This window comes from Crinia signifera, chromosome 2 (genome assembly GCF_055691185.1).
Source record: "Crinia signifera chromosome 2, ASM5569118v1, whole genome shotgun sequence".
In the NCBI taxonomy this organism is placed as follows: domain Eukaryota; kingdom Metazoa; phylum Chordata; class Amphibia; order Anura; family Myobatrachidae; genus Crinia; species Crinia signifera.
In genome coordinates, this window is record NC_139218.1 from 386306011 (window position 1) to 386594368 (window position 288358).

General features: G+C 47.3%; 1 protein-coding gene and 2 long non-coding RNA genes across 5 annotated transcripts; 1 reads left to right on the top strand and 2 right to left on the bottom strand.

The window, feature by feature from the left end:
* The first annotated feature begins 58628 nt into the window (after positions 1–58628).
* On the top strand, positions 58629–127121 carry LOC146058181 (uncharacterized). Of its 2 annotated transcripts, XR_014469830.1 has the most exons (6): positions 58629–59338; positions 60926–61053; positions 80173–80351; positions 122411–122483; positions 126602–126732; positions 126860–127121. It is a non-coding gene; the product is annotated as an uncharacterized LOC146058181 (long non-coding RNA). The 2 variants fall into 2 exon arrangements; XR_014469829.1 differs by lacking the exon at positions 122411–122483 and having other exon boundaries at positions 58637–59338.
* On the bottom strand, positions 71029–84369 carry LOC146058180 (uncharacterized). Of its 2 annotated transcripts, none has more exons than XR_014469827.1 (6): positions 84216–84369; positions 76881–77045; positions 75353–75440; positions 74254–74303; positions 72578–72597; positions 71029–72038 (listed from the first exon to the last, which is right to left on the bottom strand). It is a non-coding gene; the product is annotated as an uncharacterized LOC146058180 (long non-coding RNA). The 2 variants fall into 2 exon arrangements; XR_014469828.1 differs by lacking the exon at positions 84216–84369 and adding an exon at positions 77601–77693.
* On the bottom strand, positions 125355–210619 carry WNT11 (Wnt family member 11). Its single transcript, XM_083170255.1, has 6 exons — positions 210328–210619; positions 185036–185226; positions 159769–160004; positions 150410–150687; positions 147595–147887; positions 125355–127428 (listed from the first exon to the last, which is right to left on the bottom strand). The coding sequence occupies exons 2-6, from the start codon at positions 185110–185112 to the stop codon at positions 127254–127256; spliced, it is 1059 nt and encodes a 352-aa protein (XP_083026381.1). The 5' UTR covers positions 185113–185226; positions 210328–210619; the 3' UTR covers positions 125355–127253.
* Positions 210620–288358: the final 77739 nt, after the last annotated feature.

The following is a 288358-nucleotide window of genomic DNA, read 5'->3' on the forward strand; positions in this document are numbered from 1 at the left end:
CCCCTTTATTTTACCGCGTCCCGGCCGACCTGTTGGCCCCCCTGTAAATATCCAATACTATATTATAAGACAGAAAACCACTTATTTACAGACGTTCCTCATCCTAGGTAAGTAAATTGTCAGAGGTTTAGTCACTAAAGCCACAGAGGTCGCTGTGGGTGATTTTGGAATTTTAATGATTAATATCCAGGAGGAAACCTCGCGGCCTTGCCAAACCAGAGGAGCGCAGCCATATGATTTGTGTCTATCTCTGCCTGTATCTGTTATTTTACAGGTCAGAAATTAAATCTTTTGAAAATATACTTCATAAAGTAGATTACCAGCTGCAGCAGCAGAAGATGCCTCCCGGGTGACTGTTATTTAGCCAGGAAAGAAGCTGCGATACACAGGGATAATTCTATTATTGTAGGATATTTGCCTCTGTATAATGATCAATTACTGTTATTTATTTTTGAAGGCGCCGCGCCATTTCTGGAGAACCCAGAGTAACAGAGAAACATGACTTATCAACGGTATAATAACGGTAAGGTATAACACAGAGTCGTAAACTGTCATTTTTAAGCACAACATGTTGCCCCTAACTGACATGTTGGATGTTGTGCTTACAAATGACAGTTATCAGCTGCTTGGTTGGTACTATCAGTGCATTTTGTCTCAGGATCTCACGTCCCGAAATTCGGGTCCCCCTCCTGGCCCCTCGGAAAGTGGGCAACCCTCCCGGATTCTGTCGGACCCCTGCTCCGCCCCCTGATCGCGGCTTCCTCCCCCCTGACCATGGCGTTTAAATAACCCTATCTGCTAATCTCCGAGGAGGGGGTGGGGCTAAAGTGTCATAATTGCGTCATCTTAGCCCCCCCCCCCTCCCCATAGGGGTTATTTTCCACCATGGGGGTGGGGCTTAATGACGCCACGCTCAAGCCCCACCCCCCGGAGTCCTTCTGAAAGTCTCCTCTCTTTAACAGACGAGCAGAGGTGAGAGAAAGGGTGCCGGATGACGGGCCCTCACGGCCCTATGATGTGTTACTACAGTTCACTTCTCCAACAATTAAACCTATTTATGAAGCAAACTGGATTCTCAGCATGAAGGAGACACTTCCACCTGCCTTCCCATGCACTCAGATTGCTTCTCCAGTTTTTGCATTGGTGGAAAGACAGACATGCAGCCGCCTTCAATTCTGTCCAGATGGGCAGAGGAGCAGCCCAGGCACCTGTTGGGCAGCCCAGAGAAACAGTAGGTGAAGTCGCACGGACATAACTTACATCCACAAAAACACAGACGACAGGACAGCAGAAGTAAGCAGCCCCAGAGCAACTCAACCCCAGAACAGTGAGTTGTACAGAGCTTATATGGCAGGTTTAAAACTCACAAGGGGGCACTGGGATGGTGAGAGAGGGAGATAGGCTGGATAATAGAGGAGCAGAGAGGTGAGAAAGAGAGAGAATAACAATTCTGTATGCCAGGCACAATATCTAGTGACGGCGAATCACAGCAGGCGTTCTGCCTATACACAGCCTTGCGAACAGGGTCTGAATCAGCACCAAAAGACTACAATACGGATATAACTGCCAGCTACACAAAATATTGAATAAATGTTTTTCTAGAAGATTGGTACAGCCCTGATCAAATGTAACTCGCTGGCTGTCCAAAAAACACTGCCCCCCCACACAATACACCAGGAATTCCACTCTGCCTCGCACTCTGTGTGAGTACGTGGGCCGCTAAACCAAAAGGGCAGCAGTGGAATGTACATCGGGCGAGTCGGAAATTAAAAACACCTCTGAGGCCAGTTCCTCATGAGTCCGGCGGGAATAGCAGAGCCAGAGACAAAAGTAATAATAATATCTAGCAGCCTCTGCTAAACTTTCTATAACTATTCAGTCTATAAATCCTCTGCCTCAATAATGCGCTAAGGCCTCACTAGGGTGATGCTGCCGAGGCCTGCGGGTAAGACACTGATCTTTGCCGGGATTTAGGCGCATCGCTCCAAGTAAAACATAGTGGTTACTGCACCTTGAACCCTTCCAGTAATGTCATGTTACCAAGTCACGCTCTCACAGGTTTTGTTTTCCATTTATATTATAAAATCACTAGATAAACACCCGTCAAAATGACGGCTTCTGCAATGTACTTTCACTTTGAGCTGTGACAGTTTTTACCCCAAAACTTTCAACCCCACCCCCAGTCCCTATCTGCTCCTATCTCCAATCTCTGTTTTCACAGCTCCCTCTCTCCATATCCAGCGAGTTTGAAACAGATCAATGTCCCTGCAAAAATGTATTTCACTTTCTGTTATGACACCTTTTACCACATACAGTAAAGGTGTCATTTGGTCCATCGAATGGCCTCTCTTGGTCAGTGGCGGTACTTCACCTCATAGAGGTGAGGCGTCATTAGCCATATATATATATATATATATATATATATATATATATATATATATATATCGATTAAAAAATGCGATTGGGTTTGGTCAATTTTCCTAGTGTACAGAGAACCTTACACCACCTTATACACTGGTTTTTAATTAGTTTCCATGTTCTGTTATTGGAATGTATGTATTTATAAGTCACCATAAAGTACCAATAGGGGTAAAACTGGTTCAAACAAGCTGAGAAAACGACATCATTATTATTAATTTATTTTACGCTACAAGGGGTCCAAAGAGCCTTACAATGCTAGCGCACACAGGGGGGGTTCTGCGTACCCCCCGTTCACTGATAGAAGAGAGAAAGCAGGCATGATAATACAAAGCCCCAGCCTTTTGCAGCAATTTACAGTTAGTTTGTGAGTTATTGGGGAAGGGGAAGTGCTAATATGATGAGATAACATTAGAATCATGTCATTTTAGCCCCACCCCCTCTGATAGAGCCGCCAATCATGGAAGTTTGCCGTGGCAGTAAAGTACCGCACAGTGAGTTAAGTAAAGAAGAGAAATGCTCATGGTCAGTTGCCACAAGGTTACGGTTTTAATAGTTGCTACAGGAGGTAGAGTGTTGTAGGGGTGAGGGACAAACTAAGGGAATGAAGATGATCATCAGGACAAGAGAACTGGGAACTGCTAAAATCAGAGCTCGGGAAGGCACGTAAAGGCCTGGGTATTACCAGGAAACAACAATGGTGGATGATCACAGGATCCTTTCCATTGTAAATGTATTTATTATTTATTTATTTACAGTGTCTTATATAGCGCAGCAGATTCCGTTACAGCGTCTTATATAGCGCAGCAGATTCCGTTACAGCGTCTTATATAGCGCAGCAGATTCCGTTACAGTGTCTTATATAGCGCAGCAGATTCCGTTACAGTGTCTTATATAGCGCAGCAGATTCCGTTACAGCGTCTTATATAGCGCAGCAGATTCCGTTACAGCGTCTTATATAGCGCAGCAGATTCCGTTACAGTGTCTTATATAGCGCAGCAGATTCCGTTACAGTGTCTTATATAGCGCAGCAGATTCCGTTACAGTGTCTTATATAGCGCAGCAGATTCCGTTACAGTGTCTTATATAGCGCAGCAGATTCCGTTACAGTGTCTTATATAGCGCAGCAGATTCCGTTACAGTGTCTTATATAGCGCAGCAGATTCCGTTACAGTGTCTTATATAGCGCAGCAGATACCGTTACAGTGTCTTATATAGAGCAGCAGATTCCGTTACAGTGTCATTATTGCGCAGCAGATTCCGTTACAGTGTCTTATATAGCGCAGCAGATTCCGTTACAGTGTCTTATATAGCGCAGCAGATTCCGTTACAGCGTCTTATATAGCGCAGCAGATTCCGTTACAGTGTCTTATATAGAGCAGCAGATTCCGTTACAATGTCTTATATAGCGCAGCAGATTCCGTTACAGTGTCTTATATAGCACAGCAGATTCCATTACAGTGTCTTATATAGCGCAGCAGATTCCATTACAGTGTCTTATATAGCAGCAGATTCCGTTACAGTGTCTTATATAGCACAGCAGATTCCATTACAGTGTCTTATATATAGCGCAGCAGATTCCATTACAGTGTCTTATATAGCAGCAGATTCCGTTACAGTGTCTTATATAGCGCAGCAGATTCCGTTACAGTGTGTTATATAGCGCAGCAGATTTCGTTACAGCGTCTTATATAGCGCAGCAGATTCCGTTACAGCGTCTTATATAGCGCAGCAGATTCCGTTACAGTGTCTTATATAGCGCAGCAGATTCCGTTATAGTGTCTTATATATAGCGCAGCAGATTCCGTTACAGGGACTTATATAGCGCAGCAGATTCCGTTACAGTGTCTTATATAGCGCAGCAGATTCCGTTACTGTCTTATATAGCGCAGCAGATTCCGTTACAGTGTCTTATATAGCGCAGCAGATTCCGTTAGTGTCTTATATAGCGCAGCAGATTCCGTTAGTGTCTTATATAGCGCAGCAGATTCCGTAAGTGTCTTATATAGCGCAGCAGATTCCGTTACAGTGACTTATATAGCGCAGCAGATTCTGTTACAGCGTCTTATATAGTGCAGCAGATTCCGTTACAGTGTCTTATATAGTGCAGCAGATCCGTTACAGCGTCTTATATAGCGCAGCAGATTCTGTTATAGAGTCTTATATAGCGCAGCAGATTCCGTTACAGCGTCTTATATAGCGCAGCAGATTCCGTTACAGCGTCTTATATAGCGCAGCAGATTCCGTTACAGTGTCTTATATAGCGCAGCAGATTCCGTTATAGTGTCTTATATATAGCGCAGCAGATTCCGTTACAGGGACTTATATAGCGCAGCAGATTCCGTTACAGTGTCTTATATAGCGCAGCAGATTCCGTTACAGTGTCTTATATAGCGCAACAGATTCCGTTAGTGTCTTATATAGCGCAGCAGATTCCGTTAGTGTCTTATATAGCGCAGCAGATTCCGTTACAGTGTCTTATATAGCGCAGCAGATTCTGTTACAGTGTCTTATATAGCGCAGCAGATTCCGTTACAGTGTCTTATATAGTGCAGCAGATTCCGTTACAGTGTCCTATATAGCGCAGCAGATTCCGTTAGTGTCTTATATAGCGCAGCAGATTCCGTAAGTGTCTTATATAGCGCAGCAGATTCCGTAAGTGTCTTATATAGCGCAGCAGATTCCGTTGCGCTTTACAATGGTAGACAGTGATAAAACAAACTGGGTAACAAAAGACAGACTTGGAGGTAAGAGAGCCCTGCTGCAAGCTTACAATCTATAGGGACATAGGAGGGGAACACAAGGACAGGCATCAGTAATAGCATAGCAGTCCCACCAAGTCCAGAAGGGAAGCTATATAATACATTAGTGCCTCAGAGGGTTATGCGTGTGGAACTTAAATATGATAGGCTTGCCTGAAGAGGTGAGTTTTCAGGGAACGCTTGAAAGTTTGGAGGCTAGTGGAGAGTCTTAAGGCCGCAATACACTATGCGATTTGGCCCCGATTTCACCCGATCCAGATGGATCGGGCAGTGAAATCGGACCAAATCGCAGGTTTTGACACCCGGTCCGACCCGATGCGAGGTCCCGTGCGCATCGGGTCAGAGTCGGGACGTCGGACCGGCTGCACATAAGATAAATCTTATGTGCAGTCGCGGGGACTCTGAGGACGCCGGCGAGGGAGGGGGGCGGGAGACGCCGGCGAGGGAGGGGGGTGGCAGGGGGAGCAGGGAGCTGTCATGCTCCGTCCGGGTAGGGGGGGGACACGCCGCTAGTAGTGCGGACGCTGCGGGGGACACAGACGGCAGTAACATCATAGAGCCGGGCGGGGGGAGCCGGGAGCTGTCAGCACTGAAAAAAAAAAAAAGCCCATACAATGAATGGGCAGCCTGTGATTGGCTGAGCGCTCTCTCAGCATGTCAGCAATTGGCTGAGAGAGCGCTCAGCCAATCACAGGCTGCCCATTCATGGTATGGGATGTTTTTTTTTTCAGTACTGACAGTTCCCGGGCTCCCCCCGCCCGGCTCTATGTTACTGCCGCCTGTGTCCCCCGCAGCGTCCGCACTACTAGCAGCGTGCGTCCGTCCCCCCAGCCGCCTTGCAGCATACCCCGCCCGTCACCTCGATGTCCCCGGCCCCCCCTGCTCGCTCCACATTGCAGCTCCCCGGAAGTTGCAAATGATACATCGCATGCGATGTATCATTTGCAAAACTTGGCATATCAAGTGCCAAATCGTGTGTCCCCCTCCCGGGGAGCTGCAGGGGGAAATCAGGTCCGACTTGTCCTTAGGACGAGTCGGACTAATGTATGGGGGCCTTTATTGTGCGTGGAAGGGCATTCCATAGGATGGGAGCAGCCCGATGAAAGCCCTGTAATAGTGAATGGGAGCTAGTGATCCGTACAGAAGAGAGACGCAGATCATGTGCAGAGCGGAGTGGTCGAGATGGGAGATATTGTGTGATAAGTGCAGAGATATATGCTGGTGCAGTATGGTTAATAGCTTTATATGTGAGTCGTGTTTTATATTGAATACGGTAAGATACAGGCAACCAATGGAGGGACTGGCAGAGCGGATCAGCAGACGATGAACGTCTTGCAAGGAAGATCAGCCTAGCAGCAGCATTTACAATTGATTGCAGTGGTGAGAGTCTGTTCTTGGGAAGACCAGTTAGGAGACTATTGCAATAATATTTAACTATTTACAATATGGTAGAACTACACTGGGACACCGGGGACAGCTCTGGGCTTCAGGCCAGGCAGGGTAAATTCTGGAGGGGGGGACCCATTTATTGGGGGGTCCCCACTCCCCCAGGGTCCCTGTCTGGCCTGACCAGCCACAGGGTTTATGCTGGCTGGTTGGGCCCGGTGCTGGTTCTCAAAATATGAGGGACCTCTATTAATTTTGTCCCCCATATTTTGGGAACCAAGACCGGCCATTGAGCCTGGTGCTGGTTTTAAAAATCCCCTACATCACTTGCTGAAGACAATACTAAAGCCACAAACACACAACAGTTGAAGACACCTGCAGCAAAGGTCGGCAAAGCGTAATAAAGGAGGAGATCCAGACCCGGGCAGCCATTGCCTGCAAAGGATTCTCCACAAAGTATTCAAAATCAAAAGGTTTTAATTATGATTATGTTAATTTGTCCAATTCTTTTTCAACCCCTGATAATATGGGACTGTGTAAAGTCTAAGAATGGCTGCAATTCCTAAATGTGTAACTAATATGCACTAAACTGTAAGTTTTTTGGGATCTCAACCAGGTCGCTATGTAAGCTTGATGAGCCTTCTTGTGCTCTTCGGGGGCAGTACTGTTGGCAGGTAGTAAGACAGATGAGCCAGAGCAGTGCCACACATAATGACATGGCCCTTATGGTATCATTAATTCCTATGGTGCATGGGCTGATGGGAGAGGATCACTGGTGGTCATCGGGTGGGGTGGGGGGTTACCCTAGCTGGCTTCATAGTTTGTGCTTTCGGAGGCTAGTTGCATGTGATGGCAGACTGATCTGATGCCGCCCATGGGGCTCAGGAGTTGAGTGCACACCTCACTCCGAATAGTCCCCAGCAGCCAGGGCTAGCCATGGACTATACCTCTGACTCCACCCCCTTTTAACTGAGTGGCTATTTTCTACAGTAAGGGAGCCCTGACCTTAACGGAGATCCTATATTGCATTAAGAGCACCTATAGCATATTAAAAGTCCAACTAACCTCCACACATTATATGAATAGTCTTCACATTTCTTAAGGAGCCCCCACATACTCCATGCACCATTTTTCTCTCTCTCTGGGAGGCGGCGGGGACCCGGGTATGCTCCGTTGCCAGAAAGTATCGCCAGCCCCTGTAAAGACTAAGCCGACTTCAACTGTAGTTGAGTATCACATTTGTGGGTTAGATTATAATCTCAGAATGGGCAAATAAAAAGAGAACATTCATGTTAAACTTGGCTTCTTGTTCTTTGAAATGAAGGCTATTCCATGTGAAATTTTGCCAATAAACTGAACATTTCCTACAACAGTGTGTACTACTCCCTTCAGAGAACAGAACAAGCAGGCTCTAACTAGAGTAGAAAGAGAAGTGGGAGGCCCCAGTGCACAATTGAGTAAGAAGACAAGTACATTAGATTCTATAGTTTGAGAAATAGACGCCTTACAGGTCCTCAACTGACAGATTCAATAAACGCCAGTGTCAACGTCTACAGTGAAGAGGCGACTTTGAGATTCTGGCCTTCTAGGCAGAGTGGCGAATAAAAAGCCATATCTGAGATTGGCCAATAAAAGGAAAAGATTAATATGGGCAAAAGAACACAGACATTGGACAGAGGAATAAAGTTTTATGGACAGACGAATCGAAGTTTCAGGTGTTTGGATCACACAGTAGAACATTTGTGAGACACAGAACAAGTAAAAAGATGCCACCTGTCAAGCATGGTAGAGGTAATGTGATGGTCTGGGGCTGATTTGGTGCTGGTAAAGTGGGATATTTGTACAAGGTAAAAGGGATTTTGAATAAGGAAGGCTATCACCCAATTTTGCAACACCATGCCATACCCTAGTCCAAGACTTCTCTCGCGCTGCCCCCTGCACTGGAACAACCTCCCGCCACCCATCAGCCTTTCTGATTCCCCTAACTCCTTCAAGCGCTACCTCAAAACCCAATTTTTCCAACTAGCCTATCCCTCCTCCTCCTAACCTCTTTTGCTCCTCCTATCCTGCCTACCCTACCCCTCCATCCGTTCCTACTTATTCTATTGTTTTTCGTTCTTCCACCCACCTCCTTTTAATATGTTAACTCTTATGAGTAGGGCCCTCCTTCCTCACCCTACCTCTTTACCTCACCAGTGCTCCTGCCCTGTTCTTCCCTTCCTCTACTTCATCTTCAGTCTCCTCAACAGTTTCAACACCTACTTAGGAACTGATGCTGATTTTAGTTCTACCAGATATCCCCCTATTTATGCTGTATTATATCAACGCACCCTTTACGTTACCTTGTAATTTTTTTTTTTGTTTGCTATGTACGGCGCTGCGGACACTTTGTGCCACCTTATAAATAAACAAAGTGCTACTACCCTGTGGACAGCGCTTGATTGGACTCCTCCATCAGGACAGTGACCCAAAGCACAACTCCAAATTATGCAAGAACTATTAAGGGAAGAAGTCACCAGATCTCAACCCCATTGAGCTGTTGCGGGAGCAGCTTGACCATATGGTATACCAGAAGTGCCCATCAAGCCAATCCAACTTGTGGGAGGAGCTTCAGGAATCGTGGGATGAAATTTCTTCAAATTAACAGCTAGAATGCCAAAGTTCTGCTGTTATTGCTTAACAAAAGCAAAGTTTGAAGGACAAAATTATTATTTAAAAAAAAATATCACTTTTCATTATTTCCTTGCCAATGTCTATGTTCTATACATTTTGCAATTTGTTTGATAAATAAAAAACAGTTTTCATGTAAAACACAAAATTGTCTGGGTGACCCCAAACTTTTGAATGGTACTGCATATACTTCAATAATGCTCGTCATTCCATGTATTAGGAGAGAATTTTCCAGAGTAGATGCCGGGTGCCCTCCTCAAATGGTTTCAAACACAAGCAGGATAGAAAGGCGGCACTCTCGGGCTTCAGAAATAAGGGATGCAAGACCCCCAACTTGTTAATGCAGTCTAATGTTTTGATTTAATCAATCATCTTCAGGAACACATTATATTATATTATAATATATATATATATATATATATATATATATATACATATAGAAATAAATGAGAAGGAGCGCACAATGAGTACATTTAAAACAAATTTACTTAAAAAGTGTAATATCTCACATTCATTATAGAATAGAACAATCAGCATGGAGGTCATCTGCTCCATGCTGATTGTTCTATTCTATAATGTATGTGAGATATTACACTTTTTAAGTAAATTTGTTTTAAATGTACTCATTGTGCGCTCCTTCTCATTTCTTTCTATATGCACCGTACTTTGAGGCTGAGACAAGCATTTGGTGAAGTTGAGCTGCAACATACATTTGGATACGGATTTACTTCTTAAAGTCATAGTAACTGACTTTGCGCGGATTGAATTTGTATGTATATATATACATATATATATACACACAGACACACACACACACACACATACTGTATATAGAAATAATTAACCTTTTAAATCAGGTTTACCAGCTAAACGATTATCTTTTATGACAATTCTGGATAATCAGCAGTTATAATATTAAATATATGGTGACTCAGTCATTTGCATTTGGAGTTATTTCCCTCTAGCAACTCATTTTAAATGACTGCATCGATTCCTTTATTTTCTCTGTGTGCTTACTGCTATTATGTCTACACTATTTCCACTCAAATTGCACCAAGTGACCTCCAATTAGTAACATACTTCTTATATTGTTCACCCTGTAATGCAGTACAGATTGCTAATGCGATATATAGTTTTCCCAAAGCTCTAAGTGCTTGTCCTGCTTCAGACATATTTAATGGAGGATATTGTTCATTAGCTGTGACATTAGTATATTTGTAAATGTGTTAATTGTGTAGAGTTTATTTTCTTTTTGACCTTTACTTACATACAGGAAGTACTTGACATAGCCACACCCCCACATAGCCATATATGCCTCCATACATAGCTACACCCCTGCAAAGTCACAACCCCAACACAATCACACCCCCGCAGAGCCACATCCCAGACACAGACTCCTCACCCCCCTGTTCCTGGAGGCCAACTGATGATGTAGTGGTGGTGGATTGGAGCACACACTGAGATAGTAACAGGAGGGACCACCCCCCATTGATCTGCCGGTGTAGCCAATAGGCCTCCAGCCTTAACATAAAACATCAGATGAGATAGTACATTGTACACACTATATCCTTCCTTATCAGTGGCATCTTGGCTCCAGATAAATTATTTTACATACAATTTTACCAATCCTTCTAAATGACAGGTGCTGACTGAATGGTAGTTTATCTTTCTTCACTCTATCTCTCTACAAGGCATATAACATATGAATGTCCCCTGTCCACCTCCTGCACTACCCCCCCCCCCCCGCTGTGACTATGCAAGTCTCTGAGGACACCCGCAATGAAGTCCTGCACATGCGCATAAGCGACTATGCACATGCGCGGGCCGTTAACATTGGCCCCCGTTGCAAATCGCAATGGGGCGAGCCAAACAGAATGAGGGCCAGGGGCTGTTTCCAAACTCAGCCTTCACTATCAGGATGTGCAGGGTTTGAGGAACTAGAGATAAACCCTATTAATGCAATCTGAGGATAGCATTTTTGTCACATGACTTCCTCTACTTTTTTACAAAAAAAATTCCCGCAAACTTGGGGAAGATTGCATTTCTTATTCCAAATATGGGAAATGCGATCTATTTCAAATAAATGCGAATTTAGGGCTTCGAGAAGAATTGTGCAAATTCTACTATGCATGAGCATTATTTTGTGATACTAAAATAATGGCCCTTATTCTGGTTGGTGCGGTCGAGCCGCATATGCGGCTCCGACCGCACCAGACGAATCCCCGCCTACAAGACGGATCGGCACGGCCGTCCGTACACGGACGGCTGCCGATCCGCATGAAAATGGCGGGGCGTACGCCTCCACCATGTTGGGAGCTGCCCCCTGCATTCGATGGTCGATGACCATCGAAGGCAGGGCCGCACGCTCCCCCCGCTCACGCAAGCTTAGAGCACACGGACAATCGTCCGTGTGAAAGCTTGTATTGGGGCGGGCAGCTGACATCCGGCGATGTCAGCTTTCCGCCCCCATCACTGGCGTCATAGCCTCATTACCATGCATACGCCCCGCGTTTGCATGGGAACGCCCATGAAACGCGGGGCGTATACATAGGGAAATGAGGGCATGAAGCCCCTCACTCCCCTATACGCCCCCTTTGCGGCGTAGTAAATTTATGTGCGGCGAATTCGCCTGCACATGCGCAGATTGACCTCTGCGCATGTGCAGACGGAAAACATCGGCGGTACGGCCGCACGCGGCCCGTACCGCTCGAATCTGAATAAGGGCCAATGTGAAAAGGGTGTAAAATAATATTGATAAATATGTCCGTTAGCATTTTTTTAATTAAGGAAAACAAACATCCCAAAATAACCATAAATACCACCGTTTTATGTGCTAGCGATTAAACATTTAAAGGTAATTTCACATTCCCTGTCCTAACAAGCCTCTCGGAATCTGTTCTTAATTAGGTAACACCAAGAGGTGTATTAAATTCATGAAATCAATGCAAAATATATATACTTACTTTTGTTTAAAAATATTGAGAAAAGCTTGGTTTCCAAAGACTTTCACAGCCCAGAAACTCTATCTCATGCGAGTTACACACAGGTCAGATTGTTAGGGCACAGCGGTAATAAAAAAGTGTGAAAATCATCAGTTGGGCGTCGTATTACATGTGTGTTTAGGAATTACGCGGTGCGAACCAGCACACTCTCGCTGTAAGTTAATTCATTAGCAGATGTCCGTTCCTTAAATGAATTGAGTTTGACATAACCTGGAAGAGTTTTGCTCTCTGCTGATGCTGCTAAGAAAACTGTGATTTCATATGATAGTCTGTAATTGCAGCACAGAACGTATGTTTAAATGACCCTTCCCAAAGACTAATAGAGAAAGGGTTACCAGCTGCTCCGTCTCACAGTCTGCACAGATTCGCTCACCTCTCATTGTTTTGGTAGCATACTAAGGCTTTGTTAAATTGCCAATATTTGACATTTTCGGCTGCCTGTTCTAATTAATTGCAGAATATGTCAACATGCTTCAGATAGCTTGACCAGACACTAGGCTGTGTGTCTGTCAGTCTCATTTAAGAGCGCGATAGCTTAAACAATATATGAAACTTATCATAACTTATTCATATAGAGAGTTTATGTTGTCTTAAGTGATTTGTCTGATATCGGTGAGATTAAATTCTAAAGCACAAGAAGCTCTTTGTGCGTTGAAATTCATTCTCCCTGACGAAACGCGTTGGGTGGATATCCATTTCTGATTATTATTCCCAATCCGTGAAGAGAGCAGGCTTCTGGTTTTAAATGAGTTAAGACCCCATCGTATAAGCTTTGTTGAAGAGCACATGGTAAAAGCCAGTTGTCGACAGCGATATCTTTAAACTGAGTGTTAATGGTTTACAGTTTGCAGCCCTGATGAAGAGATGAGTGTGGGTTGGCCATATATGGTACTACACTGTGTGCATGGAAATAAATGCATTTATTCACTCATCTATTGTACTCAGGTTGTGGGAGTCCTTCCCACTGTGTGGAGGCTTGACTTAATACTCATCATCCTCAGTCCTTAGTGCGTAAAACTGTATCTCCCTGTTATCGTGGGAGGGTCGCATGCACGTAGAGCTCCGATCCCCCATCCACAGAGCTTCATCATCCCCAGCCTCTGGAGCAGCATGCGGCGTGGCGGAGGGGAGCTGAAGGAGGAGGATGCTGAGGCGAGAGCCGGGGACGCGGCTACACCCGGCCGAAGGAAGGAGGGAGGCTGCAGAGTCAAGAGCTTGGACGAGACACCCGGCCGCTTTGAGACAGGGCCGGCTGGAGGAAGGTGCGCACTGCAGCCCCCGGCTGCACCATTGGCCTGGGGATCCCCCTGGAGAAGGTAGATCATCTCCGGCACATACAGAACCAAGCACACTCGGTGACCCATCCCCCCTCCCGGGACAGGAGGCGCATCGTCCACAGGGCCCTGGCAGGACACCCAGAGGCCGCTAGGACCCCCACCCAGCAGACCACTCCCCCTTCCCCCACTGACTCTCCCCTGGCCTTACTGACTGACTCTCCCCCCTGCCACATCCCACGCTGGCTCTCCCTATAGGAAGATGGTTTGTTGAGCCCTTCAATATGGCGCCGCAAATGGCTGCCTAGGAACTGTGCCATATGTAACCCTGTGTCTCCTGTGTGATAACTGTACAGTCTCTGCTATAACAGATAAGATAATAGTTTATTGTCATTGTAGAACAACAGAAAATATTGTAAAACAAATAGAAATATGCAATTTAACAATTTTTGTTAAAATAGACAATTGCCGCCGGAAAGAAACTATTCTTCATGCGTGGAGTCCGCAACCTGATACACCTTAACCGTTTTTTTGATGGTAAGAAAGAGAAGATGTAATTATAAGGATGATGGCAATTCTGCACAATACTATTCCTTTTGCGCCGACAATTTTTTATAAAAATATCCTCAATAGAGGATAAATCACAGCCAATAATGGCCGCCGCCGTGTGTATCACCCGCTCTAATCTCTTAAGATCTTTTTTAGTGCTATTCCCAAACCATACCACAATACAATATGACAGGATGCTTTCAATAACACATTTATAGAACCTAATCAAATTCTCTTGGGAAAATTTCACTGCCCTAAGTTTCCTTAAAAAAATAGACGTTGCTGAGCCTTCTTAGCCATTGCCATAATATTTGATGACCAAGTTAAATAATTTGAGATAATAACTCCCCGTAACTTAAACTCCGTCAGCCTCTCTACCTCCAGATTATCAATAAATAGGGGCTCTGGCTCCGATTATCTACTACGTCTAAAATCAATTATGATTTCCTTCGTTTTGGTCAGATTTAACAGTAGATTATTATCTCTACCCCAATTCACTAAAAGGTGCTCACCTCGTCTCTATAATCCTTCTCCTCCCCATCCGTAATAAGTCCCACAACCGTGGTATCATCAGCAAACTTTATTATCAGATTTGTGTCCGCCTGCGGATGACAATCATACGTAAATAGAGAAAATAAAATCGGGCTCAGGACACAGCCTTGAGGAGTTCCTGTACTGATCCTTATGACTGAGGACACGTGGTCTCCCAATTTTATTTGTGGGGGCCTATTTACCAGAAAATCTAAAATCCAATTACATAACATTGCTGAAAAACCTAAAATACTTTACTGTCTCTGCTTAAGTGTTACCTACCTGGCTGCTGCAATGACCAGTGGCGTCGCTGATGGCTGCCTAGGCGCTGTGCAGCTCGACGGGTTTGTGTTCCCTGTGTGATAACCGAACTGTCTCTGCTTATATTGCTACCTACCTGGCTGCTGCAACGCCCAGTGGTGTCACTGATGGCTGCCTAGGCGCTGTGCAGCTCGGCGGGTAAGTGCAATCCAAGTCAAATTCCTAGTATGCGCAAGTATGCCTGGCCAATCAAGATGATTCTGATTCTGTTATGTGCTCAGAGCATGTGCAGCGCAAAAACGAAGCAGTTATGGATGGCGTAAGGGCAAGACGGATAGTGAAAGGGGCAGTATGGAAGGGGTAAGGGGTATCGTCATTGCATCACTGCATGGAGAATATTCTCCTCATTATTGAGTGGGTGTTCCACTGGGTACTCCAGTTTCCGCTCCTGGTAGGTTAATTGGCTCCTGACAAAAAACATAAAAATTGACCCTATTGCATAAGTGTGAGCCTGCACATATGTGTAGGATGAGTCTGGGTAATAGGGCCGACTGTATGAAGCAATCAGCTCCCAACTGTCACATCACAGACTGGTTTGAAAAATGTAAGTTGGGAGCTGTGTGTATTACTTTTCAAGGCTTAGTGCATCTCACCCTCTGTCTGAAATGACAGTTAGCAGCTGACTGGTTACTTTGGGAAACTATCTTTTCTATCCCCCATGTTGCGTTATCCTGCTGTAAGTAAGTAGATGGGTAAATTGTGGCCATGATCAGCTACAATTCTGGTATTTGGGGTCATAATGTGTCCAAAATACACATTCCCCACACCATTACCCCACCGTAACCCGTAAGACTCGCCGAGGTGTGCCTAAAATGTACCACGCGTACGTGTGAGATGCTCACCTGTCTCCATCTCGGGGAAGGCATGCTGAGACGGGTCACTGTAGTGCGCCGGTCACATAGATGATGCGTATGTCATCGCACGCTGGTATTAGCGCATGCACTATATCAGTGGTCAGGGAACTCGGTCCTCATTACCCCACACAGTGCATGTTTTGATGGTAACCCAGCAGGTGCACAGGTGTACTAATTACTCAGACACATTTTATAAGGTCCGCAGGTGGAGTTAATTATTTCACTTGTGATTCTGTGAGGAGACCTGCAAAACATGCACTGCGTGGGGTAATGAGGTCCGAGTTCCCTGACCACTGCACTATAATGATTTATTGTGGGCTATGCATGCACAGTTCCTGATTATCACTCCTCATGTGCATTCTCGGTGTACACCACTAAACATACTTGCCTAACCTCCCGGAATAGCTGGGAGGCTCCTTAATTGGGTCCACCTCCTAGCCCCCTGGAAAGGTAGGCATGTCCCTCGCATTAGCCCCAGCCTCCTGAGTCCTCCCTCAGCAGTTTTTCACATCATTGTGCCCGCTCCCCACTGTGTAATGCCTATAATATTGGTATTGTACCGTGGGGGCGGGCCACAATGATGCATTCGCAAATGTCACACCCCCACCCATCTGCTCATTCAGTGAACCCCGCCTCCAGCTTCACCCATTTCACAGCACAGCCACTGGCCTACTTCCTTGAGCTGACTGCCCTCTCCTGGAGGACAACAAAGGCATATCCGGACCGCTCAGGGGAGAGGGCCATGGCGGATGCGTAACTTCACACTGAACTTTACTATGATATACAATAACTTACTATGATATACTATAAGAAGGGTTGCCTACCCTCCCGTAATGGCCGTCCAAAAAGGTGGGCAACCCTCCCGGATACCGCCGGACTTCCCGTATCTCTCCGGTGGCAGATTTAAATTGTCGAGATTCGCGGCTTTGCGGTGGATGGGGTGTGACTAAATATGCATATTGCACAGCTTTAAACCCTGCCCCCGCGGATTGCGGGATTTGCATTACTGGGTGAGGGGCTTGATGACGTCTACATCAGGCACCGCCCCCAGAAGTGCTGCTGAAAGTCTCGTCTCTGGGGTTCTCCCTGAGAGGAGACTTTAAAAGTAGGCAAGTATAACTATAACTATGATATACAATAATGTATATGATTGTTGGTTTAGTAATCGATCTTTTGCAGACAGGGATTTGCCTCTGTCCTTGGCAGGATTCTTACAATGAAGTTTGGAATGAACAGATGTAATCTGGGCAGCCAGTACATTTGCAGACATAGAAGCAGCAGGGACCTGTAGTTTAGACTCGGGAAATTTAGGCCTTACAGTAGATCCATTGCAGCAGAATCACCAGAGAATAATATGAGACGTGCGCTCAAACTGACCCAAAACCCAAACACCACGTTGTCAGACAGTGGATCTCTCCCTGGGGTCTGCATGCAGCAGCAGCGCCCGTGCTATCTGCAACTTTCACCGCGATGCTTCTTGGTCTACAATAAAATACAGATGACCGAAATTACACAAACACTGAAACTGAAACTACACAAACTCACTGAGGAAGCACGTCAGTCATATCGCTACAGCGGTATCCCCTACACTTGGGATGGCCATCGACCATTAATGATCCAAATTCATTGATGGTCTTTGACCAGAGTAGAATAGTTTTGCGAATGATGGGGGAGCAGATGGTTCAATGGCACAGCATAACAAAATCGTTTTATTTTCTCCTAAAGGTGCGTCCCTGCACCTGTGACACCCTGCCCCCCCCCCCCCCCCCAAGTTCTGGCCCATGGCCCAGTCAGTCACCCCCAAAAAATAGATGTCCATCGATAGTAAAAAACATTGATGGTCATCCATTAGATTTTATGCTGCTGTCAATGACCGTTATCGCCAGCAATGGCAACCATCGATGGCAAAAGCACCGATGGCCATCCCTACATTACACAAGACACACACGGGCGGGAAATCCCGCCCAAATGCAAAAGTTCAAGTCAACAAGAAGGCGGATAAGAGTTTTGTGTTTTATGGATCTCATCGAAGGCTGCGTAAAATAAAACAAATAAGGGAATTAAATGCAAAAAATGTCTCTGTGCTTTGTTGCCTGACAGTAAACTGGGCCAAGCATAGGTAAAGACATACAGTAGTTACCAACAGGTGGAAAGAGCTAGTGCTTGCACCAAAGTTATAGTTGCCTACCCTCCTGCATTCTGCAGGAGACTCCCGGAAATAGTAGTAATCTCCCTCTCTCCCTGAAGACTCTAGCAATCTCCCTGATTTCATATTAAATAAGGTCCTCGTGGCCACTTATATGGAGACACATGTAAAACACAATACAGGAACAAGCCCTGACAGGACTCGGTCACTTTTCTTTAACAAGTACAGTAGATCTTCCTAATTGCTTTGAGGCTCATCTACATGTGGATGTATATGACGCATCTCTCTGATGTAGCAGTACACGCAGAGCCGGCGCTACCCGCTCAGCAAGTCCTGCAAAGCAGGGAGGCGCTGCGCTGGATAGGCGCTCCCCTGCTCTGCTACAGTTCTGATGTGGACTGCTGTCGGCTGCCGCAGCCTGCACCTGTCTGACTATGCATGGCAGTGGCGCTGGCAGCATGAAGAGCGGGCAGCGCCAGGTCTCTACTCTTCTTAAGCCCTGAACACTGTTCTCTCCTCTCAACATATCCAGTCTGTGGCAGGCCGTATAATCAATCTAAAATCCTACAACATAGCATTGCCGAGAGGCTTTTAGATTGATTATAAAGTCTGCCATAGACTTAATTAGTTGAGCCTTTCCCAGCTCAGCGGCTGTCAGCGTGCGGAGGTCCCTGCCTGCGCTCCTATCACCATGGCATCCGCTCCCTGCGCTCTAACATCTGCTGCAACGTTCTCCTTCCCTGTGAGTATGACCCGGGGTGTGTTTGTGCACCCGCATCGCTGTAGGTAGGGGTCGTCCAATGCTTGAGACGCCCTACATCTGTGAGAGAAGTAAAGTACCAACCCCCCCCCCCCCCCCCCCAATACCCTGCAGTATCCGGCACATGGCAGGTGTGCTCCCCCTGTCACTAAAGGGGTGTTAATTGATCAGCGGTGGTGACACTGCATAAATGAGGTGCCCATTCCCAATTATACTGGTGTATGTGGCTGCTGTAAATAGACAGACAGTGGGGTGTCTCTCTCTCTGTCCTTTCTCACAGGGAAAATGGGCAGAGCCTGCAGGACCCTGTAAGTGGGTTAATGTGTAATGGGCAATACAGTGTGCATAATCCTGGTGCAATGTGTCTAAGGGGCTCTAGCTGACGCAATGTGTTTAAGTGGCACTACTCTGTTGTGTAATGTGAATAACGTACACAACTGCGTGGCGTAATGTGAATGGGTGCTATTATGTGGCCACACCGCTTCCCCGCGTTCTAAATTATTAGGTAGGGGTCGTCCAATGCTTGAGATGCCCTACATCTGTGAGAGAAGTAAAGTACCAACCCCCCCCCCCCCCCAATACCCTGCAGTATCCGGCACATGGCAGGTGTGCTCCCCCTGTCACTAAAGGGGTGTTAATTGATCAGCGGTGGTGACACTGCATAAATGAGGTGCCCATTCCCAATTATACTGGTGTATGTGGCTGCTGCAAATAGACAGACAGTGGGGTGTCTCTCTCTCTGTCCTTTCTCACAGGGAAAATGGGCAGAGCCTGCAGGACCCTGTAAGTGGGTTAATGTGTAATGGGCAATACAGTGTGCATAATCCTGGTGCAATGTGTCTAAGGGGCTCTAGCTGACGCAATGTGTTTAAGTGGCACTACTCTGTTGTGTAATGTGAATAACGTACACAACTGCGTGGCGTAATGTGAATGGGTGCTATTATGTGGCCACACCGCTTCCCCGCGTTCTAAATTATTCTGTGCGCACTGTCTGTGTTTTTAGTGTGTGTGTGTGTGTGTTTGGTGGTGGTGGCACCAATTCCTTTTCTGCTGCAGGGCACTAAAATGTCAGGTTGCGGCATTGCTGCTACTGGGAACATTATGGGGTTTCTTAGTGAAAATAATTCAGCTCCTGCCCGATGGTCGGGGTTTCATTTCTGCACATGCAGGAGGGTGCCGAACACCCTAGCACCGGCCCTGAGTACACGCCCACGCTTCTATGTGCCATGTTCACACTCTCCCTGACATGCTTTTTCAAAAGTAGGCAAGTATGGTTAAATTGCATTTGTAATTTTGGCATCCCATTTATTATCATGTATAATGTTATTCTGAATAAAAAGAAGATAAATAGCACATCATTGCAAACAAATAAATGCCCTGTTATTATCAATACTAGCTAAATTTCCCCAAATATATAGTTAATAATGTTATCTAGAAAAATCTCGCAACAAACCTTTAAGCAGTCACGCCCATATATGGAGCTAGACACGCCCTTTTGATGGAGCATGACACGCCCCCTTTACGGCATTTTTGAATTTGAGAGCATTCCGCCCATGGTCTGAATTTGCTTGAGGTGCAGGATGCCCAAAGATCTCGGAAGTTTAACGGCATATTCAAAGGGAACTCTTACACCTACCCGTGTGGATGTTACACATGTACTGTATGTATTACATTTTAAAGAATTTACATTCATTCATCCACATTTCCTGTAAAATTAGTGACCCCCCTCCCCTCGCTGTCCTCATTGTCTGCACTTATCCGCTGATGTATGGAAGACAGATGTACAGTTCTTGATGTGCGTTGCACAAGGATACCATTATGCACATTGTTGCACAGCTTTGAAGGCGTATAAAATTACACCGAGTGATAATCTCCCATAGGATTCCCTCCATGGCTATCCTCCCGCATCTGACACGTTGTCACAATGACTGTCCGATTTAGCAGGAGATCATTGTCTTGTAGAGATTAAGGGGATGGAAGGGTGCAGACCGAAGTCTCTGCAGCTGACGGCTGCTAATGGTTCTGCAGCCGTAGTGAGAGACGAGGAGGTAAGCCAGATGTGGAGATAGTAATTACAGGGGGCTTCATGCTACAAGTGTGTCAGGGCAGAGGCTCAGCGGCTGCTGTGCAGTGACACACGCTATGTATGATGGGAAAGAGGCGCCTCTACAGATCACTGCCAACAGGGTTCCACTAAGGCTGGATATATAACGTAGTCTAGGCCCGGGCCGCCGTGAGGGAGATTGGGAGCAGATCTCCTGTCCTACCCCCATATTATCGCTTCCCTTCCCCCCTTCCTAATATTACCCACCTGTTCTCCAGCGTCCCGCGTCTACAGCAGCTCAGAATTATTGCAATAATGTTAAAGAAATCATTGAACCGATAATACTGGAATTCGCTTGCTACAGATGTTTCCAGGGTCAACTTAAACCGATTCATGGCAAAAGCGGCTAGTGGGCCCATGTACATGGGCACCTGCTGCCATAGGAATGCCCGCTGTGTACGCATGCTGCGACTAGTCTTAGCAGGTTGCGGGTATTCACAGTCACAATCTGCTTAACAGGATGGTCAGGCGCACACTTGAAGGGAACCCGAGCTACCATCAGGGTTTGAGGAGTCAGCCATTTTGGATTCATATGGGATCACAGTCACACCGTAACGGTGTGTCACAGGGGTAACTGGGGGCTACACAGCACCCCCGCACACACAGGGGTAACTGGGGGATACACAGCACCCACACAGGGGTAACGGGGCTACACAGCACCCACACACAGTGGTAACTAAGGGCTACACAGCACACACACAGGGGTAATGGGGGCTACACAGCACCCACACAGGGGTAACTGGAGGCTACACAGCACCTCCACACACACAGGGGTAACTGGGGGCTACACAGCACCACCCCACACACAGGGGTAACTAAGGGCTACACAGCACACACACAGGGGTAATGGGGGCTACACAGCACCCACACAGGGGTAACTGGAGGCTACACAGCACCTCCACACACACAGGGGTAACTGGGGGCTACACAGCACCACCCCACACACAGGGGTAACTAAGGGCTAAACAGCACCCACACTGGGGTAATGGGGGGCTACACATCTCCCACAAACACACACAGGGGTAATGGGGAAGCTACACAGCACCACCCCATACACAGGGGTAACTAAGGGCTACACAGCACCCACACACACACACACAGGGGTAACTGGGGGCTACACAGCACCACCCCACCCCCACACATGCACACAGGGGTAATGGGGGGCTTCACAGCACCCACACAGGGGTAACTGGAGGCTACACAGCACCTCCACACACACAGGGGTAACTAAGGGCTAAACAGCACCCACACTGGGGTAATGGGGGGCTACACATCTCCCACAAACACACACAGGGGTAATGGGGAAGCTACACAGCACCACCCCATACACAGGGGTAACTAAGGGCTACACAGCACCCACACACACACACAGGGGTAACTGGGGGCTACACAGCACCACCCCACCCCCACACAGGGGTAATGGGGGGCTTCACAGCACCCACACAGGGGTAACTGGGGGCTACACAGCACCCACACAGGGGTAACTGGGGGCTACACAGCACCCACAGGGGTAACTGGGGGCTACACAGCACCCACAGGGGTAACTGGGGGCTACACAGCACCCACACACAAAGGTAACTGTATTTATGTTACAATTCATTACATGGGGTATGCAGATGAGTGTTGTACATAGTTACCCTCCCGGAATGGCCAGAAATCGGGTCCCCCTCCCGGCCCCCTGGAAGGGTGGGCAAGCTTCCCGCATTTAGTGGGGCCCCCTCATCAGCCCCCTGCTCCCCCCTCCCTCTGCCGGTCAAATACTGGCATTCGTGAATCTTTTGGGGAGTGGGCGGGGCTAAAATGTTGCATATTGCCTAATTTACTACCACCCCTTCCCCTAAGAGCCGTGAATCACAGCATTAATAGGAATGGGGGTGGGGCTTAATGGAGGTGGTGCTTACCATTATTAAGTCCCACCTCCATTAATGGAGGTGAGGCTTAATGACGGTAAGCCCCGCCCCGGAAAAGTTGCAGAGAGTCTCCTTTTGGCAGACGATTGCCCTGAGTATACATCAATCATAATGAATATAGCGTCACCGTGCCCATCTCTGAGTGGGAGGTTTGCCCCCAAGTTCTGCACAGTAGAGTATTCTGGGACTTGTAGTTCCTCAGCAGCCGGAGTGACACAAGTAGCCTATTTATGCTGTATATGCTGGTGGAAGAGGTGCCACAGAACCCAGCATGGGCTTCAATAGCTAGAGCGAAGCAGACACCTCCCTGGGCCTCTCCGCACTGTGCTGTACCTGTCAGCCAGACCTATAATATCCAACATTAATAGAATAAAACCATTTTCCAGGGGTAAGTAACAGTTCAGATATCCGGCCAGCCGCGGAGAGCCCAGTCATAGCGGGAGCGCCTGGTTCTGTCAGTAGGGAATTATGTTTCATTGTGTTACATTTAATTATGTCACGTGCCAGAGATTCAATATCACACATAATGTGTTACAGATTGTCTGTGTGTTCCATGCTGAGTCCTGCTCATTGTTCTGTGGTGGTCAAGTCTAGTCAACATGTACAGAATGTATGCACATAACTCGATAGTGCTTAATTCAAACATTAAATAAGTTATCCCTAGATGTTCACTCTCAAGCCTTTATTCAGATCTGATCGCAGTACAAATTTGTTTGGAAAATGGGCAAAACCATGCTGCACTGCAGGGGGGCAGATGTAACATGTGCAAGAAGAGTTAGATTTGTAGTTACAATATGGTTGAGGGTTGGCACAGGCAGATTAATGAATTTGTGAGGTACAATTATGAACGTACTGTACATGTTATTTGACCAACGTTCTTACCGCCCGAAAGCAAATAAATGCGGTGTTTGGTTGGCGGTGCTCCCAAAAAGTTCAGCAAGACAACTGAAAAAAATGGTTTGTCACGAGGGTGACATAGGCAGAACAAAAAGGGTTTTTGGGGCACACTTTTTAAAATGATAATGAATGGAAAGAATTTAAAATTTAACTTTTAATGAAAAAATACTACTAAAATATCAGTACGTATGAAATAACAGTTCAAATATGAACTCTAAACATGATGCATAACAAGAATAAAGATCACAATTTGACCATTTGGTGGCGAATAATGTTTAAGTACACTGGCGTGAGAAAATACTGGGGAATCCTGTAATGGATTCAATGTACCAGGCAAAATGGCCACTCACAAACAATATGTTGCATTGGGGTGTACTTGACGCATAACACTATCCCCCTTCGGAAGGATCAATGTGGATAGATAAGGCGGACTGACTTGACTGGGTCACCCTTACGGGTACTGGCCACTAGCCGGGCCAGTACCCGTAAGGGTGATCGACCTGGAATACCCGGAACTGTAATACACCGGATTGCAGAAAAACACTTGGCCAAGGGAGCTATCTACCCTTTAACACTCTGTTCTCTCTCCTTCTATTAAGAACCCAGTCAAGTCAGTCCGCCTTATCTATCCACATTGATCCTTCCGAAGGTGGATAGTGTTATGCGTCAAGTACACCCCAATGCAACATATTGTTTGTGAGCGGCCGTTTTGCCTGGTACATTGAATCCATTACAGGATCCCCAGTATTTTCTCACGCCAGTGTACTTAAACATTATTCGCCACCAAATGGTCAAATTGTGATCTTTATTCTTGTTATGCATCATGTTTAGAGTTTATATTTGAACTGTTATTTCATACGTACTGATATTTTAGTAGTATTTTTTCATTAAAAGTTAAATTTTAAATACTTTCCATTCATTATCATTTTAAAAAGTGTGCCCCAAAAACCCTTTTTGTTCTGCCTATGTCACCCTCGTGACAAACCATATTTTTAGAGTTAGATTTGGGTGAGTTATTTTGTTTCTGTGCAGGGTAAATACTGCCTGCATTATTTTTACACTGCAATTTAGATTTCAGTTTCAACACACCCCACCCAAATGTAACTCTCTCTGCACATGTTACATCTGCCCCACCTGCAGTGCACATGGTTTTGCCCATTTTCCAAACAAATTTGTACTGCGATCAGATCTGAGAACAATATGGGTGTACTAAGGCCAGAATGAGGCCATAACTCTGAAAATGCACATTCCAATATGCAACAAAATGTCATACATTCCGGAGAATCACATGATTAGGCCCCATCCCCTCTTCTAACTGCAGGTTTGCTCCCCATTGTGCCCAATTTACTCTTCTAGGGGTGCGGGAGTCCCCCTGCAGGATTTGGGATAATAGATAAAGCCCCATACACACAGGGGTTAGGAGATAAAACATGTAATTGGATTAAAAACTGGTTGCACAATGGGGGACAGAGAGTGGTGGTAAATGGCATACATTCCAGCTGGGGTCACACAAGGTTCAATATTGGGACCCACCTTGTTTAATATATTCATTAATGATATTGGAAGTGACATAGGCCCTTATTCTAGTTAACTCTTGGCAAATTCCTTCTTAAATGGATAATAACATGTGCACTGCAGGTGGGGCAGATGTAACTTGTGCAGAGAGAATTAGATTTGGGTGGGATTTTTCTTCAAAGTGAGTGTATAAATAAAGTAGTCAGTTAGTATCCCAGCACCAAAACAAAATAATGTAACTCACCCAAATCTAATTCTATCTACACCTGTTACATCTGCCCCTCTGAAGTGCACATGGTTTTGTCCATTTGAGAAGGAATTTGCCTCTAAGAGTGAACTAGAATAAGGCCTATAGTGAGTAAAATTGCAATATTTGCGGACGACACGAAATTGAGTAAGGAAACTAACTCAGGAGAGGATGTGGAAACACTACAAAGTGAGGTAAATAAACTGGAAATGTGGGCGGAAAGGTGGAAAATGCGGTTTAACGTTGAAAAATGTAAAGTAATTCATTATAGGAACAAAAATGAACAAGCTACTTATAGGCTAAATGGAGTTATTATAGGAAAGAGAAGGACTTGGGGGTCATCATAGATGAAAAATTGGGTAATAGACTAGTGCACACTGCTCAAGTGCAGCAGCAAACCGGACACTGGCATGCATCAAAAGGGGAATGGATTCAAGGGATGCCAAGGTGATAGTGCCTCTTTACAAGCCATTGGTGAGACCACACTTGGAATACTGTGTTCATTTCTGGGCACTGCACCTTAAAAAGGACATATATGAATTGGAACAGGTACAGAGAATGGGCGACTAAGCTAGTAAAAGGTCTCCAATCACTAGAATACAAAGATAGGTTAACCAGGCTGAATATGTTTTCACTGGAGAAATGGAGGTTGAGAGGTGATAGGATTAGTATGTTCAAATACAGGATTGGGAATCATATGGAACTGGGAGATGATTGGTCACTAACAGGCCTATACTTAGGAAAAGCGGGCATGTACTGAGGCTCGAGGAAAAGAAATTCCGTACTGAATTAAGAAGAGGATTCTTCACCATTAGACCAGTATTGGAACTCATTGCCGGTGGAACTCATTGCCGGTGGGGGTGATTGCAGCAACTACTGTTAATTAATTTCAATCAAAACTAGATACATTTTTGGCCACTAAGGGAATCCTATAGCCAGGACTTACTCAAGACAGTAGTTACAAGTCAGATAGGTTGAACTCGATGGACTAACATCTTTTTTCAACCTTGATTACTATGTTACTATGTAAGATGACTCACGATGATTGTGGGTGAATGATATAGGACATACACACTAAACGTTATCATTACAGTTCATTGACATTACTTGTGAGGGGGGGGGGGGGTTGGATATGGGAGACTTGTCCACCTTTCTAGGGAGGGGGGGATTTTCATGAGCATCCTGGCTGTTCCATTAGGGTATCAAGTATGAAAAGCCTCCTGCAAGCTTCTGTGATCCACTCATATTTGCCTACAATTTTTGGGGCAGCCCGATACAGTAAGTGGTTCTCCCACATCGTGCCCGCTTACTAGTATCATGGGTGTTTATCTGTTGGGGCCTAAGGATAAGAGCATTGGGCCACGCCTCCTGAAGTGGCCTGAAGTGTCTGTAATGGAGAGAAGACTCAAAAAGTAGGTAAGTGCCTAAGGACGCCCTTGTTTTACAGAACAGTCCCCGTCATGACCTCCCATCGCCATTATTGAGTCCTGTGCAAGCCCAGTCCACCCGCCATCGGAGTAATATGAAAACCAGTACTCTGAATTAGGTTCTGAGTCTTTATTTGTAACCTTCCCACAGGATTCAGTCCTAAATGTTGAGATTTCCTTCGCTGCAATAAATTTCCTTTACGGTTGGAGCAGGGTGTATGGAAGCAAACAGAAAAATGAGAAATCAGCACTTATCTCTTACAGATCTTTCATTACATTCGCTTTAAATAGCTCGGAATTTGCAAGTTAACTGCCATAACTACTTGGAGACCCTCGCTGCCATAAATGCTGCTCCATCTGTAGCATTGGCGGAAGTTGAGATTTTCTAGACCAGCATTCCCTCCGACGGCTTGGTTTGGGAATTCTTGGACTTTACAATTCTTAATTGCACATAAGTTTCCACATCAGTCGGGAGCCTGCGCCCAGCCCAGGTCATGCCCTAGAGGTGTATTCACGTTCCAGCTGGAATTACATCCAGTAGATTAAATTCATTACGGACGAGAGACAAAAACAGTCTAAATTCCTCCGATGTAATCTAAACATTATGTACGTTCTACTACAAACGACATTTGTCCTGTTACGCGGAAGAGAACACTAATAGTTTGCTTTCAGAAGAGACGCGGTTCTTGGCTTGGCAGCATTGTGAGAGAGCGAAAAAAGTTTTATTAAGTGAAACACTGGTGATAGCTGTGTAATGGGGATACAATTTAATGGAGATACTAAGTCTAGGCTGGAACAAGGTTTATCTCCCAACTTTTTACCACACTTATTTAATCACACTTCTGACTTTCCAAAGCCGCATACCTGAGAGACTCTGGGGAGAGGAACCTGGGAGAGTGCAAATTGGCAAATAATTGATAGAAATAAATCAGATTTACAGCAATTTGGTATTCAACCTCTATAGGAAAACATGGTCGCTTAGCAAAAAATAATCTTACGTGGTGGAGAGACAGTCAACACCTTAGAATTTGTTGGGGTGTTGCAGGGATCTGGGGTACTGAGTCCATGTATTCCGGGACACTTGAGACACCTGGTTCTTTCCACTCACACAATAAGAATCACTGACATTGTAACATCAGCTATGCCGGTTGCATACCTCCCAACGTGACCCATTCCAGGAGGAACAAAAAAGTTCTGTTCCTGGACTTCCTTGCCAGTGGCAGAGGTGGAGCTGCAGCACATCCCAACAATTAAATGGGGAAGCCCCACCAACTGCCGGCGAGTCCCAGCCAACGATGTGTGGCATTTTGCGGTGGCAGTTAGTGTGTCTCCCCTATTTGAATTTTGGACTGTGCTGCAGCTCCACCTCAGCAACTGACACTGGCAAGGAAGTCCAGGAACAGAGCATTTTGTCCCTCATGGAATGGAACGCATTGGGAGATATGATATTGGGAGGATACCTCTAACTATAGTCCCAGAATGCAAGGGCTGGCAGTGAACACCCAGTACCCAGATGAGCCAGTCAAGCTCTGTGATCTTCCATAATGAGGGGCTATAACAAGACTTTATTCAATTTCATAAAGAGTTGGCACCAGGGAAATTTCTTAGCCTATGTACCAGCACTAACTGGTACAGGCAGGGCCCCTTCCCCTGTCTTGAATCCCAGCGAGGCATATGGCAATTTATACTTGATAGACTCCAGCCCCGGCCCCCTTTCTGTCCAGGCCCAAGACTGGAGTACTGCCAGCCCCCGCCTGATAACACCCCTTGTAACCCCATAGAGTGATATGCACTGATCAAGTCCTGTAGAGTCAGAAACCAACCAACAACCAATCAGCTTGGAACTGTCATTTTATAGACTATGCTGGGTCAATGACACCTAGAAGGATCTGATCCACTTTATCTCACTCCAAAGATTGATATATCTTCCCCATAGTATATCACTGTACTCACAGCACCCAAGTATTAACTGTATTTGGACTTAAGTGGGTTGCAGACTATTTTTCCCTACTAGCCCCCCCAAAAATCAAGACTAACTATGCCATGCTTCCAATATGCCCATGCCACACGACAACCTACGCATGCCACGTGCTTCTGTGATAAGACCACGTGCCTTCCCTTGATATCTGCCATTTTGTGCGCTGAACACAAAATGGCAGGAATTTAGGACTCATGATGTCACTGAATTCTGGTGGACTCATAAGCTCATAAATATTAGTCCTTCCCATAAAATGGCTACCTCCTTTGGGTATCACTTCTGCAAAGAAAAATGTTAACAATACAGAGCACAATTATCATTGGTCCCGCGGGCCCAGATATGTGCAAGTGCCCCCGAAAGGCATTTAGAGAGTGGTGTTTGTAGAGCCTCCAAAATGGCCAATAGTTGTGGGGTTAACAGTAATTAAATTGACAGTGTCTCGGTTGACCCCAAAACGGTGGAATAGGTCGACACAGGAAAAAGATCGATGCGGAAATGGTTGACAAACTACATGAGTTTTTTATGGTTTTGTCTAAAGTTTTAATTACAACATGTGGACAGCAAATTAGTGTATGGCGTACCTTCGCAGGGATTGCTTCACGCTTGCCATGCTTCAAGCCAGGCTTAACATTCCCAATCGTAGTCTGGGTGGACCATAGCCATGTTGACCTTTCAATTGTGTTGACCCTTTGACCGTGTTGACAATATGTATGACAACCAGTTGACCTACATAATATCTGTCAGACACTTTCCCATCATTCCCAATCGGGGTACATGTGTTTGGTAAAACATAAAAAAATAAAAAAATAAATTGTGAAAAACTCTTTCACGCGCATTATTGTCAATGTCAACCTGTGTTGCATGTGACCCAAAGGATTTTGACCCAAAGTCCGGATCCCAACCCAATAAGAGGAGTTGGTACTTGTTTCCTAGCACGGCCACAATCTTAAGTAATCGTGTCCCTTAATTAAGGGACACGATTACCCCCGATGGACCCGATTTCTTTTGAAATCAGGTCCATTTTGCCGGCTAGGAGACAATATCGGGGGCATCGCGTCGGTCGGGACCATTAACATTGGTCCCGACGCGACCGACGCGATGCCCCCGATATTTCCATAGGCTTCAATGTTAAAAAATATTTTAACATTGAATATCGGGGGCATCGCGTCGGTCGGGACCATTAACATTGGTCCCGACGCGATGCGACGCGATGCACCCGATTTTTGCATAGGCTTCAATGTTAAAAATTTTTTTAACATTGAAATGCTGTAAAAATGTGAAAAAATGTGAAATGGGCCAATATGACCCAATTCACATTATAGATGCCCCCGTCGTCACCCCACGATAGACGCCAACCCGAAGCGTGGCGAGCGCAGCGAGCCCGCGAGGGGCGGCGGTACGCGTCCTCCGACCTTTTCATGCCCTACTATCCACGTCGGCGTGGAGTGAGAATAGAATAGTGTGGTGAGCGCAGCGAGCCACCGAGCCCGAAGCGTGGCGAGCGCAGCGAGCCCCGCGAGGGGACGCGGATACCTTCACAGTTATACGCGTCCCCTTGCGGGCTTCACAGGTGTCCGTGGCGACGCGGACACCTGTGAAGCCCGCGAAGGGACGCGTTTACCTGTGAAGGTATCCGCGTCCCCTCGCGGGGCTCGCTGCGCTCGCCACGCTTCGGGCTCGGTGGCTCGCTGCGCTCGCCACACTATTCTATTCTCACTCCACGCCGACGTGGATAGTAGGGCATGAAAAGGTCGGAGGACGCGTACCGCCGCCCCTCGCGGGCTCGCTGCGCTCGCCACGCTTCGGGTTGGCGTCTATCGTGGCCTGGGGTTAACGCGCTTCAATTTGGGGGGGTTGGGAATTTTTTTCATTGAATCCAATGTAAAATTGGGTCCCAGGGACCCAATTTACATTGGATTCAATGAAAAAAAACGGGTGAAAAATCGGTCGGTCGCGTCGATCGCATCGCATGCGACCAAATCGCATGCGATGCGATCGACCCGATTTTTCCGACACGACCACCCCGATCTGAATCGGTGTGGCCGTGCTAGGAAACAAGTACCGAGGAGTTGAATGTTCTGAGGGCATCCCTGAAGTAGGCACACCTATTAGTTTATTACAGCAGCTAAGGACACATCACAGAGCCTTTTCAAGTGGTGCTCTAAGAGCCTTTTCATTCATTATTTGCATATTCTTCCAGCCAATGGGCTGTAACCGTGAGGCTCAATGGAAATCCTTTAAAGCCAATCACATGCATTTTATACAGGGAAGTCACATGACAGATCGCTAACCCGAGAAAGTGCAAAGGCTCTGCGCGAATCCTGTAAATGTAAAACTACCAGCACAAGGATTGCCGGCTCCGCATAGTGTAATACACAGTTCTGCAGGCAGAGTCCTTTGGAATTCGATTCCCTTTGAAGGAAATAACAATTCATCAACACCCTTAGACGTCAGAGAGATTTTCTCGGTGTTTCTATGTAATAGAGGACGCTTGGCAGCCACGGAGCCCACAGGCTGACGCTCCGACCACGGCGTACACACCATCTCAAAGTACAGTTGGTTTAGCACAATTCAGCGATAGCCCCAGCCGGACCAAGAATAACAAACTGAGCGGGAACGGCCTCCAGATACATTAGTACATTGAACAGTAACTGAAAACAAGAAAATATTATTTTATAGGAACGTTAACCTCATCCCAAAAAGTGGAGAACTTGAATTAACCAAAAGTATTCATGTCAGGTTTCAGCCCATCAATGGTAATGTATGAGGGTCTAATTTTAAGGCCGTGTTTTAACGTTGCTGTAAATGTAAAACATGTGTTCTGGTTAGCGCACAGCTATTACCCTATATATAGTTATTACAGTGGTTTTCATAAGACTGAGAGGTACTAAAAAATAAAAAAACCTACGTACAGCGTATACGTTGTTTATTTACCGTCTGCAATGCTACCACTAGTATCACTTACATAAAGATACAATGTACATGTGCTAGATGGAGGACAGTGCACCTAGAGTACATGTTACTTCTCCTGCCTGTGGGCGGGTATGGGTCATGGAAGATGGCAGCCAGCTCCGTGAAGCAGGGGGGCGGGGCTGCCGCCAGGAGGAAAAAGGGGCGGGGGTGGAGCCATAGGAGAAGTGACTTGCTTGGTGGCATGGCCAGAGTGATTGCATCATTTTAGCCACGCCCCCCACAGTTCAATGTCATTATTCCAGGCATTACGTGATTTGTGTCATTTGACCCACGGACCCTCTTCCCCCTGCCGAGGTAGCCGGCGCTGTCGGTGCTCCTGATTGTATGCGGTCCTTCTGCATGTGATATAGCGCATGCGACCCTGTTCCCCGCTGCCAGGAGGGGGTCTGACTCAGAGGTCGACGCGTGGAGGGGGGATGCGTGCATTTGGAGGGGTGGTAAATATACGCAGCCTAGCGAGCTGGTCTGAATCAGGCCCTCTCTCTTCACAGCTCCCTTTCTGCATATCCAGCAAGTTTGAAACAGATCAGCGTCCATGCAAAAATTGCTTTCACTTTCTGTTATGGCATCTTTAGCACACAAATGAGTAATTTGGTCCATTGAGTGGCCTGTAGTGATTAGTGGTGGTATATAGTGTGTCATTTCAACATCTAAGTGAAAATGTTTTTAGATGTCATTTCATTTGACCAAAATATATTCTTATCTCCCAGGAGATGTTCCTCTGGGACCTGCTGCATTGGAGGCGTGTACATGGTTGAAAAGGGGGCGAGCCTTAGATGGAGGAGGCGGGGAGTCACTATATCGTCATCTTGGGGGCTCACCGGCTGCTTTGCAGAGCAGCGGTGATCACAGTTGGGAAGTATGATATACCGGTTGTAGAAAAAAAATGTTTTTGTTAAAATAAAATCTATTTATTACTGAACATTCCTGTTCACGTGTGACTCTTGTATGTTAAGTACATATCTAAACCTCCGAAACGGAATATTCCGAAATACAGATATTTTTTTATTGTGCGGCTGAACTGCGTCTCTCTGCTGGAACAATGTATACAAATTATGTCTCATACAAAAACATATTACAAATATTTTACAAAATCAGGCTCTGTGTATGAAGTGTATATGAAAAATAAATTAATTTCATATTTAATTTCATATTTAGAATTGGGTATTGTCCCTAAGATATCTTATTATAATACGCAAAGATTCAAAGTATGGAAAAATCTGAAATCCAAAATATTTCTGGTCCCAAGCATTTTGGATATGGGAGACTCAACCTGTAATAAGATCTGATCCATATCTTATGCTCTTACACATGTATACATTTGAGAAAATGCTCTTGTGGATATCAGTTATTGGTCAGCAGAACTAATTGTACAAAGACAGTAGTGCCATCTAATATTGTGATGTATATTTTATATTGTACCCATTGATCACAAAATGTCTTTGTAAACAATATCTGCATCATTCCTTCAGGGATTAACACAAATGATGCCTTCAAAGTCGGACACTCTTTCCAACATGGGAAATAGTGCCCTCCGCCTATTCAATGTTATTGTTTCGGACAGCACTGAAGGCAGATTTCGACAAAACAGATCCAACTTTAAAACAAGTTGATTCTGTTTTGTCAGAAACAGCCATGGATTGTCGAATTCACGTCCTTTTCTCGATAATTCATGGTTGTTTTCGCCGACACGCCCACTTTTCAACACTCAACAAACATTGAATTTTGCTTGTCAAACAAAGTGACAACGGGCCAGGATTCCGACTCTCGGAATGTTCCAACAGTCATAATCCAGCATTGATTACCGCCTTCACAGTCCAGTCTAAATTCACTTTAGTCATACAAATATTATTTTGTAGATCCAAAATCCGTTGCTACTTAATCTACAGCAACACTGAAAGGTTACACGCAACATGGCCAGCAACTCTACTATGATATGTCGTATTTTTCTTGGTGTGCCATCTACTGAATTTACATGTATACAGCAACTTCATGAATCAAGATAAACTGCCTGATTAGTGAGTAATGCTTAAAATCAACAGTCATATAGGACTTGTGGAGCCTGTGCAAATCCAACAGTTCTTAGACGCATATTTGTCATCCTCGAAATTATATTTATTTATTATAGGATAAAAATAAAGTCATAACTGTTTAATGAGTAAAGACAATTCACGGTATACTTAAACATATAAGCAGGTAAGGTGGAGTTATCTTAGAGCATTTTATGGTTACTGCGGGACTTACATTTGTTTCAGAAAGTGGTGGGGATCAACAGTATGGATTTTACACTTGGGCTAAGATTTCCACAAGATTGGATTCACCAGTGGATTTGTGCCAACAGCCTAAGCCTACAATGAAATACAGGTAATAGTTATAAATAGCTTGTATATGTATTTTTAGTTATATGTACATTATATATATATATATATATATATATATATATATATAGCTTCAACAATATATCATTTACTGAGCATTACATTGTTGCAAGGCTCCGTTTTCCTCTCACACCTGTTATACCCATCAGATTCCTATTCGCCTTTAGTGAAACATTTTATTGCACAGGTATTTCCTCCTGTGGTTGTAATCTTAATCCATTCAGTCGTCACCAGTGCGGCATCTGTTGTTTTACAGGTCCCGGAGTTTGTTGTACTGGGAAAGCAGTGTTTCCATACTCAGACCAAATCAGAGCTCTCTAACCACAGTTACTACATCATGGAAAGGTTTCATCACCGGCCCACCAGACGTCTGCTAAGCCAGGTTCCTTGCCGGCGCGCAAAATGACTTAACTCTCTGTGCGCTGCAGAGCAGAGGTCTGGAGGATAGATGGGATGCCATGAAGGCAATGCTGGTAGACGCTGGCCTTCTTCAGAACGCTGAACCCCCCCCAACTGCCGCCACTTCATGTATCATTTATTTGCCAAAGTACCAAACCCATCTTGTCTTTGTTAACGTCAATAACAAAGACAAGAAATTCATTAAATCAACTTTATAAAGCTCCAGCGTGTTAATTTTTATCTATCAGGTGTATGGAGTGAAACATTGGGAATACATCAAATGTGCAAAACTGATACAGGAACGTTCACAACTGGACATATAGGCATAAGTACATAATTACATTGCTTTAATCACAAGAGCTTACACATTCTATAACGGAAATGAGAGGACTTCTGAGGGGTGGATTTTGGAAGGAGGCAGGAACAGGGTCAGGGAGAGCAAGGTATGGGGACCTCAGAGGAGGGTTGGTAGGCGTGACTGAAAGGATACATTTTAAGAGCACGGGTTGAGTATGGGTGAGCATTCTAGAAGTTTGATGGAACAAGTGAGGAATTCTGAAAGCTAGAGTGCAAAGAGGGGATTGAGGAGGTAGAGAGGTGGCAATCATTGGCCAAGTGAAGTGGGCAGGTGGGACTGTAAGTTAACATAAAGCTTGAGATATAAGAGGAATAAGCTTGAAGAGCTGAGGGCTGTGCTGGTGAATGAGAGGAGTCTGAGCTTGATTGGGGCAGCAGAGAGAGTGATGAGAGACATTATATGAAGAGCTGTCACAATAAGAGAGTTTGGTTCCATCAGTCACTGACCAGTGTCATTTACAATCTTACTTCCCTACTATAGGCACAGACATACAACAAAGACTGTTATTGGTCTACAATTATATTATTTAATTTGTGGAATGTTGTAGATTACCCCCATTTATGCAGGGAATTGCATGATTTGCGTGCATCCAGATGGTGGTTGAAAAAGGGTATCCAATTTTCTGAAGGACAAAGCTGGAATTACCCATGTTATCTGAATCTGGGGCAGGAACTTGCCTTGTATTAGTCAGCACGGAAATGTGCACGATCGCTGTACATGGTGTTTTCATAAACTCTAAGTGGTGGTGTTTGGTCAATCAGAGTGTCATTGTCACTGTAGCCGGTGAGCTCAGAGCTTTAACCATACAAAGCAACCTGATGTCTTTACAGGTCACTGGAAGTGATGGTCACCAGTCATCAATACTATCCATGGAAAACCTATTCCCTCAACCGGAAGCAAATTGTGTGGTAAGCAAATTTACTCACAGGTCTACAAAGTGACGATGGACAAATGAAATGTGAGATATGGATAAAGAACGTCCCGATGGATGCACATTGTCAAGGCCTAATCAAGAAGATATTCATGGTACTCCCAAAAAGTTGACCCGTGGGGTCTATTAATTTATACCCCCCTAGCTACAGAAGGTTTGCTACAAAAACAAAGCAGAACTTAAAAAGGCTAAAGTTAGTAAATGCTTGGTAAGAATACATACTTCCCTGTCTTCGTAGTATTTGTACATAACCATCCATACCTAAAGCAGTGCATACTAATTACAAGCTGCCAGGATAATCTTTTAAACAATATGTTCTAGAGGACCAAAAAAGATAGTCAAAGCCAAGATGTTGCCATGGCAATGGAATTGGAACTGAAGTTGTTTATAAAGCGATCTTCATATCTAGGTGTGTTTTTGTGGAACTCCATTGAATTGCCAAAATGTCAACACAACACAATATGGTTGGCAAGATGGACAAGTAAAAGGTAGAATTGAGTGTTGAAAATGTGCTACTGAGCCGACTCCATGTTGCTACTCCTCTAGGGAAGTTTCATTCCCTGTACCAAGATGGCCACCAAGGTTGCCACTGAGCCTGTACGAAGTCTTCTTAAGACTGTTTACAGTAACATGGTGGGAGACCTGGTTATTAACTGCATATGAAGCTGTTCCAGCATCCTATACCTCTACTCATTTACATTATACACTCACCAGCTGGCAACCTGTATTACTCCCAGCTCCGCTCCTTGAGAACCAGTGTTTAACAATGAGTACATTATCCATAAACCAACTGGTTAAGTAACTGGGTTGTTACCAGCAAGTGTCAGTCATCTGCTGGTGTGATCCTATATAACTCTGGAACAAGACCTACACACAACATCTCCAACAGTTCAAACCTCATCTAGATATTGAATGAACCAGGGCTGGCGTTTTTACAGTTATATATATATATATATATATATATATATATATATATATATATATATATTTTTTTTTTACAATATTGAATAAATGGTTGTATGTGCTCAAAAAACGAGCACAATCCATTACGTATTGGGGTTTGTGTAATTTTGACGGGTTATTTTAAATTTAATTTTGTTTAACCCTTTGATTGCCTAATGTATTTGCCAAAATATGTGTGAAAATTGCAAAAGCAAACTTTATTTATTAATCATAATAACCTGTAATGTTTACCTTGTATAGAAAAAGCCGTATGAAATAGACAGGGTTAATATTGCGCTGTCTGGCACATCCTCCGTTTCACGCCATAAGGGAAAACAAGATCCATAATTCATCTGTGCGAATTACGGACTACTTGGGCCGAAAAAAGAGAAATCCAAAAATATCATCAATCAATTAGTAATTTAAAGGGAAAAAACAGAGACATAGGATAGGCCTTGTTTCATTAGCCAAGTGAGAACTGGGAACGAGACAATGGGTTTATAACGTGAGAGGCTGAATCCGATCAGATCGACCATTTGTGTTTAAACTAATGGTAAGTGTTATAAACCACTAATGGCATTTTTATGCCTTTGGATCTCATACAGGGCCTTAGGTTTCATGTTGGATGAGAGTAATCTCAGGATAGTGGGAATACATTTGCCTGATATATTGCACACGGTATAAAAATAGGCAACGGATATTGTGCAGCCCTTGTTTATTATGGGAACCAATCTGATAGCGGCCTCGGAGCCCATCGAGACTCCAAAGAGTATGTCAACACCTCAGTAATTCCAGAAAACTCGTATTCTATAGATAAGGACGATGAAATTGCATTCTATTACTCTTCTAAAGTTTTCAAATGCAAAACAAGATGTTACATTAGGAAATAAGTTCCATAAGTTTACTGGCGCTAAAAAATATATTTTTCAGTTGAATTAGCAATAAGTTTGGAATTTTAAAAGGTGTTATAGTAGAGGGTGTCGTTCGGGAAGAAAAAAAACAGAGAGAAATGATACCTCTTCTATGTTAAATCCAGTCTATATTATAACTTCCACTGTCAGGGAACCATTTATCGTTCCCCCTTATCATTTATCAAACATAATTTATTTCCAGTCATTTCATACCTGCTGCAAATCATGTAAAGATGAGCAAAATATAGTGCACATAGAGTCTTATTCATATCTGTTCGCCAGGCTGCATTGACTCACAGCATAGCGTACAGCCCAGCGCCGCCGGCCGCCCTGCCGAAAGCAGAAGTTGTCAATTGTCTGTTTCCACTTGTTAATTGTCTGTACTTTCACTTATAGCTTCACTCTTCTTTGAAGCCTGACATCTCTTGACCGTCCCTGTTTCCTTCCCTAATATCTATACAACCTTTATGAACTTAACTTGAAAGCTTTTTATTATTTAGTCACACTGTCCCTTATTACATTTGAAAATACCCAGGATTCGAATCCATAGCCTGTGGCATTGCAACCAGACACTATATTCATTGAGGGATCAAACTCTGCACAGAAAACTATAGCACAGGGTCTGTCCGGAAAGTAATGAGACTAGATCAGGGAGAAACTAGATCAGGGAGAACTATTTATTGAACTTTTAAATACATAGGGTTAATAATCTTCAAAGTATGACCCCTTGAGCAGCAATGCACCTGTGTGTCTGCCAAGCTTGGTATGCCTCCTGGAAGGCATTAACTGGAATGTCCATGATTGACCTTGTTGGGGCTGCATCCACTTCTATGTACTGAAAACGGTTTCCATTTCATGATGGGTGTCATGTGACATCAGCCGCCTGCCCTGAGCAGGGAATGCCACGACTCTGTTCCGATTGTGGACGCCCATAAAAAGCTAGGCATTCCCCTGATACGCAAATAGGCGCATGCACAGACGCCCCACCATCGGAAAGGGGCCAAATTCGTCCCCTTGCGATCTAACCTGAATTAGGCCCATACTTCAACCACATATTGGGCAGATGCTGTGTTTTCGCAAGGAACATTTAGCGAAAATGCCGCAACGATCCGCACCTATGAATTCATGGATGCTAATAATTTTGACGCCAAAGAGGGAAAAACTGGAAATAAAAATGATAATAAGTAATCATAGTAAAATTTTGCATAAAAAAAAAAGAAAATAACTCACTGAGGCCCTTTCAGGTGGAAGGTCCCCTTTGCTCCTCTCCCAGTAGAGGAACGCTATATACTTACTACTGGAGATATAACAGCTCCCGTATTCTGCTCTTCCATTAATGTAGGCAACAAGGGCAAGAGATCACATGTACCGCTAATTGGCTCATACAGAATAATCTGTGTTTGACGTTAATCCTTTCGCCCACGTGAGGATGAAGAATTCCCACCGGTGAGAAGGTCAGGCACCCAGTGACCTGAGACTGAGGCAAATGAAGCTCTTTTCAAAAAAATATAAAAAAAATCTGTAAAGAAGACAGATCTCTGCAAAAGACAGAGGTAGGAGGCTGCAGGAACTGAGGGGGGAATAATTCAACACCAGGGAAAATTAGAGAAAAAAAGAAAATCTAAACTGTGAGAAGAGCCAGATGCTGCGGTATCTACTGCTACCTTCCCAAACATCAGACAGATGTGAGGAAGCCAACTGGAGAGTCAGAGAGGCTGGAAGACACAGAAAGATCAGATCCACCTGAGAAATCTAAAGTAACAACTACAGTCTCAAGTTAAAAGCAGAGCTGTTTTGGTTCTAAATCATAATCTTGTTTTGCTTTGCCACCCTCAAATGTTTTGATTCAGACTTTTCTTGGTTTGGGTTTTGGATTTCAGATTTCTTTAAAAATCTATAAACATTGATAAAACCCCATAAAAATCAATAAAAACAGGTAAATAATTTCATGTGGACCTGTTCACATGCAATCCGAAAGTTTGTTTTTTTTTTTATTCCAAACTGACAGCAGACCGGAGACAGGATTGGGTTTTACTTGGAACCAAAAGTAATTCTGAACTCAGACTCAATTTGACTCGGTACCACTAAGTTTGGGTGGGTTCGTATTTCAGGGCAACCAAACCGCACATATCTAGATAAAAATAGTTTTACCTACACAACTAATGCCCCATGTTGTATAAGGTGACGCCAGCTACTGCCGATTCTGATCCAGCATCTGAAAAATTGATTTTGCATTAGTGCCATTATACTTAAGTCCTAAAGCTGTCATCAATATAATCGGCAACTGTGCCATCCCCATGCTGGCTGCAAGAAATACAGCGTGACTGACATAGGTGTTGCGGTGGCATAGGCACAATGGAGAATATGTGTAACTCTGGTCGCTGTACTCTACTGTGCGCACACCAGGTTCCCCTGTTTCCCCCCAGTCTCTCACTCACTGTGCAGTTTGCTAAACCTCACCAGATGCTGCCGCATATGAACCTGAGTGAATCAGGCCCTGTATCTGCAGCACATGACAGCATCAGAAGCTTATGCAACATGAACCTGTGAGATGAGCTGGACAGTCGTCTGCATTATTATCGGCATCATCATTATTATTGTCATCGTCATCATAAATGTTATCATCTTCATAATTACCATCGTTATGATCAATATCATCATTATGATTATTGTCATCTTCATCATCAAAGTTATTATCATCATCATCAATATCATCATCACTATGATTATTGACGTCATCAATATTATCATCATTGCCATCATTATCATCAATATCATCATCATGATTATTTTTATCATCATCATCATCATCAATAATATCATTATTGCCACCATTATCATCAATAGCATAATCATCATGATTATTGCCATCATCCTCATCAATATTATTATTATCCTCATCGTTATCATCAGTACCATCTTTGGTATTATCATCATCATCATTATAACCATTATTATCATCACCATCATCATAATAATTTTTATCATCATCATCGACATCATCACCTACAGCATATTATCAGCATTGTCATCATCATCATTATACACCCATTATCATCATCATCATTATTATCACCATTATCATCATCATCACCACCACCATTGTCGTCATCATCACTATTATCATTATTGTCATCATTATTATCAGGGTGCAACAGTACATCACAGTGGTGGATAATGGCCAGAAAATGACAATTATATATGAAACATTGAACCTGAGGATAACGGGTGGTAGAACCATAGTCTACTAAATGTTTCTGGATCTGTAGGTTTGGCGATTAAACAGATGAGGAGAGATCAAACAGTACCCTTCCACTGCATAAACAAGTCCTGCATAAACTAGCTGGTTCTCCAAACGCTTGCCTGTTGACATCCTGCTATCTAGCCACCACCCACTTGCTCGCACCTCTTGTAATCTGTCTGTCTCCCCCTCCTACTAGATTATAAGCTCCTCCAAGCAGGGCCCTCTTCCCTCCTGTTGTCAAAGCCCACTTCTCTTCACATGTCACTCACAGCTCTCCTATACTCCAACACTCAGTGACCATCTTTGTCCGCATACTCATCTCCATCATTGGCCTCAAGCCTCTAGTTGTATGTTGATTGAGTCCTCACTACTTACATTTAAGCTGTAATGTGTATTGAACTGTGGCGCTCTTTATTTGTACTGTATTTTTGTTATTTATTCAATGTTATGCCAAGTTTTGTCTCCTTGTATTGTTCCTTTGTACGGCGCTGCGAAACACTTGTGGCGCCTTATAAATAAAATTATAATAATAATAATAGGAGGTGGCTACAGTGGCACCTGAGTTGCACAAAAAGCACACATACGGACAGTATATAGACAATGCAAAATGTAACACAAATGGGCCAGTGTATTATCAGTCTCATTAATATCCCCATGAAGACTGTATCAGTACATAGTAAGCAAGCACTATCCTATACAACACCATGTAGTATGGAGATTGCAGATCCCAAAAGGATAATTGTCACAATCCTGCCTGTAGTCTGTGAATTTGGTCTGTCATACCTGCTTTTCAGTCCTGTGTATCCCAGCCTGCTGCAGCTAGACTATCATGTGTCCTGAGCCTGTGCTAGTAATGAGCACCTGGGTGAGTTCTAATTCAGCCATTGACACCGTAGTTATCAGTGGAGTGGAATCATGCAAGTTCCCTGTTGGCCTCATTCAGAGACTGTTCGATGTTTTGCCATTCCTATTTACCCTGCTGCCCAATCAGTGCTACTCTAAGGGTTTATCTTCACAGATCTGGAGGCACACCTTGCTTGTGCATCGTCGCTTCTTTGCTCCATATTGGATGAACTCTCCAGATTCACACCAGCTCCCGATGCAGACTCCAGTGCAACTCCCGGTTGCAGACCCCAGTGCACCTCCCTGCTGCAGACTCCAGTGCACTTCCCTGCTGCAGACTCCAGTGCACCTCCCTGCTGCAGACTCCGGTGCATCACCTCCAGCTGCCACCACCTGTGTACCTCCGGTTCCCAGTACCTGTACACCTCCAGCTGCCAGCACCTGTGTACCTCCGGTTCCCAGTACCTGTACACCTCCAGCTGCCAGCACCTGTGTACCTCCGGTTCCCAGTACCTGTACCCCTACAGCTGCCAGCACCTGTGTACCTCCGGTTCCCAGTACCTGTACACCTCCAGCTGCCAGCACCTGTGTACCTCTGGTTCCCAGTACCTGTACCCCCTACAGCTGCCAGCATCTGTGTACCACCGGTTCCCAGTACCTGTACACCTCCAGCTGCCAGCACCTGTGTACTTCCAGCACCTGTGCACCTCCTATTGGCTCTTCAGTAATAACTTCCCGTACCTGTATTGCTACCAGCACCTGTGCACCTCCTGTTGGTTCTTCCGCTACACTCCCCAGCACCTGTACTACTGCCAGCTCCTGTGCACCTCCTGTTGGTCCTCCAGCTACAACCTCCAAGTGTCCGGTCCAGTGCATCTGGTTAATCCATCCGGCTTCAGTTGTTCTCCTCGTCCCCAAGTGTCCGGTCCAGTTCCCCTGGTGAATTCTCCCAGCTCCAGTCATTTTCACAATCTTCCCCCAAAGACTATTCACAGACTCTGAAACTTACCTTTCCTCAAAGCAATTACCTGTACCATAACTTCCATTGTGCAAATAAAGGTCCTTCACTATAGCAGTCAGCTAGCCACCAAGGTCACTCCTGGGTCCACCATTTCCCAGTCGTGACAATAACCCAGTAAGGTGGCTTACTACTGCCTCTGTTCCAGTCTATTTACAGGTCCTGGCTGCTTGGCCAACTCTCCACCAGCATGGTGAGGCTCTGGGTCTTGGTCACTCTGCTCTAGCAGGGAAATACCAACTAACCAGCTACCTCTGCCAGGGCAATGCCAGGAACATGTTCTTCCAGGTGAAACAGTTTTTTTCAGCAGAGCAGTAGAATGCTGCACATGTATACATGTCTGAGGTGCTGGTAGAGATCAATACAGTATCTCAACAACACCCAGGATATAAATACACACTCAAACTTTCACATTGGTTCCTTTCAGCGAGGTGGGAACAGCGAGTGCAACCATCTAAACGGCGGCGCTCTCCACAAAATGCAGCAGACCCGCTGCATTTGCAGCGAACCTCTCCATTTAATGGGATCCTCGCCATCAGATTCCGGCCAAGTATTGAATACGGCAAGTGGTTGGACGATGAGGATGGCCTTTCCTCGCCGAAAATAAGCCTTCCTCGCCGTACAAACCCCCTTGTCGCGGCACTGCAATACACCTCTGTTTCATTGCCTTACTTTATGATTATAATTTTTATATATTTCTGCTGCGATGAGAATCTGATACATTTAAGTTCATTCCGCGATAATGTCAAATTAGACAGTAAACGTATTCCATTTCTCCCATACTCCTACATATATAATATAAAACCAAATACAACATATCTTGGTTTGTTGACTCAGAAATTCATATCTGTGAGAACGCCGGTGATAGATTCTCTTTCTGCATCTATCGTTCAACGCATTTCACCGAAAGATAAATAAATACCTAATTATTCATTCAGAATCCATTCAGAACGTCTGCGCATTTCAGAAGCCAGTTCCCGGGAAAGAGAGATACATTCACTCACTTCATATATTATTGTTAAATTTACCACAATACAGGGTAATAGTAACCAAATGTGCTCAGATGTGCAGATATTAGCGGAGAGCGATAAGACGGCTTTGAGTATTATCTGCTCCAGACTCACAGCAGTAATAAAATAGATTAACTCTACATCAAGTTGTTGCAAAGTTATAGTTTCATTTGATCCTGTACAGAGCAAGCAGGTAAATTAGGAAACCTGTACCCTCATACAGTCAGTGGTCCAGAGTTGTAGTACCAGCCGCCTTATCTGCGACTGCTTCTATAATTCAGGCCGTAAGATGATCAGGTTCAACTAACAGTAGAGAACATTTTGATATCATTTTTTAATAACATTTTAAATCACATACACTGGATCAGATAAGGTTACAGCATACCAGGTAAACAGCATTGCAGCAAACAGGTTTCACAGCATAGTTCAAACTCTTCAGAAAGCTCCAGTGGTCCCTACTGTAGCCCACACCCGGCCTGTCACTTACTGCCCTAGAAACACTTATATCAGGAGAGCACAGGTGCTGCTAATCAGCCCAACTTTGATCACACCAGTTTCCATTTTGCTACTGCTCTAAAACCTGGACTGGATCTTCCACATTACTTTCATGTGTAAAAATCATGTCCCGGACACAATGTGTGAAACTTAAGTAAATGATCTTCACCATAAACCAGGACTAACCAACTAATATTTGAGCAGATATCCATTGTAGTGTCGTGTTTACGAATGCTAGTGATTTCATTTCTGTGTATAGGCATTTGGAAAACTTTAAATGCCCTGCTCCAGGGTCATGTCCACACCCCCAGCGAGCACTTTCATAAACTCCCAATTTTGCAACAGTCCGCCAAAATCTGGACTGTCCCTCAAAAGTAGGGCAGATGGGGTGACTGCTAGGCATTATATTATCATTAGAGAGGCACCCTTCTGACACGTTTTCATTGCCTGACTTTGCAAATAATTATCCCCGTCTGTCTGCGAATGGTCCGTCCGCAACATGGCCGCCGGCGTCGTGCATTATCAACGGACCCACTTAAATATTCCCAAGTTTTTTTTTAAAAAGGGCTTTTTCCCACACAAGAATATTAAAGATTTTTCACAGCACGCTCGGGTTTGGGACTGAAAGCTTATATCAGTATCTAATAACACAACTCAGAATCTGTTACATCAACACTTGGCCCTTGTAACTATCCAGAGATCCCAGAATCCCGTCTGAGGTCAAGAGGGGATGCAAAGGAATTTAAGGACCAGAACAGAAATTATCCAAAATAGGCAGGATGACCTTCTGGAGATAATCAGATTTCCCCAGCCCTCTCCCTATGTTTAATATAAAAAGTAAATTAGAAAGAAAATCCAATATGTTGAAGCTGTTTTATGGCTGACTGGTGTATTTATATATATATCACGCATTTTTATTTATTTCATTTTGACTTTTCCTGATGTTGATATTTCCACTTGTTTCCCAGCTGCTGGATTTTATTTTGTTTTTGTGTTGGGAGTAAAGGACGGGTTCCCTGTGTGATACGCCCGCATTCTGCGGGTGAGATCATCTTTAGCAGATGCAGCCCTACATACGGACTCTGGTCATTATGATAATGAAGATTTAGCAACATAAAAATAATTAATATTGTTTATTCCTGTAGGGCCGTCACATTATGTAGTATATTACTGAGGGATCGGCGCAACAACAGAAGATGACCACTTAGGCATCGCCCAGAGCACCTACTGTGCCTGGTAGGACCGTACTGAGGGTAATGTGGCCGATGGCAAGGACCAATGGGCAACATGTCATCTGACTTGGAGTGGCATACCGTTTCCTGTGCAGGCATCATGTACAACCTTAGGTCGGGGTTTAGTAATTCGGGAGACATTACGGAATGTTGAGAATGAGATCCAAAATGTCACTTCCACAATATGGACAATCACAATTACAACATTGTTAAACTGTGGACAGGCAGCATATCAACATTCTCAGAATGTTGACGTGTGTTTTGTCGAAAAAAGGGTTATGCTGTGGGATGGGAAAAAGTTAGGGTTTGGTAAAGAGGAAGGGAGGGTTAGGCTAAAAGGGTTGAGGTTAGGATTAGGTTATGGGGTGGTTAGAGTTAGGCTATGGGACAGTGATGTGAGAGTTAGTCTACGGGAAAGTTTAGGGTTAGGCTATTCAAGATAGAGGTTAGAGTTAGGCTACAGGGGAGAGGTTTGGGTCAAACTAAGAGTGGGGGGGGGTAGGGTTAGGTTCAGAGGGTATAGGACCAGCTTGCAGGGAGTTCAGCTTTGGGGGGGAATGGCTACAGAGGGGTACATGGAAGCCACATTGGGGCCACTTTATGCATCTGGAGTAGGGTGGCCAATCCCGGGGGCGGCGGGATCACAGGATTTGGCCCCGAAATGTCCGGGATTAGACTGCGCATGCCCGGTGCGGCCTGCACAGCATGACTTAGTCATAGGTCACGCTGAACAAGCCGCACCTCCGCCGCCAGAACCCTCCACCTCCCAATCAGCGCTCACAGCTCTCTCTCCTCAGCGCTCCAAGCGGCGATTGACTCCTGACGACTGCTCCCGGGGGCCTGTCACACCCCGCGACTGCATATTCTTCACGTTGCTGCTCGCCCCACTCCCCCAAGTAAGTAAATATGGGGAGCAGGGTGTTTTCCTTTTAGGGATGGCGATTCCCGGGATTGAAAAAATGCTCCGCGGGTTGGCGTCCCTAGTCGGGAGCATGTCATGTCATCGCTGGGCCACCAGGAAGGACGCTTGGACATTCCAACATTTCATGAGTGTCTTCTTGATGAATGTCAATATGGTCAATGTCAACATTGTAACTGTGGATACATCGTTACACACCCTAAGGGTCTACCGGTTCCGGTTCTTTAGGCCATCTCTTGTAAAATGTAATAAAGATTTGAGGGCAGCCGGGGGAGAGCCCTGGGCACAGAAGGGCATTTGTGATGGAGGCCGTGACTAACGTATCAAACTGCATCATGCGGAAAGTGCCGCGGGCATCTGTGCAAAAAAAAAAAAACAATAAAATGTTGACAGTTTTTGCAGCAAAGTTTATATATGTAAAGCTAAGTTATCATGAGCGCAGTATTTGGATGGGGCTTCCTTTTGGCCGGCCCACCCAAGAAATAATTGTGGGGGCCCACCCGGTATTATTATACAATCACGTTGTGCCACAAATAAGTAAAAGCCAAAAGTGAAATGGAATAATGGGATTGATCCGCAGACAGCATGGGAAAACCAATATTTGTTACATCACGTCATGCGTATGGCTTCCCACACGCTGCATGTGTTTAGATTCTCTGCGTCTGTACATGATTAGGAGCAGTGTGAGATGAGTCACAACTGTGAATTTAGGATGTTCTAGTGTTGAAATAAACACTTATCTCATTTATCGGACTAACAAAAACCATCTTTTAAACGAAAACACTTTCCCTTTCTAATCATTCCGTCATGCGTTCTATGGGATCCTTCTACGGGGATCCGGATTAGGAAAGCCAATCCAAGGGCATTTTTTCAATCCCGGAATTGGCTTCCTTAATAAAAAAACAAAAAACACCCCGAATGTGCAGCGCGGTCAGGGGCAGGCGGAGCGGCTAGTGCAGCGATGCACAGCCAGGGACAGGAGAAGCTGGGCAGCTTCTGAGTGAGTGCCCAGACGCTGCCTGGCATTAGACTGGGCATGCACAATCTAATCCCAATTGGAAACTCCAATTCCAGGACTGAAATCCCGGCAATTTTGGGGCCAAATCTGGGGATCCCTCCAATCCCAATCCGGATGATAGATTTAGAGTGTCTAGGTCGATAGTCAATAGGGCCATTCCAAAAAGTCGACAAGCAGTAGATCAACAATGACAAAAGGCTGACACTGTCACAAGGTCGACATTTACAAAAGGTCCAGGTGGTCGATGCTTTAACGTCCATGTGGACTCTGATGGGGAACCTGAAGCATGGCGAATGAAGAGAGCCTTACGCGGGTCGGCGCTATACTAATTGTGGGTCCACGTTCTTAGGTTGCTTGTGTCCACGTGCTTGTGTCAACATTTTCTCAATGTCGACCTTTTGGTGTTGACCTATTGACTTCTGACCTAGACACTGTCGAACCTGTAATCCACACCCCATATAGGCCAAAAACTTGAAGTAAATTTACCAATCAGATTCTACTTCTTATTTTCCAATTTGCAGCCCTCCAGCTGTTGTGAAACTACACATCCCAGCATGCCTTGCCATAGTTTTAGCTTTCCCTTATAGCAAATCTGTGGCAATGCATGATGGGACTTGTAGTTTCACAACAGCAGGAGGGCCATAGTTTGGACATGGCTGCTATATGGGGTGCATCAGTTTGTAACTGATGTGTCGGATACCTCAGGATTCAGGGTATCCAACAATGTCAAATACAAAGAATACTTTTTAGGGGATTTGGCACATTTCTGGGAAATTTTGCTAAAAAAAAACTCAATTACTGTAAGAGCAATGAAGGGGATGAATCCGCTCGTCGCTGGAGCCCCCTTTGCAGAATGCGGTGCCCACTGGTTGAATGCGGGTCACGGCGGGGATAATGTGTGGGAAGCTGGAGTGCAGGGTAGCCTGTGCTGGCTGCAGTGGATGTATACACAGAGGGCTTCTGTTTTCATTGCTGACAAGCACTTAAGCCGTCTCCTTCAGTGTGACATGCATCCGGCTAAGCCCTCGCCCCACTTGAGTCGCTCAGCAAATATTTTTATTGCGCCGCTAGTTACAGCAGCTCTGTCTTTATCAAACCAGCAGCGTAACCCCCTTGTCCTATCTACCAGACGTGAGAATGCAGATATATCACCTGACTGACGGAGCCATGAGAACTATACTCTAGTTGTGGCTTGTACAGGGCACTTATCATCTGTAGTCCTATACAGTCACTTAGCTCCCATCATTCTGTGCACTACATACATAGAATACCCGTTGTCTTCATCCATGCACAGTAATAGGCAATGCAGTGCTCATTTATCCTACATGAAGGTCATCGCTGGGGCCTGTCCCATACTTGCCAACTTCTGGCTGCTCTCTCCGGGAGGTGACGACCTTGCCAGCTTGGCGGGACCGTGGTGCAGCGTAGGAAGAGTAGAAAAGTTTGGCCTATTTATTCATTATTAGATTTTTAAACCGATAATTTTATTTTCACTTATTGCAGCAATAACAACACTTTGCTGGGATGTGTAAAATATCACATGCAGGGACAGGGGATCCTGCATAAATTTTTCTGTGCTGTGAGGGGTGCTGTGATGGGAGGGGTACTGTGCTGTGAGGGTAACTGTGCTGTGATTGGAGAGAGGTATTGTGCTGTGAGGGGTGCTGTGATGGGAGAGGGGTATTATGCTGTGAGGGTAGAGAGGTACTGTGCTGTGATGGGAGAGGGGTATTGTGCTGTGAGGGGTGCTGTGATGGGAGAGGGGTACTGTGCTGTGATGGGAGAGGGGTATTCTGCTGTGAGGGGTGCTGTGATGGGAGAGGGGTACTGTGCTGTGAGGGTAGAGGTTTACTGTGCTGTGATGGGAGAGGGGTATTATGCTGTGAGGGGTGCTGTGATGGGAGAGGGGTATTGTGCTGTGAGAGGTGCTGTGATGGGAGAGGGATACTGTGCTGTGAGGGGTACTGTGATGGGAGAGGGGTACTGTGCTGTAAGTGGTGTTGTGATGGGAGGGGGTACTGTGCTGTAATGGAAAAGGGGTACTGTGCTGTAAGTGGTGCTGTGATGGGAGAGTGGTACTGTGCTGTGAGGAATGCTGTGATGGTAGAGGGATACTGTGCTATAATGGTAGAGGGGTACTGTGCTGTAAGGGGTGTTGTGATGGGAGAGGGGTACTTTCCTTTGAGGGGTACGGTGCTGTGATTTGAGAAGGTTCTGTGCTGTAAGTGCTGCTGTTATGGGAGAGGGGTACTATGCTGTTAGGGATGCTATGATGGGACAGGGATGCATTTCTGTGAGGGGTGCTGTGATAGAGCAGTGTGCTGTGTTGGGAGAGGAATGGTATGCTGCGTGGGGTGCTGTGTGGGGTGTGTAATAGCAGCAGTGTGCTGTGGTGGGAGAGGAATGGTATGCTGTAAGTGGTGCTGTGATTGGAGAGGGGTGCTGTGAAGGATGTGTAATTGGAGCAGTGTGCTGTGATAGCAGAGGAATGGTATGCTGTAAGGGGTGCTGTGATTTAAGAGGGGTGCTGTTACAGGACAAATGGGTAGAGATGCAGTGATTTTGTGCTTTTTTTTTATACCATCCTAGTGGACTCTGAATAGGACCAGTAAAGAGGCCCAAAAGCAGGCGATCACAGGAGCCATGCGAGGGGACGCAGTACACTAATTGGTGCACCAAATCCTCAGGGGTCGACATTGACACAAAACAAAGTGATAAACTCATGTCAACCTTTTTTGTCTACCTCTTCCACGTCAAACTTTACCTGGTGTCAGCCTTTTGTTATTGACAATCTTGTGCATGTTGACCGTCTGACAGTTGACCTAGACATGAGGATGACATAGTGATGTTTCTTGGAAGTAGAACACTGACCAGGGCATCTGTAGGACGCAGAGGGCCTGCCCAGAGCCAGTGTGCTCACACAGAGACAGGGTGCACAATCCTGCGTGTTGTCATAATCTGAGCCAGGACAGTACATCTGATCCTTATCGGCATCTCTCGGGCGTCTGCATTTCCACTATCTGTTGTACATCTTGTCCCAACTTGAAACTGAAATCGCACAAACACGAACACAACAAAACTGCACACAACCAGGGCCGGTGCTAGGGTGTTCGGCGCCCTCCTGCAAACCATACATTTTGCGCCCTTTCACATTTCCATTGCAACAAGCTGCAGCCTGATTGTGGGAGTGTATGCAACATGCGATCTTATGGAGGATCTCGGGTGCATGTACATGTATGCATACACCATCTCAGTGCTGTGTCCGCAAAATATTGCAGGCACTAAAGGTGCCCATACATGCTGCGAGAATCGCATACGCTATGGGCTAGATCGCACCGCACAGCATGCATGCAGTGTGTGTGCGATGCAATCCGAAAGCAGTACAAAAAGTATGTGCAGCACTCGTGACTGAGGGGGAAAGAAGAAGGAGATGGAAGAAGAGGGGAGGAGACAGAGGGGCGGAGTGTTGAGGACTGGCAGTGGCACTGGCACAACACGCTGAGAAGTGGGAAGGGAGGGGAGGCGATACTGCTGCCTGTTCGTCATTTGATTGACAGCTGACAGGCGCCGGGAGCAATGGGTAGGGGGCGGATCCAGACATGACATGTCATCCAGCCATTCACAGACAGCACGACATGCCTCCGCGCAAATGTCCGTGAGGAAGAGGGGGCAGGTCACAGGAGGAGGACAGTGTGTGTGCGGTGCAGGGAACAGCTCTTTATACTGCCGTCCACCCGCTGTCAGACAGGCGCTGCGGGCAGTGTGCAGGAGGCAGTGACAGTGAGGGCTGAGGCAGCTTTAGCAGAGCAGGGAGGGAGACAGCGCCTTTTCATCATGGCGCCTCCCTGCTTTGCAGGAGCTGCTGAGTGGGTAGCGCCGGCCCTGCACACAACCCTTTTTTTTTGGGGGGGGGGGGGGAGCAACTATTACTTCATCCCCCCTTCAGTTACACTGTTATTTCCCCAGGAGCGGCCGCAGGAGAAATGTGTTCATCAAAGGGTAAAATAAACATGTGCTCCTGGCCCATACATTATAATAATGTATTTATATTATCAGGAGGTTGCTTATCCATACCTCCCGACGTTTGTAGCTCGGCACACGGAAGTTCTGAAATTTGAGGGTGTGGCCAGCAGCCAGGAGCATGGCCTACAAATCGTGTTACTCCCGTGAGGCCACATCCACGTTTTGATCACTGAGAGGGCATGGCCAGCAGCCCATAGTTGCCTACCAGCCCGCCAGAAGGGAGGGCAATCCTCCCCCAAGCCCCTGGATCTTATTGACTTTTTTGACTGGGTGACTAAAGTAATAGATCAAGGTGGACTTTAGTAAGACTTTTGACACTGTCCCACATCACAGACTGTTAAATAAAGTCAAAAGTACAGTCAAAGGAGGGAAAGGTTACAAGTGGAGTACCCCAGGGATCTGTACTTGGACCGGTGCTTTTTAATATCTTTATTGGTGATATTGCAAATGTAATTGAGGGTAAAATGTGCCTTTTTGCAGATCACACAAAGGTATGCAACAGGGTAGACACACCAGGAGGGGTAAAACAAATGATTGATGATCTAGGTAGATTATAGGAATGGTCAAGAGAATGGCAACTACAGTTTAATGCCAACAAATGCAAAATCATGCACTTGGGTCTCAAAAATCCAAAGACTAAATATAGTATAAATGTCACTATAATGGAAACTACTGGGGAAGAGAGGTGTCTAGGTGTCACTATTTCAGGGGACTTAAAAGCAGGTAGGCAATGTAACAAAGCAATGAAGACGGCAAGTCAGATGCTTGGTTGCATAGGGAGAGGAATCAGCAGTAGAAAGAAAGAAGTAATAATGCCACTGTATAGGTCATTGGTACGGCCCAATCTAGAGTATTGTGTTCAGTTCTGGAGGCCATATATCCAGAAGGATATAAATACATTAGAGACTGTACAAAGAAGGGCAACTAAAATGGTGCATGGCCTACATCACAAAATGTATCAGGAAAGACTAAAAGATCTTAATATGTATACTTTAGAGCAGAGAAGGGAAAGGGGGGACATGATAGAAACTTTCAAAGGTACAGGTGGGAGACATTCTTCACAGGAAGAGGAGCAACAGAACACGAGGACATGCACTGAAACTAGAGGGAGGAAGATTCAGGGGAAATTTGAGGAAGAATTATTTCACAGAAAGAGTAGTAGATAAGTGGAATAGCCTCCCATCAGCGGCGGTAGAGGCAAATACAGTAGAACAATTTAAACATGCTTGGGATAGGCATAGTGATATCCTTACAAGATAATAAGGATCAAATATGGTTTTAGGTAACATGTTCAAAAATCAAAAAAAGGGGCAGACTAGATGGGCCAAGTGGTTCTTATCTGCCATCAAATTCTATGTTTCTATGGATCCCTGCATTTCCCCCAGCCTCATCCTACCCTGCCTGTTAAATACTGCAATTTGCGGGTGTACGTGGAGGGGGCGGGGCTAAAATATACACATAACATCCTTTTACCCCTCCATATACACCCGAAAATAATCACGACAGTTAAAAGGATGAGGGCGGGGCTTGATGACGTTAGGCTCTGTCCCCACCCCCAGAAGCAAGCTGACAGTGCAAGTATGCAACAGCCCCTCTGACACTGGCCCTTATTCTGGTTCACTCGCAAAGGCAAATTCCTTCTCAAATGGACAAAACCATGTGCACTGCAGGTGGGGCAGATGTAACATTCGCACATGCATTATTGCACACGTCTCCCACAAGCCTATCACTTCTTACACACCACAGGGACGCACCCTTTTCTTGGTATAGTTAAGTACTTTCAACAGAAAACTAATTTCTAATGGCCATGCCAGCCAGTGATAAATACAATTATTAGGTCCAGGACATAATCAAATATGTCCCTTAATGTAAAAAAAAGCTGAAAATTTCACTCTCCCACCCCTCCCGTCCAGGACTTTGGGGCGCGTCATGATATGACTCATCTCCCTCCAGGCTCTGCCTTTATTTGTGTACTGCAGAGAAAACAAATAGTCCCGGCGGTCCGCGCATACATCTCAATTAGACGCTGGAGGTACGGCTGAGGCCGGGGGCTGCCAAGTCTGCCTCCTAAAAAACATTGAGGTTCACTGCGATGCCAGGTCCCGACAAAGAGGCCTTTAATAGATGTTTCTACGGGAACTTCACATATATCGTTTACAAACATCATGAATGAGCAATAAGGAAAGTGGGAAAAGTTTGCGCACGTATTAATTTCCAGCGCGCCGGCATAATTGGCAAGGCGATCGTTTAAGGGAATTCCTCCACATCCTAAATATCTCTGCTTTTCTGATCCTTGATCTTCACAATAATAATTCACTTTTACATTTACTGTTTGAGTATTCTATTCCCGGTAGCAACGCTTCTTCCCGAAGAGACTTAAATTCTTTCTCTGCATAAGACTTGGGCTGTTGTTGGAACTATTCCAACCTTTATTAATGACTCAGATACAGACAGCACACATATTTATATATATTTTTTTAATTGTTCCGCTACGAGATATATTCTCCTTCAGGCCGGAGATTTATTGCTGTTCCTTATGTTGATTAGCTGATGTAACATTTTATTTATTCTGCAGTTTCCCTCTCAGACCCCGGTCGTACGAGTTAGTATAAGGTGTGTAAGAACGGCGTGATGCTTCTTGTCTGAATTCTTTGCTTACATAGGTGGATCCTTCTTTCTCTTTGTCAAATCATTCCCCCGTTTTGACTTTTTTTTAATCTGACTTGGCTTTTAAAGGGGACGTGTCATCATGAATGACATTTTTACCTAATAAAGTTTTATTTATACAAAAAAAACTTTAGGCCATGGATAGAATTGGTTTGAATGTCCCAACTTTATTATTTACTTTTCTTTCTATTTTTTCTTTCTTTACTCTTGGCATTCTCTGCGTAAGACAAGTTGCTCCGGTATAAGAGGAGATAGTAGTGTCAGGGGTACTGATATGGAATGGAGATTATGGGGTAAATTTACTAAGATCGAATCGGAATCCACCAATCAGAGTCCAGCAGTGACAAATGGCAAAACTCCTTTTAAAAACGACGTGCATTAAATTCATATCATATACAATATTTCCCCACCGTAGTACAGCAGGTAATAGAGGCACACGCAGTGCCTCCCACATTGTGGCCGCAGCCGTTTCCAGGGTAGTCTCCGCAGGAGGGAACCCCCAGAGACACAGCAGTAAGATTAGGCAACGGCTCATAATTCGGTTGTAGTTTTAATAACTTAGAAATGGAAGCGGTCCTGTCCAACACTTTCCCTTTTTTCTTCAATGTATTAATTAGACGTTTTATATTCGCTGCAGGCAGTTTGGAGATTTAAGTTTGGCAGACGCCGCTGTTCCCATGCCCAACATCTGAAATAAAATAATGTGGATTTTCTAACCATTAATAGTATTCATCATGTTTTATTAGCTGGTGTCGGTGACAATGCCAAATCCATGCTTAGCTCACACCGTGTTCCAGCAGTTATTCTGCCTTCTACGGAACGTCATTAAGCATTGGGTTGATTAACGGCACTACGAGGCCATATTTGGTATACTACAACATATATTGGCTGCGTTAGGCAACTCCATATCTTAACTAATTTATGAAGGACACCCCCAACCAATCATGGTTGAGAACATGCCCCCCCCTCCCCGAAGCTGGTGGCCACACCGGCAGGATTTAACCACACCTCCTTTATCACCTGGTCCCACTGCACTGTCTTGGTGGCTCTGCTAATCCACATGCATCTGTGATTTCTGGTCGATGTTGTCTGTAAAATGGCTTAAACAGACTTAATTCCAGTATTTGCAGTGAAATAGTGAGGCAATTTACAGAGCATTGGGTCCGTGAGTGCTACAGAAAATTGTGTGGCCCTCCTGCCGCTGTGGAAAGATGGACAAGTGTCCAGCATCCCCCTAGACCTCCCACATTTACTTGGCCGTCCACTTGCGTAACACAAGTACTCTAGGTGGACTGGGGGGGGCGAAGTTTGCACAGAATCACATCATTGTACCCCTGCCCAGCTATGCAATGGATAGCTGGGACACAGCCACACCCCCAGCGCCGACCAAGCAAAGAAATAGGTAAGTATGTGCTGTACTTTGAAAATAACTGAAATATTAATAATAATCTCTGGTTTAAACATGAAAAATAGAAACATGAGGTAAGTTAGGAAGACTAATGGCCCATATACATGGGGAGAGGGGAGCGGTGTGTTGTGCAATCTAGTTAAGCACAGATCGCTCAGTACACAGCGATGCGCCAGTGTCACAACGCCTGTTACCCCCTAGTTATCAGGAATTATTTATGCGCCAAGCTCATTTACTGCTAATTGAATTCCCCCTTTAAACTGCTCTTCTGTTCTTTAAAGATGCAATATGGGGATTTGTCCAAATCTCACTTTAGTAGATTCCACCCGCTGGTGTGTTCATCATTATTATTATTATTTTAAATGCAGGGTGCCCACCCGGGAAAACCCCCTGCCTGTCAATCAGGCAGCGAGCGCCCCAGCCTATGAAATATTTGCCGAAGGCGTTCAATGCAGGGCTTTGCAGACCCCCACCATCGGGAAAGGGGACGAATTCGGACCCTTGGTTCAAAAGCTGACAATCTTAAAGTCTTTCCAAAGTTATTCCACGAGGACCACAAACTGGATTTCAATCTAATTTATTCAGAGATACTGAAAAATTAAACCATTCCCTGCTTAAATATAATGTTGTATAAACATAACCCTATCAGAAAAACACATGATTTAAGAACATAAAGACAGAATATTATTAAATAGAGTTTATATATAAAAAAAATAGCATACCCATATACAGAAAACAGAAATACAAAACACTTTTCTTAAAATAAAACGTAATAAGCTAAAAAAAAAAAAAAAAAATTGAGCACATGTATTTCTGCTACCAAGTGAAGGCAAGAAGGTATTAAAAATTCAGAACTAGATGATTGAGCCCCAAGAGCTAAAAAAAATTCTAAAACCTTTCTGTGGCCTTCTGGCAAGAAATGTATGCTATTCTTTTTTAATCCCTTTAGAAAGTATTGGATTCAGGGCACAACAGGAGGAGGGGGTGGGTGGTCTGGTGTAAAGAGAAATAAGTTCCACCAAATTTCCAAGACCGCTTTAAAGACCCATACACCCGGGGCAGCTTTCACCAGCGACCAGAAACTGCCGAGTGACGCCAATGGTTGCAGGAGCATGCTATTCTGCCAGCAATCACTTCAGGGCTAGTGGTGGGAGCGAGATCATGGCCACCCCTATACTTTTTGTACTAGATTACATCTCATTGCACTGCAAAAGGTATGCGATCTAGTCCAAAACACATACAATAATTGTACCGTGTATGGGCACCTTTTAAGCTCTGATTGTGTTGATACATTTTGCCCCAGCTATACACGGCCTTGCAATAGCATGTTACCACAGGTTCTGGTTTAAACCATCTGGATCGTTCCTACCATGTCCAGCAGGGGTGGATCTCTCCTGGTGGCTGTGATTCTACTGGACAGCCCCCACCACAGTGCCCTGCTCCTCCTCCGCTGAAGTGCACTTACCTGTGTTCTGATCCTGATAGTTCTCTCCAGCTGCTCCCATGGTACAGCTTCTTGTGACATCCTAGCTCTGACTGTGGCTTTCTCTTGACCTGAGTCTGCCCATTTCCTTCTACCTGTTCCTGACCGCGACAGTTTACCTCATGGTGACCCGGCCCACTTTCTCGCTTCATACTCAGCCCCTTCATAGAAACACAGCCGGAGGGACACGATCTGCCTATCAGGGGCCAAAATCCCCATCCCTGGTGAAACCACTGCTACATTAGTCTCTGTTCTAGGTCTGTGCCATTCCAAGTTGTGACAGGGGTAAAAAAAACGGACAGAACCCCGGAGTGCCGAACAGGCTCCATTCATCAATTTCCGTCATTCCAGAGCTTGTAGTGTCCGGTCCAGGGGCTGCCTGTCCAAGGAGGGAGGGCGCTACCTGTGATGCATACAGGGCTGGCGCCACCACTAGGCAGCTTTAGGCATTTGCCTGGGGGCGCCGGACACTGGAACAGGTTCCGTCCCACCGTGGAGCCAGGTGAGCGGCGGGCACCCCCCCTCATAGAGCGGGTGAGCAAAGGGGCCGGTCTGAGGCTGTAATTAGGGATGGCCATCGTCATCGATGGTTGCCATCGATGGCAATTCTGCCACTGGCCATCGATAGTGCTAAACTATGCAAAGGATGACCATCAATATTTGTACATATCAATGGTCAGCCATTTTGTTTGATTGGCCTGCGGGCCAATGAAAACACGGGGGCGGGGCTTCGCGGGTTTCGGGGGGGGGAGGGAGCGGAGCTATGCTCCGTGTCCCGGCACTTTGGGAAAAAAGAAAAACAAAATTTTTGTTGTTCCATCGATGGAGGGAAACCATCTGGTTCTCCCCCATCAATGGCAAAAGTATTCAACATCGGCCATGAACCATCGATGATTTCAAATCATCGATGGTCGATGGCCATCCCTAGCTGTAATCTCCCCGTCCCTAGTGAAAGCTGTCACAGCCATCCCCCCGGACAAGACACCCCCGGACCAGACACTACAATCTCCGGAATGCAGAATTTGATGTCCGCTCTGGTGTTCCGGTTCCATACCTCCCAACTTCGGCTGTTCAGCAGTCGGGATGCTGCTAATTTTCAGGGGGCGTGGGCTAATTTGGGGCGTGGCCTATACTCGCGGCTCCCCTGCGAGGCCACGCCCCCATTTTGCCGCTATGGGGGCATGACCCAGAGGCTCTGTGAGCCTCTAGCCATGCCCCCAGCCCCCTGGCTGCGGGAATAGACGCTGTACGCATGCGCACAGCGTTTATTCCCCGCTGCTTAGCAGCTGACAGGGGGGGACTCCCAACAGCCCCCCCACACCGCGGGACACTGCCGCCCGCGGGTGGGACAGCGGGACAGGCCCTGACAATCGGGACTGTCCCGATAAAATCGGGACTGTTGGGAGGTATGCGGTTCTGGATTTGACTTTAAGTCCCGGTCAGCAAGCATCCATACCATCCCATCGAGAGTTGAGCATACTTGCCTACCTGACCATCAGTGAGAAAATGCTCTGTTCCTGGACTTACCTGAAGGAGAGGGTCAGGAAGGCAACCACGGAGTTGTGGCACAGAGATCACTATAATACATACCTCCCAACTGTCACGATTCCGTCGGGACAGTCCCAATTTTCAGGTCCTGTCCCGACGTCCCACCCGCGGCAGGCATTGTCCCGCTGCGGGGGGTGGCAGTTGGGAGACCCCCCAATCTAGTAGAATAGACGCTGTGCGCATGCGCACAGCGTCTATTCTCGTATGAAAATGAGGTCGCGGCTAATTAGCATAAGCCGCGCCCTCATTTGCATACGCCCCGCCCCCTTTTCGGGCGCTCGCGCGGCTTTGCCGCGCGAGTGTCCCTATTTCCTCCAGCCAGAAGTTGGGAGGTATGATAATATATGTCTAGTCTGTGATTGTGGGCCCATAGAGAGCCACATGGAGCCCATTGCCAATGACCAAGCAACCACACAAGACAGCAGGCAGCAGCGCCGCATATACCGTAATCCCCCCTGCTTTCCAGGAAGCTGCCGGGCGTGACGCGGCCGCGCAAGCTGCGCGCCAAAACCTGGGAGGCTGGCAGTGACCGAGGCACTCAGCAGTCAGCAGCCGGTGACGCTGTCACGCTGCATCCCGGCACCGGGCGTGCATACGCACTTCCGTGCATGGCAGGCAGTCACATGCATTGGCACTGCACAGCACACACGTGATCTCCTCATACAGCGGCCGGCTGCTGCCTCCCTCCCCTGACAGCCCATGAGGAGACTGCTGCTATATCCTGTGGCGCTTCTGTTCTGCGGATGTGAGCCGGAGCCTGCCGCCTGCTGCCTGCTGAGCCACCAATGTGAGTATGAAGTCACCTGAGGGGATTGGCGGGAGTGAATGTTTGTATGCTGTCAGTGTGTATGTGTGCTGTCTGTATGTGACAGAGGGGGGAGGGAGTGCATGTGTGCTGTCAGTCTGTATATATGCTGTCATTGTGTTTGAATGTGTATGTGTGCTGTCTGTATGTGACAGAGGAATGGGGGGGGGTGCATGTTTATAGGTGCTGTCAGTGTGTATATGTGCATATATGCTGTCATTGTGTTTGTATGTGTGCTGTCTGTATGTGACAGAGGAAAGGGGGGGGGGTGCATGTTTATAGGTGCTGTCAGTGTGTATATGTGCATATATGCTGTCATTGTGTTTGTATGTGTGCTGTCTGTATGTGACAGAGGAATGGGGGGGGGGGTGCATGTTTATAGGTGTTGTCAGTGTGTATATGTGCATATATGCTGTCATTGTGTTTGTATGTGTGCTGTCTGTATGTGACAGAGGAATGGGGGGGTGCATGTTTATAGGTGCTGTCAGTGTGTATATGTGCATATATGCTGTCATTGTGTTTGTATGTGTGCTGTCTGTATGTGACAGAGGAATGGGGGGGGGGGGTGCATGTTTATAGGTGCTGTCAGTGTGTATATGTGCATATATGCTGTCATTGTGTTTGTATGTGTATGTGTGCTGTCTGTATGTGACAGAGGAATGGGGGGGTGCACTGTATGTGACAGAGGTATGGGGGGTTGCATGTTTTTAGGTGCTGTCAGTGTCAGGTGCTGTCAGTGTGTATATGTGCATATATTGTGTTTGTATGTGTGCTGTCTGTATGTGACAGAGGTATGGGTGGGGCTGTGTTTGTAAAGGATTGTCAGTGTATGTGTGCTGTCAGTGTGGAGAGAGCGTGTATAGCAAGTGTATGGGGTTATGTGTGTAGGAGGAGTGTGTGTGTATGCATACCTCCCAACATGACCCTCTCCAGGAGGGACAGAATGCTCTGTTTGTGGACTTCCATCTTAATTTATGATTGCCATCACCTGTTTTAAACAGGGTAATTGATAAGAAAGGTGTTTTAGCACAGGTGATGGTAATCCATAAATTAAGAGGAAAGTCCAGAAACAGAGCAATGTGTCCCTCCTGGAGAGGATCATGTTGGGAGGTATGTGTGTGTGTGTGTGTGTGTGTGTGTATGTATGTATGTATGTATGTATGTGAGATGTGTCAGACAGGAGGGATATTTGTTTTACATTTGTTAGTATGAGAGTAATATGAGCCAGTTTTCAAATAGTGGGGCAGGCCCAGCGTCAGGGGGGGTCAAAGAAGACACATACTGGGCCGCAAGATTTTGGGAGTCCATTTCCTGGGCCCCCCTTGTTTGTGCATACTGTGTTTACATTGGTCAGTGTGTAGCATCCTGGCTACACATAGGCGGCAGAGCGTGGATGTCCCCCGGGTGCTCTGGTTCCTCCCACAATACCAAAATATACTGTTAGGTTAATTAACTAATGGGGAAAATGAATTCTACTGTGGCAGTGTATGTGAGTACAGTATATGGGAGTATATGGGGCCAAGTGGGTCTTATTTTTCATCAAATTCTATGTTTCTATGCTGTATACAGAAAGAATAGGAGCGCAAGCCCAACTGACTGGACATCATGACGCCGCTCTGCTGGACAGAGACCATAGAAGCCGAACCACCAAACCATCTGGGAAGACAGAGCAGAAGATTCAGTAATGCATGCAGGAGGTAAGTGTCGGCTGGGGAACATGCTTTAAGTGCAAAGACACATGGGGATTCAGGGAGGCATGGGAAGGCTGGGCTGAAAAGGGGAGGCTGAGAAACACAGGAACAAGGAAGCTAAGAGACACCAGGGAAGGCTGAGCTGGGAAGGGAAAAGGAGGCTGAGAGACACAGGAACGGGGAAGCTAAGAGACACCAGGGAAGGCTGAGCTGGGAAGGGAAGGAGAGGCTGAGAGACACAGGAACGAGGAAGCTAAGAGACACCAGGGAAGGCTGAGCTGGAAAGGGAAGGAGAGGCTGAGAAACACCGGAATGAGGAAGCTAAGAGACACCAGGGAAGGCTGAGCTGGAAAGGGAAGGAGAGGCTGAGAAACACCGGAAAGAGGAAGCTAAGAGACACCAGGGAAGGCTGAGCTGGGAAGGGAAGAGGAGGCTGAGAGACACAGGAACGGGGAAGCTAAGAGACACCAGGGAAGGCTGAGCTGGGAAGGGAAGGAGAGGCTGAGAAACACCGGAATGAGGAAGCTAAGAGACACCAGGGAAGGCTGAGCTGGGAAGGGAAGAGGAGGCAGAGAGACACAGGAACGGGGAAGCTAAGAGACACCAGGGAAGGCTGAGCTAGAAAGGGAAGGAGAGGCTGAGAAACACCGGAATGAGGAAGCTAAGAGATAACAGGGAAGGCTGAGCTGGGAAGGGGAGACTGAGAGACACAGGAATGAGGAAGCTAAGAGACACCAGGGAAGGCTGAGCTGGAAAGGGAAGGGGAGGCTGAGAGACACCAGAACGAGGAAGCTAAGAGATAACAGGGAAGCCTGAGCTGGGAAGGGGAGGCTGAGAGACACAGGAACAGGGAAGGTAAGAGACACCAGGGAAGGCTGAGCTGGAAAGGAAAGTGGAGGCTGAGAGGTACAGGAAAGGGAAATCTAAAACATTGGACTGGAAAGGGAAGTTGTGGCTGAGAGACACAGGAACGGAGAATATTAAAAGACACCAGCGAAGGCTAAGCTAGAAAGGGAAGGAGAGGCTGAGAGACACCAGTATGGGGAAGCTAAGAGAACCATGGAACGCTTAGCTGGAAAGGGGAGGCTGAGAGACACAGGAACGGGGAAGGTAAGAGACACCAAGGAAGGTTGACCTGGAAAGGGAAGAGGAGGCTGAGAGACACTGAACAGGGAAGCTTTGAGGGTATACGGGGGTCAGTGATGTAGTGTATGGTATACGGGGGTCAGTGATGTAGTGTAGGGTATACGGGGGTCAGTGATGTAGTGTATGGTATACGGGGGTCAGTGATGTAGTGTAGGGTATACGGGGGTCAGTGATGGAGTGTAGGGGATACAGGGGTCAGTGATGGAGTGTAGGGTATACAGGGGTCAGTGATGGAGTGTAGGATATACGGGGGTCAGTGATGTAGTGTAGGGTATACGGGGGTCAGTTATGGAGTGTATGGTATACGGGGGTCAGTGATGGAGTGTATGGTATACGGGGGTCAGTGATGGAGTGTAGGGTATACAGGGGTCAGTGATAGAGTGTAGGGTATACGGGGTCAGTGATGGAGTGTAGGGGATACAGGGGTCAGTAATGGAGTCTATGGTATACGGGGGTCAGTGATGGAGTGTAGGGGATACAGGGGTCAGTGATGTAGTGTAGGGGATACGGGAGTCAGTGATGGAGTGTATGGTATACGGGGGTCAGTGATGGAGTGTAGGGGATACGGGGGTCAGTGATGGAGTGTAGGGGATACGGGGGTCAGTGATGGAGTGTATGGTATATGGGGGTCAGTGATGGAGTGTATGGTATACGGGGGTCAGTGATGGAGTGTAGGGTATACGGGGGTCAGTGATGGAGTGTAGGGGATACAGGGGTCAGTGATGGAGTGTAGGGTATACAGGGGTCAGTGATGGAGTGTAGGATATACGGGGGTCAGTGATGTAGTGTAGGGTATACGGGGGTCAGTTATGGAGTGTATGGTATACGGGGGTCAGTGATGGAGTGTATGGTATACGGGGGTCAGTGATGGAGTGTAGGGTATACAGGGGTAAGTGATAGAGTGTAGGGTATACGGGGTCAGTGATGGAGTGTAGGGGATACAGGGGTCAGTAATGGAGTCTATGGTATACGGGGGTCAGTGATGGAGTGTAGGGGATACAGGGGTCAGTGATGTAGTGTAGGGGATACGGGAGTCAGTGATGGAGTGTATGGTATACGGGGGTCAGTGATGGAGTGTAGGGGATACGGGGGTCAGTGATGGAGTGTAGGGGATACGGGGGTCAGTGATGGAGTGTATGGTATATGGGGGTCAGTGATGGAGTGTATGGTATACGGGGGTCAGTGATGGAGTGTAGGGTATACAGGGGTCAGTGATGGAGTGTAGGGTATACGGGGGTCAGTGATGGAGTGTAGGGGATACAGGGGTCAGTGATGGAGTGTAGGGTATACGGGGGGTCAGTGATGGAGTGTAGGGGATACAGGGGTCAGTGATGGAGTGTAGGGTATACGGGGGTCAGTGATGGAGTGTATGGTATACGGGGGTCAGTGATGGAGTGTAGGGGATACAGGGGTCAGTGATGGAGTGTAGGGTATACGGGGGTCAGTGATGGAGTGTAGGGTATACGGGGGTCAGTGATGGAGTGTAGGGGATACAGGGGTCAGTGATGGAGTGTAGGGTATACGGGGGTCAGTGATGGAGTGTAGGGTATACGGGGGTCAGTGATGGAGTGTAGGGGATACAGGGGTCAGTGATGGAGTGTAGGGGATACGAGAGTCAGTGATGTAGTATACAGTGGTCAGTTATGGAGTGTAGGGTAGAGTGGGGTCAGTGATGTAGTGTAGGGTATACGGGGGTCAGTGATGGAGTGTAGGGTATACGGGGGTCAGTGATGGAGTGTAGGGGATACAGGGGTCAGTGATGGAGTGTAGGGGATACGAGAGTCAGTGATGTAGTATACAGTGGTCAGTTATGGAGTGTAGGGTAGAGTGGGGTCAGTGATGGAGTGTATGGTATACGGGGGTCATTGATGTAGTGTAGGGTATACGGGGGTCAGTGGATGGAGTGTAGGGGATACGGGGGTCAGTGATGGAGTAGATACCAGTGTGCCACTGAGCCAGAGTAGGGAACAAAGGTTTATGTGGGGATTAATGAGATTGTATGTTCTATGGGAGCAATGAAGTTGTTGTTTTCTGTATGTGAGGGTTTTTTTTTTTTTTACTGTGGGGCCCAATGTGTATTTTTGAGCCTGTGGGGTACTGATTGGAAATGTTGATAGATTGTCCGCTGTCCCATGGATTCTAAAAAGGTTGAAAATGCCTGGTATAGAGGGTCAGTAAATATACGACTCCCAAGTACTTAGTGCACTATTACTGACATAAGGCACATTGCAGGAAGAGGAATGCAGTCTGGGTGCCAGGGGTCTGGAACTAGTCACCTGTGCCACGCAGCCTTATGTTTATTTTTGGCATGAGGGGAGGTGGGCACCAAAGTTTTTCCCCAGGTTCTACTTGGTTTAGGTTTGGCACTGATAACGGCGCAGCGGAAGGCATCACTAGCCCTACCTGCGCCATATACGCTCTGACGCGGGCTGCTCCTGTAACGCGAGTGAGGTTGCGGAAGTGCTGCCTGTCCACCACCTCGCCTTGAAGGAAGCAGCACCACTCACTAGCATCATTGTAAGCAGTCCGCTCCATACAAGCAGCCACAGGCTGGTAGGCTGGCCGATCCTCCAGATGCTCCTAAATTGTACAGCACTCATGTTTGTACCCCGAAGCTGAAGCTTGTGCCTATGGGTTCTTTTTGATTATTACTGCTGCTGCTGCGGAGTCGTAGGGGGGTCTTTAATCCCGGATCCCGACAGTCGGGACAATGGCCCGTTTTCAGTTTATTATCCAAAAAGAGACGTGTCTGCGAAAAAGGCTGTGGTTGTCGAGATCCGCCCGCGATCTCGACAATCCACAAACGTTTTCGTCAGGGGTCCGTTCTGTCAATCTGCCTCTTCAATGCTGTTGGGAACGGCCGCATTGAATAGGCGCCCGCCACTATTTCACCTGGCGGAAACACCTCCCCCTGCTGTCGGGCCCTTCCCCTGCCCCACTCTGTCCCCTACCCTCGTGATACTCGCCAAAGGCATTCGCACAGGGTGTCTGCAAATGCCCATATTCACGAATTCAGCCCCATCCCATGGGGTCTGAATTAGGCCCAGAGTCACAGTTCTTCCATTATGTAAAATATGTAACGATTAACCCCGAAAGATCCATCTTCCCCATCTACAGTATGGTGGCCGTCTGCCCCAGGCTACACCTAGACAACAATTCAGCGGCAGGACGGGGGTGGAAGAGATTGCTTCTAATTAAATACGTATATAAAGTGTATCTGCTTTGGTATTCATGCTAAGGCGGTACGCCCCTAATCGGGTTCCTTCCCGGGGATTGGAACGCCAAGCAAAGTTTTGAACCTGGTCCAGACACCTCACGGTTCAATAAAAAAGCATAAATATATAGTCAGGAACCGAACACAAAGGCAGCACTGTTTAAATAGTGCGCTCATTTAGGCTTACATGCCACTCATGTTCCTATGCCACAGCTTGTTAATGTTTATGGTAAGTATTACCAGCTTGTTGGGTCCAAGTAACATTATCCGAAACCTCGGATAATGAAACATTGGGGCAGATGTATTAAGCCTAAACAAGAGATAAATGCCAGGGTGATAAGGAGAGATAAACATCCAGCCAATCAGCTCCTTACTGACTTTTTTCAAACACAGCCTGTAACATGGCAGTTAGGAGCTGATTGGCTGGAGGTTTATCTCTCCTTATCACCCTTGCATTTATCTCTTGTTAAGGCTTAATACATCTGCCCCAATGTCACCGATATTGTTCCAAGGGAAGCGATACCTACAGATAGGACGTCACTGATTTCTGTTATTGATCACAGATCCAAACTGCTTTTCATGTTTTTTTTTTGGTCCTGAATTTCGCCGTAAGTTGACATGGACACTGTATCAGTGTACCGCATCCCCTCACGTGGCTCGGGCACGGTGCTTCGCTGGGCTAGCCATGCTTCACTATTATATTCTCCCTCCACCTCCTACTGGATAGTAGGGTAGGAAAAACCGCCTGTCGGCACATGTCGGCTCAAAAATACATGTAAAGTTGTGTACACACGGGGTGGTATTATGCACATATTGCCAGTGATTTGTTTGTGCTGCAGCGACAATGCGCGCTCCCGTGTTCAGCCTCTAATGGTCACTGGTTCCCTCTGTGGCTGTCCCGGCAGAGACTCCTGTTCATCAGAGACCATATCTGGTCACTGGTTCCCTCTGCGGCTCCCCCGGCAGAGTCTCCTGTTCATCAGAGACCATATCTGGTCACTGGTTCCCTCTGCGGCTCCCCCGGCAGAGTCTCCTGTTCATCAGAGACCATATCTGGTCACTGGTTACCTCTGCGGCTCCCCCGGCAGAGTCTCCTGTTCATCAGAGACCATATCGGGTCACTGGTTACCTCTGCGGCTCCCCCGGCAGAGTCTCCTGTTCATCAGAGACCATATCGGGTCACTGGTTACCTCTGCGGCTCCCCCGGCAGAGTCTCCTGTTCATCAGAGACCATATCGGGTCACTGGTTCCCTCTGCGGCTCCCCCGGCAGAGTCTCCTGTTCATCAGAGACCATATCGGGTCACTGGTTACCTCTGCGGCTCCCCCGGCAGAGTCTCCTGTTCATCAGAGACCATATCTGGTCACTGGTTCCCTCTGCGGCTCCCCCGGCAGAGTCTCCTATTCATCAGAGACCATATCTGGTCACTGGTTCCCTCTGCGGCTCCCCCGGCAGAGTCTCCTATTCATCAGAGACCATATCTGGTCACTGGTTCCCTCTGCGGCTCCCCCGGCAGAGTCTCCTATTCATCAGAGACCATATCTGGTCACTGGTTCCCTCTGCGGCTCCCCCGGCAGAGTCTCCTATTCATCAGAGACCATATCTGGTCACTGGTTCCCTCTGCGGCTCCCCCGGCAGAGTCTCCTATTCATCAGAGACCATATCTGGTCACTGGTTCCCTCTGCGGCTCCCCCGGCAGAGTCTCCTGTTCATCAGAGACCATATCTGGTCACTGGTTCCCTCTGCGGCTCCCCCGGCAGAGTCTCCTATTCATCAGAGACCATATCTGGTCACTGGTTCCCTCTGCGGCTCCCCCGGGACATATCTGGTCACTGGTTCCCTCTGCGGCTCCCCCGGCAGAGTCTCCTGTTCATTAGAGACCATATCTGGTCACTGGTTCCCTCTGCGGCTCCCCCGGCAGAGTCTCCTGTTCATCAGAGACCATATCTGGTCACTGGTTCCCTCTGCGGCTCCCCCGGCAGAGTCTCCTGTTCATTAGAGACCATATCTGGTCACTGGTTCCCTCTGCGGCTCCCCCGGCAGAGTCTCCCGTCCATCTCTGGCCGCTGATGAACAGGAGACACTGAGCAATATATTGCACCGTGTGTACACAGCTTAAGACACATGTCGACCTTTTGACTGCCAACCTTCCCCTTGTTGACATAATGCTTGTGTCGACCGTCTGACCCTGTCAACCTTAGCCATGTCAAGATATTTCATGTGTCGGCTTTTAGTAATTGCGCTAATGTATGTCGACCATATCCCGTTAATAAATATGTCTACATAGTAAAAGGCCTTTTTATTATTATTATATGATGTCTCTAATCATTAAATGAGGGCTTAAAACAAGATAATGAACAGAATAAAATTGTGCCAAGATGGGCGCCCATTATGTTTGTACCTTGGGGCGCCCTGACCCTTAAATCAGACGGGATGTTGCCCATAGCAACCAATCCGATTCTACTTCTTATTTATTTAGCACCTTCTATAAGATAATTGATAGTATCTGATTGGTTGCCGATAGCAACAGCCCATCTTCAATATGGTTGACATGCATTTAGGTCAACATGACTTAAGGTGGACATGCAGGAAGAAGGTAGACATGGCTTAAGGTCCACAGGGTCATTAGGTCGATGTTTTTTTTTTACTGTTTTTTGAGCCGACATGTGCCGACAGGCGGTATCTCATGCCCTAACATCCAGTAGGGCATGGTGGGAGAATAAAATATTGTGCCCGGAGCATGGCGAGCGTATCGCGCCATGTGAGGTGACGCGGTGCTATGTTTCAGTGTCCATGTCGACACGTCATGTGCCAACAGACTGTATTTTATGCCCTACAATCCACCTTAAGTCATGTCGACCTAAATGCATGTCGACCTCATGGTGTCAACATAATGCTTGTCGACCATAATTTTGGTGACCTAATGGTCCATACCCCTCTTTATACCTTCTACGATTTCTGGCTTTGTAAAGTGGATGACTTAACCCAGTACAAATCGCCTCATCGTGCCATCTGGATCGGTCACTTCACTCGGGAACATATACTACTTTAGAACTACTGGGACTTTTTTCTCGAAAACAATGGCACTCCAGCCCGAGCGGTGTTTTTGGGGAGCCATCGCTGTGGGGGCGCAGATTCCTATGGGTCTGGCAGTCCATATAGAATCTGCTAAAAAATGTCCCTCCAAAAATGGGGAGACATAAGGGCGTGTCTGCATATCGCTGTCACATGTTCCAGGTCACCCAGCAGGGAGAATTCACCAACTGTCACATTTTTCCAGAGCACAATGGTGATTCATTGTAAATGGCAGGTGGATTTGTTTGCCACATAATTCTGAAATGAAGCAGCCAGTTCTAAAAGCAATTTAATTCTGCACGTCTACGGAACCAACCAGCTTTATTTTGGTATATGCCCTGCTCAGACAACGGTATCATACAAAAGTCTGCTTCAAGTAGCATTTTGACCATTGTGTTGCAATAGCACTGCCGACATCGGCATTATCGATCATGTCACTGTCGACATAGCTTATTATATTCTTGTATAATTATATGATGGACTATACTATAGGTTCTGAAGCAACCTGCTGAAATGAATTCTCATGCAGCTGGAAGAAAAGACGTAATCTCAGCTATGTGAAGGGTTGTGAAAGGGTGGCCCTCCTACAAGAACTGGCATTGACAGACAGTATAGATAACTGTAAGAAAATATTGGTTATTCTCCAAACAAAGCAGATCATCCGGGGATACAGGCATTAATAATAATAATTAGCCAATATTCAGCCTGGGATCAGGGAAAATGCTTCACGGGAGGTTTCTTGTTGTCTTCTTATGATTTATTTGTATTCTTTGTGGTTGAGGGAATAGATGGGCAGAAGTGCCAGGATTATTCCCAAGAACATTGACCTCATTCCACAGCTGGGCATCAGAATACTACCATTGTACCCCGTGGAGATTCTCTTTAACTGTTCCGTATGGAATTTCCCCATTGTTTTCTATATAGATGTGTTATCACATACACTTATATGATTTGGGCTGATTTCGCCCGATTCGGAGAAATCTGTCCAAATCGGATTCGTTTGACATCCCATCCAACCCGATGCACGGTCCCGCGCGCACCGGGTCAGACCCTACAGATTGAACCTGCTGCAGGTTATATCCATCGGATCGGACCCATCAGCTGCACATTGCGGGCGGCTTTTTAGCACCCAAGTTGTGTTGGTCCAATCCATAGGTGTGTGCCAGCAGTGAAGGGGGCAGGCAGCACAAAACATATGGTGGCTGTGGGTGCAGCGGTGGGGCGGGCAGACCGCAGTGTCCGGGAAGCGCTGAGAGAGCGGACACTGTGGACAGCGGCAGCAGAATTTGAAAATTCAAAAGCGAGGCCGGAGCTTTCTTGGACACTGCGGACTGCCCGCTCCTCCGCTGCACCCACAGCCCCCAGGTGCTTCACGCAGCCTGGACCCCACGCTGCCCAGGTATTTTTTTTTTCTCCTGCCCCCAAATTGTAGTGAGCTCTCCCAGACAGCTGGGAAAATTAGGTCCAACTTGTCCATTGGACAAGTCGGCCTAATGTATGGGGCCTTAAGGATCGCATATACAATGCTATCCAAGCGGGATCTTAGCGCCCAGGACAGTATTGCAATATCCCATCCTATTGGTGGTACACAGAAAGAAGCCGATACAGGAACAGGAAGAAATCGAGGATTTAGCTGCCAGATTTAAAACAGCAACTTTTTTGAGCGGCTCCATCGGCAAAATCCAGAGGCTGCCGGCAACTGGCTGACAATGATGTTTTCCCCTTCCTCTACCTTTTAATAATCCTTTTCCATTAATGTGAACGGTCAATGTGCTTATATTGGCCTGTGATTAAAGCAGGTGAACCCGAACTGACAGTCGGAATCCTGACTTACTCCGGCTATTTCCCCCAGAACTGCTGTGGCGCTGCTTCCAAGGTCAGACCCAGCTGACCCTTTCTTTGCGCATGTGCAAATGGTAATTACTGGAGAGGAATCTTTCAGACCCCTCTCTCCCTCTAACGTGTTATTAAGGTCCATAGCTTGCACTTGGGTAACACCTATCCTATATAATAAAAGGTAAATTCTGCTCCTCACCTCTATGGGGGAATTCATGGGTGTTCATGGTTACTAGGTGAAAGCTGATGGAGCAGGTCAATTGTTGCTCCATTCGGCCACGCGCAGCGGCCGGTGCTGCCATTACCTGGTAACTAGTATTGTATAGAGATTTAAGTAAACCTTCCTTTCCCCTCTGCACATCCGTCTGGCCACCCACCCATTAGACCTACTCATACTGCACACAGCTATATAGTCCTCTGGCTGAGATACAGTAACATGGCAGACGCTCTCCCTACAGGATATCTCAGTGATAAGATGTGTGCGAGCCTGATGCTGATGAAGTCCTTCCTCAGGTCTGGTGTTACGGCACATTGTCCCCTCCCCTATTACACACGCCTGCGCTAATCTTCCATCTAACCATTCATTTCCACTCTGCTCCCCATAGCAATGCATCCCTGAGGAAGCCCATATGTACTCTCTGAGTGTGCAAAACGCGTGTAACAGAAAGACAGCAGTCAGTCATGCGAGACCAGCTCATTTTTTTATTTTTTTAAAGATTTTTTCAATGCCAATGGTAGAATGGGGGAGGGAAAGGTGATGTATTATCCCTCCCATTGGCATGACTCCCCAATGGCTGGGGGAGAGGATGATGTTATTATTCCTCCCATGCGTGGAGGGGGAGAGGTGGCATGACTCCTCAATGGCTGGGGGAGAGGTCGAATTATTCCCCCAATGGGTGGTGGTATTATTCCTCCTCCTATGGGTTGGTGGGGAGCGGTAACATAACTCCCACAATGGGTGGTGCTGGTATAATTCCTCCTCCTATGGGTTGGTGGGGAGCAGTAACATGACTCCCACAATGGATGGTGCTGGTATAATTCCTCCTATTGGTTGGGGGGAGAGTTGGCATGACTCCCACAATGAGTGGTGGTGGTATTGTTCCTCCTATGGGTTGGGGGGGGGGAGAGGTAGCATGACTCCCCCCAATGGGTGTGTCTGGTCTTCCATGGTGTGGGTCTTCTTGAAGCTGCTGCCTTAGATGGTATAATCCGGTGGGAGCCAATGGGGGGGTGGGAATGACTGAGGTGCAGTTGGCATTTGTTTGCTGAGGTCGGCTGTGATAACGCGATAATCCTGTTAGCTCTGGGAGAGGCCAGAGGCATTGTGTCAGGCTGGAGAGTGTAGTAAGTTGTAACTTACCTTAGATGTGACCGTGGGGAGTTACCCATTCCCTCAGTGTGGGATTTAGATGCTCCTAGAGGAGACACCTGATACCCACACCAAGAGGACAGGTAAATCCCCAAAGTCACACCTAAGTAATTACACTGCGTCCAGTCTGCCATAAAACTTCTGTTCTCTCCCAGAGCTAAGAGGATCACCGCGTCAGAATCACCCTCAGTATTATAATACCCCCCCACATTGACTTATAGATACAAGGCAGCAGCATAGCTAGGTGTTACATCCAGACCCACACAAGACACACCCATTACCCCGATGTTCTGTCTAGTGGAGGCAGAAATATGGCACATCGCTGTGCCATACCACATCTAACTTTGTGGTCCTATAAAGAGAAAAGAACCATTGTAAGTGACAAAGGTAAATAGTCATGTACACAATACAGACAGTGTGTAGAAGGCTGGGATTTGGAATGGCATTAGGGTTTTATCTGTCTGTCTACCTGTCTGCTTGTCTCTGTCTGTCTCTCTGCCTACCTGTCTCTCTGCCTACCTGTCAGCCTGCCTGCCTGTCTCCCTGCCTACCTGTCTCTTTGCCTACCTGTCTGTCTCCCTGCCTATCTCTCTGCCTATCTGTCTGCCTGTATCTCTGCCTACCTGTCAGCCTGTCTGTCTGCTTGTCTCTCTACCTACTTGCCTGCCTGTCTCCCTGACTACCTGTCTCGCTGCCTATCTGTCTCTTTGCCTACCTATCTGTCTCTCTGTCTGCCTGTCTCTCTGCCTACCTGTCTGTCTGTCTCACTGCCTGCCTGTCTCTCTGCCTACCTGTCTGCCTGTCTCTCTTCCTACCTGTCTGTCTGTCTGTCTCTCTGCCTACCTGTCTGTCTGTCTCTCTGCCTATCTATCTAATATAACATACACTTACCTTGGTGTCATGCTTGTTATCTGAGGTACAGTGAAGAAAATACAATACATTAATGGAGGAATATAGAGTGTAACCACAATACAAGCCAGTTTCTGAATGGTACAGGTCCATAACATGTCCATCAGAGGATAACAGGATGGCCATAAAGCAGGCACGTCTAAACTGTGGCCCTCCAGCTGTTGTGAAACTACACATCCCAGCATGCCTTGCAATCATTTTAGCATTCCCTAATAGCAAAACTGTGGCAAGGCATGATGGGACTTGTAGTTTCACTACATCTGAAGGTCCATACTGTAGTTTGGACATGCCTGCCATAAAGGTTCCAGATGGCCATCAGTAGACCGAAGTAATCAGAGGTGAGGATTGTCAGTGGACCCACACATTACATACACTGGTATATTGGGCACAGTAGTTGCTGGGGTGAGGTTTCCCCCAAAAACTTTCCCTGACCACAGAAACCCTTTCCCTGAGCACAGTAACACTTTCACCGAGCACAGTAACACTTTACCTGAGCACAGTTACACTTTCCCTGAGCACAGTAACACTTTCCCTGAGCACAGTAACACTTTACCTGAGCACAGTTACACTTTCCCTGAGCACAGTAACACTTTCCCTGAGCACAGTAACACTTTCCCTGAGCACAGTTACACTTTACCTGAGCACAGTAACACTTTCCCTGAGCACAGTAACACTTTCCCTGAGCACAGTAACACTTTCCCTGAGCACAGTAACGCTTTCCCTGAGCACAGTAACACACCCTGAGCACAGTAACACTTTCCCTGAGCACAGTAACACACCCTGAGCACAGTAACACTTTCCCTGACCACAGTTTCCCAAAATCCCTCACCCCCCTCTGTTCGTGGCTTATATAGACGTCACACTGCCACAAAGCAGAGATTGATAGGGACAGCGGATAGATTCATCCTTATATCATTTATGGAATGACGGTGACGGGGCATAATAACCTATGGCAGACATTTGCCAGGCACATGTCCTGCTGCCAGGATGCGGACGGCCAGGTTACCAGTCTCTATGGCGTGCGCTCTTGCTGCTGCAGTCGCTTTGTCTGAAGAGGTGAAAAATTGTTTCACACAGACCAAGCACCGGGGGGCGTCGGAATGGGGGTCAAGCAGGGAGCTATAACACCCCCACCCTGCAATTTGAGAGAGGCATCGAAGTATAGGAGCTGAGGAGCGACGTCACTGAGCCGAAGCTGTGCGGGCAATAGGCAAGTGTCAGCAGTGGGTGGGTGCAGAAGTCCAGGTGCTCTGCAATGGCACATGCATAGACCTGTAATAATCGCAGATCTGCGTGGTACAGGATACTCAGTTAGCCCCTATATATAATGTGCACTGCATCCGACCCTCATTGTATGTCGCACTATGGGCCTGATTCTAGTTGGCTTATTGAGCAACAGAGAGGCCACCCCGCCATATATCCCCCCACACCCCTGCTGCCGCTTCTCCCTCGCACCCATACATGGGGATGTGTAAGGAAGATGCATCCCCTCGCGTGTGCCCGCTGCAGGAGACGCCAAACTGGGATTATATCTCCCCCCCTAACCTAAATATGTTCTGGTGCCCCTGCCCAGCACCAAACATTCCTATCTATTGTATGCCAGAGCCAGAGGACACAATCTCCCTCACACTCTCTAGGCTGATGTTCTATGCACACACCTTCATTCTGCGGAAGAAGCTCCTAACTGTCCTGTATGTTCTGCGGAGGTCTGTAAATAAAATGCAGAATAAGAGTCACGCCAGCGCCTTGTGTTCTGCAGCTGCCCAGTGATTGTCACTGTGGCGTGTACCACTCTCTGTACCACACACTGTATATTACACACGCTGGAGGCTGCCCAGCGCAGGACAATCCCCGCATTGCAAATGCAAAATACGAACCATCACTGAAATGTGATGCGTTTACACGACTATGGTAGATGACTGCGAGTGATGCCACACAGCTGCCACAAACCGCAACTCAGAATGGTCCAGACATGCCTGCGTTGTCTAGACAGCACCGATGCAACACTGTGTCACGCACGCTCAACACCCCCCAGCGTTACTCAGACTGCGGTCGTACTTTCCACAATGCGACTGCAGTTTGAGCCGTCACACATGTGCGCTGCAGCGAGTGCAGATGCGCAATTGTTCAAAGATTGCCAAATAGTGTGGGGGGGGGGGGGCAGAGCAGCGGGGAATATACATCTATTCAGTGAAGCAGAGGGGCTTGGGTCATAACCAGCAGTTTACAGAATGCCAGCCATGCCCCCATAGTGACTTGCAGCCGCAGCATCCCCATGAGCTCACACCCCCTCCACTATAGACCCTGCCCCATTTCTGACTCAATGGTGATTCTGCAACCAGCCATCGATAGTCGTAACTTATCTGATAGATAGCCATTGATAGTTTTAGCTATCGATGGTCATCCATTATCTTTGACTGAATGGTCCATGGGCCAATCAGAACTCGGGCGGGGCTTCTGGGTATCAGGGGCAGAGCTATGCTCTGTGTCCCGTCAACTGGACAAAAATAAAATAAAAGGAAACATTGGTTCTACTTTGCCATCGATGTAGCGAAATCATCTGGTTCTCTCCCATCGATGGCAAAATTATTCATCATCGGCCATAAACCATTGATGATTTTAAATCATTGACGGTCAATGGCCATCCCTACTGACGTGCGGGTGTCCTGATCGCCGGGACTTCTAAGTTGCCAAAGGTGTGTGCTGCGTAATCAGAGAGGGATCATATATTATCTCAGTTTCGGCTACATTACTTACAGACCAGTGCTCTGTATAGTCTTATAGCGCACAGGAGGATAAATACTTGTGCGCCCATTCTTCTTATGCGGAGTGGGGTGGTAACGAGCTGTTGGGCGCGAAAATAAATAAATATTAGTAATACATATAATATACAATATAATTCACCTGGTGGAGAAATGCAAACAGAAATGCAAACAGTTCTCTTTAAAAAAGTCAGTCCACACAGTCTCAAGCGCTCTCCCCCTGCAGCTGCTGAATCCCAGGTGAAAATATTCAATCAATGATTATTTCAATGGACAATCTCTATGCAGAAACAGGGATTATGTGCAGCGCTGGGTTAATGTGCAATTCTTTATATGGGGTTCGCAAGTTTTCAAAATTAACAGATTGTTCCAGAAGTTTTTTCTTCTTTTGCTTAAAAAACTTTTATTTATGAAGCCAATATATATGCAAAAAAAACTTTTGCCAAAGATATAAGTAAAAAACTTTTCCCAAAGATATGAATAAAAAATTGCAAAAAATACAAAATATAAAACACAGTATACAGTCTCGTTCCTTGCAGAAAAAAAGTTTTAAAATAGGCTCACCGGACCTCTCGGGGGGCAGAATCTCCTACCACTTAGATGTTTCTCAGTGGGATTTCTTTAGCAGGATGAAATGCTGCTCCTTCACTGGTACTCTTCCCTTCAGGCACCACACTGCCACTGTGGTGACCCTTCGGGTTTTCCCTGTGTTTGGATAAAGTATTCCCCCGTGCGTAGGAGATAGGGACAGGTAATCCTTAGAGCAAAAAGAACACACAGCCTGCGTTCCTCTCACCAGCCATCACCTGCCTGCGCTCGCAGTCTGGCAGGGTCACCGGGACGCTGATCTTTAAATGTATGCTGTGGGGCTCCGAAAATAGTAACAAGGACAATAGAAAAAGAATACACAGAAAAAGAAAAAGAATACACAGAGGGGCAGATTTATTAATCACCGGCCAATTAGCTCCTACCTGTGAAGCTACAGGCTTGGTTTGAAAAAATGACAGGTAGGAGCTGATTGGCCGGTGATAAAAACCAGACAGTTTATCACTTCACCAAGCTTAATAAATCTGCCCCAGAATGAGCTGGAAACAATGTATATATTAAACTAAAAACTAATAATTAAACTAAGAAATACACACTGGCCAGTGATATGAAAATTGCAAAATACATAACACAATAAAAGGTCAATATTTATAAAAAAAAACCTAGTAAACCAGTACAGTTAATCTAGTGTTGTTAATAGGGTTATGCTCTTTTCATTTGAAACGGATGGTTAGTTTAACCCCAATTAGCTGTTAGTTATTATCCAACAAAGTTACTTGTTTAAAAAATAGTCTCTGTGGGAAAGAGAGTTGGCATCCCAGAGTACTGTCCAGTCCTCTTGTGAGGTAGATGGTGGATACTTATGTCCACTTAAGGGAAAATCGAGGCCTGCACTCCCTATTCCCTTGTCTGGCCAGACACATTATTTATAAAGTGGAACGGGAGAGTTCTCCCAATGCCTGCTGGTTGTAAGTCACCTGACTTGTGGATCTGTTGCGGAATCAGGAGGCCTGAGATTCTGATGTGTAGCCGGAATGGCAGCTCTCAGGGTCTGCAGCTTTCCTTTGATGGAGTTGGAATATTTGCAAGCAGGTATGGGTCTCACCTCCCTGTGGTATCAGCGCCTTCCTCAGATAGTAAGCCTGTAACAAGGACAAGTCATCCGCGATTAGAATCCAGCTGGTAATATGTGGAACTACAACTTGCCCTTCCCCCTGCAGGGCACAAATCCCCCCCAAAGCAGCCTGATTCAGACCAGTAAGCACCGCCAAGCCAGACTCCCACCACCCGAATCCCCTCGCTAGCACACTATGCTTACACATCCCATCACACGCAGCCGCCGGGCGAACAATCATTCGATGATCGCTGACCATCGAATTTTTTTTTCTCCGTTCGCAGAAAAAAGTCAGTCTGACCCCCCCCCCCCCACCTTCGAATTCGGACCAGACGGAACAGGTCTGAATCGGCTCCATGGTTACTTGCCCTTTTCTGTATTACTCCCACCTCAGCACCAGACCCTATGTTACCCGAATGTGTGCTCCACTTCTGTATAAGGCGCTGCAGAACCCTTGTGGCCCCACATTTGCCTTGTTACCGCTATTTATCATTAAATACAGCTTTATACTGATAATTATTATGCCGCTATTAGTTTCTGCTCAGTGTTACTGTAGATAGAAAGCCTGGGAAATCCCACTTACCGAGACAGGTCAGGCCAACAGTCCGCTGAGTTCCGCACTGGCCAGTTACAGCCTGGGGGCAGCAGTCAGTGTGACATCACAAGCCACTGATCACATGGCCAAGTAAAGGGTGTAACTATAATGTGGGGTACACACCAGGACGACCCGCTCACGATGCACATCGTGAGCGGGTCGTCAGTGTCTCGTCCGACCCGCTCACGATGACGCGGGGGGGCACGACCCGCTCACGATGTGCACCGTGAGCGGGTCCGATCCGATGGCGACCCGCACCCGGCTGTATGGTCGTCATTGAGATCCTACCTGCAGCAGGTAGGATCTCAATAACGACCGACCGACCCGCGGGACCGCGCATCGGATCGGTATCGGTCCACACCAGGTCAGAAAAGGGCCCAATCAGCACACAATCTACATCCAATTGATCGGAATTGGATCTAGATTGTGCGGATCGGGCCCTAGTCGTCCTGGTGTGTACCCAGCATTACTCTATGACGTCTCCTCTCATACGTTTCTCCATGATTTGCACGTTAAACGATATTGGTTCACAAAATAAACTACAATACGAGGGAAAAGCCGCCCTAATAAAGTACCAGCCAATCAGCTCTTAGCCGCCGTGTGATTGAAAATAATAACAGGCGCTGATTAGTTGGTACTTTATTTCCCTCCACTTTATCTTTCTCCAAGCTTTGATAATCTTCCCCAAAACTCATCACTGATGGGACTAGAAAGGAACAACCCTGCTCTGCATAAAGGCCCGAAAACCTCATCTGGGAGGGGTGGGTCATAAGGTCGACTGTATGAAGGTCAAAATACATTAGGTAGACCACTTACCACTAGAGGTCGACACAGCTTATGTCTACACATGAAATAGTTCAAAATGGCTACGGTCGACAGGTTCGTGATAGGGTACAAGTCGGCTCAAAAAACATGAAAAACTCATGTCAACTTTTTGACTGTCGACCTTCCCGTTGTCGACCTATTGCTTGTGTCTACCTCCTGACCCTGTCAACCTTAGCCATGTTGACCTATTGCATGTGTCGACCCAAGCCCTATCGACCTTTAGTGGTCGACCTAATGTATGACCTTCGTAGTGTCGACACAGTGACTGTTTCCCATTCGGGATACCACTAAGCGACTGTTTTTGGCAATGTCAGGTTCAGACTGACCATTTGTGGGGGCCCTTCTGTGTGTGTGTGGGCCCTTCTGTGTGTGTGTGCCCTTCTGTATGTGTGTGGGCCCTTCTGTGTGTGTGTGGGCCCTTCTGTGTGTGTGTGGGCCCTTCTGTGTGTGTGTGTGGGCCCTTCTGTGTGTGTGTGTGGGCCCATCTGTGTGTGTGGGCCCATCACCCTCTGCCTACCTTAATTTGGCCCTGACATCAGACTTGGGGGTCTATGAATTTGAAAAAATCAGTTGTAGCGAATCAGAGCACTTCTTGTTTTGTAAGTAAAATTAGAAAATATTTTGGCAGCACGGATGGTGTAGTGGTTAGCATTGCTGCTTCACAGCCCTGAGGATTCAAATCCCACCATGGCCATAACTCAGGGTTGCCTACTTTTAAAGTCTCCTCTCCGGAAGAGGCCCAGAGAGGAGGCTTCAGCAGCACTTCGGGGATACCTGATGTAGACGTGATCAAGCCCCGCCCCCTAGTAGGCAAATCCCGCAATTTGCGGTTCGTCAAGTAGGGACGGGGCTAAACAGCACAATTTGCATATTTAGCCCATCCCCCGAAATGCAGCGAATCACCGTAATTTACTGCCACGGCCAGGGAGATTCAGGGGTTCCAGGCAGTATTTGGGAGGGTTGCCCACCTTTCTGGGGTGGGGGGACCCGATTTTTCAATTTCAGGGAGGGTAGGCAACCCTGCCATAACTATGTGGAGTTTGTATATTCTCCCCGTGCTTGCGTGGGTTTCCTCTGGGTGCTCCGGTTTCCTCCCACAAATTTACCGGTAGGTTAATAATGCTCCAAACAAAATGAACCCTTTCGTGAGCCTGTTCATGTGGTCGGGAATATAGATTGTAAGGGAATTTTACCACCTTTGTATGACACTATTGCACAGCAGAACAATACAGAACAAATGTCCATTGAAACGTCCCTAAGTACTGAAGGAACCAATGAGAGACTGTGTAACATCACGCTATGTAAAATGGGGCTTTAATATCTGTAAAACAAGTGTTGAAATAGAGATTTGTAGCCTCACTCTTTAGCAGTAGAGATACTTCCCCCTCCGTCGCGTTGTGACGATAAAAGCGATGTGCATACCCCACCAGTGACAGTACACCTTTCCGCCATTCCGGTGAGGTCACAGAGCCCCTGCGAACAGTCACATAACAGCAATCACAGCGCTGTACCAGATCCTAATAAATAACAGCCGCGCTATCACGATGGGATCCCCGCGGGACGGCGCACACTGGAAATGCACGGTCTGCACACAATATGGCCAAATGCCCAGATTCAACATGACACAAGGAAGGTGATTATTCTAATGGTTTGCACTTTGCTGTCTGATAGAGAAAGCCAATAATTCTTTGCATATTGAGGATATAAATCAAGTTGTTCTTTTTTCAAAATGCAGCCATCTATTCTGTTCCTGCTTTGCTATCAGACGCCCTCACCGATGACATCACCGTTAATATGTTGTTTTGGTCGCAAGAAGCATCCAATTCTTCATTAATTCCACATGCCTCTGGTTAGGGGGAGACGTTTGGAATCCTCGCATGATGAAATGCAGACCACTACGCACAAACTGTGAAGGTACAGCCGAATGCTACTGCTATATTTAATGTTGCTTGGTTTAGCCTGGGTCTGGGTGACTTGAAATGGAAACAGGGCCTTATTCAGGTTAGCTCACTAAGCAGCAGTTGGTCATTGATTAGTGAGTACTTTAATGCCGCACCGCCGACTGCCCCGAATCCCTTTGCTGCCAAGCGAGGGGATCGCTAACACACACCCTCCATCGAATGCGTCCGCTAGCAAGAGAAATCAATCGATAGTCGCCGACCATGGAATGAATTCTCCTGCTTTCAGAAAGAAGTCAGTCTAAACTTTTTTATTTCCTACGTTGATCGCTGAAGAGGGGGCGGGCGCTGAGGAGATCTTACGTGCAGCACGTATGATCTCCCATCCGATGTGCGCGGGACCGCGCGACGGATCGGATGTCACAAACATGCTGTTTGGGCGGATTGCATCCGATTTCTTTGCCCGAAGCGACGGAATCGGGTGAAATGGGACCCAAATGGCAGAGTGTATGGGGGCCTTTAGGTTTGGGTGGGGTGTGTTCATACTTAAATCTAAATTGCAGTGTAAAAATAAAGCTGTCTGTGGGCTTCATGAAAAAGTAGCCAGTATTTACCCTGCACACAAAAAAAAAAAAAATCTAGCTCTCTCGGCACATGTTACATCTGCCCCACCTGCAGTGCAGCATGATTTTGATCATTTGTGTTAATTGTTAACAAAGCTTAATCAAGCCCTATGTTATTAAGCAGAGACGTGTACAGGAAACAATTAAGTGGTCCACCCGCTGCCACAATGGGTCATCCTGGGGTAAGAATCTGGCGGCCATATAAATGTATAGAGCGGTACAAGCATCTGCCACTTCCGGCGCTGCGTCATTTCTGGCTCGCTCAGGATCTGCTCTCGCTCTCACCCTGTTGTTATTTAGTGGAGGAGACTACGCCGGGGTGATCATGTCCCGTGTTCTCGCTCCCCCCTGCGTTCCATTTCCAGCATCTGCTGATCTCATTTGCCATTTCATTAAATCTGCTGGTGAAAAATAGCAGAATACGAGACATCGCTTAATGCAAAAAAGGAGGTTTTTTTTTTCTTTTTTCTATGAAAATGTTTTGATAAATCACCTGGTAATTGGCCTCTTGTCTAAACAGAGAAAGTGAGGCCGGAGTACGACGCCAAGCTGCATTACTGTGCTTGTGTTTCTTCCCTGTGTACTGGAGGAAATACAGAGAGACCACGATTCCGTTAGAGGTTGCTGCCTAGGCGCGTGCTTGTCTAACAGTACACCCGGCGCACCGTAGACGGCTACCTCTGCCGCACAATGCCGTGCTAATGTGATCCAGTGCGCTCTGGTGATCCCACGAGTCTCTACATAAAACATCCTCAATTTGTAATTTAGATATTTTTTTTCCCCCTACAATTTAGATTTAAAACTTTTTAACCACTTTTCTGGCTTGCTGGTTTCCAGACCACACATGTTCCAGGTCAGCCAGCAGGTGCACAGGAAGAAATCACTAACTGCCTCATTTTCCAGAGCACAATGATGGTGCATTGTAAAGGGCAGGCAGTCGTTTTCCCACATTACTCTGAAATGAAGCAAACAATTTAAACACCTAGTTAAATCTGCAAATCTACGGACCCAGAGCTTTCATTTGGCTCAAAGGGCGGCATCACAGAAATATATCACTCATACAGAAATATTGTAGTCCGACTGGGGGCAGATGTAATAAGGAAGTGATGGCTAACCTTGACACTCCAGCTGTTGTTCAACTACACATCCCAGCATGCCCTGCATTAGTTTTAGCATGTCCAAATAATAAAACTGTAGCAGGGCATGCTGGAATGTATAGCTAAACACCAACTGGACTGTCAAGGTTAGCCATCACTGTACTAAGCACTGGAGAGTGATAAAGTGGAGAGGGAGATAAAGGACCAGCCAATCATGTTGCAGGCTGTGTTTAAAAAATGGCAGTTAGAAGCTGGTTGGCTGGTACTTTGGGGCCGATTCAGGTTGGCACTGTATGCTGCGGACATTACAGCTTACCGTGTGCTTGAGGGATGCGGCCATTTGGTCTACAGCATGTTGGTCGACACCATTAGGTCAACATGGGAAAAGGTCGACGTGAAAAGGTCAAAAAGTTATTAGTTCGAAAGGTCATTAGTTCGAAAAGTCTTTAGTTTGACAATGTCTAGGTCTACAGTCAAAAGGTGAACCTGGGGGGTTTTCACTGTTTTTGAACTGACATGTGCCGACAGGTGGTATTTCATGCCCTACCATCCACTAGGGCGTGGTGGGAGAATAAAATAGTGTGCCAAGCGCAGCAAGGCACCGTGCCCGAAGGATTGCGAGCAATGCGAGGGGATGCGGTGCACTTTAAACTGTTTCCATGTCGACTGTGTTGACATTCGGGTAAAAAAAAAAGTGAAAACCCCATGTCAACCTAATGACCTGTCGAACTTATGACCTTTCGACCTTTCCCCATGTCGACCTTTTCCCACGTCGACCTAATGGTGTCGACCTAATGACTGTCGACCATCATGCTGTAGACCAAATGATCCCAACCCGCGCTTGAGACGCTGCCCATCTGAACACCTGCCCCCCTGCCGCCACTGACTCACCTCGGTAACATGCGAGGGGACGTGTAATGAAAACACACCCCCTCGCACGCCTTCGCTGCAGGGGAAATCATGTGATGGTCGCCGAATATCAAATGAAAACTGAGTATCGCGTGTCTGGACGAAGACAGGATGGGCGGCTGACGTCCAGGCAGGCATCAGCCCACCCGTGTAACCATGGGAACGACCAATGCTTTCATGGGGACGCCCATTCCGCTCATAACTGTCAATTTTGAAACCCAGTCTGTGGCAGTTGGGAGCTGGTTGGCGTATACTTTATATCTCTACACTTTATCACTCTCCGGGCCAGATGCACTAAGCTTCAAAAGTGATAAAATGGAGAGTGATAAACAACCAACCAATCAGCTCCTACCTGCCATGTCACAGACTGTGTTTGAAACATGTCAGGCAGGAACTGATTGGTTGGTTGTCTATCACTCTCCAGTTTATCACTTTTGAAGCTCAGTGCATCTCAAACTGAGAAGTAAGGAATAACAATGTCTATTACCTCCTTCTCTGGACCACTGTACATAGAATTTGCCCATCTGCAGTACTAGGTCTGTGTATCCTAGGGTACGTTCTATAAATGTACCTCTGCTAGGTAACACGTAATTGTGCATATCTGCTTACAGCAAACTTTAAAAAAAAAGTCTTCTAATGAGCTAACATTCTGGGACACATACCAACAGGAACCATTATGGTCACCAGACACACAATACATCACTCCAATAACAGGACGGGAGGGCTGCAGGACAAATTACATTTGTGTTATGTTCCTACCTATAGGGGATTATAAAGTGCAAAAGTAGATCTAACTGGCCACAGAACAGTGGCGTAACTAGGCAACCGCAGCCCAAGTGCTGTCTGCAGGTTCCATGCAGCCTGGCTGTCTGCTTGGAATCTGCTAAAGCCGGCCCTTTTAAAATGGCCGCCGCCTTGGAGGAGACAAACAGACCTCCATTGTCTGTCAGTGCAGGGCTACACAAAAGTGCCAGATTCTGGGAGCGCTGGTGTGCTGTGGGCACCCACCCCCTGGCAACATGTAACTCCCTGGCAAGGAGCAAGAAACGACTGGCAATGAGCATGTAACTCCTGGCATTGAGCAAGAAACCCCTGACAATAAGCATGAAGTCTCTGGCCATGAACATGTAACCCATGGCAATGAGCATGTAAACCCTGGTAATGTGCACGAAACCCCTGGCAATGATCATGTAACTCATAACAGCTAGAATGGCCTGGCAATGAGCATGTAACCCATAGCGGCATACATACCTCCAAACATGACTCATTCCAGGAAGGACAAGATGTTTCTGGACATCCATGCCAGTGGCAGTTGCAGGGCTGCAGCTCAGTCCAAAATTCAGATTCAGGGGAGCCCAACCAACTGCCACCCTAAACAGTACAGTCCAGACTAACTGGCAGGTGTAGCTCCCATATTTGAATTTGCGACAGTGGTGCAGCCCACCTCTGCAACTGCCACTGGCAAGTATGTCCAGGAGCAGAGCATTTTGTCCCACCTGGAATGGGTCATGTTGGGAGGTATGCAGCAAGTACTGTAACCCCTGGCAACAAGCATGCAGCTTAAAAAAATAATTAATGTATGGGGGAGCAGAGCGCCAGAAACTTTTTTAGCAAGGGGGTGCATAACTTCTAGTTATGCCACTGTCTCAGATATCCCAGATCTGCCCACATGCCCAATATAGGCCTTTAGGAGACCCCATTCCATTTGTTCTCCCTATAAACCTTCATCCACATCATGTCAGGCTTGCCTACCCTCCCAAAATTAAGGGGAGGCTCTTAAAAATCTGGTCTGCCTCCCGACCCCCCTGGGAAGGTGGGCAAGTCTCCCACTCCCCCCTTCCCTGCTGGTTCAATCAATGCAAATTGCGGGTCCGCGGAGAGGGGGCTGGGCTAAAATATTGTGAAAGCAGCATTTTTGCGTCATTTAAGCCCTGCTCCCTCTCCACGAATCACAGCGTATTATGGCATGGGGTGGGGCCAAGTGATATCTGCCTTGTCCTGCCCCCCTGATGTGTTGCCTATCCGGCCCTCTCATGGAGAGGTGAAACTATATAAGTAAACCATGTGACCTGCTGCACTGTACAGTATGGGGGGGGGGGGTCACCCTCAGAGCACAATGATGGGAGGGGGGTTGTGCCCTCTTTCACCTCTGTACGGACATTATATTAGACGCACAATAGAGACAAATTTGTTGAAATTAAGGGGGTCATTCTAGTCCGATCGGTCCCTGGCGTGTTCGCAATGGGGACCAATGTTTGCAATGCACCGGGAATGTATGCGTACATTCGCAATTCACCGGCATTGTACGTGTGGCGGCAGGGGACAGGCATTCGCTCACACGGTGGGCGGCAAATTTATGCTGCTTAGCGACTCAAGCAGAACCAGTCCCTTATTGTCACTTAGTACAAAGAAAACCATTGTCCTTATCTATCACTGCATGATTTTTTTACTATGCCTTCATAGCTAATACATATTATTTTTCAGCATCACCCCCCTCCCTAAAATATAAAAATCCAAGTATTTCCCTGCTGAGTCTCTGTCTGTTTCCAAGGGAGCAATAAGACAAACAATGGCACTTTACTGCGCAGCCCGTGTGATGTTGGACACGCAAGTAAATCACCGTGACGGATGAGTCCCGGATCCATCTGTAATTCTCAGCATATTTATCTGGATTCCGTTATCTGATCTCACTTTAAGTGAGGACTTTGGACAGCGTCTACAAATTGGTCTGTGCTGACAACACACATAAGTCAAGCACAAAATATAATAAGCAGACACTGTGCATGGGAAATAAAAGGTTCTACGCGAAAACTCTGCCACCCGGGCTCGCTCGTAAAACCTCAGCGAAACGCGCGTCGTCCATCCTAATAAGACGCCGGATTCTCTTTATAACTTTGTCTGACAGTTGCTGAAAGATGTACAAGGTATGCAATAAAAGTACATTATTAATACGTTCTTCCTTTATGGATTCGGCTCTTCCTCTCATAACATGTCTCATAAAAGATATTTCCATCTTGGGGTATAAGACACATTAAGACGAGGACGATCCTAGTGGTTTCCATCAAATCTCGGATCTCACCACAGTTAATTATTATCCTTTATTTATGTCAAGTTAAACAGTATGGGGGAAATTTACTAAGATGGGAGTACTATTTCACTTGGGATGTTGCTACGGGCAACCTATTTTCTTCTAGAAGGTGCTAAATATATAAGAAGATTCCGATTGGTTGCCCATAGCAACAAGTCATCGTAGTAAATTTTCCCCTATCAATCAGCAAAGGTTTCTTATGGAGTTTTCTAGCAATGTGCACAGAGAGTTAGATTTGGCATACCTACAAACTTTCCCTGATTACAGCGGGACAGTCCCGCTATTTGGAGACTGTCCCTCTCTCCCTCCCACAGATGCCATTAAACGGTGTGGGGGGGGGGGGGGGTTGGGTGCAGCTGGCACCTGCGTGAGGGACAGTCTCCAAATAGCGGGACTGTCCCGCTTTAATCAGGAAAGTTTGGATGTGTGCCAAATCTAACTCTCTGCGCACATGTTACATCTGCCCCACCTGCAGTGCAGCATGGTTTTGTCCATCTTGAGAGCAAATTTGTCCTGCTATCAGGTCTGAATTAGGCCCTTAATACAGAAATACACATTCTGTGGATGTGGACTGAATTAAGGGCCTGATTTTATTTTATTTGCGAGCGCTACAACGAGGACTCCCCCACCATCTTAACATGCCCCGTTCTGAATGGTGTGAAATTAGGCCCTTAAACCTTATCCAGATCCCCCAAGGAGATCAGATGTTACGGTGGTTCAAAATTTGGATTTTTTAATCTGAATTTGGGGTTTTAGATTACAAAAATTAAATTATATTAGCTGTTAATTTTTTCTTTTTTATCTTTTGTTTTTTTATCGCACCAAAATCAAATGTTCACCAAAACACTCAAGAGTCCTTTATCCCTCTACAAGGCTTAATACATCTGATTGGTGAGTACTTTATCTCTCTCCTCGTTATCTCTCTCAAAACTTCGATAAATCTCCCCGTAAGTGTTTTTTATTGTAATCGAAAATAACGTATTTGTACAAATCCGTCTCCAGGACACTCAGGATTTTTCCTTGCGCACAGTTACGAGCAGGGCGGAATTTCTAGTGTAGGTGACAGCTTATTTATTTGAACATGTTTCCCGATGTAACGCAAAAATCATCGGCAACCCAATGATAAACCCCAAGGCAAGCACATGGGGAGGAGATCAGTGTCGCACCAATGAGAGCTCACTATGGCGGCTTCTGTAGGACGCACCAAGCCGCAGCGTTCTCGCACATGTTCTACAGTTGGTAGACATTGATAAGTCGCCCCAGTGTTCTCACAGCAGTGAGTGTGAATGAGGAATGCACCAAACCATTTTACTCGGTGAGGAACAGCGGGGGGGCTGATCTGGCCGGCCTCCAGCTCACAAGTTGTGTTATTACGGATCAGTCGTCTCTAAACACACGTCTCACTACATGCCGCGCAGCTATGCCAGCGGCCGCCTACTGCTGTGTGAGAGTGTGTGGACTGGCTACTGTGAGAGATCTGCTGTACGGAGGAAAGCTCCCGAAAATCAGGGGGTATAACTAGGCATTTTGTGCCCCCTGACATAAATGTTTTTGGCACCCCTTCCATACATTAATTATAGGTTTTTTTTACATTCTTGCTTGTTGCCAGGGATTTTTTGCTCGTTGGCAGGGGTTGAATGCTCATTGCCAGGAATTACAGCTCGTTGCCAGGGGTTAAATGCTCGTTGCTAGGAAGTTACATGCTTGTTGCCAGGGGCTTACATGGTCACAGGCGCTTCCGGGTGCCGCTGTATGCTTCTGGCTCCCGTGACAGATTCTAAAGGTCCTACTGGAAAGGTAGGCAAGTCTACCGGTTCCCCTTGGACTCCCCACACCCACCCTCGACCGGCCACTTACAGAGCACAAGTCCGAGCAAACCGAGTCTGAAAACCCGATTTGCGCTGAATTACTTCATCGTAGGGCCACGATGGAACAACTTTTTGGCAACACCCCGGAATGGCCCACCTTGTCATCGACCATGCTCCCTTGGTTGCTATTGACTACATCTCTGCTTGTTCACACTTTTGAAGACTTGATACATCTCCCCCTGTATCACGGGATTGAACTCCCTGACAGATGCTAGTGGTCCAGAAAGACCTTTAGGGTTAGTCTCCTCCAAGGCAGCGGACATTTTGGGGGGGCCATTGTCAGCACATTCCATACAGATGGCCAGACCACATAGAATCTACAGCGACTTTGCTTCCACACATATTGTTACACCACATGAAAATGGCCACCATTACCGTCTGCCGGTGCCGCATTAGGCTCCTGAAGGAACCACCCACTGATTGGCCCATGCTGTCTGCAGCGTAAATTTTGGCTGCTTTTGCATGGGGCCAGGAAAAAGATGGGAGTGTCAGGAAAATACAGGAGTTCCCCATTGTTTTAAGTGAGGGTGTGTGATGTCAGCAACAGACCAGATACTCCTGCTTTCATTGCAGCCGGCGAGTAAGTCCAGGGTTACGCGATGAGTTGTGGCCAGTGTAAAATGAATTGGATGGTGCACCTGTTACCATGGATTTCGGACATATTCAGTCGGATGCGAATTGATGTGTAGCCGTACACGTCTATTCACACAGCAAGCACTTTGATTTGCAAGGCGGGATTTCACACCAGCGGGGCAGGGTCTTAACTGAATACTGGACGAGCAGTCTTATCTGAATCAGGCCCTTTGCCCCTGGGTAAAAACCATAATGTGCAGCATAGGGAGGGCAGATGTGCGGAGAGAATGGATTTAGGAGGGGCGGCCCTACAGTAGCTTAGATCTCATTTATAATATATAACTATAGCCGACTGCAGTCGGGTTGGGATCATTTGGTCTACAGCATGATGGTCGACAGTCATTAGGTCGACACCATTAGGTTGACATGGGAAAAGGTCGACATGTTTCTAGGGCGAAAGGTCATTCGTTCGACAGGTCATTAGTTTGACAATGACTAGGTCGACCGTCAAAAGGTCGACATGGGGTTTTTCACAGTTTTTTTACCTGGATGTCAACACTGTCAACATGGACACAGTTTAAAGTGCACCACCGCATCCCCTCGCATTGCTCGCAATGCATCGGGGCCCGGTGCCTCACTACGCTCGGCACACTATTTTATTCTCCCGTCACGCCCTAGTGGATGGTAGGGTATGAAATACCGCCTGTCGGCACATGTCAGCGCAAAAAAACAGTAAAAAACCCCATGTCTAACTCTCTCTGCACATGTTACATCTGCCCCCCCTGCAGTGCACATGGGCCTTTATTCTGGTCGGTGCGGATATACCCGCGTGCGTTCGGCCCGCCGATGTTTTGTGTCTGCGCATGTGCAGAGGCGTCTCTGCGCATGTGCGAGCAGGGCGTACGACCAAATCCCGCATGATATGTGAACACTCCGAACAGGGGGTGGAGAGGGGCGTGGAGGGCTATTTGGGCTCATTACCATATGCATACGCCCCGCGTTTCATGGGCGTTCTCATGCAAACGCTGGGCGTACGTAATGTGGTCTGAGGTTGCGGGAGCTGGTGGAGCACTCGGTCCTGCATTCGATGGTCTGCAACCATCGAATGATGGGGGAGGTTCCCTTAGATGGAGGAGGCGTATTCCGTGAAAAATACACGTGCGGTCCGTTCGGCCAGCTTCTTACCGCGTACGGACGGAGTTGGCGATCCGTATGGAAGGCGGGGTTTCGCACGCACGGTCCTGGCCGCATAATCGGATCCGGCCGCACCGATCAGAATAAGGGCCATGGTTTTGTCCATTCAAGAAGGAATTTGCCTTTGCGAGTGAACCAGAATAAGGGCCATTGTATTTATTATAATTTATATATAAAACGCCTCCCACCCAACAAATTTAATTGACATCCAACACAGGGCTCGGAAATGAGGGTGATGCTGTCACCATACACAGTGAGGGGGATCCTGGAAGGGGGAAATAATAATGAGTTCATCCTTAGCTACAGAATATTAGATTCATTTCTTGGAATTATACACAAGATTGCTGTCTAATCTACATACGCAGGATTCAGCCATTTCCAACAGCTAATTATGGAAGTTTATGACAAATGTTTCCTAAGTCACAACATGAAAAATGGGCTCGTACAGTACTTCAAAGAGACGCCTATGTTATCCTCTGCGCCCTGTTATAGAACACACACGAAAAAAGAAATAGCTAACGTAATACGTATTCCTGGGGTGTTATAGTAACATCACTAAGGAGTACACAACTCCAAATATGCATGAATATAGAGTATATACGCATACCTCCCAACTGTCCCGTTTACCGCGGGAATGTCCCTGTTTTTGGTAACGTTCCCTCATCCTGCCCGGGGCCAGCATTGTCCCGCAGCAGGAGGGGCAGTTGAGAGTCCCCCGCTATGTGCACGTCATCTATTCCCCGCAGGCAGAGGGACTGCAGCGGCGAAACGGGCGTGGCCTCACACGAGCGACGCAATATAAAGACCACGCCCCTTCGCCGCGAGGCCACACCACCAAAGGGACCACCAATGAAAGTTGGGAGTTATGTATATGTGATCACTTGTATGTTCTAAGAGGCCGATTCAGATGTGCTCGTAGCAGGCCGATTTAGGCCCCACCCCCGATGGTTTTGTTTGCGCATGCGCCGTTAGGGTCTGAAACAGGCCCACAGCCTGACACCGCGCAGAATCCATCCTATAGAGCAGTGGTTCCCAACCCTGGTCCTCAAGTACCCCCAACAGTACAAGTTTTCCAGGTCACCCAGCAGGTGCACTCATTATTCAGGCACATTTGAAAAGATCCACAGGTGGAGCTAATTATAGCACCTGTGATTCTGTGTGGAGACCTGCAAAACATGCACTGTTGGGGGTACTTGAGGACCAGGTTTGGGAACCACTGCTATAGAGAGACGCGATGATACATAGCTCTGGATACTGACTGGAGAACAGAGGAATCTGGCGCTCAGAAAGGCATGCTAGCAATGTCTCCCTGCTCCCTCATTTATCACAGTAATTGTCTAGTCTGGTATCTATCACGTGCGGAGGAGCCGGGGAACATAATACAACTTATTTATAAAATTAAGAAAGCTGCTAATGAGGCAAGTCGCTGGGCGGCCCAATGGGGAACGGTATCTCCGGCTCACGTTACAGTCTGATCTCCGGCATTTCCATTCAACTGGGATTCTTACAATAACTGGGATTCTACCATTTACTATCAGGCGCAGTCAGCTGTGATCAGCAACAGAGATGGACAATTCTGTCGCTGGTAAAACAGAATAGAAAGATGCGATTGGACAAGCAGCAGTCCATACTGCGGGTAAACTCGCATACTGTACCTTTCCTGGCATTGTTCCTACTTCACGTAGATAAATGCTGCAACTACTGGCATATACTGTATAACAGGGGTCCTCAAACTATTTTGCTGTGGGACCCCATCAGACAATAAAATTAATTAGAGGACCCCAGCAGGTTACTGCAGAAGGTCACTACATCTCATGTTTAGTCAGCAGACAGCACATACATGGCAGCATTGTGGAGGCACAGAGTGATGGGAGGAGTCTAAAACAACGGACAATTCAACAGACTTTTCAGACTCCTTGAATCACAGACTGAGATTAGAAAAGTCATCAGCCTGATGGTCAGCAAAATGGAGTCGCGACCCCATGCTGAGAAGGTCGGGACCCACTTTGGGGTCAGGACCCACAGTTTGAGAACCGCTGCTGTATACAATCTGGATGTATTTGTGGTTGGGGGAGGGGCAGGTTTACGGTGTCCATAATTTAGTGCGATTTGGGCCCTTTTGTACAATATTTTGACACATTGGGGGTTATTCTAGTTCACTCCTGGCAAATTCCTTCTTAGATGGACAAAACCATGTGCACTGCAGGGGGGCAGATGTCAAATGTGCAGAGAGAATTAGATTTGGGTGAGTTATTTTGTTTCTGTGCAGGGAAAATACTGACTGCTTCATTTTCACACTGCAATAAAGATCTCACTGAAGTAAAACCCCACCCAAATCTAACTCTCTCTGCACAAGTTACATCTGCCCCACCTGCGGTGCACATGGTTTTGTCCATCTAAGAAGGAATTTGCCTGTAAGAGTGAACCAGAATAAGGCCCAATGAGCCGATAAATCGTGTGAACAGTGTCCAATTGTATGTGTTTTACTTCCAATTCCGATATGATGCGTGATCCCGTGCGCATCGGATTAGACCCGGAGATCGCCTAGGCTGCCACAAAGATTTGTCGGATGCCCGCAAGGGTGAATGGGATCATACACAAAAGGTGTATTAGATGTATCACATGTGATCCAGCCTCCGTGTCAGTTGCTGTGGAATCGCATGTGAAGTTCACACTAGTGTATGGGGGCTTTAGGCTGTGGGAAGGGAAGGTTAGGAGAAGGTAATAGGAGAGGCTTAGATACTTACCTTTAATATGTCTGTATCCTAGCCGTCAGAATGCCGATATCGGTATCTCAACCTATATAATCATATACTGTGTATACCATTCTGCTATGTCACCTGTTACACGGGTGTTGTATTATACACGGTATGGGTCATAGAGTCTGATGATCAACCACAAAAGGTCAACAGGGCTTACGTCGATACAAAATAGGTCAACGGGTCTAACGTTAGATCGACAGCCAAAGGTCAAAGCGCTTTTCAAGTATTTTTTACTCCGAATGTTGACGTTAGTCGACATGGACACCATATCAATGTGCCTCGTCCCCTCGATTGGCATACAGGTAACCAATCAGCTGGTTGACATTCAAAATGTTGACACCAGAAGGTTCTGTTTCTGAATGTCAACATGGACATTAGGTCAAAAACCAATATATCATCGGACAACTAGGGCAACTTATTTTAAATGTCAGCACATTCAGAATGTCGACAATCTGGTGACATGTGAAATGTCGCCATTCTGAATATGTCATTTTAACCATATAGATTGTCAACCGAAAGTCCATGTTGACATTCTGACTGTCCTCATTCGAAACCCGTCGGCATTCTGAATGTTGACTAACATGCGCCACCTGGATTGACTTTTCTAGCGTACGATTCCCGATGAATTTGGGGCGGGCACTGACATCATTGTAGCTGAATCGCCCCATGATACAGAACTTTGGAGGTGGCAATCCTGAATGAACGGACAACATTGAAAACCCTTCTGTGATTTCTTTCCGAGGGGGATAAAAAATAAAATAAATGTATTTGTTGCTGTTGGAACATTTTTGGGGTATAATATACTGTAATATGATAACTAGAGCCCGTATTATTTTATCCAAGCGATGTGCAGAGATAATGGCAAATGTGCCTTTAATTACCTGCAAAGCCTCGTTTTTATGGACACTCCGAAGCAGGAATCGTGGGCTTTTTACACCAGCACATATGGGTTTAATAAAAGCTCAGTGGGACTGGGAGGCAGCTCCCCGGTATATTCTTACGCCTGATACATCTTCTCAGAATATCGTCTTTAAAAAAAAAAAACTAATTGCTGGGGATTAAACGGTCCCATCTGCGCTGTGTGCATTACGCAGGACGCGGGGAGCAATAATGTGACAGATTTAAAGCCACTCGTTCTACATTAAGGGTATCAATTCCCAGCACTAGTTCTGCACACATACAATAAAACACAACAACCCAGAGTTCTGTTCCTTTACTAGACTTGCGGGATCCATCCCCGCTGTGAGTTCCGTCCAATGGGATCGCGTCCGTCAACCGTCGCTATCTTAATGGGTTTCTGTCTTCTCCCCAGTTCACAAATAGCTGCGTTGTGATTGGACGGTGGCAAAAAAAAGTCTCAGGAAAGTCCAAATATTTGAATTTGCCGTATGGCAGCTCGAAGCCCTCATCTTTATTGCCCCGGTCGCGAGAGCAAAGCACTCAGTCTAACCGTAAGAGCCAAGCGCGGTTATGTTCAGGATCCCCGGTATTGCTGGCTTTTTTTTTTTTTTTAGGTATTCGGATGATAAGTCCGAACTATGGCCCTCCAGCTGTTGTGAAACTACAAGTCCCATCATGCCTTGCCACAGTTTTGCTACTAGGGAATGCTAAAACTATGGCAAGGCATGCTGGGATGTGTAGTTTCACAACAGCTGGAGGGCCACAGTTTGGACGTGCCTGGTCGACACCAAAAAGCCAGGTAAATGCTGACCTCCGAACGCCATCTAGTGGTACGTGGACACTTTTATCCCACCATAGAGGTGAGGAGCTGCCTTAGCCTTTTATTATCACATAAAACTTGAGGGGTATCCCTTGAAAACACAATTTTCGGGTAGTACCTGCATGTCAGATGGAGAGACCGCAGAAGATATTGTACCTCTGATATATGCAGCAGTACATACATTTCCGACAGTAGAAGGAGCCCCCATTGCTTTCTGTAGGGCCCGCGATTCTGTTAGAGGTACCAAGCTGCGGAACGGGAAGCATTTTAGGGTTGGGCACCCTGCCAGCTAACGCTATCTGAAGGTGGCATTAGCTGCTCTACCTCCCACAGATTTTAAATGCAGATCTAGTTTAAGTCTGACATGGATGAATCCATGATTGTACTATAGAATAGTTTATTATCTACGTGTAATCGTAAAATCAATAAATTACAGTGTGCACACATATAAAAAAAATCACAAATGCCTGAAAAACAGCAAGAGGTGGATCTGTTAAAAATATTCAAAAATGTATTAGAATTGATGCATGATATATTTACCAAGTCCGTATATGGACACTTCCCCTGTATTCTTCGGTCACTAAGACCATATATGTGAATCTGTCCAGATCAATGCTGTAAAACAGATGTCCACACTCCTATGCGGTATACATTTGGAGTGTCCGGGCCGGCTGGGGGGTGTTACCTCTCCCGGGAACTTCTAACATTGTAAGGCCATTGGCACTGGCGGTGTGCCGTAAGTGGAAACAATAGTGAAGCGGCTGCAAGTATCCTGGTCTCCCTTTACACCGTATATGTAGCAAAGGCTGGATCGCTTTAGAGACCCTGAAAAGGGGGTAAGTTAAATAACGGGGTCCAATGCAATAGAACTCTGACCGCTTTCACTCCGGAAGGGTGGGCAAGCCTCCCGCATTCCTGGCCAGCTGCATCAGGCCAACCCCCTTCCCACCGAAGCCCCATCCTTGCTAGTAAAATACCAGCATTCACAAGAAGAGGGCATGGCTTAAATTATGCAAATCGCAACATTTTAGCCCCTCCAAAGAGCCGCGAATCACAGCATTTACTGTAATGGGGGAGGGGCTTAAAGATGGCAAGCTCTGTCCCCACTCCCGGAAGTGCTGCAGACAGTCTCCTCATCCGGGCTGGTGCGTAATCACCTCCTACTTTATCTCCACGTTATCTCTTCACCAGCCATAATACATCTGCCCCAAAGAGGGATAAAGGTCCAGCCAGTCAGCTCCTAACTGTCGTGTTACAGGCTGTGTTTGAAAAATGAAAGCTCGGAACTGGTTGGCTGGCGGTTTATTTTTGGCTCGTGAGAAAAATGTGAGAGTTGTATTCCGTGTCTCCAAGGGTGCTGGGGGGGAGGGGTGGGTACTACAAAGTGTAGGAGTCCTGGCCTTCTTGGGTGCCCAGATATGCCAACACCCCCAGCACAGTGAGGGGCTTGCCAGGTAAAGTGGTTCCTGCACTGATATAACGCCTGGAAGGGAACCCGTATTTGCTGGTGCAGAGATGTTAGCTTAGGAAATGTTTTTTGGGTGGAATGATCTCTTAATTGCTGTACACGAGTGATCTTTGTCACTCATTGTTACACTGCGAGATTACAAGTCCTGCAAAGTGATAGAACGCAGCCTGCACTCGGTGATACTATAATCCCTTCTGTCATCAAGTCCCACCTTGGTAACAGTAAGCGCATTATCATTGGCACGCCACTAATCCAGCCTTCACTTACATCCCTCCGAACCTCTGCTGCCAAACTGCATTACCTCACTCCGAGCCCTTCATCTGCCAAACCACTGTCCAAATCCCTGCACTGGCTCCAACCTCCTGCGCTTGTAATGAGGCTCATTCTCCTCTCGCCGCGACCTTACGGGTCCCCTCTTCCTCCTGCCACCTCTTTGCCAGTTTCTTATAATGGGTGCTGTGTGTGCGGTGCCCACGGGTCCCTGGGTCCTGGGCATACTTCCTACTATCCCGGAAGTTGCATGGGGCTCAGGCAGCGACTACTGTGGACAAGGGGCGGGGCTTAATGGCACAATTGACATTGTTAGGCCCCACCCCTATCAGAGGACCTGTGAATTGCTCCATTTTCCTGTAGTTGGCATGCGGCCTATTGACGCATATCCCCCCACCCAAAGTGCCCTGGAAGATTTACTACAGCTTCTAAAAAGAATATGTGCCCATATGCATCCAATCAGTTTCTGTCTATCATTTTTGAGGGAGCAAAAAAAAACACCCTTTGGCATCAAGCAGTGCAGGCAGGTGAAGCCGGAGGCTGCTCAGGGAGCAATGGGCACACCCCCAAAATATGACAGTTGAGATTCTTCACAAGGCCCTGCCCCCTGCATTTGAGGCCCCACCCCTTTCATGTGAGACTCCGGCATGAATTGCATCCTCAATTCCCCGCTAGTCTGCCTAATTGTGCTCGTAAGTGGGTGGCCGAGAGGCCATTCCGGGTCCCCCTCTCGGCCTCCACAGCATGCTCCCCAAAGCCCCCTCACCCCTTGGAGCCGCTGAAACAAATTCCAGAATTTGCAGGGAGGGGCGAAACTAAAATAATGCGAATTGCGTAATTTCGGGTCATTTTAGCCCCGCCCCTACCCGCGGACTCATGATTTGCAGAGTTTGTGAGGATTGGGAGAGGGGCTTTGTGACGTCAGCCTTGTTCCCGTCCCCCTGACGTGCAGCATTGCTTCTCCCGTAGAGGCAACTTTAAAAGTCAGTAAGTAGGGGTGCAGGAGACTTGGCACCTTTCCGGGAAGCCAGAGGGCCACCTGATCATCGGGAGCCTCACTGCCATTTCTGGGAGCTTAGGCAAGTATAGTACTTAATATAAAATGATATGAAGCAAGGTACACAGGGGCAGATTTATTAAGCTTGGAGAAGAGATAAACTGGAGATAAAGCGGAGAAAAGGTAAAAGGAGATAAAGCACCAGCCAATCAGCTGTGTTTGAAAAAGACAGTTGGGAGTTGATTGGCTGGTGCTTTATCTCCTTTTACCTTTTCTCCGCTTTATCTCCAGTTTATCTCTTCTCCAAGCTTAATAAATCTGCCCCTCAGTATATATCGTAGACTGGGATGATATATCATAGTCATAAGGGGTGTTCACACAGACTGTAGCTAGGAGATTTTGACAAAGCATTTTTTGCTTAGTCAAAATCTCCCAGTCACTGCCGGAGATAATCCGTGGGCCATGCACCGCTATCGCCTGCTGTGTACACACGGGGTGATTCAGGGACACATCCTATGATCCGTGGTCTGGGCATTGAATCGCCTCATTGGATGTGCTGCATCATTACAGTGCATTGGGTCACGCCGTTGCATGGTTACAGGGCACGTGTTTTTTTATTGATACATACGGTATGCTGCAGCTACACTGCACACAAGAACAGGAAAGAATGTCAGCAACTTAGGGGTTAAATAAAGCTTCTAAAAATTATTATTAGAGGTGATATTGCCCTTAGCAACTTATAAGATTCTACCTATCCTATCATTGTCTAGGATGCACTAAAAAAAGTTAGACAATCATTTGGCTGCCCATAGCAACCAAATGATTGGTTGCTATGGGCAACATCAACACTTCATTTTTAGAAGCTTTAGTAAGCAGCACGGCTTTTGAGTCCATGCTGCTGCCCAAACATGCTGGACGAGGTGCACATCGATATTCAGTGTACACACAAGACGATCAGGGGCTTTCTGAAGATATCTTTCACTTTATCTTCTAGTGTGTATGGGGATTTCGAGTAGCCTTTTATCGGGAGAGGGTGCACTCGGTGAGGGGATGGATTCCCTCCGTAAAGGATTCTATTGCATCTTTCTTTCAGACATTTGAGACCACATTCTTCCTCTTCCCTTGTGTTTGATTTTACAATCACTCCGTCCGAGTGCGGCTCCAGAGCACAGTTCTGCGTCCAAGGATTTTATCTCGCAATGAATTCATCTTCAGCGAGCCAGAGGAAGCATCCCGTCCAGTTAATGTTTAAAAGTTGGCATTGGTTGGTTATACTAAACTAATTGTTTTCCTCCCTCGTTACTGTGTCATGACCCGTACACAGGAGTATCGCCTGACGCTACGCTCTGATATATACGATTCGCATTCCGCACTAAGTATAAATCACACGTTCCTATGAGTCACTTCACCTCAGATCTCCTCCACACCTTATCGGCTTCTTCATTATTGTGGTGGAAGTAGGGAGAACGTAAGGCATCTGCTTGTGTAGGTCAGGAAGGCTCGTCGCAATATACGCAAATAGATGAAACTTTCTGCATTGCAAAATCCAAATTGCGAACCGCTGGAAGAATAAAACCGAGACACGGGCCCTTATTCTGATTGACGCGGACTTTACCGCATACTTACGGATCGCGTCTTTACGGCGTCTGCGCATGCGTGGAGAACGCTACGCGCATGTGCCACGCCTTGACTCGGTACCAGTTCGGCCAAATCCCGTCCAAAACTGTTCACCGCTATCAGTCGGGAAATATGGGCGTATTATGGGCGTCATGCGGAATGACACATGGGCGTAGTTTCAAAGTGGGCAAAACGGGGCGGAAACATGGGCGGACACGGGGGAGTACACTTATGTTGGGGGGCGTACATTCGGAAACCACTCCGAATGCACGCGATCAAAAAGGCCAGAAATGTGCGGTGTCCACAAGTGTACTATTGCTTTGCGGACACCACTCGTTCATGCGGTAGGCGAACGTACCGCCTAATGACTACAACCATTAACACCTGAACCCAATAGAATCTACTCCTTTACTCATTACTCACTAATAGGCCGCTTGTCAGTGCTTTAATTGAAACCATTGCTGCTTCAAGGAAACCTTAGTAATCCCCCACATATGCTGTACTTGTCCCACACTTAAAAACTGCTAACAATGGACATGACTGAATATTAATACTATCAATACACATGTGTATTAGACATGTACTCATGAAACCACACACATTGATTCCAATTCCAAATAAGCTGTTTTGTGATGTATTGCAGAAGATACTTCATAGTGGGTTGTTTGGCGTAAATACTCCGCTTACGGGCGGTAGCACCGCTTGGCTCCCGTTCGGATGCGGTATTTCCGAGCATACTCTGTAATACTCTGTAATACCGTGCCGAATCGGAGTGTTTCTCCCGCACACGCATGCTTTGTATGTCGTCCGTAAACACGCCCTGTTCTTAAAGAGTCAGTCCGTCCGAATGCGGAGGACACGTGGGCGTTTCTACGGACGATGGCCGCACGCGGCAAAACACCGTGGCGTGCGGACCGCTCCGTAAGAATGCGGGAATATCCGCACCGATCAGAATAAGGGCCACGGTTAGGAATGGATCTCCAGGATGACTGGGATTTGGTTTGGAGCCACCAAATTTGGGAAGATCTGGATTCCTGGAGAACTGAACCATGGGGGTTATTGTGGTCCACACGCAACGTCGCAAATTTCCTTGCCTTGCGTGTGGACTAAACACCGCCTGCCTCCCACCCTCCTACGCCAGGTTGCCTGGGGTGACACCCACATCACACCCACATTCGCAGCCTATGGGGTGACACCCACATCATCCGATGGTCACCAACCATCGGATGATGTGGAAGGTGTGCCCATATCTCACATATATTTATTATTGAAGCATTAGTAAATTTACTCCTACAACTCTGTAGATCAACAAAAGTCTACAGTCAATAGGTCGAACCCAAATGATCATCCAAAACCTTAACTGGAAAAAGGTAGACAGTAGAAAAGGTCATCATGGTCGACACAAAAAATGCTCCCAGCTTCTATGGGCTGCTCTGGCACTTAAATCGGGGTCCCGGCGCCTGTACAATACAGATGACAGGCATCAGGACCGGTGCACTCCCCCTTCAGCTGCAGCCCATAGAAGCTGATGAGGCAGCCCCAGGGGGAGGGAACACCTCCCAGTGGGACTTCCTTGGCTGACTGTCAGATCGGACTCCCAATAGGACGTCACTGCCAGTCAGCGTGATGCCAGAGCAGTCTCACACCAGCCTAAATTCCCAGGTTGGGCCCGGGACTTGCACTGGTGTGAAATGTTTCCAGGCCAAAATCCCGGGTCCCATGTCCTGGGATTTCAACCCTCCTAGCTAGCAGGGTTGCTCCCGGGATACAGGCCAGTGTGTAAGGTACTTACCCGGCTTCCCAGCTTTCCTGTCCTGGAGGTGAAACTGCTGCCGCGCCGCTGCCCATCGCTCTGGGGACACGGAGCTGTCTGGTGCTCCCCGACCCGCCGCAGCCTGTCACTTGTGACACAGAGCTGCCGGGTAACGCCACTCCGCCCTCCCGATGCTACCTGTCACGCTGAAGACACTGAGCAGCTGGGTCCCCCCGCATCCCGCTGCCCAAACTATCTCTCCCCCGCCCCTCTGTTGGGGGGGAGGGGTATAACACTGAGCACAATGGCGGATTTTACCTGGGCATTATTATATCAAGGAACAATCTGATCCGATCAGTATTGTTCTAGGTTCCGAGGGCATTATTATATCAAGGAACAATCTGTTTCGATCAGTATTGTTCTAGGTTCCTTCCATCGCATCTGATTCTGAAGGATACATTTACTAATGTGTGTATTTTTAGAAGCGAGAGATGTTGCCCATAGCAACCAATCAAATTCAAGCTATAATGCTGTAGATCTAGAACGTGCTGGATTAATGAGTAGAATCTGATTTGTTGCTGTGGGCAAGCTCCCACTTCTAAAAACGGATGCTTCAGTAAATTTAGTATACGGTCGTTGGGTCGACACATATGAGGTCTACATGGCTTAGTTCGACACATGCAATAGGTCGACATGCCTAAGGCAGACAAGGTTGGAAGGTCGACACAAGCATTAGGTCGACAATGGTTAGGTCGAAGGTCAAAATACATTTTTCACTTTTTTTTTCTGAGCCGACATGTGCCGACAGGCAGTATTTCATGCCCTACCATCCACTAGGGCGGGGCGAGAGAATAAAATAGTGTGCCGAGCGTAGCGAGCCATGTGAGGGGATTCGGTCCCCCGATGCTATGTCCATGTCGACCATGTGGACTTTCGGGACAAAAAAAATGTAGAAACTGTCAACCTTTTGACTGTCGACAGTTGCACGTCAGCAGTTGGGGAACTACAAGTCCTGCTACGGCTAGCAGGCATGCTGGGTAATGTAGTTCAGCAGCAGTTGGAAAGCCTCTTCTAGAGTTTCACAAACAGTTGCTGCAGGCTAATGCAGGGAGGGGAACGTGGCTGGATATAAATCTCTGATAGGATACACTTTCGGTTCTGTAAATCTAAATTCCATTCTTCCCCTTTGCAGCAAAGTGAAAATCCCCATCAGATTGCCGCGTGCTGGGCCTGATGCTGCTTCCACCGGCTCTCATGTACTTACAGGCTGTTATGGTACAGGCGGCTGTAACTCTTCATTTACAGCTAGTCAGCCTGGAAAATGTGAGAGCAGCCCGGGCGAGGAGGTTCCAGCTCTCTAAGCCCTGCTTCCTGCCCCAGTCCTGACTGTACCATGATGGGTTCCACCCAAAGCAGATTTGCAGTACGCTCGGCGTAAAGGAGCCCAGAGTCTGTCACCTGATCTGTCCGACTCCCCGCTGCCAGCAGCATGTAGGCAGGAATTTCTAGGCACATTTATCCCATGCTGTGGAGAAACGCGTGGGTCTGGGCAGGAGATGGCACAAAGCAGGAGATGGCACAGAGCAGGAGATGGCACAAGGCAGGAGATGGCACAAGGCAGGAGACGGCACAGTGCAGGAGATGGCACAGAGCAGGAAAATGCCAGAACAGGGACTGCTCAACAGACCAGGGTCTAGGCACAAAAGTACTCAAACCCCCCCCCCCACCACCACCACCTAAGCCCAGGGCCCTGATAAGTAAAAATCTGTATTTTATCTTAACTAAATATTGCATTGAGGTTGAAGCTCTTCACCCGTCTGTTTGCAAATGAGAGCTGTGCCGGATTCAGCAGCAGCGCTCAGATAAGGGACAGTCATTTGTTACCAAGATATAAACCTGAAGAGAAGACGTTAATTGCTGTTAGGAGTCTTGTTCCTCCCAGGATACAATGGTGAATCTATAGACTCGTTTATCATATCTCTGACCCAGCTATTGTTAATTGTATGTGGATTTCCTATAGCAGAAGATCCCTGCAATCTGTGGTCCATTATTTTCCACCCATTAAGGGCGAGATGTACTAATGCTGAGTACACACCAGGACGATCCTGCTCGTGAGTGGGTCATCTCAGGAACGTACGACACGCTCGGAGCTGATTGGTTGGTGGTTTATCACTCATACATCAGGAAGACCGGTCTTACATTCATGATTGTGTCCAATTTCTCTTCAACTCCCCGGCAGTCTTTGGTGGTTTTTGGACACACAATGTACTCACAATCTGTCATACAATCCGTCATACATTTAAATAGGGGGCTGGCCTACTAGGATCAAAAGGATAGAAGTAATCCTGTTTTTTTATTTATTTTTATTTACAGGTTGCCAGGAACTACCAATCTGCTCACATCTGCTGTGTTATGTCATTATTAAATATCCCGAATACAGCAATCCTATGAAAACTGTCCTCAGAGTAGTGACAGAATTGTGCAAAATGACGTCCGCCGCTCTCTTCAGCCGCCCGCCCGTCTGCCGCTTGGATACTTCTGCGGCTCCCACATCTTCACTGCCACGGGCCACCCGGAAGCTGCACCTCTCTTCTCTGCTAGTCAGGGAGGGAGTGTCACATGACTCTGGTTGTATGAGCCATCTAAAGACAAACAATCTGCTCCCAATCCCAACTGATCTGACGTGCAGCACGTCAGATCAGAGGACCAATTCTCCAATCTCCCGGGCTGGCATTGTATGATTATGTGCACACGATTATTTATTTATTGATTATTTAGTATTTCATGCCCTACCATCCAATAGGGCGTTGTGGGAGAATAAAATACTGTACCGAGCGTAGCGAGGCACCGTGCCCGAGTGGTGCACTTTAAACTGTGTCCATGTCGACTGTATTGACATTCAGTGAAAAACCCCATGTTGACCTTTTGACTGTCGACCTAGACATTGTCGAAATAATGACCTGTCGAATTAATGACCTTTCGACCTAGAACCATGTCAACCTTTTCCCATGTCGACCTAATGGTGTTGACCTAATTACTGTCAACCATCATGCTGTAGACCAAATGATCCCTCACCGATGCCCTCAGTTCTCCACTTGCACTGTAATGCCCTCAGTTCTCCACTTGCACTGTAATGCCTTGAGTTCTCCACTTGCACTGTAATGCCCTCAGTTCTCCACTTGCACTGTAATGGCCTCAGTTCTCCACTTGCACTGTAATGCCCTCAGTTCTCCACTTGCACTGTAATGCCCTCAGTTCTCCACTTGCACTGTAATGCCCTCAGTTCTCCACTTGCACTGTAATGCCCTCAGTTCTCCACTTGCACTGTAATGCCCTCAGTTCTCCATTTGCACTGTAATGGCTTGAGTTCTCCACTTGCACTGTAATGACTTGAGTTCTCCACTTGCACTGTAATGCCCTCAGTTCTCCACTTGCACTGTAATGCCCTCAGTTCTCCACTTGCACTGTAATGGCCTCAGTTCTCCACTTGCACTGTAATGCCCTCAGTTCTCCATTTGCACTGTAATGGCCTCAGTTCTCCACTTGCACTGTAATGCCTTGAGTTCTCCACTTGCACTGTAATGGCCTCAGTTCTTCACTTGCGCTGTAATGCCCTCAGTTCTCCATTTGCACTGTAATGGTCTCAGTTCTCCACTTGCACTGTAATGCCTTGAGTTCTCCACTTGCACTGTAATGGCCTCAGTTCTCCACTTGCACTGTAATGCCTTGAGTTCTCCACTTGCACTGTAATGGCCTCAGTTCTTCACTTGCACTGTAATGCCCTCAGTTCTCCATTTGCACTGTAATGGCCTCAGTTCTCCACTTGCACTGTAATGCCTTAAGTTCTCCACTTGCACTGTAATGGCCTCAGTTCTCCTCTTGCACTGTAATGCCCTCAGTTCTTCACTTGCACTGTAATGCCCTCAGTTCTCCACTTGCACTGTAATACCCTCAGTTCTCAATTTGCACTGTAATGGCCTCAGTTCTCCACTTGCACTGTAATGCCTTGAGTTCTCCACTTGCACTGTAATGGCCTCAGTTCTTCACTTGCGCTGTAATGCCCTCAGTTCTCCATTTGCACTGTAATGGTCTCAGTTCTCCACTTGCACTGTAATGCCTTGAGTTCTCCACTTGCACTGTAATGGCCTCAGTTCTCCACTTGCACTGTAATGCCTTGAGTTCTCCACTTGCACTGTAATGCCCTCAGTTCTCCACTTGCACTGTAATGCCCACAGTTCTCCACTTGCACTATAATGTTCAGTTCTCCACTTGCACTGTAATGCCCTTAGTTCTCCACTTGCACTGTAATGCCCTCAGTTCTCCACTTGCACTGTAATGTTCAGTTCTCCACTTGCACTGTAATGCCCTCAGTTCTCCACTTGCACTGTAATGTTCAGTTCTCCACTTGCACTGTAATGCCCTCAGTTCTCCACTTGCACTGTAATGTTCAGTTCTCCACTTGCACTGCAATGCCCTCAGTTCTCCACTTGCACTGTAATGTTCAGTTCTCCACTTGCACTGTAATGCCCTCAGTTCTCCACTTGCACTGTAATGCCCTCAGTTCTCCACTTGCACTGTAATGCCCTCAGTTCTCCACTTGCACTGTAATGCCCTCAGTTCTCCACTTGCACTGTCATGCCTTGAGTTCTCCACTTGCACTGTAATGCCCTCAGTTCTCCACTTGCACTGTAATGCCCTCAGTTCTCCACTTGCACTGTAATGCCCTCAGTTCTCCACTTGCACTGTCATGCCTTGAGTTCTCCACTTGCACTGTAATGCCCTTAGTTCTTCACTTGCACTGTAAAGCCTTGAGTTCTCCACTTGCACTGTAATGCCCTCAGTTCTCCACTTGCACTGTCATGCCTTGAGTTCTCCACTTGCACTGTAATGCCCTCAGTTCTCCACTTGCACTGTCATGCCTTGAGTTCTCCACTTGCACTGTAATGCCCTCAGTTCTCCACTTGCACTGTAATGCCCTCAGTTCTCCACTTGCACTGTAATGCCCTCAGTTCTCCACTTGCACTGTAATGCCCTCAGTTCTCCACTTGCACTGTAAAGCCTTGAGTTCTCCACTTGCACTGTAATGCTCTCAGTTCTCCACTTGCACTGTAATGCCCTCAGTTCTCCACTTGCACTGTAATACCCTCAGTTCTCCACCTGCACTGTAATGGCTTGAGTTCTCCACTTAGACTGTAATGCCCTGTCCTGTGGTAGAATTTGAGCCTACAGCCAATCATAGCCAGACATTGCCTCACTGCTGCTTAATCAACCTGCCAATCACCCTACAGTAAATGCTACTTTGTAGCCAAAAATGTCCGCCCCCTTTTTAAGATTCAGCAACACACAAAACCAGATATGTTTTGTACAATTCACTCCTGGGAAAGATTGTTACCTTCCCAAATATGGCAGCGAAATGTTTTAGTAAAATTATGAAATAGATAAAAAGACTGGAAACCTCAAGAAACCAAACCCCTTACAGGCTGCTGCGGTGCTTCCAAGCACCTGAAACGGGCAACAAGAAACAGCATTGTAAACAAGATTATAAGCTAAAAAGGAAACAAAACCCTACTTTGGATTCCATGTGATGTTATTTTTACAGCACAGATGTTTTGTCATTTGTTGCATAATCGAATCTCCAATAACATCTCTCATGGCTGCGGTCCGGTAGCTGGAGACAAGGAATGAAGTGATATGATTCAATTACTGGCGTGGCACCGTCGCATGAGATGTTACAGGGGGTCGGCTAGGGGTACCTACAGTATTTTACTACAAGTAATGTTGCTGCGGGCACCCTGCTCCCGTATGATGTGCTTTGTAGGTAGAAACATGGGACAAACAAGCTTCCAAGATTTTTATTTTGCCCCCCACACTTCACTCCCTGTCCCATAATTCACATGTGTACATTGTCCATTCTTTGGGCATGGATGTCGACATAGACATTGTCCTTGTCCACAATCGGGACAAAAAAGTGCAAAAAACTCATGTCGACCTTTTGTCGGGTATGGGCTTGTGTCGACCTTCCAACCCTCTTGACCTATTACAGGTGCCGACCCAATGCATGTTGAACTAAATAAGGTCGACCCAATGGCCCATACCCTCTTTCCATTGGGATACTTCAAATTTGGAGAATGCAGTGGACTAGGGAGGAGATGTGATTCTGACGTGTCCCAGGAGACAGAGGTTCTGAACCCTGACACATTAATATTACACTTTAATTATTATCCTCTATTCATATGGCGCCACAAGGGATCCACAGCGCCCAATCACAGGGCACATAAACGAATAAGCAAAACAGTGACTTAATGTACAGTTGAATAGAACAACAGAGGACAAGTACAGGGTACGTACACATAGCTGCATCAGCAGTGGACACTGGCATAAGTGTCAGGTGGCAGAGAACAAGGGACCCGCAGCGACCTAATACAGAGTATATAACCCAGGAGACGGTAACTTGCAGCTGAATAGAACAATAGAGGACAAGTACAGGGTACGTACACATAGCTGCATCAGCAGTGGACACTGGCATAAGTGTCAGGTGGCAGAGAACAAGGGACCCGCAGCGACCTAATACAGAGTATATAACCCAGGAGACGGTAACTTGCAGCTGAATAGGACAATAGAGGACAAGTACAGGGTACGTACACATAGCTGCATCAGCAGAGGACACTGGCATAAGTGTCAAGTGGCAGAGAACAAGGGACCCGCAGCGACCTAATACAGAGTATATAACCCAGGAGACGGTAACTTGCAGCTGAATAGGACAATAGAGGACAAGTACAGGGTACGTACACATAGCTGCATCAGCAGAGGACACTGGCATAAGTGTCAAGTGGCAGAGAACAAGGGACCCGCAGCGACCTAATACAGAGTATATAACCCAGGAGACGGTAACTTGCAGCTGAATAGGACAATAGAGGACAAGTACAGGGTACGTACACATAGCTGCATCAGCAGAGGACACTGGCATAAGTGTCAAGTGGCAGAGAACAAGGGACCCGCAGCGACCTAATACAGAGTATATAACCCAGGAGACGGTAACTTGCAGCTGAATAGGACAATAGAGGACAAGTACAGGGTACGTACACATAGCTGCATCAGCAGAGGACACTGGCATAAGTGTCAAGTGGCAGAGAACAAGGGACCCGCAGCGACCTAATACAGAGTATATAACCCAGGAGACGGTAACTTGCAGCTGAATAGGACAATAGAGGACAAGTACAGGGTACGTACACATAGCTGCATCAGCAGAGGACACTGGCATAAGTGTCAAGTGGCAGAGAACAAGGGACCCGCAGCGCCCTAATACAGAGTATATAACCCAGGAGACGGTAACTTGCAGCTGAATAGGACAATAGAGGACAAGTACAGGGTACGTACACATAGCTGCATCAGCAGAGGACACTGGCATAAGTGTCAAGTGGCAGAGAACAAGGGACCCGCAGCGCCCTAATACAGAGTATATAACCCAGGAGACGGTAACTTGCAGCTGAATAGGACAATAGAGGACAAGTACAGGGTACGTACACATGGCTGCATCAGCAGAGGACACTGGCATAAGTGTCAAGTGGCAGAGAACAAGGGACCCGCAGCGCCCTAATACAGAGTATATAACCCAGGAGACGGTAACTTGCAGCTGAATAGGACAATAGAGGACAAGTACAGGGTACGTACACATAGCTGCATCAGCAGAGGACACTGGCATAAGTGTCAGGTGGCAGAGAACAAGGGACCCGCAGCGACCTAATACAGAGTATATAACCCAGGAGACGGTAACTTGCAGCTGAATAGGACAATAGAGGACAAGTACAGGGTACGTACACATAGCTGCATCAGCAGAGGACACTGGCATAAGTGTCAAGTGGCAGAGAACAAGGGACCCGCAGCGCCCTAATACAGAGTATATAACCCAGGAGACGGTAACTTGCAGCTGAATAGGACAATAGAGGACAAGTACAGGGTACGTACACATAGCTGCATCAGCAGAGGACACTGGCATAAGTGTCAAGTGGCAGAGAACAAGGGACCCGCAGCGCCCTAATACAGAGTATATAACCCAGGAGACGGTAACTTGCAGCTGAATAGGACAATAGAGGACAAGTACAGGGTACGTACACATAGCTGCATCAGCAGAGGACACTGGCATAAGTGTCAAGTGGCAGAGAACAAGGGACCCGCAGCGACCTAATACAGAGTATATAACCCAGGAGACGGTAACTTGCAGCTGAATAGGACAATAGAGGACAAGTACAGGGTACGTACACATAGCTGCATCAGCAGAGGACACTGGCATAAGTGTCAAGTGGCAGAGAACAAGGGACCCGCAGCGCCCTAATACAGAGTATATAACCCAGGAGACGGTAACTTGCAGCTGAATAGGACAATAGAGGACAAGTACAGGGTACGTACACATAGCTGCATCAGCAGAGGACACTGGCATAAGTGTCAAGTGGCAGAGAACAAGGGACCCGCAGCGACCTAATACAGAGTATATAACCCAGGAGACGGTAACTTGCAGCTGAATAGGACAATAGAGGACAAGTACAGGGTACGTACACATAGCTGCATCAGCAGAGGACACTGGCATAAGTGTCAAGTGGCAGAGAACAAGGGACCCGCAGCGCCCTAATACAGAGTATATAACCCAGGAGACGGTAACTTGCAGCTGAATAGGACAATAGAGGACAAGTACAGGGTACGTACACATAGCTGCATCAGCAGAGGACACTGGCATAAGTGTCAAGTGGCAGAGAACAAGGGACCCGCAGCGCCCTAATACAGAGTATATAACCCAGGAGACGGTAACTTGCAGCTGAATAGGACAATAGAGGACAAGTACAGGGTACGTACACATAGCTGCATCAGCAGAGGACACTGGCATAAGTGTCAGGTGGCAGAGAACAAGGGACCCGCAGCGACCTAATACAGAGTATATAACCCAGGAGACGGTAACTTGCAGCTGAATAGGACAATAGAGGACAAGTACAGGGTACGTACACATAGCTGCATCAGCAGAGGACACTGGCATAAGTGTCAGGTGGCAGAGAACAAGGGACCCGCAGCGACCTAATACAGAGTATATAACCCAGGAGACGGTAACTTGCAGCTGAATAGGACAATAGAGGACAAGTACAGGGTACGTACACATAGCTGCATCAGCAGAGGACACTGGCATAAGTGTCAAGTGGCAGAGAACAAGGGACCGCAGCGCCCTAATACAGAGTATATACCCAGGAGACGGTAACTTGCAGCGAATAGACATAGAGTAACTGCTACAATCAGGGTACGTACACATAGCTGCATCAGCAGAGGACACTGGCATAAGTGTCAAGTGGCAGAGAACAAGGGACCCGCAGCGACCTAATACAGAGTATATAACCCAGGAGACGGTAACTTGCAGCTGAATAGGACAATAGAGGACAAGTACAGGGTACGTACACATAGCTGCATCAGCAGAGGACACTGGCATAAGTGTCAAGTGGCAGAGAACAAGGGACCCGCAGCGCCCTAATACAGAGTATATAACCCAGGAGACGGTAACTTGCAGCTGAATAGGACAATAGAGGACAAGTACAGGGTACGTACACATAGCTGCATCAGCAGAGGACACTGGCATAAGTGTCAAGTGGCAGAGAACAAGGGACCCGCAGCGACCTAATACAGAGTATATAACCCAGGAGACGGTAACTTGCAGCTGAATAGGACAATAGAGGACAAGTACAGGGTACGTACACATAGCTGCATCAGCAGAGGACACTGGCATAAGTGTCAAGTGGCAGAGAACAAGGGACCCGCAGCGCCCTAATACAGAGTATATAACCCAGGAGACGGTAACTTGCAGCTGAATAGGACAATAGAGGACAAGTACAGGGTACGTACACATAGCTGCATCAGCAGAGGACACTGGCATAAGTGTCAAGTGGCAGAGAACAAGGGACCCGCAGCGACCTAATACAGAGTATATAACCCAGGAGACGGTAACTTGCAGCTGAATAGGACAATAGAGGACAAGTACAGGGTACGTACACATAGCTGCATCAGCAGAGGACACTGGCATAAGTGTCAAGTGGCAGAGAACAAGGGACCCGCAGCGACCTAATACAGAGTATATAACCCAGGAGACGGTAACTTGCAGCTGAATAGGACAATAGAGGACAAGTACAGGGTACGTACACATAGCTGCATCAGCAGAGGACACTGGCATAAGTGTCAAGTGGCAGAGAACAAGGGACCCGCAGCGACCTAATACAGAGTATATAACCCAGGAGACGGTAACTTGCAGCTGAATAGGACAATAGAGGACAAGTACAGGGTACGTACACATAGCTGCATCAGCAGAGGACACTGGCATAAGTGTCAAGTGGCAGAGAACAAGGGACCCGCAGCGCCCTAATACAGAGTATATAACCCAGGAGACGGTAACTTGCAGCTGAATAGGACAATAGAGGACAAGTACAGGGTACGTACACATAGCTGCATCAGCAGAGGACACTGGCATAAGTGTCAGGTGGCAGAGAACAAGGGACCCGCAGCGACCTAATACAGAGTATATAACCCAGGAGACGGTAACTTGCAGCTGAATAGGACAATAGAGGACAAGTACAGGGTACGTACACATAGCTGCATCAGCAGAGGACACTGGCATAAGTGTCAAGTGGCAGAGAACAAGGGACCCGCAGCGACCTAATACAGAGTATATAACCCAGGAGACGGTAACTTGCAGCTGAATAGGACAATAGAGGACAAGTACAGGGTACGTACACATAGCTGCATCAGCAGAGGACACTGGCATAAGTGTCAAGTGGCAGAGAACAAGGGACCCGCAGCGACCTAATACAGAGTATATAACCCAGGAGACGGTAACTTGCAGCTGAATAGGACAATAGAGGACAAGTACAGGGTACGTACACATAGCTGCATCAGCAGAGGACACTGGCATAAGTGTCAAGTGGCAGAGAACAAGGGACCCGCAGCGCCCTAATACAGAGTATATAACCCAGGAGACGGTAACTTGCAGCTGAATAGGACAATAGAGGACAAGTACAGGGTACGTACACATAGCTGCATCAGCAGAGGACACTGGCATAAGTGTCAGGTGGCAGAGAACAAGGGACCCGCAGCGACCTAATACAGAGTATATAACCCAGGAGACGGTAACTTGCAGCTGAATAGGACAATAGAGGACAAGTACAGGGTACGTACACATAGCTGCATCAGCAGAGGACACTGGCATAAGTGTCAAGTGGCAGAGAACAAGGGACCTGCAGCACCCTATTACAGAAAATATAACCCAGGACACAGTGACTTAATGTACAGTTGAAAAGAACAATAGAGGACAAGTACAGGCTACATACACATAGCTGCATCAGCTGAGGACACTGACATAAGTGTCAAGTGGCAGAGAACAAGGGACCCGCAGCGACCTAATACAGAGTATATAACCCAGGAGACGGTAACTTGCAGCTGAATAGGACAATAGAGGACAAGTACAGGGTACGTACACATAGCTGCATCAGCAGAGGACACTGGCATAAGTGTCAAGTGGCAGAGAACAAGGGACCCGCAGCGCCCTAATACAGAGTATATAACCCAGGAGACGGTAACTTGCAGCTGAATAGGACAATAGAGGACAAGTACAGGGTACGTACACATAGCTGCATCAGCAGAGGACACTGGCATAAGTGTCAGGTGGCAGAGAACAAGGGACCCGCAGCGACCTAATACAGAGTATATAACCCAGGAGACGGTAACTTGCAGCTGAATAGGACAATAGAGGACAAGTACAGGGTACGTACACATAGCTGCATCAGCAGAGGACACTGGCATAAGTGTCAAGTGGCAGAGAACAAGGGACCTGCAGCGCCCTAATACAGAGTATATAACCCAGGAGACGGTAACTTGCAGCTGAATAGGACAATAGAGGACAAGTACAGGGTACGTACACATAGCTGCATCAGCAGAGGACACTGGCATAAGTGTCAAGTGGCAGAGAACAAGGGACCCGCAGCGCCCTAATACAGAGTATATAACCCAGGAGACGGTAACTTGCAGCTGAATAGGACAATAGAGGACAAGTACAGGGTACGTACACATAGCTGCATCAGCAGAGGACACTGGCATAAGTGTCAGGTGGCAGAGAACAAGGGACCCGCAGCGACCTAATACAGAGTATATAACCCAGGAGACGGTAACTTGCAGCTGAATAGGACAATAGAGGACAAGTACAGGGTACGTACACATAGCTGCATCAGCAGAGGACACTGGCATAAGTGTCAAGTGGCAGAGAACAAGGGACCTGCAGCGCCCTAATACAGAGTATATAACCCAGGAGACGGTAACTTGCAGCTGAATAGGACAATAGAGGACAAGTACAGGGTACGTACACATAGCTGCATCAGCAGAGGACACTGGCATAAGTGTCAAGTGGCAGAGAACAAGGGACCTGCAGCGACCTAATACAGAAAATATAACCCAGGACACAGTGACTTAATGTACAGTTGAAAAGGACAATAGAGGACAAGTACAGGCTACATACACATAGCTGCATCAGCTGAGGACACTGACATAAGTGTCAGGGTGGCAGAAAGCTGCAGGATTTGGTGCCATCAAAGATTTAAGTAAGAGAAGGAAAAGCACATGAGGGCCCTGCTCGTGACAGCTTACATTCTAAAGGACACATTGACGCTATATGGGGGTTATTTTGGTTGTTTTGGCAGCCTTGCGAGTCCACCAAACCCTGCCTTGCAAATGGTTGGCTGGCACCACCCATTTGCAAGGGCAACTCGCTCGCAGGGGCTGGCGAATGGATGTTACAAAGTTACATCCAATTGCAGGGCAGGGGGAACCTCCCCGCATATAAAAGTCTTACATACGCTGGGAAGGATATGGGCGGGCAGCTGGCATCCGGTGATGTCAGCTGCCCGCACCCGTGTCATGGCCTCATTAGCATGAGAACGCCCAGCGTTTACATAGGAACGCCCATGAAACACTTGGCGTTCCCATATGCTGCCCCACGCCCCTCTCCGGCCCCCGCCCGCTGTCCTGGGTGCGTGCAAGCCCCCTCCGTATGCACATGTGCAGAAATGCCCATGCGCAGTACAAAAACATTGGTCCCCGTGCGAAAGCAGCCCTGCTGCGAACAGACCAGAATAAGGGCCTATGTCTGTTATGCATTTTGGACCTTATTTGGGGGTTTGCACTGAACAGTATTGGGTGACTCCCCTTTTTACACTTCTCCAGATAAACTTTACCTGTGTAACCTGTATACTGTGGTTGTTTTTTAACATCTCTATGAATGCTGCAATACACTTACACATGTATATACAGTACAGAAATAAAAAGCAGGGAGAGCTGTACAAGTGTTGCAGTTAAAATTCTAAGGGCCAGATTCTCTAAGCTTCAAAAGTGATAAAAGGGAAAGTGATAAACAGCCAGCCAATCAGCTCCTGTCTGACATTTTTCAAACACAGTCTGTTACATGGCAGGTAGGAGCTGATTGGCTGGCTGCTTATCACTCTCCCTTTTATCACTTTTGAAGCTTAGAGAATCTGGCCCAAAATCTAAATTTATTGTAGGAGTAAAAAGATATACATACAGTAGATACAAAAAGGCGAGCATATAACCAAGTTCAGGTTGTTACCGATAATGTCAGCATCTTCCGGCTAGTTTCACACACTTCTGCGTTAGTCGAAGATTTCCTTACACATATACCACTGTGCATGTGTCATTTCCTAGATCTACCTTATGCGTTTTATCAGTCATTTTACCCAAATATTGGAGATGGATTTGCTGCCGTTTTTCAATGTTTCTGTTTAATCCAATATTACATTTGGAATTTGAACTTTCTACGACCTCTTGATTTAAATTTGAATCAGTCTGGATAGAAACCTATTCTATGGTACACTTCAACTGGGGCAGATAATACTAGTGGAAACGCCATAGGTCGGTGGAGAATTAAGTTTTACATATTTAAACACAAAAGTCTGCATTGAAGACCATCCTGACGTCCACTGATGCCTTCAATTAATTTGAGAAATAAATTATAATAAACTGAGCAGTATTGTAGGGCTAAAATTGAAATGTTTTATTAAATAAAAGAGTTGATCCTAAATTATTATAAAGATGGTGTTGAAGTTGACACCATTGCCCATTGCACCTCTCCATAAACCTACTAAGTGTCTAGATCTGAGATGTTCCTCAAAAGCAGATTGCAATCAATAACCTGAAAATTTACCACCCTGTGATCTTTTAGCACCATGGTCAACTGTTTCCCAAGGCTATGAAATGGGTTTGAACCCAGAAGTGACTTGGTAGACAAGAGGCATTTGTGTGAATATAAGCATTAAGGCTCTACATGTTCTGCTCTTCAGACGCAAGAGTCCTGTAAACTGAGCACTAGTTATTGGATTGTGTTGTTGAAGGCCAAAAATACCCACCACTGCCAGGGATCGAGAGAGGCTGCTGGAATTACATCTACTATTTGCCCTCTCTTATATCTGTACAAAGTTAGGTTTGAGTTTTAAAGAAGTTCTAAGAGTTGAGTCTGAATTTTGAGCACACTTGTGTCCTTGTCAAAATCAAGTTCATGGTCACCGACATAGGCTTGACCTTGCCTCAACCAAGTAATATAACCCAAACGCTGACAGCGACAGTGTGGGAAATACAGTCAAAGTTCATACTGGTGGTCTCCAGAGGTTAGTTAGTAAGAGCCATGCAGTGTTGCTGAGACATGACCATACTTTTGGAACCAATATATCGCCAATGGTTTGGCTGATGATTCCTTCTGCTGAATGTGAAGCCAGGAGGGCTGAACGTAATGACCCAGGTTATCAGCAATCATTTACCAAATACCCCAGATTTTGCAATCGGAATCAGGGGCATTTGCAGTACTAGAAGTCTGGAAAGACCCACAGGAGGACAGTGTAGAGGTCAAGCAGGACAATGACCAGCCTGGAGGTGTGGAGCCAAGCTGCGAGCTACTGTTGTTAATTATTTGAAAATACCAAGTGTTTTTGATGAAATTAATATTAACAATTAACGATAATTGCTCTGACCCCCATTATCATAAAGACTGTGACAGAACTGTCCTGGCATATCTAGGCCTAACATCCATGTTGGTCCAAGCTTGCATGTGTAATGTCTCCTTATTTACTCTGTAGCCATCAGAGCCGAGGGCAGGTCAACCTGTTATTAATAGTCTAATACCCCTTTAAAACTGCACCTCGGATCTGGGTTATTGCCAGCAATTCGACACAGGGTTAGGCGTCGTGGCCACCTACCTGATGTGCTCCGTTTGCTGTCCCTGCAGGAGGCTCAGGGACGTAGACTGTCGGCGGCTACAGGTGTCCTTCTGGTGAACTTCCGGGGCCGGCAGCAGCATATCACCCACACCTGTAGATGGGGCGATTAGTATATAAACCATTTTTTCTGTTTGTTGGGCACCAGTTATAGCATCCTGAGCCTTGCCTTAGCTTGTGCTGCAGTCCTGCGTGTTCCTGGCCCCTTTACCGTGCTTTCCAGCTGTGTGTGTCTCCTGGTCTGGTCTGTAATTACACCTCACAGATAAGTGAAGAGATATCTGCTTAACTCTTGTGTACTATTTGGTGTCATTTTTTTGATGACAGTCATTTCATTGCTTTACGGTACCAGCTTGTGTATTGTTACACCTATTTGTCATTGTGATTCCCTATATCTGGTAACATCTTTTTGCATTGTTGCATTTGTTGGTTATTTCCTCCTTTGGAGGGTCTGCGCATTTAGGCTTGCTTACCCCTCTTGCAGCACCTGGCCTCCTGCAGATGCCTTGTCACCCTTAAGACCTGGCAGCACCGGGGTGGGGGTGGAATTAATTACCCCCATGAACGTGGCTGTTATATGTGAAGCCTTTGTTCGCAGGAGGCTAACAGGAAAGCCGGGTGCCCGCAACAAGGTGACTGCGCACCCCCTTGACTAACACCCGAGTTAAAAGAAAGGTTAAACCTGGGTCGCCCTATGTATAATGGGCAACCCTGGTTTAATCTGAAAGTGCCAGACACAGGTCCTACCTGGGTTCTAAGTGAAAGGGGTATATGAAAGTCACATTTACAATGGAGAGAGCTACAGTATCAACCAATCAGCCAGTAAGATGGCAGTCAGTTGCTGATTGGCTGGTACTTTATCTCTCTCCACGCTTTGATAAATCTCTCCTCGAGTGCCTTAAAGCAACTGCATGCAACACATTTTGTATACTCCGTTTCCTGAAGTAGTTCTTTGATTTATTGAGGCCCCTTTACCGTGCCTAGCAATAGCAGGTCCACACTTATTTCCACAACAAAATGTCCAATATTATCGTCCATTTGTGATTTAGTTTTACTGCTGCCAGGATGTGACTTTATTCTCTCGCAGAAACACAATTGGAAAAAGCTTTGGTGTGTTGATATTTTCCTTCCTTGGGAAATAAATTACATTTAGGAAAAGCCTGTGTCTCTTTCAGGCTCGCCAACTATATGACTTCCCAGGGGACTGATAAACGGCCCTATCCAAAATGTTTCATGGTGAAGCTGCGCTCAGACGGGGCCGTTTACACACTCCGACATTTACGAGACGTTTGCGGAGGCTTAGAGACACACATGTAGGAACGCTTGGTATAGAAGCCAATGATCTGGGTATCAAGGCTAACAGAATATATCTGATTCACCAACAGAGGAGGCGTCGTCAAACAATAGTCCACTATTAATAAGAAACTACGGTCACAGCTGGCTTAGTTCATAATTGTTATTATTGTTATTATAGTTATTATTACCTATATATATATATATATCAATAGCGTAAGGGCGGTTTTTTATAAGTTACATATTTTTATGACGCTGTTGCCTGTGTATCATATACCGAATTAAAGTCTGAATTCGTATCCTCCCCTATTGTGATGTGCATTTATTTGGTCTCAAGGAGATGGGGATTAATCAATGACACGAAAGTCTGTCCCTGCCTCAATCACTTCCCAACTGCTTCTCCTCTCTGGAATTTTCCAAGAAAGAATAAAGTGTGTTTGTAAGTAATTTTCACATTATCTCTCTCCAAATATGACTAAATCTCCCACTGTATCAGTGGTGCATCCAGCAGGAGGGCAAACAGGGATATTTGGAACGAGCGGTCAGACAGCCCCGAGTGCTCCAGACCACTCTGACGTTTTTCTGTGTGAAAGCAGGGATATGGGCGGGCAGCTGGCATCCGGATATGTTAACTGACCGCCCCCCATACGTGCATCACGACCGGATTACCATACGTAAGCCCAGCGGTATCATGGGAACACCCATGAAACGCGGGGCGTACGCATATGGTAATGAGCCCAAACAGCCCTTCATGCCCTTCTCCACCCCCTGTTTGGATGGTTCCGTAAGCTTATTTTCTGCACAGACCTCACACTGTGTTCGTACGTGTGAGGCGTTCGCAGATACGCCTCAGCGCATGTGCAAACACCAAACATCGCCCGCCCGACTGCACTCGGAGCCATCCGACTCCAGCTGTTGTGAAACTACATATCCCAGCATGCCTTGCCATAGTTTTAGCATTCCCTAATAGAAAAACTGTGGCAAGGTATGATGGAAGTTGTAGTTTCACAACAGCTGGAGGGCCATAGTTTGGAAATGCCTGATCTAATCAGTATTCAAACTAGCGGTGGCGCATATGGCATTTAAGGTGTCTTGGTGCAGGCGGGAAGTAGGATGAGGGGGTTAGGGATCCGCCACTCTCCTGCTCACAGAAACTTCCCGAAGGGGTGGGTTGTGGGGGAGAGACTCCACAGGCAGGTGACAGGAACCTGAAAAACAATGGCAAAATTACATTTTCCCATTTGCTTGACAAAGATCCGGCGTCTGCCCTTTCCTGGCCCTGTGCACTGAGATTCTGAAACAACCTAAAAAAACACCCAAAACATCTTGTCCCACAAAATGCCACTTTATTTTGCATGTGGCTACAATAGGATGTACACAGGTGATCCCATATCACCCACAGCCAGTAACACCCCAGTCTCCCTGGATCATCTCATCATGTTCACTAGTCTTGTTGGTCTAAGGAACTAACGCGTTTTACACAAATAATTCCATGTGTGCAATATCACAAAATAAAAAATGTTTCGCATTTTTGAACATTTGCATTTTGAACATTTGCAAAAGACCCTAAATACATGTTTTACATACAAATTTAAACCTTTCTTGACTGTATCAAGGAGTTAAAGCCCCTTTACCAGTCTCACACCAATGTAACTTTTTCATTTTTAATTTTGTTATAAAAATATCTGCTTTTTTCTTTTTTTGCTCCGTACGTCAGATCCCATAGTCTCTGACCCCCTTCACAGAGGACCTTTCTTCTTTCCATCCACAACTGGTCCATAGAATACCTTTAATTTTGACGACCGCACTGTTGGTTTTAATTTAAAAGGTTTGATGAAAATTCTTGAACAATTTTCGGAGAGGAAAATCTTGGCTCTAATATTTCCACCGACGAGCGACTTCCCCCCAGGGACAACACGTCTGCCCGTACGCTGGATACAAGTGGTTAATATAAGAGTCTATTGACATGTGTTTCTTATCTTACAGGCACCAAAGCGAACAGGATTTCTAGTATGGAATTTTAATGTTCACACATATTTCCTATGACAGACACGTACAAGGTTGTACAAACTTTTCAGCAGAACCAAGGTTATAAAAATCTGTCAATTTGCCATCCAGGAATCTGGAAATAAAAAACAAGCCCCATTTTTAATGCTGGGTGTAAGTACATGGGAACGAAGCCGGGCTCTGTTCCTTAATCTGGATGGATCCACGGGAAGCACTGTTTTTGGAATACTCTGGAACCGCTGAGGATTTTTTTTAGCGCTGGTTGGAGAATTAGGTTTGCCTAAAACTTTTATTGTTTTTTTTTTGACAATTTAATAAAAAAAAATGGTTTCTGTGACTAAAGGGTTCTTAAATATGTAATATAAAAAATATATTGAGAGAAAACATCTCGTATATTCAAGCAATATACTGCATATCTGCAAAAAAAAAAATATTTGAACCTTGCACAGGGCCGCCTTGGGCTGATTCGCAAAGATTCTGTACTGTAGATATGGGGTCATGGCAGCTGAGGATAGGGATGGTCATCGTTGCCTTTATCATCGATGGCAATAGTGCAACTGGCCATTGATAATGTCATACTATGCAATGGGTGACCATCAATGTTTTTACTTATCGATGGTCATCCATTTTCTTTGACTGATTGGCCTGTGGGCCAATCAAAACTCAGGAGTGGGGCTTCACGGGTGTCGGGGGCGGAGCTATGTTCCGTCCCCTCGGGGATAAAAGATAAACAAAACTATTTGTCTATGCTTATCATCGATGGAGTGAAACCATCTGGGTCTTCCCATCAATGCCCAAACTATTCTACATCGGTCATAAACCATCGATGATTTAAAATCATCAATGGTTGATGTTCATCCCTAGCTAAGGGTGGGCATCTGAAGAAGTAGACGGTGGAGATGGCTAAAGCACATAGGGGTTATGTAATAGGGTCCATGTTCTCATATGCCACCTAAATGTGGCTATCCTGGATGCAGATTTAAAGCAGCAACAATACAATAGGGAAAACCAGGCGGATGTAAATGATTGCCGCTTTAAACCTGCAGCTCAGATTACAGGAATTGCGCCACTTCTGAAAACTACGCTCTTGTTGCATAACCCCCTTGGCCTCCTTCCAATGGCCATGGACTGAGGGTATTTCTCATTATATGTAAGTTTGCCACATGATTACGTACCCGCTATTGTCCTCTGTTATCAGTAATGTTAGCCTCAGGGTGGCTCTTTAGAATTTTCTTTAATAGGGTTACAGATAGCGAGACCGGTGTCCACTGAGACTGATGGTTCATTCAAAACCTATTGTATTTCTAATTAAAAAGGTCCCTGCAATGATCTAATTAATGTCGGCAAACAGTACAAGTAACGCCTGGGCGGATTACACTCCCGTTTTGGGTCCATGGCCAAATATTGGCCATTATTCAGATCTGATCACAGTACAAATTTGTTCTCAAAATTAGCAAAACCATGTGCACTGCAGGTGGGGCAGATGTAAAATGTGCAGAGAGAGTTAGATTTGTGTGAGTTATTTTGTTTCTGTGCAGGGTAAATACTGACTGCATTATTTTTACACTGCAATTTAGATTTCAGTTTCAACACACTCCACCCAAGTTTAACTCTCTCTGCACATGTTACATCTGCCCCACCTGCAGTGCACATGTTTTTTTTTCTCATTTTGAGAACAAATTTGCACTGAGATCAGATCTGAATAAGGGCCATTGTCAGCTAGCAATTGTGACTCATGCAGATCCATTGCACAGCCTAATAAATAGTAGGTCATACTAAGCAATGAGCAGCACATAGCTTTCATAAATTAGATAGCATACAGGCAGAATAATATTTGTACCCGCTGTTATGATTATTATTAATATAATTTTAGCATTAATATATTATAAATAATATAACATATACAATAAAATATATACAAATATATGTGTGTGTGTATAATGCATGCAGTAAATCTGATGTACATTGCACCTAATAGCTTGTGAAACGCGTGGCACAGCTACCTGCTTACTTTGATTACCCTGGAATGCGTTGTTGGGAATGGGAATACAGATTATATTGCAGCTCTGTCTGTCTGTCTGTAAGAGGGTGACTAAGCCCCTGGGCAGAACGACGTTGTTAAAAACACAAGAAGAACAAACACTGTCTTTGTTCCCTTTTTTCATCATTTTTATGTTTTTTGTTTTTTTTTTCCTTTTTAATTTTTTGGCAAATACTTGCATTTGCTGTTTTCGGTACATCCCAGAAACCTTCTGGAAACATGAAGCAGTTTAGTATATAAAAATGTACACAAAACTTCAGTAAGAATGCAAAAAGCTAAATCTATACGTAAGCAAATATATATTTAAAAAAAACATGACACGGGAAGACGACAAGGAAGGAAGACACTTGCCCCACGCAACATAGATAATTGGAATGTACTGTGTATGTACACACACACGCACATATATCTAAAAGAGATTTGGGGTTGGAACTCTCCTTCACGGTCACGGTGGGCAATAGCTACATTTTGAGCCAGATGTACTAAGCTTGAAAAGTGATAAACCACCAGCCAATCAGCCCCAACTGCCATGTACAGTCAAAATTAGGGCCCTTATTCTGAATCGTGCGGTACGGGCCGCGTGCGGCCGTACCGCCGATGTTTTCAGTCTGCACATGCGCAGAGGTCAATCTGCGCATGTGCAGCCGAATTCGCCGCAGACGTATTTCGTCCGCCGCAAAGGGGGCGTATAGGGGCGTGAGGGGCTTCATACCCTCATTTCCCTATGCATACGCCCCGCGTTTCATGGGCGTTCCCATGCAAACGCGGGGCGTATGCATGGTAATGAGGGTATGACGCCAGTGATGGGGGCGGAAAGCTGACGTCGCCGGATGTCAGTTCTCCGGCCCCATACAAGCTATCACACGGACGATTGTCCGTGTGGTCTCAGCTTGCGGGAGCTGCTGGGGCGTGCGGCCCTGCCTTCGATGGTCGACGACCATCAAATGCAGGGGGCAGCTCCCACCATGGTGGAGGCGTACGCCCCACCATTTTTATGCGGATCGCCAGCCGTCCGTGTACGGACGGTCGTGGCGATCCGTAGTGTGGGCGGGGATTGGTTTGTGCGGCCGGAGCACCGTGTGCGGCTCCGGCCGCACGATTCAGAATAAGGGCCTAGGAGCTGATTGGTTGGTGGTTTATCACTCTCCATTTATCACTTTTCAAGGCTTAGTACATCTCGCCCTTTGACTTCATCAGCTATACCATCATCACCTCCCCACAGCCAACAACAGCATGACCCTTCAGATGCGGCTGAGTTTTAGTACGTTGATGCAGCAATGTTCTGTACTGTTCATGTTCTACTTGCGGCTGAACGCTATTTCTGTTATGCACTCTGTAAGGCGCTGCAGGCCCCTTAAGGCTCCATCAGAATATTTGTACAAAATTGGACAATAACAGTTATCATATCAGCACAATAACCAATGGAGGGAATTATTTCTACAAGTTTAAAGGAAATATTCCGCCAATCCTGTGGAAATCTATTGAAATGATTCTTGTTGTAGACCAAGCTAGCACAGCAGAAGCTGGGACCCTGCACCGCTGCTGGTGAGCCGGGCAACTGGATCCCAGTACAAGGTATCTGTACGCACGTGGGTACGCACACGACTTGTGACAATCTGCATGACAAGCCGGGGAGTATAGAAGAATCTTGAATGAAAGGATATTTCAATATTCTAAATATATTTAAAAAAAAAAAATTCATTTTTATTTTGCCATAAGCACATACAAGTCAAGTACAATGTTCCATAAATTGTTATAAGGGACTTCTAATGGCTTTTTCTGTGGTAATTATACCCCTTTCAGACATAACAGCAAATTACCGGGTGAAGCAGTTCTGAAACCGGGTGAGCAGTGTGAAAGGGTAATCCTGGGTCTTAAATCCAGAGTCAATGACCCTGCTCTTTTACTGGGGTCATTGACCCGGGATTTGTGATCCGGGTAGATCCTTTCACACTAGACAAATTACCCGTGTTTTTAGCAAATTACCTGTTTTTTTAACCTGTAATTTGCTGCTATTGCTGCATTCTCATTGCTGCCCCTGCAAAATTCCGGGTTTTTCTTGCCGGTTTTTGGCGGGGCACTGAGCTTCTCAGTTCAACAGACCCCCTTCATACTGCACCTCAAACCCGGGAATTTCCCGTGTCTGCCCCTTTCACACTGCTTTCCATGGTCTGCCTTCCAACAAGTGTGTGGAATGTAATAGCAGCTTTGATTGGGTGTTGGGAAATTTGTACAAATTGCTGTGATTGGCTGTTTAAAAAACAGCTTTTATTGGCTGGCTGTCACATATCACATGATTACATCCCCCAATGAGCTTATTTTTTGGCATCATGTGTGAAAAACACAGGTCTGTGCTATTCACACTGCCGTACACCCCTGTATTACCCAGGAGGAAAAACCCTGCAAAAAAACAGTGTGTAATTCCCGGGGCATAACACCCGGGAATTTCACAAAGACCCTTTCACACACAACGCGACACGGGAATTTTCCGCTTGCCCCGGAAAATACCCAGGTTTTTGCGGCAGTGAGAACGGGGTATAAGTGTGAAAGGGGTCAGACTGCACCTGGCAAAATTACCTGGGAATTGCCGGGTTGCATGTCTGAAAGGGGTATTAGTGGCTTCCACAATTTGGGCAGGTGCTGCAGTTTTGTACAATACAGTTGGTCAGCTGCTGATTATAATCCCCATTCCCCAGTTGAATATAAAATTATTGAGTCAAATGGACATATTTACTCATTTAAAGGGTCAATAAGATTGAGTGCAAAATTGGAAAGTAATTTAATATCATTGCCCTTAAAGTAGATTTTCCTACAAAATATACCCAAAGTGAAACATGAATTAATTCAATAAAAAGGTCCAATGAGGCAACAGCTTAATTTAAAATAAAATAAACTTAGAAATCTAATGGGATATATGTTTAATATATCTTTTTTTTTTACAAAAAAAATACAATTCAAATGTTTTGCGTGTGTGTAGCCAGATGGTCTTGCTTGCTTAGTCCAATGGTGTGAGATGCGTACCTTCAAATGTTCCAGACAGTCCAAGTTTTAAAATTCACATTTTAATCGTTGACAAACGTAAAGTCAACTTTGAGTTACGGAAATGTAAAAAAACGTAAACAAAAAATTCCAATAATAATGCTCCAAAAAGTTTTTGTATGATTTTTTTTTTTTTTAATTCTTATGGTTTATTCGATCCCTCAAGCTTTTATAAGTGCCTCCTAAGTTTTTCTTATATGTATATATATTTTTTTTTAACAAACGCAGATTAAAAGGAACAATGAATCTACTTTGTGGCTGAATCCAATACATTTCTATCAGAATTGTTAATATTCAGTACAGGCAATCTTTTTTTTTTTAAATATATACTTTCATAATGTTCTGTTAATCTAGTTCCAAATTAGCAAACTTCAAATCCCCTGGCCTGTTCGCTGGTTGATTAAGGGCATGATTCAGTTTGGATCTGAATGGACTGAATTCGGCCCAGTGACCGATGTTGCGGTGACCGAAAAACACTGCGAATGCAGGCGTGTCGATGCCTGGTCAGGGTAAATGGCTGATGTCACATGGCGGGCCATGTCCGTCGGAAATAAAAGGCAGCCTAGACTAACTTTTATTTGCGAATACGAAAAATAAATCATTTGATTTTCGGCGGTGCGCCCGCATGCGAAGTGATGTGTAAGCGTACACATCCCCTCGCATGCAAGGGCGGGGATTCACAGGGCGGGAGGGGCGGATGTTCGCTCGGGTGGAGGGCGGCGTTTATCTGCTGGCTAGACAGCGAAAATACGCTGCTTCGCGTGCAGGTCTGAATTAGGCCCTTAAATTTTAGATAACAGATGGAATCATTGTTTATTATATATTAATGACAAAGTGCTGATTTGTGTGGGGGTAACCCTCCTAACATTTTTGCCAATATTACTATTCGCGATTTTAAGTCGTACATGCACCCAGATGCCTAATTCCTATGTTAAATGCCCCCCAGACCCGATTTCAGATTGTACACCCACCCTGATGGGTAATGACTATGTTAAATGCCCCCCCCATTGTTAACGCCACCCCACTATCAACGCAAACCCGATGCGTGGCGAGGGGCGGTGGTACGCGTCCTCCGACCTTTTCATACCCCCACTATCCACGTCGGCGTGGAGTTGATTTCATATAGTGTGGCGAGCGCAGCGAGCCACCGAGCCCGAAGCGTGGCGAGCGCACGCGTAATACTTGTGAAGTAATGCGCGTGCGTTCGCCACGCTTCGGGCTCGGTGGCTCGCTGCGCTCGCCACACTATATAAAATCAACTCCACGCCGATGTGGATAGTGGGGGTATGAAAAGGTCGGAGGACGCGTACCGCCGCCCCTCGCGGGCTCGCTATGCTCGCCACGCTTCGGGTTGGCGTTGATAGTGGGGTGGCGTTAACAATGGGGGGGTCATTTAACATACTCATTACCCATCAGGGTGGGTGTACAATCTAAAATCGGGTCTGGGGGGCATTTAACATGGAAATCGCGTCGCATCACATGCCATTATAATGGCATGCGATGCAATATTAAAATTGTACACTCAGCCCGGGGAAAGGCTCAAATCGGTCCCATCGCATGCCATTGCATACCTTAATTAGTGGTATGCGATGCGATGGGCGCCGTCATAATACACAAGTACCTTTTATTCTCCTTATAAGAGCTGCCATTGGGGATAGCCACCGGTTCCTGCATGTGGGGTCAGTCGGCGGACACAGTGGGTGCTAGGAGGGATCTGATTGGATCCCTCTTCAGCGCTGATGTGGAAAGAAGCCCATAATGCTAGCTTTTCCAGTTAATACATAAAGGGGATGATTCTGATTGACTCGCTAAGCAGCAAAAAATGGCTGCTTAGCGAGCCATCTAATGTCCGCCCTCCGCCGCGCTCCAAATGTTCCCGCTGCTCTGAGAATCATTTTTACCCTGTTTGCAAATCTAAGTCAGTCTTGACTGACCAAGACTTGCACCATCCAGTCCGAGAATGGGACGGGTGTCTGACGCCTGTGACGTCAGCTGCCCTCCTCCAGTAGACAGCCGCCTGCGTTCACATGGGGATGCCCAGCGTTTTCCAGGGCTCACCCAGTGTTCTCGTGGGTACGCCCAGGGAATGCTGCGTGTCCCCATGCGTACACCCCTGCCCACCTTGATCCGGCCGCCACCCTGTGCGACCGCCTCAACAACGAAGGTGCCCGCACATGCAAATATGCGCATGTGCAGAGCGCAAACATCGGTCCCGGTGCGAACACGCCAGGGATGGAACAGATTAGAATCACCACCAAAGTGTAAAGAGATAAAAGTTCTTTTGAAGCCTTTAAAGTGACAGAAACAGATTGGTTGGCACTTTATTTCTCTCCACTTTATCTCTCACCTATATTTGATACATCTCCCTTCTACCAACGAATCAGACAGGACTTCCAGCGAAAGAAAAAATAATAAGTCTACGCTCTTTACCTATACGTTGTATATTTACAAGTGGCATTTCATAAAACAGCATAGAAAATTAATATAAAAATATATCGTAGAAACCATTTTATATTTACCTTTTTTGTTTAACATTTATTCATACAAACTTTAAGCTGTTTACTTACATTTATATTTTATATATATATATTTATATATAAAAAGGTAGGAGATAAAAGAAGGCAAATGCTATATTCATAAATATCTCTCTGTAGGTTCTGCAGACAAATAAAAAATTTGTACATCCACCGACAGCGGCCGGACACTGTTGCCAGGACGATAAATTGAGATGCAATCCGTCCCGTCGGTTACGGAACTCCGGAGAATGTAAACAATCCTTGATAAAGTGAGTTTTAATGAGGGTTCATTGCACTCTGGTTCGGACAGTTTCCCAGATGGAGCCCGCCGGAGTAAAGGAACGTAAGGGGGCTTCAATTTCGTTAAGTCCACAATTTTTTTTTTCTCCTTCACAGGTTATTAAAAAACATCCCTCATTCTTCATCATTGTTCAACAGCAGTGGGGTCAGACCACGCGGAGAGGAACGTCATTTAAATCGAGAGTATTTACAATCTGGCAGACGCAGGGAGCGACCGGGACTACTACTCCAACCACGCTCAGAAGTCCTGTGTTTAGATTTTTTTTAAAAATAGAAAAAAAACATTCATGTCGGTCCCAAAAAAATAATAATTAGATGTGATATTTTTTTCCCTTACTCTGTATAATAATAAATCTGATTTGGCACACTTGTTTTTTTGTAGAACGGCTTTGTCCATGCGAAGGCAAGTACTTTCCGATCGCGGCTAGTGCTTTGGTTTATCCTTTTTTTGGAGGGAGGTTGGGGTATCCTCGCACGGAGCAGGGTTCTCTCATTTGCACACATATCGCTCCACAGTCCTCTCACATTTTTTGCAGGTAACGTAGCAACACCAGTGGTATTTGCAGTGACATCTCTCCACCACTTTGTCCATGTACGGGTTGTACCCTCTGCCGCAGCACATTAAATCACAGCTGTCGCTCCCATTCGATGTCTTGTTGCATTGCCTGGAACAGAACAATGAGAGTTAATCACTTAACCTAGGTCATTGTCGCAGCATTCAGTGGGGGACTTGGGGTGATTCAGGTCGGCTCGCAAAGCACATTTGGTTTGCTAATGGACAAAACCATGCTGCAATACAGGTGGGGCAGATGTAACAGGTGCAGAGAGAGTTACATTTGGGTGAATTATTTTGTTTCTGTGCAGGGTAAATACTGGCTGCATTATTTTTACACTGACATTTAGAATTCAGTTTGTAGCACACCCCACCCAAATCTAACTCTCTCTGCACATGTTACATCTACCCCACCTGCAGTGCAGCATGGTTTTGTCCATTAGCAAACCAATGGGCCGATTCCGGAGTGAACCAAATTCGCCCCCCCCCCTCCCCCGATGGACGGGGTTTTTCTGTACATGTGCAAATGGACTGTGAATGGACCCGGCGATTTACAATGTCGTCTGGTCATACACAGCAGGGGGGGACAAAGGTGGGATGGGTGGTGGTGCACGGACATGTGAATGTCCAGCGTTTAATAGGCGTTCCCATGGGATTGCGGGCAGGACAAGGTGTGCCGGGGGCAATGTCACATGATGTTAGTCGGTCGCCCTGTCTTCATCCCGCTGCCACAAATATAAGCCAGTCCCCATATTTGCGACCATTGAGTGATTTCTTCTGCAGCGGCCCATGTGTACCCCATCCCGATGCGGCGGCGGAGGGGGTGTATTTTCAGTGGGACGGGCTCTCCGGGACTCGGTAAGCTGCAAGCTTCGCAGCTTACTGATTCAACGTGAATCACCCCCCCTTAAGGTCAAGCACCCGATACTTTAAATGCAGCAACCTCTGCATCGGCCCCCCCCCCCCCAAAAAAAAAATGTGCGCAAGGGCACATATGCAGCTGACATGCAATTATTTTATTTATTAACAGTTACTTATATGGTGCCAGCATAGACCGTTGTGCCGTACAGCACTGCGCTACAGACATGAGGTTACACACTGCATCTGTACAGTAATTACAGTGACTGCACCAGATGTAGGAGGCTTGTAACCAAATTCTTACTTTTCTTTGTTAATATTAATAAAAATGCCGCAGGGCAAAGTGCAGCTGGGTCATTTGTTTAAATGACATATTTACTTTTTGTCTACTTGATGAGGCATGTAATAGGATGATGTCATAAATCTGGAACAATTACCAAGGGCTACGCCAGCCCGCAGCTTTCATTTACATTCTTTCATGTATTTATTAATAGTATATACATAGAAAGTTTTACTCTGAGAAAAAATATACTCACACTTATACCTGTGCGCAAAATGCTTTAGCCCTAACACTCCCGGTAGTTTTGGGCAACTTTGATATACCCACTTGTAGACCCCCTCTGGCAACTTTTACAAAATATATCACATAAGCTTTTTGATGTCGTTATTATCGATTCTATTATATATTTTGGGCAGTACGGATGGTGTAATGTTTAGCATTACTGTGCAGAGTTTGTATATTCTCCCCGTACTTGCGTGGGTTTCCTCCGGGTACTCCGGTTTCCTCCCACAATCCAAAAATATACTGGTAGGCTAATTGGCTCCCAACAAAATTAACCCTAGAATGTCTGTGTGCGTGTACATGTGGTAGGGAATATAGATTGTAAGCTCTACTGGGGCAGGGACTGATGTGAATGTTGAAATATTTTCCGTAAAGCGCTGCGGAATATGTGTGCGCTATATAAGAAACTGTTATTAAATACATTTTTTTGGTACTTATGTAGTAACTGGGCTGCCGATTTCTAAATCGGGTCGGATCGGGAGATCGCATCGCATCGCATGCGACCATGCGATTCGATGCGATGCGATGCGATGCGATGACCCGATTTTTCCATAGGAATCAATGTTAAAATGGACTGAGTCCATTTTAACATGGAATTCAATGGGAAAAATGGGTCCTTTTCATACCCCTACTATCCAAGTGGGCATGGAGTTGGATATAAACCTGTGGCGAGCGTAGCGAGCCACCGAGCCCGAAGCGTGGCGAGCGAAGCGAGCCCCGCGAGGGGACGAATACTGTCCCCTCGCGGGGCTCGCTTCGCTCGCCACGCTTCGCTCGCCACGCTTCGGGCTCGGTGGCTCGCTACGCTCGCCACAGGTTTATATCCAACTCCATGCCCACTTGGATAGTAGGGGTATGAAAAGGACCCATTTTTCCATAGGAATCATTTTAACATTGATTCCTATGGAAAAATCGGGTCATCGCATCCGATATCGGATGCGATGCGATGCGATGCGATGCGATATCGCATCGCATCGCATCTGATTGTATGCCTTAACTTAAGGCATACTATTAAAAAATCGGCAGCCCAGATACTACATAAGTACCATTTTTTTTTTAAATTTCGTTCATGAAGCAATGGGGATGTTAGAAGTACAGCAAAAAAACAAACAAACAAAAAAAACAAGTAACCTGCTGCACTGCAGTGGGGCAGATGTAACATGTGCAGAGAGAGTTAGATGGGGCAGGTGTAAGATGAGCAGAGAGGGTTAGATGTTGGAGGGGTGAATGTAAGATGGGCAGAGAGCATTAGATGTGGGAGGAGCAGATGTAAAATGGGCAGAGAGAGTTAGATGTGGGAGGGGCAGATGTAAGATGGGCAGAGAGCAATAGATGTGGGAGGGGCAGATGTAATATGGGCAGAGAGAGTAAGATGGGGAAGATGTAAGATGGGCAGAGAGTTAGATGTGGGAGGGGCAGATGTAAGATGGTCAGAGTTAGATGTGGGAGGGGCAGATGTAAGATGGCAGAGAGCAATAGATGTGGGAGGGGCAGATGTAATATGGGTATAAAAAGTTAGATGTGGGAGGGGCAGATGTAAGATGGGCAGAGAGAATTAGATGTGGGAGGGGCAGGTGTAAGATGGGCAGAGAGAATTAGATGTTGGAGGGGCAGGTGTAAGATGGGCAGAGAGAGATAGATGTAAGATGGGCAGAGAGAATTAGATGTGGGATGGGGCAGATGTAAGATGGGCAGAGAGAATTATATGTGGGAGGGGCAGGTGTAAGACGGGCAGAGAGCAATAGATGTGGGAGGGGCAGATGTAAGATGGACAGGGAGTTAGATGTGGGAGGGGCAGGTGTAAGATGGGCAGAGAGAATTAGATGTGGGAGGGGCAGATGTAAGATGGGCAGAGAGCAATAGATGTGGGAGGGGCAGGTGTAAGATGGGCAGAGAGAGTTAGATGTGGGAAGGGCAGGTGTAAGATGGGCAGAAAGAATTAGATGTGGGAGGGGTAGGTGTAAGATGGGCAGAGAGAATTAGATGTGGGAGGGGTAGGTGAAAGATGGGCAGAAAGAATTAGATGTGGGAGGGGTAGGTGTAAGATGGGCAGAGAGAATTAGATGTGGGAGGGGCAGGTGTAAGATGGGCAGAGAGAATTACATGTGGGAGGGGCAGGTGTAAGATGGGCAGAGAGAATTAGATGTGGGAGGGGCAGATGTAAGATGGGCAGAGAATTAGATGTGGGAGGGGCAGGTGTAAAATGGGCAGAGAGAATTAGATGTGGGAGGGGCAGGTGTAAGATGGGCAGAGAGAATTCGATGTGGGAGGGGCAGGTGTAAATGGGCAGCGAGAATTAGATGTGGGAGGGGCAGACGTAAGATGGGCAGCGAGAATTAGATGTGGGAGTGGCAGGTGTAAGATGTGCAGAGAGTTAAACGTGGGACATTGTATGCAAAGGGGGCGCATACAGTGTATCTCATGCAATCCTGCCACCCGGGAGCTGCCAGGTGAGTTGGTGGGGTATCGCATGAGAGGTTTGCAGTAGTGGATGGGGGCCTTGTCCAAATTCAAATCTAAATAACAGGCAAAAATAATAACTGTTTACATTTCTTTGCATCTCCAAGTGTACGCCCACTGTAACTGGAAGAATATAACAGCTGCCTGATTATTTAAATACATTCTTGAAAAGCACAGTTCCATGCAGCCAGATATAGCTGAGTGTTATTTATATTTACGGAGGACACAGGGTACACTAATCCCATATTACATTCTACAGAATCTGCTGCGCTATATAAGACACTGTAACGGAATCTGCTGCACTATATAAGACACTGTAACGGAATCTGCTGCGCTATATAAGACACTGTAACGTAATCTTCTGCTCTATATAAGACTCTGTAACGGAATCTGCTGCGCTATATAAGACACTGTAACGGAATCTGCTGCGCTATATAAGACACTGTAACGGAATCTGTTGCACTATATAAGACACTAAAGGAATCTGCTGCGCTATATAAGACACTGTAACGGAATCTGCTGCGCTATATAAGACACTGTAACGGAATCTGCTGCGCTATATAAGACACTGTAACGGAATCTGCTGCGCTATATAAGATGCTGTAACGGAATCTGCTGCGCTATATAAGACACTAACGGAATCTGTTGCGCTATATAAGACGCTGTAACGGAATCTGCTGCGCTATATAAGACGATGTAACGGAATCTGCTGCGCTATATAAGACGCTGTAACGGAATCTGCTATGCTATATAAGACGCTGTAACGGAATCTGCTGCGCTATATAAGAAGCTGTAACGGAATCTGCTGCACTATATAAGACGCTGTAACGGAATCTGCTGCGCTATATAAGACGCTGTAACGGAATCTGCTGCGCTATATAAGACACTGTAACAGAATCTGCTGCACTATATAAGACACTGTAACGGAATTTGCTGCGCTATATAAGACACTGTAACGGAATCTGCTGCGCTATATAAGACACTGTAACAGAATCTGCTGCACTATATAAGACGCTGTAACGGAATCTGCTGCACTATATAAGACGCTGTAACGGAATCTGCTGCGCTATATAAGATGCTGTAACGGAATCTGCTGCACTATATAAGACACTAACGGAATCTGTAACGGAATCTGCTGCGCTATATAAGACGCTGTAACGGAATCTGCTGCGCTATATAAGACGCTGTAACGGAATCTGCTGCGCTATATAAGACGCTGTAACGGAATCTGCTATGCTATATAAGACGCTGTAACGGAATCTGCTGCGCTATATAAGACGCTGTAACGGAATCTGCTGCACTATATAAGACGCTGTAACGGAATCTGCTGCACTATATAAGACGCTGTAATGGAATCTGCTGCACTATATAAGACACTGTAACGGAATCTGCTGCACTATATAAGACACTGTAACGGAATCTGCTGCACTATATAAGACACTGTAACGGAATCTGCTGCCCTATATAAGATGCTGTAACGGAATCTTCTGCGCTATATAAGACGCTGTAACGGAATCTGCTGCGCTATATAAGACACTGTAACGGAATCTGCTGCGCTATATAAGACGCTGTAACGGAATCTGCTGCGCTATATAAGACACTGTAACGGAATCTGCTGCGCTATATAAGACACTGTAACGGAATCTGCTGCGCTATATAAGTCACTGTAACGGAATCTGCTGCGCTATATAAGACACTGTAATGGAATCTGCTGGGCTATATAAGACACTGTAACGGAATCTGCTGCGCTATATAAGACACTGTAACGGAATCTGCTGCGCTATATAAGACGCTGTAACGGAATCTGCTGCGCTATATAACCAACTGTAACGGAATCTGCTGCGCTTTATAAGACACTGTAACGGAATATGCTGCGCTATATAAGACACTGTAATGGAATCTGCTGCGCTATATAAGATACTGTAACGGAATCTGCTGCGCTATATAAGACACTGTAACGGAATCTGCTGCGCTATATAAGACGCTGTAACGGAATCTGCTGCGCTATATAAGACGCTGTAACGGAATCTGCTGCGCTATATAAGACACTGTAACGGAATCTGCTGCGCTATATAAGATGCTGTTACGGAATCTGCTGCGCTATATAAGACACTGTAACGGAATCTGCGGCGCTATATAAGTCACTGTAACGGAATCTGCTGCGCTATATAAGTCACTGTAACGGAATCTGCTGCGCTATATAAGACACTGTAACGGAATCTGCTGCGCTATATAAGGCACTGTAACGGAATCTGCTGCGCTATATAAGTCACTGTAACGGAATCTGCTGCGCTATAGAAGACACTGTAATGGAATCTGCTGGGCTATATAAGACACTGTAACGGAATCTGCTGCGCTATATAAGACACTGTAACGGAATCTGCTGCGCTATATAAGACGCTGTAACGGAATCTGCTGCGCTATATAAGACGCTGTAACGGAATCTGCTGCGCTATATAACCAACTGTAACGGAATCTGCTGCGCTATATAAGACACTGTAACGGAATATGCTGCGCTATATAAGACACTGTAATGGAATCTGCTGCGCTATATAAGATACTGTAACGGAATCTGCTGCGCTATATAAGACGCTGTAACGGAATCTGCTGCACTATATAAGACACTGTAACGGAATCTGCTGCGCTATATAAGATGCTGTTACGGAATCTGCTGCGCTATATAAGACACTGTAACGGAATCTGCTGCGCTATATAAGTCACTGTAACGGAATCTGCTGCGCTATATAAGTCACTGTAACGGAATCTGCTGCGCTATATAAGACACTGTAATGGAATCTGCTGCGCTATATAAGAAACTGGAACGGTATCTGCTGCGCTATATAGGAAACTGTAAATAAATAAATAAATCTGAATGACAAAAACCCCTCTAACATATTTTTTGCTTTAAAAAAGGGGAAACAACTGAACGACATGCAGGTCATGAAATCTGCAAATAACGCCAATAGCTTAACATGGGACGGAATATATCATCTTCACTTTGGGAGAATTGCAGAATCTGGTCGGGTCACTTGGAGATAGAATGAAGTTTGGGAGCCTGGCGGGGGGGGGGGGGGGGGGGGGGGCGGAGAGAGGTTTGCATTGTGCAGACACGGTAAAGAGGAGACAAAGGGAAGAATTGGATTTGACAGACTCTGTGTAAATACACAGTAGCAGAAGACAGATTGGGGAAACTGATACTCGGGGAAAGAGACGTGATGGTTATTTATCCAAGGGATAGGAGAGCTGACAATGGCAAGACCATCGCTGCTAAAGGGAAAGAGATTTAGATTTAGAAAAAATATGTCTGAATTATGGGGTCATTCAGAACTGCTTGCTGGGCTGCGTAGCGCGGTAAACGCTGCCCTGCCAAACGCACCTACTGCATCAATGGTAGTTCCGTCTCTGATACACACGCTGAGATTTTGACTCTACTAGAACAATAGCTCAAATCGTGCTGTGGGCCTAATTCAGAACCCAAAACCATGCTGCACTGCAGGTGGCGGGCTGAGCTAACCAGCTGCCCAGCAAGCGTGTCTGAATCAGTCCGATACTGTACTGTACTGATGTTGCAGAAAAAAAATTCCCTCAATACCTAAATATGTAATAATAGGGCAGCACAGGCCGGCGTTATATAAAGCAGGGAGCTGACAAGCGCAGTATGAATACTTTATGGTAATGGTAATCACGCCGTGTAGAATCGCTCACATGTCTCCTGTGTAATGTATCGGGGTCATAAAAATATACGCCTGTCAAATCAAAGTCTGCGTGAGATGAAACGCAGAGAGGGGAACGGAAGATTTACAGTCCACTTATATTAGTGGGCTGTACGGACGGGAAGGCTCCAACGTGTCAGACAGAAGAGTCTCTGCATGCCAGATATCAGGGTGTGGGCCCTGTATCAGCGGGAAGGGCAGGAGGATATCTGGGAGCCCTGGGAAGCGCTGTGAGACCAGACCAGCATAGGTTCCGTAACACAGTGTTCCCCCTGCAGGTTCCTCGTGACGGAAGCCGATCAAGTACACCGGCCTATTTATCAAAACTCCTTGTGAATGCATATGAAAAAATGTCGCTCCAGCAACAATTGTTATTTTTCAAACACATGACAGTTGGGAGCTGATTGGCTGGGACACCATTCTACATACGCAAAGAGTTTTATATCATTCACAACAAGTTTGATCACGCGTTGATAAATGAGGTGTGGATTGAAAGGTCTACAGTATCTAGGTCAACAGTCAATAGTCAACACCAACTGGTCGACATGCATTAGGTGAACACTGGTAAAAGATCGACATAAGCAAAAAGGTAAACAAGAAGTATTTCTTCACTTTCTGGTGCCAATGTTGGCACCTTTCAACATGGAACCCCGAATAATGTAGCGCGCTCCCTGAATTGGATGCGAAGGTACAGTGGGCCTTATTCTGCTTGGTACGGTGGGACCGTATACGGGCGGATCGGGTTTTTTTCATCTGCGCATGCGTAGCTTTCGCAATGCGCATGTGCGGCGACCTCACACCGCTCACGGACGGGTCTCTCCGTGCGAAAAAACCTGTCCGCAAGAGCACGGTCATTGTGGGCGGCATGGGGGCGTTTTTACGGGAGCGGCCGGAATAATGAGGAAAACTGGGCGTAAACATGGGGGTGTGCACACAAAATGCACGGTGCCACAACCGCCACAATCGGGGAGACACGCCGAGTCTCCGAGTGAAGAAGGCTGAGACCCGCCTGTGCACGGCGGCGTACGCTCATATGTACGACAGGTGTCGGTAGCAGAGGGCTGAGATCCGTCCGTGCATGGCGGCGTACGCTGAAATGTACGCCACTCCCCTTTGCCGGTGTCTGAAACCGTCCGTGTGTGGCTGTTCTGTGGGCGGACTTACGCTCACCGTGAGAGTGCGGAAAACGCTCAGTGTGCACGTCCGTACGCACGTTTCAGCGATCCGATCAGAATAAGGCCCAGTGTGTATGAAAAAGTCCCAAAAATGAAATAAAAAATCATGTCGACCTTTTAATGTGTCAACATTTGCCAGATCAACCTTTTACTTCTGTCAACCCTTTGTAAAATGTCGACCTTTTATCAATGTCAACTGGTTGGCATCCCGCACAGCCACGGAACTCAGACGGCATTACATCAGACCCCTAATGCAAAACCAAGAGTACGTCACATTTTATTTTACTGCCCTTTTAAACCACTTGGCCAGAACCGCCGGAAGGTGGCGGCTTAGTAAGTATTCCCCACGGTCTTATTTGACTACATTTAACACAGTGACCTACAGATCAGTCAGAACATAAAGGTACATTTATGATCCATTTCTACTTGATTCAAATCACAACTGTCTCTATGTAGCTGCAACAGTCCTAAATGAAGTTCTCTGATCAGAACGTTCCCTTTTACAGGACAGGAGGGAGGTGTGCCCCCCCCCCCTCCCCACCAACAGGTACCTCATCTATGTAGCGGTGGCTAGTGCATGCAGCATTGAAGGGGCATTTTAATGGGTGGGAAAAACATCTGGGGATGGACCAGTGATATGGAAGTGCTCGGCACAGCCGTTTTGGGGTCCGTGGCATGCAGGACTGGGTACTTATCAGGGGGCATGGCCTATTCAGGAGGTGTGGCCATGTCCTCTTGGAAAACATTTCCAGAGCTGCTTGCTGAAAAAGGGATGAGTGCAGTGATCCTTTCATCTAGGAGAAGGTAAGCGGGAGGGGGGGGGGGGGGGGTTGTCAGACCTGGGCCCATGTCTGGCCCCTTAACAAGGTTGGCCCCTGGTAATTAGTACCCCCCCCCCCCTTTTGGCTGCCCTATTGGCATACCACCATAATAATAAGCACTAGCCAGGCACCAGTAATAGTCATGGCCACTGACCAGTTACCCCCTCTACCTTTGTGACAACTGCCCCCCTCTTGTGTTGCTTAGAAGTGCTGTCACTGTGTCACATAGCGCCCATCCCCCCTTGACGTAATGTGCGAGTATTAGCTTTTTTGTGCTTAAATCTATTAAGGTTTTTTAAAATGAAAGTTTGCAGATCTCCGCTGACCGGCTGCCAACCCTGCACCGGGGCGGGGGGGCGGTATGTGGGAGCCCCTACATGTATACTCTCGCTCACACTCTATAGAGCGCTGCTGGAGTCCGGCGCACAAGTAGAAACATGAAAGCAAGTTGAATATGTGGTTTAGCCGCGCTGGAATGCTGGAGAGAAGCGAAGAACAATGTTTTTCAGATTATCTTTCTCACCACACGGGGAAAATAAAAATGGCCAGACTGATCCTTTCCAAAGAAAAGCCAGCAGATGTCCACATTAAAAACCTGGTTTATATTACTTCAAAATGTGCTTAAAATAGCTGCATTTCCCTAATAGTGATCCTGTACCAGAACCGCCCTCTCCGCCAAGGACTTGGAGCTCTCCCGAAAACAATGCGCAGTTTGTATTGACAAATATCTTCTGCTGACTTCATCCACAAATACCATTCCTCATAATGTGTTTTCCAGGGAGAGGTAGAACCTCATTAGCAGTAAGTTATAGGGTGCCGTCTTATAAGACGACCCAAATGCCGGGGAAAGAGCCCTTTAAGTAAAGCAAACAGATTTTCTTCGCTTATTGACAGTCATAAATCCAGGGAGGCTGTTTCATGTATCCGATCCCCGGGTACTTTACTCAAGATCAATTTTCAGAAATCTGCGGCGGAGTTAAATATGTTCCCGAACAGCGGCTTAGTGCGACTGAGTTCTCCTCCCGCTGCTCTAAGCCAAGTCCTAAATGGAAGATTGCAGAGGTCTACATCACATCGCCAAAGATATTGTGAACAGACTGTCGTCATAAATGATTGTTGTGACGGTTTTATAACCTCCTGTAACATAATGTTTATATGAGGAACAAACGTAGGAGTATGAGACAAAGGAAGGCAATAGTTTCCTATGGATATGTTTCCAGAAATGTCCACCACGGACCGAGGTGGCCATTTGGTGGTAACTTTCATCAGGTGGCATATGGAGAGAGGTGGTGAGTGGACGTGTCATATGTATCAGCTGGATTTCACTGTGTGTGGAGGATTCAAGAATTGTGGTGATTCCATTGGTGGTTCCATCACAGAAAAAGGATGGTGAGGACCTCAAAGCAGTAATACTTAGAAGGGTTCCTGAAAGTGGGAATCCAATGAATGGACTAATGACTTTTTCTTCCTGTTATTGACAAAGAGCCCATCCACAACTGGAGTCAGTGATGGGAGTGAGGACTATTAACCACTTCGGTGGTATGCACGAAAGTTTTCCGGGCGCAGCTGCGCTGACGCGGCTGGTTGTCCCGGAAGATTTAGGGCATACCACCAGTATATAATGTGCGCCAGTGGTGACTCCAGCTGTGCGCTACCGGTGCAACACCTCTAGGGGCACCCCCCCCACCAGTCGTTGCTCCCCCCTCATTTCACTCCCCTCCGACCCGGCGATCATATGGCGGAGCTCTCCAGCTGCTGCCATCACCACCATTTGCTGCAGGGAGCAGGCACTGGCATCAGGCCCCACTTGGGAAACTTCAGGGCTGCTCGGCAGCGCTCGGGAGTTCGGGCACCCGAGTTTCCCCGAACATCCCCGAGCCTGCAGCCTGGTCACTGCTGTTAATGGCGGCGGTGGCAGCAGAAGGGGAACCCCGGCGATCCAGTGTAGGGAGTCGGGTGGCGGTGAGCGACCGGGGGGCTGCCCCTAAGTTCTCTGGTGGGTTTTTCTGGGGCAGGACAAACCTGCCCCAGAAAAAAACCCACCACTCACGCGGTCAACAAATATATATTTACTAGGTGATTCATCGCGCCCTCCGGGCGCTCTTCACACCGTCGTGAGGGGCTTTGCCCCATTAGAAGTAGGAATATATGTGAGTGTGAAATGTAGTGTAATTTGCTGAATAATGTGCTTAAAGTGCATTTGAGAGCATAAATGTTTTTTAATGAAAGTGCATATAAGGTACGGATGTGTGTGTGTGTGTAGTTGTGAGTATAGGAGGCACGGAGGGGTGTGTGAGTAGTTGTGAGTAATGGAGGCATGTATGGGTGTGTGTGTATTTTTGAGGCATGGATGGATGGGGGTGTGTGTGTGTATTTGTTTGTATTAGAGGCATGGCTGTGTGTGTGTGTGTATAGTTGTGAGCATTGGAGACATGGATGGGTGTGTGTATTGGAGGCATGGATGTGTGTGTGTAGTTGTGAGTATTGGAGGCATAAGTGAGTGTGTGGCTAAACGCACACTAAATAGTGTGCAATGAAATGTTTAAGGGAGCAGAGCTGTGTTTGAAAAGGCATTGGTGGTGTAGTGGTATGGGGTGGTGGGTGGTACTTACATATGGTGTTGGAGAGTGAAGTTTGGTGGCAGCAGGTTGTGGAGAGTGTAAATAGATGTGGGGATGTGTTAGGTGCAGTAGTGCGAGGTGCATGCGTATTGCAGATGTGAGTGTAAAATGTGAGGTTTAGTGAGTGGTGTTGGGTGCTGGAGTTAATAGAGATATAGGGTACGTAGTGTGAAGGCTGTGTTATGTAGGTGGGAGTATTAGAGGCATAGATGTGTGTGTGTGTATGTAGTTGGTAGTTTTGGAGGCATGTATGGTTATGGGTGTGTGTGTAGTTGGGAGTATTGGAGCCATGAATGGGTGTGTGTAGTTGGGAGTATTGGAGGCATTGATGGGTGGGTGTGTGTGTGTGGGTGAGTGAGTTGGTAGTATTGGAGACATGTATGGGAATTGGTGTGTGTGTGTTTAGTTGTGAGTATTGGAGGCATGAATGGGTGTGTGTGTAGTTGTGAGTATTGGAGGCATTGATGGGTGTGTGTAGTTGTGAGTATTGGAGGCATGAATGGGTGTGTGTGTAGTTGGGAGTATTGGAGGCATTGATGGGGGTGTGTGGGTGTGTAGTTGTGAGTGTGTTGGAGAGTGAAGATTGGTGGCAGCACGGCTTACAGAGTGTAAATAGATGTGGGGATGTGTAGTGGTATGGGGTGCTAGGTGGTACTTACATATGGTGTTGGAGAGTGAAGATTGGTGGCAGCACGGCGTAGAGAGTGTAAATAGATGTGGGGATGTGTAATGGTATGGGCTGCTGGGTGGTACTTACATATGGTGTTGTAGAGTGAAGATTGGTGGCAGCACGGCATAGAGAGTGTAAATAGATGTGGGGATGTGTAGTGGTATGGGCTGCTGGGTGGTACTTACATATGGTGTTGTAGAGTGAAGATTGGTGGCAGCACGGGGTGGAGAGTGTAAATAGATGTGGGGATGTGTTAGTTGAAGTAGTGTGAGGTGCATGTGTATTGATATGTGTGTGTGTTTGTGTGTGTAGTTGTGAGTATTGTAGGCATGGATATGTGTGTGTGTAGAAACCCACACAATATAGTGTGAGCTGAAATGTTGAAGGGGGGAGAGATGTGTTAGAAGAGGCGTTGTTGGTTTAGTGGTATGGGGCGGTGTGTATCACTGACATATGGTGGTAGAGAGTGAAGTTTGGTGGCAGCAGGTTCAGGAGAGTGTAAATAGATGTGGGGATGTGTGAGGTGCATGTATATTGCAGATGTGAGTGTAAAATGAGAGTTTGTGTGTTTTGTGAGTGGTGTAGGGTGCGAATAGAGATACAGTTGTGAGTATTGGAGGCATGGATGGGTGTGTGTGTGTGTGTGTGTGTATTTTTGAGGCTTGGAGGGATGGATGGGCGTGTGTGTGTTTGTGTGTGTATTTGTTAGTATTGGAGGCATGGCTGGGTGTGTGTGTGTGTAGTTGTGAGAATTGGAGGCATGGATGGGTGTGTGTATTGGAGGCATGGATGTGTGTGTGTGTAGTTGTGAGTATTGGAGGCATATATATATATATATATATATGTGTGTGGCTAAACACACACAATATAGTGTGCAATGAAATGTTTAAGGGAGGAGAGGTGTGTTAGAAGAGGCGTTGGTGTACTGGTATGGGGTGGGTGGTACTTTCATATGGTGTTGGATAGTGTAGTTTGGTGGCAGCAGGTTGTGGAGAGTATACATAGATGTGGGGATGTGTTAGGTGAAGTAGTGTGAGGTGCATGTGTATTGCAGATGTGAGTGTAAAATGTGAGGTAGTGTGTTTTGTGAATGGTGTAGGTTGCTGGAGTGAATAGAGATATAGGATAAGTAGTGTGAAGCCCGTGTCATGTAGTTGGGAGTATTGGAGGCATCAATGGGTGTGTGTGTGTGTGTGTGGGTGAGTGAGTTGGTAGTATTGGAGACATGTATGGGAATGGGTGTGTGTGTGTGTGTGTGTAGTTGTGAGTATTGGAGGCATGAATGGGTGTGTGTGTAGTTGTGAGTATTGGAGGCATGGATGGGTGTGTGAGTAGTTGTGAGTATTGGAGGCATGAATGGGTGTGTGTGTAGTTGTGAGTATTGGAGGTACGGATGTGTGTGTGTGTAGTTGTGAGTATTGAAGGCACGGATGGGTGTGTGTGTAGTTGAGAGTATAGGAGGCATGGAGGGGTGTGTGAGTAGTTGTGAGTATTGGAGGTACGGATGTGTGTATGTGTGTAGTTGTGAGTATTGGAGGCATGAATGGGTGTGTGTGTAGTGAGTATTGGAGGCATGGATGGGTGTGTGTGCGTGTGTGTGTATTTTTGAGTATTGGAGGTACGGGTGTGTGTGTGTGTGTGTGTAGTTTTGAGTATTGTTGGCACGGATGGGTGTGTGTATAGTTGTGAATATAGGAGGCATGGAGGGGTGTGTGAGTAGTTGTGAGTATTGGAGGCATAAGTGTGTGTGTGTGTGTGGCTAAACGCACACAATATAGTGTGCGATGAAATGTTTAAGGGAGGTTGTGTTAGAAAAGGCGTTGGTGGTGTAGTGGTATGGGGTGCTGGGTGCCATAAGCCTACCCAAGTAGTACATGGTTAGTGAGAGTGCAGCGTGATCAGGTTATGGAGGGTGGGGCTGACCGGCACCCCATAGATAGAGAGGCGTTGGTAGTGTAGTGGTATGGGGTGGTGGGTGCCATACGTCTGCTAAAGTAGTAAATGCAGCACGGTAATGTTTAAGGGGTAGCTGCTGTTTTACTACTTTAGCACACATATTATGGCACCCACTACCCCATGGTGGTGTAGTGGTATGGGGTGGATGGCATAGTACTTACAGTCTTGTGCAGTGGTGGTCAGCAGCAGTCCGTGGGTCCGGGAGAGTGCTGCTCTGCGTCATCTATGGGCGGCTTGCGGTGTAATTAAGGTGGCAGTGGCGGGCGCACGGCAATGTAGTGTGCGGCTCTGTAGATCCTGGTGGGTGTTGGGAGACGGGTCTTCCTCTGGAGCATGGCAGTGTACGGGCAGCGGCTGTCGCATGGCAATGTCTTGATTTGCCGGGTATGTGGAGACGGCAGTGGGTGGGCAGGGGCGGGTCTTGTGGCGTGCGCACGGCAATGAGCTGTGTGTCCGTGACAGATGCGGGCGGGTGTGGGGGGACGGCTCCTCCGACAGAGCGAAGGCACTGGTTGGCTGGCTGGGTAAAGAAGGTGCCAGCGGCGGGCGCACGGCAAGGCTGTGCGTCTGAGTGATGCTGGCGGGTGTGGGGGACGGGATCTCCGACAGTGAGGGCAGGGGGGGGGGGGGCAGCTAGTATCAGGGCGTGTAGTGCTGGAAGGGGTGGTGAGGACGGGCCGAGGGAGATGCAGGCTTAGTGGTGAAGGGGGTGCGGGTGTGGGCGTGCTGTGCTTCGGTGGGGCGGGGGGTATGGCGGTGTTTGTGCTGAGAGGGGGAGTGGTGCTTGCTGAGGGGTGGAAGTGTTGTTTGGGGGGCGGTTATGTGCTGGAGCTGGGTGAGGGCTGTGTATAAGGCCCCCGTTGCTGTGCTGTGCTGTTACAGCGTCCTCCTTATGCACTGCTGCTGGTGCTGCTCCCTCCTCTCCCTGGCAGCAGTGAGAGCGCAGGTTAGGGTGGGCAGCACATGGGAGCCTTCGTGCTGCTGCTGTTGGGGGGGACCGGCGCTGTGCGGAGAGGAGAGCAGGTCTCTCCCACCTGCGCCCCCGTGCTGCTGCTGCTGGCGGGGACCGGCGCTGTGCGGAGAGCAGGTCTCTCCCACCTGCGCCCCCGTGCTGCTGCTGCTGCTGCTGCTGGCGGGGACCGGCGCTGTGCGGAGAGCAGGTCTCTCCCACCTGCGCCCCCGTGCTGCTGCTGCTGCTGGCGGGGACCGGCGCTGTGCGGAGAGCAGGTCTCTCCCACCTGCGCCCCCGTGCTGCTGCTGCTGGCGGGGACCGGCGCTGTGCGGAGAGCAGGTCTCTCCCACCTGCGCCCCCGTGCTGCTGCTGGCGGGGACCGGCGCTGTGCGGAGAGCAGGTCTCTCCCACCTGCGCCCCCGTGCTGCTGCTGCTGGCGGGGACCGGCGCTGTGCGGAGAGCAGGTCTCTCCCACCTGCGCCCCCGTGCTGCTGCTGCTGCTGGCGGGGACCGGCGCTGTGCGGAGAGCAGGTCTCTCCCACCTGCGTCCCCGTGCTGCTGCCCACCTGCACCCTCCTGACATCTCTCCCCCCTTGCTCCGGGCGCAGGAGTCCGCACTCCGCCCAGATCCCGCCCCGATCCCGCCCCCTTTCCCCCGCTCGTTAGCAACTACATGAGAGTGAGGGGGGGGGCGCGCGGTGTGTAGCGGGGGGGAGGGGGGGGGCGCGCGGTGTGTAGCGGGGGGGGAGGGGGGGGCGCGCGGTGTGTAGCGGGGGGGGGGGGGGGGGCAGTGTATGGTCGGGGGGAGCACGGTGTGTAGCCTTGGGGCTGGCCGTGTATGGGCGGCCATAGGGGGGGTATTGGGCTTGGAGGGGGTGGGTAGTGTGGGAGGTTGTGTGCCGGCCGGATGATGTGTGTGTGTGGGGGGGGGCGCGGTGTGTAGCCGTGGGGCGGGGTTGGTGGCCGAGGAGGGGGCGGATTGTGTGGAGAACTGAGGCCAAGGGGGGTGGTGTGTATTACGGAAGTGGCCAGGTTTTGCAGTGTGGCTGACGGTGGACGGGCCTGTCAATCACCCGTGTAACCCCGCCCACCGTTTGCCACACTGCTTTGAGTGACGGATCTGGCTAAATATATAAGAGATTTACAGTGTCTTATATAGCGCAGCAGATTCCGTTACAGTGTCTTATATAGCGCAGCAGATTCTGTTAGTGTCTTATATAGCGCAGCAGATTCCGTTACAGTGTCTTATATAGCGCAGCAGATTCCGTTACAGCGTCTTATATAGCGCTGCAGATTCCGTTACAGTGTCTTATATAGCGCAGCAGATTCTGTTAGTGTCTTATATAGCGCAGCAGATTCCGTTACAGCGTCTTATATAGCGCAGCAGATTCCGTTACAGCGTCTTATATAGCGCAGCAGATTCCGTTACAGTGTCTTATATAGCGCAGCAGATTCCGTTACAGCGTCTTATATAGCGCAGCAGATTCCGTTACAGTGTCTTATATAGCGCAGCATGTTCTGTTACAGTGTCTTATATAGCGCAGCAGATTCCATTACAGCGTCTTATATAGCGCAGCAGATTCCGTTACAGTGTCTTATATAGCGCAGCAGATTCCGTTACAGCGTCTTATATAGCGCAGCAGATTCCGTTACAGTGTCTTATATAGCGCAGCATGTTCTGTTACAGTGTCTTATATAGCGCAGCAGATTCCATTACAGCGTCTTATATAGCGCAGCAGATTCCGTTACAGTGTCTTATATAGCGCAGCAGATTCCGTTACAGTGTCTTATATAGCGCAGCAGATTCCGTTACAGTGTCTTATATAGCGCAGCAGATTCCATTACAGTGTCTTACATAGCGCAGCAGATTCCGTTACAGTGTCTTATATAGCGCAGCAGATTCTGTTAGTGTCTTATATAGCGCAGCAGATTCCGTTACAGTGTCTTATATAGCGCAGCAGATTCCGTTACAGCGTCTTATATAGCGCTGCAGATTCCGTTACAGTGTCTTATATAGCGCAGCAGATTCTGTTAGTGTCTTATATAGCGCAGCAGATTCCGTTACAGCGTCTTATATAGCGCAGCAGATTCCGTTACAGCGTCTTATATAGCGCAGCAGATTCCGTTACAGTGTCTTATATAGCGCAGCAGATTCCGTTACAGCGTCTTATATAGCGCAGCAGATTCCGTTACAGTGTCTTATATAGCGCAGCATGTTCTGTTACAGCGTCTTATATAGCGCAGCAGATTCCATTACAGCGTCTTATATAGCGCAGCAGATTCCGTTACAGTGTCTTATATAGCGCAGCAGATTCCGTTACAGTGTCTTATATAGCGCAGCAGATTCCGTTACAGTGTCTTATATAGCGCAGCAGATTCCGTTACAGTGTCTTATATAGCGCAGCAGATTCCATTACAGTGTCTTACATAGCGCAGCAGATTCCGTTACAGTGTCTTATATAGCGCAGCAGATTCCGTTACAGTGTCTTATATAGCGCAGCAGATTCCGTTACAGTGTCTTATAAAGCGCAGCAGATTCCGTTAGTGTCTTATAAAGCGCAGAAGATTCCGTTACAGTGTCTTATATATCGCAGCAGATTCCGTTACAGCGTCTTATATAGCGCAGCAGATTCCGTTACAGCACCTTATATAGCGCAGCAGATTCCGTTACAGCACCTTATATAGCGCAGCAGATTCCGTTACAGTGTCTTATATAGCGCAGCAGATTCCGTTACAGCGTCTTATATAGCGCAGCAGATTCCGTTACAGTGTCTTATATAGCGCAGCAGATTCCGTTACAGTGTCTTATATAGCGCAGCAGATTCCGTTACAGTGTCTTACATAGCGCAGCAGATTCCGTTACAGCGTCTTATATAGCGCAGCAGATTCCGTTACAGTGTCTTACATAGAGCAGCAGATTCCGTTGCACTTTACAATAGTAGACAGTGATAAAACAAACTGGGTAACAACAGACAGACTTGGAGGTAGGAGGGCCCTGCTGCAAACTTACAATCTATAGGGACATAGGAGGGAAACACAGAGGACCACTAGAGGCCACTTGATGGACCAAATTACTTTTTTGTTTACTAAAAGATGTCATAACTGAAAGTGAAAGCAATTTTTGCAGGGACACCGATCTGTTTTAAACTTGCTGGCTATGGAGAGAGGGAGCTCTGAGGACACAGATTGGAGGTAGGAGCAGATAGGGACTGGGGTGGAGAGTTTGTGGGCTAAAAACTGTCACAGCTCAAAGTGAAAGTAAAAACTGTCACAGCTCAAAGTGAAAGTACATTACAAAAGCCGTCATTTGGATAGGCTTTTAACTAGTTTATCTATATAGCGCCAGAGGAATAGTGTTTCCCAACTGGGGTGTCCCGGGGAAGTCTTGCATAATGGCAGGAGTTGGCAGGTATTGTAAATGAATGGAGAGTTAACGAAAAAAAGTTGACAGGTCCTGTTTCACTCTTAAATAAATAGTGTATTACTGTGTTCCCCTTCTTTATGTGTTTATGTAAGTAAAATAGCTTTGTGATAAACGATTGTAATTCATCTGCAATAAAAAGACCATTTCGCAACACTTTTCCTGCGCACAGTATATTATGCAAACCCCCATTGATTCAAGACATGATTCACGAGATTCCAAGAACCTATTGCTTTCAGCGGTTGGTAAAATGTTTCATTGTGATAATGTGTGGACACAAATCTTGTGCAGCGATTGTGTCAGACAGAACATAATGTCTCAGACAGCATAAAAATTGTGTCTGTACGAGTCAGCCTGCAAATAACACAATCTGCGCCGTTACCCCCATCTGCCACATGCAATATATGTCACGGTTTTTATGTCCGCATGGGATTAAATATAGTGAACCCTGAATAGTAATTGCCCCAAATAATGGCGGTCAGACTGGTCGGCGATACAGCTGCACCCCAGGGCGCCTCCATCATGTTCTACATTTTACACCAGCTGCAGCTGCGGATAACTGGTTTTTTCCAATATACAGAAGCAAATTACGGGAACATAAAAAATAAAATCACTGTTTTTGGTGTACAGCCATTTATAAGTACAGCTTAGAATGATTTAGGATTATGTAGGGTAGCGGCTCCCCTCTTAGATGTGGGCCTGTACAATTTTTGCAGACGGACAAAACCATGCTGCACTGCAGGGGGGCAGATGTTACATGTGCAAAGAGAGTTAGATTTGGGTGGGGTTTGTACTTGAAACTGATATTGCAGTGTAAAAATAAAGCAGCCAGTATTTACCCTGCACAGAAACAAAACAACTCACCCAAATGTTACTCTCTTTGCACACGTTACATCTGCCCCACCTGCAGTGCACATGGTTTTGTCCATTAGTCCATTAAAATGAGAAAGAATTTACTTTTGCGAGTGAACCCCCCCCCCCCACACACACACACAGGGCTCCCAGCATCAGACTGACCCTGGGATTGGCCAGAACAGGCGTCCACAGAAGGAATACAGCGGGTACATACCGGTCTTGAGTTCCATGTGATCCCAATTTTTCATTCTTCAAGCAAAAATCCGGGGAGCTCTGAAGATATATGAGTTCTGTCTCTTGCACTGGCCGGATGTCCAGGTCCTTTGGCACCAGCTGTTTCCGCGTCCCCATGGGCCGGTGGACCACCTTGGTCGCTGACAGGTAGCGGGTTTTAAGGTCCGAGGCGATTTCCCGAAGGTCCTGCAGACCTTTCCAGCACGTCTTTATGGAGCAGGATCCCGATACCCCATGGCACTTACATTTCACCTCCAGCGAGGCTTTCAGCACCTGACATAACGGCAAAAGTGTCATTAGTGTCATGAAATAGTCAGAAGACACCTAGGACATAGACTATATAAGAGGGGGATGGGTACTTATGTATTATCCAGGCACGTGAGGCTATGTTGCAGGGGAATGGGATCATTCGTCAGACTGCATTTAGGTCTACAGTCATTAGGTCGACCCCACTAGGTCGACTGGCAGGAAGGTCGACCTGACTTAAGGTCGACATGGGCCAAGGTCGACATGACTTAAGGTCGAATTTGCATAAAGGTCGACATGAGGAAGGTCGACTGGTCATAAGGTCGACATGGGTTTTTCACTGTTTTTTTTATCCGAATGTCAACACAGTCGACATGGACACAGTTGGCAATGAGAATCGGACCCTCGCATCACTCGCTTCGCTCGCAATGCTTCGGGCACGGTGCCTCGCTGCGCTCGGCACACTATTTTATTCTCCCACCACGCCCTAGTGGATGGTAGGGCATGAAATACCGCCTGTCGGCACATGTCGGGTCAAAAAACAGTGAAAAACCCATGTCGACCTTATGACCAGTCGACCTTCCTCATGTCGACCTTTATGAAAATTCGACCTTAAGTCATGTCGACCTTGGCCCATGTCGACCTTAAGTCAGGTCGACCTTCCTGCCAGTCGACCTAGTGGGGTCGACCTAATGACTGTAGACCTAAGTTGATTCTAATAGATTACTGCATCCCGTTGCAGGCGTAGCCATTGCCGTGCGCCCGACTAATACTGTATGTTACTTACTGCCGGCGGGTGGGCGGAGATCCCTACTGAGTGAAGGGTGGCAGGTGGGGGGATATCTCAGCGGGTGTCCGGAGGAGACGCATACGCGTCCTGCCAGCAATGTACGTAATTCAGTGTAATGCCGCTGGGGGAGCAGCACATGGTTTTCCTGCTCCCCCCAGCAGCACTACGCTAATTGCGTACATTGCGAGGACTGTCATGGCGGACGGGGAGCCGAGTGCCAGAGGACGGGGAACGCTGGCGCCGAGGACATCATTCAGGTAAGTATAATGCACTACACAGGCACACCCACTACACAATACACACACCACCCACTAACACAATCGAGTGCCGGACAAGGATCTAAAGCCATAAATAAATATCCATTTTCTGTCGGGATCCCGACAGGCATTTACCCAACGTCGGGGTCTCGACTGTCAAAACACAGACAGCCGGGTTCCCGACAGCCGTCGGCTATTTTCCCTCGTGGTGGCTCGCATAGCAAGGGGCTTAGTTGTGCTCGCCATGCTGTCTGGGTCCGGTCAGTCGGGATCCCGACGTAGGGCTAATGACTGTCGGGATCCTGACTGTCAGACCCCTGTACCACACCCAACACAATCATATCCCTACTATCCACGTCATACCCCCATTATCCAGGTGGGTGTGGAGTTAATTTTATAAAGTGTGGCGAGCCACAGAGCCCGAAGCGTGGCGAGCCCCGCAAGGGGATGCATATCTGCGTGCGCTCGCCACAGTTTATAAAATTAACTCCACACCCACGTGGACACTGGGGGTATGACGTGGATAGTGGGGATATGATCCATTGTGCATTAGCACAGCTCCAGTTACATAAATTATGTAGTTTACGTAGCCAGCATAGTGGTGTATTGGTATTCTCAATATACCACTACGTAATAGGCGCCGTGATAATACACAAGTACCGGGGGATGTATCAAGCACTGGAGAGAGATAAAGTATCAAACAGCTCCCAACTGTCATTTTTTTCAAACACTGTCTGTGACATGCCAGTTGGGGGCTGGATGGTTGGTACTCTGGGGGAGAAGTATCAAGCCTTGGAAAGAGATAACGCAATTTTAACAAATATGGGGTCAATTCACGAAGTAGTAAACACCGGCCCTTGTTCCGGTCCGTTCGTGTGGTCATCGATGGTTGCGTATGCGCAGGGTAATTTCTGCGCATGTGCAAACGCTGGGTGCGTGCAGCGACAGAGAACAGGGTGTTCGCTGGGGTGGATAGGGGCGGTGGGCCGGTCCATTTGCATATGGGAATGCCCAGCATTGAGAGCATTGCGAGTAACTTTTATGTGCGTGCACCTTCGCCATCATTCGATGGTCACTGACCATTGAATGATGTGGGAGGTTCCTTCAAGGCTGCAAATGGATGTTACTGTGTATCATCCATTCGCAGGCCCTGAGAGCGAATCGCCCATGCATATGGGCGGCGGCCGGGCCACAATTCGCAAGGCGGGGTTTAATGGACTTGCAAGGATGCAAATCAACCTGAATAACTCCCGCAGTGGGTAAGTTGCCCATTGCAACCAATCAGCTGCTACTGTATATATAATTTTATAGATTGGTTTATACTTTATATCTCCACTTTATCACTCCCTCCCCTTTATCTCTCTCCAGAGCATTAAAGAACCAGTGCGGAATCTGAGGGACTTTTTAGACTGGGAGGTAAGTGATATATTAAATGACTGTTTATATGACTCAGTCGCACACATATACATTAATCAGCAGAGTCTCCTTGTGCGATGACTCACCTGCCGCCCCACCTCGCTGTTGTGGAGGTGCATGAGCTTATTGGCCTGAGATCCAGCCTTCTTCATCTTCATTGGTGTATCGGAGAACTTGGAGCCCATGAGGACACCATAGTTGAGGTTGTCGGCGCATCCACCCCATCGGTAGCCTGGACCCAGCGTCTCCCCAGGTATGGGGCCACACGAGCAGCCTGGGAGGTCCCCGGTGGTACAGGCCCTTGCAATGGTATGGCTGATCGTAGCTGCGGACAGAGCGTACACGTAGGCCGACTCTCTGGTCCCTGTAAAACACAAGATGTTCCGTACATTAAGCAGCTCCTAGGATTAAGGCTGAGAAATCGGAGAAGCTAATGGGGTAGCTGCCACAGGTGCAGGGAGTGCGTCCGCTTTGAGGCCCACAAATATCTGGTTACAACCTGGCCGATGCCATACTGTCCTAACAAGGGGTACTCAGAATTTTTCGATGAACAAACATTTTTTTTTAAGCCATTACATAATAAAAACATACAAACTTTCAATATTAAGCCACATATTGGGCAGGATGTACTGTGGGGCGAGTCCGGTGGCCGTGTGGGATGCCGGGCAAACTCAGAGGTTTTTGAAAGGGGCAATAATTTACAAGACAAAATCATGTCACAGAGCTAGAGCAACCTGTAGCCAATCAGAGCATTGGAACACTCACAGAGCTAGACCAACCTGTAGCCAATCAGAGCATTGGAACACTCATAGAGCTAGACCAACCTGTAGCCAATCAAAGCATTAGAACACTCACAGAGCTAGACCAACCTGTAGCCAATCAGAGCATTGGAACACTCATAGAGCTAGACCAACCTGTAGCCAATCAAAGCATTAGAACACTCACAGAGCTACAGTAGACCGGTAGAGACTAGATCCTCTTCAGTTTTGATTACAGGATGTGATGTCATGTGAGGGCGGAAGTTGTTTGATGCCCTCACAACGGGTATCTAACAACTTCGCTCGCCACAGATTTATATTTCCCCTCCAGGTATACGTGGACCCAGGGTATGATGGGAAAATTGTCAAAACTGAAGGGGATCTAGACACTACCACAGTATACCAGCCTGTAGACCAACCTGTAGCCAATCAAAGCATGAAACACTCACAGAGATAGACCAACCTGTATCCAATCAGAGCATTGGAATTGACCCATTGACTGTCAACCTAGACACTGTCGACCAAATGAACCACACCCCTGCCACACACAGGCAGTGTTTTCTCACTAGGGCAATAAATTCTAGTGACATATACTGATATTTCGGGAGAGTTTTACCATTTTTTTAAAGCAGCAATAGGTCGACCACTTTTGGTCGACAGGCCACAGGTGGACACATAAAAAATGTCGACATGGCTAAGATCGAAAGGTCGACGCAAACAATAGGCGGTCTACCAACCACAACCCCAAAAGAGGAGAGCAGATGCAGAGGTAGAAGGGTCTACGTCAGGCATGTCCAAACTATGGCCCTCCAGCTGTTGTGAAACTACACGTCCCATCATGCCTTGCCACAGTTTAGCTAATAGGGAATGCTAAAACTATGGCAAGGCATGCTGGGATCAGATCTGGAAAACTCCCTAAACCTTTGAAGAGTGCTAAAGTGGACAGAAATAAAGCACCAGCCAATCGGGCTACCAACTGCCACGTTACAGACTGCTTGAAAAAATGACATTTGGGGGCAGAGTGGCTGCTGCGCTATCTCCGCCCACTTTACACATTTCCCTTATCTGTAAACACTAATGACCAGCAGCTCTCTCGCCCCACACAGGGTCCCCCAAGCGCTCGCTGTGTCTCGCAGGTCCCATGTACGGCTGCCATTACCGTTATACGCGCAGAGGACGCGGCGTCTACACTACCTCAGGGCTGGCGAACGCCTGCCGCAGAGACATCCTTCGTTTCATGGGTTACCCCTGCTTATTATAAGGCAATGACACGTGAATGCCGCAGGGCCAATTATACAGAATCATTCCAAATGTCAACCCAACGTCAGCAGTACAGGAAACAAGATCTGGAACGTTACACAATGAGTCTCTATAATAAGCTAAAGGCATTTCTTCTTCCAGTCAGAGGTAGTCTCAGGCCACAGGTCGACACATTAAAAGGGTGGACAGGGACTGAAGGTTTTGGGGAACAAAAGTGAAAAGCCCATGTAAACCTTTCCGTTGTCGACCTATTGCATGTGTCAGCCTTTTGACCATGTCAACCTAAGGTACTGTATGCCAACCTTTTTTCACGTGTCGACCTATGGCCTGTTAATCGATAGTGGTTGACCTCTTGACTGTCGACATATTGATTGTTGACCTTACGACCGGATCCCACTTGGTACTATGGATGCCAATCGTGGGGGCATTTTTCCAATCCCAGGATTCGGGATTGAAAACTGCTCAATCCTAGGATGCCCAAAATCCCAGGATTGGCTTCCCTAATAATAAAAAATGTCCCCACCCAATCGGCTGCCCCGCACATTTACTTACATGGGCAGGGGTGTCGCCGTTAGCGGGCATAAGGCAGTGGTGAGGATGGGTGCGACCTGCACAGTGTGATGGTGGGGGGTTGCAAATCTTAGCCACTATCCCCCCCCCAGACCCTACAACTTGGGCAGGCCCATTCCCAGGACATCTCATTACAGAAGTATTTTTATGCAAATGTTGGGGGTACAAATAACCCATGCAGGTTGCCAGGGGATACCGCAGTGAAAACACCCCTGACCTACACGATAGTTCCGTCAGGGGATCAGCACACACAGAGCCGGAGGTACTGGATGGGGGAGCAGGGGGGCAGCGTTACACCACTAATCCTATAATACACATAATAGCACTCATAGACCCAGCATGTACCCAGCAGGACAGCCAGAGGAAGGAATCCTTGGCATGCCCTGTCCATGTGCCACGCCATGCCCCACACTGAGAGGTCATTTGGTCGCTCTCCAATTGCCTCGCTCTTGGCTTTTCTTCTGAGAGTTTCTCCGATTCCAGGCTACCTGGACCCATGCCGGGCTGCCCATAAACCTCACATGCTAAACCCATTTGGTCCTGACAGTCACTGGCCTTTAACCCTTTCTGAGCATGAAATTACAGGAACACAAAGATAGGGACTATAACGTTTAGCAATGCGCAGTTATCAACTGTCCCGACTTTCCACAGAAAGACGCAGCTTCTAAATTCCGCAGCGGACTTTATGCCGGGATTCGATGCAATGAATAAAAGGACATTCTACATTTTCTATGTACAGCCATTTGCTAGATACACTCTTTTATAGGATTTTTCTGACATATTGCTGAGAGTTCAGTTTTCTCTATTGCATCCAACAAAATAATAGACAGGTGGCCAGATGTACTAAGCTTGAAAAGTGATAAAATAGAGAGTGATAAAACACCAGCCAATCAGCTCCTACCTTCCATGTGACAGACTGTGTTTGAGAAATGACAGGAAGGAGCTGATTGGTTGGTGGTTGATCACTCTCGATTTTATCACTTTTTAAGCTTAGTACATTTTAGCCCAGAATCTGACTGGTTGCTATGGGAAACAGCACCTCTTTAATTTATAGAAGCTTTTGTAAATTGACCTCCTAAAGTGGGTATTTAACAAAGCATTGTGGGTAGATGTATGAAGCAGTGATAAGGGAGGAGAAGTGGCCCATGGCAACCAATCAGCACTGAAGTACCATCTATCATTTGCATAATATAAAATTATACAGAGCAGCTGATTGGTTGCCATGGGCCACTCCTCCTCTGGCTCACTTCTCCTCCCTTATCACTGATTCATACATCTACCCCTCATAAAAATAAAGTGGAGACCGATAAATCACTTCCCAATCAGCTCCTAACTGACATTTTTCAAACACCCACCTGTAACGTGACTGGTCGGTACTTTATCTCTCTCTTTGCTTTGATACATACCCCACTAAATGTATTATATTAACTTGTCGCTGGCCTAGCTGTTACCACTCGGCTTGCCTATAGACAGACCTGCAGGGAGGGGCGAGAAGAAATAGTCCGTGACCCGGAAAACATGCTCCCATTGGTTGCAAGGTTTTCTGCACGTACTATATGTGTGCCGTGCACCCAGATTTGGACAATGAAGACAATAAGGGCCCTGACCCCAGTCAGAATGCACCTAAAAACAATTGGGCTTTTTTTAAAATGGCCGAGGTGACTGAATTCCACCTCTGTGCGTTTTATCTTCCTTGTGTGACCTTTCACCGCCCCCATTCCTTCCTTCAGCACCCATTATCTCTCATTCACTCTCCACCTCCCAAATGTTCAACCTCGTCGCCATCTGCACCCTCTGGTTATCACAATGCAGCAGCAGAGACACCACAACTCTGTGCGTATCCAACACAAGCACAAGTTACCGCCGCCCCGGGATACGTCCTGTGAGTGTGACGTGGCCCAAGAAAAGATAGAGTAATGGGCGTTTATAGCAGGTGTGTGACTGATAAACCGAGCCAGAAACCTTCCGGTATACTTAAGCCATACATTAGGCCCACTTCTCCTAAGGACAACTCGGACCCAATTCTCCTGCGAGCCGCCGGGCAGCTCCCCGGGAGGCTCACATATGATTTGGCACTTACATGTGATAAATAGCATGCGATTTATCACATGTACCCGGGGAGCTACAGCGGGCGGTGAGAAGCAGTGGGGCAGGCGGCCGGTGCTAAACTGCAGCGGGTGCTGAGCAGTGGGAGACGATCAGCGGAATGGGCAGGCCTGTGTATTAGAATTTTTAAAAAAGTGTCAAATGACTGGCCTCCCACTCAGCGCTTCAGGGCGGCCGCTGATTGGCTGAGAGAGCACTCAGCCAATCAGGAGCCGTCTAGTCATTTGACACTGTAAAAAAAAACAATCGAATACCCACTGCTGCCCGGCGTGCCCGTCCTGCTGATCACCGCCCACCATACAGCTCCTCCCCGCCCGCCGCTGGTCAGCACCCGCCGCCCGGCGGTAGGACACACAGAAAGGTGTGTGCCAGCCGTGCGGTTCCGCAGGCGACCATATTGCCAGTGATGGGAGTGTGCCCCGGCGATAAATCGCCAGGTGCGCGCTCCCGTTTTCAGCCCCGATCTAACCGCAAGCTCCTGCGACCAGCTGATTACCTCTGCGGCACCGCCGACAGAGGTTCCCTTTCATCAGCGACCATCTCTGGTCGCTGATGAAAAGGAGAAACTGAGAAATATATTGTACCCACCTATGTCCAGCGCAGGTGGTCAGTGCCTATAGAAGGTATATGTTAGTTGGGCGCCCACTATAGTTACTACGCTCATACCCCCACTATCCATGTCGGCATGGAGTTGATTTTCTATAGTGTGGCGAGCGCAGCGAGCCACCGAGCCCAAAGCGTGGCGAACGGATGCGGAAAACTAAGCAAATAGCTTAGTGGGTGCCCAACTAACATATAAGTACTGGTATATGATATACAGGGCGGTAACACACGCTGCATGTAGCACAGCATTCAAACAGAAACAGAAAATCAAATAAATAATAATCTAGCGTTAACATTTTACTAGCTACATATTGGCTCCCGGGCTGTGATCTGTCTGACGTTGCTCTGTCTCTATTATAACTGCCGCTAATGGGGGAAAAAGATGTAGAATTATTGTTACAGAGCAGGACAGTAATAATTAGACCCCTACAGTATATCTCTATCTATTACTCCTCACCCTCATGTGCTTTATATCTCCCTCTTTTTTATCATCTCTTTATCTCTATCCGCCTCTTCTTCTCTCTCTCGTATACTGTCTCTGGCTCTCTCCTTTCCCCCATCTTCCTCTCTCTTCTCCTCAAGGGGCCCATTTATCAGGAACCGCAATTACAATGCCATCGGAGTGGATTGTTACCGCCCAGGATCGCATTGGCAAATGCGACAGTATCACAGGGATGTATCATTCCTGACGCGCAGGGACAGGGCTCTGAAATGAGCCAGACCCTGCAATGTGCTGAGCCAGGCGCCGGGGGGTCTGCGCATACGCGGTTAGCGCTGACCCCCCCGCTGACCGCAGTGCCCCGGCAGCAGTGCAGTGTGTATCCTGTAGGCTACAATGAGCTACCACCATCTCAGAATGGCGTTAGAAACCCATAGGCTTGTATGGGGCATCGACAGATTTTTCTGGCGATTCCCCCCGCCACGGTAACCCGGCGGGGGATGCTTAGAGCATCCCAAAATGCGGCAAACACCCAGATAATGGGGTTTCCCCCCCCCTTCTCTCTCACTCTCTCTCTGCCCCTCTCGGTCTCTGGATATAAATCTGTGTATCCCCAGATATCTGCCAGACATGACGGATGCTGTGCTTGTTGTCCAAGCAGAGATCTCCCTGCAGCCGCTCTCCAAGTCTGAGGACTCCGCCATCACGCTGTCCTCAGAACTCACTTTACTCCCTGTAATAAATTAGTGGTGTGAGGGGAAAAATGATCCCCCCAGGAGACGCTTGGAATAAAAGCGGCGGAGTCCGGTTAGTTACTGTCATTGTGCTATTTGTCTGTATCTCTGTGATGTCAAACCCGATCTGAGCGATGAAAACCGAGAAGACTGGGAAAATTGTCTGCATACTGCCAACTTCTATAGAGAGCCGCACACTGCCTGCTTATTGCTGGGCCGGAGGAGAAACCACCTGATAATATATATAGATTTCCATTATTGGAACATTGCGGCAGCGCAGTGTGCCGGTGGCCGCCCGCCCTATCTTCGGTAGGTGGTTGCGAGACTATACGGTGGCGGCGGGGGGGGGGGGGGTTTCGGCAGGGCAGGCACTCTGGGACTCAGTAAGCTGCGAGCTTCGCAGCATACCAAGTCAACCAGAATCAGTCCTATAATGTCCTCTTTGCAGTATACAGTAAAGGCCCACATACTGTACACTAGTCCGATTTGGGGCGATTTCACCTGATTCCCATGGATCAAGCCGTGAAAATAAGTAAAATAAGCCCAAATCAGATGTGTTTGGGATCCGAATGGACCCAATGTGCGGTCCCATGTGCAACGGGTCGGAGATGGAGGTCGGACGTGAAAGATAAATCGTATGTGCAGCCTTTAGCACCTGCGATGTATCGCATCCAACTTCCCTTGAACTCCACCAACAGCTCCCCAGGAGTCCTTTAATACATATGATAAATTGCATGTTAAAAATGGCGCATCAAGTGCCAAGCTGGATGTTAGCCCTCCCGGGGAGCTGCCGGGGGAGATCAAGGGAAATCGTGTCCAACTTGTCCATAGGACAAGTTGGACTAGTGTATGGGGCCTTAAATCACGTATACCTCCCCCATTATATACACATACACCCCTCTCACACGGTATATCAAAATACACAACTACTACAGGTATCCCTTATCCAAAATGCTCGGAACCTGGAGAGTTTTGGATAATAGATTATTCCGTATTTCAGAATATTTTTATATTTCAATGATGTATCTTGTATTTATATTGTATAAACACACAAACCACATGAAATACACACAAATATATGAAACAAAGTTTGTGTACTATCTCAGACACTGAATGCCAAGCAATCAATTTCTTGCACATATTTAGCATACCTCCCAACTTCTATGCAGACAGAGGGGGGACACTGCGAAGCATGTGTCCTAATTTTGGGGGCTTGGCCTAATGAAAGGAGGCGTGGTCTATACTCGCTGGCTGCGGGAGGGACGCGGGAACGTCCTTGAAAACCGGGACTTTCCTGCGGTAATCGGGACTGTTGGGAGGTATGTATTTAGTGCCAGTTACATATCATGTCCTCAGTAGTGCCAGTTACATGTTATTTCCCCAGTAGTGCCAGTTACATATGTCCCCAGTAGTGCTAGTTACATATCATGTTCTCAGTAGTGCCAGTTACATATCATGTCCTCAGTAGTGCCAGTTACATGTTATTTCCCCAGTAGTGCCAGTTACATATCATGTCCCCAGTAGTGCCAGTTACATATCATGTCCCCAGTAGTGCCAGTTACATATCATGTCCCCAGTAGTGACAGTTACATATCATGTCCTCAGTAGTGCCAGTTACATATCATGTCCTTAGAAGTGCCAGTTACAGATGTCCCCAGTAAGTTTTTAGCAAGCATTTTTTTTCACTCTCTGGAATGGATGGTTTTCAGAATAATTTGGATAACAGATATTTGGATAAGGGATACTCAACCTGTACTATTACATTTATCAAGGACAAAACTTAATAGGCAACAACGACCAAATCTGTGCTTGTGGCCAGCTGTCCCGCAAGGTCCGCCATTATATGCGCTCACCCCAATAAAAGTAAAACAGATTTGCACAATCTAGCACTGCTAATAACCATAATAATGATAATAATAATAATAGTGAACTCTGCAATTTAACACAGAGCAGAACATGAGGTGCTTGCTCCACCCACCACATCAAGGTGACCTCATTATCAGGTGGGTCCCTACCTCCCCACTAGACAGAATCGGAATAGTTGCTACGGGCAACATCACTTCTTTTTTATTTTAAGTTGCTTTAATAAATCTACCCCCCTCAGTTACAAGTCCAGGACACAGGTCTACTGATGTCACCACAGACCAAACGCCCCAAACCATCATGCCAGATAGAGGATAAAGTACTAGTAAGTGTTAATAAGAAGCATAAGCTATGTATTAAGAGTTTTACATAGGTGAGATGTAATGCTAGTAATCCTCCTTTCACACCACACAAATAACCTGAGTCCGACCCGGGTCACTGTGCGGTGTGAAAGGGCCTTTTAAAAAATCCTGGGTCAACCCAGCAATCCGAATCGGGTAAAAGAACGGTTTTACCCGGGTCAGACCCGGGTTGCAGGGCAGTGTGAACAGGTAAGCTGGGTCGAGCGACCCGGGTCCCGTTCACACTATAGGAAGGAGGCAGCGTCAGCTCCAAGTGCTGCCTCCTCCCCCGCCCCCAATGACACCGCCGCTGCTCCGCCCCTTTATGATGTCAGCAGCCCAGCTTACTTACCGTGTTGCTGCGGGGAGCTTCACTTCACAAATGCCGGGTCACTCCTGGGTCGCAACTGTGTCCAAATCCCAAGTGCGAACCAGCATTTGCAGTGCGAAAGGGTGTGCAGTCTAGCCCCCATAATAATAAAAACACAAATACTTATTTTAATACATACAATGCACAGATATAACAATAGATCCCCTTAATATTGAAACCACCATGGTTTTAAAGTTCCCCGTGCAGAAACCTGAGCTCAGCACCAACTAATACCCCAGACCGGTGCTGTTGGAGATGTTGGCAGGTGCGCTGGAACACCAGGGACTTAGTGCTGTTATTACATCTCCGGGGAACAAAGCCTTGGAAGGACCTTAAGTGCATTATAGTGTTAGGGGATTTGAGAGGAGGCGCGGGATTATTATTTAATTGCTGGGCATTACCTCTTTCCAGATCCTGATGGAAGTTTGGTGCCAGTTCTATGGAGGAGCAATTCCACCTCATATCAGAGAAGGCTTTAATGCAGGTTTTCTTCACCTCCTTGGCCGCCTGGATGATGGTCTGCATCAGTTCCAGGTTGCTGCGGCACAGCTGCATCTGCGAGGAGACCAGGCCGTCCAGCTGCTTACAGTGCTGGGTCTGATTCAGGGCGAGGGATGCGGAAGTCTTGGACAGTGCTCTGCAGGAGAATAAATACAACATAATATTATTTATTTATTTATTAGCAGTTTCTTATATAGCGCACACAGATTCCGCAGCGCTTTACAGAGAATATTTCACCATTCACATCAGTCCCTGCCCCAGTGGAGCTTACAATCTATATTCCCTACCACATGTACATGCACACACAGACATTCTAGGGTTAATTTTTGTTGGGAGCCAATTAACCTACCAGTATATTTTTGGATTGTGGGAGGAAACCGGAGTACCCGGAGGAAACCCACGCAAGTACGGGGAGAATATACAAACTCTGCACAGTTAGGGCCATGGTGGGTATTGAACCCATGACCTCAGTGCTGTGAGGCAGTAATGCTAACCATTACGCCATCCGTACTGCCACGGATCCACTGTATCAGGCCTAGCCAGCCTGTGGCTCTCCAGACGTTGGGAAACTACACATCCCAGCATGCCTTGCCACAGTTTTAGCAAACATGTGGCAATGCATGCTGGGACGTGTAGCCAGCCGCCGCCAGGAGCCGCAAGGGGGTGTGCGCGCACGAGACGTTGTACGCCTTGTTCTGATGGAGCCCGTAGCCGCTGCCACTCCCCCGTCACTGCCAACAGCCCCCCGCACCCCTAGCCCTGCAGGTCTCGCTGAAGCAGGGATTCCGCTCCCCGCCGCCGAGTGCCTGGGAGGCGCGAGCGTATAAGACGCCCGTCCCCGTCAGATGGAGCGCCTCTGCGCTGGCGAACACCCGCTAAGGGAATCTGGCAAAGTCATAGTTGCCTACCCATCTGCATTCTGCAGGAGACTCCCTGAAATAGTAGTAATCTCCCTCTCTCCCTGCAGAGTCTTGCGATATCCCTGATTTCCCCTTACCCACATTATGCAGTTTAAAAAATGTATACATTAAATGGAATCATCAGTGCAATTTCCCTGCATTGGTTATAAAGCACAATGGCCACATGCATATTAAATACATTTTCTCATGGCCACTTACATGGAACCTGGTGTAAAACACAATACAGGAACAAGGCCTGACACGAATCAGTGTCTTTTCTTCTACATCAGATCTTCCGGTACTTGTGTAGTTTCACGGCGCCCCTGCCCGCGGATCGCATCACATTGCACGGCATGCAAATCACATGCAATGCGATGCGATTTAGCACACCCCCACTATCCACGTCCTCCTCCCGACCTGTTCATACCCCCACTATCCACGTCGGCGTGGAGTTGATTTTATAAAGTGTGGCGAGCCACTGAGCCCGAAGCGTGGGGACACTGAAAACAACCCCGAAGCTTGGCGAGCACTGCGAGGGAATGCGGAATACACATCAAGTACTCCGCTGCGCTTGCAACGCTTCGGGCACGTTTACAGCATCCCCTCACGGGGCTCACTACACTTCGTGCTCGTTTTCAGCGTTCCCTCGCGCTCGATGCTCTCGCCACACTTTATAAATTCAACTCCACGCCGACGTGGATAGTGGGGGTATGAACAGATTGGGAGGATGCGTATCGCGTACCTTCGCCATGCTTCGGGGTGACGTGGATTGTGGGAGTGTGCTAAATCGCGATGCATCGCATGCGATTTGCGTGCGATGCGATCTGCGGGAAGGTGCAACTTGAAACTATACAATTACCATGCGATCACATGCAATGCGATTTCAGTGCAGCAGTGAAACTACACAAGTACCGATCTTCCTTATGTTGCCCATACACTAGGGCAATCGAGTGCGATACGACATCGCAATGTGATGTCCCATCGGATCCAATCACATCTTACGGTGACCAAGTGCTTTTCTCCAGCACCCGATGTCCCATGCCATCTGCGATGCCACATCAGGTGCTGGAAGAGGGCTGGCGGCAGGCGGCGGTATAGCGCAGCGCTGTGCAGGATACCTGTGCACAGTTATCAGGGGCCGCATAAATAAACGGCACAATTACAAGATAAGTTATAACATAACACTATGGGGGAATTTACTAAGATGGGAGTTTTATTTCATGGGATGTTGGGATGGGATGGGATGTTGCTATGGGCAACTAATCAGATCCTGTCTATTATCTTCTAGAGGGTGCAATATAAGAAGTAGATTCTTATTGGTTGGCATATTACATTTTGCACCTGGGCCCACCACCCACATGTTCCACCACTCTAACCACTGGCATCCCGACTGCTGACCTCCCCGTATGTATTCAGTAGAATATGACTGAAAGCCAATAAAGACAAATGGAAACTTACACCATATAACACTAATTTAATCATTTATTAACTCATCGCAGTTAAATTAGTTATTTACTATATTCACAAATGCATCTGTAAGTGACTAAGGAACTGTGGAGAGCAGAACATATTTAGCATAACATTTGTTGGGGGGAGATATTTTCCCATGCACACCAAACTTCCTGTCAATAACTTCATCAATGAACGATACAATTAGAAACTAAGGCTTGCCTTAGACAAGTTCACCATCGATGGTTTCCACTGATGCCGCCATCAGTACTTTCCATAGATAACATGAAACCATTGGTGGAGAACCTCCTTTTTTATTAGTAATTATTTGACATTAGCTCCCAGCCAGTCAAAATAACGGAACATAACAGTAATGTCGGCACCGGAGCCTGTGTGTGGCCGAACTCAGCAACACTTGATTGGCTCTGTCTAGCGCTACTTAGTGGCCGTTGGCATGCAAAACACTTGAATTCCCCCCCCCCCCCCTAAAGGTGAGGTGTAGAGATAGCTTCTTATTCAGGGTTGCCTACCTGCCCCTCTCCATGCGGGAGAAAATGCTCTGTTCCTGGACTTCCCTGGTAATGTATAATTACCAGCACCTGTGGTGACACCTTTCTTATCAATGACCTAGCTCCCAACAGGTGATGGCAGTCATACATTACCAGGGAAGCCCAGGAACAGAGCATCTTCTCCCTGAAGGAGAGGGTCAGGTAGGCAACCATGATCTTATTATAAAGCATTAGTCAACTTGTATTTTTTTTATTATTGATATAATTTAAAAGAGATGTCCATTCAGATTAGCAGTATACATCCTTTATGTAATATAATAAGATGTTTTGCTAGTATGTATATTACGTTTCCCAATGGGTAAAAGGAAGAGTTCCACTTGCCATTCGCTGCAGCTCTAGAGTACTAAAACGGATGACCTAGTCCTGTTGGGGATGCAAAAGATATCCAGATGCAAGATAGACACTAGATAGTCAATGGGTCGACATCGTATGGCAGACAATAGGCCGACCGGGTCAAAAGGTGGACAGTTAAATTGTCGACATGTGCTTTGGTCAACAGGGTCAATGCAAATAGTCAACACACAGGTTGACACAGTATTTGTCATGATTTCTAGAGTTAGGCTTATAAGTTAGGTTTAGGCTGTCGGAGGGGGCAGTTAGTGTTAGGCAATAGGGGGTGGGTTAGGGTAAGGCACTAGTGGGAGGGTTAGGGTTAGGCACTGGGGGGGTTACGGTTAGGCACTGGGGGGGTTACGGTTAGGCACTGGGGGAGGGTTACGGTTAGGCACCAGGGGAGGGTTAGAGTCAGTCACCAGAGGAGGGTTACTGTTAGGCACTGGGGGGAAGGGGGGTTGTTGGGGCTTCCTGTCAGTCAAGCTCCGGACGCACTGCGTTTACGATCCACATGCTGTTTATGTTGCGGTTTGGCCTTGCGCATGCACTCTACATTCCATACACATACGCAGTCATCCGATAATCGATAGGATTTTGAATTCGCACAGCGGCGGTCAACTCTTAATCAGGCCCGCAGCGCGTACGTAATAGACGATTTACACGATATGTCGTTAATGACCTTTATCGACACCGGAGACATCAAAACAAGTCTCTGAATCATGGTAGACTTCCCAGTCTGATAAAATGAAACTTATCTGGGGTGCAGCGTTCCATATAACGGGGTCACCTCAAAGACTCCAGAAACTACATTTTCATTCTGAAAAGGAACACACCATCTTTCCCTTCTCACTCTGCTCCATGTTAAACACAGAGATGGAGCAGTAGTTATCCCACTCAAGAAAATCTAGAAAGAATTTAGATATGAATCTGTTTCAAAACCAGGAATGCATTGTAAAAATATTGTTCAGGAAGCAACTACAGTACGTGGCACTGACAACAGTACGTGGCACTGACTACAGTACGTGGCACTGACTAGAGTATGTGGCACTGACAACACTACGTGGCACTGACAACAGCATGTGGCACTGACTAGAGTATGTGGCACTGACAACAGTACATGGCACTGACAACAGCATGTGGCACTGACTAGAGTTGTGGCACTGACAACAGTACGTGGCACTGACAACAGCATGTGGCATTGATTACAGTATGTGGCACTGACAACAGTACGTGGCACTGACTACAGTACGTGGCACTGACTACAGTATGTGGCACTGACAACACTACGTGACACTGACACCACTACGTGGCACTGACTACAGAATTTGTCAAAGACTACTGTATGTGGCACTGACTACAGTGTTAAACACTGACTACAGTACGTGGCACTGACTACAGTGTCTGGCATTGACCACATTATGTGGAACTGACTACAGTACGTGGCACTGACAACAGCATGTGGCACTGACTAGAGTATGTGGCACTGACAACAGTACGTGGCACTGACAACAGCATGCGGCATTGATTACAGTATGTGGCACTGACTACAGTACGTGGCACTGACTACAGTACGTGGCACTGACTACAGAATGTGGCACTGACAACACTACGTGGCACTGACTACAGAATTTGGCAAAGGCTACAGTACGTGGCACTGACTACAGTGTCTGGCATTGACCACATTATGTGGAACTGACTACAGTACGTGGCACTGACTACAGTACGTGGCACTGACTAGAGTATGTGGCACTGACAACACTACGTGGCACTGACAACAGCATGTGGCACTGACTAGAGTATGTGGCACTGACAACAGTACATGGCACTGACAACAGCATGTGGCACTGACTAGAGTTGTGGCACTGACAACAGTACGTGGCACTGACAACAGCATGTGGCATTGATTACAGTATGTGGCACTGACAACAGTACGTGGCACTGACTACAGTACGTGGCACTGACTACAGTATGTGGCACTGACAACACTACGTGACACTGACACCACTACGTGGCACTGACTACAGAATTTGTCAAAGACTACTGTATGTGGCACTGACTACAGTGTTAAACACTGACTACAGTACGTGGCACTGACTACAGTGTCTGGCATTGACCACATTATGTGGAACTGACTACAGTACGTGGCACTGACAACAGCATGTGGCACTGACTAGAGTATGTGGCACTGACAACAGTACGTGGCACTGACAACAGCATGCGGCATTGATTACAGTATGTGGCACTGACTACAGTACGTGGCACTGACTACAGTACGTGGCACTGACTACAGAATGTGGCACTGACAACACTACGTGGCACTGACTACAGAATTTGGCAAAGGCTACAGTACGTGGCACTGACTACAGTGTCTGGCATTGACCACATTATGTGGAACTGACTACAGTACGTGGCACTGACTACAGTATGTGGAACTGACAACACTACGTGGCACTGACAACACTGCGTGGCACTGACTACAGAATTTGGGAAAGACTACTGTACGTGGCACTGACTAGAGTATGTGGCACTGACTACAGTGTCTGGCATTGACCACATTATGTGGAACTGACTACAGTATGTGGCACTGACTACAGTATGTGGAACTGACCACATTATGTGGAACTGACTACAGTACGTGGCACTGACTACAGTATGTGGAACTGACTACAGTATGTGGAACTGACTACATTACATGGCACTGACTACAGTACGTGGGATTGGTATATGTTGGGATAACTAATGCTCCATCAGAGCCACACTGCGAGCACAAACTGACTGACTGGTGATATAACAATACATAGAAAACATATCCTGAAGAATATGAAGTGGTTAATAAGAAGCGGCCCGGGGGGGAGTTGGAACCAGAGTCCAGGCTTGGGACAGATCTCTCCAGATGAATGTGGGCGATATATATTTAGATCCCGTACACAGTGCTGTGTCACCACAGGAATAACACTTCTCTGTGTCACATCTCACCCTTCTCATTCACACGTCAAGGTGCCGGGGATCGGGTGACAAGAGAACAAAGCCATGCTCTCACATAGATCACAGTCCTTCACCAGATCATTACAGCGGCCTGAAAGGAGCCCCTATCTGTGACCCCTCTTTGGGCATTCGGTTTCAAGATCCCACAATGTTTTGTAAGAGGATATGAGGGACGTCGCTCATCCCGAGAACGAAGACCCGGAACATTTGCGTTATTCCATCATTTTCAGGAAAGACGAAGGGGCACCTATCATTGCCAGGACAGACGGGTGACACTGATGTGGCATATGTGGGTTCTAAGCCAGGAAAGTGGACACAGTGTTCTAATAACTTAGTGGATTTATAACATTCTCTATCAAATAAAATTGTATTTATTTCAGAAGTGGATTTAGGGGTCAGGCTGTCCCAACGCACAACATTATTACATTATTACCTTATAAGCCCTCACTGGGCGATTGGCAGTATAATATAATATTTATTATTATTATAAACATCAGTGGCATCCGTAATGTGCCACTGATGGGTCCAATCTTATAGACTTATACCCCTTTTACACCGCCTCAAACTCTGGGTCTTCGGCGGGTAAGACCTGGGTCAGAGGCGGTGTAAATCTGTGACACCGTGTCCACTGTCTGTATCTACTACTGCCCTTACCATGACACCACTGTCTGTATCTACTGCCCTTACTGTGCCACCACAGTCTGTATCTACTGACCTTACTGTGCCACCACTGTATCTGCTGCCCTTACCATGACACCACTGTCTGTATCTACTGCCCTTACCATGACACCACTGTCTGTATCTACTGCCCTTACCATGACACCACTGTCTGTATCTACTGACCTTACTGTGCCACCACAGTCTGTATCTACTGACCTTACCATGACACCACAGTCTGTATCTACTGACCTTACTGTGCCACCACAGTCTGTATCTACTGACCTTACTGTGCCACCACTGTCTGTATCTACTGACCATACTGTGCCACCACTGTATATACTGCCCTTACTGTGCCATCACTGTCTGTATATACTACCCTTACCATGCCACCACTGTCTGTATCTACTGACCTTATTGTGCTACCACTGTCTGTATCTACTGACCTTACTGTGCCACCACTGTATATACTGCCCTTACTGTGCCATCACTGTCTGTATCTACTGCCCTTACTGTGCCACCACTGTCTGTATCTACTGACCTTACTGTTCCACCACTGTATCTACTGACCTTACTGTGCCACCACTGTCTGTATCTACTGACCTTACTGTGCCACCACTGTCTGTATCTACTGACCTTACTGTTCCACCACTGTATCTACTGCCTTTACTGTGCCACCACTGTCTGTATATACTGCCCTTACTGTGCCGCCACTGTATCTACTGCCCTTACTGTGCCATCACTGTCTTTATCTACTGACCTTACTGTTCTGCCACTGTATCTACTGTCCTTACTGTGCCACCACTGTATCTACTGCCCTTACTGTGCCACCACTGTATCTACTGCCCTTACTGTGCCATCACTGTCTGTATCTACTGCCCTTACTGTGCCACCACTGTCTGTATCTACTGCCCTTACTGTGCCATCACTGTCTGTATCTACTGCCCTTACTGTGCCACCACTGTCTGTATCTACTGACCTTATTGTGCTACCACTGTCTGTATCTAGTGACCTTACTGTGCCACCACTGTATCTACTGTCCTTACTGTGCCATCAATGTCTGTATCTACTGCCCTTACTGTGCCACCACTGTCTGTATCTACTGACCTTACTGTTCCACCACTGTATCTACTGACCTTACTGTGCCACCACTGTCTGTATCTACTGACCTTACTGTGCCACCACTGTCTGTATCTACTGACCTTATTGTGCTACCACTGTCTGTATCTACTGACCTTACTGTGCCACCACTGTATCTACTGTCCTTACTGTGCCATCACTGTCTGTATCTACTGCCCTTACTGTGCCACCACTGTCTATCTACTGACCTTACTGTTCCACCACTGTATCTTCTGCCTTTACTGTGCCACCACTGTCTGTATCTACTGCTCTTACTGTGCCACCACTGTATCTACTGCCCTTACTGTGCCATCACTGTCTGTATCTACTGCCCTTACTGTGCCACCACTGTCTATCTACTGACCTTACTGTTCCACCACTGTATCTTCTGCCTTTACTGTGCCACCACTGTCTGTATCTACTGCCCTTACTGTGCCACCACTGTATCTACTGCCCTTACTGTGCCATCACTGTCTGTATCTACTGCCCTTACTGTGCCACCACTGTCTGTATCTACTGACCTTACTGTTCCACCACTGTATCTACTGCCTTTACTGTGCCACCACTGTCTGTATCTACTGCCCTTACTGTGCCACCACTGTATCTACTGCCCTTACTGTGCCACCACTGTATCTACTGCCCTTACTGTGCCACCACTGTATCTACTGCCCTTACTGTGCCACCACTGTATCTACTGCCCTTACTGTGCCACCACTGTATATACTGCCCTTACTGTGCCACCACTGTCTATATATACTACCCTTACTGTGCCACTACTGTATATACTGCCCTTACTGTGCCATCATTGTCTGTATCTACTGTCCTTACCATGCCACCACTGTCTGTATCTACTGTCCTTACCATGCCACCACTGTTTATATTTACTGCCCTTACCATGCAACCACTGACTATTTCTATTGACCTTACCATGCAACCACTGAGTATAACTACTGCCCTTACCATGCCACCAGTGTCTGTATCTACTGCCCTTACCATGCCACCACTGACTGCTCCTACTCTTTGTTACATCACCACTGATTCTACTCCCTCCCCATCTATGTCTCTTACTACTGACATTTATACAGAACCGTCATTCCTTGGTTCCAGATCACAGCACTCCACCCGCCTCCCCAGATCCATCCAGTATATTGTGTTACCAGTGGCTGTATCATTGACTGGATATTACCAAGTGTCACTTAGGGATTCATGTTGTCCCTGCCAAAGTCTTGTTTGTATACTCACGATGACTGCAATGAGTAGTAAATAGACTCTGTTCGATCCAAACCCAGCAAGCTGAATCCAGACGGAGCTGGAGATACAGATTGCTTACAGTATAATGAAACTGTTGACACAAGTTCTTCACTGTGTTTTGGTGTCTATCTCGACATATATGGACTGCGACCCTGACTCACTGACAGGACAGACAGGAGCACAAGCAGTGACAGTAACACTGACAGTGCTAGAGGAGAGGCTCACGGATCAGAGAGACACACTGACAGTACACCTACACACTGACAGTGCTCGCTTTCTTTCCCCTATACATCAGGCATCTACAGTTTCCCCAAGCCTCCCGAAGACATGGAGGAGAAACTCAGCACATGAGTGTTCTCTTCTGCTGCACCCTCAGTCAGTCCCAGCTCTCCCACCTGCTGGCAGCCTTCTGCAGTGCCTGTGGCGCCTGCATGAGACAGAAGCTATACACTAATTTTCAGCATCCAGGCAGGAATCAGGGGAACAGGAAACACCCCCCCCCCCCCCTTAGTGGTGCACATGAATGATACTCTCCTCCCACAGATGTGTTTTTTTTTTATAAAATGCCAATCCTTAATGTGGTCGCACCCTCCCTAAGTCCCCCAATATCCATTCTGAACGTCCAAATATTGGGGCATACTGTATGTACTGGTACCTCACCAGAGGCAGATCCCAATATTAATGACTATACATAAACAGGAAACAGCAAGAAGATCCATATTCACAGCTGTACATCCCTGGTATAACCATACACAACCACAGGCACTGCAAATAAAACTAAGTGAACTAACTCTCACTGTTAGATTTAGTTCAAATATAGAGGTTGTCCACCTTCAGGTGACTTGATCTGTTACTGTGTGCCTCCGTCTGCAACTTTAGCTAACCAGAACGCTTTACCTGGATTTCCGTTCTGATTCTTTCAGACAAATTATGTTAGCAGGGAGAGGTGCTTATTTTGATGCCCACTGTACACAGCAAAAAACAAGGAATCTAAATACTGTATACCTCTTCCCCGTTCAAAACTGCTCAGGGGGCAACAAACATAAACTATTCTGTCCAATGATATAACAGAAGGGTTATTAAGACAAATACAACTAGTAATACATACAGTACAGTATAAAAAAATCTTATGTAATTCTGCAGAGTTTACAGTAAGATCACTTGCTTTTACGTTTCATATATATACCCCCTGACAAAGTCTTTGGTGATGAAACGCGTTGGTTGTGGCCTCTCTCTGTTGAGCCGGAGACCAGGAACTGTCTCTACAGTTTAGCGAGCCAGGAGATCAGGGGGCTGGGGCTTTCGAAGCACCAGCATGGATCAAATGTATATATTTATTTTTTGTAAAATAATAAGTACGGGATGGGGTCTCCAAACGCAACAGAACTTTTAGATATAATAAGAAAGTTGCACAGACTAAGAAGGGCCAATTGCTGAGTCCATGATTGGGGCATTGATAGAAAGACCCCTTAAGGCCCATCTGGGAACTTGTAGAAAGGCTGACCTGGGAACATTCCACTTGTAGAAAGGCCCATTTGGGAACTTTCCACGTGTAGAAAAGATTGTGAACTTTCCACTTGTAGAAAGGCCCACCTGGGAGCTTTCCACTTGTAGAAAGGCCCACCTGGGAAATTTCCACTTGTAGAAAGGCCCACCTGGGAACTTTCCACTTGTAGAAAGGCCCACCTGGGAACTTTCCACTTGTAGCAAGGCCCACCTGGGAACTTTCCACTTGTAGAAAGGTCCACCTGGGAACTTTCCACTTGTAGAAAGGTCCACCTGTGAACTTCCCACTTGTAGAAAGGCCTGGGAACTTTCCACTTGTAGAAAGGCCTGGGATCTTTCCACTTGTAGAAAGGCCTGGGAACTTTCCACTTGTAGAAAGGCCCACTTGGGAACTTTCCAATTGTAGAAAGGCCCACCTGGGAACTTTCCACTTGTAGAAAGGCCCGGAAACTTTCCACTTGTAGAAAGGCCTGCTAACTTTCCACTTGTAGAAAGGCCCGGGAACTTTCCTCTTGTAGAAAGGCCCACCTGGGGAATTTCCACTTGTAGAAAGGCCCACCAGGGAACTTTCCACTTGTAGAAAGTCCCACCTGGGAACTTTCCACTTGTAGAAAGGCCCACCTGGGAACTTTCCACTTGTAGAAAGGCCCACCTGGGAACTTTCCACTTGTAGAAAGGCCCACCTGGGAACTTTCCACTTGTAGAAAGGCCCAACTGGGAACTTTCCACTTGTAGAAAGGCCCACCTGGGAACTTTCCACTTGTAGAAAGGCCCACCTGGGAACTTTCCACTTGTAGAAACGCCCACCTGGAAACTTTCCACTTGTAGAAAGGCCCACCTGGAAACTTTCCACTTGTAGAAAGGCCCGGGAACATTCCACTTGTAGAAAGTCCTGGGATCTTTCCACTTGTAGAAATTCCCACCTGGGAACTTTCCACTTGTAGAAAGGCCCACCTGGGAACTTTCCACTTGTAGAAAGGCCCGGGAACATTCCACTTGTAGAAAGTCCTGGGATCTTTCCACTTGTAGAAAGGCCCACCTGGGAACTTTCCACTTGTAGAAAGGCCCACCTGGGAACTTTCCACTTGTAGAAAGGCCCACCAGGGAACTTGCTACTTGTAGAAAGGACCACCTGAGAAATTTCCACTTGCAGAAAGGCCCACCTGAGTACTTTCCACTTGTAAAAAGGCCCACCTGGGAAATGTCCACATTAGTAGAAACACAGCGAAAGGTCCACCTGGAAACGTTTCACTTGTAGAAAGGCCCACCTGGGAACTTTCCACTTGGTGAAACTTTCCACATTGGTATATAGGCAACTTAAGGCCCAATTTGGAACTTTCCACTTGGTTAAACTTTCTACATTGGTGTATAGGCAATTAAGGCCCAACTGGGAACACTCCATTTTTATAAATCAAATCTAGGAATTAATTCACAGCAGATACATAACACGTGCGAGAGTAGAAGAATTGTATTTCACCATCATTCGTACAAACTTTTACATGTGGGGAGAATTTACACAGAGAATTTACACTAACCCCCAACATGCTGGATAATACTTGGGCGTTTCTGCCAATGTGCACTGACAATGGTTGCTTTCAAAACCAACCCACCGCCTGCCTGTCAAGTTAATTAATTACTACCATTTAAGAAGGCATTAAAAACGGACAATCGCACAGTAAATACCAACATCAGCCTTTCGCGAAATATGTGTAGTGGTTTCGGTGGCTCCGGCGGGTAACAGGAAGTACTTTAATAAGTTCCTTTTTTGCGGAAAGAAAAACTAAAGCACACAGGAAGACCACGATCACGTAGATGTGTTCAACAAGTAAATGTAATTCCAAGTAAAAGTTTTTCTGTATCCTTTTTTTTACGCACATTCGTTTGGATAATTAGTTGGATGAGTGAAGCCCAATTGTGTGGCTGCGATGTTTTCAAAACCGTAACATTTGTCTGTTGGGTTTGGGGACAATGATAGGGTTAGGGGGCTTTGTACAGAGCTGATCGTGCGTATCATTGTATTTAACGCTTCTCCTTCACTGAATTCCAGGCACAGAATGGGGCTTCTTTTGTGCCTATTGAGACTGAAAGAGAGTCCCACAAATAACATCATTTGTAGGACAATAACCGGGTTTTTTTCTCCCCTAGAGGCATAAAAAGTTTTGCAAATCTATAGGAATGGGGAAGACTTACGTAAACAGTGCGTGGGATGTATAAGGTGGGAAATGTTTGTTTTTTTTATTTTAAAATCAATTCTTAATTTTCAAAAAAATAAAAAAATGTACTAAAAAAAAATCAAATACAACTAATTTAAAAAAGTTAATCCATAAATATACCACATTTTTAAGGAATTTCTACAAATGAAAGTGCAGCTTGAGGAGGGAAATACATGGATACATTGGCGGAGTCCAAGTGTAAGGAGAACACAGCAGATCGGCCACAGTTGGTCCTGACCAACCTGGCAAGCTGAAAATGGGTGCGGTATAGTAAACTAAAATCGAAACCTCTCCTTCCTTACTTTTCCCATTACACAGGGACCTGCAATAGACTCTTGTACTTCTGATGTATAGTGTATTAGAACCTGAGCACCAACCTTTGTTACACTACCCCTCTTGCTCTCAGCCCCAGGCAGCTGAACAGAAAGTATTGATTTTACACAGGAAGTTTTGTTATTCCCATGTACTTGTATGGGGCTAGTGATAATTAAAAGGGTCATCATAAAATATAGCATGTTTAATACACTAAACTATAAAACAAAGAAAACTAGCTCAAAAGAAGCACAATTCTTGGTTTTGTTCTTCCTGGGAATATTTCAGTATTCAGTGCAGTGCCCTCTACTGGCCTGCCACTGTCACTGTTTCAGGTGCGCCAATGGAAAACATTTAAACAATGACATTGCTATAATGTACAACCATGGCTAAAAGTTTTCAGAATTTAACAAGTATTGGTTATCACAAAGTCTGCTGCCTCCATTTTTATGATGGCATACATTGCAGAATGTCATGAAGAGTGATCAGATAAATTGTAATTAATTGCAAAGTCCCTCTTTCCCATGACAATGAACTTAACCCTGAATACAACATTTCCACTGCACTTCAGCCCTGCCACGAAATGGACCACCTGACATCCAGTGAATATCTCCATTAACACAGGCGAGCGTGTTGATGAACACATGGCTGGAGATCAGTCTGTAACCTAATTGAGTTAGAATAACATACTGAAAGCTTTAAAAGAAAGGTGGTGCTTGAAATCATTGTTTTTTCTTCACTGTTACCTAGAAGGAAATTTGTGCAGTCATCATTGCTTTGCACAAAAAGGGCTTCACAGACAAGGATATTGCTGCAAGTAATATTGCACCTCCATCAAGCATTTATCAGATCATCAAGAGCTTCAAGGAGAGAATTCCGGGCACCCAAAAATGTCCAGAAAGTCCAGGACCATCTCCTGAAGTGAATTCAGCTTGCGGGATCAGGGCACCACTAGTAAAGAGCTTGCTCAGGAATGGCAGCGGGCACTTGTGAGTGTATCTGAACGGACAGCGAGGCAAAGACTTTTAAATGATGGCCTGGTGTCAAGAAGGGCAACAATGAAGCCAACTGAATACTGGGGTAAAGTCATTTTCTCTGATGAATCCGCTTTCAGATTGTTTGGTGCATATGGAAAGACTCCTGAGGTGGGCACTACCATCTGTTCTGTGTGATGACAACAGTAATACATCCTGAGACCATTCATGTGTGGGGTTTCTTCTCAGCCAAGGGAGTGGGCTCGCTTACAATTTTGACCTAGAATATCGCCATGAATAAAGAATACAACCAAAACATCCTCCAAAAGCAACTTCTCCGAACTATTAACGAACAGTTTTATGATATGCCCTTTCCAGCATGGTGGAGCACCTTGCCATAAGGCCAAAGTAACGAAGTGGCTCGGGAATAAAATATTCTGTGTCCATGACCGGGAAATTCTCCGGACCTTAGTCCCATCGAGAACTTGTCGTCCATCCTCTAGAGGCAGGTGGAAAAGTAAAGACAGATGAATTTGAACAAACGCCAAGCATTGGAGGGCGGCCATCAGTCAGTGGGCCTGATTCAGACCTGCTCGCTAGGCTGGATCCCCTCACTGTACGCTTACACATCCTCTCGCAATTGGCCCCGCAGAGGAACAATAATTTGTTGCTCACATCGAATGACTTCTCCTCTGTTCGGAGCAGAATTTTAACCCCGGACTTACCGTTCAGCTGCACAGTTTTCTCTGAATTTGGGGCGGGCGCTGACATCATGTGACATCATCCGCCTGCCCAGCAGGTGTTCCCTTTGGCCCACCCAGAGTTTCTATGGCCCACCCACAGGTTTTTGTGGGCACGCCCATGAAACACCGGGTCTCCACTCAGGAACGCCCCCTGGCTGCCAATTAATATGCAAACGCCCCAGCGAGTAAAAATCTCGTCGAAGGCGCTCGCCGCGTGGAATCTGCACATGCGCATTACCGCCTACGTGCATGTGCACTCCCCAACCATCGGAGACGGGGCCGAATTTGGACCTTAACAAGCAGGTCTGAATCCAGCCCCTGTATGTGGCCCAGAAGTTGATTGACAGCACACCAGGGCGAATAACAGAGGTCTTCGGGGAAAAAAAGGGTCAACACTGCAAATATTGACTCTGCATAAACCTCATATTCCTCACTGCGCTCGCCATGCTTCGGGCACACTATTTTCTTGTCCCACCACACCAGTGGATGGTAGGGCGTGAAATACTGCCTGCCGACCCATGTCGGCTCAAAAAAAAAAGTGAAAACCCCATGTCGACCTTTTGACTGTTGACCTTTCTAGTGTTCACTCTAGGATTGTCAGCGGGCAGGGCGCCGGGGGGCGGACTGGGCCCACCGATGTCACAGCTGATGGCGGACCCGGGCCGCCGACGTCACAAGAGGGGCATGCCCGGGCCACCGACATCACGAAAGGGCCGTGCCCGGACCGCCGACGTCATGAAAAGGGGAAGGGGCGAGTCTCCTCCGAAGCCACTATGCTGCCGGGCGAAGCACCGGGCATCGCTGTCTACGGCGACGCTAGGCTTCCCCATGAGGCTGTTTTAGCGGGGCGCTGCGAGAGGGGCAGGGCGCATTTTGCCTTTTAAAAATCGGGCAGGGCGCAGCGCCCCGCTACAACAGCCTAGCGGGAACAGTACCTTCCCCATGTTGACCTAATACTTGTGTCGACCTAATGACCCTGTCAACCGCCATGCATGTCGACCTTCATGCATGTCGACCTAATGCTGGTCAACTTTTGGACACCTAGTGACCGTATCCCGCTAATAAAAGCCTTGGACACATAAAAAATGCTGTAATGTTACTTCAGTACACAATAGTAACATCTGACATAAAGGTCTAACAGCACCAAAGCAGCAAACTGTGTGAAAACCAATCCTTGTGTCATTCTCAACACTTTTGCCACGATGGTATTTATTACACAAAGCACATGTAATCTGCAGCGCTTTACGGAGAATATTTGTCCAATCGCAGAAGTCCCTGTCCCAATCTATATTCCTGACCACATGTACATAGATACAAAAGCAAATCAACCTACCAGTATATTTTTGGATTGTGGAAGTAAATCGGGGCACAATGCAATGAAAATACAGGTGGGCATTATCCTACATTGGGGGGAACAATAAACAGAACATGGGGGCAGGGCACAAGAAGAAGCATATGGGGGAGGGGCACAATAGATCATATATAGCGGGACACAATACAGAGAATATAGAGGCGACACAATATAAATCATATGGGGGGAGTACGGTACTGTGCATATGGGGGGTTACAATGATACAATTAAAATACATACACATGCCCGATGACGTATGAATGCAGCCATTTTTGTTATACAGTAACACAGGGGTGGCCAAACTGGTCCTCGAGATCTACCACAATTCCCAGATCACCTGACACAGCTGCAGTCATTACTAACTGTCACATTTCCCAGACTCCCTAGCTGGCGCACAGCTGCAGTCATTACTAACTGTCACATTTTCAACCCTGCTGCATTCATTCCTACTATAGATCCACAGGTTGCCTGAGACACGTGAACTGTTGGTAGATCTTTGGCCACCTCTGCAGTAACATGTTTTTCGATTATATTGTTTTTAATCTTTAAAATTATAGAGGCATTTATTTTACTATAAATCTTTTGAAATTCAGGATCAATATTCATTTTCAAGTTGATGAAAATCCACCAGGAACAGACTGTCCCTCCCCATACGATACGCACAGCTCACAGACCCACCCCATGGACTTGCCTACCTGACCCTCTCCTTCAGGGAGAAAATGCTCTGTTCCTGGGCTTCCCTGGTAATGTATGATTACCAGCACCTGTGGGGAGCTAGGTAATGGATAAGGAAGGTGTCACCACAGGTACTGGCAATCCTACATTACCAGGGAAGCCCAGGAGCAGAGCATTTTCGAGTATGGGTAAAAACCGGACCAGGACAAAACCCCCGGACCGCCGGACCAGACATCAAACTCTGCATTTTGAAGCTTGTAGCGTCCGGTCCGGGGGGTGTCCTGTCTGGGCGTTCTCCCTGTGACACCTGTCACCAGGTAGAGGAGGACGGGTAGAATAAAGTCTCCCTGTATGGTCCGGGCATGTAGCAAAAACCGGACGGTCCGGACCACAGGAGGAGGCTGTAATCTCCCCTTCCCCATGTCCCTGGTGATAGCTATCACAGGGACCCCCCCGACAAGACACCCCCAAACAGGACACCCCCCGGACCGGACCCTATAAGCTCCGGACTGCAGATTTTGATGTCCTGTCCGGCGGTCCGGAGTCTAGACCGGTCCGGTTTTTACATAGTCCCAGCATTTTCTCCCTCATGGAGAGAGTCAGGTAGGCAATGCCCACATGTCAGTGCATTTAAAATCGTCACCCAGTTCTCACCCAAAATGCCCAATTTCACAGACAGATCAACCGAAGATCCACCCAACTCAAAATAAGATTCTCACCAGCGCATAAATCATAGGCAAACACTCGCCATTTGCATCCAGGTTAGTATCAGGCTCTGTATTTAATTTATCTAACGCCAGGAATCCCTGTAGCACTTTACAAGAACATATATCAGCGGCGTAACTATAGCACCGCAGCCCCCGCCACCGCGTGGGGGTGCTGTGCATGTGGGGGCGCCGGGGGCTGCGGTGCTATAATTACACCCCCCTACCCAATCCCCCGCAGACTTACCTGTCTCGCTGGTCCCGGCGGCTCCGTTCTTCTTCTGCTGAGGACCACCACAAAATGGCCGCCCCCATATAGCACACAGTTCTCTGAAACTGTCTGCTGTATGGGGGCGGCCATTTTGTGGTGGTCCTCAGCAGAAGAAGAACGGAGCCGCCGGGACCAGCGCGATAGGTAAGGCTGCAGGGGATTGGGGGGGGGGGGGGTTTGCATGAGCGGCGGGGGATTGGGGGGCGCCCAAAACTTAGTTACGCCACTGACATATATAGTAATACTAGGTGATTCATCGCGCCCTCCGGGCGCTCTTCACACCGTTGTGAGGGGCTTCGCCCCATCAGAAGTAGAAATATATGTGAGTGTGAGATATAGTGTGAGGGGAGGTGACGTTGGGGGATGCGGGTGGGGCACTGTGCGCATCCCCCTTGGTGGTGGGCAGGCGCTAGGCTGTTTTTTTTGCAGGGGGGGTCTGGCGGACTATACTACTGTCCTCCCCCCTCCTTACAGCAACAGCCTGTAGCGTGCCCCGGCTCCGTCACCCACATGAACCCGCCCCCTTCTGACAGAAAGGTGACGTTGGGGGATGCGGGTGGGGCACTGTGCGCATCCCCCTTGGTGGTGGGCAGGCGCAAGGCTGTTTTTTTTGCAGGGGGGGTCTGGCGGACTATACTACTGTCCTCCCCCCTCCTTACAGCAACAGCCTGTAGCGTGCCCCGGCTCCGTCACCAACATGAACCCGCCCCCCTTCTCACAGAAACCCGACACGCCGATCTGTGTTTGGTGACGGGCGGTAGCCGGCTCAGGGTGCAGTGGTAATATAATAACAGACCCTCGGAAAATGGCTGCCCCCATAATGCTGTATGGGGGCAGCCATTTTACGACTGTGTGTTATTATCGGTGCCGGAGCCGGGTACCGTCCGTCGCCCGACACTGATCAGCGGGTCTGGGGGGCGGGTTTTTTTTATCTGCCTTTGCCGGGGAGCGCTGTGGCAGAAGGGAGCCATGTTGACAAAGATAATGTGCCGCAGCGCCCCAGATGAGCGTGTCGGGGGGCGGGGTTAGGCGGGGACCGGTGTAGCAGAAGGGGGGGCCTGGTAATGTTGCTGCATGTGTGAGGCAGCAGGGGGGCGGGCGAAATGTCATGCGGGGCGGTGGGATAATGATGATGTGCCGCAGGCGTGGTCCAGCCATCGCCCGACCCAGATCAGCGTGTCGGGGGGCGGGGTTAGCCGGGGACCGCTGTGGCAGAAGGGGGGGGCGTGTTAATGTTGAAGGGGGGCGGGTGAAATGCTCGGTGGGGCGGTGGGACGGCGCGCGTATATGAGGGGGGGGCTGGGCGCGCGGTGTGTAGATGCCTTATGGGCGGGCAGGGGATGAGTGTGTTAGGGGAGGGGTTGTGGGTGGTGAGCAGGCGTGGATGGAGTTAGTGGGCAGGCATGGGGAGTGGTGTGCGAGGAGGGGTGTGTGCTTGTGGAGAACAGTAGGACGGAGGTGCCTTGCTTTTGCAGTGTGGCTGACGGTGGATGGGCCTGTCAATCACCCGTGAAACCCCGCCCACCGTTTGCCACACTGCTTGACTGACAGATCTGGCTAAATATATAAGAGATACAGGAACTAAACCGGTTACTAACAGGCACAGAGGTAACGGGACACCGCTCATAACACTACACTGCATAAGCTACAGGAAACTATCACATAGAGGCCACACCAGACCTGACAGTATATATATCAGAGGGAATCTGATCCTCTTAAGGTGCGTACACACGTACAGATTTTCTGTCTGATCTATCTGGTGGGAACAAAAACCTGGAAATGTATGGGAAAAAATTGTTCCCAAACGCTTGAAAACAGACAGTGATCAGTCAGGCAAATTGTTTAAATCATTCTGCTATAGGGTTACCACCTTTTTGTTGAGAGATTCCCGGACATTGGCCCACCCCTTGACACACCCACTGCCCCACCCATGACCCGCCCCCAGCTCCGCCCTTTTACCCCCTTATGTTGAATTTTTTTAACCTTTGCTTCAATTTCATTCTTGATTTTGCATACCATAACAGTTACATGTTACACATCATACACAGTAATACCCATTACATGTTATGCCCCACACCGTGATGCCCATTACATGTTACGACATACACCGCAATGCCCATTACACAATATGCCAGGACTGAAAAAGTTTTTAGGAAAGGAGGAACAATACAGATAGTGCGCGCCGTAGGCGCGCGCCAAATTTTTTTAACATAATGCCGATTACACGTCACACACCCATTACATAGCATACAAAATGCCATAGTATGCCACATGCCATAATGCCCATTACACGTTATGCCACACAGCGTGATGCCCATTACATGTTACGCCATACACCACAATGCCCATTACACGATATGCTAGGACTGAAAAGGTATTTTGGAAAGTCGGAACAACACAGACAGTGCGCGCCGTAGGCGCGCGTCAAAAATTTTCAACATAATGCCGATTACAAGTCACACACCCATTACATAGTGTACAAAATGCCATAGTATACCACATGCCATAATGCCCATTACATGTTATGCCAAAAATTTACACTGTAATGCCTATTGCACGTCACACCAATTACATATTATACCCCATGCTGTAATGCCCATTACACGTTATACCAAACACCATAAGGCCCATTACACATGATTCCACACTGTAATGCCCTTTACATGTTATGTCAAACACCGTAATGCCCATTACACATTATCCCAAACACCTTAATGCCCATTACACATTATGCCACACACTGTGATGCCCATTACATATACCGTAATGCCTATTAGATATAAGTGTTGCTTACCTACATGTTAATTGATAGTGGTTTTGTGCTGGATGCCAGGGCCTTCATGCTTGATGCCACTGGGGAGTGCAAATGCCTTTTGCCAAGGGGGAGAACAAATGCCTATTGCCAAGATTAATTAATGCTTGTTGCCAAGGGGGAATTTAATTAATGCTCATTGCCAAGGTGGGGATATTATTAATGCTCGTTGCCGGGGGGGGGGATATTATTAATGCTCGTTGCCAAGGGGGGAATATTAATAATGCTCATTGCCAAGGGGGAGTTTAAACAGGCAGGTAACAGGATTGTAGTCTAACACCGCGCTTACCTGTGATGCTATCATGTGTTGTGGCGCTGCTATACTTACAGAGTGTGGTAACTTTCACTGGTGCAAAAGGATAATAATGTCTCCATCTCAATGGGCTGAGCCTGTGCTTTACAAATAATTAGTTTGCTTGTAAAGCTTAGTTTGCTTGTAAAGCTGGGGTGAGCCCTGGGAAGGGGGTCTGGCGTCCCAGTTGCCCCAATATAGGAGTCGGTACCTTAATGCTCTCTCACACGGTTTGCTGGGCTGGACTCGATCGCTTGCCACATGATCAGTCCCCGTCTGCATCCAGGTGCTGAGCTGCCAGTGGTCCTGCACGCCGGCACTATAGACCACCTGCTATACGAGGTGCAACTTCTAGGCAGACGGTAATGCGATAGAGCGCTTCCGGGGAGCGCTCTCACTTGCCGGCTGTGATTCCTAAGTGCGGGGGGGGACTGTGGGTGGGCTGCATCCGGTGTACCAGTAGTGTTATTGGCAGGCAGGCTATAACAGAGCGCCGGCTGGGACACGGGGAGCTAGGCGCTGCACGGACCTGGCTTGCTCACTAGCTATTTCACATCTCGCGCCATCTCGCGGTCCGACAGCCAATCAGGAGCCACCACTCCTGATTGGCTGATGAACCGTGAGATTTGAAATAGCCAGTGAGCAAGCCAGGTCCGTGCAGCAGCCATCTCCCCGTGTCCCACTCCCGACTCCTCACTCACACTCACCTCTAGTCACTAGTGGCAGCGCGGTTCCCGGACATTGTATAGTCCGGGAACACCACCCGTCCGGACTCCGGACACCCGGCTTAATTACCGGACTGTCCGGAGTAATCCCGGACGGGTGGTAACCCTAGGTCTGGAGTCTAGTCCGGGTCCCAAAAAATGGTGACACCCACTGGCGAAATTTCATAAAACGTGTAACCACTCACAAGTATGGCACAATTCACATAGAAAGTGTGTAATTATTTTCCTCTGAAACTCAAACAAGAAAAGACATAGTGCAACACTATACAGAAAGGGTGGATTTATTTTATTTTAATATTCCACTCACAAAGGTTTGTAGTAAAATTGCATATCAAGCATATATGTCTACTTCCCAAAGATATATTCTTCCTCTTTGTGCCCTAAATGGGACTCGATAGAAGCAAATATGGTGCAAATACCGTTTTCACAGTCACAAATACAAATATTTATTAGGCACACTCACATGGTAAAAGAAGATAAAAGCATGGAACCCATAACATGGATCAGAAGGAGGTAGCATTACCGTTTTAGTAGTCATCAGGATTTCCCATCCTAGGTCACATGGTCGCAGCCCGCAGGAGGAGCCGGAGCTCTGTGTCCCACCTCCTCCCTCCTCCTTCTAGCAAGCCAGCGCAGAAGCAGCGAGTGTCACTCAGCAACAACAGACATAGGGGGAGATTAGAAGGACGGTCCGTCTGACGTCATCATCACCGCCCCGCTGCCCTCCTCCCGGCGCCGGCTTCCTCACGACGTGGGGCCCGGCCGGGTATGTAAATGATGTTGTCACTGATGGCCAGCCGGCGCACTGCAGCATCTCGCATCAGTATAGGTGGTGCCGGCCGGGCGGGCTGCCACGGGGGGACCAATTACCGGACAATGTATAGTCCGGGACAGCCACCCTTCCGGACTCCGGACGCCGGTATGAATTACCGGACTGTCCGGAGTAATCCCGGACGGGTGGTAACCCTATTCTGCTATAACAAATTTATCAAAGCAGATATATATTTTTCTGTTTTCCTGCATTTGGGTGGTAATTTTTGATTGTCATTTGCTCCCATACATTTCCAGGTTTTTGTTCCCACCAGATAGATCAGACAGCTAAATCTATACGTGTGTACACACCTTGACACACAACAAGGTCCACACTGGAAAAAGGTCAACACAAGAAAAGGTTGACACTGAAATGGTCGACATGAGTTTTTCACGTTTTTAGGTGTTAATGTCGATACCTGGGCGCGTGGATGTAAAGTCTAAAAATGTAAAAAAAAAAAAAAAATCCCACAAGAAGTTTGCCCTTTTCATGTGTTGATCATCGTCATCAGGGCCGGCGCTACCCACTCAGCAGCTCCTGCAAAGCAGGGAGGCGCCATGCTGAAAAGGCGCTGTCTCCCTCCCTGCTCTGCTAAAGCTGCCTCAGCCCTCACTGTCACTGCCTCCTGCACGCCCCCCGCAGCGCCTGTCTGACAGCGGGCGGCAGTATGGAGAAGCTGAGCAGCTCCCTGCACCGCGCACACACTGTCCTCCTCCTGCAACCTGCCCCCTCTTCCTCACGGACACTTGCGCTGAGGCATGTAGCGCCGTCTGTGAATGCCTGGATGACATGTCATGTCCGGATCCGCCCCCTACCCATTGCTCCCTGCGCCTGTCAGCTGTCAATCAAATGACAAACAGGCAGCAGCGCCGCCTCCCCTTCCTTCCCTCTTCTCCGTGTGCTGTGCCACTGCCAATCCTCAACACTCCGCCCCCTCTATCTCCTCCCCTCTTCTTCCATCTCCTCCTCCTCTCCCCTCCTTTCCCCCTCAGTCACATAAGTGCTGCACATACTTTTTGTACTGCTTTCGGATCGCATCGCACACACATTGCATGTATGCCATGCGATGCGATCTAGCCCATAACGTATGTGATTCGCACAGCGTGTATGGGCACCTTTAGTGCCTGCAACATTTTGCGGACACAGCACTGAGATGGTGTATGCATACATGTACATGTACCAGAGATACTCCATAGGATCGCATGTTGCATACACTCCCACAATCGGGCTGCAGCTTGTTGCAATGGCAATGTGAAAGGGCGCAAAATGTATGGTTTGCAGGAGGGCGCCGAACACCCTAGCACCGGCCCTGATCGTCATGTCGATTTTTTCACCATGTCGACCACATGTAAGTCAACTATTTAACTGTTAAGGCCAAGGGCGTACCTACCATAGGTGCAAGGGGTGCAGCTGCTGTGAGGCCCAGAGTTGAAGGGGGCCCATCTATACTGTAGAAGTAATATGTTTTACATACATTTATCACAGTAAGTTGCTAAATAGGGGGCCCTTACAAACTTTTGCTATGGGGCCTACGAATATCAAGTTACGCCCCTGGTTAAGGCCCCCATCCGCTAGTGCGATAAGGCCCAATCAGTCAGAGAAATCGGTCCAAAATGCACGTGTTTGACTTCCGCTCGGACCCAATGCGCGGCTCCGTGTGTCACAGGTCGGAGGACATACGTGCTGCTCATTAGTTAAATCGTATGTGCAGCCGTCAGCATCTGACTTCCCTTGACCTTCCCCCGCCAGCTCCCGGGAGTCATTTTAACATGCGATAAATCGCATTAAAAAAATGGCACCTCAAAGGGAGCTTAAGGTAAATCAGGTCCGACTTAAGACAAGTCAGACTAGTATAGGGGATCCTTTAAACTAGACACCCTCTATACCGCACCCCTCTGAGTCAGCCCTTAAACACAGGATCAGTATTTCTGGAGACAAGGAATTGGTATAAAGTTGCAAAATGCGCATGACTGAAATAAAATCTCATGGTGCACCGAGATATGGCTGCTAAATATTTTCAAATGACTGGCCGGACGTTAATTGGCCAATCAGTGGCCTTCCATCTGATTGGCTGAGAGAATTCTCTCAGCCAATCAAAGTCATTTAAAAATATTCAACAGCCATATCCCGCTGCCCGGAAAAATACAAGATCCCAGCCGCTGCCGCTGCTTGGACGGACCTCACTGCCTGCCTCTACGAGCTACCCAGCCCCCGCCACCACCACCAGCTGGCCAGACCCCACTGAATGCCCCCCCCCCCCCCCCCCCCCCCCGCCACAGCAGCTCCCATGCGATTTATTGCATGTAAAAATGGCACATCAAGTGTCAGATCGCATGTGAGCCTCCCGGGAAGCTGCCGAACCGCTCTCAAAGGGCAAACTGGTCCGACTTGGCCTTTACTGCTGAAGGGCTACAAAATGATATGATACAAATCTGTTGACAATCTTTGAAACGATGTATAATTAGCGAGGACGGCACTCCTTATACTCATTATTGATGGATATGGCAGATACTTACAGCCATTTAATGCCCCGGCATATCCTCGTATGCAGAATGAGGGTTAATAATGTCCCGATTAATAGATGAATCTTCATTTTTAGAGCCACAAAAATCCAGGCGAAGAAATATCAACACTCCAAGGCAGCTGCAATCCGGGCGTGTTATATAATCTGTAGTCACTGTTGGGACGGCTGTCTCAAGAGGAGAACCTGCAATAATTAAGGAAACATGACATTAAATATATATTATGGTAATATTACTTACTAACATCGGTATTTATTGACTGACATGCATCATGGTCTCCGGCTGACCCCCAGTTTAAGCTGTCTAACAAAAAGCACCAGTACTTCCATTTTTGCATCACTTGACCAGAGCTCATTTTGGGTCCAATTTTATTCTTAAAAAAAAAAAAAAAACATTCACCGTAAAAAATAAATAAAAATGCAAATTAAAGGCACTTACTCACCTGTTTAATTCATATCTCTAATTGATTATAAATCATCATCTAAAATTGATTTAGGATAACAACAAAGTAGAAAGCACAAAGGATAATGTATCAATAACACCATCTGAAGATTGCATTTGCTGCACTATCCTATGATTAGAAATGTCAGCGATCCTGTAAAGTACCAGCACCGAACAATGGCCGCACAGGGGTAGGATCAGAAGCAGGAAGTGTAATGTTCTGCCGCAGTAGCGGTGTAATGTTCTGCCGCAGTAGCGGTGTAATGTTCTGCCGCAGTAGCGGTGTAATGTTCTGCCGCAGTAGCGGTGTAATGTTCTGCCGAAGTAGCGGTGTAATGTTCTGCCGCAGTAGCGGTGTAATGTTCTGCCGCAGTAGCGGTGTAATGTTCTGCCGCAGTAGCGGTGTAATGTTCTGCCGCAGTAGCGGTGTAATGTTCTGCCGCAGTAGCGGTGTAATGTTCTGCCGCAGTAGCGGTGTAATGTTCTGCCGCAGTAGCGGTGTAATGTTCTGCCGCAGTAGCGGTGTAATGTTCTGCCGCAGTAGCGGTGTAATGTTCTGCCGCAGTAGCGGTGTAATGTTCTGCCGCAGTAGCGGTGTAATGTTCTGCCGCAGTAGCGGTGTAATGTTCTGCCGCAGTAGCGGTGTAATGTTCTGCCGCAGTAGCGGTGTAATGTTCTGCCGCAGTAGCGGTGTAATGTTCTGCCGCAGTAGCGGTGTAATGTTCTGCCGCAGTAGCGGTGTAATGTTCTGCCGCAGTAGCGGTGAAATGTTCTGCCGCAGTCGCGGTGTAATGTTCTGCCGCAGTAGCAGTGTAATGTTCAGTAGTGTTCAATAGCAAAAAATTCGTTTTTCCAGCTCACTTATCAGAGCATACGAATAATGTTAAATATACCCAATGTTACACCTCCTATCATTGCGAAGATAAAAATGTTTGTTATCGGGGAATATTCTATAGATTGTAAGCTTCCGATTGTCTGTAACTACCCAGTTTGTTTCATCGTTTAACTTTCAAAGTTAAACCCATTTGGCGGCCCCAGAGAATTAGCTGATATGGGAATATGTTCCCAAGGTCAACACTAGGTTGACCACTAAATATCGACAGGACTTATGTTGACATGTGAAATAGGTCTACATGGCTAATGTTGACAGGGTCGGAAGGTGGACATAAACATTAGGCCACAAGCTATACTCTCTGTACCGTGACGTTGACAAATTGTAGAGTTGACGGCGGATTTCTGTTCCATTTAATATTCGGTAATCGTTCTCATAGCCCTTTCCGACTTTTCCCCTCTCTATAAGGACAAGACCCTACGTATGGCTTGAATTAATCTACTGATTGCATGAAACCTTCCTTCTCTTTTTCATTAACCCCCTACATATGGTAGGATTCAAATGTCTGTTTATTTCTTTTCCCTACACGTTTACATGCCAGGGAAGTGAAAATCAGATTTAAAAGCCAATCCTGATACATTAAAAATGATTGTCTGCGTAGAGGAGCGGACTCTGCCCCCCCCCCCCCATGCAGGGAATATCCCCCCCCCCCTGCCCCGCAGATGTTGACATGTGCCTGATACAGTATGGAGGAATGCACTGTATTGAGTGACACCCATTATTTTCCTTCTCACCTCATTAACTCTCTCAGCCTAATACACAAACATGTGGCTGAGTGTGTATCGGTTCCTGCAATGTGCGCACAGGCCTGATGTCAAGTTCCACTTTTTTTTTAAATTACAGCTTAAGTCTCGTTGGGTAAATATCGCAGACGCCGCCAGCGCAACACATGGCCGTCTTCTGGGTGTCTCAGAAGTGCACTGAAACTGTTACAAATATGTCTGTGAATGTTGCTAGACCTATGGGCCCTTATTCTGGTTCACTCGCAAAGGCGAATTCCTTCTCAAATGGACAAAACCATGCTGCACTGCAGGTGGGGAAGATGTAGAGAGAGTTAGATTTGGGTGGGGTTTTACTTCAAAGTGAGATCTATATTGCAGTGTAAAAATAAAGTCAGTATTTTCCCTGCACAGAAACAAAATAACTCACCCAAATCTAACTCTCTCTGCACAAGTTACATCTGCCCCACCTGCAGTGCACATGGTTTTGTCCATTTGAGAAGGAATTTGCATTTGTGAGTGAACCAGAATAAGGGCCTAGGTCAACGCAGGCAAAAAGTCAACGCTTTTCACTATTTTTTTTTTCATGGATCACGATGTGGACTACGATTTGGAATGAGCAAAGCAAACCATGCAAGGGTTAAAAGATGTCGCCAATGACATCAAAAAGTGAAGGGAAATTTTTAGAAAAACGTGTCAACTTTTTGTTTGTGTCGACATTGTGTCGAGGACATCTAACTGTCGACCTAGACACTGGTAACCCAAACACATCTGCGTAACCCCAAGCTTACTCACACTGGCTGTCAGAACCCCTCTCACAGGTCACGGGTCCTGCACAGTTCTCCCGCCATCAGATTTGTATGTAAACCATAAACTCTGCCTGGTGATACAAACACATGGGCTGAAAAGCACAGAAGGATTCTAGAAGATTCTAGAAGATTTAAATAAAGTTATGTGGAGGGTGAGAACCGTTTCCGGGAATTTCTCCCTTGAAGGGCCGCCACCTTTAGAGAATGTCAGTGTGGATGTGAATAGCAGGACACATTCCCAATGCACGGTAGAGTCAGGTTCTGGCGCCTGGCACGTGTTACAGAGGCATTAGAACCTGAATAGGTTCCAAAGACATTGGCACGGTGCCGGGGAGATGCCAGGGTCACCGCCTGGAGAAGCTGCATAGGAGTCAGCAGGCTACATAACAGTGTAATGTGGGCTACAGTAGGTGACATGAGGGAGATTGCTAGACTAATGAGGGAGAGAGGGAGATTGCTGCTATTTCAGGGAGTCTCCTGCAGAATGCAGGAGGGGAGGTAACTATGATGTAACAGTGTAATGTGGGCTAGGTGACATGAGGGAGATTGCTAGACTAATGAGGGAGAGAGGGAGATTGCTGCTACGTCAGGGAGTCTCCTGCAGAATGCAGGAGGGGAGGTAACTATGATGTAACAGTGTAATGTGGGCTAGGTGACATGAGGGAGATTGCTAGACTAATCAGGGAGAGAGGGAGATTGCTGCTATGTCAGGGAGTCTCCTGCAGAATGCAGGAGGGGAGGTAACTATGATGTAACAGTGTAATGTGGGCTAGGTGACATGAGGGAGATTGCTAGACTAATGAGGGAGAGAGGGAGATTGCTGCTATGTCAGGGAGTCTCCTGCAGAATGCAGGAGGGGAGGTAACTATGATGTAACAGTGTAATGTGGGCTAGGTGACATGAGGGAGATTGCTAGACTAATGAGGTAGAGAGGGAGATTGCTGCTATGTCAGGGAGTCTCCTGCAGAATGCAGGAGGGGAGGTAACTATGATGTAACAGTGTAATGTGGGCTAGGTGACATGAGGGAGATTGCTAGACTAATCAGGGAGAGAGGGAGATTGCTGCTATGTCAGGGAGTCTCCTGCAGAATGCAGGAGGGGAGGTGACTATGATGTAACAGTGTAATGTGGGCTAGGTGACATGAGGGAGATTGGTAGACTAATCAGGGAGAGAGGGAGATTGCTGCTATGTCAGGGAGACTCCTGCAGAATGCAGGAGGGGAGGTAACTATGATGTAACAGCATCAGTGGCGTAACTACTGTAAGGCAGCCCCAGCAGCCGCTTGGGGGAGCAAGCAGCAGTGGGGTCTGTGTGGGTGCCGGCACCCACTCAACGCACCGACATACTGCTGCCTACCGCTGCCCACTGACTGAGCACTGGAGGTGCTGCAGCGCGGGTGCGGCCATGGCAGAGATGACAAATTCTCCCACTGATTAAATTTACTATACACAGAGCCGGCTATTGGCTACCGTGTACAGATTGGGCAGGCAGATGTACGTTCTAGGGCGGCCTGGGATGCGTCGGAGTCAAGGGCAGCAGCAGTGTCTGCTGGTCTCTCTTCCTCTCTCCTGCTTCAGCTTCTCCGTTATGCGTGTGACGTCATCACGTCACACACTGGGGAAAAATGCTGGAGAGGAGCCTGGAGGGGGGGCACAATCTTTTTGGCAGGGGGAAGCAAAATTTATAGTTACGCCACTGAACAGTATAGTTGCCTACCCTCCTGCATTCTGCAGGAGACTCCCTGAAACTATGACATAACATTAACTGGGATACAGTACCAGCCAATCAGCTAATAACTACCATGCTACAAACTGATTGGTCAGTACTTTGTCCAATTTATCTCTCTCTGTGGGTGGGATGTATTAATATACATCGCCGCCCTTCGCCTGGCAGCCGCCGCGATGCTCCCGCATATGTACAAACATGCGGCTAGCATCAGGTTGCGGTGACAGAGACCGCCGCAATACCTGTGATGTGGTCTGCGGGGGTCTCCGTCACCTCCCGGCGGCTGCCAGTGTCCCCCTGCGTCTCCTCCTCCCCCCTGCAGCCGGATGTCCTCCCGGCTGTGACACCTGCTGGGGAGGAGGAGATCAGGAGGACGGGGGGGGAACGGCGGACGGCGGGCAGCGATAGAAGCCCATAGGCTTCTATAGGGTGGTGGCGATACCCTGCCAAGCGAAAACGGGACGGACGGGTAATGGTAAATAGGAAAATGCGGTGAAACCCCCAATTTACCGCATTTTTCCTTTAGTACATCCCACCGTAAATGGCTTACTACATCTCCCCCAAAAAGCGGAGAGAGAGAAAGTATCAGCAAATCAGTTCCTGCCATGTTACTGCTGTATTTAAACAATGACAGTTGGTTGAAACTCAGGGGTAGATGTATGCAGCAGTGATAACGGAGGAGAAGTGATAAGGTGCCTGGTACTTTATCACCGGCCAATCAGCTCCTGACTGTCCCTTTTTAAACCCAGCCTGTAACTTATACCCCTTTTACACCAAAACTCCGGGTCGCACCCGGCTTTTTTAGACCCAGGTTCAAACCGGGTGCGACCCGGCGTTTAGTGCCATTTACACCGGGCGGTGTCATCTCCAAGCGCCAATCACCGCCGCGCGCCGCCGCCGGACCGGAACGCTGCTGGGGGCAGCCCAGCACTAAGGTAAGCTGCTAGGCTGCCCCCAGTCCCCGCGCACACTCCCCCGCCGTCGCACAGGAGGTGAATGGATGCCGCACACAGGCATCCGTTCACCTCCCTCCCCCGCCGCCGCCGCTGCTGCTGCTGTCTGCAGGGTATAGCAGACAGCAGCGCCGGCTGTCAGTGACTGTCAGGCTGACAACCTGCGGACGCTGCGGTCCGCAGGTTGGACGTTCCCCATTCATGTTCCCCATTTACACCGCCCTCTACCCAGGTCCTAGCCGTGTTCTACCCAGGTCAGGACCTGGGTAGAAGTCCCGTGTAAAGGGACACGGCGTTAGGGATTTACACCGCCGAAGATCCGGGTCTGACCCGCCGCTGACCCGGATTTTTCGTCGGTGTAAAAGGGGTATTAGCAGTTAGGAGCTGATTGGTCGGTGATAAAGTACCAGGAACTTTATCACTTCTCCTCCCTTATCACTGCTTCATGCATCTACCCCTTTATCTCTCGCCTCTATCCCTCTCCAAGTTTGATACATATGTCCTTAATTCTGCAGACCGCATTCCTTATTCTAAATAGGAACTGGGATCCGGGGAAACATCCCAAGCTCCGATGGGCGATGTTTCGTATATAAGCCGGCTCAGAACCCAGGAGCAAAGTTATAGTAAATAACAATCATTATGTATACGGTCGACGGATCGACGATATCTAGATCGACTATCACATGTTAATGGTCGTTCGTGTCTAGCTAGACGCCTAAAAATAGTTGGCAGCATCTAGACTGACATTGACAAAAGATTGACTCATGCTTAAGGTCGACAAGAACGTGGGTGACATTGACAAGGTTGACACAAATTTTTAATGATTTTTTGTTTTAACCGACTTGTTCATACTTAACCATCCTGGCGGACATAGAGGGAGAATAACTTAGTGTGAGCCACCGTGCCCGAAGAATGGCGAGAGCATTGAGCCATGCGAGGGGACGTAGTACTCTTATAGAACCAGATGGTTTCCCTCCATCGATGGAACAGCAAAATGATGTTTTGCTTCTTTTTTTTTTTTTTTTTTTAAGTGCCGGGATATGGATCATAGCTCCGCCCCTGACACCCGTGAAGCCCCGCCCCATGTTTTGATTGGCCCACAGGCCAATCAATCAAACACAGTGGATGACCATCGATATGTAAAAATATTGCCATCGATGGCAATGACAACTATGGCCATCCCTACTCAGCTCTTGGATGTGGGCGGGGTTTGCCATCATTAAGCCCCGCACCCTTTCCTGTAATTGCCATGATTTGCGGCTCTTCAGGGAGGGGGTGGTACTAAATGACGCAATTTAGGGAGGGAGGGGGTGCGGGAGCTGATGCAGGTGCCCCGCTAAACGTGGGCGGCTTGCCCACCCTTCCCGGGGGCCGGGAGGTGGACCCAATTTTCGGTAAGTATAGTCTGAAGGTAGCCATCACTGTTAATATATAAGTATCAGTACAGTATATAACACAGTGTAAGCCGCATAGGGTTCTAAGGCCACGCACGTGCGAAACGCAAACATTTATAAAAGTAATATTCTCCCGATGCTGGCAACATGCAGACGTCAGTAACTTAGTTCAGCTCAGAATTCACTGGAGATTAAGATATTTTGGAAGTTTTGGATAAACTTGAAATCACAGGAAGTTTCCCCTTAGGGGATTATTTGATGTGGAATTTTTATACATTGTGTTTCAGAAAGTCACATGTGAGTAAAGGCGTGCGAGGGGATGTGCACACTTAATGCCCAGCCTTTCATGGGTATGCGGGCGGGCCGATGTCTGCCCGGTGCGGGTGGCTGATGTCGCGTTACGTCAGCTGCCCACCCTGTTCTTGTCCCCGCGCCCACAAATAGAACTCATTTGAGACTGACTTTTATTTGCGAAGGCGGCAGAAATCATTCAATGGTCGACAACCACCAAATGACTTCTACTGCTGTTGTAGCATGTGAGGGGAATGTGTCTTTGTTACACATCCCCTCGCATGGTTGCCGGGGGTGCGGGCCTTTGGGCAGGAGGTGTTACATGGCTCGCTAAACAGCGAATTTTCCCTGCTCAGCCCCATAATGCCTACAGCAGTAGTACCCCTTATACACATAATGCCTACAGCAGTAGTAACCCTTATACACATAATGCCTACAGCAGTAGTACCCCTTATACACATAATGCCTACAGCAGTAGTACCCCTTATACACATAATGCCTCCAGAAGTAGTACCCCTTATACACATAATGCCTACAGCAGTAGTACCCCTTATACACATAACGCCTACAGCAGTAGTACCACTTATACACATAATGCCTACAGCAGTAGTACCCCTTATACACATAATGCCTACAGGAGTAGTACCACTTATACACATAACGCCTACAGCAGTAGTACCCCTTATACACATAATGCCTACAGCAGTAGTACCCCTTATACACATAATGCCTACAGCAGTAGTACCACTTATACACATAATGCCTACAGCAGTAGTACCCCTTATACACATAATGCCTACAGCAGTAGTACCCTTTATACACATAATGCCTACAGCAGTAGTACCCCTTATACACATAAAGCCTACAGCAGTAGTACCCCTTATACACATAATGCCTACAGCAGTAGTACCCCTTATACACATAATGCCTACAGCAGTAGTACCCCTTAAACACATAATGCCTACAGCAGTAGTACCCCTTATACACATAATGCCTACAGCAGTAGTACCACTTATACACATAATGCCTACAGTAGTAGTACCCCTTATACACATAATGCCTACAGAAGTAGTACCACTTATACACATAATGCCTACAGCAGCAGTACCCCTTATACACATAATGCCTACAGCAGTAGTACCCCTTATACACATAATGCCTACAGCAGTAGTACCCCTTATACACATAATGCCTACAGCAGTAGTACCCCTTATACACATAGGGCCTTATTCTGGTTATTGCGGTCCGTTACGAATTCTTTCGGAAATGACCGAACGCCACGCCGTGCGGACATTCTAAGAACACACGCCCACAGGTCGTCCGCATCCCTTCGGACGACTCTCAAAGAATAGGGAGTGTCTTCAGACTACATCCAAACGCGCGTGTGAGGTGAGAACACAAAGATTGTGCACGGTCTTACAGCGTCCGAACGGACGGGAAGCTGCCCGTACGCACCGAATCGGTGTATTTCCGCAAACCTTACTATTCTATTCGGAACTCATGCATCTGCAACATGACACACTTATGCAATTAGCCAATCTCATAAAAAATGGATTATTTTTAAATGTAATCAATTAATTCCTAATTGATACTTAAACACATTACTAGCACTTTAGATTAACCCTTACATCATGTTAAGTGGTATTAATTCATTGTTGCCCCTTGACCTATGTTTTATGTATGCATATTATATATTAATTGCACGTCAAATGCAATATTGTACAATGTGCAAATTATTAGTAAAGTTGGGCAATGATGAAAAATTAATCATATGTATAGAAAAAGCAAATCGGAATTGACGCCTGGTTTTTTTCGTTGTTTTTTTTTTCCTCTGGTATATTTGGTTAACAAAGTTCTGTCCATTGCTTGCAGTGTAAATGTGAGTCAGATAGCAACAATGCAGTCGTGTTTGCAGCATATATTTTAGTATTTAGTAATGGGCCATTTAGGCTGCAATGCTTCCAATTGAACCTGTGAAAAGAGTGTAATTAATCACTAATGAGTAGAGGAGTGGATTGTATTGTGGTCAGCTGAGAGTGCTTCAGGTGCGGGTGTACTAATTGGGCGAACCGAATGCCTAGTGCATGAACAAGTGCTCTCCGCAAACTGAAACTTGCTTATGGATACCGCATATTTCATGCGTGTTGGTTCGCTTGCAGTCGGTGTCCTGTCCGAATGCACGCCTACCACAGTTCGTGCACTCCCACGTGTACGCCCAGATTTACGCCTAGTTTTGCCCACTTTGAAACCGCGCCCTTGTGTTCGGCCGCATGACGCCCATATTACACCCATATTTCCCGAGTCAATTCGTTGCACATTTCTGGACGGTATTGGTGAGAACGAGTGCGGAGACAATACGTTGCACATGCGCATTGCGTTGCCTACGCATGCGCAGACGGCTAAACCGCGCCCTCCGAAAGAATTCGGAACGGACCGCACCAAGCAGAATAAGGCCCAGAATGCCTACAGCAGTAGTATCCCTTACACAAAATATCTACAGTAAGTGCCATTTATACACATCGGTGCCTGTCCCTCCAGCAACTTTCTCTCCTCTCTTCTTCACACTTTAGTGGCAGAGACGACATGACATCACATACGCGATGCCAGAAATGAAATCCACTGGGACACACACATACACACTTTAAACAGTCTTTTAAGCCCGATAGTACTATTGGGTTATCACTTTACAACTGGAAACAGCAGTGATAGAACAAACTGGGTAATAACAGACCAACATTGAGGGAGGAGGGCCCTGCTCGCAAGCTTACAATCTAGAGTTCTTGTTTGTTTTGCCCTCTGTGGCTGATGCGTGGCTTTGCGTTTACTCTTACACTCTACACCGTGGACCTCCATTATATCCCAGCAGCATAGGCCCATGTGGCAAGCGCAAGGAGTGTAGTGGCGGGATAAACATTGTCACACACTAGCGGATGTTCGTTGCTATAGCGAGGAACCACGCGTCGGCATATGACGGCCCCTACTGCATATGACATCACAACATAAGCACCAGGTGCACAACCCTAGACACCTCTTATTATATTTGTAATTAGAGTGTGCAGTCCAAGGTCCCATTACCCATATAGTGCTTGTGAATGGGCCAGGTGTGGGGCTACTGTCTGTAAGGAGCAAAACCCTGGACTGGAGAACAAGAACCTGCGGCAGATCCGAGACCACCTCTGTCACCAGACTGTTGGCAGGTACAACAAGTCCCTGCAACCAACGGCCAGTCTCTTTCGGCCCAGCGCCGCCCTGTATTTGCTGGTAGATGCTGGCAGTTACTCTGTGATTACTCAGGGCACATCTGCCACTGCAGAACCGTCTTTTGTTCTAAATCGTTCGGCATACACTACTGACTGCACATGCCAGCTCAGTGCCACCCAGAGGGGTATCTATTGCCAAGCAGTGAGAACAGCAATCTTTTATCACCGATTACCGCAGAAATTTTATTGCCTCCTTCGAGCTGTGGCAGTTTTTACTTTTACTTTGAGCTGTGACAGTTTTTAGCCCACAAACGCCGCCCCCCCCCCTCCAGTCCCTATCTGCTCTGACCTTCAATCTCTGTCTTCACAGCTCCCTCTATACATATCCAGCAAGTTTGAGAGATCAGTGTCTGTGCAAAAATTGCTTTCACTTTCTGTTATGACAGCTTTCAGCACACAAAGGAGTCATTTGGTCCGTCGAGTGGCCTTTAGTGGTCAGTGGTGGTACTTAACCTCATAGAGGTGAGGAGTAGTTAGCCTTTTATATATATATATATATATATATATATATATATATAGATAATATGGTGGTCCAGAGTGGCATGGGTAACTAATAACCTTACCGGGCCAATGTCAGAGGACCCACCACAAGCGTTACTCCGCCAGGGGTGGATTGGCCCACCGGGAGACCGGGCCATTTCCCAGTGGGCCGGTACAGATTTGGCCTCCTTTTCATTGTCTGGGCCGCCGCTTTCCCCTGGCTGGGCCGCGGGCCTTGGATTACGCTACCACAGTGGTTAGTGCCCGCGGCCGCAGCCACCAACTGCCCAGTGCCTACAGTCAATATGGCCGGTGGTCACTTTCGGGTGACATCACCCGGGACTGATCAGCTTCGGCGCGAGTGGTGGTGGGCGTGCGTGGCCTCAATAGCGTGTCACCAGCTTGGTAAGTGACGCGCCCCCCCCGCCGGCTCATTACAGTGTCACCACTACAAGTCCCATCATGCCTTGACATAGTTTTCCTATTACGGAATGCCTTAGGGGCATAGGTGAAAATTTTAAATTTGAAAATGAATATTTCTATGCAAATTTACCAGGAGATGGGCTGAGGTAACATTGGTATGTACCTATAAAATCGCAAAGGACGTTTCCAAATCCAAAAGTGATACGAGCACCTCTGGGTTCATGACCTGGGAGTTGTTTTGTGCATTCACAGAATGTTGTTACATATAGGGATAAGTCCAGAACGTCAAAAAACATTCTTCCCACATTTTTCTTTTAGTACATCCCACCCGCTGCCTCTTATCACCCATCATTTATTTATTTATTAACAGTTTCTTATATAGCACACACAGATTCCGCAGCGCTTTACAGGGATTATTTGAACAGTCACATCAGTCCCTGCCCCAGTGGAGCTTACAATCTATATTCCCTACCACATGTACACAGACTAGGGTTAATTTTTTTGGGAGCCAATTAACCTTCCAGTATATTTTTGGATTGTAGGAGGGAACCGGAGCACCCGGAGGAGACCCACGCAAGCATGGGGAGAATATAGAAACTCCACACAGTTAGGGCCATGGTGGGTATTGAACCCATGACCTCAGCGCTGTAAGGTAGCAATGCTAACCACTACACCGTCCGTACTGCCCATCATTTAAACAATTTCAATTCACTTACAAACCTGAGAAATAAAAATGATAAGGAAAAATATTTTTTACATGTTGAGCAGAAAATCTGATCTGACAATGATAAGCTTTAAGAAGGGGGAAACAATCTGCCAGGCATTTTTTTTTTTTGTGTGACGTTTTCCTTTAAATAAAACCCACAAGCAGAATAGGACACACAAGCAGCTTCTGCTGATTAAATATATGACATGACTAAATGAAGTGATTATCATTTTAATCAGCAGAAGTTGTCTATGTGTCACTGTTAAAATTAAAAAAAAGTAGCAAAAAGATGCCCCATGCTACCGCGCGGCCTAACTGGAAGGGATCTTTAACGGGAAAGGAGGATAGATGTACTCGCACACATCTGTATAAAGCATCAGTCCTCGGAATCAGTAAGCTCATTTGCTTTGCAGTGTTGCATCTAGGTGTAAATACTCCTATCCCATGGCTTCCAGCAGACATGATATTTCCTACTGTGCCTTTAAGAGAGACTTTAAAGGGTCTGATTTTAGGGAGGGCAACAGCAAATGACCTGCACATTAAGCTTCAAATGTTCTCCCCCTCCTCCCACATCCACCCCTACACAACTCCGGGGTAATACACAGAAGGATGTGAAAGTCTTTTGATAGCTCCGGTCTGAGAAGCTCTGGTCTTATACTGCTCCCATTTAAAGGCGGTGTACTGTATATGTTATTTTTCTGGAAAATCCAGGTTCTAGACCCACGGTTTAACCACTTGCTGAGAATCAGCATGGAGGCCATTCATCTGCGTACATATTCAGACGCGTTGGAGAATGCCGGCTATTGGTCAGCCATCCATCTCCCCTGCCGTTCTGTCAACAGCAGCACATTAGTCAAATAAATATCAATATTAGTAATAGCTGCGTCTACGTACGGGGCTTCTGAGCCGCCAGTGTTTCTCTTCCACAAGTAACAAGCAGAAGTTTTTAGAGACCTTTCCTTAATTGGCATTCAGCGGCCCGTCCAATGTAGTAGATAGGTGGGCAGTGTCTGCCAGGGGGGGGGGGGGGGGGACTCGCCGCTTTCATCTCTGCTGCCCGGGGCGGGGGGGGGGATACAGCGATTTGTATCAAATAGGAGACAGGGGAATGTGATGGGACATGACAGGTCCCAGAGCATCCTCGGTGCTACGGCTTATACCCTGCCAGACATCAGCCAACGTTTGATATGAGAGTCTCTGTTATTTGTGTTCTAGGCCACCTACTGTATAAGGACCACCTAGCCTTACCCACAGGGAGCTCAGCCAAACACAGGCATTCAGCGCAATCTGTAGTAGCTGATGGGCAGAGTAAGGACGGCTTTAGTGGCGCCATGAACCACGGTTTGTACAAAAGCGGTCGTGCTTGCCGCGACATAGAAGCTGGCAACAGCGGTGGGGAGAGGATACCGCAAAACCACACTTGCCTGCTTCCTAACTCTCCTTCCTGGTGCCTAACCTGGACCCCTGACCCTTCCCCCTAGTGCCTAAACTACTGCAGCAAGTGCCTAACACTAAAGGTGCCCACACACTAGAAAGATCTTCGATCTTAAGATGTGCGCATAAATTAGCCTTCAAATCTTTCGTCTGTCCTGGACCAAAGATTTCAGGCAAGCGCACATCTTTACCAAAGATTTTTCTTAAGATCCCGTGTGCGTTCCTATGGATCTGTTGTTAAATCTTCTGATCTTTCGTGCAGCATGTATAGATCGGAAGATTTAGCATCGGACCGATATCGGACGATTTTCGACCGATTATAGGTAAACATCGGACTATATATCGGAAATGGACCAATCGGCAAAAAATCGTTCTAGTGTGTGGGCACCTTAACCCTTTCCTTAGACAGCCTAAAACTAACTCTCCCCCAAGTCACATGTGCTGCTTTCAGACCACAAAACTGGCTTTGACCAGGTATTTTAAAACGGCTAAAACCGCTTTCACACCGCATGTCTTTAAACGGTATTTCAATGCAGTTTTTGTTCCTTCACAACACTGAACCCGTTTTAACCCATAGAAAAGGGTGGATGAAAAAAATCGTGTCTGAAATGGGTAGGACCCTGCTTTATTACCGTTTAGAAATACCAGTTCAATAGAACCGATAAATTCACTCTGCACAAATTACCGTTTTAAAAACGGTAAAAAAAACGGCAAAATAACGGGTAAAAAGTGCGGTCTGGAAGGGGCATACGCCTCCCCCTAGCCCAGTGGTTCCCAAACTTTTTGGCATCAAGGCACCCTATAGTTTCAGAAGTATATCCACGGCACTCCTAGGCCAAAAGTTTCTTATTGGGAAATTAAGAACAAAAAATGAATAACAATTAATAAATTAATCAAATAAATGATGTATAAACGTCATCTTTAACTTTAATTATGTAGCAAGGGACAAGATTAACTGCTGGTTATCCACATATTTTATGACTGGCAACCACAAACACTGGTCATATCAACTATAAATAATTTGAATTGGTCCTGGCCTCCCAAGTCGAGGCACCCGTGCAAGGGTCCCAAGGCAGCCCAAATTGCCCCTTATTCCAACCGGAATCATAAACATCATATATATTATTTCTATAATGTGACTTTTGGTGAGGATCCCTTTTTCCCTTCATACTTAACCAAAATCGATAAATGAGGTATCATTTTAAAGATTAAGTTTTTCGCTTCTGACACATTGTTCATTTAGAATTGCACATTGTATTGTTGGTTTTAAAATCAGAGATAAAAATTCACTTTTGGCCCTAGAGTTCTTTCCCTGGGTGCGTCGATAAGGCACGGCTAAGATGATCAGTTTTGCTTTCGAAATGGATACAAAATCATGAAAAAAAGGTGTCGACTTCTTACGCGTCAACCATTTGATGTTGACCTTTTGACCTTGTCGACCTTTCGAACTTGTCGTCCAAAGTCCAGGTCAACTATTTAAATGTTGACCTTTTGCTGCACTCTTCCGGAAGTCAGAGAGTTTGACGCACTCTACCGGGAGTAAGGGAGATTGCAGCACTCTTCCGAGAGTCAGGGTGATTGCCACACTCATCGGAGAGTCAGGGAGATTGCCACACTCATCGGGGAGTCAGGGAGATTGCTGCACTCTTCCGGGATTCAGGGAGTTTGCTGCACTCTTCCAGGAGTCAGGGAGAATGCCACACTCATCGGGGAGTCAGGGAGTTTTCTGCACTCTTCTGGGAGTCAGGGAGATTGCCACACTCATCGGGGAGTCAGGGAGTTTTCTGCATTCTTCAAGGAGTCAGGGAGATTGCTGCACTTTTCCAGGAGTCAGGGAGATTGCCACACTCATCGGGGAGACAGGAAATTTTCTGCAATCTTCCGGGAGTCAGGGAGATTGCTACACTCTTATGGGAGTCAGGGAGATTGCTGCACTCTTCTGGGAGTCAGGGAGGTTGCTGCTATACTAGAGAAAGTGGGTAAGTATGGGCAAACTGCGGAGCCGGAGCCGCCGCGCGCCGCGCTGTACAGAGCGCTGGAACGGAAGCTACTGATGAGAAAAGCTTTGGAACAATTTGAGTTGATAGAAATTCCATTGATTGCGGCTGGTAAAATAATGTGAATAGTGAGACGCTCGGGGATTTGGAACAAAAACTGTCTACTAAAATGTAATTTGTGAACAGAAACTTAAAAACAAAATGTACTAAGATTAACGACACGTTCAGCCTGATTCTCAGCTGGACGCACATCGGCCACAGGCACGGAGAGCCAGAGCAGGGCTGAGGCCAGAATTACTCCTTACGTCTGTGCGAGTATCCAAGCAGCTTCATGCTTATAGTCAGGGTTTAATTACTAAGATGGGAGTTCTACTGAAGATGGGGGGATGCAGTCAAAATCCCGACGCTCAAAATCCCGATAGGGTCAAAATCCCAACATTTAAAATACAGACAAGGACAAAATCCCGACATTTAAAATCCTGACAAGGTCAAAATACCGACATATAGAATGTACAGGTGAAACTGTCAACATGACTTTGGGTCGACAGGTCGCGAGGTCGACATGGGTTTTTTCACTGTTTTTTGACCCGACATGTGCCGACAGGTGGTATTTCATGCCCTACCATCCACTAGGGCATGGTGGGAGAATAAAATAGTGTACCCGAAGCATACCGAGCGATGCGAGGGGCTGCGGTTCACTTCCAACTGTGTTCATGTCGACCTTGTCGACATTCGGGTAAAAAAACTGAAAAAAAACCATGTCGACCTCGCGACCTGTCGACACAAAGTCATGTTGACTGTTTCACCTGTACATTCTATATATCGGTATTGTGACCTTGTCGGGATTTTAAATGTCGGTATTTTGACCTTGTTGAAATTTTAAATGTCGGTATTTTGTCCTTGTCGGGATTTTGTCCTTGTCGGGATTTTGACCCATTCGGGATTTTGACCCTGTCGGGATTTCATACCGAATCCTTCTATGCAATGTAGTCAAATTAGTCCGGTCGCTTATAAAATGCCCTGAAATCCATATTGCAGCTCCATAACACTGCGGCTGGAGATTTACTCCCCCCTCCCAATACAGGAATGGGGGCACAGAACGGATTGCCCGGTAACTGAGCAATGTACAGTATGGGCCGTCTCTCAGCAGCCACTGTGCATCGTGTTACTGACATGTCTTCTCGTAATGCCTGACTAATCGTCCGCAGATGCCGCATTCTTCTCCTCTACCTGTCATAAGCGATGACAGAAATACTACTTAGCGATCACACAACAACAATTACACAATAGTATAGCGGAGGTCACCTCGGTGCACCCGCCATTGTCCGTCTTATCATCTACGGTATGATATATTAACGATACGGAAATGTCCTGAATTCCACCAAGAATCAACTTCCGCAACGGGAATTTGTTATGCATCAGCAAAAAAAAAAAAAAGGACTTTACATTTTTAATCAGTTGCTCCAATTTGAAGGGTTAAATTGTGACAAATTCCTCGGATATTTTGTTGGGTATCCGGATGGTAGGTCGGCAAATGTATAGGTCAACATTCGACGATCATATTGTCAACAGTAATATGATCAACGCGGTCGAAAGGTCGACACCAGTAACAAGGTCGACTTGGCTATGGTGGACGCATACAAATTACTTTTTTGGGCATTTTTTTGGTGAACTTTGTCATCTTACCATCCACAGTGGACTACGATTGGGAACGGTAAATTGAGTCGACTCAAGCAAAGCAAATCAAGAGAGGGGATGCGGTACGCTGATTGGGTGTCCACGTGGTCCAGTGTCAACATTGACACCAAACAAAGTGAAACACTCATGTCAAAATTTACATGTGTCGACTATGTATGTTGACCTCTTGGTGTCGACCTAGATGTTGTCATCCTAATGAACCACACCCATTTTGTTGACCAGGTATTTAAGGGTCATTGTGCTACATTTCCTGGCACTTTTTATACCTTAATAGAAATGGCCCTTAAAATATAAGATGTAAGTCTAGATTAGCTGCCAATCTCTATCTCACTATCTGATCTATAACACAACACAAGCCACAATCCCTGTCTGATCTATAACACAACACAAGCCACAATCACTGTATGATCTATAACACAACACAAACCACAATCACTGTCTGATAAATAACACAACACAAACCACAATCACTGTCTGATCTATAACACAACACAAGCCACAATCACTGTCTGATCTATAACACAACACAAGCCACAATCACTGTCTGATCTATAACACAACACAAGCCACAATCACTGTATGATCTATAACACAACACAAACCACAATCACTGTCTGATAAATAACACAACACAAACCACAATCACTGTCTGATCTATAACACAACACAAGCCACAATCACTGTCTGATCTATAACACAACACAAACCACAATCACTGTCTGATCTATAACACAACACAAGCCACAATCACTGTCTGATCTATAACACAACACAAGCCACAATCACTGTATGATCTATAACACAACACAAACCACAATCACTGTCTGATAAATAACACAACACAAACCACAATCACTGTATGATCTATAACACAACACAAACCACAATTACTGTCTGATCTATAACACAACACAAACCACAATCACTGTATGATCTATAACACAACACAAACCACAACTACTGTATGATCTATAACACAACACAAACCACAATCACTGTATGATCTATAACACAACACAAACCACAATTACTGTATGATCTATAACACAACACAAACCACAATCACTGTATGATCTATAACACAACACAAACCACAATCACTGTATGATCTATAACACAACACAAACCACAATTACTGTCTGATCTATAACACAACACAAACCACAATCACTGTCTGATAAATAACACAACACAAACCACAATCACTGTATGATCTATAACACAACACAAACCGCAATCACTGTCTGATCTATAACACAACACAAACCACAATCACTGTCTGATCTATAACACAACACAAACCACAATCACTGTCTGATCTATAACACAACACAAACCACAATCACTGTCTGATCTATAACACAACACAAACCACAATTACTGTATGATCTATAACACAACCCAAACCACAATCACTGTCTGATCTATAACACAACACAAACCACAATCACTGTCTGATCTATAACACAACACAAACCACAATCACTGTCTGATCTATAACACAACACAAACCACAATTACTGTATGATCTATAACACAACACAAACCACAATCACTGTATGATCTATAACACAACACAAACCGCAATCACTGTCTGATATATAACACAACACAAACCACAATCACTGTATGATCTATAACACATCACAAACCACAATCACTGTCTGATCTATAACACAACACAAACCACAAGCATTGTCTGATCAATAACACAAAGCACAATCACAATCGGATCAATAACACAAATGACAATCACTGTCTGATCTATAACACAACACAAACCACAATCACTATGACATTACTGCAGTGTGTGCATCACTACTAACATCTGTTTCCGGTGAAATTACTGTACACCTTGTACCACATCCTCTAGTTCTCACACTGTACACACAGCACTGCACACTGTCACTGCTAGTACAATCTGTGCATTACTGTACACTGCGTACTGCATCCTCTAGTTATCACACTGTACACACAGCACTGCACACTGTCACCTCTGCTAGTAGCATATTTGCCGTACTGTACACTGCATACTGCATCCTCTAGTTCTCACACTGCACACTGTACACACAGCACTGCACACGGTCACTGCTAGTACAATCTGTGCATTACTGTACACTGCGCACTGCATCCTTTAGTTCTCACACTGCACACTGTACACACAGCACTGCACACGGTCGCCTCTGCTAGTAGCATATTTGCCTTTCTGCACACTGTGCACCGCATCCTCTAGTTCTCACACTGCACACTGTACACACAGCACTGCACACTGTCACTGCTAGTACAATCTGTGACTTAATGTACACTGCGTACTGCATCCTCTGGTTCTCACACTGTACACACAGCACTGCACACTATCACCTCTGCTAGTACAATCTGTGCATTACTGTACACTGCATACTGCATCCTCTAGATCTCACACTGTACACACAGCACTGCACACTGTCACCTCTGCTAGTAGCATCTTTGCATTACTGTACACTGCGTACTGCATCCTCTAGTTCTCAAACTGCACACTGTACACACAGCACTGCACACTGTCACCTCTGCTAGTAGCATCTGTACATTACTGTACACTGTGCACTGCAACTTTAGCTCTCACACTGCACACTGTATGCACTGCACACTATCACCTCTGCTAGTAGTATCTGTGCATTACTGTACACTGCGCACTGCATCCTTTAGTTCTCACACTGCACACACAGCACTGCACACTGTCACCTCTGCTAGTAGCATCTGTGCATTACTGTTCACTGCATACTGCATCCTCTAGTTCTCACACTGTACACACAGCACTGCACACTGTCACCTCTGCTAGTAGCATCTGTGCATTCCTGTACACTGCGCACTGCATCCTCTAGTTCTCACACTGTACACACAGCACTGCACACTGTCACCTCTGCTAGTAGCATCTGTGCATTCCTGTACACTGCGCACTGCATTCTTTAGTTCTCACACTGCGCACTGTCATCTCTTCTAGTGGCATCAGTAGTCATCTGCTAGTTCTCTCACTGCACACCCTACACCAGTTATTTTCAACCTTTTTTTACCTTGCGGCACACTAAATAAGATTTAAAATGGCCAAGGTACGCCATGAGAACCCCCACAGGGCAAAACACATTGGCCCCCACAGGAAAAACAACCAAACCTATTGGCCCCTATATAAAAATAACAATCAAACTGGTCCCCACAGGTAACAAAAATAAAATACATTGGCCCTTAACATGAAAAGAAGAGACCAGTAAATAACAGTTGGACTGGTGGTGGCTGTAAACTGGTTTGGGCATCACTAGATCTGGGGGCACACTTGAGAACAGCTCAAGGCACTCGGCACAGTGGTTGAAAAACACTGCTCTACACACAGAAAGTTAAACTAGAGACATAGGGGGAAACTTAATAAGATGGGATTTCTATTTAATATGCGATGTTGCTACGGGCAACCAATCAGAATATACTTTTTATTTATTTTGCACCTTCTTGAAGATAATATCTGATTGGTGGCCAATGGCAACATCGCATGTGAAATAGAACTTAGTAAATGTCCCCCATAGAATGTGCCGGCAGATAAGAACCACTTGGCCCATCTAGCCTGTAGTGGAAAAAAAAAAAAACACCAATGACAGGCCTCCATAATATTAACTGCATTTCTGATTCTCTGTGTCCTTTTTTGCCTTTAAAAAAAAAAAAAAAATTAATTAATTAATTTCCCCCTTCAAGGTGCGTACACACCAGATGATAAATTGAACAATATGCACGATAATGACCATTGCTCTAATGTGCACACTCCCATAATGTTAACGATAGAAATTAATATTTAAATACAGATCATCATTGCTCTCCCCTGTTCTATATATAGCCCAAGCACACGCACATGCCAGATTAATTAATCACATCGGTCAAAAGCACAAACGTCTCGCCGTAACCCTGCAGAAGCCAATCAGATACTAGTTAGAAAGTAAGTTAATAAAAGGGGAACTCTTATTGGTTGCTACGATTTGCACTGCATTTGTATTTGCACTATTAAATAACCGTTGCAACCAAAACCGCAGCAAAAAATTTGAACGACTGTTCTCTGATTTTTTTTTTAAGCAAATAAGAAACACAGAAGAAATAAAACACAATTCAAGGATACAAGGGAGAGATTCTGCCATGCAGAAATGCAAGTCACCGATTCTCTGTATTGCGTTACCGATACTAAATAATACACCTAAAATCCCTATCTGCAGGGGATGTAGGGGAGGTGGAATGTCTAAACCCTGTTTAGCTGGGATAAGCCTTTAAAAGAGAAAGGCACGGAGTCAGTAAAATAATCCCTATAAACAACGACTTAACGATGATGAAACATGTTTGTTAAGAAAAGTGGAGATGTTGGGCGTCTATAAGGTAAAGCAGCGTCCGGGGCTTCTAGTAATGCCTCGTGTGCGCCAGGAAGTTTGCTTTTTTTGTCTAAGGATTACGTCTGGTATTTATATGTACGGTGAAAACCCATTAGAAGCATCTTCTTTGAGAGGATGATGGAAAAAAGTTTTCAGGGAAGATGTATCTATCCTTAGATACAAAGTGGAGATGTTTTCCCAAAACGTTCAATCTCGTCCAATTTGAATGTGACGGCAGATAAGTTCCGTTTGGCCCATCTAGTCTGACCCTTAATTGTTCACTAGTGCTGGATAAATGATAGAAGCTGATTGGGTGCTTTGTACGACTTCTCCATGGCTTGATACACCGCCCCCACTAAATCTGCAAATGCACTTTTCAGCACTTTATCAGAGAGGAGCGATAGGGACGAGCTGTTAATTGCACCTTGGACTATTTCTGGATATTTATCTCCATAAAGGTCCTCTACAGCAAATGCTCCCAGAAGCCCCTAAGCCCTTGTCCTGTTAGCACAGTTGTGGTGTGGGTGGATGTCTTGCATAGATTTTAATTATAGAGACATTTATTTTTAATTATGGCAAAATTACAGAGGACCGATACACTCCAGACTTTCTTCCCAGCATGCGTGATACTTGTGGGACCAGCACGTTTCTCGTGATTAAAATAGACCCAGTACAGCCTGTATAATCTTCCAAGGGCGAGACCCCCCCGCTTCTCATGTGCAGTCACAATGACCCTACTATTCTCTACAGGCCGCACCGGGCTCTTTGGGACAAACCTCAGCCTGATTAAAGTCATTGTGGGTGTGTGGCATGAAAAGGTTTGGGAAAGGTGAGGAGCAGGGGATTGAGGCTATGGAGAAACGAAAACCACCCCCCCCCCCCTGGAATCCATAGGTATGGGGGTGACGGGGATGGTGTACCTGCTGTGAGAGCCCTCAGGACATTCTATGGGGTCTGCAGGGAAAGAGAGGAATTGGCACAGGGGCTGGCTGCCTGGGATCCTGGCGCTGGGAGATGCGGACTCTTCCCTGCCCCTAACCTTCTGCAATATCATATATAATATAACTATTAATTATATATATACCCATATATATGCATCTATAGCAGTCACTGTCATATCAGAATATATATATATATATCACAGAACGCATTAGGTGGACGCTGCCAAACTTTGCAAGTAAACTTGTCAGCATCTATTGGTGCACAGCTATTATTTGGGTGTCCTTGTTCTCACACTCTTTTATAACTTCCCCCCATTAAAGTGGCAGCAACTGTTCTCCTGGTGTAATGATTACCCTCTCCGGCATTCTGTGCATTGTCCTCCTGCTATTGTTCTACCCCATTATCCCCATATTCTCTTTTACTGCCCTTTCTCATCTAATTTGCTGCTTCCAACCCCGTCTGTCCCCTGCACCAGTATCATCACTTTCCTTCCACACTCACTGGGCTCCCATTTATAGGCACCCTCACCTTGCATTGTGATCTATCTATCTATCTATCTATCTATCTATCTATCTATCTATCTATCTATCAATCCAGACTAGTGTGCCTTGAGCTGTTCTCAAGTGTGCCCCCAGATCTAGAGATGCCCAAACCAGTTTACATCCACCACCAGTTCAACTGTTATTTACTGGTCTCTTCTTTTTCATTTAAAGGGCCAATGTATTTTATTTTTGTTACCTGTGGTGACCAGTGGGATTTTTTTTATATTGGGGCCAATAGGTTTGATTTTTTTTTCTTGTGGGGGCCAATGTTTTTTGCCCTGTGGGGATCTCATGGTGTGCCTTGGCAATTTTAAAATCTTATTTATTGTGCCGCAAGGTAAAAAGGTTGAAATCACTGTAATATGGCATACACACGGCTCCATGTAGTCTAGTTTTGCTCATATGAGCAAAATCAAATTGAATCGAAGTCGAACGCATTCGATTTTCATTCAATCCCAATGCGCGGCCTTGTGACATCGAAATCGAATAGAAAAAGAGACTGTGCAGGCGAGACTATATAATACAGATCTGTACTATATGGTGTAAACCAAATGCGTAATATAAATGATGTAATATAAATATATATTTAAATTTGCTTGTATGTGTGTACATATATATATATATATATATATATATATATATATATATATATATATATATATATATATATAGAAATATGCACCCAAGAACTGCATATATATATATATATATATATATATATATATATATATATATATATATATATCAGCTACAGATGCCTTAGAGCTGCACATTGGAGTGCTCACTGCTCAGACCACAGACTTGCCACTTAAACTCACTGGTACAGTATGAACATATAAAAATACACAAAGTAATAATGCACTGCATAAATGTCCATAAATATTACATTATATCTATTCTATACAGACGCTGAAATATCATTTAAGTAAATAGCAATTTTTTTTGTAAAAATATAAAATAATGAATTCTAGGTACAAATATTTAGCGGTAATTTTTATGTTTTTATGCTATTTGTGTCATACATATGTCCGTATTTCCATTATATGTATATATTTATATATAGATATATATATATATAGATATATAAATATATCTATATATATATCTATATATAGATCTATCTATCTATATATATATATATATATATATATATATATATATATATATATATATATAAACACACATATATGATATATGGACATATATATAACACCCAAAAATGTTATGTATATGTGTATATATATATATATATATATATATATATATATATATATATATATATATAGCCCGATCGTATAGCAAAGCATACACAAACAGCGGCACTCAGTGGGTTTTTTCAAAGCGTGTATTTCAAGCGGTCCAACGTTTCGGGGTCTAGCCCCTTTGTCAAGGTGCAGGAAACCTTGACAAAGGGGCTAGACCCCGAAACGTTGGACCGCTTGAAATACACGCTTTGAAAAAACCCACTGAGTGCCGCTGTTTGTGTATGCTTTGCTATACGATCGGGCTATCTATTTGTTTCCTGAGGGCACCTGGGTAGCTGTCCCATTGAGCTGGAGTGCCAAGCCGCAACATTGTCTCTATATATATATATATATATATATATATATATATATATATATATATATATATATATATATTGTAATACATTTCCAGCGAATTACATGTTCACCATAGCACCATAGGAATGTAGCCCCTGAGTCAAGTTCTCTACCACTGTGTAGTATTTTAATATTATTAAATACTGTTACTTATTATCATCTAACCAGACACAAGCCTGTGATGAATGGAGAGTTGTGTATATCATGTCTGGAAAGTTGAATACATCACAACTGTTAAGTTGTGTATATCATGACTGGAGAGGGGGCTATGTAGATAGATAGATAGATAGATAGATAGATAGATAGATAGATAGATAGATAGATAGATAGATAGATATAGATAATTAATCTATATCACGACTGGACACGGTTATATATCACGACTGTAGTGGTATATCACGATTGGAGAATGTTATATATCACGATCTCGCAGTAACTGTAAATCCCTTGAGTTATGTATCTAACTAACCTGTAATAGAACAAGTGACGCAGAGTCCCGGGCAGACGCACTTGCGCCTGTCCTCCAAGCTGCGCTACTACTACAAGCAGCAATACTGCACAAGTCACTGAGCAGCACCAGGAGTCTATCAGCGGCTACTTACCATCATGGTGTCACAGGTCCAGCTCTCCAGCAAGTCCCCACTGATGTCCCCAAGTCCCTTTGCCCCCCAGGCTTGCACAGGGCAGGATGATAATGGTCAGCTCCTAGTTGCAGGAACACACATCTCAGCAGCAGTAGCAGTATATAGTGTGCAGCAGCAGTACAGGCAGATCCATGGTGAGACAGGGAGGCAGCAGCAGCAGCAGCAGCAGCAGCTGGAGGAGTGGGATCTGCAGCCTGAGGACTCCCAGCAATACTGTGATCTCCTAGAAGACACTGCCAGCTAGAGGCCAATGCGCCTCTCACTGCTCAGGAACCTGCTTATATGCGCTGGCACCGGCTTTGATCGCAGCAGTGATGTCAGACCGCATTAGCATAACAAAGTCATCCGGATTTGTAGCTTCAAACGGGACAAATGACTGTTTGATCTATTCAGGAACTTTGCTGATATCCTCTCCACCAGCACCTCCAGCAGCAGCAGCAGCAGCAGTGACTGGTAGGGAGAGAGGGGACAAGGTGCTGGGATGTGCAGCAGGTCAGCTGGGAGCTGCCATGGACTGGGGGAAGAGAGGGAGAGAGATGAGGGGGAGAGAGACAGAGATATGAGGGAGAGAGAGAGATGAGGGGGAGAGAGACAGAGATATGAGGGAGAGAGAGAGATATGAGGGAGAGAGAGATATGAGGGAGAGAGATATGAGGGGGAGAGAGATATGAGGGAGAGAGAGAGATGAGGGGGAGAGAGACAGAGATATGAGGGAGAGAGAGGTATGAGGGGGAGAGAGAGAGATATGAGGGAGAGAGAGGTATGAGGGGGAGAGAGAGATATGAGGGAGAGAGAGATATGAGGGGGAGAGAGAGATGAGGGGGAGAGAGACAGAGATATGAGGGAGAGAGATATGAGGGAGAGAGAGATATGAGGGGGAGAGAGGTATGAGGGGAGAGAGAGAGATATGAGGGAGAGAGAGATATGAGGGGGAGAGAGAGATGAGGGGGAGAGAGACAGACATATGAGGGAGAGAGGTATGAGGGGAGAGAGAGATGAGGGGGAGATGAGGGGGAGAGAGAGACATGAGGGGAGAGAGAGATGATGGGGAGAGAGACAGAGATATGAGGGAGAGAGAAGTATGAGGGGAGAAAGACAGAGGTGATGGGGAGAGGGAGAGACAGAGATATGAGGGAGAGAGAGAGAGAGATGAGAGGGAGAGAGCAGGGCCGGCGCCACCCCTAGGCAAATCTAGGCATTTGCCTAGGGCGCCGGCCACTGGAGGGCGGCATTTTGTGCCGCCCGGGTACCTGTCCTACGGCGCTGTGTATTTAAATCTGGCGGCGGAGGCAGCGGGGGTCCCTGCAGTCCATTAGAAATCACGAGCGATATCCGCCGGGCTATGCGGAAGCGCTTCTAGTGTGAAAACTCTGGCAGCACGGCGCACGCTGATCTCAGCCAATCAGCGTGCTGCCAGTGTTTTCACACTAGAAGCGCTTCCGCATAGCCCGGCGGATATCGCTCGTGATTTCTAATGGACTGCAGGGACCCTCGCTGCCTCCGCCGCCAGATTTAAAAACACAGCGCCGCAGGACAGGTACCACCCCCCCGGCACCGGGGCGCCCCCACCCCGACTCGCCTGGGGCGCTCCGGTGCCTTGCACCGGCCCTGGGAGAGAGACAGACATATGAGGGAGAGAGAGAAAGAGAGAGAGATGAGGGGGAGAGAGACAGACATATGAGGGAGGGAGAGAAAGAGAGAGAGATGAGGGGAGAGAGACAGACATATGAGGGAGAGAGAGAAAGAGAGAGAGATGAGGGGAGAGAGACAGACATATGAGGGAGAGAGAGAAAGAGAGAGAGATGAGTGGGAGAGAGACAGACATATGAGGGAGAGAGAGAAAGATAGAGAGATGAGGGGGAGAGAGACAGACATATGAGGTAGAGAGAAAGAGAGAGAGATGAGGGGGAGAGAGACAGACATATGAGGGAGAGAGAGAAAGAGAGAGAGATGAGGGGAGAGAGACAGACATATGAGGGAGAGAGAGAAAGAGAGAGAGATGAGGGGGAGAGAGACAGACATATGAGGGAGAGAGAGAAAGAGAGAGAGATGAGGGAGAGAGTGAAAGAGAGAGAGATGAGGTGGAGAGAGACAGAGATATGAGGGAGAGAGAGAAAGAGATGAGGGGGAGAGAGACATAGATATGAGGGAGAGAGAGAGAGATGATGGGGAGAGGGAGATATGAGTAAGAGAGAGTTATGAGGGGGAGAGAGATATGAGGGGAGAAAAAGAGAGGTGATGGGGAGAGGGAGAGATATGAGGGGGAGATAGAGATATGTGGGGGGGGGGGAGAGAGAGAGGTGATGGGGAGAGGGAGAGACAGAGATATGAGGGGGAGAGAGATATGAGGGGGAGAGAGAGGAGATGGGGAGAGGGAGAGACAGAGATATGAGGGAGAGAAAGGTATGAGGGGGAGAGAGAGATATGAGGGGATAAAGAGAGAAATGAGGGGGAGAGAGAGTCGATGGGGAGAGGGAGAGACAGAGATATGAGGGAGAGAGAGATATGAGGGGAGAGAGACAGAGATATGAGGGGAGAAAGAGAGAGGTGATGGGGAGAGGGAGAGGCAGATATGAGGGGGACATGAGAGAGAGATGAGGGGGAGAGGGAGATATAGGATGGGGAGGAAATGAGGAGGATAATCAACATGGATGGAAGGTCAACACAAGTATTAGGTCAACAATGGGAAGGTCGACAGTCAGAAGGTTGACATGGGGTTTTTCATATTTTTTAGAGCCGACATGTGTCGACAGTGGTATTTCATGTCCTACCATCCACTAGGACGTGGTGGGAGAATATAATGGCGAGTGCAGCGAGAGAACGCGGTACACTAATACAATGTCCATGTCGACCAATGTTGTCAAAGACAACAATAAACCTTGAAGAACTCATGTCGACCTTTTCCAGTGTCAAATTTTCCATGTTGTCATTTTCTCTGTGTCGACCTTTGGAACATGTCGATCTAGTACACGTTGAACTTTTTCATGTGTTGACCAATAGTGGATGAGCTCATTGCTGTCGAAGGCTGTCCGAATGATCCACACCCCTAACATGTGACATCACACCTCCCACTATGTAAACGACTTCAGACATGTGACATCACACCTCCCACTATGTAAACGACTTCAGACATGTGACATCACACCTCCCACTATGTAAACGACTTCAGACATGTGACATCACACCTCCCACTATGTAAACGACTTCAGACATGTGACATCACACCTCCCACTATGTAAACGACTTCAGACATGTGACATCACACCTCCCACTATGTAAATTACTTCAGACATGTGACATCACACCTCCCACTATGTAAAGGACTTCAGCCATGTGACATCACACCTCCCACTATGTAAATTACTTCAGACATGTGACATCACACCTCCCACTATGTAAACGACTTCAGACATGTGACATCACACCTCCCACTATGTAAAGGACTTCAGCCATGTGACATCACACCTCCCACTATGTAAACGACTTCAGACATGTGACATCACACCTCCCACTATGTAAACGACTTCAGACATGTGACATCACACCTCCCACTATGTAAACGACTTCAGACATGTGACATCACACCTCCCACTATGTAAACGACTTCAGACATGTGACATCACACCTCCCACTATGTAAACGACTTCAGACATGTGACATCACACCTCCCACTATGTAAACGACTTCAGACATGTGACATCACACCTCCCACTATGTAAACGACTTCAGACATGTGACATCACACCTCCCACTATGTAAATTACTTCAGACATGTGACATCACACCTCCCACTATGTAAAGGACTTCAGCCATGTGACATCACACCTCCCACTATGTAAATTACTTCAGACATGTGACATCACACCTCCCACTATGTAAAGGACTTCAGACATGTGACATCACACCTCCCACTATGTAAAGGACTTCAGCCATGTGACATCACACCTCCCACTATGTAAACGACTTCAGACATGTGACATCACACCTCCCACTATGTAAAAGACTTCAGACATGTGACATCACACCTCCCACTATGTAAACGACTTCAGACATGTGACATCACACCTCCCACTATGTAAACGAATTCAGACATGTGACATCACACCTCCCACTATGTAAATTACTTCAGACATGTGACATCACACCTCCCACTATGTAAATGACTTCAGCCATGTGACATCACACCTCCCACTATGTAAACAAATTCAGACATGTGACATCACACCTCCCACTATGTAAACGACTTCAGACATGTGACATCACACCTCCCACTATGTAAACGACTTCAGACATGTGACATCACACCTCCCACTATGTAAATTACTTCAGACATGTGACATCACACCTCCCACTATGTAAATGACTTCAGCCATGTGACATCACACCTCCCACTATGTAAAGGACTTCAGACATGAGACATCACACCTCCCACTATGTAAATGACTTCAGACATGTGACATCACACCTCCCACTATGTAAACGACTTCAGACATGTGACATCACACCTCCCACTATGTAAACGACTTCAGACATGTGACATCACACCTCCAACTATGTAAATGACTTCAGACATGTGACATCACACCTCCCACTATGTAAATGACTTCAGACATGTGACATCACACCTCCCACTATGTAATTGACTTTAGACATGTGACATCACACCTCCCACTATGTAATTGACTTTAGACATGTGACATCACACCTCCCACTATGTAAATGACTTCAGACATGTGACATCACACCTCCCACTATGTAAAGGACTTTAGACATGTGACATCACACCTCCCACTATGTAAATGACTTTAGACATGTGACATCACACCTCCCACTATGTAAAGGACTTTAGACATGTGACATCACACCTCCCACTATGTAAATGACTTCAGACATGTGACATCACACCTCCTACTATGTAAATGACTTCAGACATGTGACATCACACCTCCCACTATGTAAATGACTTTAGACATGTGACATCACACCTCCCACTATGACATGAAATTTTTTCCTGTACCTTTTGGGGGAGGGGGGTCAGCTCTGGCCGCAGCCACTGCGGGGGTACCGCGATGCAGCAACCCCTTGTTGCCGCCGCTGCTCCCGGTCCCTGCAGAGAACCAAATTCGGCCCCTGCCCCGATGGTTGGTGTTTGCTCATGCGCATTTTTGCATGGTTGCGAGGGAATACAGCGGCGGGGGGAGGGGGGGGGGGAATTTTCCTCATGGCGGGCTCTCTGGGACTCAGAGATTCGCTTCGCAGCTTACCAAGTGAACCAGAATCAGGGCCAATGTGAGCAGCAAAGAAAGTACAGTAACCTATAAGTGTGGGTGTGAGTATATAATATACACTAATCATCGGCACTCACCTTTCCTAGTTTTGGGGTGCCCCATGGTTTGTGCCCACATTGTTTAAATAGAAATACATATATATATGAAATCCAAGTGGAAACCTTTGTATAAGACGTGCTCCAGGTAACACATGGCAGCGATAGTTATCATACTATTGATCTGTGTTGGTGTGGTTACAGTGTGCGCGTACACAACATCCTCTTGTACCCGATAACCTCGCTCCCCAGATCTGCAGCTGCACAATACAGGAGACAAGACCGGATATAAATACATAATGTCAGATTATAAATAATAAAAGTCTTCCTACCTCCTCATGCTGCCGTGTCCCATCCCAACGCCAACGCTGGAAATGTCACTGACCTAAATATGCGCTAACCAGGCTCTCTGTGACCTTTGTATTTTTCAAAGTGGTAATAAACAGGCTCATTGTAATGCCCTAATTACCAGTTAATGATTTGTCATTTACATGTGAAAGCAGACAGTGCTGTGACATTACGTATTGGAGGAGAGAAGACGTAAAGCTGTAGCAGCACCTATAGGGAGGTACTCCAGATACATAATACTGTGCTAATGGGCTGATAAGTGGCTGTGCTGGAGGCACATTAGGTATAGGGTCATTACATCGACACATATTAGGTTGACACGTGTTGGGTCGACCACTGATGGTTTAAATTGACTGTTTTCTGGAGCTGATTGGCTGGTGCATTATCCTGCTTGAAGTTTTGATACATTTCACCCTCAATGAGAAATTTAAATTGACCATTTTTTTGGGAGCTGATTGGCTGGTGAATTATCTCCCTTCAAGATTTGCTACATCTCCACCTCAATGAGAAATTTAAATTGACCGTTTTCTGGAGCTGATTGGCTGGTGCGTTATCTCTCTTCAAGATTTGATACATCTCCCCCTCAACCAGAAATTTAAATTGATTGTTTTCTAGAGCTGATTGGTTGGTGTGTTATCTCCCTTCAAGATTTGCTACATCTCCCCCTCAATGAGAAATTTTAATTGACCGTTTTCTAGAGCTGATTGGCTGGTGCGTTATCTCTCTTCAAGATTTGATACATCTCCCCCTCAACCAGAAATTTAAATTGATTGTTTTCTAGAGCTGATTGGCTGGTGCATTATCTCCCTTCAAGATTTGCTACATCTCCCCCTCAATGAGAAATTTTAATTGACCGTTTTCTGGAGCTGATTGGCTGGTGTGTTGTCTCTCTTCAAGATTTGATACATCTCCCCCTCAACCAGAAATTTAAATTGATTGTTTTCTAGAGCTGATTGGCTGGTGCATTATCTCCCTTCAAGATTTGATACATTTCACCCTCAACAAGAAATTTGAATTGACCGTTTTCTGGAGCTAATTATGCTGGTGCATTATCTCTCTTCAAGATTTCATACATCTCCTACTCAACGAGAAATTTAAATTGACCATTTTCTGGAGCTGATTGGCTGGTGAATTATCTCCCTTCAAGATTTGCTACATCTCCCCCTCAATGAGAAATTTTAATTGACTGTTTTCTGGAGCTGATTGGCTGGTGCGTTATCTCTCTTCAAGATTTGATACATCTCCCCCTCAACTAGAAATTTAAATTGATTGTTTTCTAGAGCTGATTGGCTGGTGTGTTATCTCTCTTCAAGATTTGATACATTTCACCCTCAACGAGAAATTTGAATTGACCGTTTTCTGGAGCTAATTATGCTGGTGCGTTATCTCTCTTCAAGATTTCATACATCTCCTACTCAACGAGAAATTTAAATTGACCATTTTCTGGAGCTGGTTAGATGGTACATTATCTCCCTTCAAGATTTGATACATCTCTCTCCTCAACGAGAAATTTAAAAATGACCGTTTTCTGAATTTTGAAGCCTTTATGGCTGTAATACACTTTATCTCACTTGTTTCCTGGTACAAGATTTGTTTTTTATTTAAAACCTCACCTTTTTGGGGGGAATTCAAGTGTTTTGCAGCCACTAGATGGAGTCCGTTGGAACAGTTCAAGTCTTGCTCCGTTCCGACATACTACTATGTTGTTCCGTCATTTTGACGGGCTGTAACCCGGTGTATAAGTTTAGTAATAGAAACGTAAGTATCCGATAATTTATGTTGTATCTGTTATTGCCATTTATTCCTTAGCAGTTAGATGTCAGGTTAATTACCTTCCAATTAAATAGATTATTATCCTTTCTCTAGGGGAAATATACACGGTGACGATCGCATCTGTATTTATTTACACTGATAACAATAGCTGCGCACAATGAGACGATAGCGCTGGATATGTTCATTAAGGGACAGCGGGGAAAAGTATTTGAACGTCATTTCTTTTTAAACCTCGCCAGGTCTCCCATTGACCCCTGGATATGGGTAGGAATTATATATACCTCTGCTGATGGGTTCCGTGAGCCGACAAAGGCATGCTTTATCCCGTCCACCATATGTCACAGCAGGGACTGGCTGAAGCCTGAACTAAGGTTTAAAACATTGTTGGGGTCACTTGTTTCCCTTCTGTTCCCGGACGCTTTTTATGTTTATTGCTTTTCTACATGTTACCATAACTTATATCTGGCTGTTATGGCATATTCATGCTTGTAATAAAAAAGTAACATTACTGGGGTGTTTGTGTTTTGCAATCTGCTGTTACTACATCGTCATCTCTGCGTGGTGTAAGCTCTGCGGGACAGCACTGCGACAGGAGATACAGAAGATGCTTGGAAATAAGTCGCAGCAATTTGTGGGGCGAGACTGACTAAGGAGCAGATGTACTGAGCCTTGGAGAGTGATAAAATGTAGAGAGAGATAAAGGCATACTTATTGATATCCGTAACCAGATTTAAACACTATATGATAATAGAATTTAGAGATCTTGGTTACATATATTTGCGCAAATGTATGAATAAGCCCCCAAGCCATCATGATGGCTTCTCTGTGTATTGGAGGTCCCTATTGGTATATCTAAGTGTGGGGTGCTGCATGTAGCTGATCCCTGACCCCCCCCCCCCCCTACTTAGTGGCGAGATGCATCCTGTTCTGAGAGAGCAAACATATTAGAGACTTTTGAGCTGCTATTTATTAGCTTCCTGCTGCCTCCATTCCACCCTATCATCATGTTACTGCCCCTGTTACATGTCCTCACTCACACATCACTCATCTCCTGATATACTCTGTGCTGCTGGGGACCCTGCTCCTCCCACTATATAACTCTCAGTCTGTTGCTTCCTGCTGCCTCCATTCCCCTCCTCACATCATGTCACTGCCCCTGTCACATGCAGCCCTGTCCTCACTGACACATCACCCATCTCCTGATATACTCTGTGCTGCTGGGGATCCTGGTCCTCCCACTATATAACTCTCAGTCTGTGGCTTCCTGCTGCCCCCATTCCCCTCCTCACATCATGTCACTGCCCCTGTCACATGCAGCCCTGTCCTCACTGACACATCACCCATCTCCTGATATACTCTGTGCTGCTGGGGACCCTGCTCCTCCCACTATATAACTCTCAGTCTGTGGCTTCCTGCTGCCTCCATTCCCCTCCTCACATCCTGTCACTGCCCCTGTCACATGCAGCCCTGTCCTCACTGACACATCACCCATCTCCTGATATACTCTGTGCTGCTGGGGACCCTGCTCCTCCCACTATATAACTCTCAGTCTATGGCTTCCTGCTGCCTCCATTCCCCTCCTCACATCCTGTCACTGCCCCTGTCACATGCATCCATGTCCTCACTGACACATCACTCATCTCCTGATATACTCTGTGCTGCTGGGGACCCTGCTCCTTTCACTATATAACGCTCAGCCTGTGGCTTCCTGCTGCCCCCATTCCCCTCCTCACATCATGTCACTGCCCCTGTCACATGCAGCCCTGTCCTCACTGACACATCACTCATCCCCTGATATACTCTGTGCTGCTGGAGACCCTGCTCCTCCCACTATATAACTCTCAGTCTGTGGCTTCCTGCTGCCTCCATTCCCCTCCTCACATCCTGTCACTGCCCCTGTCACATGCAGCCCTGTCCTCACTGACACATCACTCATCTCCTGATATACTCTGTGCTGCTGGGGGACCCTGCTCCTCCCACTATATAACTCTCAGTCTGTGGCTTCCTGCTGCCTCCATTCCCCTCCTCACATCATGTCACTGCCTCTGTCACATGCAGCCCTGTCCTCACTGACACATCACTCATCCCCTGATATACTCTGTGCTGCTGGGGACCCTGTTCCTACCACTATATAACGCTCAGGCTGTGGCTTCCTGCTGCCTCCATTCCCCTCCTCACATCATGTCACTGCCCCTGTCACATGCAGCCCTGTCCTCACTGACACATCACTCATCTCCTGCTATACTCTGTGCTGCTGGGGACCCTGCTCCTCCCACTATATAACTCCCAGTGGCTTCCTGCTGCCTCCATTCCCCTCCTCACATCATGTCACTGCCCTGTCACATGCAGCCCTGTCCTCACTGACACATCACTCATCTCCTGATATAGTTTGTGCTGCTGGGAGATCTTGCTCTTCCACTATTACACCTTATTAAGTTTGGGAACAATATTCAGGAGTTTGAGTTGATTAGTGGGAGTAAAGTAACTGAAATCCAGGCGGTATTTCTGACCCATTAAATCATGACATATTGTCAGGTGACTCTGTGCTATCAGACGTTCTCTATAAGAGGTGGACGTCTGACACTGTGCACATGACCTTTGTGTTATAAGCCTGGGCTGTAGAACTACAATAAATAGTGACATTTTGTATATGTAGATCCTTCAGACCAGTTAAAAATTAACCATCACAGACAGGATAATGAGCAGTTCTGTCCGTGGCTTGTAGCCCACGGCAACGTGAGAAACGTCTTTAATAAGCACAATTTTAGCTGTGGGTGCTAACAATTATCTGGGGTGGACCTGGACGGCTTTGCTGCAGATCAGCACCGGACTAAAGGTGGCCATACACACGCAGATTTATCTTCAGATCTAGATGGTTGGAACAAAAATATGGTTATGGATGAGAGCAAATGACAGTTGACCATTTGCTTGGAAATGCTGGAAAACTGACAAACTGTCACTCATCCATAACCATGTTTTTGTTTCAACCAGCCAGATCTGAAGATAAATCTTACTAGTGTATGGACACCTTTAGCATTATTTTGCAATTATATTGTAAACTATGTGACACCACATCTCCAGGCAGATACAATTCAAGGGGGGTATGAAAAAGTCTAAAGGTTGGTACACACAGAATGATTTGAACGACAATATGGGCGTTCCCGATTGATGGGAACAACTAATTGTTCAAATCGTTCCGTGCATCATTAACGATGCGCGTACCCGCCGATTGTCAACGATGGTCTATGTCTATGTCTTGATTCAGTTAAGATGAGCAACGGTTGCACATACGGATGCCACTAAATGGCATCATTAATTATGGAGGGTTACGATGCAGAATAGGGGCTAGTTCAGGGTGATTTAGGAACTGCTCTCAGAGTTCCCATGTAATAGCAATTGTGACACCCCTAGGGGTAGGGTTGTGTATTCGTGTTCAGGGGTTGGATGGGAAGCTAAGAAGTGGGTGTGGTCTCACAGGGATGGGGCATGGCCACACAGTATGGCTCCTTATTGCACATTGGGCCTAATTCAGAACCGCTCGCTAAGCAGCGGTCGTTTGTGGTTTAGAAAGTGGTTTAACGTTGCCCATCGCTCAGTATAAACTGACTTTTATTTCCGACAAGTGGGGGTGAGCGCTGACATCATGTGACCCACCCCTGTCCGTGTTCACAGGAGCACACACAGCATTTTCATGCGGACACCCATAAAACGCTAGGAGTTTGTCTGCTCCAGCCCTGTTTCTGCCTCCGGCCCTCCCTCCCCGCAACGAACGGTCCGGCAAGTGTGTAAATCCTAACCATCGGGGCCGGAGGGAAAGATTGCTGTGAGCATTCCTGAATTGGCCCCATTATGCCCACACAGTAGTGCCCCTTGAACACCACCAAACAGTAGATTCTCTAAAATCCAGAGTAGGGACCCCTTATCTGTCTGATACTTCATGCCCAGCCACTCAGCAGGGGCTTAGGCTATCGCCTGACTAATTTGGGGCACATATTCTGGAGCCTAATGCACAGAGCAGGAGTTTTGGGCCGGCCCTCCGGGAAATGGCACGGTTTCCTGGTGGGCCGACCCAAAACTCATTAAAAAGGGGCTGGCCGCGCTCCCTCCTGGGCTGGCGGGGCCACGGGCAGCGGCCGCAGGTGCAAGACATCTAGGCGCCCTAGGCAAACCTACAGGATACCGCCCCCCCCCCCCAACTTCTCACATACACAATTGACTTTTATAATTTTTATTAGCTATATTTTATATTTATATATTTTATATATATTGTACTGGGCACACAGCTAGTCCCCCAGGTGAGTGCATGATTATACTGTACTGGGCAGTGGGCACACAGCTAGTCCCCCAGGTGGGTGCATGATTATACTGTACTGGGCAGTGGGCACACAGCTAGTCCCCCAGGTGGGTGCATGATTATACTGTACTGGGCAGTGGGCACACAGCTAGTCCCCCAGGTGGGTGCATGATTATACTGTACTGGGCAGTGGGCACACAGCTAGTCCCCCAGGTGGGTGCATGATTATACTGTACGGGGCAGTGGGCACACAGCTAGTCCCCCAGGTGGGTGCATGATTATACTGTACTGGGCAGTGGGCACACAGCTAGTCCCCCAGGTGGGTGCATGATTATACTGTACTGGGCAGTGGGCACACAGCTAGTCCCCCAGGTGGGTGCATGATTATACTGTACTGGGCAGTGGGCACACAGCTAGTCCCCCAGGTGGGTGCATGATTATACTGTACTGGGCAGTGGGCACACAGCTAGTCCCCCAGGTGGGTGCATGATTATACTGTACTGGGCAGTGGGCACACAGCTAGTCCCCCAGGTGGGTGCATGATTATACTGTACTGGGCAGTGGGCACACAGCTAGTCCCCCAGGTGGGTGCATGATTATACTGTACTGGGCAGTGGGCACACAGCTAGTCCCCCAGGTGGGTGCATGATTATACTGTACTGGGCAGTGGGCACACAGCTAGTCCCCCAGGTGGGTGCATGATTATACTGTACTGCGCAGTGGGCACACAGCTAGTCCCCCAGGTGGGTGCATGATTATACTGTACTGGGCAGTGGGCACACAGCTAGTCCCCCAGGTGGGTGCATGATTATACTGTACTGGGCAGTGGGCACACAGCTAGTCCCCCAGGTGGGTGCATGATTATACTGTACTGGGCAGTGGGCACACAGCTAGTCCCCCAGGTGGGTGCATGATTATACAGTTTAATCATGCACCCACCTGGGGGACTAGCTGTGTGCCCACTGCCCAGTACAGCATGTGCCCACTGCCCAGTACAGTATAATCATGCACCCACCTGGGGGACTATCTACTGGGCAGTGGGCACACAGCTAGTCCCCCAGGTGGGTGCATGATTATACTGTACTGGGCAGTGGGCACACAGCTAGTCCCCCAGGTGGGTGCATGATTATACTGTACTGGGCAGTGGGCACACAGCTAGTCCCCCAGGTGGGTGCATGATTATACTGTACTGGGCAGTGGGCACACAGCTAGTCCCCCAGGTGGGTGCATGATTATACTGTACTGGGCAGTGGGCACACAGCTAGTCCCCCAGGTGGGTGCATGATTATACTGTACTGGGCAGTGGGCACACAGCTAGTCCCCCAGGTGAGTGCATGATTATACGGTACTGGGCAGTGGGCACACACCTAGTCCACCAGGTGGGTGCATGATTATACAGTATAATCATGCACCCACCTGGGGGACTAGCTGTGTGCCCAGTACTGTGGAGACAGTCACACTGAGGACAAGGAGAAAAATGGGGATGCCTATACAGTGCATAGTAAGGGAGCAGGGCAGGGGCTAAGGTGATTAAACAGTACCTGATCAGAGGGCAGGAGGAGCTATCAGGCGGACACTGGATGGGCACACTGTTAAAGTGTTGGGGGTGTGGCTAAATTGTGGGCAACGTGGCCACGCCCCCTTGCCGGGAACAATTTAAAAATCTTTTAAAACAGTTCAGGGGTGAGTGACAGCACACTCTAGTATGATTGTGCTGTGCCGCTGACAGGCAGAGCATGAGCTCTCACGCTGTAACACACTGACAGTGTGAGAGCTCATGCTGCTGCCCGGGAGGGAGGAGGAGGGGAGGGGACCAGGACCTTCGCCTCAGCTGTCCTATCCTAGGCGCCGGCGGCTCAGGCTGTCCATTAAGGAACCCGGCGTCCCAGAGCAGAGCGCAATATCACACTGCTGCCACCTCCCACCCCCAGGGTGCATTGTTGCATACCGCCGCCGCTACCCCCCCCCCCTCATCCCCGGCGTGCATTAGTGCATACCGCCGCCACCACCCCCTCCCCCCCCCCGGTAGTGGACCGCCGCCGGCCGGCCGGTCACCACCCCCCCCCCCCCCCCCCCATGGCCGGATTTGAGACCCAATCCGCCCCTGGCACAGAGTCACCTATTTCACTCATTTGTGGCACAGGCTCTCTGCCCCACAGGCCTAAGGCCGCTAATGTTCAACACATTCTAGCCTCTTCAGCAGTGGCTAAGCTCATTAGGAAACATCTTCTCCCAATTATTACCGCCGCCGCTGAACTGAAGACGCCAAAAGCGGGTGGAGCTATGACACGGTGAACCATCATAAACTCGGCCCAGCTGCATTCGAGTGTGTGTGGGCCCCTTATGTGTGGGGGCCCTAGGACAACCACCCCTGTCACTCCTCCTTGGATCCAGCCATGCCTGTTGCTAAATAGAGGTGCGCGCTGATCCCTGTTTCTTGGTTTTGGCTTTGGTTCTACTGTAATTCATCATCATCATCATGTTTTGATGCAGTTTTTGGGGCCCGATTCAGTTTGGTCTGCCAGTGCGCGTGCAGGAGCACTTAAACTGCGGTCACACCGTGTCGGTAATCTATGTAGTGACAGGGGGGCGGCATCGCAGCATTGCAGGGGTGAGGTCTGGACAGTGTATGCTTGTTGGGCAGGGAGCACAACTAGACTACGCTGGGAGCGGGCTACCATTAATACGCTTGCGAATTTTCACAAAACTGAAAACTGAATTAGGCCCTTGCTTCGGTAAAAAAAAAAAAAAGCGAGAAAAAAAATCGGTAAACGTTGAAAAACAATATAAAATGATAGAAACAGTTCAAATCATGTCCATTTTTCAATCCAAAACCCCAAATTCATATTTACAATGCTGAACCGCTGAAAGATCCACACCGGGACCCGGGGTCGGATCTCAGGAGATCCAGACCTGGTTTTGGTTCAGCTGGATTCTGATTGGTGGGGAACTGAGCCGCACATTAGTAATACCTTCTGCTTTCCTCCCAAAGCCGCTTTTTATTACAGTGCGCGCAACCTTGCAGCTAATTGAATCCCCCTTACAATATATCGTCTTTCACATTTTTACCAGAGACAGCATCCCGCGGATTATTATACAAAACACCTGCCCCAACGTCCGTTACACAGTGTCGCGGAGCACAGTATAACGTGCACCAGGCGGACATGTTCGCCCATTTGCACCTAATATATACATGCAGGCCCAGCTGGGACATCTGCTGGGAAGTTTAGTGACCGCTGTAATATTCTCGCTTCCTAGGATGATATATAGGTGACATCATTCGGAATAACACCTAGGCGTATATAGCTTTTCTTAGCATCTAACCATAAACAGCCTTACAAAGTATGTGTGTTATATTGGGTTCATACAACTGTAATCTCACGTAGCATAAATCTACAGTACAAGCCTTATCTGGGAAGCATTGGGACGCATTGTTGATACATAGTCACCCATCAGATTAATTCACACGTAAAACATCTGTGCACTGTGTCGACTGGGTTTCAGGAGGATTTTCCCCTGTAAGTGGGAACCCACTGTCCGCCAAAATTTCATTATTGGAAACACATCCAATCTCCAAGACAGACCTCGTAAATTCGCACGCACCGGTCTCTGTGGTCCCCGGCAAGCCAATCCAAGTTTTGTCCGATAATCCAATTAAATATTAAATTGTTCTGTGGAACAGGTGCTTTATACTGTGTCATTTCCAAGTGGGTTTAAGTGAGTTATGCCGTGTTCTCACTGCCAGTGAGAAATACACAGCTTTTCTCCGGCATTAAAATGCCGGGGACTGCAGCGAAGGACCCCCGTTCTCACTGCAAGGCAAATTCCCGGGTGAAGAAGTTCTACCCAGTAATTTGCCTTTTAACACGGGTTTTTCTGCAGTGTGAACGAGTCAACCCGTGTCTGCATACCCTGATCTCAAACACGGGTAAAAAGAAGGGTTTTACCCGTGTATGAGATCCGGGTATGCGACCCGTTCACACTGCAGAAAAACCCATGTTAAAAGGCAAATTCCCGGGTCGACATGATAGCCCCAGGAATTTGCCTGCAGTGAGAATGGGGTATTAGTCTATGCTGGGCTGTCCATAACATTAGCTAATGCGTGTGCTGTGAATGCAATGTTTCTATTGGTTCTGCAGATTTAAATGTAAATATGAAAGAGAACAGGTGTTGAAATGCATTATCCCAGTGTTTCAAAACTGTGTGCCTAGGCACCCTAGGGTGCCACAAGCCACATGCAGGGGTGTTTTGGGTTGGTAAAATGGGCCAGATGTATCAAGCTTTAGTGATAAACAACCAACCAATCAGCTCCTTCCTGACATTTTTCAAACACGATTCAGACCTGCTCACTGGGCTGGGAGTGTTAGGAGCCTAGCGATCAGATAAAGGTCACCCCACCAAATGCACACGCCCTGCAATTTCTCGCCCTTGTGCACGGCTGCGTATGCATACACAGCCGTGCAACACAGGGGGGAAATCTTTCACCAAAAATGATTTTCCCCTGCTCGCAGCGCTAAGTGAGCCAGGACTGACATGGCCCTGCGAAGGTCATGGGGAGAAGGAGGGAGCAGATGATATCAGTGGACTGCGTAATGTCTGCATTTTCCGGGGAACTCGCTTAGTCTGAATCGGCCCCCTGGAGAGTGCAAAAGCGTAGAGAGATAATTGTAATTTTTCAAATATAGCCTGTAAGATGACAGTTAGGAGCTGATATACCCATACTTTATCTCACTCCACTTTATCCCTCTCCAGGGCTTAGTACATCTCCCCCTGCCGGCGTTCAGATCCCCTGCCATACAGCGATGCTACATCTTCTCATGTGAGACAAAAAAAAAACATCTGATAAAGGCGCGGACAAAAAAAGGGGGAAGCATCAGCCGTCACTCTGCACAGCAGACAGCACTAATCTCCCTCAGAGAAGCCGTGATTTACAGATTAGTGCTGTCTGCTGCTGAGAGTGGATGGGAGCTGTGTGTGTGGGGGTATGGGACAATGCCAAAATAGAATTGATAATCACGCAGAATAGAGATAAATGCAAATGATCCAATAGAACGGTTTCAAACATCCACAGAAATTCTAATACAAACAGATTTTTTTTTACCACCCTATTTTCAAGCCAAAATATAATATATTGAGTCCGGTAAATGTATGTGTGGCTAAATTTGATTACGAAACACAGCCATGTATGTACGTTTTGAACAATTATCTGTACTGTTATTTGTGATGTCACAATGTCAAAATGTACCCTCCTAAACCTGGAGGCCAAAAATCAGTGCCCGTGTTTTACCGGGTCAGTTTTCTAAATCTTCTAAAAACGATAAGAGATGATGGTGCCGTAACAACCAATTAGATTATGGGGGAGATTTACTAAAGAAAATACGCCCAATATAGGCGTATTCGTATTAGAAAATATGCCTATTTTATGCGTATTCGTATTCTCTGCATTTACTTTACCGAAAATACATAAATTCCTATTCATATTCATAGCTCATTCGTATTTGTATTTACGAATACGAATGCATACGCCATAGAAAGAATACAACTAGGAATCACCATTCATTCGCTTCAGTTTAAAAAAAGTAGAAAAAATGAACCAATAATTAAAAAAAAAAAAAAACAGTGCGGGGTCCCCCCCCCCCCCCCTTGGCCGTAAGCAGCTCCAGGCTCAAAGAGCCGGTCCTGTTTTTAAAAACTCAAGTAACAAACTGTGTAGGGGTTCCCTGTATTTTTTTAAAACCAGCACCAGGCCCAAGGGCCAGTACTGGTTCCCAAAATATGGGGGACAAAATGAGTAGGAGTCCCCATATTTTGAAAACCAGCAGCAGGCCCAACCAGCCAGCAGGGTAATGCCACAGCCGGAGGAGACTTTTTATACAAGTCCCCCCCCGGCCAAAGTATAAACACCCTGACCGGTCGGCCTGGGCAGGGATCCTGGGGAAGTGAAGCCTGAGGCTGTCCCCGATGCCCCTGGTTATTGGGCACCGGGCTGATGTTGGTGTATAGCATAGAAAAATCTATTGTGTATGTGGAACTACAAGGTCTGCTGGTCCTGAAGAAAATCCATATGGGTACCTGTGGAAGGAAACCAGTGGCGTAACTTCAATTTCAGCATCCGCCGCCACTACAATTTGAGCGCCCCCCCCCTTCGTCCATAAGAGGATGTGATCTACATCGGAGGACCCCTGTGAGTATGGTTTCCTTCACTGACATAACTATTATTTATTTTATTTATTAACAGTTTCTTATATAGCGCAGCATATTCTGTTGCGCTTTACAAAGGGGACAGTGATACAACAAAACAGGGTATTTACAGACAGTCAAAATGTAGGAGGGCCCTGCTCGCAAGCTTACAATCTATAGGGAAATAGGCATTGATACATAAGGATAGATACTGTATTCTTTATTGCATCGATTCCACCAGAATGCAAGGTTCCATGACTGGTTCTGGAATTTGATAAGCTTGCCTGAAGAGATGAGTTTTTAGGGAATGCTTATAGGTTTGGAGACTGGAGGAGAGTCTTATTGTACTTGGGAGGGCATTCCACTGAGTGGGTGCAGCCCGTAGAAAGTCCTGCAGTCGGGAATGGGAGCGAGTAATGAGTGTGGATGAGAGACGCAGATCTTGGGAGGAGCGTAAAGGTCGTGTTGGATGATATTTTGAGATAAGAGAAGATATGTATGTTGGTGTAGTTTGGTTTATGGCTTTGTGTGTAAGTAAAATAATTTTGTATTGAGTACGGTAGAATACAGGTAACCAATGAAGTGCCTGACAGAGGAGCTTTGCAGACGATGAACGTCTGGCTAGGAAGATTAGCCTTGCAGCTGCATTCATAATGGACTGTAGTGGTGAGAGTCTGTATTGGGGAAGGCCAATAAGGAGACTATTGCAATAATCAATGCGTGAGATGATGAGAGCATGGATTAGAGTTTTTGCAGTGTCTTGTGTAAGGTAAGGGCGAATTTTAAATATGTTTTTTAGGTGCATGTGGCATGATTTTGAGACAGATTGAATGTGGGGTACAAAGGAAAGTTCTGAGTCAAGGATAACACCTAGGCAGCGAGCTTGAGAGGTAGGAGTTATTGTCATCTTCTCAACAGCGATAGAGATATCAGGTTGGTAACTACTATTTATTGGCGGAAATATAATTAATTCTGTTTTTGAGATATTAAGTTTGAGATGGCGAGATGACATCCAGGATGAAACAGCAGAAAGGCATTCAGAGACACGGCTCAATAGAGATGGGGACAGGTCCGGGGAGGATAGGTGGAGCTGAGTATCATCCGCATACAGATGATACTGAAATCCAAAGGAGCTGATTAGTTTGCCAAGAGATGAGGTATAGATTGAGAAAAGCAGGGGACCTAAAACTGAACCCTGAGGTACTCCAACTGAAAGAGGTAGCGAAGAGGAGGTAGAATCAAAGAAACGAACACTAAAGGAGCGGTTAGATAGGTAGGATGAGAACCAAGAGAGGGCTGTGTCTTTAAGACCTATGGATTGTAGCGTTTGTATGAGAAGTGTGTGGTCAACAGTGTCAAAAGCAGCAGAGATATCTAGAAGATTTAGTAGTGAGGAGTGGCCTTTAGACTTAGCAGTGACCAGATCATTCACAACTTTAGTCAGTGCTGTCTCTGTGGAGTGTTGGTTACGAAAGCCTGACTGATGCGGGTCCATTAAGTTTTGCCGAGTTAAGAAAGTGTGTGAGGCGAGTATAGGCAAGTCTTTCAAGTAGTTTGGAGGTGCATGGAAGTTGAGAGAGAGCTTGGATCAGAATTCTGTTTTTTCAGAATCGGAGTAATAACTGCTTGTTTGAACAATGAAGGAAAGACACCAGTAGAGAAAGAGAGGTTACAGATTTTAGTTAAGATTGGGATGAGCACAGGAGACAGAGATTTACTTATTTGCGAGGGTATAGGGTCAAGAGGAGAGGTAGTAGAGTGGGAGGCAGAGAAAAGTGCAGATACTTCATCTTCATTTGTGGGATCAAATGAAGCAAATGCTTCAGAGGGCTCAGGTATGGAATTGAGCATATCACCAACTGAGTTGGAGCATACCAATTCATCTCTGATCTTGTTAATCTTATCCCTGAAGTAGGAAGCAAGATCTTGTGCATGGATAGTGGTTGGTGGCTTGGGTGAGGGAGGGTTGAGAAGGGATTTAAATGTATTAAAAAGACGTTTTGGGTTAGAAGCTTGAGCAGAAATGGGAGTTTGGAAATATGTTTGTTTGGCAGTTTCCAGGGTATAACTGTAGTACTGGTAGATATTCTTATATGTAAAGAAATCCATTGGACTGTGAGATTTACGCCATTTACGCTCAGCTTTGCGTGAGATATTTTGTAGGTGTCTCGTTAATTTAGAGTGCCACGGTTGGCGTCCAGGCCTACGTAGAGTGTGGTGGGTAACTGGAGCCACTTCATCCAGGGCTGTTTTGAGGGTTAGGTTTAGGTGTGATACCGCCATCTCAGGAGTAGTGAATGCAGAAATAGGAGCAAGCTGTTGTTGCAGTGAGGAGGAGAGTTCTTGAAAATTAATATCATTAATATTTCTGCGGGCTTGAGGTGGATTAAAGGCTCCTCTAGCATCCTTAGTAACCGTTTGCTGTGAGGGGGGGGGGGGGCGGCCAATTTGCAAGTGACTTTCTATCAAGAGGAGCACCGGGACTGCAGCAGACAGAAGGATCTGTTGGTCCCGGCGGGCTGGCAAGGCAGCACCAGATGCGGCGGCGGGCGTAACAATAGCTTCTGCAGACCCCATGGCGCCCAAACTTGCCCAGCGCCTCCAAGCCACTGCAGGTTCTGCAGAGCTATAGTTAAACGAGTGAAGGAAACGATACTCACAGGGGTCCTCCGGTGTAGATCATGTCCTCTTCTGTCCAAGTAGGCTTCCAGGGACTTGGCAAAATAACAAACCGATATACACAAACCCAGAACGGACTGAGGAGAAGCCACAGAATGTGTGTTTACATCCTGCGGCTCCTACCCCCCGAACCTAGCGACTCCTGATTGGCTGCTACTCGCAGGCAGGCCAGGATGCTTGCCCATGGGAAAATGCTGGGCGTTATCATGGTAATTGCCCAGTGACAAGGGCGCCAGAGACGGGCAGCTGCAGTGGGGTCTGAGCATTGTGCAGGCTACAGGGGTGTTGTGTCTTTTACTCATATTAGTGTGCAGAGGGGTGTTGTGCAGCAGAGGGGTGCAGACAGAGGGGTGTTGTGCAGGGCAGACTGCAGAGGGGTTTGTGCAGCGCAGACTCAGAGGGGTGTTGTGCAGTGAAGAGGTGTTTGTGGCAGTGCAGTGCAGACTCAGCAGAGGGGTTTGTGCAGCACAGAGGTGTTTTTGGCAGTGCAGTGCAGACTCAGCAGAGGGGTTTGTGCTGTGCAGACTGCAGAGGGGTTTGTGTGCTGGGTTATATATATTAATATTATAAATGTAATTAAATATACTTAATTATATTGTAATTGTACTGGTCATGTGTTAGGCAGGCATGCTGTCAGTGTAGTGGGGTACAGTAGTGCACAGGCAGGCTGTCAGTCAGCTTTTCTTAATGTTTTTTTCATTGTGGTGTGTGGTCACTGTGGTGTGCTGCACTACAATCCAATACACCATATACTACTGTCAGAAGCAGAACAAGTTCAGTGTTTGATTGTTCTGCCTCCACAGTCCACGCAGTGTTATCCAAGGCCCAATAAAAATAAATTTTGCTGTTCTTTATTTTTTTGCTGTATATAACTGCAACCCAATAGTATACACCACAAGTTCCGTGTGTTCTGCGTTCACGCAGCGTTATACAAGCTGCGCATTAAAAATAATTAAAGTATAAAATTCCAACTTTATTCATTGTTTGTGTGTACTGCACCCATTGTATACTGTCAGAAGGTGCGTTTGTCCGGCCTTCATGCAGCTGTTAGCTGGGCATTAAAAACAAATTAAATTAATCAAAGTAATAAAATCTAAATACATTTTTCTCTTCATTATTCATTGTTTGTGTGTACTACACCCATAGTATATATTGTTAGAAGGTGTGTGTGTGATTGTTCGGCCTCCAAGCAGCGTTATACAAGCTGCGCATTAAAACAAATTAAATGAAAAAAATCCTAATCAATTTTTCTCCTTTTTTAAACAAGTGGTAATAATCACAGAGCTGAGCAATGAGTTTATTATATGGATCGCTTTTCGTTATAAAATGAAATTATTATATGAATGATGCACTATTTTTTTTGATCATTGCTTTTTTATTGTGGGTGGGCCCAGTGGCAATTCCATCTTGCACCTCTTTTTTGCCATTATGTGCTTTTTGGGGCCTAGTTTATTTTTTATTTTTTAGAGGGTTTATTGGGTATTAAACTGACCAATACAGACACACACTTGCAAAACAAGTCAGTGCTGCACGAAACGCCCACTGTTCCTCGGCTGCACATCGTAAACACGATCAAGCCAGATAGGGGTCTTATTGGGTGTTAAACTGATGCTTTTTGGTGCCTAGTTTTTCAAACTGCCATCCTGTCTGCCGCTGCAGTGCCACGTGTTTGTGCCGCACACTTGTGTGGCTCAGTATACTTATCCAGCTACCTCGGTGCAACCTTTTGCCCTAAAAACAATATTGTGAGGTGTGAAGTGGTCAATATTGTCTGAAAAGGGCTGGAAATTAATGTTATTGAGGTTAATATTACTCTAAGATCAACAAAAAAAAAACCCCACCAATATCATAAGGATCCCCAGACAAACTCGGCAAATTATGAACTTATGTCATTCTGCTGTTTTCCCATTAACTGATAAATATGTAGGGCCAGATTCTCTAAGCTTCAAAAGTGATCAAATGTAGAGTGATAACCAGCCAGCCAATCAGCTCCTACCTGCCATGTCACAGACTGTGTTTGAAAAATGTTAGACAGGAGCTGATTGGCTGGCTGTTTATCACTCTCCATTTGATCACTTTTGAAGCTTAGAGAATCTGGTCGGTAATGAGGTGATCACGTTATGTATATAGAGCTGCCTGTCACACGTGAGCACATATAAATGACAGACGGATTAGGAGGCCATTAGCCAGACACCTAAGAAGAGAAGTCACCAGAGCTCATCGGAGCATTAACTGAAATAATAGACTGTGGGAAACAAAGACATGGACGGCAGCAGCAGAATGGGGTCAGAAAGGAGATATAAGATAAGGTGGGCGACTGTAGTGTAAAACATATTGGGGGAGATGTATCAAGCTTCGGAGAGACATAAAGGTCCTGATTCCGCCCTGTTCTCTAGGCTGCGTATGTTCGGCCCCAAAGTGCAGATGGGTCGACAATAGTTTTAGTAAATTGAACCCAATGTTGTGGTATGGTGGGATCGATATTTTCTTTTCACCACCTTCAAAAAGGCCCTCATACATCTAAAGGGTGATTCCCCCGATTCCCCAACCCACCAGGAACTGCCAATCCGCCAGTGGTCCACCATTGATCCGCCAATGATCCACGATTGATCCGCCAATGATCCGCCATCAGTCTTGGAATTGGGGAAATGGAACACGTTAAAAATCCCTGATTTACCAATAAAGAGCTGATAAACTGGGGCAACTTGCGTCAGAAGGCCCCCCAAGGGATGAACGACAGTGGTGGTGGTGATGGTGGTGGGGTATGGGCAGCAAGGCCCTCCTTAACGAGATCCTCCCTCGTCTGTACATGTCCATATGAGGGAGGGGGCCCTTAATGATATGCGGGATTGAGCATCGTTAACTATATTGAGTGTACACACAATATGAGAAAGTAAAAGTTAAGGCTCAGAAGTTATCCCTTCTCGTCCCATCTTGGCCACGTCTCCATTGCAGCTAAATGGGTGTAAGCAGTGGTAGTTCCAGAGATGAAGCTGCCATAGGCAAACGCGGGCGGCGTTTCTAGTTGCTATAAAATTTCCCTTCCCCACAGCTTGGTCAGCGTGCACTTTTTGGGGACACCTTTCATGTGCACCAATCGCTCTAAAATCAAACATTTGGAAACTCCACTCCATAAATCCTGTGTTTTGTAGCACAATCTAAAATTCAAACAGTGGAGCCGTACCAACTGCCAGTGAGTCCCGGCTGGCGATGTTTGGCAGCAGTTAGGGTGGCTGTTGGTGCGGCTTCCCGATTTGAATTTTGGACTGTGCTGCAGCCCCTCCCTCTATGGATCCGCCACTGCAAATACATTTGGATGACCAGCCTACCGTCACAATACTGACACCGGCATCTCAACAGGGGGATCCCAGCTGGAGTCTGGGAGAATATAATTGCGTATACAGTATTTGCTTAAAGAATATACTCGCCGAGAATAGTCAGATGGGATTTAGCACGCCAAGAAGGGATGTTTGGCGAGAGATGGCAGCAACAGTGTATAAGGACACATCTGTACGCATCCTGCATTTCTATGAAGCCAGTCCTGGATTCTGGACAGCAGTCGTTAGACCATTGGCCCAGCATGCGGTAGCTACTGCCTGTCACCAGCGCTCTGAACAAGTCTCCCTAGGAAACACAGACCTACTTAGTTTCTGATTAAGAAGAGTGAGAAGGAGGCAAAACATTGCAGCTGCCTGATAATCACTGGTACAGATTCTGGAATTCCTTCACACGTAGGATTTAATGCAACTTAATCCTCTCGTCCATGACCATTATAACTGTAATGCACTTAAGCACCGTAGGATACTTCATCATCCTGTCTGCAAGGTCCCCAGCAATTTTCCATGTAATTAAATGGTGTTTCAATAGTTCATCATAAACAGCGCTCCCCTTCCTCATCCAGTAGTCCCATGATCCATGCCGGGTCTTCTCGTTGATGTAGACAGGTGACGTAGGGCATAGGAATGACAGTGACTATTATTATCTTGCGGACTATTATCTATTTATTAATAGAAGGACGACTTTTATGAGCGACATATTTCTATGATAGTGTAGTTTGATCATATTTACATTTACAGTGCATCACCATTGTGCTCTGGAAAATGTGACAGTTGGTGAACTCTCCATGTGCACCTGCTGGGTGGTCTGAAAATTGTGACAGTTTTTTTGCAGCAACCCATTAAGCAGGGATTTTTCGAAATTCAGCTGGGATTGAAGAGGGGTAAAATGTCCCGCCCAGCAAACCTTTGGTCAGTTTAAACCGGGCACCTAAGCTAATTAACTTTTATTTATATGGCACCAACACATTAGGTAGCCATACACATAGAATCAGTCCCAATAGTTCCTGTGTAGCACAGTGGATAGTACAGTCAAACAGCACTGAGGTCTTGGATTAATTTCCCAATGGGTGGTAGCGGGAGGCAGTCGGTGTTAACGAGAGTCAGAGGATGGCAGGGAGAGGCTGAGGGTGAAAAGGAGGCAGTGGATGAGACACTGTGTGACAAGGAGAGGCAAAGGGTGGTAGGGAGGGGCTAGGGGTAAAACGATGTGTGGAAGACACAATGGGTGACTGGGAGAAGCAATGAGTGAGATAGTGGATGACAGGAAGAGGCAGACGGAAATGGGGATAAAGATGGGGGTGATGGAGAGAGACAGAGAGTTAGGGGGAGAGGCTGAGGTGACAGTGAGAGGCAGTGGATAATTTATGGAGAATTAATGGCTGTGTGTGCAATAAGTGGATTTGATAATCAGTAATGATAGGTGACAGGACTCCCCTATTGGTCCGGCTCAGATGTCGGCTGATGCTGTTGCAGACATGGCTCAGCCTCCCTAAGATAAGAGTCCGCTCCCTCAGGCTGTGGGTTCCACTCTCTTCACAGCACTGGGCCAGTCATCCAGCATTGCTCAAAGTGGTCAAGGGGTGGGATGCAGGAACATTGTACCTCTGGGCAGAAGTCCAGGCTAGGCTGCGAACATACACAGCGAACAAGCCCGAATCAGGCCTAAAATGTGCTTTCACTACCCCTCCCTTCTCATTCATTGTAGGCAACTCAATAAGAAGACATCTATCACGCACCTGGCACGTCACACTCTCATACCTGTAACTTCTATATATATATCTATATTTTCGTTAACCACGGTGTTAATAAATGACTTGTGTATGCACCTGAGCAAATAGGAAGATGTTGAATTAAAAGCATAACTTTGGAAATTCATCTTTCTTTCCATTATGTGAAGACTTGGAGCTACACCCCCAAAGCTGGTGGCAGGCAGTGGACCTTAGATGGCCCAGCAGGCTGGACCACACGTATGTACTGTGCAAAGATCTCCCATCAAGACGAGACATGTCTGACTGCGCTGACACAAAGACACAGCCTTACCTGCGCTGTGAGCGTTCCGACTAAAGACACAATTTTGAAGGCTGAAAGGAAAGGTGATGTCACTGTAAGTGGAGCTACAGTATATAGAAATGAATGCTCATTCTTCTAAATGAACAGTGCAACGGCATATGTATATAACAGTCATTTGAAATGCCGACACAGTCGGCATTAGCGTTTGGCTGCATAATGGGAGGGTTAGGCACTAGAGTGGCAATATTAAATCGCTGTGCCGTGGTACACTATTATGCCATGAGCGATTGTCATGTGTGCAGCCGGAGCCAGAGATGTCCACGCCGGTGTACATCCACCACCATCAGTTCAATCAGCGGTGTCACCAAAGAGGGGATGTGCGTGTGTGTGTGTGTGTCGGGGGTGTGTACAGCTTTGCAGGAGGGGTCTTTTGGCACCTTGAGGGTCTGGAGATGCGGGTGGCACCCAGGCAGTGCTGTGGCTGCAGTAACTGCTCTTACAAAGTGACAGAATCTTGGTGCTGCAGGTAATGTTACATTGCAGCAACTGGCTCCTGTCACTGAGCAGGAGCCAGGATTTTGATATCACTCGTTGGTGGGAAACAGCATAATAAATATGATTAACCCCTTCAGTGGTGGGGTTTTTTAGGGAGTGCTCCACACTGGGCAAGTTTTTTTCTAAGTAAAACCCAACTACTGTGTCTCCGGGTCCGGGCAGCGCCGCTGAACCGTCCATCAGCCGATGCCCGGCCCTATGCCCCGTCCCTGCATGCGGTTACCCGGCTTGTCATAAACCAGCGCCGCAGGCTGTAATACAACAGCCTGGGGGGTGGGGGCGGGGTGAGCCGGAGGCTCGGCGGAGGAGAGGGAGCCGGGCAGCGCTGAAGCCAGCTGAGTTCAGCGATGAACTCAGCAGCGCTGCCTGGCGCTAAACACTGGCAATGACGAGAATTTTCTGAGCATGCCAGTCTGGGCATTAAGGCATAGTCTGGAAAATTCTCGGGATTACCAGTGATGGGGTTAATGTGATGCATATGCAAAAAATTTCAAATGAAATTTGACCTAGTGTGAATTAGGGCGGGATGTATTAATATACATCGCCGCCCTTCGCTTGACAGCCGCCGCGATGCTGCCGCATATGTACTAACATATGTGGCTAGCATCGGGTTGCAGTGACAGAGACCCCCGCGATACCTGTGATGTGGTCTGCGGGGGTCTCCGTCACATCCCAGAGGCTGCCAGTGTCCCCCTGCGTCTCCTCCTCCCCCCTGCAGCCGGATGTCCTGCCGGCTGTGACACCTGCTTGGGGAGGAGGAGACAAAGGAGGACGGGAGGGGGGGCGCGCGGACAGCGGACGTCGTGCAGCGATAGAAGCCCATAGGCTTCTATAGGGTATCGCCACCCAGAGAATGGCGATACCCTGCCTCGCAAGAACGGGGCGGACGGGTATTGGTACATAGGAAAATGCGGTAAAACCCCCGTTTTTCCGCATTTTCCCTTTAGTACATCCCGCCCCCAATCCCTAAGCAAATATGTAAGTTTTCAGGGTATTAACTGTTATTTTATTGTGAACACTAGACTGACTGCATCTTGTATTCACTACCTATATTTATTGAATATTATTATTATTTTATTATTAATTTACAGTTTCTTGCGCTTTACAATTGGAAACAACAGTGATAAAACAAACTAGGTAGAAACAAACCGACATAGAGGTAGGAGGGCCCTGCTCGCAAGATTACAGTCTATAGGGATGATAGGAAGGATACATAAGGATAGGATTCCTGACCGTCCTGCTGGGATGCAATTAGATATGAATGCTATTGGAGGTTATGTGGGGGTTCCGGAATATCATAAGCTTGCCTGAGAGGTGAGTTTTCAGGGAACGCTTGAAAGTTTGCAGGCTAGAAGAGAATCTTAATAAGTGAAAGGGCATTCCATAGGGTGGGTGATTCCCGTGAATGGGAATGAGTGTGGATATATTTTGAGATAGAAGAAGAGATATAAGTCGGTGTAGTTAGAGTAATGGCTTTGTATGTAAGTAGAAGTATTTTATATTGAATGCGGTAATATACAGGCAACCAATGGAGGGACTGACAGAGCAGATCAGCAGACATTGAACATCTAGCCTGGAAGATCAACCTCGCAGCTGCCTTCATGATGGATTGTAGTGGTGAGTGTCTTTTCTTAGTAAGACCGGTAAAGAGGTCATTGCAATAGTCAGTGCATGATATAATGAGTACATGGATTAGAGTTTTTGCAGTGTCTTGTGTAAGGTACGGCCGAATGTTGGATTTGTTTTTTAGATGCATGTAACATGACTTAGAGATGGATTGAATGTGAGGAATGAAGGACAGTTCAGAATCGCGGATGACCCCTAGGCAGCGAGCTTGTGGAGTAGGATTAATTGTTGTGTTCTCAACAGTGATAGAGATATCAGGTTGGTAACTACGCTTGGCAGGTGGGAATAGAATTAATTCTGTTTTGGAAATGTTGAGTTTGAGGTGGCGAGATGACATCCAAGATGAAATGGCAAAAAGGCATTCAGAGACACGGAGCAATACTGATGGTGGCAATTCAGTGGAGGATAGACAGATTTGAGTATCATCGGTCTTCCATACTATTATAGCATTAGCCCAAACAGTATGGACACCCGATACTCTAATTAAGCAAACTATGTTTAACTAAAGAAAGATTAATAACAACAATGCTTACCCTATGTCTATCACTAGCAGCAGCATGCTATGGTTAAGTGCACACCAGCATAGATAAGGTTGTTGTTGTGTGACCATATTCTACCTTATCTCCTGTCAGGGGTTTCCACAAGGGGGATAATGAGAGTCATCAGCAGATTACAGCAAATCACCGTTCTTGCAAAGAAATTCCTTAGTGTACCCCTGGCAGAACAATCTGGGAGATTTGAAGTACAGTGCAGGGAAGCAGGAGATTTATGACTAAAACAAGAGCATCCTGCAGGATCTGGGAGGGTAGTCAGCTATGACTCAATGGTGTTTTCTCACTCTGAACATTATGTTATTATGATTAATTGCTATATCCCAGCCGCTGCATTGCCGACCCTAGCAACCAGTATGCAGGGAATTCTGTAAGTGTAGAATGCAATTTAAGCTGTAAGCACTAGAGGCAAATGCAATGCAGAGATTGCTGGCCTGAAGATGACCCAGCTCAGACATTCACCTTATTTACTTGGATATTTGAGGTCACATTCGTCCTATCAGGGTAAAAACAGAGACCTCTGTTCTCAGTACAAGCAGCTAATGAGCAGGCTGCGGGAGTCACAGACAGCAGACAATAGCCAATGTGAGCCCTGTGCTTTGAAGACAGTTGTAAATAAGACGGCTAGTATAACACATTTATCTGTGACAGGGAATGTGGCCCCTCCAGGATCTGCACCTGCTATTGGGTGCTTCTGTTTTCGTCATGAGGGGATATGTATGGTATGTAATCATTGGTAATAAAAATAAATGATTACAAACTATCATTACTTGCCAATGTGATGACATAATTTGTGTTTAGCATTCGATTTTATTATTTAGATTTCCAAAAAACAGGCTGTGCCTTAATGTGTATGTGCAAGGGGCCTTGGAGGGGATGCGCACACGCGTCACTGTTTCCTTTCAGCGGGGGACGCGAACCCTGCCCGTCTCCGATTCAGGGAGATGGGCAGGGTTAGGGGGAGGAGCGGGTAGGTGGGGGACAGCATTGAAGGGGATGCGCACGCGCGTCACAGTTTCCTTCGGTGGGGGACGCGAACACTGTCAGTCTCCACTTCAGGGAGATGGGCAGGGTTAGGGGGGGAGCGGGGAGGTGGGGGACAGCATTGAAGGGGATGCGCACGCCCGTCACAGTTTCCTTCGGTGGGGGACGCGAACGCTTTCAGTCTCCACTTCAGGGAGATGGGCAGGGTTAGGGGGGGAGCGGGGAGGTGGGGGACAGCATTGAAGGGGATGCGCACGCACATCACAGTTTCCTTCGGTGGGGGACGCGAGCATTGTCAGTCTCCACTTCAGGAAGATGGACAGGGTTTGGGGGGGGGGGGGAGCGGGGAGGTAGGGGACAGTATTGAAGGGGATGTCAGTACACGGCACTGAGAAGCATGTGCTGAGCTGGGGAGAGGACCTGTGCTGCGGCGACAGTCTATCATCTCTCTCCCCACTGCCCCGCTCCCTGCAATGGTTCGAGGTTGAGCCCGATCAAATAATTCAGTATTAATATAATTTTCATAACACAGGGAAGAGCCATTTAGACACAGAAATCATTGAACACATCAGTTCCATAGATATTCCGTATGATCATCGCGTTGTCACGCTTAGCATACACACTGTAATACTTTCCTCTTCTGCTTTGGGTCATCCTGGCAGATTCCACTCCATGAACCTTTGACCTCCCCTGCCATGCACATTCCTCCCCAGGCGGGGATGCGTCCAGTAGGGGTTCTAAGCTCAGCATCGGTCAAAGTTGAAAAGTTATTCTTCTTCTTTCTGACAGGTTAAATATATTGTCCGAAATGTCAGTTTTTAACAGATTTAAGAACCAGATACACATGGGGCTGAGAACTGACATATGGCGGCTGCACCACCGGATAGGCCACAGAGACCCTCTGAACTTCTCTTCAGAGTTATAGAGTATATAGTGATGAACATTGGGGGTTATTCAGACCTGATCGCACGGCTGTGAATTCGCAGGCCGGGTGGTTATCTATAACCTGTGCATGTGGCTCTTATTATGCCTGCACAAGGCCATCTTGGGATAAAATCCTGCTCATTTTTTAATCGCTGGCCGTATGCAAGGTGATTGGCAGACAAGTGGCGTATGTGGGTGGTGTCAGGACATTTTAACGGTAGTGTCAGGGATAATGCAGGCGTGGTCAGCTGTATGAGGGGAAGTCATGTGACATCAGCTCCGCCCCCGATCAGCCTGATTCTATCGCAGCCGCTGAGTAAGTCCTGGGCTACGCACAGACTGCACACATTGGGGAATCATATGGTGAGGGGCGTGGCCAGGTGTGTGAGTGGAAGTCATGTGATGTCAGCTCCGCCCCCGATCAGCCTGATTCTATCACAGCCGCTGAGTAAGTCCTGGGCTATGCACAGACTGCACACACTAGGAATCATTGGATGGTGAGCAGCTTGCGAATGGATTTGCAGCTAATCGCTGATCCAGCTAATTTTTGCAAGCCGTGCTAAGCAATTTGCAGGCTTGCACAGGGCGGGATATCACTCTGGCGGGGTGGCGTAAACCTTATCGCAGGACTCCAAAAACTAGCAGCCCAGCAATCAGGTCTGAATAACCCCCATAGACGCCATGTTGTTAGAGATCACCCATTTATGCATTCTTTATAAATTATAATCCGTATGATCAATCTCATACTGTAACTGCCTTCTTAGAGCAGGTGTGCCCCTACCTTTATTGACACTTCTTTAGAACGTGCGGTAGAGCCGTCAAAAAGGGAGTGTGGCCTCACAAGGGTTGGGGAGTGGCCTCGTGGGTTAGGAGGCCTGACCTCACAGCTCGAACCATTTTAGTCACTGCACGGGACCGGGTGATGCATGCTGCACCCAGAGAGTGAGGATACAGGGACAGGAGCCGTGTTTTGTATTTATTGTTACAGTGCAGTAACCAGCTTGGGCACTTTGGATTTCCCCGAATGGATTTACCCCCGTTCACAGCCATCGGCTAAGTCTAGATTTACTCTGCACTGCGATGGCCGTGGGGAGATCAGGACCACTGCTGTGACTGTGCTGCTGCGCTGCTCTTCGGTTGTCAGTCACGTGCGGTGTGACGTCATGACATCACGCCACGGTTGGAGCTTCCTTTGCCGAGTCCCGCCGCTGGCGGCTGTCTTGTCAGTGACACACTGACACTGTAGGATGCATGTGACTGCACAGTCACAATGTGCCCCACGTGGCCGCTGGGCTCGTAATCAACTTGGAGCCTGGCGGCGGCGAAGGGCGGGCTCAAGCCGGACAGTGAAGGGGCGGGCAACCGCGGGGTTGAGTGACTGAGCCTGTGACAGTTATGCTGGGGAGAGTTGCCCGGGCCCCTACCCTCTGTAAGAGTGGCGGGGCCCGGGACTCAAGTACCCTCAGACTCCCCCTGTCGGCGGCCCTGCTGTCGGCAGCAGCCCTCCTTCCCAACAGCCGGACGCCACCTGCAATATCTGGGGAACTCCCAGAAAACGCTGGTGTGCCACCCAAAAACAAGTTGCGAATGGCCTGCGCTGGCTTTGTCTGCGTGGACAACTCGCGCATGAGCACTACGATGCACACACATGCGTGTCATTCGATAATCGTCAGGGCTCCGAATTCGCAGCCCTGCGAATGGCTCTGAATAATGCCCAATGTGCAGCTCAGTTGTATAGACGTCTCTAATTCAAAGTACTGGCAGACGTCTGTATTGGACTTCCGTTCAGAAGAAGTGGTCTGAAACTGGCAAATCAGAATTGTGCACTTTTTTTTTTTACCCAAAAGTGGACAATTCCTTTAAACCCAGCACTGCATCACATCAGAGCTTGCAGCACACAGAGCACCGATTCCCCAGCTCCGGCGCAGCAGGCTCTGCAGGAGCAGAACATCTGGGGGTACTTGAGAATGGGGATAACACCGCAGGCCGTAGACTAAATAAACAGGACAAAGGGACAGTTATTGCACTTTTAAGTTTCAGCCATTTTTATATAAAGAATTTCAGGAGATAATCTCCTTTCTCAGCGGGGGATTATGTGCTAGTAACCGAACCCCCCGGCCTGCCCCCGTCCCACCGCAGGCACATAACAGCTGAACGCCTTGTTAATTCTCCGAGCTGTCGAGAAAGGTCATATGGAAATCAAACTTCAAAAACACAAAACAAAAAAACCCAGCAGCAGGCCGACCAAAGTCGTCTTCCATACCCCCTTCTAATTTCCAGCATATTAGGGCGGCGCAGGGGATGGTGGGGGGGGATAGTCTTTCGGTTTGGGGAACCGACGGCTAAAGCTGGCATGCAAGTAACAAATTCAGAGGAATGCTCTTAAAAACAGTGGGATGTTTTTTCGAGAAAGTTGCCTCACTCTTTTGTTGCTGGTGGACATTGATTAATAACCCTTTAGCGGATCTGTGTATGAAAATGCAAATGTATCTGGATAAAACAGTTCCATCTGCTTGTGTGTATCGGAGCAGGTTGGCTATAGTCCGTGTAACACTATATATTGTCCAGGTTTAAAGTGAGTGGTGATGTAAAGGGCTGCCGGGATTATACTTTTCAACTGGTCAATGGACTCCAGTTATTTCCCCGTTACATAATAGAATAGAAAGATCTCAGCCGTACGGATCAGAGGTGAACTGTTTTATTTCCGATGATGAAGTCATTTCAAGGGATTTGACCAAATTCCCAGAGTTAGTCATTGGCAGCCTCGGCTGGCCAGACTCAGCTTATCTACTAGTCAGCCTAGGAAGATTCCCGGTGGCCAGGACGGCTGAGTGTGTCAGGTGGTTCCACAGTCAACCTTTTTTTCATGTTTTTTTAATTTTTATTTAATGTTTTCCATACTTTACCATCCAAGTGGTCCGGAGTTAGAGTATTACAGTGTGCGGAGTGAAGCGAGGCCCCGTGCCCAAAGCAAAGCAAGCAACATACAGATGGAGAGTTCAGCACCGGAGATCGCCAGAATGTCCCCGCTGGCGATCGCTGGGTGGAGCGACGCTCCATCTGACTGGGACGTGTGAGCATTTCACAAGCACGCGCATCCCAGTTTTTCGGCGGCAGGGGACGGGAACCCGGCCCGTCTCCGCTTCAGAGAGATGGGCAGGGTTAGGGGGGGGGTGTGGGAGGTGACGAGGAGTGTCGAGGAGTGTCAACTTCACGTGTCCCCTTTTGGCAGCTGGTGGGGGCTGGCGTTTTTCGATCCGATTGCCAGACCCCCCCCCCCCCGCTAGACGAGCTGCGCTCCATCTGTAGACACCCAAAAAAACTTCAAAAATGAATGTCGAACTTTTTCATGTCAACCTTTTCCACTTCGACATATTGCATGTGTCGACCGTTTGACCATGTCGACCTAAGATGTGTTTACTTTTCCATGTGTCGACATAATGGCCTGTCGACCATTAGTGGTGGACCCGTTGGCTGTTGTTCTTTTTTTCCAGTGTCAACCTAGACATTGTCAACCTCATATACATATGTACCACACCCAAAATTGCTGGGCTGGTAATTACCCCCCACTCAGAACCACTCTGCTCCAAACGGCGCATCTGCTTTCAAAAGGTCATTAATGTAGTGGCACTTATATAATTAACAAGCGCCTGCAATAAATAATTACTACATATTTGTAATAGAAGTTACAAGCCAATAAAGGAATGTACAGTTGGGCCGATTCAGACCCATTCATTACGGGCCGTTATAAAATGTTCGGGGTTTGTGCATGCGAATAGCCTCGGGGAGTTTCACATTCAGGAAGGGAGGGCCGGGCAGGGGGTGAGTACAGGTGTACACCCAGCGTGCCAACAAAAATGCTGGGAGTAACCCTGCAAAGGCGAACGGAAGAGAAATGATTCGACCATCGAATGATTTCACTTCTGTTCGGCTGCATGCGAGCGGGCGGACCCCATTGCTGCACAATGCCAGGAATGCATTATGGGTACTTGTAGCCAAGTCATTGACTATAAATCTGGGGACAGTGACGCGTGGTCTGAGAGCCACTATTGTGAGGTCTGTTACCATCCTGTTGGAGAACGCTACCTACATAAATAACCACAGCTATCTCAATGAATTAGATTGATGCCCTCTCCAAAAGTTGGGTCTCACTCTGCAATGGCTAATACGAGGCACATAAATCTGATTTAATGAATGACGCAGTACTTATTTCATGTGGAACGGTAATTCATGGTCAGCTCATGCGTGACAAAGTGACGTTTAACAGGACCAGAACGTTTAAATGGGAAATCCATGGATTTCCCGTTATAATTGTATCACCCATCTGAATAGAAGATTATTTGCAGATCAGAAACATTGTTCAGGTCTGTAAATTCCCCATTGGTGAGTGGAAAAGAAAGGAGTCTGAGTTCTCACAAATCCCCCTTGTTACCAATGGGATGACCTCTGTGGCCTGCACAGTGGTAGACGTATGCAGCTGTTGGTGAATTACAGTGGAAGCAGGGATAGATTTTAGTATACAGCGTATAAAGCGAGTAAGGCAAATTGAGGGCAGCATAGGCCAGAGTGCAGTTAAGAGCCCGGGGATTTGGGGGTTAACTTCATATGCAATGCAGCACAGAGCAGTGTGATGATTCACAGGCAGGTTAGCATGTGGTGTAGCTGGGCCAATCAGCACCAAAAGGGGAGGCAGCTTAAGCGGGGTATTTAGGGTCCAGCTTTGGGGCAGGAACTTCCTCTTGGAATCCGGATCCCCACCCTTCCTTCCCTTCTTTTTCTTCCTCTCTCTGGTGCTCATTGCCTTCGGGCTGTCCAAACAATTCGGTAAATTTAATTTTTAGTTTAAAAATCGGCGAGAAGGCGCTCTCGACCAGCAGTCGGGTGAGGTGGCAGGTGGTCACCGTGCGGTATTACCCCCCCTTGCCAGGACGGTGGGCGAGTCCCGAACTGAGCGGGGACGGTGGGCACTTCCTTGAGGTGTCCACGCCCTACCTTAGAGGGGGCGGGGAGCCGTCACGGTGCAGGCTGTACCTTACGTAAGGGGTGTGTTTGTTAGATTGGAGCGATGCAGTCGCTGCCATTGGCATACACCTCTGACTGGTGCTGGTCTCAAGTGCTTTCTTGGCCATCCCTTTGATAGACAAACAAGGGTCATACCACCTAAATAAATAACTTGACCATTTTAAACTTACGCCATGGTTGTCTGAGTCTTATTTTTAGATAAGGTGTCCGCGTGAATTATTTCTACGCAGTAATGTAAAGGTAACAACGCAAGGCAACCAACATAATCCCTTGGGCGCCTTAAAGACCCTCGGCTTTATTAATGTTAGTAATAGTGTACAGATAAAGGGTCTCATTTACAGTTAGATGTGTACAGAAATTCTGTCATGGAAAAAGCACACTTATACGTATGTACAGGGCCGTAACTAGGGGCCTTATTCAGACCTGGTTGTTGGTCTGCAAGTAGTTGGAGCCCAAAGAGCAGGTGAACGGCGCCCCGCCGCGCTCCCTCCCCCACCCCTGTGCACGGCTGGGAATCTCTCACTATATAAAGATTTTCCCCCTGCTCGCAGCGCTGAGTAAGGGTAGACTCCCCCGGTGCTGAGAAGGGCGGAGGGAGGAGGCCGCTGATGACGTCACCCTCCTATCGGCCGGGGGGTGCTTGCAGGGTGTCAATCACTTTGCGAGCAGCCAGCGAAGGTTAGCCTTCGCTGGCTGCTTTCGTACAGATGTCTCGCATATGCGCACAGTGTACCGCGTGCATGCACGATCGTCCGATAATCGCTCGTGCTTCGAATTTGCAGCACAGTGAATGGGTCCAAATAGGTGTGAGCCAGTGGCAGCGTAGCAACTAGGTGTGTGCCAGCAGGTACCTTGCCCACAGTGTATCTGCACTGTGGGTGCACCGTTGGCACACACCTTAGACCAGGGCTGGGCAACACCGGCCCTCCAGATGTTAATGAACTACACATCCCAGGATGCTTTGCATTAGTTTTGCTATGTGGCCATGCTGAAACTAATGCAAGGCATCCTGGAGGGCCGGTGTTGCCCAGCCCTGCCTTAGACCATATTCAGGTCCATGGCTGCGTTCGCACGGAGAGCGATGTTGTTTTACTGCGCATGCACATTTCTGCGGATGGGCATATGCAGTGTGCATGCACCCACCAAGGACAGCGGGCGGAGGGTGGAGAGGGGCATGGGGTGGCCACTATTAGCATATGGGAACACCCAGCGTTTCATGGGCGGTCCCATTAGAATGCTGGGCGTTCTCATGCTAATTAGGCCATGACGCGGGTGCGGGGGGGGGGACACATCACCGGATGTCAGCTGCCCACCCATTTCCTTCCCAGCGTGCGCGCATAAGGAAGTTAGCTCAGAGCAACCTTACATATGCGTGCACCTTAAACATCTTTCGATGGTCGGTGACCATCGAAAGATGTGGGTGGAGCCCCTTGGCCTGCAAATGGACATCCATTCACATGCCCTGGGTGAAAATTGCGCTTGCGAATGGGCGGCAGCAGCCAACCATTTACAAGCCGGGGTTTGGTGGACTGGAAAGGCTGCGAATCAACCCCTAGTCTGCAGAGCATGGAGATGCTCTTTCGGCCAATCAGCGGCCGCCCATTGAATTCAATGGGATTTTTAAAATCTCCTTCCAGCCCACTACTGCTGCTGCCTGTTCCCGGCCTCTTCTCCTCGGCATCCGCCTCTCTCCCCGCAATCTCCATATGGTTCATTGCAGACGGCCTGATGTTTGGGATGGGCGCTTCACCCCATGAATGAAATGCGCATCACAACGCACCACATTGGATTCTAATTGTCCGTGAGTGCAGCGTGGCTTGAGTTTGGTGGCACCATCCAACACGTTCTGTTCCGTGGGACACTTTCTGGCTGTTGTATCGCTGTAATATGACCTATACTATAACCTGCCGCTTAGCTGAGTACATTACATGACCTTGTATTTTTGGCCCTCGGATTGAGCAAACAAGTAACAGCGATCTGTGTCTTGCCAGAATCTTCGGTGACATTTATATTGGACGGCGAAAACAAAAAAATCAGCCCCTAGTTGGACTCCAAAGCTTGGAACAGACTCAGATCATAAAACGTTTGTTCATTGCGGGATGTGAGAGATTTGTTACTTTCCCTCATATCAGATGCACCCCCGACAGGCCCATGAGTGATTGCGGCCCACTGGCGTGTGAAGTTTTACTGTACGTAAGCTCTTCTGCACGGATGGAATGGGCGTAATACGCGTCTGAGTCACAGAGCATGGGGAGAACAGAGAACTTGGAATCCCTTATGTGAGAGTGCAGCGCCCAAGAAGTAAAACTTGGAGAGTTTGTAAAAGTCATTCCCTTTCATATACTACACACGGCCAAACTGGGAGAACGTGCTTGGCTCATAGCGTGCGATTTATAGTAACACATCACCTAGACATACTCAGCATGTGAGGCAGATAGAGCGCACTGTCATTGCTGCATTATAGCCAGGCTTCTCAGGACCCAGAGGCCTCCCAGTGCCCAGAGGCTCCCCAGTGCCCAGAGGCTTCTCAGGACCCAGAGGCTTCCCAGTGCCCAGAGGCTTCTCAGTGCCCAGAGGCTTCCCAGTGCCCGGAGGCTCCCCAGTGCCCAGAGGCTTCTCATTACCCAGAGGCTTCCCAGTGCCCGGAGGCTCCCCAGTGCCCAGAGGCTTCTCAGTGCCCAGAGGCTTCTCAGTGCCCAGAGGCTTCCCAGTGCCCAGAGGCTTCTCAGGACCCAGAGGCTTCCCAGTGCCCAGAGGCTTCTCAGTGCCCAGAGGCTTCCCATTGCCCAGAGGCTTCTCAGTGCCCAGAGGCTTCCCATTGCCCAGAGGCTTCTCAGTGTCCAGAGGCTCCCCAGTGCCCAGAGGCTTCCCAGTACCCAGAGGCTTTCCAGTGCCCAGAGGGTTCCCAGTGCCCAGAGGCTCCCCATTGCCCACAGGCATCCCAGTGCCCAGAGGCTTCTCAGTGCCCAGTGCCCAGAGGCTTCCCAGTGCCCAGAGGTTTCCCAGTGCCCAGAGGCTCCCCAGTGCCCAGAGGCTTCCCAGTGCCCAGAGGCTTCCCAGTGCCCAGAGACTTCCCAGTGCCCAGAGGGTTCCCAGAGGCTCCCCAGTGCCCACAGGCTTCCCAGTGCCCAGAGGCTTCTCAGTGCGCGGAGGCTCCTCAGTGCCCGGAGGCTTCCCAGTGCCCAGAGGCTCCCCAGTGCCCAGAGGCGTCCCAGTGCCCAGAGGCTTCTCAGTGCCCAGAGGTTCCCCAGTGCCCAGAGGCTTCCCAGTGCCCAGAGGCTTCCCAGTGCCCAGAGACTTCTCAGTGCCCAGAGGCTTCTCAGTGTGCAGAGGCTTTTCAGTGCCCAGAGGCTTCCCAGTGCCCAGAGGCTTCCCAGTGCCCAGAGGTTTTCCAGTGCCCAGAGGCTCCCCAGTGCCCGCAGGCTTCCCAGTGCCCACAGGCTTCCCATTGCCCAGCAGTCATATGCAGTGGCTAGACATCATATGCCGTGTAAAGAAGTCATATGCAGTGCCTAGAAGTCATGTGCAGTGCCCAGCAGTCCTATGAAGTGCATATAAGTCATGTGCAGGTCCTAGCAGCCATATGCAGTGCCTAGAAGTCATGTACAGTGCCCAGCAGTCATATGCAGTGCCTAGACGTCATGTGCAGTGCCCAGCAGTCATATGCAGTGCCAAGAAGTAATGTGCAGTGCCCAGCAGTTATATGCAGTGCCTAGAATACATGTGCAGTACCCAGCAGTCACATGCAGTGGATAGATGTCATGTGCAGTGCCCATCAGTCATATGCAGTGGATAGACATCATGTGCAGTTCCCAGCAGTTACATGCAGTACCTAGAAGTCATGTGCAGTGCCCAGCAGTCATATGCAGTGCAAAGAAGTCATATGCAGTGCCTATAAGTTATGTGCAGTGCATAGAAGTCATGTGCAGTGCACAGCAGGCATATGCAGTGCAAAGAAGTCATATGCAGTGCCCAGCAGTCATATGCTGTGCATAGAAGTCATGTGCAGTGCCCAGCAGTCATATGCAGTGACAAGAAGTCATGTGCAGTGCCCAACAGACATATGCAGTGCCTAGAAGTCATGTGCAGTGCCCAGCAGTCATATGCAGTGCACATAAGCAATGTGCAGTGCCCAGCAGTCATATGCAGTGGCTAGACATCATGTGCAGTGCCCAGCAGTCTTATGCAGTGCCCAGCTGTCCTATGCAGTGCATATAAGTCATGTGCAGTACCCAGCAGTCATATGCAGTGGATAGACATCATGTGCAGTGCACAGCAGTCATATGCAGTGCCTAGAAGTAATGTGCAGTGCCCAGCAGTTATATGCAGTGCCTAGACATCATGTGCAGTGCCCAGCAGTTATATGCAGTGCCTAGACATCATGTGCAGTGCCCAACAGTCATATCCAGTGCCTAGATCCTGACCTTGTCAGGATTTTGTCCTTGTCGGTATTATGACCCTGTCGGGATTTTGACCTTGTCGGGATTTTGTCATTTTCTGTATTATGACTCATTCGGGATTTTGACCCTGTCGGGATTTTGCCTGCATCCCCTTCTAACTACGGAGAACCAGGGTTCTAGTTACTCACCGCCGGCTGCTGACTACTGGCTGGTGATTCTGGAGGAAAATCATGGATCATTTAGTGATTACTAACCAGAAAGTGCTGCAGACACCTCAATCCTTTCTCATGTCTAAGCGGATGCTTAGTCAGCCACCCAATCAGAGCTGTCATCACAACAGGTGTCCCGGCAGTCAAGGGTAAAACTATCTTACGGACACCGTCTATCACATGACGTCTATCATATGCTTAGGGATGAATTCACAAAAGGTCAAATTGCGATTGGAATGTATTGCATAGGCAGCACATTAATCATGTATACTGTGCTGGGTGAGAAGAAAATAAATATCACAGGGAATATTTAGCTGCAAACTAGAAACTCCATCTCTCAGGCGGCAGTGTTAGTAATATAATACTATCATTAATTCCAATACTTCCCAAACTATAGTATTACTAATGTTACAGTACATAGAAATATCTCGCAACACCAAGCATAGACACACCCATATGCTAAGCTAGACACGCCCCTATGTGGAGCTAGACATGCCCCTATGTGGAGCTAGGCACGCCCTTTGGTCAAAAGTGTGACACGCCCCCGACCCCCCCCATGTTGGCTTAACGCCGCACATCGCATTATAATTTCCCCGATTCTAGTTTTCATAAATAGGCCACAATGTACTGTGGATGCGTTTATTCGCTCCCTTCCAACCCCATCCCAGGCCCCCTTGTCATGGGGAGTCTCTGCTGTCCCAGTAAGTCCAGGATTCCACTGTGTGTAATTGTTCTCTTGCCGCTTCCTTCCGCCCGATGCGTTCTGTGCTTCTGGAACCAGACTGCTGCATTATCTCTCCCAAATACGACGTTAGCTAATAAAATATTTGATTTCACTACAAATGAAACGGCTAACAATCTAGCGGAGAAGGGAAAACATTTCCTTTCCGCCTCTACCTCGGATAAAGGGCTTTAATAAAGATGTCACAGACATTTTGATAAAACGCCAGATCCCATTCCTGTCTGTCTCGGGCGAAACGGAAGAGGCCTCTGCATTTATTAAATCTGATGGACAGCAGTCTGATAAAGGGAAACAGGTCTGCTCCAATACATTGTGTATGGGCGTATTCTTCTGACTGTCCCTGGCGGGCTGGGAAATGTATTTTTGCTGTACACCTGCGTGGAGCACTTGTCATCATAGGCTTGTGACAGACGTCTGGATAGGACGTTCCACATCAATAACGGGCTCAGCCTTATCCCTACTTAGCACGACGGATGTCACATTCCGCCCATTAAAAGCTGAAGACAAACCAGAGCAGGAACCGTTTTGGTATTATGGTTTCTTTTGACTGCACGTCCCAGGAGCAGGGGGCCCTGGGTGACCGAAACAGAAGCATCTTTAATTATTGTATTGATTCTGTTTTTTTATCTTGCTAGAATTATGGGTCAAATAGAAACAAAAATTTAAAAGGATTTAATAAAAAATAAAGTTTAGAAATTAAACCTTTCTTAGAAACAAGTTGCACCAAGGGCCTGGTTCAGACCCCGGGCAGCGTATATTCGCTACCTAAGAGAGGGCCGGATTAAGCCTTCGAAGGGCCTGGGTCAATTTAGACAGGAGGGCCCCTTCCACTTGTCACTACTGGATGCAAACTGCACCGAGAATAATACACTGTCAAAACACAGAGTAAAGGCAGTATACACTTGGTCAATGGGTAACTGCAGGGGGGTTATATATAATATATCCCTTGTTTGGATTCCCAGCTGTATGCACTACACTACCACAGTCTCTATACGAGAGTTGCCAGTGGTCAAAACCAATTGATCTCCAGCTCTTTTGAGCTTATACTTTATCCCCTGAAAGAAATCGAACAGCGGACAATCCTCTTTTTTTTTTGTCCATTTGGATATTCCTTCATTGGATTGCTTTAAACACATTGTATTGGAGATATACTACAGATAGCATATGGTTGAACCATTATTTCTTTGCCACTGATGAAGTCATGTGAATGACGAAACGCGTTGGACCTTCTGCTTTGTTCGAATGATGAGTGTCGTCAAATTGCTCAAAAGGACGCTACACTGACACAATATGAAGATGAAATTCAGTGTTTGGAATCCTGGAATCCACATCCGGTTCTGCACCACTATAATCGATTTATTCCTGGTGCCATTTGTTATGGTTTTTGGGGCCATTAATTCCCCTTCTATCAGTTGACCTTTTGACATGGAGAACATAGAACAGTTACTAAGCGATATTTTGTTTCAATTGATCATCAGTGATGGTACTTGTGTATTTTGGCGGCGCCCATCGCATCGCATACCATATGGCATACGAAGAATAAGCGATGCGACGCGATATCGCGCAATATTGTACAATGCCATACAATTTAAAAATTGTATGACATTGTATATGGCATACAATGCGATGCGATTAAACATTGTATAAGCACCCTAATGGGTGCTTACAATGTTAAATGCACCCCCCCCCCCCCGCCACCCCCCCCCACTATAAACGTCAACCCGAAACGTGGCTCGCCACACTTTCTATTCTCAACTCAACGCCGACGTGGATAGTGGGGGTATGAAAAGGTTGGAGGACGCGTACCGCCGCCCCACGCGGGCTCGCTGCGCTCGCCACGCTTCGGGTTCACGTTTATAGTGGGGGGGGTGGCGTGGGGGTGCATTTAACATTGTAAGCACCCATTACGGTGCTTAAAAGCACCCATTAGGGTGCTTATACAATCTTTCATCGTACAGGGGCAAAAATCGCGTTGCATCGCATGCCATCGGGTGCATGGCATGCAATGTGATTAAAACATTGCGCGATGGGAATCGGGGGCGCCGCTATAATACACAAGTACCTCAGTGATTTTTGTTCTATTCATCGTATGGGAACATTTGCCATAAACACGCTGTCATCCCATCTAAGACGATTTCCTTCTGTGAACCTGCTTTGTACCAATCTGCTTTCAATGCCCCTGATGAAGTCAAGCTATTGATGAAACGCGTTGGTCCATCAACATCTTTTGGAAGACACATTTATTAAAAATTTTTATATACTATTATATATTGAATTTTATCTTGTGTTTATTATATCAGATGATTTTTTTACATTTTTTACAACTAATACCCCTTTCACACTTGCAAAAATATCAACCCGGGATTTAACTCAGTGTGAAAGGATCTTGGACGAATATCCCGTGTTCAGCATTCTGGGATTTCTACCCAGGTCCTGACCTGGGTAGAACCCAGAATAGACATGGGATGCGGTCAGTGTGAATGGGTTTTCCGGGTCAGCGTGACCCAGATCCCGTTCACTGCAGTGAAAATGCGCCGCTGGGAGGTGCTGACACCTCCCAGGGCTGCCCCGACTAAACGTCCACATGATGCCACCCACCTGACTTCATTCTGGGTCAGGTGGCCAATGTGAAAGCACTTGCAAGCCGGGTTGCACCTGGAACTTAGATCCCGGCTTGCAACCCGGCTTGCAAGTGTGAAAGGGGTATGAGGCTCACTCTGAACCTTTCTTCTTCTCATCTCTACACATTTGGGTCCCGTCTAACAGGGGATCCCTCAGAGGTGCTGCTATAAATCTGTTAAAGCGTGGTTGGGGTAAGCTGTATCTGATCAAAACCCTCCCATGATAAGGCTGCTGCTGCTGTCCTCCATGGGCCTGAGGAGCATGTGATGAGCTCCACCAATCAGAGCTCAGCACAATCTTCTTGGCATCTGCCCCCTTGTGCAAAGTCTCATGGGACTTAGTCAATGCCCAGTAATGCACTACACACTTGTGCACTCCGATGCTCAGCACCATTAATAATTGTCACATTGGCAGATCGGTGAAGCTGTAGCACTACTCCACTCCCATGCACAAAACTTTTAGCTAAAAAAAGTAAAAATATTTTTATTAAGTACATGCCGACCACAGGGGGGCCCTAGCTAGTGGGGAGCCCAGGGGCACTGTACCTGAGCCTCCCCTTAATCCGGCCCTGACCTTGCATGCAGGTTAACGCTGCCTTGCCAATTTAAAATTAGAATCACGAGTCGCAGGAAGATTCGAACTAGGACTGGTTTTGGATCGCATCTCCTTGGGAGACCTGGACCGAGCTTTGGTTTGGATTTAATCCCCAAAGTTTGTGAAGATTCAAATTCTGTGGCGGAGAATCTCACATCTCTAGGATCAGACCTTGGAGAGCGATAAAATGGAGAGGTTTAAAGTACCACCAAATCAGCTTCTTTCATGTTGCAGTCTGTTGATAAATGGCAGTTCAAAATAAGGATGTGGGCGGAGTCTCATGTTTTGATTTTGGTTCTAATTTCATCGTCTTGATTCGGTTCAGAATTCGGACTTCAAATCTAAATCTTGGGTTTTGGATTTTTTTTCTTGAGTAAGTATAAAAAAGTATAAATCCATGCAATCCAAAATCCAAAATTTTGGACTCAAAATCTGAATTTCAAACTGCGGGAAATTCTGAACCAGGATTTGTAAAGAAGCGAATCGCACATCTCTAAGTAGAAGCTGATTGGTTGGCACTTTATCTCTCTCTCTCTCCCTACATGCCTGCACACTGACACACGTACACATGGCATGGAAGGGCTCACGGCCACTCTCCGCAGAGGGGTCAGGGTGCTCAACAGTCTGACAGGAGATGAAAGTTCCGCCAACAGCAATCCCCACTAATGCTTTTCCCACTTAATCCCAACAGCTTTGTGCTGCGGACGGACGGTGCCACACATGCTGCTGCAGCTCATTAATTAGCTGCATGTCATCAACGGACTGTGAGACGCTGATCCTGTATGATACAAATACAAAAAGAGATCATGTGGTGTTCATAAAAGGGGATACACTGTTTCCCTCGCTGTGCTGCTAAAATCACAGGAAAAATGGCCGCTGCGCCATTTGTGCTGAGATCTGTGATTGTGTAGAAGGGTGTGAGCTGGCGTGCTAAGGTGGCGCAGTCCTGCTCCCAACATGGTATGGCCACCTCCCACTTAACTGGCGGTGCTACATCTGTGGTATGAGCCCCAAAATACTGGTGTGGTCACACCCTCAAACTGAGGCCACACCCCCTTCTTGACATTACTAATGTAAGTTATTCCTGACACCAAGGAAACCTCCGGCTTGTCTCTGAAAAATTATATTATTCTCATCGTTTTATCCATCATACTCTTTAATGTAACGGAACTTGCTGCGCTATATAAGAAACTGTTAATTAATACAAAAAAGTGCAATAAATGTATCTGGTTCTTCCTTTGTTTGTTTTGTAACCAGAGCAGCGTCAGTAACAGGATCCCAGTGTAGCGCTCTCCCCGGCACACACCGTGCAGTGAGGGGGGTAATGGGGCTGTGTAAGTGCTACAATGTATGATCAGCCACAAGCGTGATCCCCTAACCTCCGCACACCATACATCTGCCAGAGGAGCAGCCCTGGATGTGACAGATGTATGACTGAGAACAGGAGGACAGCACAGTAATCCTCTCTCATTCTATCCTGCTCTATCCTGGCAGTCAGAAGCCAGCCGGCATTCCATGGAAGCCAGGCAATAGTCTCATTCCCATTCATCAGTGCAGGAGCCTGGGATGCAGAGCAAGCACTGGGGAGGCTGCACACAGGGATGTTTAGCCCCGTACACACAGGGCGATTCATTTTCTATTCAATCCCGATTCGATTGGCTGAAAACTGATTTCGATTTGATTTTGACTATATAAGCAGAATCGGATAGAAAGTTAGACAAAATCAGACCGTGTGTACGGGGCATTACTGTGAGTATTATGGGGCGTATAACACATGCATGGTCTACTGCAGTAATGCAAACGGCACCTGTCCAAAAAAGTTACTTTTATTTGCGGAGCCAAATTCATCCCCATCTGAATGAACTAAAATCGCCCCGTATAACCAATTGAGCCGTGTACACAAGTCAGTTGTCCCATTGCATCGCTCAGAACCAGCGCAGGACTAGAATTAGAGATTTGCGCTGACCACAGTGTTTTTGTTTAGATTTGGGATCTGGATACATCCTGGCTCTGATTTTGCAAAACCGCACTCAGGTGTCTTGGTTTTGGATCCAAATTCTAAAAATAAAATCTGATAAAATCATGTCATTTTTGCAGTCCAAAACCCAAAATTCTGATTTAAAATCCAAATTCTGCACAGCAGAAAGATCTGAACTGGGACTGTGGGCCTGATTCAGAACTGATCGATGGGCTGCCCAACAAATAGGATTAGATAAACGCCACCCTGCACACGCTAATCCCCCCCCCCCCCCCCCCGTGCACGTCGGTATGTTATTTTGCAGCCGTTCACACAGAGAGAATCCACTTACCATGGAATCGATTTCCTTCTGTTCTCGGTGCTGAGTAAGCCAGGACTTACTGGGCGCTGCAACGGACGGTTAATGCCTTCATTATCTGGGGAACGCCCTCAAACAACAGTGGCACACCCCCAAACTGCCCCCCCCCCCCGCTGTCAATCAGACAGCGAGCGAGTAGCTATCACTGGCGTTCGGATCCTGCAATCACACAGAGGGCCATTGATACAGATCTGGATATGTTAGCAAAGCAAAAAAGCACAGAACTGGGCAAATACATGCTGCACTGCAGGTGGGGCAGTTAAGGGCCTTATACTGGTTCACTCTTAGAGGCAAATTCCTTCTCAAATGGACAAAACCATGTGCACTGCAGGTGGGGCAGATGTAACATGTGCAGAGAGAGTTAGATTTGGGTGGGGTTTTTCTTCAAGTGAGATCTATATTGCAGTGTAGAAATAAAGCAGTCAGTATTTACCCTGCACAGAAACAAAATAACTCACCCAAATATAATTCTATCTGCACATGTTACATCTGCCCGACCTGCAGTACACATGGGCCCTTATTCTAGTTGAATCGGACGGATGCGTATTTTCGGACAGGAACCGAGTGTTCTTAGCCCCGCCTTCCGTACGGATCGCTCACACCATCCGAATGCGGTAAGACGCCGACCAAACAGACTGCGAGTGGATTTTTCATGTGAACACCTCCTCCATCTGTGGGAACCTCCCCCATCCTCCGATGGTCACCGACCATCGAATGCTGGAACGAGTGGTCAAGCAGCACCGAGTGCTCCAGACCACTCGGACATTTCTCCGTGCGAAAGCAGGGATATGGGCAGGCAGCTGGCATCCGGCTATGTCATATGTCCGCCCCCCACACCAGTGTTCCGTCTAAGCTGTGCGCGTGTGCGCGTGCACACAGCTCGACGAGCGTGCGCACAGACATTACAACAGAGCACACAAAGCAGCACTGGTCCCTTTTTGCAGTTGTGGACTCCATTAATGTGTGTTTCACCCATTAACTACATTGTGTGCTGTGTTTTGAATGTTTAAATGTTTAATATAATTTTGAAGTGAAGTTAACACAAATGCTGAACGTAATTTTCCAGTTATATATATAAGTGACGCACAAAAATTTAAATTTCCTTCCAAAGTTGCACAGCCAAAATCTTTTGCCGCACACAGCCTTCGTAACATTAGAGGGAACATTGCCCACACGTGTGTCATGGCCGCATTACCATACGTACGCCCAGCGTTTTCATGGGAACGCCCATGAAATGCGGGGCGTACGCATATGGTAATGCGCAAAATCAGCCCTTCACGCCCCTCTACACCCCCTGGCTTGGATGGTTCCGTACTATCATTTTCTGCATGGATCTCCGTCCGCATCTGGAGCCATCTGACTCAATCAGAATAAGGGCCATGGTTTTGTCCATTTGACAAGGAATTTCCCTCCAAGGGTGAACCAGAATAAGACCCTATGTGAGTTTGCCCGATTTTACCTGACTCCAATGAATCAGGCCGAGAAATCAGGTGAAATCAGAGAAAATCGCAAATGTTTGACATTGCCCCGATCAAATTTATCGCGTGTAAAAAATGGCACATCAAGTGCCAAAGGGGATGTTCCCCCTCCCAGGAGAGCTCAAGGTAAATTGGGCCCGACTTGCCCTAAAAACAAGTCAGTCTAGGGCCTTTAGGTTTGGTTGGGTTATATTATTTTTTTGCAGGGTAAATATTGGCAGCTTTATTCTTACATTTCAGTTTGGACACATCCCACCCAAATCTGTCTCTTACATCTGCCCCACCTGAAGTACAGCATGGTTTTTTTTATACTTTTGAACCCAGCAACTACACAATGTGATCCCATGAAAAGAGAACACTAGCTCATAACTGTCACTTTTTTAGACTCAGTCTGTAACATGTCAGTTAGTTGCTAATTGGTATATTATCTTCACCTTATCTCTCCCCAAGGCTAAAGGCCCCCATACACTATGCGATTTTCGGCCGATTTCATCTGATTTCGGCCCTTTGGGCCGATAAATCGGGTGAAATCGGACCAAAATCGCATGTGTTTGACATCTGATGTGATCTGATGCGCGGTCCCGCATCGGATCGGATCACGGCGTCGGACCTGCAGAACATAAGATATATCGGATGTTCAGGTCCGATATATCTTTATATACAGCCCCCCTGTCTTACTAGCAGCGCCCCCCCCCCCCGCATTGACGGCTCCCGGCGGAGGTAGTGCAGGCGGGGACCGCAGGCGTTGCAGAGCAGAGACCGACGGCGCGGCGGGAGAATAGGAAGAAATCCTATTCAAAAGACCGGGCGGCCGCTGATTGGCTGAGCTCAGCGGCCGCCCGGTCTTTTGAATAAGATTTCTTTCTATGCTCCCGCCGCGCCGACAGTCTCTGCTCTGCGACGCCTGCGGTCCCCTCCTGCACTACCTCCGCAGGGAGCCGTCAATGCGGGGGGGGGGCGCTGCTAGTAAGACAGGGGGGCCCTGCGGGGGACACAGAGTTGGCAGTACAAGAGCCGGGCAGGAAAAGCTGTCAGCGCTGGGAAAAAAAAGCCCCTACAATGAATGGACGGCTCTCTCAGCCAGTCAGCAATTGGCTGAGAGAGCGCTCAGCCAATCACAGGCTGCCCATTCATTGTATGGACTTTTTTTTCCAGCACTGACAGCTCCCGCCTCCCCCTGCCCGGCTCTGTCACTGTCCCCCGCAGCGTCCTTAGCAGCGCCCCCCACTAGCAGCCCTGTTCTGCAGCCCCCCCCCCCCCCTGCTCCCCGGGTTTACATGTGATAAATCTAGACGATTTATTACATGTAAAAAATGGCACATCAAGTGCCAATCTTATCAAGATCCCCCGGGGAAGCTCAGGGGGAAGTCGGGGGCGACTTGTCCTCAGGACAAGTCGCCCTAGTGTATGGGGGCCTTTAGTACATAGACATCTTAATCTGGGTTTCAGGTTTATTGTGGTGTGCAAATGGAACAATGATAGGTATCGAGGGTGAAGTGGAAGGTACAGCGGACTGTCCGGTCATGTATATATGCATAGTGTGCAGGATGATGCTGAGAACTACACACCCATGTAGTACCAAGCACTTACACAAGATGGTGCTGCACTTGCACAGTGTGGGTGGCCAGCTTAATAAAGGGGCCAATGGCCTCAGTAGAGGTAGTAAAGGTCCACACATCCCTAATTATTTTCTTCTCAGCAGAGTATACATGATTAATGTGATGCCTATGCCATACGTTCCAAATGCAATTTGACCTTGTGTAAATTCATCACTATGCATATACTGTAAGTGTATTTTTGGTGAATTTTTTTATTATAAACATTGGACTTTCTGCTTGTTTTCCATACCATTATACCATTATCCAAATCAGTATGGACACCAGGTACTCTAAATAAACAAATGTGTTTAACTAAAGAAAGATTACTAGCAAACATTATTACCCCAGGTCACTCACCAGCAGCAGAAGCAGCAGCAGCAGGCTATGGGTCAGTGCACACCAGCACAAATAAGAAGACCCTGTGTGTATGATCATGTGCTGCTGTCTCGCTATCCTGTCAGGGGGAATCCGCAAGTGGTTAATGAAAGTTGTCAATAGGGACTCCTGAGCAGCTACAGCCAATCACAATAATTGCAGCAAATCACTGTAGAAACTCCTTAGTGGCACCTCTTGCGTTATCTAAATAACCCGGGAGATTAGGGTGGGTATGCAATCTGGGATCACGGCTATCGATCCCCGCCGACAGCCGTTATCCTGGCCCATTTGCGGTCTGATCTACCGCAGAACGACAGGTGGGATTCAATGTCCCGCCTGCCGCTCGGTGCAAAGGGGGCGTGGCCGCGAAAACAGTCATGGATTGGCAATCTGCGGTCAGGATCGAGACAATCCACAGCCGTTATCGGCAGAATGGGCCCGACAGCTTCTAAAGTCGGACCCGTTCTGCCGCGATCCCGCTTCAATGCTGTCACCAAAGACAGCATTTAATATGGAGCCGCCGCTATTCCCCACGTCAGAAATAGCGGCAGCACATTGCATACGCCCCTAGGGCTGCAGTACAGGACAGCAGGAGATTTATGGCAAAAATAGGAGCCTCCTGCAGGATGCAGGAGGGTAGGCAACTATGAACCAAACATAACTGTATGGAAGATGCACAGGCCACATACGCAGAGAAACAAACTTCTGTAGAGGAGAAGAGAGAAGGATATCCAAAGGGTATAATAATGACAAAAGCAGTGACAGGGACTATATCATTGGGTACTCTTTACCACCCATCGTGGTCATCGCGGGCATTGAATGCACTAAAAAATCGGGTGCGACGCGACCGACGCGATGCCCGCGATTTCCCATAGGGAACAATGTTAAATTTCTCAATTGACCCGATTTTACTGTTCAATGCCTCAATTGACACGATTTTTTCATAGGAAACAATGTTAAATGGCCCACAGAGGCCAAATACCCACCCTGAAGTGTGAAATGGCCCCCACAATTGTTAACGCCACCCCACGATCAACGTGAACCTGAAGCGTGGCGAGCTGCGCTCGCCACGCTTCGGGCTCGGTGGCTCGCTACGCTCGACACACTATTCTATTCTCAACTCCACGCCGACATGGATAGTGGGGGTATGAAAAGGTCGTAGGACGCGTACCGCCGCCGCTCGCCACGCTCCGGGTTCACGTTGATCGTGGGGTGGCGTTAACAATTGTGGGGGCCATTTCACACTTCAGGGTGGCTATTTGGCCTCTGTGGGCCATTTAACATTGTTTCCTATGGAAAAATCGTGTCAATTGAGGCATTGAACAGTAAAATCGGGTCAATTGAGAAATTTAACATTGTTCCCTATGGGAAATCGCGGGCATCGCGTCGCACCCGATTTTTAGTGCATTCAATGACCGCGATGCCATCGATTTTTTTACCTGCGATGCCCACGATCAAAATCGTGGGCGCCGTGCTAGGTAAAGAGTACCTATCATTGGACTATTATGTTGTGTAATGTGACATTAAAATTGGCTATTAACCATGGACACCATCAGTCGCATCTCTTGGTTTTCTCTACACTACATCTGTCTATTGTGGGTATAAAGTTACACACTTTGGGGTTATTCTGGTTGATTGACAAGGCTGTGAATTTGCAGCCTTGCGAGTCCACTATTTATTATTTATTTATTAGCAGTTTCTAATATAGCGCACACATATTCCGCAGCACTTTACAGAGAATACTTGAACACTCACATCAGTCCCTGCCCCAGTGGAGCTTACAATCTACATTCCCTACCACATGTACACGCGCACACAGACATTCTAGGGTTAATTTGTTGGGAGCCAATTAGCCTACCAGTATGATTTTGGATTGTGGGAGGAAACCGGAGTTCCCGGAGGAAACCCACGCAAGTACGGGGAGAATATACAAACTCCGCACAGTGAGGGCCATGGTGGGGATAGAACCCATGACCTCACCGCTGTGAGGCAGTAATGCTAACCATTACACTGCCCGTACTGCCCCGTATATATAACACATGGTGGTGATAGAACCCATGAGCTCAGCGCTGTGAGGCAGTAATGTAACCATTACACTGCCCGTACTGCCCCGTATATATAACACATGGTGGGAATAGAACCCATGACCTCAGTGCTGTGATGCAGTAATGCTATAACCATTACACCATCCGTACTGCCCCGTATATATAACACATGGTGGGGATAGAACCCATGACCTCAGCGCTGTGAGGCAGTAATGCTAACCATTACACCATCCGTACTGCCCCACATATATAACACATGGTGGGGATAGAACCCATGACCTCAGCGCTGTGAGGCAGTAATGCTAACCATTACACCGTCCGTACTGCCCCGTATATATAACACATGGTGGGGATAGAACCCATGACCTCAGCGCTGTGAGGCAGTAATGTAACCATTACACCGTCCGTACTGCCCCGTATATATAACACATGGTGGGAATAGAACCCATGACCTCAGCGCTGTGAGGCAGTAATGCTAACCATTACACCGTCCGTACTGCCCCGTATATATAACACATGGTGGGAATAGAACCCATGACCTCAGCGCTGTGAGGCAGTAATGCTAACCATTACACCATCCGTACTGTCCTGTATATATAACACATGGTGGGGATAGAACCCATGACCTCAGTGCTGTGAGGCAGTAATGTAACCATTACACCACCCGTACTGCCCCGTATATATAACACATGGTGGGAATAGAACCCATGACCTCAGCGCTGTGAGGCAGTAATGTAACCATTACACCGTCCGTACTGCCCGTATATATAACACATGGTGGGGATAGAACCCATGGCCTCAGTGCTGTGAGGCAGTAATGTAACCATTACACCACCCGTACTGCCCCGTATATATAACACATGGTGGGAATAGAACCCATGACCTCAGCGCTGTGAGGCAGTAATGCTAACCATTACACCGTCCGTACTGCCCCGTATATATAACACATGGTGGGAATAGAACCCATGACCTCAGCGCTGTGAGGCAGTAATGCTAACCATTACACCATCCGTACTGTCCTGTATATATAACACATGGTGGGGATAGAACCCATGACCTCAGTGCTGTGAGGCAGTAATGTAACCATTACACCACCCGTACTGCCCCGTATATATAACACATGGTGGGAATAGAACCCATGACCTCAGCGCTGTGAGGCAGTAATGTAACCATTACACCGTCCGTACTGCCCGTATATATAACACATGGTGGGGATAGAACCCATGGCCTCAGTGCTGTGAGGCAGTAATGTAACCATTACACCACCCGTACTGCCCCGTATATATAACACATGGTGGGAATAGAACCCATGACCTCAGCGCTGTGAGGCAGTAATGCTAACCATTACACCATCCGTACTGCCCCGTATATATAACACATGGTGGGAATAGAACCCATGACCTCAGCGCTGTGAGGCAGTAATGTAACCATTACACCGTCCGTACTGCCCGTATATATAACACATAGTGGGGATAGAACCCATGACCTCAGCGCTGTGAGGCAGTAATGTAACCATTACACCGTCCGTACTGCCCGTATATATAACACATGGTGGGGATAGAACCCATGGCCTCAGTGCTGTGAGGCAGTAATGTAACCATTACACCACCCGTACTGCCCCGTATATATAACACATGGTGGGAATAGAACCCATGACCTCAGCGCTGTGAGGCAGTAATGTAACCATTACACCGTCCGTACTGCCCGTATATATAACACATGGTGGGGATAGAACCCATGACCTCAGCGCTGTGAGGCAGTAATGTAACCATTACACCATCCGTACTGCCCCGTATATATAACACATGGTGGGGATAGAACCCATGACCTCAGCGCTGTGAGGCAGTAATGTAACCATTACACCACCCGTACTGCCCCGTATATATAACACATGGTGGGAATAGAACCCATGACCTCAGCGCTGTGAGGCAGTAATGTAACCATTACACCGTCCGTACTGCCCGTATATATAACACATAGTGGGGATAGAACCCATGACCTCAGCGCTGTGAGGCAGTAATGTAACCATTACACCGTCCGTACTGCCCGTATATATAACACATGGTGGGGATAGAACCCATGGCCTCAGTGCTGTGAGGCAGTAATGTAACCATTACACCACCCTACTGCCCCGTATATATAACACATGGTGGGAATAGAACCCATGGCCTCAGTGCTGTGAGGCAGTAATGTAACCATTACACCACCCGTACTGCCCCGTATATATAACACATGGTGGGAATAGAACCCATGACCTCAGCGCTGTGAGGCAGTAATGTAACCATTACACCGTCCGTACTGCCCGTATATATAACACATAGTGGGGATAGAACCCATGACCTCAGCGCTGTGAGGCAGTAATGTAACCATTACACCACCCGTACTGCCCCGTATATATAACACATGGTGGGAATAGAACCCATGACCTCAGCGCTGTGAGGCAGTAATGTAACCATTACACCGTCCGTACTGCCCGTATATATAACACATGGTGGGGATAGAACCCATGACCTCAGCGCTGTGAGGCAGTAATGTAACCATTACACCATCCGTACTGCCCCGTATATATAACACATGGTGGGGATAGAACCCATGACCTCAGCGCTGTGAGGCAGTAATGTAACCATTACACCACCCGTACTGCCCCGTATATATAACACATGGTGGGAATAGAACCCATGACCTCAGCGCTGTGAGGCAGTAATGTAACCATTACACCCTCCGTACTGCCCCGTATATATAACACATGGTGGGGATTGAACCCATGACCTCAGCGCTGTGAGGCAGTAATGCTATAACCATTACACCATCCGTACTGCCCACTAAATCCCACCAGGCGAATGCCAGGTCACTTAGATATGCGTGCACCCTTGGGAGGAAGCGGGCAGGAAACTGCCATCCGGTGATGTCAGCTGCCCCCCCCCCCCCTGCATCACTGGGCGATTTGCACAAGAACACCCCCATGGGGAAATCGTCCGCCACTGCACATTCCCCCCTCCACATCGCCCGCCTGCAATCCTAGACCTAATCTGGACTCATCTTCAGAAGTGTATTTTGTAATAATGTATTTATGGGTATGGGTATTAGGGTCGACATACGTTAGATTGACACATGGAATAGGTCAACAGGGCTAAGGTCGACAGGGTTGGAAGATTGACACAAGCATTAGGTTGACAAAGGGAAGGTCGAAAGTCAAAAAGGTCTATGTGATTTTTTCACTTATTTTGTCCCAAATTCAGATGTCGACATGGGCACCGTATCAGCTTGGTGCGCTATGATATTCTCCCTCCACACTCTAGTGGATGGCAGGGTATGAGATGCCGCCTGTCGGCTCAAAAACGTGAAAAACTCATGTCATCCTTTTAACTCTCGACCTTCCCATTGTCGACCTAATGCTTGATTTGACCTGCAGACCCTGTCGCCCCCATACAGCAGACAGTTTAAGAGAACTGTCGGCTATATGGGGGCGGACATTTTATGATGGTCCGTCTCCATAGCATCAGAATGAAGCCAGGAGGGGAGCCGGGACCACCGCAGCGAATACAGGTAAATCTGCGGGTCTGTGGGAGCGGCATTACAATAGCCCCGCAGCCCCCCCGGCGCCCGCACTTACACAGCGCCTCCCCACTACCGCGGCGGCTATTGTTACGCCACTGCTATAGAGGGAATGAGGGAAAATACATTGAACCCTAGTTGAGCCCTGCATTGGGTAATTATATCAGGGTTGCCGACCCTCCCGGAATTTCCGGGAGTCTCCCGAAAATCGGGTACCCCCTCCCGGCCCCCGGAAGGGTGGGCAACCCTCCCGGATTCAGGGGGTACCCCCGCTGACCCCCGGATTGCGGCATTAAAATGCCGCAATCCTCGGGTCTCAGAGGAGGGGGCGGAGCTAAAACGGCACAATCGCGTCATTTTAGCCCAGCCCCCTCCACGGAGATCAATGAATTCGCTGCTTTAACAACGTGGGGGCGGGGATTAGTGATGTCACTCGTAAGCCCCGCCCCCTGAGCGGCTGCTGAAACTCTCCTCTCCGGGCTTCTCCCGGAGAGGAGAATCTTAAAGTCGGCAACCCTGAATTATATCATCTGGCAGCACCCATGGGTGGTCCGCAGCTGCCCCTTGTTATATCTGGGCTTGCTGTGGGCTGTATCGCCGGTATTATTGTATTATGGAGCAACGATTTGGCATTAGTTAAATAACACTGTAATTGTGTTGGTAAAGCTGGCAATAAATGTATGGAAATTAGACGGTAAATGAAGATTGCTTGGAACAGAAAACTTTCCCTCTGCCACATATATGAACATGACTCTGCTTTATGTAACACTAGTGATGTTACAGCAACACTGCTGTGTCCCCCCCCCCCCTTCCCCCTCAGCCTCACTCCCTGGGGGGCAGAGATACCGGGTGCACATCACTCGCTATGCTCTGTCTCCCTGCATCATTTGGACAGGGTGGGGGAACTTGACTAAGATGGGAGCTCTATTTCAGATGGGATGTTGCTATCGGCAACCAATCCATACCTCCCACCATTTTCGGTTTACAAATCGAGACGCCTGAAAAAGGGTCCTATGTTATATGGGCGTGGCTGCAGGCTACGCCCCCGTTTTACGTGTAAGCGGATGTTAGTGCACCCCCCCCAGTTAAATAAATAAGTCTATTCTGATTGGTTGCCCATAGCAACATCCTATCTGAAACAGAACTCCCATCTTAGTCAATTTACCTCAGTGACTTTTATCAGGATAAGGTCACTAGGTCTACAAGCACCACTATGTCGATATGGATGAAGGTCAACATGACTGAAGGTCGACATGGGCTAGGTCGACAGGGTCATTATGTTGACACAATCATTAGGTTGACATGGGGAAGGTCGACAGGCAAAAGGTCAGTTTTCCCGTTTTTTGAGCCGACATGTGCCGACAGGCGGTATTTAATGCCCTACCATCCACTAGGGAGTGGCGGGAGAATAAATTAGTGTGTCGAGCGCAGCGAAACACAGCGCCCGAAGCATCGCGAGTGCAGCGATCCATGCGAGTCAACTTGATCTTATCCATGCTACGTTTCAGTGTCCTTGTCAACTATGTCGACATTCGGGTAAAAAAAGTGAAAAACCCCATGTCTACCTTTTGAGTGTCCACCTTCCCCATGTCGACCTAATGCTTTTGTTGCTCCTAATGACCCTGTCGACCTAACCCATGTCAACCTCCCTGCATGTCGACCTTCCTACATGTCGACCTAGTTGGTGTCTATCCAATGGCCATACCCCTTTTATCTCCAGCCTGACTATACTACAAAGTGACATTTGAGAGGTATTGTCACAATACTGAAATACACATATCCCAAAAAAATGCAATGTCTAAGAATAAGTGCAAACGTTGTCCCATTGCAGGAAGAAGCCACACGTTGATTAATACGCACCTAGGGCCTTATTTTGGTTCATTCTTTCTGACAAAATTCTTCTTAGATGGACAAAACCATGTGCACTGCAGGGGGGCAGATGTAACATATACAGAGAGAATTAGATTTGGGTGAGTAATTTTGTTTCTGTGCAGGGAAAATACTGACTGCTTTATTTTTACACTGCAATATAGATCTCACTTTGAAGTAAAACCCCACCCAAATCTAATTCTCTCTGCACATGTTACATCTGCCCCACCTGCAGTGCACATGGTTTTGTCCATCTAAGAAGGATTTTGTCAGAAAGAATGAACCAAAATAAGGCCCCAAGTCTGATGGGTGTGTAAACATCTGACCTTTGGTTGTGGCTAATAACCTTGGCGTCTGCTCTCAGGGTGTACAGAGGCTATTCACCCCGTCACAATAACAATCTTTTGCAGATCTGTGCAAAATGATTGTGAATTTCACACATTCCATAAGGAATGCCCTGATCCTACTACGTCCAGCCAGGTCTGCCTATAATCCTAAGCAAATACCAGCTCCCTGTGCAATCAGCGCGCTCCTCCTCTGCTAATCCATGCGCGACACTGTAAAAACACGCTAATCAGAGGAAAAATAGATGCACGATGTCAAAGTACAGGATGTAAATGGCTTTTGTGCCACGCTGCTGAATTATTACCCTGCTGTGTTGTAAGAAGCACAATGGCGTCTTGTGCAAATATCGTGTCCGTTCCCACTTTGTGTGCACATGCAACAGGAATTTGTTTTTGTCTTCGTATTCCCAAATAAATCTAGCGTACGTTGTGCATTATTATGATAGTATTTATCAGCGCCGTCAAAATGACGGAACATCATAACAGTCACTTCAAACATGCACTACGCTTGAATGCCCCCCATAGAGGTAAGGAGCAGTGTTCGCATTTTATTATATAGGATTGTTGGGGGGGGGGTATCTATCTTAGCTGTCACACTGTGAAGGCATCAGAACAGGGATGGCCACCATCCACCATATTGTGACTGAACTCTACCTTAACTTAAGCTAGCTTAACCTAAAATAAATAAAATAAAATAAATCAAACCGGCACAAAATAAACCACGCAGACAATAAATAAATAGACGGACAACAAGCGCTAGTTTTCCGAAGGTCAACAAGCATTTATTGATTGGTGACCATGTTTGACCAACTTTAAACTAAATATGAGTTGCAAATTTGAAACTAGGTTTTAGAATTAAGCTTTAAACTAAAATTGGAGGATGGCAGAGAAAAAGTAGCTGCCAACGCCAGCCCAGTCAACGATCGTATCCAAAATCCAAGTTGGAGCTCACCACTGCCTCCTACCTGCATAACCTGCATTGTGCGGGACCCACCACCCTTTAACCTGGCAGAGCAATGGGCGTTCCCGCACAAGAACACCCTTTGTTCACCCGCATGGGAAGGACACTCTCGCCGTCCTACCAAAAGGGGGTGACCTCTTATGCCATGCTCTGACTGCTGGCTGGTAGCGACTTCCTACCACAACAAGGTTTAACAAACCGCAGCCTCCATCCAACCAAACAAACCAAAAGAAACCAAGAGCGAGTCCACAACCTAAAATATCTTTGAGGAAGATACAAATGCCTGCTGGGGAAAGGTGCACCCCATCCTCCCTATAGTATTACTACTGGGAACCAAGAGGGGGTGACTGCCGCCATACAACCCATGGCCTGGGCCAACAACTCGCCAACCGGGATGACTTTTCTACGGGCTGTCTTGCTTGCCGCGATATGGACCGCCCCATAGAGATGACTCTGCACGTAATGTTGGGCGATCCCAACACGACAGAACGTGCTTAAATCGCACTTTACCCAAACAATCCTCAAACAGTCCTAGAGGCTTGGGCAATGGACAATGGAAGGCGACAACAACCCGCCTACATGTTAATACAATCCCCAAAGAACCAGGGCAATGACCGAGCCATGTCCAAAATGTTGTAACAAACTACCATGTCCCCGGCACCTATCAACAGGAAGTTGACTAAGTAATGGCAACACCACTAAGGTCGGAGGCAACCTGGTTGCACCAATGTAAGAAAGTACTAAACTTGTCAATATAGGGCCTGGAGACCAAACAGACCATTGACAAACACCTATCCACAAAACCTTTCCCACCTAACTTAAAACCCAGGCACTACAAAGAATCTGAGTGTAAAGGAAGCAGGCGGAAAGCGGCTCCACTTCCAGCTTTGCCAGCAGGGCCCCGGGACCTCAATCCCTAATCACACCTAGTGCCTCCACAAAAGACTGATAATGGACCCTGCCCACTGACTCAGTAATGCAATCAGTCATGGACCCTCCCTGAGGGTGAGACAAATGCCAGACAAGGCGGAACATTCCCGGCGTGCTCTTGGGCACCACCCCCGCCAGGGAAATGCACGAAGCGGGAAGAGAAGGAGCAGGATATGGACCGCACATGTGCCCTACACAAATTTCCATGTCCACAGCCGATTTCAAACTCCGACAGGAGACCACCTGCACCGAATCCTCAATAGGCAAACGAAAATCAAAGAAGCCATCTAGAAAAACTGAGAGAAAACCACCCTGTCAGGGATAGGACTAAAGACACCCACCCCACCCCTAACAGATGGGCCCTACTTGTGCCATCCACCGGACTCGGCAGGGCTGGTGGACTCACTGACCACAGCCAAGGCGCCATCTATTGCCAGTAGACCCGCCCGCACACTTTGCAAGGGTGACGAAAATGGGCGATTAATCCAACACCCCTAGCCGCAGCATGGGCACTGGGGGTACCAGAGGTGGCCAACCCTTTGCCCAGGGATCCAAGGGTGGTCCAGCCTGCCGGGTAACGTCCCGCCACACTTCAACATTATTATTATTATTATTATAATTTTATTTATAAGGTGCCACAAGTGTTTCGCAGCGCCGTACATAGGAACAATACAGGGAGACATACAACTAGAGGCTTGAGGCCAATGATGTAGATGAGCATCCCTGAAACCCCTCGGAAAACAAGGCTGCCGACCCAAAACAAATACTTAATTACCTCATGGTATCCCAATGGCCGTGATTCAGCATAACACATGGCAAACACCCTCCCCCCCCCCCCCAAAAAAATAAATAAAAAAAATTAAGTAAACAAAACCCATATCCATCAATGAAAAATTGGGGAAGGGATTCTCCCCAATATCACCAGTTTTCTTTGCGAAACATGGACATGTCATCCATAAGGTTGAACATGTCCCCAATACTTGCCCTTCCTGATATTTTCCCTCATCCGTTAACTAAGACCCCTGGTGACTTCTGTAGTAGCACTATGCACCATCTCTGTAAACTGCAGGAGATCAGGGGGAGTTGCAGTAAGCTGTGCCCTATCCTTTTTGATAACCAATAGCCACTCCCCACGCCATGAGCCTAGCCAACTAACATGGACATCGAGGGGAACAAGAAGGAACACTACTATCAGAAATACTGGAAGTAAAACTGGAAAAAACTGTGATAAATGGCAGCAATCTCACCAACACCCGATGGTCCCGGAACTTCGGGTAACCCAAGGGGGGCTGCAGCAATGGGACCTCAGTGACCAAGTGGTCTGGACCCCAGCGATAGAGCTGGGGAAATAAGGGACCACTGGGGGTGCCTACTGCGCAGGGAGGCATATAGCGGGCCCCCCAGGGACAATGGAAGGAACTGTGACTCCTGCCAGGACAAGGTGGTCACTCATCCCTATGAACCCTGTAGAAGGGTATAACACTGGCAAGGGCCCAGCATCTGTACCGCCGTGGACATGTACTCCTGGGGAAAACCACCGGTACTTGTTTCCTAGCACGGCCACAACGATTTCTATCGTGGTGGTCGTGTCGGAAAAAATCGTGTCGGTCGCGTCGGGTGCATACCAAAACGCACACGACGCGACCGACGCGATGTACCCGATTTCTCCATAGGCTTCAATGTTAAAATAATTTAACATTGAAGCCTATGGAGAAATCGGGTCCATCGTGTCCATAGGGTTCAATGTTAAATTATTTGAGTCAATTTAACATAGGAAAAAATGGGAAAAGGGCCAATATGGGCCATTTCTCATTGGGTATGGCCCCGGCATGTGTGCAAAAAATAATGGCCCCCCATTGTGGCCGCCACCCCCACGATTGACGCAAACCCGAAGCTTGGCGAGCGCAGCGAGCCCGCGAGGGGCGGCGGTGCGCGTCATCCGACCTTTTCATTCCCCTACTATCCACGTCGGCGTGGAGTTGAGAATAGATTAGTGTGGCGAGCGCAGCGAGCCACCGAGCCTGAAGCGTGGCGAGCGCAGCGAGCCCCTCGAGGGGACGCGGATACCTGTCAAGGCCGCGAGGGACGCCCCTCGCCGGCTTGACAGGTATCCGCGTCCCCTCGCGGGGCTCGCTGCGCTCGCCATGCTTCGGGCTCGGTGGCTCGCTGCGCTCGCCGCACTAATCTATTCTCAACTCCACGCCGACGTGGATAGTAGGGGAATGAAAAGGTCGGAGGACGCGTACCGCCGCCCCACGCGGGTTCGCGTCAATCGTGGGGGTGGCGGCCACAATGGGGGGCCATTATTTTTTACACACATGACGGGGCCATACCCAATGAGAAATGGCCCACATTGGGCCTTTTCCCATTTTTTCCTATGTTAAATGGACTCAATTTCAATGTTAAAATATTTTAACATTGAAGCCTATGGACAAATCGGGTCCATCGCATAGGCTTCAATGTTAAATATTTTAACATTGAAGCCTATGGAGAAATCGGGGGCATCGCGTCGGGCGCGCATAGGCTTCAATGTTAAAATATTTTAACATTGAAGCCTATGGGGAAATCGTGGGCATCGCGTCGGTCGCGTCGTGTGCCTTCTGCACACGACTGACGTGATGTACCCGAGTTGTGCTTTTTTCAAAGGAAATCACGGGCATCGCGGGCATCGTGTGCCTTAAAGTTAAGGCACACGATGCCCGCGATTGTGGCCGTGCTAGGAAACAAGTACCAAACCACCTACAAAAGTCCGGCCAGACCAGAAGGTGGTGCTGTCCCCCAACTAACAGAGCTCCAGATAGCATTCAGCCTCCCATCACAAGGTTTTCAAATGTCCCCACTCCAGGCCAGGGCCCCTGACTGTACCAGGGGCCCCCTGCTACCCCAAGCCGCACATCCACCCCAGTGGGGGCTGCCTGGCCGCCGCCGCCCACTGCTCCCTCTCCAGAGCCAGCAGTTGCGGGGCCCATCCCCCATGAACGGTGGGTATCCACATTGCCCAGCACCATGGAAGTAGGCTAGGGCCCGGCAGTGTGCTCATCTGCGCCCCGGCCGCAGGAGGGGGGGCTACAGGGGCAGAATGGGAGCCCGCCGGCGGCGGGCTAGCTGGGGCTGCCACCACCCACACCCATGGGTGGCAGTAACCCGCGGCCGCCAGGGGATGGGTTAGAGGCAGGGCCAGTGGACATCCCGTGAAAGAGGCAGGGCCAGAGGCGAGGCTCAACAACTGAGCCCTGGGTGGGGGCATGGCCATTGCGTTTGCAACATATACTCACAGGCTGATGATGTACAGTATGAAACCCCATTCGGTTAAAGCTCTGCTCCATTGAAAGTGTGTATGCAACAGTGAGTACAACTTTACCTTCTATATATCCGTAAACCAACACCATTGGTTAAGTGACTGAGCTGTTTCTAGATTAAATCACCAGCTAGTGTGTGCTCATATAACTCTAAATCTAAAACCTGCACTGACATCATTTCCCACAAGATCTTCATCTTTTTTTAAAGTTCTGTGCTAGCTTGTAGCTATTATTGGCTACCCTCCCTATCATGGCTACTGCTGTGCTTTGGCCTATTATATTACTGTGTGCTGCTTACCCAGTTGCAATGCTTCTGCCCTCCCTTCTTCACCAATCCTGAGCCTTTGCTGCCTACGCTTATTTTCTGCGCTGCCTATCCACACCTCTTGCTCGTTTAGCCATTGTGAACCTTTGCTTCTTGCTCAGAACCATGAATCTGCCTGACAATGTCTCTTCAACAGTGCGGTGCATCAGTGAGAGATGCAAGATAAACTATTCTGTTTCCACCAGTCATTCTTCAGATATGTGGTTGCAATAAGAATAGATAATATCTGTACATAAAGTTTCAGAACTGATGGCAATCATAAAAAAACATGGGCAGGGTAGAGGTACTGTATATTGAGTTCAGGCACCGGTGAGTAACCTGAGTTGTGTGTAGAGGTTAGCCAGCTGGGTTGGGGTAATATGAGTTGGGGAGAGGTTAGCTGGCTGTGTTGGGGTAATTTGATTTGGGGAGCAGGTTATCAGGCTGGGTTGGGGTAATTTGAGCCGGGGAGAGGCAAGCCAGCTGGGTTGGGGTAATATGAGTTGGGAGCAGGTTAGCTGGCTGTGTTGGGGAAATTTGAGGCAGGTTAACACCTGGGTTGGGGTAATTGGAGTTAGGGAGAGGCTAGCTGGCTGTTTGGGGGTAATTGGAGTTAGGGAGCAGGTTAACTGGCTGCGTTGGGGCAATTTGAGGCAGGTTAACACCTGGGTTGGGGTAATTTGAGGTGGGAGGAGGTTATCTGGCTGTGTTGTTGTAATTGGAGTTAGGGAGCAGGTTAGCTGGCTGTGTAGGGGTAATTGGAGTTAGGGAGCAGGTTAGCTGGCTGTGTAGGGGTAATTGGAGTTAGGGAGCAGGTTAGCTGGCTGTGTAGGGGTAATTGGAGTTAGGGAGCAGGTTAGCTGGCTGTGTTGGGGTAATGGAGTTAGGGAGCAGGTTAGCTGGCTGTGTAGGGGTAATTTGAGTTAGGGAGCAGGTTAGCTGGCTGTGTAGGGGTAATTAGAGTTAGGGAGCAGGTTAGCTGGCTGTGTAGGGGTAATCGGAGTTAGGGAGCAGGTTAGCTAGCTGTGTTGGGGAAATTGGAGTTAGGGAGCAGGTTAGCTGGCTGTGTTGGGGTAAATTGAGTTGGGGAGAGGCTAGCTGGCTGTGTTGGGGTAATTGGAGTTAGGGAGCAGGTTAGCTGGCTGTGTTGGGGTAATTTGAATTGGGGAGAGGCTAGCTGGCTTTGTTGGGGTAATTTGAGTTAGGGAACAGGTTAGCTGGCTGTGCTGGGGTAATTGGAGTTAGGGAGCAGGTTAGCTGGCTGTGTTGGGGTAATTGGAGTTAGGGAGTAGGTTAGCTGGCTGTGTAGGGGTAATTGGAGTTAGGGAGCAGGTTAGCTGGCTGTGTAGGGGTAATTTGAGTTGGGGAGAGGCTAGCTGGCTGTGTTGGGGTAATTGGAGTTAGGGAGCAGGTTAGCTGGCTGTGTAGGGGTAATTTGATTTGGGGAGAGGCTAGCTGGCTGGGTTGGGGTAATTGGAGTTAGGGAGCAGGTTAGCTGGCTGTGTTGGGGTCAGGGCCCCTGACTGTACCTGTGGCCCCCTGCTACCCCAAGCCGCACATCCACCCCAGTGGGGGCTGCCTGGCCGCCGCCCACTGCTCCCTCTCCAGAGCCAGCAGTCGCGGGGCCCATCCCCCATGAACGGTGGGTATCCATATTGCCCAGCACCATGGAAGTAGGCTAGGGCCCGGCAGTGTGCTCATCTGCGCCCTGGCCGCAGGAGGGGGGGCTACAGGGGCAGGGCAGTAACCCGCAGCCGCCAGGGGATGGGTTAGAGGAAGCAGGGGGCAGGGCCAGTGGACATCCCGTGAAAGAGGCAGGGCCAGAGGCGAGGCTCAACAATTGAGCCCTGGGTGGGGGCATGGCCATTGCGATTGCATCATATACTCACAGGCTGGTGATGTACAGTATGAAACCCCATTCGGTTAAAGCTCTGCTCCATTGAAAGTGTGTATGCAACAGTAAGTACAACTTTACCTTCTATATATCCATAAACCAACACCATTGTCCATTGGTTAAGTGACTGAGCTGTTTCTAGATTAAATCACCAGCTAGTGTGTGCCCATATAACTCTAAATCTAAAACCTGCACTGACATCATTTCCCACAAGATCTTCAGCTTTTTTTAAAGTTCTGTGCTAGCTTGTAGCTATCATTGGCTACCCTCCCTATCATGGCTACTGCTGTGCTTTGGCCTATTATATTACTGTGTGCTGCTTACCCAGTTGCAATGCTTCTGCCCTCCCTTCTTCACCAATCCTGAGCCTTTGCTGCCTACGCTTATTTTCTGCGCTGCCTATTCTCACCTCTTGCTCGTTTAGCCATTGTGAACCTTTGCTTCTTGCTCAGAACCATGAATCTGCCTGACAATGTCTCTTCAACAGTGCGGTGCATCAGTGAGAGATGCAAGATAAACTATTCTGTTTCCACCAGTCATTCTTCAGATATGTGGTTGCAATAAGAATAGATAATATCTGTACATAAAGTTTCAGAACTGATGGCAATCATAAAAAAACATGGGCAGGGTAGAGGTACTGTATATTGAGTTCAGGCACCGGTGAGTAACCTGAGTTGTGTGTAGAGGTTAGCCAGCTGGGTTGGGGTAATATGAGTTGGGGAGAGGTTAGCTGGCTGTGTTGGGGTAATTTGATTTGGGGAGCAGGTTATCAGGCTGGGTTGGGGTAATTTGAGTCGGGGAGAGGCTAGCCAGCTGGGTTGGGGTAATATGAGTTGGGAGCAGGTTAACTGGCTGTGGTGGGGAAATTTGAGGCAGGTTAACACCTGGGTTGGGGTAATTGGAGTTAGGGAGAGGCTAGCTGGCTGTTTGGGGGTAATTGGAGTTAGGGAGCAGGTTAACTGGCTGTGTTGGGGCAATTTGAGGCAGGTTAACACCTGGGTTGGGGTAATTTGAGGTGGGAGGAGGTTATCTGGCTGTGTTGTTGTAATTGGAGTTAGGGAGCAGGTTAGCTGGCTGTGTAGGGGTAATTTGAGTTGGGGAGAGGCTAGCTGGCTGTTTTGGGTTAATTGGAGTTAGGGAGCAGGTTAGCTGGCTGTGTTGGGGTAATTGGAGTTAGGGAGCAGGTTAGCTGGCTGTGTATGGGGTAATTGGAGTTAGGGAGCAGGTTAGCTGGCTGTGTAGGGGTAATTGGAGTTAGGGAGCAGGTTAGCTGGCTGTGTAGGGGTAATTGGATTTAGGGAGCAGGTTAGCTGGCTGTGTAGGGGTAATTGGAGTTAGGAAGCAGGTTAGCTGTCTGTGTTGGGGTAATTGGAGTTAGGGAGCAGGTTAGCTGGCTGTGTAGGGGTAATTGGAGTTAGGGAGCAGGTTAGCTGGCTGTGTAGGGGTAATTGGAGTTAGGGAGCAGGTTAGCTGGCTGTGTAGGGGTAATTAGAGTTAGAGAGCAGGTTAGCTGGCTGTGTAGGGGTAATTAGAGTTAGGGAGCAGGTTAGCTGGCTGTGTAGGGGTAATTTGAGTTAGGGAGCAGGTTAGCTGGCTGTGTAGGGGTAATTAGAGTTAGGGAGCAGGTTAGCTGGCTGTTTTGGGGTAATTGGAGTTAGGGAGCAGGTTAGCTGGCTGTGTTGGGGTAAATTGAGTTGGGGAGAGGCTAGCTGGCTGTGTTGGGGTAATGGAGTTAGGGAGCAGGTTAGCTGGCTGTGTTGGGGTAATTGGATTTAGGGAGCAGGTTAGCTGGCTGTGTAGGGGTAATTTGAGTTGGGGAGAGGCTAGCTGGCTGTGTTGGGGTAATCGGAGTTAGGGAGCAGGTTAGCTGGCTGGGTTGTAGTAATTGGAGTTAGGGAGCAGGTTAGCTGGCTGTGTTGGGGTAAATTAAGTTGGGGAGAGGCTAGCTGGCTGTGTTGGGGTAATTGGAGTTAGGGAGCAGGTTAGCTGGCTGTGTTGGGGTAATTTGAGTTGGGGAGAGGCTAGCTGGCTGTGTTGGGGTAATTGGAGTTAGGGAACAGGTTAGCTGGCTGTTTTGGGTAATTGGAGTTAGGGAGCAGGTTAGCTGGCTGTTTAAGGGGTAATTTGAGTTGGGGAGAGGCTAGCTGGCTGTGTTGGGGTAATTGGAGTTAGGGAGCAGGTTAGCTGACTGGGTTGGGATAATTTGAGTTAGGGAGTAGGTTAGCTGGCTGTGTTGCGGTAATCGGAGTTAGGGAGCAGGTTAGCTGGCTGTGTAGGGGTAATTTGAGTTGGGGAGTGGCTAGCTGGCTGTGTTGCGGTAATCGGAGTTAGGGAGCAGGTTAGCTGGCTGGGTTGGTGTAATTTGAGACTGGGAGCAAGTTAACCGTCTGTATTGGGGTAATTTTAGTAGCGGAGCTGTTTTGCCGGCTGCCTTGGGGTAATATGACTTACGGAGCAGGTTAGCTGGCTGTGTTGGGGTAATTTGAGTTACGGAGCAGGTTAGCAGGATGGTTTGGGATAATATGAGTTGGGGAGAGATTAGCTGGCTGGGGTGGGGTAATTTGAGTTAGGGAGCAGGTTAACAGGCTGGGTTGGGGTAACTTGAGTTGACAAGCTGGTTGTTGGGGTCATTTCAGTTGGCTAGTGAGCTTGCTTGGGGTATTAACTATTAATATGATACTTCTGGCATCTGGCTAGTTCCATTGCCATCCCTCCATCTGCTCATCCGCTTAAGTATTTACCCATCCAACTTGTTATTTAACTATGCATGGCTTTATCCTTGTTTGCTAAACCTGCCTTGTACCAAACCTTGGCCACCGCTTTTGTATTATGCTCCATCCTCCATCCATGCCTTCCTGTGTGCTTACTACTGGACCATGGTTTTCTTAAGCCTTGCCTGCCATTATATGATTAGACATGAGACCATAACTTCATTCTCCATTATTTTTCGTATTCACCTCCTCTACCACTGGAGTGCTCACCTCCTCTGCCATTGAAATGCTCATCTCTGCCACTGGAGTTCTCACCTCCTCTGCCGCTGGAATGTTCACCTCTTCTGCCACTGGATTTCTCACTTCCTCTGCCACTGGAGTGCTCGCCTCTTCTGCCACTGGAGTGCCCACATTCTTTGCCACTGGAGTGTTCACCTCCTCTGCACTGGAGTGCTCGCCTCCCCTTCTTCTGGAGTGCCCACCTCCGCTGCCACTGGAGTGCTCACCTCTTCTGCCACTGGAGTTCTCACCTCTTTTGCCACTGGAGTGCTCACATCCTTTGCCACTGGAGTGCTCAACTCCTCTGCACTGGAGTGGTCGCCTCCCCTTCTGCTGGAGTACCCACCTTCCCTGCCGCTGGAACGCTCACCTCCTCTGCTACTGGAGTGCTCACCTCCTCTGCCACTGGAGTTCTCACCTCCTCTGCCACTGGAGTGCACACCTCTTCTGCCACTGAAGTGCTTACCTCCTCTGCACTGGAGTGCTCACCTTCCCTTCCACTGGAGTGCTCACCTCCTCTTCCGTTGGAGTGCCCACCTTCCCTGCCGCTGGAGTGCCCACCTCCTCTGCCACTGGAGTGCTCACCTCCTCTGCCACTGGGGTGCTCACCTCCTCTGCCACTGGGGTGCTCACCTCCTCTGCCACTGGAGTTCTCACCTCCTCTGCCACTGGAGTGCACACCTCTTCTGCCACTGGAGTGCTACCTCATCTGCACTGGAGTGCTCACCTCCCCTTCCGCTGGAGTGCTCACCTCCTCTTCTGCCACTGGAGTGCTCACCTCCTCTGCCACTGGGGTGCTCACCTCATCTGCTATTGGAGTGCTCACCTCCTGTGCTACTGGAGTGCTCACCTCCTGTGCCACTGGAGTGCTCACCTCCTCTGCTACTGGAGTGCTCACCTCCTGTGCTACTGGAGTGCTCACCTCCTCTGCCACTGGAGTGCACACCTCCTCTGCCACTGGAGTGCTCACCTCTGCCACTGGGGTGCTCACCTCCTCTTCCACTGGAGTGCTTACCTCCTCTGCCACTGGAGTTCTCACCTCCTCTGCCACTGGGGTGCTCACCTCCTCTGCTACTGGAGTTCTCACCTCCTCTGCCACTGGAGTGCACACCTCTTCTGCCACTGGAGTGCTCACCTCCTCTGCCACTGGGGTGCTGCTCACCTCATCTGCTATTGGAGTGCTCACCTCCTGTGCTACTGGAGTGCTCACCTTCTCTGCTACTGGAGTGCTCACCTCCTCTGCTACTGGAGTGCTCAACTCCTGTGCTACTGGGGTGCTCACCTCCTGTGCCACTGGAGTGCACACCTCCTGTGCCACTAGAATGCTCACCTCCTCTGCCACTGGAGTGCTCACCTCCTCTGCCACTGGAGTTCTCACCTCCTCTGCCACTGGGGTGCTCACCTCCTCTGCCACTGGATTTCCCACCTTCTCTGCCACTAGAGTGCTCACTCCCTCTGCCACTGTACTGCCTACCTCCCCTGCCACTGGAGTTCCCACCTCCTCTTCCTAACGGGAAAATGTCTCTAGCAGCGTCTATCATTCTTGCCAACCCAATTGCTATCTCATAGTTGCAGACAATTGATGAGTAAACGCACATGTAAGCGACAGGATCTAGTTTCTGGATTACATGTTGTCAGCTGTACAGTGTAGATGAGCATCAATGAATCATTTGGGTACTTTGGTCAGGTCCTGTAGCTGCGCCAAGCTGCCACCTAAGGCACCAAAGAATTTTGCCAACTGTGAGGGACCCTGACAGAGCCAAGTTCCCATCAGCTCCCCGCGCTTACATTACACATAGCGGATGTGGGATGCGGACATATATATATATATATATAGAGAGAGAGAGAGAAACAACATCGCTTTTAAATTATATCCTTTTTCCTCTCGAGCACACTCAAAAGAAACAATAATCAAGACAGGTTGTAAAAAAGGTTTTCCCAATGTTATTTATACCAGTCATTTATTTTTTAAGAAACTTTTCCCACATTTATGACCCCACGCTCTGAATACACGCCATTGGCATTTCTATCCTCCTTGCCACTGTCTTTGTACTCAGACATTTTATTGTTGCAGAAAAATGTTGGCATCTTTCAAACCGCTGATAACATTAATCTTGTTAGGACTTGCTGGAGTTTACAGCACTTGGAACCACAATGGGATGAGATATGGAGAGGAAAAAAAATATATCAAAGCTCGGAATGTTTCAGTCATAACAATCCTTTTAAACATATGTATAAACCTTCAATACAGAGCGAGTTCACACCCTACATAAATATATATATAAATGAAGCAAGGAACATTATGTTTGCATTACCCATGTACTAATGTATGTTCTGTCAGTGGTGTCTGAAAGCAAATCTGACAGCAGTTATGGGTCTGTAAGGGTCATGTACAGCGATGGGGAGATGGGGTGCTCCGGCTCAAGGGTCATTTTGTAACGTTATGGGGAGATGCATCAATTGTTGGAAATAGATCAAGTGGCGAGAGATAAACAACCAACCAATGAGCTCCTAGCTGCCTTGTCATAGGCTGAGTTTGAAAAATGACAGCTAGCGGCTGATTGGTTGGTAGTTTATCTCCTCCCACAGACTAGAATTACTGCCTGACCAATCACATCTGGAGGGCAGGGCCACCACTAGGCAGCTTTAGGCATTTGTCTAGGGCGCCGGCCACTGGAGGGCACCGGCGCCGAGGGGAGAAAGCGGCTGGGAGCCTGGGACTGGAGCAGGTGAGTCAGCCATACCCCGCCCCTGGATAGCGCCTGCCTTACACCACTGAACCCCTGCCCGCCCTGAGCTGCGGCATCTCACCCCCCCCCCCCCGCCCGGAGCTGCGGCATCTCATCCCCCTCCCCCAGAGCAAAGTGGAGGCTGCATCGACCCCCTCGTGTTGGAGAGGGGGAGCGCCGGGGTGCCCCCTGCGCCTGGGGCGCTCCGGCGTGTCGCACCAGCCCTGCTGGAGGGGTGTAGATTTTGTTGGCTGACAATACTTTTATGAGGTGGTCACGGACTAAACACCCTAATTCTAAACATAACAATAAGTTCTAACATGCTGAATGTTCCGCACAGAGAAAGAGAAAATGCAGGTGCACACTCTAAATATAAAACAATGGGTATGATTCAGTACCGGTTTCTAAGCAGCAATCCCATAACGCCGTCCGTCTGAGCGCCCGCCCCTCGGAACGGGGAGAATTTGGCCTTGTTGCAATTTTTGGGGCTCTGCGCATGGTATATTATTATTTATTTATTAATTAACAGTTTCTTATATAGCGCACACATATTCCGCAGCGCTGTACAGAGAATATTTGAACAGTCACATCAGTCCCTGCCCCAGTGGAGCTTACAATCTATATTCCCTACCACATGTACACACGCACAAAGACATCCTAGGGTTTATTTTTGTCAGGAGCCAATTATCCTACCGGTATATTTTTGGCTTGTGGGAGGAAACCGGAGTACCCACTCACGTGCCTCTCCCCTTTGCGAATGGCTTCGGCAGCTTGTATAGTCTCCTAACCATTCACAAAGATTGGGGTGGACCCGGGGTGGGCAGCAGTGGGACGGGGGTCGCCCATGGGAATGGCCAGCATCTTATAGGCATCCCCATGAATACGCCAATGGCCTGCCCTATCTTTGTCCTGGCACTCGCAATTAAAAGTCAGTTCCCCCAGGAGAAACCATTTGATTGGCCGGCGATCTTCACCTGAAGAGATTGTGAGTATGGTTCTTATTCACAGGTACCGATGTGGTTCTACTGGTTAAGAGGACAGGCCTATGTTGGGCCCTATAGGTAAGTATGTATGAATGTACGTAGTATGTATTAAAGTTTTATTTTTACAGGTGTGTGTGTGCGTATGTTCTTGGTGTATGGATTCCATTTCCACCATGGCCCTAATTATGTGGAGTTTGTATATTCTCTCCGTACTTGTGTGGGTTTCCTCTGGGTACTCCGGTTTCCTTTTCACAATCCAAAAATATACTGTAGACCAACAAAATTAACCCTAGAATGTCTGTGTGTGCGTGTACATGTGGTAGGGAATATAGGTTGTAAGCTCCACTGGGGCAGGGACTGATGTGAGTGTTCAAATATTCTCTGTACAGCGCTGCGGAATATGTGTGCGCTATATAAGAAACTGGTAACAAATAAATAATAATAGGACTGCAAGTCCCAGTGGGCCCATTAATTCCCCGCATGCTGGGACTTGTGGTTCTCCAAGTCCCAGCATGCAGGGGGAGACTTTGCTGGGCCCTGCTGTTCTATTACAGGACCCAACATCTATTTTTTTTTACAATTAATTTTTACACTTTTAACACCATCAGCCTCAGCACAGGGGTGGCGGGGACAGCCTCTGGCTTCAGCCCAGGCCGGCATTCTCCTATCCTCTTCCCCCCTGTATTTTGGGAACCAGGACCGGGCCAGGGGCGCATGACATGTTTTTTTTGTTTTTTTTTACAGAGAAGCATATGTGCGACGCTTCATGCTCATCCGAATTTGGTTGCCGTGAATCATGAATCCGAAGAATACGGCAACTTTGTAAATGAGCCATACTGTATTCTCTGTTCGTACCCATTCATACACGGGATAGGCCGCAATCGACCCTCTTAGTAAATTTCCCCCAAGGTGAACGGTACTCGCTTGTTCTGCAAATTTGCTGATCAGCGATCCCCCCCCTAAATCAGGTCCATATTGTGGTGGAAAATATTAATCTTCATTGACTGTGACAGTTTATGTGCTAAGCCTGCAAATTGCTGAAGTTGTGCCATGTTCCCTTATTCCGAGGCTACGAAAACAACTTTTATGTCTTTACGTGTTTCCAGATCATTCGCTGCCCTGAAGAGCTGTTACAGGTTACATGTGATTAGTAGACCCTCACACATAAACTCCTGTAGTTCTTTGCTACCACTATTTGTTGGGATTGGCTATACTAGCAATGAAACACAAGAGGTTTGCTGATAGATGAATATTTGGAGTTTCGTTGAAAATTCTATTTTGAAACAAAACAATTGCAAAGAAATTAACTAATTCAAGGTCCAATCTGCGGAGTTTATATAGATGGAGAAAAGGGGCATGTGTATAAAGTTAATAACACCTTATTTCTGCAGCTGCTAAACCAGACATGCTGACATAATTCTGGAAAACATGGCAAATGGCGAAATGCGTTTCATGGTTCCAGGCCAATGACACTGGAGTATCATCATCCTGAAGTTCCACACTGGCCTGGAGCTGACTTTGTGCTTATTGCCGCTGCTAAACCAGACATGCTGACATAATTCTGAAAAACATGGCAATGGCGAAATGCATTTCATGGTTCCAGGCCAATGTCACTGGGGTATCGTCATCCTGAAGTCCCACACTGGCCTGGAGCTGACTTCGTGCTTATTGCAGCTGCTAAACCAGACATGCTGACATAATTCTGGAAAACATGGCAAATGGCGAAATGCGTTTCATGGTTCCAGGCCAATGACACTGGGGTATCGTCATCCTGAAGTTCCACACTGGCCTGGAGCTGACTTCGTGCTTATTGCCGCTGCTAAACCAGACATGCTGACATAATTCTGAAAAACATGGCAATGGCGAAATGCGTTTCATGGTTCCAGGCCAATGTCACTGGGGTATTGTCATCCTGAAGTTCCACACTGGCCTGGAGCTGACTTCGTGCTTATTACAGCTGCTAAACCAGACATGCTGACATAACTCTGGGAAACATGGCAATGGCGAAACGCGTTTGTTAGTTCCAGCACAATGTCATTGGTTTATTGTCATTCTGAGGTCCCACACTGGCCTGGATCTGCCTTTGTGCTTATTGCAGCTGCTAAACCAGACATGCTGACATAATTCTGGAAAACATGGCAATGGTGGAACCCGTTTCATGGTTCCAGGCCAAGGTCACTGGGGTATCGTCATCCTGAAGTCCCACACTGGCCTGGAGCTGCCGTCGTGCTGATTGTAGCTGCTAAACCAGACATGCTGACATAATTCTGGAAAACATGGCAATGGTGAAACGCGTTTGATGATTCCAGGCCAATGTCACTGGGGTATCGTCATCCTGAAGTCCCACACTGGCCCAGAGCTGCCTTTATGCTGATTGCAGCTGCTAAACCAGACATGCTGACATAATTCTGGGAGCAGCAATTGCGAAACGCGTTTCTGGTTCCAGGACACTTTCACTGGGTTATTGTCATCCTGAAGTCCCACACTGGCCTGAAGCTGCATTCTTGTTGATTGTAGCTGCAAAACCAGACATGCTGACATAATTCTGGGAGTGGCAATTGTGAAATGTGTTTGATGGTTCCAGGACACTTTCACTGGGGTATCGTCATCCTGAAGTCACACACTGGCCTGGAGCTGCCTTCGTGCTGATTGTAGCTGCTAAACCAAACATGCTGACATAATTCTGGGAAACGGCAATTGCGAAACGCGTTTGTGGTTCCAGGACACTGTCACTGGGTTATCTGGGCCTGGAGCTCCTATTTGCTTATTGTAGACTCATCATGGATCGTATGTGATAAGCACAAGTGTATATTATTTATGGTCACATTTTTAACATCATTATTCTTATATTAAACCTGAAAACTAAGCAATGTTATTTCTTGGTGTTTTTGGTGGTGGGCTCTGATTTTAGATATACCAAATTCATACGAGGACCACTTGTCATCTGGCTCATCTTCTGAGTGACAGTATGTGTGATCTGCCCCTCAAATATTGAGAGGAGACTAATGAGAGCAGGAAGTAAAGGAGCCCATACACGCTCCGTTGTGTACGGCTCCGTTCTGTACTATGCGATGCGCGCTCCCGCGCATCACATAGTACAGTACAAAAAGTATGTGCTGCACATTTTTGTACTAGGTACACATCGTATCGGATCGCAGTGCATGCACACTGCATGCAATAGGGATGCGATCCGACACGATGTGTGCTATTTAAGTCCCAAACGGATCCGTTAAACGGACCGTGTATGGGCACCTTAAATGCTAGAAAAACATGGGACCATATTTTTCAAATTGGATGCCACAGGTACTAGTAGCGCGCACACCAGCGGTAATCCACAATTGAATTGGACACCTGGTTTATTTGCTCTTTTAACCTTGCATCCAACTGAATACTCCCTTTAACCCTTTAAGTGCCAATATTTCTCTGTGAGAGATGTGTAAAATATCTGGTAAAAATACCGGCGTCGCTCACATTTGTTATATAAATTCAAACAGAAAATGTTGTGACAAAAACAATTATATTTCTGATAAAAGATAAACATTACAGGTCATTATGATGAGTAAAAATGTTTGCTTGCCAATTTTCACACCTATTTTTTAAAAAATTCACTTGGCACTCAAATGGGAGATCTGTTTCACATGGAATCCGAAAAACTTATTTAGCACCATCTAGAACAGGGTGGCCAAACGGTCCACGTTTTCCAGATCACCTAGCTGGTGCACAGCTGTAGTCATTACTAACTGTCACATTTTCAAACATGCTGCATTCATTCCTACTATAGATCCACAGGTTGCCTGGAGAACATGCACCGTTGGTAGATCTTGAGGACAGGTTTGGCCACCCCTGATCTAGAAGATAATAGATAGTGGGGGAAATGTACTAAGAACCAGGGATACAGCCGGTCCTGGGTCCCAATGGATACAACCTGCATCGGCTGTATTCCGGGGGGAAATACGTATCCATTCGTATTTATATTTGGCAGCTGTATATACGGCTGCCAAATATGTGCGAATCGGCAGCCTGCATGGATCAGACAGATCCGTGCAGGCTGCCCTGTGCAAAAAAATAAAATAAATAAATATATATATATATATATTTTTTAAACGTTTGGGTCCCCAGCCATGGCTATAACCAGCGCCCCGGGCTCAAAGAGTCAGTCCTGGTTTTAGAAATTCATGGGCCAAACAAGTTGAGGGTTCCAGTGGCGGAACTACCGTGGGTGCAGGGGATGCAGCTGCTATGGGGCCCGGCGGCTGGGGGGGGCCGATAGACAGCAAGCACTCCCCTGCACCGTGCTTAGGTTTTTTATTTTTTTAAGGAGCCGTGGCCGCGGCCGCCTGTATTATGTTAAGCTGCTCGCCGGAGGGGAGAGAGCAGCAGAGTAAGAAGCCGGGTGGGGGATGGGCGGGGGCGCTAGTCCGGAATGTGATATATACATATATATTTATTTGTAGTGGGCTATTGTGGGGAGGACTGGGTACCTGAGGGGTCGCGCACAGCCTGGACGGATGCCCGACGCTGTGCCTCTATCACAGCCCCGCACATGAGCAGTAAGGGGGAGGGGACCTCTACAAAAGACTACATCTCCCATGAGCCCGGTATGCAGGGGGCAGGCTCAGGAAGAGAGAGAGCGCGAGAGGAAGGGGGGAATGACGTGGTGGAGAGGAGGAAAAAACGGAGCGCGCGGGAGGGAGAAAAAGGCTGAGCTGACAGGCAGTGTGTAAGGCGCCGGGAGGTGAAGAGGCGCAACTGACAGCCGGCGCTGCAATAGGAGAAGGGGTGCCGCAGGCATGGAGCAGCAGCACGGCGGCCGCGGCAATCAGAAAACGGCACTGAGAAGAGAGAGGGAGATACACGTGGGGCAGACTGGCCAGCAGCGACCAACTGACCAGCGGTGGTGAGTCCCTCATTAACCCCTTCACACCCTTGTGAGCACCTGGACACCCATCCTACCCTCCTTGTCTGGGCGATTGATCCCCATGCCCCCAGGACTGCTTATTATCCTCCCTGTCTGGGCACTTGATCCCCCACGCTCCCAAGACTGCTTATCTACACCTCCCCTACCTAACAAGAGAGAGTAAGACAGAAAGGGACAGGCTGAGAATTATTAACCCCTTGGCTACTCCCTCCCTAACTCAGTTAAGGAAGCCTCAGGAAAGACACCTGTGCCTGCAACTGACTAAAGACTCTGTTTAACCCCTTGGATTAAAAATACCCCCATCAGGCCCCAGTTGGAGACAAGGAACTTTTGTTAAAGACTCAGTTTGGGACATACCAGAGGAAAGACATAATGTGTAATGGGTTTTGCGGTGTGTCTCATAATGTGTAATGGGCTTTGCGGTGTGTCCCATAATGTGTAATGGGCTTTGCGGTGTGTCCCATAATGTGTAATGGGCTTTGCGGTGTGTCCCATAATGTGTAATGGGTTTTGCGGTGTGTCCCATAATGTGTAATGGGCTTTGCGGTGTGTCCTATAATGTGTAATGGGCTTTGCGGTGTGTCTCATAATGTGTAATGGGCTTTGCGGTGTGTCCCATAATGTGTAATGGGCTTTGCGGTGTGTCTCATAATGTGTAATGGGTTTTGCGGTGTGTCCCATAATGTGTAATGGGCTTTGCGGTGTGTCCTATAATGTGTAATGGGCTTTGCGGTGTGTCCCATAATGTGTAATGGGCATTGCGGTGTGTCCCATAATGTGTAATGGGCTTTGCGGTGTGTCTCATAATGTGTAATGGGCTTTGCGGTGTGTCCCATAATGTGTAATGGGATTTGCGGTGTGTCTCATAATGTGTAATGGGTTTTGCGGTGTGTCCCATAATGTGTAATGGGCTTTGCGGTGTGTCCTATAATGTGTAATGGGCTTTGCGTGTGTCTCATAAGGTGTAATGGGCTTTGCGGTGTGTCACATAATGTGTAACGAGCTTTGCGGTGTGTCCCATAATGTGCAATGGGCTTTGCGGTGTGTCCCATAATGTGCAATGGGCTTTGCGGTGTGTCACATCATTTGTTAGGGGCTTTGCGGTGTGTCCCATAATTTGTGAGGGGCTTTTCCGTGTGTCCCATAATTTGTAAGGGGCTTTGCCGTGTGTCCCATAATTTGTGAGGGGCTTTGCCGTGTGTCCCAT

What these genes read in the sequence shown, in the direction of transcription:
- WNT11 (XM_083170255.1), bottom strand. Translation starts at nt 185,112, where the DNA reads ATGAAGATTCATCTATTAATCGGGACATTATTAACCCTCATTCTGCAT. An exon ending in CCATCAGGATCTGGAAAGAG is followed by an intron (nt 150,688 to 159,768) that starts GTAATGCCCAGC and finishes TGTGTTTTACAG; the next exon opens with GGACCAGAGAGTCGGCCTAC. An exon ending in ACAGCGAGGTGGGGCGGCAG is followed by an intron (nt 147,888 to 150,409) that starts GTGAGTCATCGC and finishes CCGTTATGTCAG; the next exon opens with GTGCTGAAAGCCTCGCTGGA.